The 244000-nt window shown below is 43.2% G+C and overlaps 2 protein-coding genes across 10 annotated transcripts; one reads left to right on the forward strand and one right to left on the reverse strand.

Moving 5' to 3' along the window:
• Positions 1-25561: 25561 nt before the first annotated feature.
• Positions 25562-35498, reverse strand: LOC132381556 (uncharacterized). Its single transcript, XM_059951057.1, has 2 exons — positions 35304-35498; positions 25562-26077 (listed from the first exon to the last, which is right to left on the reverse strand). Exons 1-2 carry the CDS (start codon positions 35496-35498, stop codon positions 25562-25564), a joined length of 711 nt encoding a protein of 236 aa, XP_059807040.1.
• A 20611-nt stretch (positions 35499-56109) lies between these two features.
• LOC132381789 (reticulon-1-like) lies at positions 56110-236632 on the forward strand. Of its 9 annotated transcripts, XM_059951356.1 has the most exons (12): positions 56110-56204; positions 70916-71181; positions 81229-81285; positions 104745-105527; positions 109955-110284; positions 133748-134077; positions 193381-193588; positions 198184-198322; positions 231169-231238; positions 232342-232388; positions 235040-235098; positions 236230-236632. In XM_059951356.1, coding segments are annotated over exons 1-12 (2334 nt in total). In that variant the 5' UTR covers positions 56110-56202; the 3' UTR covers positions 236273-236632. The 9 variants fall into 9 exon arrangements, with proteins under 9 accessions (XP_059807339.1, XP_059807346.1, XP_059807340.1 ...); XM_059951363.1 differs by lacking the exon at positions 104745-105527; XM_059951362.1 differs by lacking the exons at positions 56110-56204; positions 70916-71181 and adding an exon at positions 56631-56800.
• Positions 236633-244000: the final 7368 nt, after the last annotated feature.

Below are 244000 nucleotides of genomic sequence, written 5' to 3' on the forward strand. Positions count from 1 at the left end.
ACAGTAGTGCAGACTATTAGTTAAATGGAGAGAAAATTCAAACATCAGAGATGCAGAGGGACTTGGGAGTCCTCATGCAAGACTCCTAGAAGATTAAATCACAGGTTGACTATGTGGTAAAGAAGGCAAATGCAAGGAGATGATGCTGAAGCTTTATAAGAAACTAGTCAGGCTGCACTTGGAGAACTGTCAATAGCTTTGGGCCCCGTATCTCAGAAAGGATGGATTTGGCAGCTTTGGGCCTGTACTGACTGGAATTTGGGAGAATGTGTGGGGATCTCATTGAAATCTACCAAATGTTGAAAAGTCTAGATAAGGTGGACATGGAGAGGTTGTTTCCTCTGGTGGGAATATCCAGAGCTAGAGGATACAGCTTCAAAATTGAGGGGTGACCTTTTAGAACACAAGTAAGGAGGAATTTTTTTTTAGCTAAAGAGTGGTGAATCTGTGGAATGCTTGGCCACAGACTGTGATAGAGGCCAAGTCTGTGGGTATACTGATTGGTTGGGAGATTGAGGGATATGGTGAGAGGCAGGTGTATGGAGTTGAATGGGATCCAGGACCTGCCATGAGTGGACTCAATGGGTTAAATGGCCTAATTCTGCTCTATGTCTTATGGTCTAAGGTTTTCAGAAAATTCTCTTCATTTCTTTTCTTACATGTTCCTGCGTGCCTTCTCACAATGGGAGTATTTGTTTCCACGTGAATGGAAGCTTCACGTTTTTCAACTGGATCCGACAAACCAATATTAATGTGTCAATAGTCTCAGCTACTCTGACATCTGCTTCCAAAACCTCCAGTTTCAACGACAAATAATTGATCTATGTGTAATCATCAGCACTAAGCCCCCAAGCCTCAAAGGCACTGAGTGGTGTCAATGGTAAATGCCTCAAATACTGGTTATAAAAAGATTTATAAAATAAAGTAACTTGAGAACCAGTGTCAAGTTTGACTCTAGCATAAGTACCTTCCATAGAAACATAGAAAATAGGTGCAGGAGTAGGCCATTCAGCCCCTCGAGCCTGCACCGCCATTCAGTATGATCATGGCTGATCATCCAACTCCGAACCCTGTACCTGCTTCCTCTCCATACCCCATGATCTCTTTTGCCACAAGAGCCATATCTAACTCCCTCTTAAATATAGCCAATGAACTGGCCTCAACTGTTTCCTGTGGCAGAGAATTCCACAGATTCACCGCTCCCTGTGTGAAGAAGTTTTTCCTCATCTCGGTCCTAAAAGGCTTCCCCTTTATCCTTAAACTGTGACCCCTCGTTCTGGACTTCCCCAACATCGGAAATAATCTACCTGCATCTAGCCTGTCCAATCCCTTTAGAATTTTATACGTTTCAATAAGATCCCCCCTCAATCTTCTAAATTCCAGCGAGTCTAAGCCCAGTCGATCTAGTCTTTCTTCATATGAAAGTCCTGCCATTCCAGGAATCAATCTGGTGAACCTTCTTTGTACTCCCTCTATGGCAAGAATGTCTTTCCTCAGATTAGGGGACCAAAACTGCACACAATACTCCAGCTGTGGTCTCTCCAAGGCCTTGTACAACTGCAGTAGAACCTCCCTACTCCTGTACTCGAATCCTCTTGCTATGAATGCCAACATACCATTTGCCTCTTTCACCGTCTGCTGTACCTGCATGCCCACCTTCAATGACTGGTGTACAATGACACCCAGGTCTCATTGCACTTACCCTTTTCCTAATCGGCCACCATTCAGATAATAATCTGTTTTCCTGTTCTTGCAACCAAAGTGGATAACCTCACATATATCCACATTAAATTGCATCTGCCATGAATTTGCCCACTCACCTAACCTATCCAAGTCACCCTGCATCCTCTTAGCTTCCTCCTCACAGCTAACACCGCCGCCCAGCTTCGTGTCATCTGCAAACTTGGAGATGCTGCATTTAATTCCCTCGTCTAAATCATTAATCTGGGGTCCCAGCACTGAGCCTTGCGGTACCCCACTAGTCACCAACTGCCAATCTGAAAAGGTCCAGTTTATTCCCACTCTTTGCTTCCTGCCGCAAACCAATTCTCTATCCACATCAATACCATACCCCCAATACCATGTGCTTTAAGTTTGCACACTAATCTCCTTGTCAAAAGCCTTTTGAAAATCCAAATATACCACATCCACTGGTTCTCCACTATTCATTCTACTAGCTACATCCTCAAAAAATTCTATAAGATTCATCAGACATGATTTTCCTTTCATAAATCCATGCTGACTTTATCCGATGATTTCACCTCTTTCCAAATGTGCTGTTATCACATCTTTGATAATCAACTCTAGCATTTTCCCCACCACCGATGTCAGGCTAACCGGTTTGTAATTCCCCGGTTTCTCTCTCCCTCCTTTTATAAAAAGTGGGGTTACATTAGCCACCCTCCAATCCTCAGGAACTAATCCAGAAACTAAGGAGTTTTGAAAAATTATCACTAGTGCATCCACTATGTCTTGGGCTACTTCCTTAAGCACTCTGGGATGCAGACCATCTGGCCCTGAGAATTTATCTGCCTTTAATCCCTTCAATTTACCTAACACCACTTCCCTACTAACATGTTCTCAGTTCCTCCGTCTCACTAGACCCTCAATCCCCTACTATTTCCGGAAGATTATTTATGTCCTCCTTAGTGAAGACAGAACCAAAGTAGTTATTCAGTTGATCTGCCATGTCCTTGTTCCCCATGATCAATTCACCTGTTTCTGGCTGTAAGGGACTTACATTTGTCTTGACCAATCTTTTACTTTTCACATATCTATAAAAGCTTTTACAGTCAGTTTTTATGTTCCCTGCCAGCTTTCTCTCATAATCTTTTTTCCCTTTCCTAATTAAGCCCTTTGTCCTCCTCTGCTGGTCTCTGAATTTCTCCCAGTCCTCAGGTGTGCCGTTTTTTCTGGCTATTTAGTATGTTTCTTCCTTAGAATTGATACTATCCCTAATTTCCCTTGTCAGCCACGGGTGCACTACCTTCCCTGGTTTATTCTTTTGCCAAACTGGGTGAACACTTGTTGTAGTTCATCCATGCGATCTTTAAATGCTTGCCATTGCATATCCACTGTCAACCCTTTAAGTATCATTTGCCAGTCTACCTTAGCTAATTCATGTCTCATACCTTCAAAGTTACCCTTCTTTAAGTTCAGAACCTTTGTTTCTGAATTAACTATGTCACTCTCCATCTTAATGAAGAGTTCCACCATATTATGGTCACTCTTACCCAAGGGGTCTCGCATGACAAGATTGCTAACTAACCCTTCCTCATTGCTCAATACCCAATCTAGAATGGCCTGCTCTTTAGTTGGTTCCTCAACATGTTGGTACAGAAAACCATCCCGCATACATTCCAAGAAATCCTCTTCCTCAGCACCCTTACCAATTTGGTTCACCCAGTCTATATGTAGATTGAAGTCACACATTATAACTATTGTTCCTTTACTGCACACATTTCTAATTTCCTGTTTAATGCCATCCCCAACCTCACTACTACTGTTAGGTGGCCGTACACAACTCCCACCAGCATTTTCTGCCCCTTAGTGTTATGCAGCTCTACCCATATCGATTCCACATCCTCCAGGCTAATGTCCTTCCTTTCTATTGCATTAATCTCCTCTCTAACCAGCAAGGCTACCCCGCCTCCTTTTCTTTCCTAGCAATCCCTCCTGAATATTGACTATCCATGGATGTTGAGCTCCCATCCTTGGTCACCCTGGAGCCATGTCTCTGTGATCCCAACTATATCATATTCATTAATAACTATCTGCACATTCAATTCATCCACCTTGTTATGAATGCTCCTCGCATTGACACACAAAGCCTTCAGGTTTGTTTTTACAACACTCTTAGCCCTTATACAATTAAGTTGAAAAGTGGCCCTTTTTGATTTTTGCCCTGGATTTGCCTGCCTGCCACTTTTACTTTTCACCTTACTACTTTTTGCTTCTACCCTCATTTTACACCCTCTGTCTCTCTGCACTTGTTCCCATCCCTCTGCCACATTAGTTTAAATCCTCCTGAACAGCAGTAGCAAACGCTCCCCCTAGGACATTGGTTCCAGTCCAGCCCAGGTTACCGGTCCCACCTTCCCCAGAACTGGTTCCAATGCCCCAGAAATTTGAATCGCTCCCCCTTGCACCATTTTTCAAGCCACATATTCATCTGAAATATCCTCCTATTTCTACTCTGACTAGCATGTGGCACTGGTAGTAATCCAGAGATTATTACCTTTGTGGTCTTACTTTTTAGTTTATCTCCTAACTCCCTAAATTCACCTTGTAGGACCTCGTCCCGTTTTTTACCTATATCGTTGGTACCTATGTGCACTACGACCACTGGTTGTTCACCCTCCCACTCCAGAATGTCCTGCAGCTGCTCAGAGACATCCTTGACCCTTGCACCAGGGAGGCAACATACCATCCTGGAGTCTCGTTAGCGGCTGCAGAAACGCCTGTCTATTCCCCTTACAATCGAATCCCCTATCACTATAGCTCTCCCACTCCTTTTCCTTTCCTCCTGTGCCGCAGAGCCACCCATGGTGCCATGAACTCGGCTGCTGTTGACTTCCCCTCATGAGATGTCTCCCCCAACAGTATCTAAAACAGTATATCTGTTTAGGAGGGAGATGACCTCAGGGGACTCCTGCATTACCTGCCTACTGCTACGCTGTCTAGTGGCCACCCATTCCCTTTCTGCCTGTGTAGCCTTTACCCGCGGTGTGGCCAACACAATGAACATTCTATTCACGACTTTCTCAACATCTCGGATGCTCCAGTATGAATCCAATCGCAGCTCCAGCTGCTCAGTGCAGTCTGCCAGAAGCTGCAGATGCTGTGGTCAAATCAAGATGTACAAAAAAGCTGGATGAACTCAGCAGGTCGGGCAGCATCCGTTGAAAGGAGCAGTCAATGTTTCGGGTTCAATGATACCCTCACCCGCATCTCCTACATTTCCCGCACTTCAGCCCTCATCCATCCTCCCACCACCACAACAGGGACCGTGTCCCCCTTGTCCTCACCTATCACCCCACCAGCCTCCAGATCCAACATATTATCTTCTGCAACTTCCGCCATCTTCAACAGGACCCCACCACTAAGGACATCTTTCCCTCTCTACCCCTCTCTGCTTTTCGTAGGGATCGTTCCCTCCACGACTGCCTGGTCCACACGACCCTCCCCACAGATCTCCCAACCTGCAAGTAAGTGCTACACCTAACCCTACACCTCATCTCTTGCCACCATTCAGGGCCCCAAACAGTCCTTCCAGGTGAGGCAACACTTCACTTGTGAGTCTGTTGGGGTAATCTATTGCATCCGGTGCTTCTGTAGCCTTCTCTGCATCAACAAGACCTGATGCAGATTGGGGGACCGCTTCGTCGAGCACCTACACTCCGTCCGCCACAACAGACAGGATCTCCCGGTTGCCACTCAATATGTCCATACATGGCCTCCTCTACTGCCATGATGAGGCCAAACTTCAGTTGGAGGAACAACATCTCATCTACCGTCTGGGTAGTCTCCAGCCCCTTGGTATGAACATCAAATTCTCCAACTTCCGGTAATTCCCTCCCTCTCCCTTCCCCCATCCCACCTTCACTCTGTCTCCTCTTCTAGCTGCCTATCACCTCTCATGACTCTGCCTTCTTCTACTACCCATAGTGCTTTCCCCTTAGATTTCTTCTTCACCTACTCTACTATCAGCTGCTTTACAACGGATTTCTACAAATTCTTCTGCAGCTTTACAACACAGGCAATTTCATTGTTATTTTTATCAATAATTGTAATGTTTTTTTATTCCACAGGGAAGCTATAAACAGAGTGTGTGAGGCTGTTTTATGCGATAAAGCTGCCTTAAGAAAAAGGAAGGTAAATACAGCAGTGACATAGTATATGTTAGACAATTTATAAACTCTATGTACAGATTAAGATTAAAATTAAAGTAATACTCAACCAAGATCCAGTTCATATTTAATCTAAGTATCTTGCTTCATATATTTTTGTAATTAAGCAACTGATGAAATTCTTTCTATGAATTCTGGTCTAGAAGCCAATTGAGTTATTGACGTACAGCATAGAAATAGGCCCTTCAGCCCAGCTTCTCCATCCTGACTAGTCTTATTTGCTGGCATTTGGTCCATATCCCTGTGAATCTTTAAAATACAAGAGACTGCAAATGCTGGAATCTGGAACAAAATTCAATCAGCTGGAGAAACCCCAGGGGTCAGGCAGCAAACAGTAAATCAATTCTCAACATCTCTTGACCTTTCAGTTACTCTGCACGTAATCTTTCTGCTGGTCTTTTTTAAGCTTATCTGCCCCCAAGTTAGAACCTCTATGGTTTATAGGAGAGTATCTGGAGAGGTTTAGTCAAAAATCAATCCAATTCTTCCATCAAAGCTGAGAACTAACTCTATGAGCAGGATATGAGTGTCAGTACTTCCTTATCTTGTGACAAAAGACCTAAACAAAGTTGATAAGGACCCAAATGCTGGAGTATCGAAAAGCAAGGATCGAGGCATGGTAAGAAGTTGGAATGAGAAGAGAGCAAATGCTAGATGATACCTCTAGTTAGGCTTATGACTAAGCATTGAAGCTCTGTTCAGGTGCTCTTTAAATACTTGATTCTTGGCATCCAAGACATAATTCCAATTAGCAGGATGAACCATTAAAGGGACCACACCAGCTATCCATACTCTGGAGAGTTCAAGAATCTAAATCCCGGAAGCTGGCACAGTTGGGAGTGTCTCATAACAGGACACCCTCCCCTATGGCTGGTTCCTGATGGCCCAGGCTGCTTGAAGAGGCGACGGTGGTCGTCATGATGAGAGCTGGATCCAAGATGTCTCTTTCAGACACACAGCACCTGTCTTCAGGTCTAAATCCTCCCAGTCCACAAGGTATTGCCAGATGCCCCAACAGTTCCTGAGACTAAAAGTCTTCATCAATAAACCTGGGTGGCAGTGGGGCTAAGGGGCTGATGCAGACAGATTTTAATTAAGAAATATGGAAGGTGGGATTGATCTTTAGGGTCATAATGAGCTGCAAGGTGTGAACCACCAGGTTTACTTTCCTCAGGACTTTGAAGGCTCCAGTGAAATTTGACACTAACCTTCTAGTCTCCACCCAGAGAAGCAGTCATGAGTGGATAGCCAGATATGTTGCCCAGGCTGCAAAACAGGTCTGCGCCGTCTTTGGTTTGCCCTGATTTCCGCCAACAATGTTCATCTTCCTGGCCGCTAATCCATTTCTGCTTACAAAGTTGGATGAGATCTTTAGCCACAGTAACCCCAACACCGGCCTCCTGTTCCAGATAGTGTGGCAGAGGATAACCAAACTGGCACTCAAAGGGTGAGATCCCAGGTGCCAATTTCTGTAAGGAGTTTTGTGCAACCTGTATCCACATCAAATGGTCACACCGCTCATCCGGTCTTTCTGAGACCAGGCATCTTAGGGTACCAAATCTTGGTTGGTCAGCTCTGTCTGGCTGTTGGACTGTGGGTGTAACCCAGAGCAAAGACATGTTGTTGCCCCAATCAGCTTTCAGAATACCCTCCAGAAATGTGATGCCCATTGTGGACCACAATCTGAGACAATGTTGACTGGAAATCCCTGGCTCCTGAAGACCTGGTCCAGGACAATTTTGGCTGTCCCCACCACAGATGGTGGCTTATCTGAGGCAATGAACTTGCAGGCTTTCTAAAACCAATCAGCAGTTACCATGATGCCAGTCTTCCCATTGGATGGCAAAAGACCTATAACAAAATCCATGGAGACTTGTGCCCATGGTCTTTCCAGAACTGGTAGAGCATGGTAGAGCCGTTGAGGTGGGCATAGGGCTCCTTGTTCCAGGCATGCCTCACATATTGCTAAACCTCTTTCGTCATTCCGGGCCATCAGTACCTCCTCTTGGTAAACTCAAGTGTCCTGACAATCCCTGGGTCAGCAGTCATTCTCGATAAATGTCTCCACTGGAGAATGTGAGACCATATAACCATATAACAATTACAGCATGGAAACAGGCCATCTCGGCCCTTCTAGTCCATGCCAAATGCTTACTCTCACCTAGTCCCACTGACCTGCACTCAGCCCATAACCCTCCATTCCTTTCCTGTCCATATACCTATCCAATTTTTTTTTAAATGACAGTATCAAACCTGCTTCTACCACTTCTACTGGAAGCTTGTTCCACACAGCTACCACTCTCTGAGTAAAGAAGTTCCCCATCATATTACCCCTAAACTTCTGCCCCTTAACTCTCAAATCATGTCTTCTTGTTTGAATCTCTCCTACTCTCAATGGAAAAAACCTATCCACATCAACTCTATCTATCCCCCTCATAATTTTAAATACCCCTATCGTCCCCCCTCAACCTTCTACACTCCAAAGAATAAAGATGGAACTTGTAATGAGCAGCCAACCCAGAGAACTGTTCTTAGAAATCTCCCCTTGTGCCTGGGCCCTGTGAACAAGAGCATTAGTTTCCCCAAAAGATTGGTGCAACCACCCTGGCTTGGGGTGGTCGGCTGCTCCTCTTGTTCAGGTTCATCAAACTGGCAGGACAAGGCATCTGGTTTCTGTTTTTTTTACCCTGGTCAATAGGTCAGGATGAAATTAAAGTGTTTAAAGGACCAAGACCACCTGGCCTCCTGAATATAAGCCAGGTTCTTGTGGTCTGTCCAAATGATAAAGAGTTTTTGTTTTCTCTAGCCAGTGACACCATTCCTCCAAATCTAACCTAAACACAAGAAGCTCCCAATTTCCAATGGCATAGTTTCCCTATGCCGGGAATAGCTGCCTGGAGAAGAATGCACTCCAATGTCTGAGGCGTCCGGGGAAGGTTCGGGTTAAGAGAAGTCAATATGGGGCTGATGTGAACTGCTGTTTAAGCTCTGGTTCAGCAGTCCAGATAAAAAGTCTCATGGATTTATTAGTTAGCTTTGTCAGCAGAGCTGCCACTGAGCTAAAGTTCTTGATGAACTTCTGGTAAAAGTTTGCAAATCCCAGGAATCCTTGGACATTTGACACTGGATGGTTGTGGCCTGGGTCTTGCTAAGCTCCATCTTGAAATTGCCACTGAGATGATGAAACTCAAAAGTAAAATGGTGTAACATGATATTCGGACCTCAGGCTTAACATAATCTCCATGGTCTAGAAGCCTCTTTAGGATACTCTGACATGGGTGACATGCTCCTCCATGGACCTTGAGAAGATAAGGATATCATCAGGGTAGAAGAATGCACGTTTATGGAGAGTATCCCGGAGTATGTCCTTGATAAAGGCCTGAAAAACTGCTGAAGCACTCACAAGCCCAAAAGGCATAACCTGGTACTCATAGTGCCCCGACAGTGTCTTCCACTCATCACCTTCCTTTATACAGAACAGATTGTATGCAATCCACAACTCTAGCTTTGTGAATACTCTTACCCCTTGGAGCACCTTAAAGGTCTATTCATGACTGGAAGAGGGTAGCAATTCTTGACCATTGTGCAGTTTAATCCTCCAAACTCTTTTCTGTTGGCTCTTCCAAGGCGAGGGTATCCTCCAGTTCATCTTGGAGCCCGTGGTGGTATAGAGCGGCCAAGGCCTCCCCATTCCAGCCACTCTCCTGGGCCAAGTTCTGAAATTTGATTCTGTAGTCAGCCACTGATCATCCATCCTGTCAAATCTTCATCAGGTGGTCCTAGGTTTGGCTGGCTCCAGCAGAGTGATGGCAGCCATGAATTCCTCTGAATCTGAGTAAATCTCTGATCTGCTTTCCCAATGCACGGTAGCCCAGGCCAGGACTCCCCCAGTCAGAAGAGAGATAAAGAAGGCTACCTTTCCATGCTTCGAAAGGAACTGGGATAGCTAGAATTCAAATACTCATGAGCATTGAGTGAGGAAGCCCTGGCAAGAACTTGGGTCACCAGATTCAGATTCAGTTTATTGTCATTTAGAAACAACAAATGCAATGCAGTTAAAAAATGAGACAACGTTCCTCCAGAATTATATCACAAAAGCATATGACAAAACAGACTACACTACAAAATCCACATAATGTTTGGCAATCCCCAATCCAGAGTCCGGAGAGGCTGCTGCGTATTAATATCACGCTACCATCTTAGCGCTTTCCCTGGAAAGGAGCTCCAAATCCACCAGACAAACAAGACCAAACACTAAAGATACCACACCTGCACAAAACCACATAGTTACAACATATAGTTACAACAGTGCAAACAATAGCATAATTGATAAAAAAAAACAGACTATGGGCACAGTAAAAATAGTCCAAAGATGTTAAAGGACTATAAGTTCAAAAGAAATCACTATTCAGTTTCCACAAGTCCCCAGTATCTCTCCAGGACTGGAAGATGTACTGGATTCGCAGAGCTATCGACTGACTCTCCCAGTGACTCTGACTTTCTCGCAAAAGTTGACAAACGGCTACCTGGAGGTTGTGCATCTCTAGGCTCTGTCTGGAAATCCTCTCATTGTGGTTGGCCACAGTGGATGAAAGACTCTGATACCCTGCTAGGTCCATGCTAGCTCAATAGTATGCGTTGAGAGATCTTGATGAGGGAGATTAGGACACAAATGCTGGAGTAACAGAAGGCAAGGATCGAGACATGGCATAAAGCTGAAATGCGAACAGAGCAAAACAAAGTGCCAGATGACATCCCTAAGACTGAGACTCCATATAGGTGCTCTTTAAATACTCATCTCATGGAACCCAAAACTTGATTGCCAATTAGCAAGACGGTCTTGAACCCTTAAAGGTGCTGCACCAGTTGTCCATACTCCAGAGACTTAGAGCATCTAAACCCTGGAAGCTGGTTGAGAGCATTTTGTAAACATCTATCAAAATAGCATATTGTGAATGATATTAAAAGTAGTCATTGTTTGAAACAGATTAATAAATTATTTTTAGGCCAACATTGCAGACAAGAATATGGTCAATAGCTGAACTGAGGAGTCTCTATGTATCATGAGTTAATTGTTGGATGACAGCATGCTATTAAAAGCCATCTTGTGTTGCAGAAAGGGTGAACCCATCATTCATCACCAATTTTTTGAGACAGCTTTGTTGTTCTGGTGTGTTGTTTAAGTAGAACATACCTTTTAAAATTTATTTTGCAGATTTTACAAGGAATTTGATTTATTTTTCTTGGTTACCGTTGCTATATGAAAGAATTGGGATTTACTTCTAGGCTTTCATTGTTGCCATTCACATGCTATTCCCTGGATAAAGCCAATGAGCTCATAACTTCCCACCCCTCAATGCTGAGGAACTCCCTGACTCCACAGCATCCACAGCAGTAAACTTGAGGAAAAGGCCATGGCTATGAACTGCACCATAAATACCGTGCACTTGGTAAATAAAACCTGAGAACTGCTGTAAGTTCATGGCAGATTACGCAGTGTCTGTGGAGAGAAATGATATTGGGTTTCTCTCTGCAGATACAGCTGATCTGATGATTATTTCCAGCATTTTCTGTTCTTAATACATTTCCAGCTTTTGACTGTTGAGTCAAAATGAACGTGGGAAAACCAATGACCTTGGATTTTTATACTCCAGCCTCCCAGCAAAGAATTGTCTACTATCTTGGGAAAGAGTAACCTCCAATTTGCAGGATTGAGGACCATAATGTGCATCTCTACGAGCAGCCTCAGCTTAATGCTCCCAGACTTCAAACAGGTAAGATTTTGTCATGAACTAAGATTCAGAATAATGTTAATATTTACCAGTGATGTGAATTAAATTGTGATATTCAGTGTGAGTTCAGCTGTTGCCGAAATTGTTTTGGAAAAGGTATGCACCAGAGTGTTGTTCAGTCAATACACTGGATCAGTTTTCATAAATTATTTAGTAGAATTTTGTCATCAGTCAAGAACATTACCTTCAAGTTGTCTGAAATGTGTTCAACCCCTAATCAGTTTAGAATTTATAAAATGGTGCAATTCCATTTGTATTAAAGTTAACTATATTAATAGTAAACACGAGGAAATCTGCAGATGCTGGAAATTCAAACAACACACACACAAAATGCTGGTGGAACACAACAGGCCAGGCAGCATCTATAGGGAGAAGCCAACGTTTCGGGCCGAGACCCTTTGTCAGGACTCAAATAGTAACTCAAATCTTCTTTAACAATTAATGCACTGTACTTACACTGCTCTATTGAGAGAGTAGTGGATTCAGCCTAATATATATATCCATAGATCTGTGTTTTTTTTTAATATTAACAGTTCATGAAAGAGTGCACCATTGGTTTTAAATTTGCATCACACACCATTTCATCCACATTGGAAAATATAAAATCTCCATTATCCTTGTTGCTTGCCAATTGTAAGTTACTCTACAATGATATTAATTACATTTTAGCCTGCAAGTAGAGCCATACAGCACAGAGGAAGGCCCTTTAGCCATCTGGTCCATGCCAATCAAGATGTTGCATCCAAGCTTGTCCCATTTACAGCATTTGCCCATAACTTTCTAAACTATTCCAATCCATGTACCTGTCCAACTACTGTCTTTTAAAAGTTCTTTTTGTACCTGCTTCAACCCCTTGTTCTGGCAGCTCAATCCACCTCTATACCATTCTTTGTGCAAGAAAGATACCTCTCAAGTTCCTACTAAATCTTTCCCCTCTCACCTTAAACCTAGACCTCTTCAGAATCAGGTTTATTATCACTGACATTCTGTATGCAATGTAATTTGTTTTGCAGAAGCAGTACAGTGCAAGACATAAAAATTACTTTCTCTTACAAAAATCAATAAATAGTGTGACAAATGAATAATGAGGTGGTGTTCGTGGGTTCATGGGCTGTTCAGAAATCTAACGCTGACAAGAAAAAAGCTGTTGTTAAAACATTGAATGTGGATCTCCAGATGGCTATACCTCTTCCCCAATGGTAGTAATGTGAAGAGGTCATGTCTGACACACACAAAATGCTGGAGGAACTCGGCAGGTCACGTAGCATTTATAGACAGGAATAAAGAGCTTATGTTTCAGACCAAGACCAATTCCTCTAACATTTTGTGTACATTACTCGGGATTTCCAGTCTCTACAGACTCTCTTGTGTTTATGTCCTTGATGATGAGGGTATTTAATGATGGATGTTATTTTCTTGAGTGTTCTGCTCATGTTGAACTGGCTGAGTTTATAATCTTCTGTAGCCTCTTGTGATCCTGTGTATTGATGGTTCCATGCCAGGCTGAAATGCAACCAGTCAGAATGTTCTCCACCATACATCTATGGAAATGGGCAAATATCTTTGGCGAAATACAGAATCTTCTCAAACTCTTAATGAAGTAGAGCTGCTAGCCTGACTTTACCATAATTGTGTCAATGTGTTGAGCCCAGTATAGATTATCTTAAGGTGCTGACCTGCACCTTCCACATCCTTCTCATCCATGCAGTTATCAAAACTTCCCTTCAGTGTTGAAAACACCACTTCCACTGGCAGCTCATTCCATACTCTCACCATCCTCTGAGTAAAGTTCCCCATGTTCCCCTTAAATATTTTATCTTTCACCCTTAACCTATGACCTCTTGTTCTAGTCTTACATAACCTGGATGACAAAAGCCTGCTTGCATTTACCCTTCATCATTTTATACACTTCTATCAAATCCCCCATCATTCTCTATACTCCAGGAAATAAAGTCTTAACCTATTCAACCTTTCTCTACAACTTAGGTCCACAAGTCCTAGCAATATACTTGTAAATTTTCTCCGCACTCTTTCAATCTTCTTGACATCTTTCCTATAGGTAGGTGCCCAGAAGTATGCACAATACTGAAATTAGGCCTCATCAATGTTAACGTACCACAAAACAACAGAACATCAGCTATCCTTCAAACCTCCAACAGTTCAAGGACATTTTAAACACCTCTGCTGGCCCCTTGCAATTTCTGCACTTGCCTCCCACAAGGTCTGAAGGAGCACCTTGTCAGAACCTAGGGATTTATTCACCCTAAATTTCCTCAGGAAAGCAAACATGTGTCCTCTGCAATCTATATATGGTCCATGACCTCACTACTGTTTTGCCTCAGATCTATAGACTCCGTGGCTGTTTCCAGAATAAATATAGATGCAGCAAATCCATTTAAGATCTCCCCATCTCTTTGAGTTCTATGTATACATGAACACACTGATATTCAAGACAACCAATTCTGACCCTTTCTGTCCTTTTAATATATCTGCAAAAGCTCCTGAGATTCTCTTTCATTTTGTCTGCTTGAGTAACCTCATGCCTTCTTTTAGCCCTTCTGATCTCCTCTTAACTCTGTTCTTGCATTTCTTATACTCATCATGTACAGTAGAAGCATAGAAAACCTACAGAACAATACATGCCCTTCGGCCCACAAAGTTGAGCCGAACATTTCCCTACCTTAGAAATTACTAGGCTTACCCATAGCCCTCTATTTTTCTAAGCTCCACGTACCTATCCAAAAGTCTCTTAAAAGACCCTATGGTATCCGTCTCCACCTCCACCCATTCCACGCACTCACCACTCTCTGCGTAAAAAAATTTACCCCTGACATTTCCTCTGTACTTATTCCCCAGCACCTTAAACTTGTGTCCTCTTGTGGCAACCATTTCAGCCCTGGGAAAAAACCTCTGACTATCTACATGAACAATGCCTCTCATCATCTTACACACATGTACAGTACAGGCAGCCCCAGGTTACGAACAAGTTCCATTCCTGAGTCTGTCTTTAAGTTGGAACAGGGATATCCGGTATTATTTAGCGTCAGTTAGTCGAACGTTTGTCTTAGTATATAGTATATATTTTACATTTCTATGCATATTAAGCACTTAAGAAATGTATGTATTTCAATAATTAAACCACTGCATTGTTTAGTAATAATTGTAGCTTTCATCGGCACAGGCCCTTTCACATGCCCCATTATTCTCACTTTATCCTTTAAAGTTGTTCTGATCATTGACCGACTGTAGTCTAAAGCTTTTCCAATGACCAATGGTATTTCACCTCTTTTCAATTGCTTTATTATTTCCACTTTATTTTCAATCATGATCATTTTCCATCAACAGAACAGAAAACTGCAGATTTTATGTTCTATCGCTGAGCAGCAGTGAACTATCTGATTGGCCTATCAGAGTTCTCTTTAGGAACTAGTTGACTTGATCAGCATTTCTGATATGGCTATTGTTCACGATCACATTTAATAAAAATTACAGCAGCAGCCACGGGCAGCGGGTCTTGTGCTGCTCTGGGTCCTAAAGCCCAACTGCACTTAGACAGGCTAAATTGGACAAGTGGGGGTGGTGCTGACTGGAAACGGTGGGGGGGGGGCGGTGTCAGGTTGAATCTTGCTAAGAAATATTTAAGCCAAATACAAAGTTCCACACTCAACAGTATTAACAGCAACAACCTAAAATGGCGGACGGCATTCTCCTCCCTCCGTTCTTAAGTACGAGTTGTCTGTAAGTCGGACGTTTGTAACTCAGGGACTGCCTGTATTTCCTTGCTGCCTATACCTGTGATACAACTCCCTCTTCTTAACCAAGGACCCAAAATCACTCAAAAACCAAGGTTCCCTGGACCTGAAACAACACACACAAAATGCTGGAAGAACTCAGCAGGTCAGACAGCGTCCATGAAAGTGAATAAATAGTTGATGTTTCAGGCCAAGACCCTTCTTCAGAACTGAAAAGGAAGGGGGAAGACAGCAGAAGAAAACAGTGGGTGGAAGGGAAGGAGGTGATACAAGGTGATAGGTGAAGCCAGGTGAGTGGGAAAGGTCAAAGGCTGGAGAAGAAGAAATCTGATAGGAGAGGACAGTGGACCATAGAAGAAGGAGAAGGGAACCCAGGGGAAAGTGATAGGCAGGTGAAGAAAGGTAGAGGGCAGAGTGGAGAATAGTAGAGGAAGAAAACCTCATCCTGTGAAGAAGGAGAACATCTCTAATGTCCTGGAAAGGACCTCTTGTCTGGAGGAAGTGTGAAGAGTCAAACAAAAAGTTGTTGAGGGTTAGGACCAGTTCTGCCAGACAGTGGAGGTGGTGGTGGAGGAGAATTGGTTGGTTCTTTTGTTAAGAGAGAAGTGAAGAACTTTGCGGTCTTCTTAATGGTAGATAAAATGTATAGGGACCAACCATTCATGGTGAAAATGAGGTGGTCAGGGCCAGGGAACTGAAAATTACTGAGGACATTGAAAGCATGAGATGTGTCATTGTTGTAGGTAGGAAGAACTGAACTCAGGGAGATAGAATGGAATCGAGGTATGAGGACACGAGTTCAGTGGGGTAGTAGTAGGCAGAGACAGTAGGCCTATCCGGAAGTCAAGCTTATGGAACTTTGGTAGGAGATAAAAGCAAGCAGTACAGGTTAAGGGAACTATGAGTTTGGTGGCAATGAATGGGACAGTTCTCCAGAGTTGATGAGGTCAGTGATGGTGTTGAATACAGTTTTCTGATGTTCCAGATTGGGGGTCCTCTTCAAGGGGTAGGTATGAGGAGGTATCTGCTAGTTGCATGGTAGAGATCAATGCACCACCCTGCAACAACAGCTCCTTTGTTTGCAAGTTTGATGTTGAGGTTGGGATTCGTTTGGATTCGTGCCCTGCAATCCTCAAGTCATGTCTTCTTGTACTAGACTCCCCCCACCATGGGAAACAATTTTGCCACATCCACTCTGCCAATGCCTTTCAACATTCGAAATATTTCTATGAGGTCCCCCCTCATTCTTCTAAACGCCAAGGAGTACAGTCCAAGAGCAGTCAAACGTTCCTCATATGTTAACCCTCTCATTCCTGTAATCATTCTAGTGAATCTTCTCTGAACCCTCTCCAATGTCAGCACATCCCTTCTTAAAAAAGGAGCCCAAAACTGCACACAGTATTCCAAGCGAGGTCTTACCAGTGCCTTATAGAGCCTCAACATCACATCCCTGCTCCTATACTCTATTCCTCTAGAAATCTTTGCCAACATTACATTCACTTTCTTCACCACCAACTCAACCTGGAGGTTAACCTTAAGGGTATCCTGCACGAGGACTCCCAAGTCCCGTTGCATCTCAGAACTTTGAATTCTCTCCCTATTTAAATAATAGTCTGCCCATTTATTTCTTCTACCAAAGTGCATGACCGTACACTTTCCGCCATTGTAATTCATTTGCCACTTCATTGCCCATTCCCCCAATCTATCCAAGTCTCTCTGCAGACTCTCTGTTTCCTCAGCACTACCGGCCCCTTCACATATCTTTGTATCATCAGAAAACTTAGTCACAAAGCCATCTATTCCATAATCCAAATCGTTGATACACTACATAAAAAGAAGCGGCCCCAAAACGGACCCCTGTAGAACTCCACTGGTAACTGGCAGCCAACCAGGTTATCTGATCCTTAATAAATTTTAAAAAATCATCATCCGATAATAAAGTTGAATCAAACCACCAGTATTTATTCCTCTGAGGGAGACCAGGAAAGTTTAAAGAGAGAGTAATTGGGGCATGGTCAGAAATCAGTATACTCTGTTAGTCACAAGAGGAGGCAAATGGAATAAGTTGGTTATTGAGTAAGAAATAGTCAATTCTAGTGAAGGTATGGTGAACATGTGAAAAAAAGAATAATCTCTCTCAGTAGGATGAAGGAAACGCCATATATCAGAGATACCAAAACTAGAGAGAAACGATTGGATAGCTAAGGCAGATTTAGTAGGTGATCTGGTAACAGAGGACGATGGATCTAACCAACAGTTGAATTCACCACCCAGTATAAGAGAGTATGAGTTTAAGTCTGGTAGTGAGGAAAAAAAAACGTTCAAAGAAGTTAACATCATCAAAGTTGGGGGCATACAGGTTTGCTAGTACAACTTTAGTGTTATATAGTTTACCAGAAACAATAATAAAATGGCCATTTGTATCAGATATTTTATTATGGAGTTCAAAAGGAATATTTGAGTTAATAAGAATGGAGACTCCCCTAGCTTTAGCGGCAGAGGATGAATGAAAATGCTGACCCGCCCACTTTGACAAAAGCCGGGAGTTATCAAAACAACGAATATGAGTTTCTTGAAGAAAAGCAACGTCAGCTTTGAGTTGTTTAATATGTGAGAATACCTTCCTCCTTTTAACAGGGTGATTCAATCCTTTTACATTCCAGCTCACAAATTTAAGTGCACTAGCCATTATCAATTACTAATGCATAAAAGGCAGCAGGCATATAAAAAGTCAAGCAATACAATAGCAGTCTGGGAGCAAAAATGTAAACATAGATTCGTAAAATCAAAACATAAACATGTCCTGAGCAATAAAGAAAAACAATAAATACAGTGAGTGATTTTTGAACTGGAAAACCCACCCCATCTGTACAACCCAAAACTAGACGGCTACCAAAAAAAGCAGCTAACTCTACCAAAAAAATTAACCCAAATATAACTTCCAGATCTGTGTCATTAACAGCAGTTCCGTATACATACTATAGCAAATAGTAACTAGTTTATGCACTAGAAAACATAACTACAAATTGGAACATCTTCTGCAGAAATATAAAACTTAATACAGAGAAAATCGGAAGAAAACCAAAACTAACCTACCCGCGAAAAATTGTGGAAGAATAAAGGAAGAGAAAGGGAAAAAAAGGGAGGAAGGGGAAAATTATAGATTCAAGAAGAGTACTTATCAACCATTTACAGAGAGGAAAAAAAAATCAAAAATTTAAAAAAAAAGTGGAAAAATAAATAAATAAATAGATAATCAGCAGTTAAACTGTGAACCAACAAACGAGGAGGCCTTCAATAAAGACTTCAAACCTCCAAAACAAGTTAGAGTCAATTGTAGAACTCTATAGATAAAGTTATATAAGATAGATTACACAAGTACTATTTAAACGTCCATAGGGAAACATTAAGCACAGAATGTCTATTTAAAAAAGACACACCAAATCCACGGAGAGATTGTCAACAGCCCTTAGAGTTTCAATAAATAGTTTCTGAGTGATTCAAGTAAAGTCTGAGTCCGGAAAAAGTAATTTTACTACGAGAAGTACTTAACCTCCATTTTAGGAGGTTCGATTGGGTTCTGAAGATGGCTGGATAGCCAGAAGACTTGCAACAAATGCCTCAGCCTCCTTCACTGACTTAAACCACTTATATTTTCCAGTATTAAGCGTGATTCGTAAATCGGCAGGATTGCGAAGAGAGGGTTTAAAACCACGATCAAAAAGCACTTTCATTATGCCTTTAAACTCAGAGCGCATCTTTAAGATCTGGAGTGCAAAATCCTCCACAAAGCGAATGACTGTATTTTGGAAAGTAAAAGTACCTCTGTGACATGCCTCCATAATCAGACGGTGTTTTACCTGGTATTGATGAAAGCACAAAATTACCGGTCGCGGGCGGGAGCCCAGAATTCCGGGGGGAACGTAGACCCTGTGTGCCCTTTCGAGCTCAGGCAGGTTCGGAAGCAAATCTTTCCCGAATATCTCACAGAGAAACTCAGCAAAAAACTTCACGATTGATCCCTGTTCGGTGGCCTCTGGCAACCCAAGAATTCGAAGGTTACAGTGTCTGCTCCGATTTTCGAGATCCACCATTTTGGAAAGGAGTTTGTTACATTTTCCCTCTAGGCTGGAACAGAGAGTCTCCAAGTATCAAACACGACTTTCTAAATCTTCAGAAGTCGAATCCATGCGAGATAAGTGTTCAGCATGTTCGTCCACTCTATCGTTGATCCGATCCAGTTTGACTTCCAGCTGTTTGAAAGCGGTTCTAAATTCCTTTAAAATATCATCTCGGTGTTGGTCCAGCGCAGCGAGGGTCTCAGGAGCCGAAACTTCCTTTCTCCCGGATTTAGAACTCTTGTTAGACATTGTAAGGTAGATGTGTTCACAGGCAAGTGAAAGAAACCAAATAAAGTTCCCAACTAAGGTTTAAAAAATGGAGACATTTAGTGCAAAGATAGCGACAGTAACGGAACAAAAGTTCGGAGCAGCTAAGCAATCACCATCTTACCGGAAGAGCCAACTATTTTCTAAATACAGAGAAAATTCCAAACTCTGAAGTGCGAAAGGACTTGGGAGTTCTTGTGCAGGATTCCCTAAAGGTTAATTTGCAGTTTATATCAGTAATGATGAAGGAAATGTAATTATAGCATTCATTTCGACAGGACTAGAATATAAAAGCGAAGATGCAATGTTAAAACTTTATAAGGCACTGGTGAGGCCTCACTTGGAGTATTGTGAACAGTTTTGGGCTCCTTATCTAAGAAAGGACGTGCTAGCATTGGAGAGGGTTCAGACGTTCATGAAAATGATTCCAGGTTTGAAAGCCTTATTATATGAGGAGCATTTAATGGTTCTGGGCCTATACTCACTGAAATTCAGATGAGGGGGTATCTCATTGAAACCTATTGAACGTTGAAAGGCCTCAATAGAGTTGATGTAGAGAGGATTTTCTCTATTGTGTGGAAGTCTAAGTCCAGAGGATACATCCTCAGAATAGAGGGTTGTCCATTTAGAATGGAGATGAGGAGGAATTTCTTTAGCCAGAGAGTTGTGAAACTGTGGAATTCATTGCCACTGGTGACCGTGGAGGCCAAGACATTGGGTATATTTAGGACAGAGGTTGATAGATTCTTGATTAGTCAGGGCAAGAAGGGATATGAGGAGAAGGTAAGAGGTTGAGGCTGAGAGAGAAATAGATCAGCCATGATGAAATGGCGGAGCAGACTTGAAGGGCCATACAACCTAATTCTTCTCCTATATCTTATGGTCTAATTTAAGAAACACTTGAATAGGTGGATACATGGAGGGGTGGGGCTTAGAGGGATATGGGCAAAACTCAGTAAACTGCGACTAGATGCCTCTGCACCACAGTCAACATGACAACACACACAAACTGCTGGTGGAATGCAGCAGTTTGAGTGTGTTGTTTGAATTTCCAGCATCTGCAGATTTCCTCATGTTTGCTCTTTACAGTCAACATGAACTGCTTGGGACCATGCTGTATAGCTTGATGATGCTATGGAGATTGCTGGTTGTGCAATAAATAAGAAAACATAACTGCAAATCACACAATTATATTCTACAGATAAAGTATACTGCATGTCATCTTCTTTCCCAGAACAAGATTTCACACTGCAATTGTATATTTCAGGGCTAAATGTCAGTAATATACAGTATATAAATCAAATGATAGACTGTGCTGACAATCATAAGAGTGGGCAAATCACTGCTAATTAGCTGCAACTGCTCCACTCCACTGTATAAATGTAAATAAACTAAAAATATCTTTTCACACTTATTTTTGCAGAACACCTGAAAGATAAGTCACTGTATAGTTTCATAGAAACAAAGCAATCTTATGTAGCTGATGCAGAGACCTTTGCACGTGGCCCAGCTTGGGGTAGGCTTCCACTTAAACCAAAGTCACAGAATTTCCATTGTCCATTTGTCCTTCCCCACTGATCTCCCTCCTGGCACTTATACTTGCAAGTGGAACAAGTGCTACACCTGCTCCTACACCTTCTCCCTCACTACCATTCAGGGCCCTAAACAGTCCTTACAGGTGAGGCGACACTTCAACTGTGAGTTTGTTGGGGTCATATACTGTGCCCAGTGCTCCTGGTATGGCCTCAAGTATAGTGGTGAGACCCAATGTAGATTGGGAGACCACTTTGCCCAGCACCTATGCTCCATTCGTCTTAAAAAGCAGGATCTCCTAGTGGCCTTCCATTTTAATTCCACTTCCCATTCCCAATTTGATATGTCCATTCATGGTCTCTTCCACTGTCATGATGAGGCGACACTTAGGTTGAAAGAACAACACCTTATATTCCATTTGAGTAGCCTCCAGCCTAATGGCATGATCATTGATTTCTCAAACTTCCGGTAATGTCTCCCCTTCACCATTTCCCATCCCCTTTTCCCTCTCTCGCCTTCTTGCCTGCCCATCACCTCCCTCCAGTGCTCCTCCCCTCTTTTCTTTCTTCCATGGTCTTCTCTCTCTTCCACCAAGCAACTTCCCAGCTCTTTACTTCATCCCTCCCCCTTCGGGTTTTACCTATCACCTGGTGTTTCTCTTTCCCCTCCCCTCCCCCACCTTTTAAATCTACTCCTTGGCTTTTTTTTAATTCAGTTCAAATTTCTGCCGTCTTCTGAATTCAGTAACAGCATTTCATCAGATTAATCCAGACACTTTCATGAGTCAAAGTCAAAGTTTGAGGAGATATGGGCATGCTTTCCAACTTACTTTTTTTGAAAATAGAATACAAATGTTGGAAATTTAAAGTTTTGATGGTTGCTAGAGAATTTTTGATGCATTAACAGCATATAAACAAGAATTTAATGCAATAGCTAGGTTCATTCGCAATCAAAGGTTCAATGAACAAACGGACTGAAAGAGTCATCTTTATCACTGAAATATATTAAAGCATAGATGTATGTTGTGTAATTTTGAGATCAGGAAAGAACAGCGAAGAAGGTGGGATAATAAGAAACATACAAGGAAAATGAAGGAAACATCCAATGAGTGAAGTGGTTGAAGACAAAAATACTTAGAGCCCAAACTTGGAAAGACAACACAGAATGTGGGATGCCATTCAGGAAAGGGCATCATTCCCAGACTGATGAATTCTGATGTAAGGTCAATCGCTGAAGTGGCAACATAGTTTCTCTCTCCTGAACTATTTTCAGTCACACCAGCTGAATGAAAGAAACATAAATCCAAAATAAAACCTCTGCTTCTGAAATATTTCAGGGCTACACATTTCCTATTATCCAACATTATTTCTCCAAAAGCATGATAATAGTATTTTTTAAATTATTATCAGTTTTTTAATATTTCATTTTCTAATATCTCACCATTATTGATGGAAAATGAAACTCGAGGGAGGGGGCAGATCAGAGGTGTCAGTGTTGCAATTAAATAAAGGAGACTACGGAGCCATGAGGGAAGAGCTGGCCAAAGTTAAATGGGCGGATGCCCTGGCAGGAAAGACAGTGGATCAGCAGTGGCAGATATTCTTGGGCATAATACAAAAGATGCAAAAGCAGTTCATTCCAATGAGAAGGAAGGATTCAAAGAGGGGGAAGGGGCCACAGTGGTTGACAAAGGAAGTCAGAGATTGTATAGCATTAAAGAGAAAGAAGTATGACAGGGCTAAGATGAGTGGGAATACAGATGATTGGGAAAGTTTTAAGGAACAGCAGATCTTAACTTAAAAAGCAATAGGGAAAAAATCAGGTATGAGCTCAGTCTAGCCAGGAATATAAAAGGGGATAGCAAAAGCTTTTTTAGCTATGTGAAGAGAAAGAAGATAGTTAAGAACAATGTTGGCCCCCTGAAGAATGAATTGGGAGAAATTGTTATGGGAAACAGGGAAATGGCAACAGAATTTAATGCATACTTTAGATCTGTCTTCAGCAGGGAGGACACAAGCAATCTCCCAGATGTATGGATGGGCCAGGGTCATAAGATATCAGAGGAATTGAGACAGATTGACATTAGGAAAGAAACTGTGATGAGTAGACTGGTAGGACTGAAGGCTAATAAATCCCCAGGTCCAGATGGTCTGCATCCGAGGGTTCTAAAAGAGGTGGCTCAGGAAATTGCGGATGCATTGATAATCATTTTCCAATGTTCCTTAGATTCAGGATCAGTTCCTGAAGATTGGAGAGTGGCTAATGTTCTCCCATTTTTCAAGAAGGGAGGGAAGGAGAAAACGGAGAACTATCGCCCTGTTAGCCTAACGTCAGTCGTGGGGAAGATGCTTGAGTCCATTATTAAGGACGAAATAGTGGCACATCTTAATGGCAGAAATAGGATTAGGCCGAGCCAGCATGGATTTACCAAGGGCAAATCATGCTTGACTAATCTGTTGGAGTTTTTTGAGGGAGTAACAAGAATGTTAGACGAGGGTAAGCCAGTGGATGTTGTACCTAGATTTTCAGAAGGCATTCGATAAGGTGCCACATAGGAGATTGGTGAGTAAAATCAGAGCTCATGGCATTGGGGGAAGGGTTTCAACATGGATAGAAAACTGGTTGGCAGATAGAAAGCAAAGGGTAGCAGTGAATGGGTGTTTCTCAGACTGGCTGGAGGTGACTAATGGGGTACCACAGGGCTCTGTATTGGGACCACAGCTCTTTACGATTTACATCAACGATTTAGATGAGGGCATTGAAAACTAAATCAGCAAGTTTGCTGACGATACTAAACTGGGTGGCAGTGTGACATGCGAAGAGGACGTTAGGAGAATACAGGGAGACTTGGATAGGCTGGGTGAGTGGGCAGATACTTGGCAGATGTCATTCAATGTGAATAAATGTGAAGTTATCCACTTTGGAAGCAGGAACAAGAGGGCAGAGTATTGTCTGAATGGTGTAGAGTTAGGTAAGGGAGAAATGCAAAGAGACCTAGGAGTCCTAGTTCACCAGTCAATGAAGGTGAATGAGCAAGTGCAACAGGCAGTGAAGAGGGCAAATGGAATGTTGGCCTTTGTTACAAGGGGAATTGAGTACAAGAGCAAGGATGTCCTTTTGCATTTGTACAGGGCCCTGGTGAGACCACACCTGGAATATTGTGTACAGTTTTGGTCTCCAGGTTTAAGGAAGGACATTCTGGCAATTGAGGAAATGCAGCGTCGATTCACTAGGTTGATTCCTGGGATGGCAGGGCTGTGTTACGCAGAGAGATTGAAGAGATTGGGCTTGTACACACTGGAATTGAGGAGATTGAGAGGGGATCTGATTGAAACGTTTAAGATAATTAAAGGATTTGATAGGATTGAGGCAGAAAATATGTTCCAGATGTTGGGAGAGTCCAGTACCAGAGGGCATGGATTGAGAATAAGAGGTCAGTTATTTAAAACAGAGTTGAGGAAGAACTTCTTCTCCCAGAGAGTTGTGGAGGTGCGGAATGCACTGCCTCTTAAGATGGTGGAGGCCAATTCTCTATATGCTTTCAAGAAGGAGCTAGATAGATATCTGATGGATAGGGGAATCAAGGGATATGGGGACAAGGCAGGGACTGGGTATTGATAGTGAATGATCAGCCATGATCTCAGAATGGCGGTGCAGACTCGAGGGGCCGAATGGTCTACTTCTGCACCTATTGTCTATTGTCTATTGCGTTTACTGATATACCGACAGCCCAACAATGTAATGAAAATCTTTACAATCTTACTCCATTTTGAATCTATAAATGATGACTTGGAAGTAGAAAAATTTCAGCTTTCAGAAATCCAACTGGAGATTAACATGTACTCTTTGTTTTACAGTTCGTTGCCAACCACAGCATGCAGTTGGTCTCTTTTGATTCTGGAGGAAATCCAGTGAGTATAAGATTGTTTCATTGCATTACAGAAGGAACTGACCATCTTTAACTGGGTACCATTGAAGGTAAAAATGTCTTTATAATAAAAATGCACAGGTATATGTTGTACTGATTCATTGGAAGCTCCTTGGTACATGTTGCCATCCATTCTTATTCGCTAGTTCTCCATTATGTCTGAAGGGTATTGAATAACAAACTTGTAATAGAACCACTGTCTCATCTGTTATAACACCTCAACTTCAGCCATACAAATACATATAAATTGGGCATAAACTTAAGCAGTAAATGGTAGAATACTGAGGAATAGGAGAGAATACATAAATCTGGAAATACAAATCCGTAACTCCTTGAAAGCTGCATCATAGGTAGGTGGTAAAGAGAGCTTTTGCCATGTTGGCCTCCATAAAGTATTGAGTATAAGAGTTGGAATGTATTGTTGCTGTAGTTTCAGTCTGTTCAAGATGGCTTTCAATATCACTTTGCTTGCATGGCTGATAAGACTTCTGGTTCTATAATTCTGGCACTGCTGTAAGTTTCCTTTCTTTGGGAGAGTTATGGTGAGGGATGTGGACCATCCCCCAGTCTGCCAGAATTTGTTGCAGATATTGGTGAGGATGTCTATCATTGTCTCTCTTCCATGTTTTATCCACTCAGCTGAGACATTGATTATTTCTGCAGCTTTCCCATTCTTCAACGATCTTATGGCTGCTTCTACTTCTTCCCACAGAATTGAAAAGTTGTCATTGCTTGATGAGTCCTGGCTTGCGAGTATGCTGGGGTCTCCTTGGGTCTGATGGATGCAAAGACATAGGGATAGAATTAGGCCATTTGGCTCATTGAGTCTGCTCCATCGTTCAAACATGCCTGATACTCCCCTTCTCAACCCCACTCCTCGGCCTTCTCCCCATTACCTTTGATGCAATATCCAATCAAGAACCTATCAATCTCTGCCTTAAATGCACCCAACAACCTGCTGCTTGTGATAACAAATTCCACAAATTCACCACCCTTTGGCTAAAGAAATTTCTCTACGTTTCTGTTTTAAATGGACTCCCCTCTATCCTGTGCCCTCCTGTCTTAGACTCCCCCACCACAGAAAACATCCTTTCCACGTCTACCCTGTCTAGTCCTTTTAACATTCGAAAGGTTTCAATGAGATCCCCTCTCATCCTTCTAAGTTCCAGTGAGTACTGATCCAGAGCCATCAAACTTTCCATATATAACAACCCTTTCATTCCCTGAATCATCCTTGTGAACTGCCTCTGGATCCTTTCCAATGCCAGCATATCTCTTCTAGATGAGAAGCCCAAAACTGTTCACAATACTCAAGGTGAGGTTTGCTCAGTGCCTTATAAAGCATCAACATTACATCCCTCCTCTTGTATTCTAGACCTCTTGAAATGAATGCTAACATGGCATTTGCCTCCTCACCACTGACTCAACCTGCAAGTTTCTAGTGTTCTGCACAAGAACTCTCAAGTCCCCTAGCTTCCCAGATTTTTTGATTCCCCCCCATTTAGAAAATAGTCTGCACATTTATGTCTACTACCAAAGTACATGATCATGCATTTTCCAACATTGTATTTCATTTGCCACTTTCTTGCCCATTCTCCTAATCTGTCTTGTCCTTCTGCAGCCTACCTGTTTCCTTAACACTATCTGCCCCCCACCAATCTTAGTATCATCTGCAAACTTGGCAACAAAGCCATCTATTCCATCATCTAAATCAATATACAGCATAAAAAGAAACTGTCCCAACATCAACCTCTGCGGAACACCACTAGTCACTGGCAGCCAACCAGACAAGGATCCTTTTATTCCCACTTGCTGCCTGCTACCAATCAGCCAATGCTCTAACCATGTTAGTAACCATGTTAGTCCATAAACAATACTTAGTTCTTCTGTTGGGAATGTCTTCATCTTCTGTGAGACAGTTTCCTTCTTTGTCTCGAATGATGCTGACTCGTGACTATCTCTGTTTAGTGAAGTTCTTCACAATTTGAAAGACTCGCCTGCTGTTGTTCTTGTTTAGGCTATCTTCTATCTCTACACTGTCTCTCAATCCATCCTTCCTTGGCTTTGATCATGTTTTTCCTGATCTTGCTGATCTTTCTGTAGGCTACAGCTCCTGTTGTTGTGTTGTTCAGGTCTCTTCTAGTGTTACACATTTCCATGATCTCCTTTGTTACACAGGATTGGGTTTTCCTTCAATGTTTTCCAAATATCTTATTGGCTATTTCTATCAACACTTCATTGATCTTAGCTGTCAATGTTTCAGCATCTTCATCTGATTCATGCTGATACATCTGGTTTTAGCTTCTCCTCTCAAATTGCAGGGTGAATTCTATTATATTATGATCACTAATGTTATATTATGCCTTATGCCTATATTATGATCACTAATATTATATTATGCCTATATTATGCCTTTGCCTTAAGCACCCTAATCAAATTTGATTCATTATGCAACACACAATCCAGAATTGCCATTTCCCTTATGGGATCAACTACAAGTGGGTCTAAAAAACTTCCTCATAACAATTCTACAAGTTCCTTCTGTTGGGATCCAGCACCAATCTGATCTTTCACAATTTACCTGCATTTTGAAATTCCCTCATGACCATCGTAACATTGTCCTTTTTAGATGACTTTTTCATCTCCAGTTGTAATTTGTCTCCACATCTTGTTCTTTTTACCATTGTAATTTCTTTATTCTATTTATATCTTTTGATCATATGTCACTTCTTTGATTACCAATAGAACCACTTTTGCCTACCTGCCTGTCCTTTTGATGTAATGTGTATCTTTGGATGTTAAGTTTGCAACTGTTATTTTCTTTCAACCACAACTTAGTGATGCCTATAACATCATCCCTGCCAATTTCTAACTGTGCCACAAGATCATCTATCTTATTCTGTATACTGCATGCATTCAAATATATTACCTTCAGAACAATATAAAACTAAACAAGATTATTTAATGCCATTGCCAGTACACAAGTGTAAGGAGAACAAAATAATTTTACTCCAGATCTGATGCAGCACAAAAAAGCACAATAATACAATAACAAAAAAGCAAAGCAAATATAAATACATAAGATAGCTTATATACAGAAATTAATTGTATGTCCATAAAGTAACACTAGGCATAGGAGTGTCTGTACATAAGGTGACTCTGACAGGAATTGATAAAGTGGTGGTGGGGTGGGTTTGTGGGGGGGCATGTTGATCGGCCTCACTGTATGGGGAACATAACCATTTTTGAGTCTGATAGTCCTGGCGTGGACACTACACATCCTCCTCCCTGATGGGAATGGGACAGACAGTCCATGAGCGGGTTGGGTGGGATCCTTCATGATGTTACTGACCCTTTTCTGACAGGTTTGTCTATGTATGTCCTTGATGGCATGTAGACTGGTGCCGTGGATGTGTTAGGTAGTTTTGACTATCCATTGTGGAGACTTCCTGTCCACCACAGTGCAGTTTTTGTACCATGCAGGTAGAATGCTATCACCCTGTATTCCTGGATGCCTCTATTCATCACCCTTTTCAATTTTACCTCATGTTACCAGAGTTAAATTCTAATCCCTTTCTAAACTTTGTCTTTTTTTCTGAAGACTTTCATAACTTTTCCTTCCTTTTTACTTTGTCCTTACTTTTCCAAGGTATTGAATCCACTCCCCTATCCTCAGCCCTTGTTATGGGATTTGCCAGGATCCCTGGTCCTTGCAGGATTCAGGTGGAGCCTGTCCAGTTTGGAACAGCTAACTCTATTCTCAATACTGGTGCCGATATCCCACAAAATCAAATCCACTTCTTCCACGTCAATCTTTGAGCCATGCATTTAGCTCTCTGAATAAGTCATAGAAATGGGTTTGATTGCAACATTTAAGAGAAGTTTGGTTAAGTACATGGATGGGAGGGCTATGATCCAGGTGTGGCTTAATGGGATTAGGTAAGAATAACAGTTCTTCATGGACTAGATGGGTCAAAGGGCTTACTTCTGCACTGTATTCTTTATGACTATGACGGACTGCAGTGATCTTTCTTTGTAATTGATGCACTCTCTTCTGTATTTTCCCTTGTACTATCTGAATGTACTAATCTAATTTAATGATTTGTATGGGGGACATGCAAAACCACGTTTTTCATTGCTCCACAATGAACCTTTCAGTAAGAAACCAATTTAGCAATTTTCCAGTTAGAATAATCAGGGTAATAATTCTTTTTCTTTCTTTCTCAATCTTTTTATTATTATTAATAATGTGGACAAGATACAAATGATATATTAATAAAAAAATTACAAACATACAAATTCCATTACAGATAAAAAAAAGACATAAATAGTTACAGTATAAATGGGTTTACCAAGACATAAACCATACAGTATATATATGAACATGTTAAGTCTAGATATTTCATAATATATGATATAAAAAAAACAGAAAAAAGAAATAAAATATATAATGCAAAATTAACTAATCTACTAATCTAATGACTAATAAAGAAAAAAGCAAAAAAAAGAAGAAAAAAGAAACGTTGGGAAAAAAAGAAAAAAAGAGCTGTTTATAATATCTCACAAGAATAAATAATCATCAATGCCGTCACGTCCGGTCCTCTCAACATGCATAAGCTAAAAGCTGGAAAGTCAAATGAACTTGGAACGGGGTCATATTACATCATATGAAAATATTGAATAAATGGTCTCCATATCTTTTCAAATTTAATAGAAGTATCAAAAACACCACTTCTAAATTTTTCTAAATTTAAACATAACATAGTTTGAGAGAACCAATTAAATACAGTGGGAGGGTTAATTTCCTTCCAATTCAACAATATAGATCTTCTAGCCATCAGAGTTAGAAATGCAATCATTCGACGGGCTGAAGAAGATAAATGCAGTGAGTCCATCATTGGTAAACCAAAAATTGCGGTAATAGGATGAGGTTGTAAATCAATATTCAAAACTGCAGAGATAATATCAAAAATATCTTTCCAATATTTTTTCAAAAGCGGACATGACCAAAACATATGAGTTAAAGACGTGATTTCAGATTGACATCTATCACAAATAGGATTTATATAAGAGTAAAAATGAGCTAATTTATCCTTGGACATATGGGCCCTATGTACAACCTTAAATTGTATTAATGAATGTTTGGCACATATCGATGATGTATTAACTAATTGAAGAATTCTATCTCAATTCTCACTAGGAATAATGTTAAGCTCTCTTTCCCAATCCTTTTTGAACGTATCTTCATAATTATATTATAAAGTTTTGAAATAAGCCCTTATTGAAAAGGGTCTAATTCAAACAAACTCTCCAAAATATCTGAAGGCACAGAATTTGGAAACGCAGGGAGTACAGTACTTAAAAAATGTCTAATCTGTAAATATCTAAAAAAATGAAATCTAGGCAAGTTATATTTGTTGGATAATTGCTCAAAAGACATAACAATTGTCCAAAAATAAATCAGAAAATCTTAGCAATCCCTTAGTTTTCCAAGCCGAATAAGCTTGATCTATAATGGAAGGGTGGAAAAAGCAATTAAATACAATAGGACTATTTAAAACAAATTGAGTCAACCCGAAAAGTTTCCGAAATAGAAAACATATACGTCAAGTATGTTTAACTATCGGGTTGTCAATTCGTTTCGGCAATTTAGAGAGAGCAAAAGGGAGAGAAGTCCCTAAAATAGAACCCAGAGCATAACCTGATACAGATTTAATTTCTAAACTCACCCAATGAGGGCCAAAAGATCCACCCCAATCTTTCAACCAACATGACAAATATCTAATATTAACTGCCCAATAATAAAATCTGAAATTAGGTAATGCTAACCCACCTTCCTTCTTTGTCTTCTGTAAGTATATTTTACCTAACCTGGGATTTTTATTCTGCCATATATATGAGGAAATTTTTGAATCAATGTTAGTAAAAAAAGATTTCAGAATAAAAATTGGTACCGCTTGAAAAATATATAAAAACTTAGGTAAAATAACCATCTTAATAGCATTAATCCTGTCTATTAGAGATAAAGATAATGGTGACCACTTAGTAAACAAATCTTTAATCTGATCAATTAAGGGTAAAAACTAAACCTAAATAAATCTTTATGGTTTTTTGTGATTTTGATCCCTAAATAAATAAGAGTCATTAACTAATTTAAAAGGTAAATTTCCATATATATATATATTCCATATATTCAAAGGAAACAATTCACTCTAATTAAGATTTAACTTATACCCAGAAAACTCACTAAATTGAGCCAACAATGATAAAACTGCTAGAATAGATTTCTCAGGGTTAGAGATGAATAATGTTACGTATTCAGGCAACAATAAATATGAGTTCGGCAAGGGTTTCTTATAACAAACAACACGTTTATTAAACAAACCCCCAAAAGTAAATAAACACTACCGTAACCGGAAACAGCTGCGGTGCGGCAGCTTAAAACAGTTCTTAAAGCGATATTGCAAAAACAGTTCTTTGAAGTGGTATTGCCAAAAGTTCGATATGCTCACGGTCCATTTAAAAAGGAGAGACTTTATAGGATGATTTAAATTGTCTTTCATGTCGCTTGGCTTCGATCCCCGACGTCGAACTTCCCATGAAGAATTCACGAAACAGAACGGCTTAAAGGCACTGACCTTTCCTTCTCCACTACCTTTAATCCTTTCTAGTTAAACCTAGGGATTAATGCGAAGATAGTCAACGAAATCCTTCCAAATAAGGATCAAACAAAGGTCGCCCCCGTTTCACCATAGAAAGTGATTCTCCTCGATCTTTAACTTCCGAACTTCCAATCTTCATTCTCCACTAATTTTCTCGAACTAGCAGAATCGTAAAGAACCTGCTGGAAATGACCTTTTAAACTTTAGCATTAAATAAAAACTTCATCCTTCAACTAAACTGCGTCATCACTTAAAACACGCAGTGGCATGAAGTCAACCTGGCAAATCCAGCCACGAACTGCCCCTCCTCACAGGGTGGGGTCTACCTTTTATAACCTGAAAAAAAACCCGTCACATGATCTCTACTGGCGGGAAAATGACGTCACCACCATCACAAGACCATCACCTCAAGACCAGTACAGCTTCAACCCCAGTCACGTGACAAGGGCTCCACTGTCATGTGTCACAAGTACGTAACAATAATAATAAATCATCTGCATACAAAGATAACTTATGAATGTCTGTCCTACGAATAATACCCAAAATATCCCTTGATTCTCTGATGGCAATTGCCAAAGGTTCTAAGGCAATGTTAAATAGTAATGGACTAAGAGGCCATCCTTGTCTAGTGCCCCGAAATAGGCGAAAAAAGGGAGATCTTTGATTATCGGTAAACACTGAGGCTACTGGAGTGTGATAAATCAATTTAATCCAAGAAATGAATGTCGGACTAAAATTAAACTTCTCCAACACATTAAATAAGTAAGGTCATTCAACTCTGTCAAATGCTTTCTCCGCATCTAATGAAATCACGCATTCTGAAGTGAGGGAATATAAACAATATTCAGTAATTCAGTAACATTGAAAAAAGAATAGAGATTTTTAATAAAACCGGTTTGATCTTCTGAAATAATTTTGGGTAATACCTTCTCCAATCTGGATGCCAGTAACTTGGAAAAAATCTTGGAGTCTACATTCAATAAAGATATTGGTCTATAGAATGCACAGTCAGTGGGGTCTTTATCTTTCTTCAATATTAGAGAAATGGAAGCTCTATAAAAAGATTGTGGCAAATTCCCCAATCTAATTGCTTCCTCAAAATCCTTACATAACCAAGGAGAAAGAGTAGCGGAAAAATTTTTTAAAAATTCTACTGTATACCCATCTGGACCTGGTGCTTTCCCAGAATTCATTGAGGAAATAGCCCCTTTAATTTCTACATCCGTAATAGGAGTATCTAATATTGAAAGATCATCAGATGATAATCTTGGGAAATTTAATTTCCCAAGAAAATCACACATGGTATTACGATCTTGAGGGAATTTGGATTGTTACAGGGAGGTATAAATGTCTTGAAATGCCTTATTTATCTCATCATGATTAACTGTCAAATTCCCATTCTGCTGACGAATCTTAGTGATTTGACGTTTAACCAAAGCATTCTTCAATTGACTAGCTAACAGTTTACCAGATTTATCACTATGTATCTAAAAATCAGATCTGGTTTTCATTAATTGATTTTCAATCAGAGATGTAAGTAATAAACTATGTTCCATTTGAAGTTCAACCCTTTGTTTGTAAAGCTCCTTACTAGGAGTGATCAAATATTTCTTATCAATCTCTTTAATTTTATCGACCAATAAAAGAGTTTCCTTCTTAATGCATTTTCTTAATGTCCACGTATATACGCTTTAAAAGTGTCCCAAAGTGTTCCACAGGAGATATCATCTGTGGAATTAGTTGAAAAGAAGAAATCAATCTGCTCCTTCATAAATTTTATAAAGTCCGAGTCCTGCAATAAAGTAGAGTCAAATCGCCAATGTCTGGCATTAAAAACTGTATCCATAAATTTAATAGAAAGTATTAATGGAGCATGGTCAGAGATAGCTATAATATCGTAATTACAACTGATTACCGATGGAATAAAACAAGAGTCTACAAAAAAATAATCAATTCTCGAATAAGAATGATAAACATGTGAGAAAAAAGAAAACTCTTCGTCGTTAGGATGCCGAAATCTCCAAACATCAAAAACTCCATTATCAGTCAAAAAGGAGTTAATACAAGTGGCCGACTTATTAGGTAAAGTCTGAATAGATAAAGATTTATCCATCAAAGGATTTAAACAACAATTAAAGTCACACCCATTATTAACTTATATTCATTTAGATTGGGTAAAGAAGTAAATAAGGACTTAAAAAAGTCAGGACAATCCACATTTGGAGCATAAACATTAACCAAAGCAACCTTTTTATTACAAAGTAAACCCATAATTAACAAAAATCTACCATTCGGATCCGAAAAGATATCATGTTGAACAAATGGAATAGAGGAGTCAATAAAAATTGAAACTCCTTTTACTTTGGCATTCGAATTAGCATGATACTGTTGACCCCGCCAAAACCTAAAAAAGCAAAATTTGTCCTTCCTTACATGAGTTTCTTGTACAAAAATGATATGAGCATTAAGTCTTTGGGATACTTTGAAAATCTTCTTTCGTTTAATTGGATGATTTAAACTATTAGTATTCTAAGTCAAAATTAATGGTCTGAGCCATAATTCTAAAATCAACCCTTTGGTATAGACAGGGTTAACCAACTTGTAAACTCATGCACCCGGAAGAGGAACAAAAGTAAAGAGAGGACCCGGAAGTGACGACAACACAGACATATTTGAAGTTCAAAAACAGCCCAAATGAAAAGACTAAAACAAACTGGCTTGAAAAAGGAAAGAATAAGACTAATTCTACCCCCATGTCAGTGGAAGACCACTCCGTATATAAAGGATATATAAAAAATAAAATAAAAAATAAATTAAAAAAACCACCCCAACTTTAAAAATTAAAATCGCTATACTAAAAACCATACTTCTAAATATAGTTAGTTGTAAAAAATAAGAATATAGTCACTAAAAGCTTATAAATCGGGCTATAGCCCAGACAAAACAAAAAATATTTAAGCTATGATAAGCGATACATTGTAGGAAGAAGACGAGAGAAAAAAAATAACGCCACCTTAAACAAAACCAAAAATCTTTTTCAAAAAACCACCATCTTAATCAAAAAGAATTCACCTTCAAAGGGTTAAAAATATACCTTTGAAGGAACAAAATTAATAGTCAAGAATATAGTATAATGGTTAAAGTGTATAAAACAGAGCAATTGATATGACAAAAACACACTTTAACTTAAATATAAATTATAGGATAAACCTACACCAATAACCAGAGGTTAGTTCTGGTTTAAGAAATCGAGAACCATCTTACACGATCAGAATCGTTCATTTATTAGAGACTGGTGTCTGTAGCAGTAGGGAAGTTCTTCTCCAGATAACTTCTCACCTCGGATATAGAAAGAAAAACCTGATGTGGAACGTTCGGCGGAGAGATTCGAAGCTTCGCAGGGTATAGGAGCACAGGTTTCAGATTTTTCTCATAACATTCAGCCATCAGCGGTTTGAAAAGAAGCCTTTTTTTCATAAGATCAGGGCTAAAATCTTCAACCAAACAGAAGTAGTGCTCTTGAAATTTAATCATTCCTGCCCGCCGAGCCGCACGAATAAGTTGTTCTTTGTCGTGTACATAATGAAACCGGACAATTACATCGGAAGGTTTATCTGTAGCACTCGGTGATCAACGCCGAATTCTATGTGCGCGATCCAATAATGGAGGGTTATTTGGGAAAATCAATGGAAACATGTCTTTTAATAGTTGAGCAAAATATTTTGAAGGGTCGTCTTTTTCTATGCCGTCTGGAAGACCAAGTATACGTAGGTTCTGTCTTCTGGACCGATTCTCAAAATTGTCACTCTTGGCTTTAAGTGCTTCCACCAGTTTAATGGTCGAAATTAAATCCTGTTGTAGTTTTTCAATAGTCAAATCTCGTTTCCGAGCGTATTCTTGCAGAGATGCAATAAGAGCTTGCTGCTGGTTAATTACTGAATCCGTCTTAACCATGTAATCTTGAAAAGCCTTTATATCTTGTTTAAAAAATTGTTGTAGTTCATCAAATTTTTTGTCCAAATTCTCCATAAACAATTCATAAGTTAATTGAGTGTGTTGTGGCGGAGCCTGCTTCTTTCTGTTACCATTCGGATTGCGTCCGGGTTCTCGTCCTTTAGACCTGAGAGACATTTCTGTTTGCATATCTTCAGAAATTCACAACAAACTCTTAACAGTAAGTTAAAAAAAAACAAAAAAACTTTCGGTGTAGGTAAAAATAAGCTGGATAGGGGTGATCAAAGGTTAAGAAAAAAGTAAAGGTTATGGAGCGAATCCAAAACAGTACTCACTCCATGAGCGTCTCCCGCTGACTCCTGGGTAATAATTAATGCAGTTAACTTCTTGGGATATAGTTTTGACTATATGAAATTTTTGGACTTGAAATCAAATGCATTTTCTAACAAGTTTAATAAATGCCACAATTGTGGTTAGGATATGTAAATTTGATTCACTCATAATCAATCTAAAATTGAAAAGAAATATTAGTCCAAGTAATGTGATCATGAATATACCCAATTATTTAAAAAAACCTTGCCTGCTTCATCAAGACTATTTAGCTAAAGGGGTGTTCATTCTGGCCGGAGTGACTCCACCCCCACCGTGCTCTGCTGTGCTGTGGTCAAACACCAGCTGTCCTCTCTGTTGGCTAATATACAGTTAACCATTCAGATCAGCAGCATTGGTCATTTACTGGATCCTGAACTCTCCCAGCCTTGTTAACTTTGCAAGTCCCACAAATTAGTCAAATTTTACATTATCCAATTTATAGTATCATTCTCCTCAATCAGTATTCCATCATATCTAAGAAGACACAATCTAATATCAAGCAGTTTAATATGACTAAACATTGGGCAATCTAGGCGTAGTGGGGATTTAATTAGAAAGTAGCAGTAGATGGGAACTTCACATTTTGCACCATCAGCGTCTAAGGAAAGATTTTACAAGTCATTTGTGTTTTCAAGCACAATTTTTCAACGGATTGAGTTGGTATGATAGGAATGAATGGAGAAATAGTTTAATATTGTAATATTGAATAATGTAATACTTAATATTGTAATAGTTAATATTGTAGATGAACAACAAGTGAGTACAGTGAGAGAAATCAGCTGAATGTTTTGAACAGTTTCTGCTTGTATTTCAGGTATCCAGCATCAAAAGTATTTTAGTTATTTTTGTTTATTAGTTTTATGTCCTCACTTTATTTTGCACATAGAACAGTAGAACACACTCTTACACACTCATGTGCTATCTGTCTCTACCATCACTCTTAGTAGTGCAGTCCAGGTCCCCATCATTCCCAAAACTTGCACCACACATTTCCCGAGTATTTTCCCCCTCTCACCTTCAAAAAATGCCCTCTCGTTGAAAACATTTAAATTGTGGAAAAAAGATACCAGCTGTGTATCAATACTTTCTGTCAAATTTCAGTGTCAAACCACCTAGAGAAAGTAGCTCCAGATTGTCCAACTTCATGGCACACCAGGAAGCATCCTGGTGAAACACTTCTGCATCCATTCTTCCTAAAACGGGTCAACTCGCATTGAAAACAATACTGTAGATCGGGGTGCCCAACCCTTTGTATGCCATGGACCCTGGCCATTAATTGAGGGGTTTGTGGGACCCAGGTGGGGAACCCTTGCTCTAGATGCAGCCTAACCAGAGTTTTATCAAGCTGCAACATAACTTCCTAGTCTTGAACTCAGTGCCTTGACTAATGAAGCTATGTGCTTTCTTTACAGCCTTATCAAACTGAACTACCAATGTTAGGATCCATATACCAGGACCTCAAAGTTTGTCCGTTCATCAAGGCTGTTAAAAAGCCTACCGTGGACTGTGTACTTTCCTTTCATGTTGGATCCATAATTAGTTCCTTGGTCTTGCTGACATTGAATGTGAGGTTGTTGTTCTTGCAAGACCACTCAACACATCGACCTGTCTTATTCTGATATGCCTTCTTGTCACCATCTGAAGTTCTGCCAACAACAATGGTGAACTTATAGTGACATTTCCTCAGAGCCTAGCCACACAGACCTGAACGCAGAGAGTAGAACATGTGGAATTATAACATCCTAGCCATCAGTGAGATTTGGCAGCAGGAGGGGCAGTGTTCAAGGGTTGAGTTGTTTTCATGTGATAGAGTGGAAAGGATTAAAGGAGGAGGGTTGACATTACCAGCCTGGGAAAAGTGCTTAGACGGGACAGTTTGGAGTGCTTGTCTAGTGAGGCTTTATGGGTCAAACTGAGGCATAAGAAAGGTATGATCATATTAATGGGATAGTATTATAGACTGCCTAACAGTCCACAGGATTTAGAAGAGCACATTTGTTGTGAGATCGCAGACTGTTGCAAGAAGTAAGGTTGTGATAGTAGGTGATTTTAACTTTCCATATATTGACTGGGTCTCCCACACAGTAAAGGAACTAAATACAATAGAGCTGTCATGATCTGGTCCAGAGCCCGCATTCCGGGTCTTGATCCGGTCCATGGACTCTGGACTCTGGGTCTTGCAGCCATCCCTTAAGTCTATTAGGATCCTCTTGGCTTAAGGAGGCACACCTGTTGCCTATTCGGCTGGCAGGTGTTTATAAGGGGTCCTGGGACTGACTCTAGTTGGGGGTTGTTTTGTTTGTCCTGTTTTTGGGCTCTGACCTGTGTGTCATGTTTGTCCTGCCTGCACTGTTCTCCTGGTCTTGTTCTGTTCCTCCTGGTTTGGACTTCCCACTGCTAACCTACTAATTCTGCCAGTCTGTTCCCATTGTCAGCCTGGTCCTAGTTCCCTTTTCTTCCCATGTCCTGTTGGGCAGGTCAGGCCCAGGACAGGACAGGGGACTCTGCCCCTTCTCCTACCCCTTGCTTCTGATGGGTGGCACCCCGCACCTGTCCAGGTTTCCTGTGTCTTGCCCAGGCCTCTATTCACGCCTGGGAGGCGGCCCTGCCAAGGAGTTATGCGACCCGCCTGGAGGACTCTGCCCCTTTCCTACCCCTTGCCTCTGTCAGGTAGCTCAGGCCAGATTGCAGTTACCTGGCAGAGGACTCTGTCTTGCCATGAACTCTGGGATCCTGCATCGCCTGCCTGAACCCTAGCTTTACCCCTGCACGCCATGTCCTCCTTGCATGCCATGATCTCCCCATCTTGTTCTATCCTTTAGTTATTCCTGTCCTGCCCCTAGTACTTCAGTGCCTACTTCACTTGGGTCCATTCCATGCCCCCCTGTGACAAGAGCTTGTCAAATGTGTCCAGGAAAGTTTCCTTAATCAGTACATAGAAGTCCCAACTAGAGAGAAGATGACACCAGATCTATTAGGGAATGAGAAAGGGCAGAAAGAAGATTATGTAGGGTGACATTTTGCATTTCATGATCACAATGCCATTAGTTTCAAGGTAATTATGGAGAAGGATAGGTCTGGTCCTTGGATTGAGATTCAAAATTGGAGAAAGGCCAATTTTAATGGTATCAGAAAGTGTGGATTGGGACAGATTGTTTTCTGGCAAAGATGTTCTTGCTAAGTGGGAGGCCTTCAAAAGTGAAATTTTGAGAGTACAGAGTTTGTATGCTCCTGTCAAAGTAAATGGCAACAGTTAGAAGTTTAGGGAGCCTTAGTTTTCAAGAGATTTTGAGACACTTTTTTTAAAAAAAGGAGGTGCATAGTAGGTAGGAACAAATGGAGTACTTGAGGAGTATAAGAAATGCAAGATAACATTTAAGAAAGTCAGGAGGGCTAAAAGGAGACATTATGTTGCTCTAGCTGACAAGATAAAGGAGTACCTGTAGGCTTAATAAGAGCAAAAGGATAGCAAAGGACAAAATTAGTCCTCTGGAAGATCAGAGTGGTCTATTCATGGAGCTGAAAGAAATGAGGGAGACCTAAAAAGGATCTTTTGCATCTGTATTTACTCAGGAGACACACAGTCTATAGAAGTGAGGCAAAGCAGCAGTGAAGCCATGGACCCTATATAGATTACAGAGGAGGAGGTGTTTGTTATCTTGAGGCAAATTGGGGTAGATATATCCCGTGGGCTTTGCATTGCATTGCCTTGGGCCCTGTGTGAGGCTAGTGCAGAAGTTGCAGGGGCCCTAGCAGAGATATTTAAAACATCCTTAGCTATGGGTGCGGTGCCAAATAAGTGGAGGATATCCTATGTTGTTTAAGAAAGGCTCTAAGGATAAGCCAACAAATGAGGCACTTGAGGTCAGTGAGCCTGACATCAGTAGTGGGAAAGTCATTGGAAGGCATTCTAAGGGATTGGATATTTAAGTATTGTGTTTGGATAGACAAGGACTGATTAGGGATAATCAACATGGCTTTGTGCATGGAAGGTTATGTCTAACCAAACTTACATAGTTTTTTGAAGAAATTACCAGGAGAGCTGATGAAGGCAAGGCAGTGGATGTTGTTTACATGGACCTTATCAAGGCCTTTGACCAGGTCCTGCATGGGAGGTTGATCAAGAAGGTTCAGTCACTTGGCAATCAAGATGAAGGAGTGAATTAGATTAGACATGGTGGCAGCCTTTCTGTCTGTAACTAGAAGCGTGCTAGTGGGATTCCTTCTGGGTCCATTGTGTTTGTTATTTCTGTCAACAATCTGGATGATAATGTGGTTAACTGGATCAGCAAATCTGCAGATGACACCAAGATTGGGGTGTAGCCGTCACCAAGGAAGACTATCAAAGCTGTAAAAATGGGCTGAAAAATGGCAGATGAAGCTTAACCACGCAAACACGAGGAAATCTGCAGATGCTGGAAATTCAAGCAACACACACAAAATGCTGGTGGAACGCAGCAGGCCAGGCAGCATCTATAGGAAGAAGTAAAGTCAACGTTTCGGGCCAAGACCCTTTGTCAGGACTAACTGAAAGAAAAGATAGTAAGAGATTTGAAAGTGGGAGGGGGAAATCCAAAATGGTGGGAGAAGACAGGAAGGGAATGGATTAAGCTAAGAGCTGGAAAGTTGATTGGCAGAAGGGATACACAGCTGGAGAAGGGAAAGGATCATGGGACGAGAGGCCTAGGGAGAGAGAAAGGGGGAGGGGAGCACCAGAGGGAGATGGAGAGGGATGGAGAGAGGAAAAAAGGAGAGATAAAAGGGGGGAGGGAGAGAATAATAAATAAATAAATAAGGAATGGGGTAAGAAGGGGAGGAGGGGCATTAAGGGAAGTTAGAGAAATCAGTGTTCATGCCATCAGGTTAGAGGCTACCCAGACAGAATATAGGGTGTTGTTCCTTCAATTTGAGTGTGGCTTCATCTTGACAGTAGAGGCCATGGATAGACGTATTGGAATGGGAATGAAGCTTAATGCGGATAAGTTTGAAGGGTTGCACATTGGGGAGAATCAAATGGGGCAGGTCCTACATGGTGAGCAGTAGGGAACTAAGGAGTGTGGTAGAACAGAGGAAAAGATGCATAATTCCTTGAACTTGGCATCATAGGTAGACAGGGTCATAAAGACAGCTTTTGGCATATTGGCCTTCATAAATCAATGTATTGAGTACAGGAATTGGGATGTTATGTTGAAATTGCATGTTATAGCTGTAGCTTCAATAAATCTTTTATTGCTATTGTCTCTCCTCCAGAGGTGTCACCCTGAGAGTTTCAAGTTAGTAGGGTAATGATATTCACTACTAATTCCATTCTTAACAGTTCATATCTTCAGCTTCTAATCTTCGCTGCATTTCTCTCCTTGTCTGTCCCATGTCCAGCCTGACCCTCCCTTGCATAGCATTTTTTTCAAGTTCTTTTTTAAACGGTAAACCTTGTTTTCATCACTTCACAGGTGGAATTTTCTAACATTGCAATTTTGGGTTTAATTAACCTGGGTTACAGCCTCCCCCTTTGAACTTATGTAAGTCCCTTTGCATACAGCTGCAGGTTGCACTGCAATGGGTCTGGAGTGTTCTTCATTTGTGAAATCTGGAAGAGACTCTACAGTAGCCGAACCCAGAGCTTGGGAAAGGGACTGAACTACTGTCACTAAAGGATTTCTGAGCTCAGGATATGTTAGAGTTTTAGGTCTTTCTGTGTCTAGAAAACCTTTAGTGTTCAGACTCTTTGTGACAGTTTTCATTTGCCATGTCTTTTCTAGTCAACACTTCAGCCTGTGTCTCTTTTTCTTGTCGAATCTCAAACTCATTTGGGATTGACGAAATTTCCAGACTTCTGCCATCAGGTGGGATACACTGATTCCACATTTCATCATTTGCTGTTCCTTCCACAGGGTGTTCTTCTGGACTGATAGGTAAGTTACTTTCCACAGTGGGTTCCTCTTCATCAGGTAAGTAACTCATATTTCTTTGGAATTCCAGCACTGGGTCTGCCACCGGAGTGGTTGTAAATGGCTGGTTTTGGCTTGGGTTGGAGCCCACAGTTCTTCTATGTAACTTTCACAAGTTTCTTGACTCTTAGATAGCTCATCTACAATGTCAAGTCTTGGTCTGAGGTAATAAACCTCACCTTTGTCTTCTAAAGAGTCAATTGGATTTTCTTCCTTTCCAACTGACTGTTTGTCCTTAGTACTCCTGTGAGTTGTGTACTTGCGGACAGGGACAAGAGAAAGTTGTTTATTGTCTTCAGAAGGAAGAAATCCACAAGGGAGCAATAGATCCCTATATAAAGTTTGTTCTGACCCAGACTGGTTCTCAGGATGTACTTTGTAGACAGGTAGATCACCAGCTTGGCTCACCACTACATAGACTGTTTCTTTCCATTTATCAGCAAGTTTGTTTTTACCTCATAGACACACGTTCCTTACTTTTCTCAACTCCTTTTCTGAACTCTGAAGCTGTCACCTGTTTATCATACCTGGTCTTGATTAAGTTTGCCACTTTCTGTGAGTTTCCCCGTAGCTATCTTGAAGCTTAGGGTATCCTGCATCCAAGAGTACTAAAGGAGGTGGCCCTGGAAATTGTGGATGCATTGGTAATCATTTTTCAATGTTTAGGATGATTTAGGATCAGTTCCAGAGGATTGGCTAATGTTATCCCTCTTTTTAAGAAAGGAGGGAGGGAGAAAACAGAGAACTATTGACCTGTCAGCCTGACATCAGTAGTGGGGAAGATGCTAGAGTCCACTGTAGAAGGCATTGAGAATAACATCAGCAAGTTTGCTGATGATACTAAGCTGGGTGGCAGTGTGACATATGATGAGGATGTTAGGAGAATTCAGGGTGACTTAGATAGGCTGGGTGAGTGGGCAGAAACTTGGCAGATGACGTATAATGTGAATAAGTGTGAGGTTATCCACTTTGGGAGTAAGAACAGGAAGGCAGATTATTATCTGAACGGTGTAAAGTTAGGTAAGGGAGAAATACAAAGAGTTCTAGGAGTCCTTGTTCATCAGTCACTGAAGGTGAATGAGCAAGTGCAGCAGGCAGTGAAGAAGGCTAATGGAATGTTGGCCTTTATTACAAAGGGAATTGAGTACAAGAGCAAGGAAATCCTTTTGCATTTGTACAGAGCCCTCGTGAGACCACACCTGGAGTACTGTGTACAGTTTTGGTCTCCAGGGTTAAGGAAGGACATCCTGGCTATAGAGGAAGTGCAGCGTAGATTCACAAGGTTAATTCCTGGGATGCCAGGACTGTCTTACGCAGAGAGGTTAGAGAGACTGGACTTGTACATGCTGGAATTAAGGGGATTGAGAGGAGATCTGATTGCAACATATAAGATTATTAAGGGTTTGGACAAGATAGAGGCAGGAAATATGTTCCAGATGCTGGGAGAGTCCAGTACCAGAGGGCATTGTTTGAGAATAAGGGGTAGGTCATTTAGGACAGACTTAAGGAAAAACTTCTTCTCCCAGAGAGTTGTGGGGGTCTGGAATGCACTGCCTAGGAAGGCAGTGGAGGCCAATTCTCTGGATGCTTTCAAGAAGGAGCTGGATAGGTATCTTATGGATGGGGGAATCAAGGGATATGGGGACAAGGCAGGAACCGGGTATTGATAGTAGATGATCAGCCATGATCTCAAAATGGCAGTGCAGGCTCGAAGGGCCGAATGGTCTACTTCTGCACCTATTCTCTATTGTCTTTCCTCAAGATGAGATTTCAAATTTTGTACATACAGAGAATGTGATTTACCACGTTTGTCTTTCAAGGGTAGTCCAAAAGCCAAGTCAACTGGAAGTCTGGGATGTCATCTGAACATCAGTTCATACATAAAGCCAGTCGTCTCATTCCTAGTACAATTATAAGTGTGACTAGGAGTTTCACAAATTCTCAGCAGCGACTTTGATCTTTCATCTTCAGGGTTCCTAACGTATTTACGAGGGTCCTGTTAAACCTCTCAACCTCTCCTCTGGGATGATATGGTGTAGCTCTGACTTTTTGAATTCCAGCTGTCTCACACAATTCTTTAATCAGATGGGATTCAAAGTCAGGACTTCTATCTAGGCCCTCTAGGCGCCTGGGATAACCATAATGCAAGATGAAATTTTCCCATAGGCACTTCTCACTGTCGTGGCTTTTAGGCTGGGTGCAGGAATAGCCAAAGCATAGTTAACGAAATGATCAGTTATTACTAACACATCGATCGGGTTCTAGTGTAAGAAAGTCCATGCAGACCAGCTGCAAGGGTCGAGTACTCATAATATTCACTAACGGAGCAGCTTTCTCAGGCAAGATCTTTATTCTTGTGCATCGACTACTTGTTTCAATCTTGTGTTCTACATCAACAGCCTTCTTGGGCCAATGGAATCGGCTTCTGACTAAATCCAGGGCACGGTCAATACCCATGTGACCAAGACTCTTAAATACCTCAGATTGAAATTTCTCAGGTAAAACAAGCTGGTATGTTGTTTTATCTCCGGTTAATCTTCTTCTGTAGAGAATTCTGTCTTTTAACTCTAGACGATCACATTCTCTGAGAAGGAAGGGTAGTCTAGGGATTGTGTTTCTCACCAAAGGGGATGGTTTTTCTCCATTTTCCATCTGCTTGATGACTTTCCTAATACAAGGATCTGCTAACTGGGAGTCTGAAATCTCAGTATCAGAGAGATGAGAATTGACTGGTAATCCCCCACACTGATCTTCTTGTGTGTAACTGTCAGGTATAGAATTTGAATGCATCGTTAAGGATCAAATATACACAATGGCAATATCTGCGGCAGTTTCTGTTTGTTGAATAAGATGACTCTCACATATAGCTTGCACAACGTCAGTGCTAACTTCACCTGCATCAGGATTTGCTTCTAGTTTAAAATGAAGCTTCAGAGTACCATGATATAACTCCCACTCACTCCGTCTCTTCTCGAGCTGTCTTCTCTTTTCCACTATTAATGCTGGATTGGGTTCGTAGCAGCAAGATCTGGCTTTGTGTCCATTTTCTCCACATTTAAACCAGTACCAAGGTTTTGGTTTTACACTTGGCTGTTTGTTAGTGATTGTGGACTCTTGTTTATCTGTTGTGTCAGCCTTTCTTTTTGGTGGCGTCTCACTTGCTGCCCTGGAGCTTGCTTTTCCCTTCTGCTGTCTGTAGCTTGTAGAGCAGCTAGTTGCCTTTGAAGCTCAGTGATTTGTTTAGTCAGTTGCACAGACACCTGGGGTCTGGGACTGAATAACAGCACCTGATTCGACTGTTCCTACATGCTGTTTCATGCCCGCAGAGCTGGAAGCATGCTTGTCTTCCTCGGTACGTAGGAATGTCAGTAGTTCAGTAAACTATGGCGGGTTTTGTTTTTTCTGTTCCAGTTGCAGCTCTGACATCGGGGAGTGATCCCAGCATCCCCGCAAAACTGCTTTAGGAGATGTTTGTTAGCCTCAATTTTGGCAACTCCGCCTCACTTTGCAGTCAGTGTCAATGCTACTTGTAACCGCTGTAAGTAGTCGGACAGTTTTTCACCCATGTTCTGTACCGTGTTCATGAATTTGGGGGCAAAAGCTGCATCTAGAAATTGTATGTAATTACCAGTGAAGCTCTAGGGCCTATTGACTTGAAGACGTCAGAAGCTGGGGAAAGAATACTTTCACATGTTTTCCATGTTCTATGAAGATCAGACACATTTGGGTTTTGCAAGAAAAGTTCAACACTAACACGCCAAGTCTCATAATCTGCTTCATTAGGTGGACGAGAAGTACTACCAGAAAAAGTTCGGAGCCTTACTGGCAGACTGCCACGAGCCATCAAGTCATTACTGCGCACAAGGTGCTCCACTACGACTCTCTGAATATCGGGATCACTGGGAGAGAGGGATGGCTTCACTGCAACTCCAATAGTTTGGAATTATTCTGAATATCAGCTAGAGCTGTCTCCAGCTGGTTAGTATCAGAGGAGTCTGCTCTGGATTAAAGAGTTCTGGTCTTATTATGTACATCTTCAGCAGTTTCAACAGTGACTGTTTCCCTGCTCTCGATAGTAAGGGTTTCACTGATCTGGGTTAACTTCTCTCTCAAGATTTCAGTATAATCTTTCCCACTGCGCTTTGCTAAGGTTTTCAACTCACCAAGGTAAGCTTGAATGGTGTCTTTTCCAACTTTCTGAGTGTAAACACTGGCTAAAGTAACTACGTGGTAGGAAACATTTTGGCCACAGCTTGCCTGTTGAGTGTATGGTAGCAAGGGCTGGAGATCTTGCCCAGGAGGGTCAAAATGGTATTCTACTGAGGGACTTGGGAAATTCTGTACTGAGATGAATAACTCTGGCAAACGAACCATATTCTTTTAGGAAGTCCAGTATTTCCTCATCTTGTTCTGTTCCTGTTATGCCATTGACTGAAACAGCTTTTGGGATTTTGGCACCCTTTTCGTCTGTGACTCCTGTCTTCTTTCACTTATAGGTCTTAACTGATCAAGTGAGTTTGAACAATAAGATTTTTTTTAATGCTTTCTATACTGATCGGTATAGTGCTGGTTATCTAATACACTGCGTCCTGGCTGGCTCACCGAGTTTTATGTAACACCTGTGTAGCACCAGTCTTGTCGTGTGATGAGTCATCGCATCTTTAGAGAAAATCAATGGGTGAAAGTTCCAGTATTTACATTTAGAACACATTGGAGAAACCTCCATCTTAAATTTCAAGAGACGATCTGGAGTCAGATGGGCTCTATGCAGAATTTTAAGTTGCAATGCTTTAGTTCTATTACAAACTGAAATCTTCTTTGCATTATCACAGATGTCTTCCCATGTTTCAGTTGTAATTTCTACTCCCAGCTCTTCCTCCCAGACCCTCCCCAGCTGCTCAGCCTCTCCACAAGAACATTCCTTCAGGATGCTGTAAGAAGTACCAATGGAGATTTCACCCTTAGAGTGAAAACACCTTCTTTTCTATATCAGAACTATAGAAATCAGTTAGCAATGATGGTTTTTCTGCATATAATCTCTTATCTGAAAGAAATGAAAAAGATCCTTGTTGGGTAAGTTAAATTTCTGTACTATTTGACTAAAAGACATCATCGTTCCCTCAAGAAACAAATCTCCTAGATGGAAAATACCCTTAGAAATCTGAAGTTTAAATCCAGAATCCATTATACCAGGCTGAAAATCTGGACGCCGGTTATTGGAGTGAAGGGTGATATTTTCGCTGTGTTGCCCTTAATTTGTCGCACTGCCCTCCAAGCCCTGACTGTATTAATTGTTATTGTATTGTGACAATATTCCTTAACTAGTTCCATCTTATTGAGGAAAAGCAAACTAATAAGAGGGCATCTTGCTTGTGAAGCTTCAATGTCTAGCCAAATTGAGGAGGGGTCCCTGCAAACCCAGTCAACCACGTAAGATAAAAGGAACTAAACTGATATTTTTTGATGTCTGGAAAATTTAGACCGCTTAGACTACTGGGAAGCTGTAACTTAGACATTTTAATAAGGATCTTTTTTTTTGTTCCAGATGAAAGAAACAAACCAGCCATTTAATTTTTTAAGTACTTGTTGGGTAAAAGTGACTGGAATTATTTGCATTGAGTAGAGCAGACAAGGAAGAATGTTCATTTTAAGCAAGGATATTTGGCCAAACCAAGAAATGGGAAGAGTGTTCCATCACTCAAGATCCTGTTTGATTTTGTCAAATAACTGTGTAAAGTTAGCTTTGAACAATTGATCAAATGTAGGTGTGATAAATATCCCTAAGTAAACAAAACCTGTTTGTGTCCATTTAAAGGGGAAAATACCCTGAGTGTCAGGTACCTGCTGCAGAATCGCCAAAGGCATAGCCTCTGATTTAGTAAAGTTGATTTTATAACCTGAAAAGGCACTAAATGAATTGATGCCTTGTATCAGGTCGTGCATTTATATAGCATTGTTTGATTAAAAAATTAGAACATCATCCACATACAATGTAATTTTATGTGACTTTAGTCCTATGTCTGGAGCTGATATTTTGGGGTTTTGCCAAATAGCCTCAGTTAATGTCTTGATCACTAGTGTGAAATGTAGTGGTGATAAAAGGCAGCCCTGCTGGCTACCCCTCAGAATACTAAAATTATCCAACCTAATACCATTAGTGAGAATCGCAACCGAAGAGTCATTATAAAGAACCTTCACCCACTTAATAAAAGCCAAATCGTTGGAAAGTGAAAAAAAAAATAGGGCCATTGGACATGATCAAAGGCCTTTTCTGCATCTAAGGAAACCACCAAGCAATCCACTGCCTGTTGCTGACGTGCCTGAATCACACTAAGTAATCTTCTGATATTGTTAGATGATCTACCGCCTTTTACAAAACCTGTTTGATCCTCTTTTATGATAAAAGGTAACACAGTTTCTAATTGCAACGCTAAGGTTTTAGATAACAGACAGACAGACATACTTTATTGATCCCGAGGGAAATTGGGTTTCATTACAGCCACACCAAGAATAGTGAAGAAATATAGCAATATAAAACCATAAATAATTAAATAATAATAAGTTAATCATGCCAAGTGGAAATAAGTCCAGGACCAGCCTATTGGCTCAGGGTGTCTGACACTCCGAGGGAGGAGTTATAAAGTTTGACGGCCACAGATAGGAATAACTTCCTATGCTGCTCAGTGTTACATCTCGGTGGGTGGAATGAGTCTCTGGCTGAATGTACTCCTGTGCCTAACCAGTACATTATGGAGTGGATGGGAGTCATTGTCCAAGATGGCATGCAACTTGGACAGTATCCTCTTTTCAGACACCACCGTCAGAGAGTCCAGTTCCACCCCCACAACATCACTGGCCTTACGAATGAGTTTGTTGATTCTGTTGGTGTCTGCTACCCTCAGCCTGCTGCCCCAACACAACAGCAAACATGATAGCACTGGCCACCACAGACTCGTAGAACATCCTCAGCATCATCTGGCAGATGTTAAAGGACCTCAGTCTCCTCAGGACATAGAGACGGCCCTGACCCTTCTTGTAGACAGCCTCAGTGTTCTTTGACCAGTCCAGTTTATTGTTCATTCGTAACCCCAGGTATATGTAATCCTCCACCATGTCCACACTGACCCCTTGGATGGAAACAGAGGTCACCGGTGCCTTAGCCCTCCTCAGGACCACCATCAGCTCCTTAGTCTTTTTCATATTAAGCTGCAGATGATTCTGCTTGCACCATGTGACAAAGTTTCCCACCGTAGCCCTGTACTCAGCCTCATCTCCCTGGCTGATGCATCCAACTATGGTAGAGTCATCAGAAAACTTCTGAAGATGGCAAGACTCTGTGTTGTGATTGACGTCCGAGGTGTAGATGGTGAAGAGAAAGGGAGACAGGACAGTCCCCTGTGGAGCCCCAGTGCTGCTGACCACTCTGTCTGACACACAGTGTTGCAAGCGCACGTACTGTGGTCTGCCAGTCAGGTAATCAATAATCCATGACACCAGGGAAGCATCCACCTGCGTCACTGTCAGCTTCTCACCCAGCACAGCAGGGTAGATGGTGTTGAACGCACTGGAGAAGTCAAAAAACATGACCCTCACAGTGCTTGCCGGCTTGTCCAGGTGGGCGTAGACACGGTTCAGCAGGTAGATGATGGCATCCTCAACTCCTAGTTGGGGCTGGTAGGCGAACTGGAGGGGGTCTAAGTGTGGCCTGACCATAGGCTGGAGCTGCTCTAGAACAAGTCTCTCCAGGGTCTTCATGATGTGGGAGGTCAATGCCACCGGTCTGTAGTCATTGGAGCCACTGGGGCGCGGTGTCTTCTGTACAGGGACGAGACAGGACGTCTTCAACAGCACAGGAACCCTCTGGAGACTCAGGCTCAGGTTGAAGACTTGGTGAAATACTCCACATAGCTGGGGGGCACAGGCTTTGAGCACCCTGGGGCTGACACCATCCAGGCCTGCAGCCTTGCTTGGGTGGAGACATTTCAGCTGTCTTCTCACCTGTTCAGCTGTGAAGCCCACCATGGTGGTTTCAGGTGAGGGAGGGGTGTAGTCATGAGAGCAGGGTAGGGGGCAGTGAGGAGGGGTAGGAGGGGAGAGTGGAGTATATGTTGGTTGGGGGCCGACAACAGATGAATCATGTGGGGGATGGGCAGGGGCCACAGTGTCAAATCTGTTGAAGAGCAGGTTAAGTTTGTTGGCCCTGTCCACACTGCCTTCAGCTCCTCTGTTGCTGGTTTGCCAGAACCCAGTGATGGTCCTCATCCCACTCCAGACCTCTCTCATGTTGTTCTGCTGGAGTTTCCGCTCAAGCTTCCTCCTATACCTGTCTTTAGCCTCCCTGATCTTGGCTTTCAGGTCCCTCTGTTTTGTCCTCAGCTCCTCCCTATTTCTATCTCTAAACACCCTCTTTTTAGCATTCAGGGTGTTCTTATTGTCCTTTGTTACCCATGGCTTGTTATTTGAATAACAAAGGACAGTTCTTGCCAGAACATTGCAGTCCACGCAGAAACTGATGCACTCTGTGAGCCCATCAATGTCCTCTCCATGTGGCTCACAGAGGTCCATGTGGCCTGCCTGTCGCCTCAAAACAATCCTGGAGTGCCTCATAAACCTCCCCAGACCATTTCCTCACTGACCTCGAGGTTGCAGAATTACTCTTCACCAGAGGCACGTAGCAGGGTTTGAGATGCACCAGGTTGTGATCTGACCTTCCCAGTGGGGGGAGGGGAGAGGAGCTGTAAGCATCCTTAACATTAGCATACATCAAGTCCAGGGTCCTCTCCCCTCCGGTTGTACAGCTCACAGACTGCATGAAGTTGGGCAGTGATAGGATTTTAAAGTCAACATTTAACAGTGAAATAGGCCTATAGGAGGCACAATCTTCAGGGGTCTTTCCTTTCTTGAGAATTAGGGAAATACTTGCTTCTCTCAATGATGGTGGGAGGAAGCCACAATTAAATGCATGATTGAACATGCAGATCATGCCTAACAAGCCTGATAGAGTTCTTTGAGGAGGTGATCAAGCATATAGATGAGGGTAGTGAAGTGGATGTGATCTACATGGATTTTAGTAAGGCATTTGACAAGGTTCCACACGGTAGGCTCATTCAGAAAGTCAGAATGCATGGGATCCAGGGAAGTTTGCCCAGGTGGATTCAGAATTAACTTGCCTGCAGAAGGCAGAGGGTTGTGGTGGAGGGAGTACATTCAGATTGGAGGGTTGTGACTAGTGGTGTCCCACAAGGATCTGTTCTGAGACCTCTACTTTTAGTGATTTTTATTAACGACCTGGAAGTGGGGGTAGAAGGGTGGGTTGGCAAGTTTGCAGACAACACAAAGGTTAGTGGTGTTGTAGATAGTGTAGAGGATTGTCGAAGATTGCAGAGAGACATTGATAGGATGCAGAAGTGGGCTGAGAAGTGGCAGATGGAGTTCAACCCAGAGAAGTGTGAGGAGGTACACTTTGGAAGGACAAACTCCAAGGCAGAGTATAAAGTAAATGGCAGGATACTTGGTAGAGTGGAGGAGCAGAAGGATCTGGGGGTACATGTCCACAGATCCCTGAAAGTTGCCTCACAAGTAGATAGGGTAGTTAAGAAAACTTATGGGGTGTTAGCTTTCATAAGTCAAGGGACAGAGTTTAAGGGATGCAATGTAATGATGCAGCTCTATAAAACTCTAGTTAGGCCACACTTGGAGTACTGTGTCCAGTTCTGGTCACCTCACTATAGGAAGGATGTGGAAGCATTGGAAAGGGTGCAGAGGAGATTTACCAGGATGCTGCCTGGTTTAGAGAGTATGGATTATGATCAGAGATTAAGGAAGCTAGGGCTTTACTCTTTGGAGAGAAGGAGAATGAAAGGAGACATGATAGAAGTGTAACAAGATATTAAGAGGAATAGACAGAGTGGACAGCCAGCGCCTCTTCCCCAGGGCACCACTGCTCAGTACAAGAGAAAATGGCTTTAAGGTAAGGGGGATATTAGAGGAAGGTTTTTCACTCAGAGAGTGGTTGGTGCGTGGAATGCACTGCCTGAGTCAGTGGTGGAGGCAGATACACTAGTGAAGTTTAAGATACTACTAGACAGGTATATGGAGGAATTTAAGGTGGGGGGTTATATGGGAGGCAGGGTTTGAGGGTTGGCACAACATTGTGGGCCAAAGGGCCTGTAATGTGCTGTACTGTTCAATGTTCTATGTTCTAACATGTTTAGCATAATAACCCTGTGAACACTTTATAGAATTCACTAGTGAGTCCATCAGGATCAGGAGCCTTCCCACTTTGGAGCTATCTCACAGCTTCCTGTATCTCATGTATAGATAATGGAGCATTGAGGAGGGACTCTTGTTCAGAAGAAATGCCTGGGGAATCTAAATTCCTGAAAAAGGACTCCATCCTAGATTGTCCATCACTACATTGCTCAGATTGATACAGTTTAGAATAAAAATTCTTAAACACAACATGAATCATTTTAGAATTACTAGTGAGGGCTTCTGTCCCATCCCTAATTGAAGCAATAGTCTGAGAGGCATTTTCCTTTCTAGCCAAATAAGCCAAATACCTACCTGGTTTTTCACCATGTTCAAACAATCATTGTTTTAGCGAATGTCAATTTTCTTTTGGCTGCTTGTGTAGGTAAAGAGTTCAGTGTATAGCGTAGGGCTGTGATATTCTGTAACTTGGCTGCAGAAGGCTTATTAATATAATCCTTTTCAGATGCCACAAGCTTTGCTTCCACTCGGCGCTGCTGTTCTGCAGCTTGTCGCTTCCTACTAGCAGAGTAGGAGATAACTAATCCCCTTGCATAGGCCTTAGCGGATTCCCAGAGCATCGATGGACTACTAGCTGATTTGGAATTAATAGGAAAGTTTTGAATTTGGAAGTAGTCTATAAATTTATTATCTTTTAGAATAAAAGGATTTAGCCTCCAATGTCTAGATCATGCTGAATTATCTTTGGGCTTAATATCTAAATATACTGCTGCATGGTCAGAAATAGCGATATTTCCAATTGTGTAGGACACAACTAAATCTAGGAGAATTTTGGGAATTAGAAAAAAGTCTATTCTGCTGTAACACTTGCTTGGATTAGAAAAAAACGTGGTCTTTGTCTGAGGGATGTAACAACCTCCAGAAATCCAACGTCCTAGTTCTTCACATAAGCCCATGATTTGTTTGGACTGTGAGGAGAGCAATGGGCACTCTATCAATGGGTCCATGAAACAATTAAAATCCCCACCTACAATAATGTTTTGTCTTGAAAAGCTTATAATTTTGGAAAAAACTTCTATTAGGAATTTGGGAGGATAAGCTGGAGGGCAGTAACCATTGAAAATACCATATTCCTCTCCATATATTGAAGCCTTTTCAATCACAGATTCCCTTCCTGTCTTATTACTTATTCTTAATGCAGTTTAATATCTTAAACGGTAAGGTCTTCCTAATTAAAATGGCCACCCCGCTACTCCTGGTATTAAAAGATGAAAAATAGACTTGATCAAATCCACTCTGTTGCAGTTTTAGATGTTCTTTATCATTTAAATGTGCCTCCTGCAATTTGGCTCTATCCACCCCTTCCTTTTTCAGGTTTAGTAGGATTTTCTTTCTCTTGATTGGTGAATGACTCCCCTTAATGTTCAATTTTAATATATTACTGGTCATAACCCTTTATAACAATCATGTGACTCGAGAGGAGAAGAAACCCAACTTAAGATCAGCTGAGCAGCAATAATTAAAAAAACACACACAAAAACAAAGCACCAACAGCACTGAACAAGAGGACTTACCTAACACTTAAATGGGATATCTGAACCTTCTAGCTCCCCATATTCTGCCCCACTGCAATTATAGCATTTAACATAGTCAAAAATGAAAATAAGGCATAATTTATCAATCCACCGATTTGTTACCGTCATGTTTAAACTCCTTCAGACTGGAGCAGCACTATTATTTTAAACAAATAATGAAACTGTATTAATCAAAACAAACATGATACACATCCTATAAGATATCTTGCTGACGAGTAATCAAAAGGTAAAATAAAGCTGCCATTGAGCATGTTATCGTCCCTAACCAGGGCTACACAATATACTGTATACATTCTTAGGTAAAAGAGACAGGAAGGGGAGCAGGGATTGAGTGGTTTAAAAGACTGGACCGGGAGTGGGGAGATGAGGAGTTGCAGACAGGAAGGGGAATGGGATTGACTGTTTACAGACACAGGATGTGGAGAGAGGATTAAGTGGTCAGAAGGGGAGTAGGAACTGTCTGGTTACAGAGACAGGAAAGTGAGTGGGAATTGAGAGAGTCGAGACAGGAAGGTGAGCGGGTATTGAGTGGGTGAAGTGACTGGAAGGGACTGGGGACTGAATGGTTAAAGAGACAGGAAGGGGAGTGGGGATTGAGTGAGTAGAGACAGGAAGGGGTTGCAGTTAAATGCAGTTAAATGTCAGGAAGAGGAGTGTCGGGAAGGGGATTGATTGGAGACTGAGATAGCAAGGGGAATGGAGATTGAGTGTGTTACAGAGACAGGAAGGGGAGTGGTGATTGAGTGGGTGGAGACAGGAAGGGGAGTGGGGATTGACTGGAGACTGAGATAGCAAGGAGAATGGAGATTGAGTGTGTTACAGAGACAGGAAGGGGTATGGGATTGTGTGATTACTGAGACAGGATGGGGGTTGCAGTTAAATGGGTAGTGTCAGGAAGAGGAGTGGAGATTGAGTTGGTATAGAAGGGAAGAGGTGTGGGGACGGAGTGGTTGCAGAGACAGGGAGGGGGATGGGGTATGAGTGGGTAGAGACAGGAAGCGGTGTGCAGATTGAGAGGGTAGAGACAATAAGGTGAGTGGGGATTGAGTGGTTACAGAGACATGATGGGGGGTGCAGTTGAATGGGTAGAGACAGGAAGGGGAGTGCCGATTGAGTGGAAAGAGACAGGTAGTGGAGTGCGTAATGAATGGTTACAGAAAAAGGGTAGTGGAGATTGAGTGGGTACAGAGACATGAAAGGAAGTATGTAAGGAGTGGTCACAGAGACAGGAAGGGTACTGCAGTCGAATGAGTAAAGATAGGAAGGGGAGTGGAAATTGTCTGGCTACAGAGTCAGGAAGGGGAGTTGAGATTGAGTGGTTAAAGAGACAAGAATGGGTTTGGTGACTGAGTGGTGAAAGTGACAGGATGGGGAGTGGAGTTGATTGGGCAGAGACAGGAAGGGAAATGGAATTGAGTGCTTACAGAGAGAATGTGGAGTGGGGTTTAAGTGGTTAGTGTGGTTGGGGTTTAAGTGAGTGTTGACTGGGTGGGCAAAGTGACTGGTAGAGAGTGGGGATTGAATGATTAAAGAGACAGAAAGGGGAGTGGGGATTGAGTAGGAACAGAGACTGGAAGGGGAGTTGAGATTGAGTGGTTAAAGAGACAAGAGGGGGTTTGGTGACTAAGTGATGAAAGAGACAGGATGGGTAGAGACATGAAGAGGAGTGGGGATTGACTGATTGCAGAGACTGGAAGGGGAGATGGGATTAAATGGGTATAGAAAGGAAGGAGAGTGGGATTGAGTGTTTACAGACACAGGACATGGAATGGGTATTAAGAGGTTAGAGATACAGGAAGGGGAGTAGGGAGTGACTGGATACAGAGACAGGAAAGTGAGTGGGAATTGAATGAGTCGAGACAGGAAGTTGAGTGGGGATTCAGTGGGCAAAGTGACTGGAAGGGAGTGGGGATTGAATGGTTAAAGAGACAGGAAGGAGAGTGGGGAGCGAATGGTTATGGGGACGAGAAGGGGAGATGGGATTGAGAGGTTAAGGAGACAGGAAGGGGAGTGGGGATTGACTGGTTACAGAGACAGAAAGGGCAGTGTGGATTGCGTGGTGAAGGAGACAGGAAGTGGAGTGGGCATGACAGAGTATAGAGTACAGAGACATAACGAGAGGTTAGAGACGGGAAGGAGAGTGTGGATTGTGTTGTAATGTGAGTATTATTAAAAGTAATTTAATATTAATCGGGAAGCTGTTGGCAGCAAGAGGCGGGGTCTTTACTTCTGCTCTCTATACTCCCAGTGTGCATTGTACATAGTTCCTCCACCCAGGCCGTACGAGGTACCTGGAAGCCTCTGTATTGTAAATACCATTTACCGTCCCAGATAAGATGCTCTTTTGGCCATCAAGTTGTCGAGTGGTCTTTTTGTAAAGTAGAAGTTACCACAGATTTTTGACGACGAGGTAAACTGGTTTTGCGGACGGGTCGGCCCCGTTTTCGATCCGGAGCTGTGAGCGGACGCGGAGCATCGTGTTCGGATGGCTACGTTCGATGAGCAAATCGAGGAGTGGCCGGAGTACGAGGACAGGTTGGGCCACTTTTCCTGTGCTAATGGAACTACTGAGGAGGCTATAAGAAGCGCTCTATTCTCCTGAGTGTGTGGGGCAAGGACGTACGAGCTCACACGGAACTTAGCTACGCCGCGGAAACCGGGAGAAATTCCGTACGACGAGCTGGTCAAGCTCGTGGGGAACCACCGCAATCTGAAGCCTTCGGTGATAGTTCAACGGTTCAAGTTTCACAGCCAGGTCAGTCTGTGGGCGATTTTGTGGCCGAGCTTCGGCAGCTGTCGGAGCATTGCGATTACGGAGCCGTGTTGGACGATATGCTCCGTGACAGATTAGTATGTGGCATTAATAACGCCGCCGTTTGTGCATTGACTTTCAAGACAGCCCTAGAGATTGCTCAAGGCATGGAGTTGGCTGCTAACAATATGCCAAGGATATACGGAAAGGATATGGGGGGTGGCAGTGCTTCAAGTCAGGAGGGAGACTGGTAAACAAGCAAAGGGGGTGGAATGTTTTCAGTGTGGAGGAACGCACTATGCAAATGTTTGTAAATTCAAAGATACTGTCTGCCATGCTTGTGGCAAGAAGGGACATTTGGTTAAAAAGTGCAGGAGCGTAAAGGGTGAGGTTAAGCCTGGGCAGGGGAAAGCTCAGCAGACTCGGGCAGCCACTCTCCACCTAGGAGAAGCAGACGGAGAGACAGCGTGTGCCTACAACGTGTTTGGGGTGGAAACGGATGAGGGACCACCTGAACCATATTATGCCACGGTCACTGGCAAGGGAAAGGACATTAAGTTCGACATTGATTCAGGGGCTACTGCATCGGTCATTAGTAAAGAGACCTACAGGAGGACCATATAACCATCGTCTGCGGGTGCCCCGTTTGCTACTGTTACGATTGGCTTCACATGCAGGTTCCTGTTAGCGGGATCATCAGGCTGAGATGGACCTTGCTGTAACTGGGCAGGTGGCAAGTGATTTGACAAAGAAAATAGAATTTTCTGGAAGCGGTGGCCCCCTGGGAATCCATGTGGTACCTTTTAACTCTACGCTGAGTGGAAGATTCCTTGGCCTGAGTATTCGTGGTATTGAAGAGAAAAGCCGTACAAGAAAAGAGAACCTGCTCCAGGAGAATGAGTGTATCATCAAAATCAGTGACTGTGATTTAACAGACAAGACCTTTGTTCAAGCCCAAGAGGTTTTCCGAAACGCAATGTGATTTCCTGCTGTTGAACTCCAGATAGTTCCAAGCTATAACAAGGAGCTCTATAAAAAATTTGCAATCCGATCTATTCTGAGCCACGGTCAAAAACCAAAGTTTCTTCTTCGGTGTGTTCCAAGCTAGGTGGCAAACCTGCAGATGCCGTTTATCCCAATTGCCACCGATTTCAAAGAAGTTCAGTAGTCCAAAATAGTTAAAGAGCAATGACCACTTAATGCATAACAGGAAAGCAGTGACTTTGACTAGAGGGAGAGACACTGGCAGAGGGGGCAAAGTCCCTTGAAGAGGATGGACGTTCTCACGCGGACACACACGCGTGTCCCCAACACTAGATCCACTGAAAACATCCTCACCAGCGGTGCCTGCTGGGTCACCGGGGGTAGTGTGTAGATCGCAGCGCCCTCACAAACCTCCTGACTGACTGAATCTTTGATTGGATAGTTTCTTTTGTTGTTAGTTTGAATGTTTAGATTGAATTAGATTGAATTTGCCATGTTCTTTTTTTTTTGGTGTTTTTGTATTGGTAACCTGTTGCTAATGATACCACTGTTTTTATTTCCCAGTTCTTCTATATTTGGGGAATGTTGGATTTTAAAGGGGGAGAAGTGTTGTAATATGATTATTATTAAAAGTAAGTTAATACTAATCGGGAAGCTGTGGTAGCAAGAGACGGCACCCGGGGTTGGCGGGGTCTTTACTTCCGCTCTTTCTACTCCCAGTGTGCATTGTATATAGTTCCTCCACCCACGCTGTACGAGGTACCTGGAAGCCTCTGTATTGTAAATACCATTTGCCGTCCCAGATAAAGATGCTCTTTGGGCCATCAAGTTGTTGAATGGTCTTTTTGTAAAGTAGAAGTTACCACAGATTGAGTGGCTAAGAAGGCAGGAAGGGGAGTGCCGATCGAATAGTTATAGAGATGGGAAGGGGAGATGGGATTGAGTGATTAAGGAGGAAGGAAGGGGAGTGGGGAATGCGTGTATTGCAAGACAGGAAGTGGAGTGGGGATGACTGGTTACAGAGACATAATGGGCGGTGTAGTTGAATGGGTAGAGACAGGAAGGAGAGTGCGAACCGAGTGGGTAGAAACAGGAAGGGGAGTGGGGATCGAGTGGTTACAGAGATGGGATTGAGTGGTTAAGAAGATGAAGTGGAGTGGGGATTGAGTGTGTAGAGACAGGAAGGGGAATGGGGATTACAGTCAGAAAGAGGTGAATTGATCATGGGGAACAAAGATATGGCAGACCAATAGAATAACTACTTTGGTTCTGTCTTCACTAAGGAGGACATAAATAATCTTCCGAGGGTCTAGTGAAATGGAGGAACTAAGGGAAATACATGTTAGTAGAGAAGTGGTGTTAGGTAAATTGAAGGGATTAAAGGCAGATAAATCTCCAGGGCCAGATGGTCTGCATCCCAGAGTGCTTAGGGAATTAGCCCAAGAAATAGTGGATGTATTAGTAATAATTTTTCAAAATTCCTTATATTCTGGATTAGTTCCTGAGGATTGGAGGGTGGCTAATGTAACCCCACTTTTTAAAAAAGGAGGGAGAGAGAAACCGGGGAATTATAGACTGGTTAGCCTGACATCAGTGGTGGGGAAAATGCTAGAGTCGGTTATCAAAGATGTGATAACAGCACGTTTGGAAAGCGGTGAAATCATCGGACAAAGTCAACATGGATTTGTGAAAGGAAAATCATGTCTGATGAATCTTATGGAACTTTTTGAGGATGTAACTAGTAGAGTGGATAAGGGAGAGCCAGTGGATGTGGTATATTTGGATTTTCAAAAGGCTTTTGACAAGGTCCCACACAGGAGATTACTGTGCAAACTTAAAGCACACGGTATTGGGGGTACGGTATTGATGTGGATAGAGAATTGGTTGGCAGACAGGAAGCAAAGAGTGGGAGTAAACGGGACCTTTTCAGAATGGCAGACAGTGACTAATGGGGGTACTGCAAGGCTCAGTGCTGGGACCCCAGTTGTTTACAATATATATTAACGATTTAGATGAGGGAATTAAATGCAGCATCTCCAAGTTTGCGGATGACTGGGAGGCGGTGTTAGCTGTGAGGAGGATGCTAAGAGGATGCAGGGTGACTTGGATAGGTTAGGTGAGTGGGCAAATTCATGGCAGATGCAATTTAATGTGGATAAATGTGAGGTTATCCACTTTGGTTGCAAGAACAGGAAAACAGATTATTATCTGAATGGTGGCCGATTAGGAAAAGGGGAGGTGCAACGAGACCTGGGTGTCATTGTACATCAGTCATTGAAAGTGGGCATGCAGGTACAGCAGGCGGTGAAAAAGGCAAATGGTATGTTGGCATTCATAGCAAGAGGATTCGAGTACAGGAGCAGGGAGGTTCTACTGCAGTTGTACAAGGCCTTGGTGAAACCACACCTGGAGTATTGTGCGGATTGAAGAAGAAGTGTGTTTGGGGGTTGTCTTGTCAAGGTTCTCGGGGGAGCAAACAGCTGGTGGAAGGCTAGAATGACCACTTGCCATCTTTAGGCCACATTGGAGCCTAAATTGCTTTCTGGAGCCTTGCAGTTAGTAGTCGGAGCTGTCACTGCGGAATGGAGTTGGCCGTTTCCCGGGCCAGCTGGGTGGCCATCAGCCACTCTGAGCTAGGTAGGGATCCGGTTGTTTCCGTAGCCAGCCAAGGTTGCTGGCCGTAACGGCTACTCGGAGCAGCCCCGATGCAGAGATGGAACTGTCTGTCGTTCTTCAGTGTTTGTCTCTTTCTGTCCTCGCCCCGTGGGGTCAGTCAGGCTGTTCTGCCATTGCCCTGCGGGAGGAATCTGTCTTGTCTTTGCCTCCGTTGGGTAAGTCAGGCCGTTCTGCCGTTACCCAACGGATGAACCTGTCCCACTTTGGTGTGGAGTGAAAGTTGAGTCCCGGCTTGTCGAAGGATAAGTCCTGGCTCTGTGTCTATGTACTGTCCAGTCTCTTGTCAGTGTCTTGTTAAAGATGAGTCCTGACTTGTCGAAGGAGAAACCCCAGCTCTATGTTGATGTATGTTTCCTAGTTTTCCTCCAAGCTCCAGCCTCTAGCCTCAAGACCCCAGCCCCTAGCCCCCAGCCCTCATCACGTCTTCGCCTGGTTTGGGGTCCGAGCCTGAGTCAAGACCTAGGTTCTGGGTCTTTGTCTAGTCTCGGGCTTGGAATCCACACCCAGGCTCCTTGTTTCCAGCCCCTCGTCCTGGTCCTGCTTCCCTAGTCTAGTCTGTGACCTGTCCCGTCCTGTTCCTAGTACTTCAGTGTCTGTCCTGCATTTGGGTCCATTCCCAATGCCCCCCCCCCCCCCCGCCGTATGACAAAGACTGCCATGTACAATGCATTCATTATTAGCACCCTCCTGTATGATAGCGAGACTTGGATCATCTACTCCAAACAGGAGAGGAAACTCAATAGTTTTCACCAGCGCAGCCCTCGCCGCATCCTCAGCATCACCTGGAGAGACAAAGTCCCAAACTCTGAGGTCCTCTCCTGCGCTGGGCTTACCATGATGTTCACACTTTTAAGACAATTCAGACTGTGCTGGCTGGACCAAATCTGTCGTGTGAAGAATGGTAGACTTCCAAAGGACATCATCTATGGAGAACTAGCAACAGGCAAGATGAACATTGGTAGGCCCCAGCTTCGCTTCAAGGACCTCTGCAAGCCTTAAAAATCAACACAGAGTGCTGGGAGGATACAGCAGGTGACGCCACAAATGGCGAGATACTCTTCAGCAACACCTAGAGCAAGGTGAAAGAGTGATCCTGAGTCCGTTTGAAGAGCGGAGAGCACAGCGGACAACAATTCCATGACGCCCTACACATGCAGCAACTGTGGCAGAGCCTACTGTTCCAGGATCAGCCTCAGTAGCCACAATCAATGCTGCTTGACAAACCAGTGACTACCAGAGATGCAGTACCCATGGTCAACCACGACCAACGGAGGCCACACACTCTGCAAGAAGGACGCGGAAACCATAGAAAGGGTGCAGAGGAGATTTACAAGGATGTTGTCTGGATTGGGGAGAATGCCTTTTGAGAATAGGTTGAGTGAACTTGGCCTTTTCTCCTTGGAGTGACGGAGAATAAGAAGTGACATTGAGGTATATAAGATGATGAGAGGTATTGATCATGTGGCTAGTCAGAGGTTTTTCTCCCAGTGCTGAAATGGCTAACATGAGAGGACATAATTTTAAGATGCTTAGAAATAGGTACAGAGGAGATGTCAGGTGTAAGTCTTTTACACAGAGTGGTGAGCGCATGGAATGGGCTGGCAGCGACGGTGGTGGAGGCGGAAATGTAAGGGTCTTTTAAGAGACTGCTGGATAGGTACATGGAGCTTATAAAAATAGAGGGCTATGGGTAACCCTAAGAAACTTCTAAAGTAAGTACATGTTCGGCACAGCATTGTATTGTGCTGTAGGTTTTCTACATTTCTATGTACCCTTAGGAGGCAGCGATCACCCTGTAACTGAGTTCAACTTGAAATTTGATGGGGAGAAAGTAAGGTCTGATATAGAAGCATTTCAGTGGAGTAAAGAGAATTACAGTGGTATGAGAGAGGATTGTCCAAAGTAAATTGAAAGGAGATGTTGGCAGGATGGCTTGAGGTTCTGTGAAAATTGAGTAAGGTACATGATATTCCATAGTGTAAGGTATATTCCCAAAAAAGGAGAAATACTCAAATGCCAAAATATTACAACCATGGATGACAAGGGAAATAAAGCTAAAGAGAAGGCATAAAACAAAGCAAAAATTAGTGGGAAGTTAGAGGATTGGGAAGCTTCTAACAACCTACAGAAAGCAACTAAAAGAACCATTAGGAGAGAAAAGATGAAATATGAAAGAAAGCTAGCAAATAATCTTAAAGTGGAAAGAAAAAGCTTTATCAACTATGTTTTTTTAAAAAAAAACTGGAGAATGGATATAGGACAACTTGAAAATAAGGCTGAAGATAGTATATCAGGGACAAGGAGATGGCAGATGAACTAAATGAGTGTTTTGCATCATTCTTCACTGTGGAAGATACTAGCCGTGTGTCAGATGTTGAAGGGTGTGAGTGAAGAGAAGTGAGTGCCGTTACTGTTACAAGGGAGAAGGTGATCAAGAAACTGAAAGACCTAAAGTTGCAAAACTCACCCGGACCAGATGAACTGCACCCTATGGTTCTGAAAGAGGTAGCAGAGGAGATGTGGAGGTATTAGGAATGATGTTTCAAAAATCATTGCACTCTGGCATGGTGCAAATGTCACTCCACTCTTTAAGAAAGGAGGAAGTCAGCAGAAAAGAAATTACAGACCAGTTAGACTGACCTCAGTGATTGGGAAGATGTTGGAGTCAATTGTTAAGGATGAGGTTATTGAGTACTTGACACAGGACAAGATAGGACAAAGTCAGCATGGTTTCCTGCAGGGAAAATCCTGCCTGATAAACCCGTTGGAGTTCTTTGAGAAGATTACAAGTCGGATTGAAAGGGGATGCAGTGGATGTTGTATATTTGGATTTTCAGAAGGCTTTTGACAAGGTGCCACACATGAGGCTGCTTATCAATCTGAGAGTTTATTACAGGAAAGTTACTGGCATAGTTAGAGCACTGGCTGATTGGTAGGAGGCAGCGAGTGGGAATAAAAGGCTGCCAGTAACGATGGGTCAGTGTTAGGACTGCTACTTTTCATGTTGTATTTCAGTGAATTGGTTGATGCAATAGACGGCTCTGTTACCAAGTTTGCAGATATGAAGATTGGTGGAGAGTCAGGTAGTGTTGAGGAAACAGTAAGGCTGTAGAAGGAGACAGTGGTGAGGAAACAGGAAGGCTGTAGAAGGAAATAGTGGTGAGGAATCAGGAAGGCTGTAGAAGGAGACAGTGTTGAGGAAACAGGAAGGCTGTAGAAGGAGATAGCATTGAGGAAACAGGAAGGCTGTAGAAGGAGATAGCATTGAGGAAACAGGAAGGCTGTAGAAGGAGATAGCATTGAGGAAACAGGAAGGCTGTAGAAGGAGACAGTGGTGAGGAAACAGGAAGGCTGTAGAAGGAGATAGCATTGAGGAAACAGGAAGGCTATAGAAGGAGACAGTGGTGAGGAAACAGGAAGGCTGTGGGAGACAGCGGTGAGGAAACAGGAAGGCTGTAGAAGGAGATAGCATTGAGGAAACAGGAAGGCTGTAGAAGGAGACAGTGTTGAGGAAACAGTAAGGCTGTAGAAGGAGACAGTGGTGAGGAAACAGGAAGGCTGTAGAAGGAGATAGCATTGAGGAAACAGGAAGGCTGTAGAAGGAGACAGTGGTGAGGAAACAGGAAGGCTGTAGAAGGAGATAGCATTGAGGAAACAGGAAGGCTATAGAAGGAGACAGTGTTGAGGAAACAGTAAGGCTGTAGAAGGAGACAGTGGTGAGGAAGGCAGTGTAATGTTAGCATTCATTTCAAGAGGTCTGGAATATAAGAGCAGGGATGTGATGCTGAGGTTTTATAAGGCTCTGGTGAGGTCTCACCTTGAGTGTTGTGAACAGTTTTTGGATCCTTATCTAAGAAAAGATGTGTTGACACTGGAGAGGGTTTGGAGGAGGTTCACAACGATAATTCTGGGAATGAAAGGGTTATCATATGACGAACATTTGATAGCTCTGGGTCTGTACTCACATCTCATTGAAATCTTTTAAATGTTGAAAGGCCTAGACAGAGTAGATGTGGAAAAGATGTTTCCCATTGTGGGGAGTCTAGGACAAGAGGGCACAGCCTCAGGATAGAGAGGCATCCATTTAAAAGAGAGATGCAGAAAATTTTCTTTAGCCTGAAGGTAGCGAATTTGTGGAATTTGTTAACACAAGCAGCTGTGGAGGCCAGGTCATTGGGTACATTTAAGACAGAGATTGAAAGGTTCTTGATTGGCTACTACATCAAAGGTTACAGGGAGAAGGCTGGGGAGTGGGAAGAAAAGATCAGCCTTGATTGAATGGCAGGAAAAAGTAGATAGGCTGAGTGGCTTGATTATACCACTCTTACGGTCTAATACCATGGTTAATGTGCTGTGTGAATATTTTTATTTGAAGGACACCATGATGTAGAATGGTTTGGAACCAGTTATATGTATGTGCAGCTGAAACTTGAGAAGTTGCGTTTAGTTTTACGATAACGTGTACAGATGCTATACAGCATTACACGAGCAAAAGGCATATATTGCCATTTTCCTGAAAAATGCAACGCGGCATGTTGTAAACTTTATTTGATGTATTCTATGGTTCTGATCACTATACATGCATTTGCATTACAGTGCCACACAACACTGAAACTTATATTCACTTGAACAACACAAGATGCATACAATGCAAAGTAGTGCTTCCAGACAAAAAAGCATATTCTGCTAAAATAAACCAAGGGGTAACCTAATATAAACATTTTTATTTTAGGTATCCTATGATGCAGAGTGCATTAGCATTAGTAATACGTATGTTGAAGCTGAATCCCTTTTGCTCTTGTGCTGCTAGTAGATCTTCTGTGCAATTTGTCATAAAGGTGTTTATATAGGTGTTATATTCAGTTTTGTAACAAACTGTACAGAAGCTTTACCAGCATTAACAGAGTAAAAGACACACATCACTACTTTCCTGAAAAATGCCATTTGCTAAGTTAGTGTAAACAACTTTAAGGTTTTCAATGGTCCTGATCACTATGCATGCATTTGCCTCACGTTGCCACTTAAGGCTGAGCAGTTATATTCACTTGCATAACACAAAATGCACACAGTACAAACTAATGTTTCCAGACCAAAAGTCATTGATTTCTGTTTTGCTCAAAATACCAAGCGGGTAACTTGTTACATGTTGTGAACATTTTTTTTTTATTTTAAGTACCCTACGATGTAGAACAGTTTGGAACTAATGATGTGTATATGCAGCCTAAACTAGGGAAGTTACATTCAGTTTTATGACTATTTGTACAGAAGATCTGCTTAAGCAAAAGGCATACATTGCCACTTTTCTGAAAAATATAATGAGGTAGATGATAGATCACATAAGATAATGTTTACATCATACAGATCACTACACATGCACTTGGATCACTGTGCCACATAATACTCAAAACTTAGAATGCCATAAGATATAAGAGCATAAATAGGCTATTTGGCCCATCAAGTGTGCTCTACCATTCAATCTTGGGCAGATCCAATTGTTCCAGTCATGCCCACTCCCCTACTCTCCAAGTACCCTTTGATGCCCTGGCTAATCAAGAACATATCTACAACAAATTCTACAGATTTACCATCCTCTGACTAAAGTAATTTTTCTACACCTCAGTTCTAAATGGACATCCTTCAATCCTGACGTCGTGCCCTTTTGGCCTAGACCCTACCATGGGAAATAACTGAACCATATCTAATCTGTACAGACCTTTTAACATTCCGAATGTTTCTATGAGATCCCCCCTCATTCTCCTGAACTCCAGGGAATACAACCCAGGAACTGCCAGTTGTTTCTCATACTGTAACCCTTTCATTCCTGGAATCATTATTGTGAATCTTCTCTGAATCCTCTCCAAAAGTATATCCCTTCTAAAATAAGGAGCCCAAAACTGCATGCAATACTCCAAGTGTGGTCACACAAATGCCTTATAGAGCCTCAACTTCATGTGCCTGCTCTTATATTCTATAACTCTAGAAATGAATGCCAACATTGTATTCCCCTTCTTCACCACTGATTCACATTTAGGGTAACCTGCACAAGGACTCCCAAGTCCCTTTGCACCTCAGCATTTTGAATTCTCTCTCCGTCTAAATAACAGTCTGCCCATTTATTTCTTCCACCAAAGTACTTGACCATACATTTCCAACATTGTATTTTATTTGCCATTTCTTTGCCCATTCCCCTAAACTATCTAAATCTCTCTGCAGGCTCTCTGTTTCCTCAACACTACCTGCTCCTCCACCTATCTTTGTATCATTGGCAAATTTAGCCACAAATCTATTAATCCCACAGTCCAAATCATTGACATCCATCGTAAAAAGCCATGGTCCCAACACCAACCCCCGTGGAACTCCATTGGTAACCGGCAGCCAGCCAGAATAGGATCCCTTTTTCTGCCCACCAGCCAACGCTCCACCCTTGCTAGTAGCTTCCCTGTAATTCCATGGGCTCTTATCTTGCTAAGCAGCCTCTTGTGGGGCATCTTGTCAAAAGCCTTCTGAAAATCCAAGTACACCACATCTACTGCATCTCCTTTGTCTACCATGCTTGTAATTTCCTCAAAAAATTGCAGTAGGTTAGTCAGGCAGGATTTTTCTTTCAGGAAACCATGCTGGCTTTGGCCTATCTTATCTCCAGCATCATTTTCTATTGGTCTATTATCTATTATTTTCTATTATCTACCTTCAACTCTTTTACCTTTTATATTCTTAAAAAGGCTTTTAATATCTTCTTTGATATTAGGCACCAACCTTTCGTAATTCTTCTTTTACTTCCAAATAGCCTTCTTAGTTTCCTTCTGAAAGTTTTTAAAAGCTTCCCAATCCTCTATCTTGCCACTAGCTTTGGTTTCCTTGTATACCCTCTCTTTTGCTTTTACTTTGGCTCTGACTTCACTTGTCAGCCACAATAGTATCCTTCTTCCATTTGAAAATTTCTTCTTGTTTGGAATATATCTGTCTTGCACTTCCCTCATTTTGCGCAGAAACTCCAGCCATTGCTGCTCTGCTGTCCGTCTTGCTAGTGTCCCTTTCCAGTTAATCTTGGCCAGTTCCTCTCATGCCATTGTAATTTCCTTTACTCCACTGAAATATCAACACATTGGAATTTAGTTTCTCTTTTTAAATTTCAAAGTGAACTTGATCATATTGTGATCACTGTTCCCCAAGGGTTCTTTAACCTTAAGCTCTCTTATCACCTCTGGATCATTGCACAGCACCCAATCCAGCACAGCCGATCCCCTAGTGGGCTCAACAACAAGCTGTTCTAAAAAGCCATCCCTTAGATATTCTACAAATTCTCTCTCTTGAGGTCCAGTACTGGCCTAGTTTTCCCAATCCACTCATGTTAAAATCCCCAACGATTATCATGACATTGCCCTTCTAACATGCCTTTTCTATCTCCTGCTGTAATTTGTAATCCACATCCTGGCTGTTGTTTGGAGACCTGTATACTGCCAATAGGGTCCTTTTACCCTTGCCATTTCTTCTCTACACCTTATGATCCCATGTCTTCTCTTTCTAATGATTCAATATTATTTCTTATACATAGAGCCACCCGCACCCCCCCCCCCCCACCTACTGACCTATCTTTCTGGTGCATTCTATATCCTTGGACATTCAGCTCCCAATGACAGCCATCCTTTAGCCAAGTTTCAGAGATGGCCACGACTTCATACTTGCCAACCTGTAGCTGAATTTCAAGATTGTCCATTTTATTTCATATGCTGCGTGCATTCAAATACACTTTCAGTCCAGTATTTGCTGCTTTCTGTTTTAACTGCACCACACCTCTATTGCCCTATAACTCATCCTATAACTCAGCTATGATTGTCTCATCTCCTGCCTGTCTTTTCTATCATCTCTGTTGCACACTTTTGATTTATTTCTGTTTTCCCCTTCCTCAGCCCCATCACTCCAGTTCCCATCCCCCTGCCAAATTAGTTTAAACCCTCCCTGACAACTCTATTCACTTGTATAACACAAAATGCACACAATACAAAGTAATATCTCCAGATCAAAAATTTCTCTTTTTGCTCAAAAATATCAAGAGGTAATTTCTTTTAAACATCTTTATTTTCAGTATCCTGTGATGCAGAGTGCTTTGACACCATTTATATATGTGTCCATCCTGAACCATCAAAGTTACATTCAGTGTTATGACTAATTGTACAGACACCATACCAGCATTATACGAGCAGAAGGCATAAATTGGAAAATGCAATGTGGTAGATTGTATTGTTGTAAACAATATTATTTTATGTATTCTATGGTACTGATCCCTATACATGCATTTGCCACTTAATTCTGAAATCATATATTCTCTTGTATAACACCAAATGCACATAATGCAAAGTAATGCTTCCAGATCAAAAAGGATGTATTTGTTATTTGCCCCAAAATACTGAGGGTAACATGGTTTGAACATTTTTATTTAAGTACCCTACGATGTAGAATGGCATGGAACCAGTTATATGTCTGTACAGCTTAAACAAGTCAAATTTCATTCAGTTGTATGACAAGCTGCACAGCAAAGGGCATATATTGTCACTTTCCTGAAAAAATAAGTTGTGGTAGGATTTTGTAAACAACATTGTTTTATATATTTCATGGTCCTGGTCAAACACACAAGCACACAAACACACTGACAAAAATACACATACAAACACATAAAAATAGACAGAAATACAGACATGCAGAACACATACAAAAGCACACACATACAAAAACACACGTACACAAACACATACAAAAACACAGATAAATTACAGAACGATACACAAGCAAAACACAGATGCAAAACAGACACACACAGATAAAAACACCTGCACACGCGAGAAAACACACTCATAAACACAAACACTCATACACACAGAAAACCACACACACACAAAATCACAAACAGACAAAAGCACACAAAATACACATACACACACACGTACAAACATATACAAAACCACACACAAATATACACACAAGACCACACACCCACAAACACACAACATACACAGAAGCGCGCGCGTGCACACACACACACACACAAAAGCACAACACCAACACACAGACACACACAAGCACACATAAGCCACACACAATGGCACACAAGCAAAAGCACATACAGAGAAAACAGCGGGCACACATGCACAAATCACACACACAAACACAGTTAAACACACACACACAGTCACACAAAATCACATACAGACAAAAACACACAAACACAAATATACACACAAAACTACACATCTACAAATGCACAACCTACACACACACACACTCACCCTAAATATACACTAATGCACAAGCACAGGACACACAAAAACACTCACCTAGAAATACACACACAAAACATGCATAAGCACCAAAAATGCGCACACAGAAAAACTACAAAAATACATCCACACACATTCACAGATACACACAAAATAACAGACACACAAACAAAATTCACACATATATAATCACACCCAAAATACACAAACAAGCTGCCCAAAACACATGCACAAAATCACATACACAAACAAAAACACACACACAAAATCACATATACAAACCACACGAAAACACACACACACAATCACAGACAACCGTGCACAAACCACACAAGCAAAATACACGCACACAGAAATACAAAACCAATTACACACACACACAAAGATACACAAAGCAAAAGACATGCACACAAAACAACACACACGTACACACAGAAACAAACAAAAACACACATACGCACACGAAAACCCAGACACAAACTCACAAATATAGCCAGAAACACACACAAAGAAAAACACACTGACACATATTTTATAAAACACATGCACACAAACACAAATAAATACAAGCACACCAACACCACACACAAAAACACAGATAGAAAAATGCATGCAAAACACACACACAAGAAAATATGAACAAGCACATACACACAGAAAAATACATACATATACAAAAACATACAGAAATGCACACAAATGTGCACACACACTAACACAAATACACAAACTCACTCACAAAACACACAGCCACACAAAACACATACACACACAAAATCACATACACAGACAAAAACACACTGAAACACACCCAAACTCACAAGACACATATACATACACATAAACACAAACATACAGCCACAAATACACATATGAAAACACACAAATACACACACAAATGTATATGCAGACAAAACACACCCACAGACACACAAAAACACACATACACACACTCAAAAACACACACATAAAACACACAGAAGCAAAAATATGCACACACAAAATCACACACAGGCATAAACACACACACACACACAGAAACATACCTAAACCACACATACAGGACACGTAAGTATAAAAAACACGCACAACCAAGCAGAGTCCACTGCCAAGACTGCCTTTACTTTCTGAGAAAGCTGAAGAAATTTGGCCTGTCCCCTAAAACCATCACTAATTTTTACAGGTGCACCGTAGAAAGCATTCTTCTAGGGTGCAACACAGCCTGGTATGGAAGTTGTCCTGTCCAAGACCGGAAGAAGCTGCAGAAGATCGTGAACACAGCCCAGCACATCACACAAACCAATCTTCCATCCTTGGACTCACTTTACACTGCACGCTGTTGGAGCAGAGCTGCCGGGATAGTCAAGGACACGACACAGAAGGTTCAGGAGCTTGAAGATTCGTACGGCCAGATTTGGGAACAGCTTCTTTCCAACTCTGATAAGACTGGTAGGGGTTAGGTTCTTGTGTCTCCTTCTGACGTCACCTTTCAAATTCAAGTTCAAATTTATTGTCGTTTAACTGTACATATGTATACTGCCAAATGAGACAACCCTCCTCCAGACAAGGTTCACAGCCTTGTGGGGCACCAGTGCTCAGAGTGATTGTAGAGGAGAGCTTGTCCTCTATTTTTACAGCCTGGGTCCTGTCTGTGAGGAAGTTGAAGATCCAGCTGCTGATCTGAGTGCCAAGACCCAGGTTCCAGAGCATAGGAATCAGTTTATTTGGAATGATGGTATTAAAGGCAGAGCTGAAGTCAATGTGTACCACCAGCTGAAACAACATTCCTCCAAACCCAGATGCACAACACAGTGCATGTAACTTACAAACAACATATGAAGGGCACAATGGTAGCGTAGTGGTTATCTCTATTACAGCTCGAGGCATCAGAGTTAAGTTCCGATGTCACTTGTAAAGGGTCTGTACGTCCTCCCCATGAAATGTGTGTGTTTTCTCCCACAGTCCAAAGACGCATCAGTTAGCAGGTTAATTGATCAATGTAAATTGTTCCATGACTAGGCTAGGGTTAAATCAGGGATCACTAGAAGGCCACATTGTATTCCTAAATAAATAAAGTAATATTGCCATAAATAATTAGGTGCATTTATGTCACGTTAAAATGTAAACAATATAACACTACTGGTGCTTCTGAAGTGCTACTGAAGCAGAACTAGTTAAACCAAATTTTCAAACTTAGTTAAGGGATTGTTCAGAGGCAGATTATACGGAGGCAGATTTCTCAGAATACTTTCCAAGCAACTAAAATTTAAAGGAAATGTACATTACAAAGAAAGGTGACTTGTCAGAAGGAGACACAAGAAATTCATTCCTCCTCAGTCCACCAATCACCTACCAGCCTTTGTCTCAACCCTCCCCCTCTCTACATCTTCCCTCTCCACTCTCAGTCCTGATGCAGGGTTTCAACCTGAAATGTCTCTCCACTCAGAAATGCTGCTTGACTCACTGAGTTCCTCCAGCAGATTCCTCCATTGTGACATGTCAGAAGATTGGATTGAACATGATAAAGTTCAAACTGAAGCAAAAATTCAAAATAAATTTATTATCGAATTATGCATATATCACCATATACTACCCTGAGATTCATTTCCTTACAGGCATTCTCAGCAGAACACACAAAATCAATGAAAAACTACACACCAAGACTGAAAAACCTAATGTGTGAAAGTTAAAAGTAAATTTACTTTCTCGGAGATTCATTTTCTAACGAGCTTTCACAGTAAATAGAATCAATGAAAGAGTGCAGACAACAACCAATGTGCCAAAGACAACAAACTGTGCAAATACAAGATGAGAAAAAAAAAACCAAAAACAACAATAATAATAAATAAGCAAAATATATCCAATGAAAAGAGTTGTAGAGTCCTTGCTGTTTTGGATCAGTTCAAGGAGGGAGTGAATGAGGTTCAAGAGCCTGATGGTTGAGCCTGTTTTTGAACCTGGTGATGTGGGTCTTGAGGCTCCTGTACATCTATCCTGATGGCAGCAGTGAGAAGAGAGCATGGCTGCTTTCGTGTGGCATCGTTCCTTGCAGATGTGCTCAATGGTGGGCAGGGATTTTCCTGTGATGGACAGATTAAGTTTCTACAGATGTTTTAAAAAGAAACAAATTAGGTGTTTCTCCCAGAGGAAGGGGGAATTGATAATGAAAGGCAAAGAAATGACTGACAAATTAAGCAAATGTCTTGCACCAGAATTCATTGTGGAAGTGGAAGATGCAGTAACACTCCATAAATAGCTCTGAATTACGAAGTAGAAAAGTACAGTCAAACTGAGCAAACTGTTGAGCATGTGATTTAATGGGCTTGATCCGATGAACATAAAAGTGGCAGGTAACTCCTTTATTCAAAAAAGGAAGAACATCTTTCATCAGGAAAATGTTAGAACTTTTAAGATTAAACATTTAGAAATTACCAAGGTACTAACAGTCAAGCCAATAAAGGAAAATCACATATGAACAGCTGGATTTTTTGAAGAATTAACTTGTACTGTGTAAATGAGCAGCACTAAGATTTAGATTTATTTATCACATGGATACAGTGAACTATATCATTTATGTAAATAACCAATACAATGGGCTTGAGCAACACACACAAAATGCTGGTGGAAAGCAGTAGGCCTGGCAGTATCTATAGGAAGAAGTACAGTTGAAGTTTTGGGTCGAGACCTTTTGTCAGGACTAATGGAAAAAAAGAGATCGTAAGAGATTTGAAAGCGGGAAGGGGATGGGGAGACCCAGAATGATAGGAAAAGACAGGAGGGGGAGAGATGAAGCTAAGAGCTGGGAAGTTGATTGGCAAAAGGGATACAAGGCTGGAGAAGGGGGAGTATCATAGTACGGAAGGCCTTGGAAGAAAGAAAGGGGGAGGGGAGCACCAGAGGAAGATGGAGAACAAGCAAGGAGTTACTGTGAGAGGAAAAGAGAGAAAATAAAAGAAAAAAATACACACACACACACACATATATATATAAAATAAAAATAAATGGTAAGAAGGGAAAGAGGGGCAGTAATGGAAGTTAGAGAAATCAATGTTCATGCCATCAGGTTGGAGGCTACCCAGACGGAATATAAGGTGTTGTTCCTCCAACCTGACTGTGGCTTCATCTCGACAGTAGAGGAGGCCATGGATAGACATATCAGAATGGGAATGGGACCTGGAATTAAAATGCTGGGAGATCCTGCTTTCTCTGGTGGACAGAGCATAGGTGTGCAACGAAACAGTCTCCCAGTCTGCATTGGGTCTCACCAATAGAAGGCCGCACCGGGAGCACCAGACGCAGTATATCACACCAACCGACTCACAGGTGAAGTATTGCCTCACCTGGAAGGACTGTCTGGGGCCCTGAATGGTGGTGTGGGAGTAAGTGTAAGGGCAGGTGTAGCACTTGTTCCGTTTACAAGGATAAGTGCCAGGAGGGAGATTGGTGGGAAGGGATGGGAGGGGAAAGAATGGTCAATGGGCTTGAGGCAGCCAACATTCCGGCACCAGCATAGTACGAGCACAATTAAGGACCTCTGTCGTTTGCGGTGGTTTTATTTTATGGAATTATTTGTCTGGATGCATGCAAACGTGTGAAAATAATAAGCCAATAACCAGTTTTATCTCATATTTGGAAGGAGCTGCTAGAAATGATGATTGAGGCAGACACATTAGCAACTCTGAAAAGCCATTTAGTTAAGTACATGGAGAGGAGAGGTTTAGAGGACAATGGGCCAAATGCAGGCAAATCCCTTCCTCCTCTCTCCCACACCCTCATCTCACCTTGAACACCTCCCACTATCCACCAGTCTCTGACTATGCATCCCCTCTCTCCTGTTCTTTCTCTCTCCACACCCTCCTACCACTTTTCTTTACCCCCACATTCACTCTCTCCTATCCTGCTCCCCTCTATCCCTCCACACTCCTTCCCTGTCCCTCTTCACCCTCCCCACCTCCCTCTTCTCTTCACTCCACCCTCAAACCATCCCTCACTCACCGCTCCTTCCTTTCCTCTCCCCTCTCCCCCTGCTCCTCGTCTGGTTTGCTTACCACAGCCTCCCGCTAATTAGCCTCCCGTTGTAAAATTCCTCTCTGGGGCCGGAATTGCTCTCCAGCTAATTCTGCTCTCTCCTTTCCTGCGGCTCCTTTGTCTTCCCAATCTGCACCCCCAGAGGAGGTGCTTGCGTCTGAGAGCGAGAACAAGAAAGAAAAAGAGAAAGGGCGAGAGAGCGAGAGGGAACGAGAGAAAGAGCAGAGAGAGAGAGAATCAATTAGCAACAATCAGGGAGAGGAAGAGAGCGAGGAAGGGAGAAAGGCAAGGGATGTAAGGAAAGAAAAAGGGGAAAGGAAAGAGAAAGCAGACAGGAGAGGGGGTTTACAGGGAGGGAAGCGGGGGGCACAGGTAGTGGTGGGGGAAGGAGAGGAAGGCAGAGAGGGACGGAAGAGGTGGAGGCAGGGGAGTGGCAGACGGAGAGGAGGAGTGTGGGGGAGGGGAAGAGGTAGCGGAGCATCTTCCAGGCCTATGATGAGTTCCCCGGCTGACGGGGACTAAGTTGGGCGGCAGCCCGGAGCCCAGAGATGGTGGTCGGGCTGGCGGCTCCGCATCGAGAGTCCGGCTACTGCCGCTGACGGGCCGCATGTGATGGGGCAGGTGCTGGGTTTCGGCCCCTGCAGTACGTCCGCCCTTTCGCTGCCGGTACCGGTGCATGGGGAGGGAGAGGGAAGGAGGAACGGGAGAGGAGAAGGGGAAGTGGGTCGGTAGGAGGGTTGGGAGCGGGGAGGAGGAAGGAGGGGTGGGGAAGGGCGGAGAGGACGGGAGGAGGAAGATGTGAGGAAGGGGGAGGTGATGCGTAGTGGGGGCGGTGTATAGTGGAGAAAGAAAGTGGGAGGGGTGGGGCGAGTTGTGGGAGGGGGAGTGGATGGTCGAGAGAGGGATGGAAGCCAGGTTGTGGTGGGGAGAACAGAAGGGAGGTGAGAGAGAAGGGAGGGGGAGATGAGGGAAGGAGGAACGTTGGGGATGCTTAGGGAAGTGGAGATGGTTATGGTGGAGGGAGTTGTCAAGAGATGGGGAGAGAAGAGGCGGGGTGGGTGGAAAGAGAATGGAAGAGGGAACATGAAAAGGTGTTAGTGGAAAGGCAGTGGGTGAGATGGAGGGGGTGTGGGCGCTGAGGGGAGGGAAGAGGTGCAACAGGAGAGGGAGATTGGGAGTTCAAGCAAGGACTGCAGATAGGGGAGTGGGTGGCTGTGTCCTCAGGGGTGGAGTGGACCCAGGACCATGGGGACCTGTGCTGATGCACAAGTTCATCCTCCCACCAGCTTCACCTTATCTCCACCTCTGCATCTCTCCCTCAGACTCATCACCATCTCAATGAGCACTCACACTGTCTCTCCTCCCTCCCTCCTCTTCCCCCTCTCAACCACTTTTCCACTTCGTCATTCCCTTTCCTCATCATCTGCCACATTACCCCTCTTCCTCTCTTTCCCCTACTCTCTCTCCTGTTCCTGCTCTCCCGACCAGTCTCTCTCCACTCCTCCTCCTCCTGTCTCTCCCTTGCCCCTTCATTCTCTCTCAATTTCTACCCCTCCATCTCTGTCCTTCTCATTCCCTCTCCCTCCCCCCTCGCCTCCTCACCCTTACACTCTCTCCTCTATCTCCTTTTCTCTCTCATCCTTGCTCTCTCTCATTCTCCCCCCCTTACTCTCCTTCTCTCCACCTCTAGCTCTCTCTTTCCTGTCTTTTCTCTCCCCACCCTAATTCCACCTCCCTTTTTCCACACTCTCTCTGTCCCTCTCCCTCGCTCCCTGCCCTGCTCTAACCCTCCTCTGCAACACACACAAAATGCTGGTGGAACGCAGGAGGTCAGGCAGCATCTATAAGGAGAAGCACTGTCAACGTTTCGGGCCGAGAACCTTCGTCAGGACTAACCGAAAGGAAAGATAGTAAGAGATTTGAAAGTATTGGGGGGGAGGGGAAAATGCGAAATGATAGGAGAAGACCGGAGGGGGTGGGATGAAGCTAAGAGCTGGATAAGGTGATTGGCGAAAGTGATACAGAGCTGGAGAAAGGAAAGGATCATGGGACGGGAGGCCTCGGGAGAAAGAAAGAAGGAGGGTAGCACCAGAGGGAGATGGAGAACAGGCAAAGAGTGATGGGCAGAGAGAGAAAGAAAAAAAGGGAGGGGGGAAACACTAAATATATCAGGGATGGGGTAAGAAGGAGAGGAGGGACATTAACGGAAGTTAGGGAAGTGTGAATCTAACTTCTATTAATGCTCCTCCTCCCCGTCTCAGCTTCACCGCACCCCCTCTGGTCTTCTCTCATCATTTTTCATTTTCCCCTCCCCTTCCTACTTTCAAATATCTTACTATCTTTCCTTTCATTTAGTCCTAACGAAGGGTCTCGGTCCGAAACGTAAACAGCGCTTCTCCCTATAGATGCTGCCTGGCCTGCATTTTGTGTGTGTTGCTTGAATTTACAGCATCTGCAGATTTCCTCGTGTTTGCCGTCTAACCCTCCTCTCTCTCTTTTGCCCACTCGCCCTCCCTCTCACCGCCTCACTCTTGCCCACACCCCCTCTCTCCCCCACCCCCCTCCCAACCCCTCTTTCCCCACCCCCTCTCCCCATCACCCCCCTCCTCCCTCTCTCTTACCTCTTACCTCACTCTCCCTGTCTCACTCTCCCCTTCTATCTGTCACCTTTTCTCACTCCCTCCTCTCTCCCACCTCTCACCTTCCTCTCTCCTTCCTCCCGCCCTACACCTCCTTCCCCTCTCTATCCCCCTTGCCTCTCCCTATTTCCCACCACTGCCTATTACCTTTCTTCTTCCTCTTTCTCTCTCTTTCCCTTTCCCCCCTTAGAAGCATAGGAACATAGAAAACCTACAGCACAGTAGAGGCCCTTCGGCCCACAATGCTGTGCCGAACATGTACTTATTTTAGAAACTACCTAGGGTTACCCATAGCCCTCTATTTTTCCCAGCTCCATGTACCTGTCCAGGAGTCTCTTAAAAGACCCTATCGTATCCGCCTCCATCACCGTTGCCGGCAGCCCATTCCGCGCACTCACCACTCTCTGTGTAAAAAAACTTACCCCTGACATCTCCTCTGTACCTACTTCCAAGCACCTTAACTCTGTGCCCTCTCATGCTAGCCATTTCAGCCCTGGGAAAAAGCCTCTGACTGTCCACACGGACAATGCCTCTCATCATCTTGTATACCTCTATCAGGTCACTTTTCATCCTCTGTCACTCCAAGGAGAGAAGGCCAATGTTCACTCAACCTATTCTCATAAGGCGTGCTCCCCAATCCAGGTAACATCCTTGTAGATCTCCTCTGCACCCTTTCTATAGTTTCCACATCTTTCCTGTAGAGAGGTGACCAGTACTTATCAGGCGTCTGATCAGGGTCCTTTATAGCTATAACATTAAACTCAATCCCACGGTTATAGCTGTTAAACTCAATCCTAAGGTTGATGAAAGCCAATGCACCATATGGTTTCTTACTTAACAGAGTCAATGTGCGTTGCAGCTTTAGGTGTCCTATGGACACGGACCGGAAGATCCCTGTGATCCTCCACACTGCCAAGAGTCTTACAATTAATGCTATAATTCTGCCATCATATTTGACCTACCAGAATGAACCACCTCAAACCTATCTGGGTTGAACTCCATCTGCAACTTCTCAGCCCAGTTTTGCATCCTATCAAAGTCCCACTGACAGCCCTCCACACAATCCACAACACCCCCAACCTTTGTGTCATCAGCAAATTTACTAACCCATCCCTGCACTTACTCATTCAGGTATTTTATAAAAGCCATAAAGAGTGTGGGGTCCCAGAACTGATCCCTGAGGCACACCACTTGTCACCGACCTCCATGCAGAATATGACCAGTCTACAACCACTCTTTGCTCTCCCTCTTCCTTCTCTCCATCTCTCTCTCTTAACCCTCTTCCCTATCCTTCTCTCTTTTCCTTTTCCTTGCTCCCTCTCCTCTCCCTCTGTCTCTCCATCCCTCGCTGTTTCTCCATGCCCCCTCTTTCTGACTCCACCTCTCTCTCCCGCTCTTTTCCCCTCGCCCTCTCTCTCCTACTACCTCTCTTCCTGGCCCCCTCTCACCCTTTCCCTTCTCTCCCCCTCTCCCTCACTGTCTCACTTTCCCTCTTCTCTCCCCATTCTCCTCTATCTCTCTCCACCCTCCCTCTGTCTCTCCATCTTGCTCCTTCTCCCTCTCCCACTCCCCACTTCTCATTTGTTTCCTTCCCCCACCCCATCATTCCTTGTCCCTGTTCTTGCCAGCCTCTTCTCTCCCTGTCTCCCCTTTGTCTCCCTCTTACCTCCTTCCCCAATGCTTCTTCTCCCAATTCTACTCTTTTCTTCCCTTGCCCACCTTGCTTTCCTTCTCCCTTTCTCTCCCCACTCTCCCTGTTTCTTATCTTTTTTCTCCTGCTCTCCCTCTACTCTCCTCCTCCACACCCCCCCTCTCTCTCTCTCTCTGTTTGCCTTCCTATTGCTCTTCCCCTCCTGCTCTTCTCCTCTCTCCCTCTCGGTGTCTCTCCACTCCTTCCTCTCTCTCCTTTTCCCTGCTCTTTCCCTCTCTCTCCACCCCTTCTCTCTCTTTCCTTCTCCCTCTTGCACTGCCTCTCCTTCTCCCCCTCTCCCTTGGTCTCTCTCCATCCCTGCCCCCTCTCATTTTCCACTCTGCCCTCCCTCCCTCTCCTTCCCTCTCTCTCTACCCCTCTCCCTCCCCTTCTTTCACTCTCCTCACTCTCTCTCTCCCTTTTGCTCTTTCCTTCTCTCTCACCCCTCTCTTACCTCACTCTCTCCCTCTCACACCCTCCCCTTATGTCTCTTTTCCTCCTGTCAATCACCTTCTCTCTCCCCTCCTCTCTCTCTCCCTCTTTCTCCCCTTTTTCTCTTTCTTCTATTTGTTCTTTATCCCTCTGCTCCCTCTCCTCCTCTCCCTCTCACACCTCTCCTACCCCTCTCCCATCACACTTTGCACCTGCTCTCCACCCCTCTCCCTACTCTTCCTCTTTCCCTCTTACACCCCCTCTCTCCACCTCACCCTACTCTACTACTACTCCTCCCCTCTCTCAACCCCTTCTCTCCCTAGTCTAACCATCCTCCTCCATACTACTTTCCCGCACCCTTGCCCCTCCCTATCTCCCCTTCACCTCTCCTCCCTCTCTCTGCCTCTCCCTCTCCTCCACTCTGCCAGCACTCTTTCTCTCTTTTTCCATCCTCTCTCCCCTCTCTCTCCCCCCCTCACTCTTACCTCTTTGTTTGTTTTTCCCATACTCTTTCTCTTTCTTCCCTGTTCTCCTCAACCTCTTCTCACTGCCCTCTCTCTCTCCACCCCTCTCCTTGCCACTTCCTCTCCCTCCACTCCCCATCCCTTCTCCCACTTTCTACCCTTTTCTCCCCCACACCCCTCCCTATCTCCCACCTGTCTCTTACTTTCCTCCTCTCTGTTTACTTCCCTCCCCTCTCTCTCCAGCCTCCCCTCTCTCCGTCTCTTTCCCTTTCCTTTTCCTCTTGCTCTCCCTCTCCACTCTCTCCCACCCCCCTCTCTCCCTGTCTTTGCACCTACCACTCACTTTCCCATTTCATCTTGTCCCCGCTCTAACTCCCCATCTTTCTTTCCTCACTCTCCCACTCTCCATGTCCCTCTCCCTCTCTCGACCTCTCTCTTACTCCCTTTTGCGCTCTCTCTCCTTGTCTCACTCTCTCCCCTCTCTTTCTTCCTTTCTCTCCCTTTCTCTTTCCCCCTCTCCCAACCCTCTCTCCCACCCTCCCTCTCTCCCACACCAACTCACACTAATGTGCACACACACACACTCATTCTCACACACATGCACACTCACTCTCACACACACACACACACTCATTCTCACCCACACATGCACACTCACACACACTCCCCCTCCCTCCTGCGCTGTCACAAAAACAAGATGATCTGTGTTTTTGTGTGCTTCTGTACATACACTGCCCTGTCAGTAGTGACACAGTGATGATGGGAAGAATGGGTCATTGAATCTTACAGCCCAACTTGTTCATACTGACGATGAACTATGCATATACATGTGTGTGTGTGTGTGTGTGTGTTAGCCCTAGTGTACTTCTTGTCATCTTCCATTTATGGAGACGCACACATGCATGCATACCTTATATATAGTCGTATATATTTGACTAAAGCACAACTGTTACTGTCACACCTCATGTGAACTGATTGCAACTTACACAGTCAGTCATAACACTGTCACACCAGCACTGACTGTAACACATACAGCATTGCTAGTCCATTGTTCAGACTCTCGACTTGGTGATAGTTCTGAGTCACTTCAGCTTGGTGGAGGAAGACATGAGTATTCTTTTGCCACTTCATCTGAGGGGCATGCTGACCCTCAGATAGCACTGGGGTTGAGGGGAGTGGTGATGGTGAGGGGCCGGAGGAACATTAACTAGCTTGATGTGATTTGTTTCACTTTGACCAACAGAGGAATCTGCTTCAACTGTCTCCACTACTCCAGATTCCACACCTTCCTCCACTGAAGGTAAGCCTCGCTCGTGAATCCTTGCCATACCTGGTGGCTGCTGCTGTCTTTGCTGTATGTGGTTGTGGGAGGAGTCTTTTTATATAAATTCCATGGAGCCAAGTGAGAAGATTGGGTTGGGAAATGTGGAAGAGGCAGAGTTTGATGTTCTCTTTTGTCTGGGGTTATTGGGAGATTTGTAAGACTAAGGTTATTCAAGGGCTAGTTTATAGAGACAAACTTCAAAGTAAATTTGTTATTAAAGTATGTAGATGTTTCTGTTGAAATTAATTTTCTTGAAAGTATAGTATTTACAGGGAAAAAAGAAATACCATAGAATTTAGGAAAGACTTTAAGGCTAAAAAGACAAAGGCTAACAAACAACCAATGTGCAAAATCAAGTAAACTTCAAACACAAAGAAATATGGTCCTTGAAAGTGAGTCTGCAGGTTATGTAATCAGTTGAGAGTTGAAAAACATGAAGTTATCCAGAAGCTTGATGGTTGTACAGTAATCATCATTCCTGAACCATTAAACTACCCCACACCTGATGGTAGTAATGAGAAAAATCATCACACTGGTGGATGGTAGGGGTCTTTGATGATTGCTGCTGCTTTCATGTGGGAGCGCTGCATGCAGTGGTGAGGAGGGCTTTATCTGTGAAGGACCTTGCGCATTTGTATCAAAAAAACCTGTATTCACAATACCAACTCCAGTGAATTCAATTGTCACTTCTCCTTTTACCTTATTCCATTGTTAAGTCTCTTTTTAACTTGATCTGCTATGAGAGAACATCCCCTAACAACTGAGCCACTGTGATGGGTATTCAATGTCCACTTCCTTTTTAGACAAACTCAGCTTTCTGCACAGAAGCCGATGCTTGTAAGGATTAAAGTATTGTTTTTGAGTATTGTTGTAAGTGGGAGCCAGTCTTTGGTTTAAATGTAAATGGAAAGCAGTGATCAGTTTAAAGTTAAAAGGACTGCTTTGCAACTAGCAGCACTGTTTATATAGCAGTTGGGCTATCTGCTCATGACTTGCAGTGTAAAACAATGGGATTATAATAATTAGGCCTGTATCCAACCAGACAACATTGGCTAAATTATTTCATTCAAGGAAGCTTGCAGATCTGTTCGATACTATCACTTAACACATCAAATAACTGATCTATTAATATTTGGAAGATTTGTGTGCTTAAGAGTTAGCATTTACAGCTTAAATTGTGGGTATCTGGAAATCTCTTTCTCCAGAACTTTTTAGACCACCAATGTGAAAAGATGCATTTTTGAAAGAATACCACATATATTCACCCCATAGGCAGGAAATTAAATAAATGTAAGAAAGCAGTCAGGAATATTAACAATGGTCCAGGAACATCAAGAAGAATGGCAGAAAGATGAAGTGAACTAGAATTCATTCCTCTGCCTTCATTTGTTTGTCTGCAACTCGTTGGCATATCTTTTTAGCTTTTGGACTTGTGTCTTGGAAATCCTTTGTGGTTTTAAATCATTTGTAATAAATTTTAACCTGCTTCATTAGCTGGAAGTATCACTTCCCTGGTAGGGACCCACCGCTCAAATAGTGAGTATTGGCAGCTAGACATGCCATGAAGGATAAACAGGGAAGTGAACTAATCTTTGAAAAGTAGGGAGTTACAGTATAGCCTCCCTTTAGTGAAGGTACCTTTAACTATCGGATAAGGCTTAAGATCTCTGTTGAGTTTAGAATTTCATGGTCAGCAAACTCATACCATCACAGCACCATTCCATTAGATCTTCTCCACACCTTCAAGTGAAAATTAGATGTGATACTTTAGCCAAGGCCCGCTTCATGAAGGTTTAACATGGCTTTTTGCCTTTGTGCCTGAGTGTTTCATGCACCTTTTTGTTTTAAGGAACCCAATATTCAATATCCTTAAATCCCAGGTGGCAGTCCCTGTGTTTTTAAAACTACTGTACTGATGTAAAACTACCTCTCTTCACTTCCTCACATGATTTAATGGTTCTCTGCTCTAAACCATATTTGCTACATGTTTACTGTGTCCAGTCGAGCATGTCCTCCTGAGTCTGCCATTGTCCTCTGTTCTTTTACTGCATTTATAAGGGAGGCTGTCAACTGTCAAATGAACAATCCCCTATGTACAGAAGTTCAGTTCATTTATGGCTTATGTCATGAAATTGTTATTTTGTAGCAGTAGTGCACTGCAAAGCATAATAAAAATATAAATTTATATACATTTAAATAAATAAAAAAATATACCATGGAAGTACTAACTAAGAGCACCAGAGTGACTTCGAGTGTCATTTTAAGAATTTATTAGCATGATACCATGGAGAGTCTGCAGCAGTCTCCACTGCCACCAGAACTCTGATTTTTAGGTTGTACAGAGCTCATAGTTATACAGCAAGACAAGCAACTTCTCATAACTTTGTTTAGCATTCCACACTCAGTACATGATCAATTGTTTAAAAGACATGTCAGTTATCTCTCAGTGCAAATGTAACAGTTCTGTTTGTTCCCTGTTATCAGGACTCATAATCTACCCCCAGACATGTCCTCCCTCTTGGTCCCAGGGGCTTAGTATCTTGTTTATTGGAGTTCCTGGTACTACACTTATCATCCAAGGTTATTCTTGACTCGCGTCAGCAATCTTAAGTCCAGCTGCTCATATATAGGTGTCCCCCGTTTTTTGAACGTTCGCTTTACAACACCTCGCTGTTATGAAAGACCTACATTAGTTATCTGTTTTCACTAACAAGGTGTTTTCACTGTTACTAAAGAAGGCAGCATGCGAAAAAGGCAGCACGCACCGAGCAGCCAAGCTCCTCCCCCGGAACTGCATTCTAGCCGGCATTGCTTAAACACGTGCCTGTGAGCATCTGTGCTTTATGTCGATTTATTTTGTGCATCCGTTAGCAAAATGAGTTCTAAGGTATCAGAAAAGCCTAAAAGAGCGTGTAAGGGTGTCACACTTAGTGTAAAACTAAACATCATAAAGCGTTTCGATCGTGGTGGACAAAGTGAGTTTGGCTTGTGGAAGTTGACAAAGATGATGTGGAAGAGGATTTGGTGTTCCATGACCAAGAACTGATAGATGAAGAGCCAATGAAGAGGAAAGGACAACAATTGAAGTCGAATGCAGTAGCAAACGGCCCGAAAGTGAAGTCGTCCAGGAACTGAACATGAAGCAATTGCGTGAGATTTTCGCTGCGATTGACAACGCTGCAATGATTGCAGAAAAGTATGACTTTAATTTTGAAAGGGTACGTCGGTTTAGGGAATATTTACAGGATGGTTTGAGTGCTTACAAAGAACTGTATGATAGAAAAATGCGTGAGGCTAAGCTGTCAAGCATACTGTCGTTTTTCAAGCCTTCCACATCAGCCACAGCAGACGATGAAACTCAACCTTTGACATCAAGGCAGGCAGACATAGAAGAAGGTGACCTGCCTGCCCTGATGGAAACAGATGACGATGAGATGACACCCCAGTCTCCTCTACCTCCCACCACCCCAACCTCCGACGACTCAGCCTAACACACCATCATCAGTGTGTTCACAGTCTTCCTGATTCCGGTGAGTGAAACTACACTGGACGTACATTATTTCTACTTTATTTTTATGTGTTATTTGGTATGATTTGGCAGCTTCATAGCTTAAAGATTACTGGAAAGAGTGTTTCTGCCAAGAGCACTTGCGCCGAGTCTTTCTGCCGAGAGTGTTTGCGTGAGATTTTCGCTGCGGTGGACAGTGCTGCAATAATTGCAGAAAAGTATTCCTACTTTATATAGGCTGTGTATTTATCAGATCATTCCTGCTTTTATTATATGTTAGTGTTATTTTAGGTTTTATGTGTTATTTGGCATGATTTGGTAGGTTATTTTTTGGGTCTGCGAATGCTCACAAATTTTTCCCATGTAAATAAATGGTAATTGCTTCTTCACTTTACGACATTCCGGCTTACGAACCATTTCATAGAAATGCTCTACCTTCAAATAGCAGGGGAAACCTGTAATGTTTTAACCATTTCTACCACAGTATATATAATTAAATTAAATAAGTAGTGCATAACGAGAGGAAACAAGGTAGCAAGGTAGTGTATATGGGTTCATTGTCCATTCAGAAATTTGATGGCGGAGGGAAAAAAGTTGTTCCGGAAACATTAAGTATGTGTCTTCAGGCTCCTGTAACTCCTTCCTGATGGTGGCAATGAGCAGAGGGCATGTCCTGGCTGATGGGTGTCCTGAACAATGGATACCACCTTTTGTAGATTTGCTGGATGCTGCAGAGGTTAGTACCCATGTGGAGCTGGCAGAGTTTACAATTTTCTGCAGTTTTTTCCAATCCTGTGCCGTGGCCATTTAGAATGCACTCCATGGTACATCAGTAGAAATTTGTGAGTGTCTTTAGTGACAAATAACTCTCCTTAAACTCCCATTGAAATATAACTGCTGTCATGCCTTATTTGTAATTGTAATAATATGTTGAGACTAGCTTAGATCCTCTGAAATGTTGACACCCAGGAACTTGAAACTGCTCACCCTTTCCACTTCTGATCCCTTGATGACGACCGGTGTGTTTTCCATTGACTTCCTCTTCCTGAGCTCCACAATTAATCCTTTGGTCTTCTTGACTTTGATGGTAGGGCTGTTGCTGCAGCATCTCTCATCCAGCTGATCTATCTTGCTCCTGCAGGATTTCTCATCATCTGAAATTTTGCTATCAGTAGTTCTGTTGTCAGCAAAAGATGGCATTTGAGCTATGTCTACCCACACAATTGTGTGTAGAGGGAGTAAAGTGATGGATGGCTCTGCTCCTTGAGGTGTGCCAGTGTTGATTGTCAGCGAAGAGGAGATGTTATTTCCAATCACACAGACTGTGGTCTCCCAGTGAGCAAGTCAAGGATCCAGTTGCAGAGGGAAGTACAGAAGCTCAGGGCTTGTCGCTTGTTAATTAGAATTGAGGGTATGATTGTGTTGAACGCTGCGCTGTAGTCAATAAATAGCAGCCTGACGTAGGTATTACTAAATATATCATCAAAGGCGGAGATCCCACTCCCAGTCCTGGTAACTCCCTTATTCCTCAGACAGGAGGGGATTGTACCACAGAGACCACTAATGTTGTGCTTCCTGTCCTTTGGTAAATTTTATGTGCTGACTGGCACAGTCCCTTTAATTGCATGGTCAGCAATTTTTCAAGCAGGTTTTCTATCCAATGCCCAGAATATCAGTCACCATAGTCATGGGTACTGGGACAGCCATAGTTTTATAGCACAGTTTGCTTTTTCCATTGGATTTGCCCAGATTATTGTCTCTGTCACCCGTTGTAAGGTTGACAAGCCTAAGTCACTCACTCACTTTACTGAACAGGGTTGCAATCTTTGCAACAGCAAGATCTCTTGTTATGCCTCTATCTCTAAAGAGAGCTGCAAACAGTGGCTTACTGTAATAGCCCAGGATGCACCCTACCTTTCTAATCTCGAGTACCAGCCATCTATATTAACCAATTTCCTCTCCAACTACCTCCTTTATTGTGACATTAGCGCCACCATATTTTACAAAGATGAATGCAAGGGGCTCATTTTGTGCCCTCTCCATAACCTCCATATGAATACTCCATGCTCCACCATTGTCTCCTATCTGTAGCCATCTGTTACATCCACCTATCACCTCCCAGTCTCTGTCACAATTCCAACTCTCCCCTCCTCCAATCTGCTCTTCTTATCCAGATTCATCTACAGCCTGCCTGCCCTTGCTCCCCCTCTCTACACTGGCTATTTCCCTCATTTCAGATGAAGGGGCTTGACCCGAAACCTCAACTGTCCATTTTCCTCCATAGAATCTGCCTGACCCACTAAATTCCTCCAGCATCTTGTGCATTGCCTCTCCCTTTACTTGACTACCCATTTGGAGGTAGGAGAGGCTATTCAGCCTGTTCTGTCTTTCCGTAAAATCATACCTATTTTTTCCATCTGTCAGATTTCTGCACCAACCTCTTATCCTGCAACATCAAAAAATCTATGAATCTCTGTCTTGAATATAGGCCTGTGCTCTTGTGGCCCATACCCTGGAGGATCTTCAGACTGTCCTTGCTGTGTTGGTGAGAGCGTACAGCAGGATGGGGCTGACCGTCAATACCACCAAGACAGAAGTGGTTTGCCAGTAGAGAGTCAGTGTCCCACCCACCCTACCTGCCTTCACTGTTGGTGATGAAAAGCTGTCAGTAGTGTCATCTTTTAAATATCTGGGGAGCATTCTCTCTGAGGATAGAGGCATTGACAACGACATCCAGAGCCACATTAAACAGGAATCAGCTACCTTTGGGAGACTTCGGTGTAGAGTATTTCAGAACAGGAGCCTTCGTCCCTCCACAAAGATCGCTGTATACCAAGCGGTCTGTGTCACCACCCTCTTTTATAGCTGTGAAGCTTGGAGCCCTCACATCAAGTCCTTGGAGCGCTTCCACATAAGCTGCCTTCAGCACATCCTGGGAATTACTGGGTGTGAGTGGGTGCCTCACACTGAAATACTTGTAAAGACCAACTGCAGAAGTATTGAGGCCATGATCACCCAGCGTCAGCTGCAGTGGCTGGGGCTGATAAGGATGCTCCCATGTCGGTTACCCCGCAGAATGTTATACAGCCAGCTACATCATGGTCGACACTCAGCTGGAGGGCTGAAGAAGCGCTATAATGATCAGATGAAGAATGCTTTAAGGAAGTATAAGGTCAGACCTGAGGACCTGGAGGATGTTGCTGCTAACCGTAACACTTGGCGACAGCTGTGTAGGGACGGGGTTCGTATTCTGGAGATGGAAAGAACAACCAGTAGAAGAGAGCCAGAGAAATGTAGCCATGGTTGCCATCGCTATCATCACTACCACATATACATGTCCCACCTGCAATAGAACGTGTGGGTCCAAGATAGGACTGTGTAGTCATCAAGGATCTCACTGTTAAAGGAGTGGATGTCATCATCGGATTCAGATGGACAACTGAAGAGAAGAGACGCCATAGGATAAGATAAAGGAAAAGAAAGGCTATTTAGTCCATTGAGTCTGCTCCACATTCAATCAAAGCTGAACAACACACACAAAATTCTGGAGGAACTCATCAGGTCAGTCAGTATCTATGGAGGGGAATAAACAGTTAACATTTCGGGCTGAAACCATACACGGGACTCAATCAGGAAGGATCTTGGCCCGAAACATCCGCTGTTTCTTCATCTCCGTAGACACTGCCTGACCTGATGAGTTCCTTCAGCATTTTATGTGTTGCTCAAAATTTCCAACATCTATAGAACCTCTTATGTTTACAATTAGTGCTGATTTCTTTTTCAACCACTTTTGCCCGTAACTTTTAACTGTCTTACTAGTTCAGCATCTATCAATTTTCACCTTAATTATACATATACTTGGCCTCCATAGCCACCTGTGGCTATGAATTCCAGAGATTCACCATCTTCTTGCTGAAGGAATTCCTCCTCATCACAATTTTAGAGGCACACCCAATTATTCTGAGTCTGTTCTCAAAGTTACTCACAATAGTAATTTAATAGTCCGATAATAGTAATAGTCTGATCAGAGCTTTATAAAGCCTAATCAGTACATCCTTACTTTTATGTTCTATACATTCAGTTGATCTCAAAGTGATACCTATATCTTAGTGGCTATATTTAGAACATAGAACAATACAGCACGGTACAGGCCCTTCAGCCCATAATGTTGAGCTGCTCTTAAACCCTGCTTCCCATATAACCCCTCACCTTAAATTCCTCCATATACTGTCTAGTAGCCTCTTAAATTTCACTAGTGTATCTGCCTCCACCACTGACTCAGGCAGTGCATTCCACGCACTAACCACTCTCTGAGTGAAAAACCTTCCTCTAATATCCCCCTTGAACTTCCCACCCCTTACCTTAAAGCCATGTCCTCTTGTATTGAGCAGAGGTGCCCTGGGGAAGAGGCGCTGGCTGTCCACTCTGTCTATTCCTCTTAATATCTTGTACACCTCTATCATGTCTCCTCTCATCCTTCTTCTCTCCAGAGAGTAAAGCCCTAGCTCCCTTAATCTCTGATCATAATGCATACTCTCTAAACCAGGCAGCATCCTGGTAAGTCTCCTCTGTACACTTTCCAATGCTTCCACGTCCTTCCTATAGTGAGGCGACCAGAACTGGACACAGTACTCCAAGTGTGGCCTAACCAGAGTTTTATAGAGCTGCATCATTACACCACGACTCTTAAACTCTATCCCTCAACTTATGAAAGCTAACCCTCCATAAGCTTTCTTAACTACCCTATCTACCCCTGAGTAACTTTCAGGGATCTATGGACATGTACCCCCAGATCCTTCTGCTCCTCCACACTCCCAAGGAGTGTGTGAGAGTTTGAAGAAATTTGGTATGTCACTGAAGACACTGGCAAATTTCTACAGATGTAGCATGGACAGCAGTCTAACTGGTTGCATCACCATCTGGTATGGGGGGGGAGAGGTGGGGTCAATACTGCACAGGATTGAAGTAATCTGATCTGATGATCAATCCAAATCTGATGAAAAACAGACGTGGGAGCATGGAGGAACATCTGGAAATCTCCAGGAAGGCCTTCTTTGTTGCTGCTGCTGTTGTGAGGTCCGGGACTCTGCTGAGAAGAACAGGCCCCCAGTCCTCGGGGTTGTGTTGCCAATGGCTGTTGGTAGGGGCGTCGTTGTGCGCTCGGCAGAGGATGGTGCTCGGAGAGGCTGTGCTGGAGGGGATGGTCGGAGGCTCGGGGATTCGATGGACTCAGAGTCTGCTGTGGTCTGTGTGCTGCGTCTGCAAGGCTGTGTCCGACGGAGCTTTCATTGTGTGCTGCGTCTGCAAGGCTGGATCTGGTGCCGTGGAGGTCCATAGCGGGGGTACTCCCTTCTGCAGCCTGTGTGGGATGACGAGTCTATTGGGACCCTGAGGACTTGTGGAAACTGTGGTGGTTTCTTTCGAACTTACAGTCTTTTAACATCTTTGGACTATTTTACTGTGCCCATGGTTTGTTTTTTAATCAATTATGGTATTGTCTGCACTGTTGTAACTATATGTTAACTATATATGTAACTATGTGGTTTTGTGTAGGTCTTGTAGCTTAAGTTTTTGGTTTGTTGGGTGGTAGAGTTGGTCTCTTGACTTGGTATGTCTGGGTAGTCTTGTTTTGTCTGGTGGATTTGGAGTTCCTTTTTGGGAAACGCGCTAAGATGGTAGCACGAACTTAATATGCAGCGACCTCTCCGGACTCTGGATTTGGGGATTACCAAACGTTATGTGGATTTTCTGGTGTAGTCTGCTTTGTTGTATGCTTTTGTGATATCATTCTGGAGAACATTGTCTAATTTTTTAGCTGCATTGCATTTTGGTTTCTAAATAACAATAAACTGAAACTGAACTGTATGCTGCAGAGAGTTGTAAAATTAGTCAGCTCTGTCATGATATCTAGAGTCCATAGTATTCAGGCATCTTCAAGAAGCAAGGCCTCAAAAAGGACCCCCATCACCCAGGACATGCCCCCTTCTCATTGTTACCATCAGGAAGGAGGTAGAGAAGCCTGAAGATGCCATTCAATGATTCAGGAACAGCTTCTTCCCTTCTGCTGTCAGGTTTCTGAATGGATATTGAACCCGTGAACACTACCTCACTTTTTTGCACTACTTATTTATCTATTTAACATAAAGTGCCATAAAAAGTATTCAACCCCTGGGAAGTTCTCATGTTTTATTGTTTTACTACATTGAATCACAGTAGATTTAATTTGGCTTTTTTTTTACATTGATCACCAGAAAAAGACTCTTCTACATCAAAGTGAAAACAGATCTCGACAAAGTGATATAAATTAATTGTAAATATTCATCCCTTTTAACATGACACCCAAAATCATCACTGGTGTGGCTAACTGGTTGTAGAAGTCACATATTTAGTTAATGGAGTAAATGGAGATGACTGGGTGTGGTCAAGATGATTGTAGCAATTGATTGTAGCAAAAATACACCTGTATCTGGAAGCTCCAGCTGCTGGGAATCAGTATCCTGGCAAAAACTACACCATGAAGACAAAAGAACACTCCATGCAACTCCATGAAGAAGTTATTGAAAAGCCAGGAGATGGATACAAGAAAATTTCCAAATCAATGAATATCTCTTGGAAATCAGTTAACTTAATTATCAAGCAATGGAAAGAATATAGCACAGCTGTAAATCTGCCTAGTGTAGGCCACCCTCAAAAACTGAGTGATTGTGCAAGAAGGGAACTAGTGAGGGAGGCCACCAAGAGACCTATGACAACGCTGGCTGAGTTACAAGCTTCAGTGTCTGAGATGGGAGAGACTGCGCATACAACTGTTGCCCAGGTGCTTCACCAGTCACAGCTTTATGGGAGAGTGGCAAAGAGAAAGCCACTGTTGGAAAAAAATCTCACGAGATCTCAGTTGGAGTTTGCCAGAAGGCATGTGGGAGACTAAGTCAGCTGGAAGAAGGTTCTATGATCTGATGAAACCAAAATTGAGCTTTTTGGCTTAAGCCAAACATGGCACATCATCAAAAACACATCATCCCTACATGAAGCATGCTGTGGGGATGCTTCACTGCAGCAGGCCCTGGAAGGCTTGTGAAGGTAGAGGGTAAAATGAATGCAGCAAAATACAGGGAAATCCTGGAGTCTGCAAGAGAACTACAACTTGAGAGATTTGTTTTCCAGCAAGACAATGACCCCAAGTATAAAGTCAAAGCTACAAAGGAATGACTTTAAAACAGCAGAGCTACTTGGAGTAGCCAAGTCAGAGTCCAGACCTCAATTTCAATTGAGAATTTGTGGCTGGACTGGAAAAGAGCTGTTCACTCACAATCTCCATGCAATCTGACAAAGTTTGAGCAGTTTTGTAAGGAAGAATGGGGAAAAACTGCATTGTCCAGATGTGCAAAGCTAATAGAGACCTATCCACACAGACAGAATGCTTAATTATTGCGAGAGGTACATCTACTAAATGCTGACTTGAAGGGGGTGAGTAATTATGCAATCAATTATTTTGTGTTTTTTTAAATTTGTAATTAATTTAGTCTAATTTGTAGAAATTTGTTTTCATTTTGACATGAAAGAGTCTTTTCTGTTGATCAGTGTCAAACAAGCCAAATTAAATCTACTGTGATTCAATTTTGTTAAACATGAAAACTTCTCAGGGAGATGAATACTTTTTATAGGCACTGTAATTCATGCTTTCTCTCTATTATTATGTATCTTATTGTACTGCTCCTACAAAGACAATAGATTTCATGGCATACAGTATGCTGGTGATTTTAAACCTGATTCTTAATTTTCAGAAATCCCAGTTATTTAACCTCAAACGTGGCACCCATCAGGGATGCCCTTTAAGTCCCTTTCTCTTTGAACCTTTGGCAATAGCATTTCGAAATTGTCCTGAATTGACTGGGATTTGGAGAGGGGGTGTTGAGCATAAGGTTTCTTTTTATGCTGATGACTTATTACTTTTTCTTTCAAATCTGTCTACATCCTTACCTCCAAAGTTTTCACTTCTTGACCAGTTTAGCCAGCTGTCTGGCTATAAACTTAATTTACATAAGAGCGAACTTTTCCCAATTAATAAAGAAGCACTAGAATTAACATTTTGTGATCTCCCTTTTAAAGTAGTCCATAATCAATTTACCTATCTCAGGATTACAGTCACAAGGAAGTTTAAAGATCTCTTTCAATTTTGTCAATCTTGCATATACTATAAAACAGAGTCTGGTACAATGGTCACCTCTGTCTATGTCTTTGGTAGGTCGTATTAATGTTGTTAAAATGTATGTTCTCCCTAAACTTTTATACTTATTTCAATCAATCCCAATTTTTATTCCTAAATCTTTTTTTGATTCCTTAGACTCGATTACTTTGTCATATCTGTGGAAGAATAAGCGCTCTAGAATTAATAAAGTCTATCTCCAAAAATCTAAAAAAGAGGGTGGCATGGCTTTACCTAACTTTCGTTTATATTACTGGGCAGTCAATATATGTTGTGCTACCTTTTGGTCTTTTTTCCATGACCAACCCGAGTGCCCTAATTGGGTGGCAATGGAGTTGAGCTCCACTAAAGAACTATCTATCTCTGCACATCTTGGCTATGTACTCCCTAGTAGTTTGCCCAGATTAATAGTTAATCCTCTTGTTAGACACACTTTGCGTATTTGGGCTCAGTTTAGGAAATTTTATGGTTTCCATGGTTTTTCCGTTTCCAGCCCTGTCGTACATAATTACCTTTTTCTTCCCACTATGTACAACTCAGCATTCGATTATTGGTATAGGAAGGGCATTAGACATTTTGAAGATCTTTTTATTGATAATCGCTTCGCTTCTTTCCAACAGCTCTCCGCTAAGTTCAACCTGCCCAATGCTCATCTTTTTAGATATCTCCAAATTAGACACTTTATTGTTCCTTTAATTCCTAACTTCCCTGAAATGCCTGTGTAAAATGCTATGGACTTTTTTTTTCCATTAATCCACTAGGTGAAGGTTTAATGTCAAGTATTCAAGATAAATTAGCAGCCTTACGACGTGCCCCTGTGGATAAAACTAAAATGGCATGGGAGCACGATTTAAATACCTCCTTATCTGATGAGACTTGGGACTCGATTCTCAAATCGGTTAATACAACCTCTCTTTGTGCCCGCCATTGCCTCTTACAGTTTAAGATTGTTCATAGAGCCCATATGTCTAAATCTAAACTATCTCGATTTTACCCTAACATTAGTCCGCTTTGTGATAAATGCAAAAGGGGCGAGGCCTTTCTCATTCATATGTACTGGTTTTGTCCTAGCTTGGAGAAGTTTTGGAAAGATGTCTTTATAACGTTATCGTATATTCTGAATCACCACCTAGAACCAAACCCTTTAATTGCTCTATTCGGTTTCTGGGGTGAGACAGATTTACGCCTGAGTTCGTCTAAGTGTCGAATATTATCGTTTGTCTCTCTCCTGGCTAGACGTTTAATCCTTCTTAGATGGAGGGATGTTGCCCCGCCCACGCATGCTCAATAGCTTAATGATATTATGGCCTGCTTGGACCTTGAAAAAAATCATTATTCAATTCTTAATTTGGACTTAAAGTTCCATAAGGTCTGGGGACCTTTTATTGAGTACTTTCATGACCTTCCTCCTAACTAAGGTTTTTTTTTTCGGTCCCTTGCTTTCAGCTCTTTTTTTCTGGTAGTAGGCATTAATATCTTCTGTTGCTAAGTGTATTCACAGTTTGGGAGTTTGATGGTCCTGATTTATATTCTCTATATTGTGTTGTGGGTGGTCTGGAGTTTCCTTGTTTTTGTTTTGTGTTGTGGGGCTTGGGGAGGACACTAATTTTACTTGTCTTCAATTTAGGTGCTTTTTCAATTATCTTTCTCTGTACCAGATTGTTAGCTTATTTTTGCACTGTATCAATGTCCTTCATTTTGATCTGGGTTTTTTTTTAATCTGTAGTTATATAGAAAATGTATAAAAAAAACTAATATAAAAAAAACCTGATTCTCAAGTCGTCAAATTTTATTGTTATTTCGACCATAACTGCTGGTACAGTGCATAGTAAAAATGAGCCAACGTTTTTCAGGACCATGGTGTTACATGACACAGTACAAAAACTAGACTGAAATACGTAATAAAATAACACAGTGAAAGCTGCACTAGACTACAGACCTACACTGGACTGCATAAAGTGCACAAAAACAGTGCAGGCATTACAATAAATAATAAACAGGACAGTAGGGCAAGGTGTCAGTCCAGGCTCTGGGCATTGAGGAGTCCGATAGCTTGGGGGAAGAAACTGTTACATAGTCTGGTCATGAGAGCCTGAATGCTTTGGAGCCTTTTCCCAGATGGCAGGAGGGAGAAGAGATTGTATAAGGGGTGCGTGGGGTCCTTCATAATGCTGTTTCCTTTGCGGATGCAGCATGTAGTGTAAATGTCCATGATGGCAGGGAGAGAGACCCCAATGATCTTCTCAGCTGACCTCACTATCTGCTGCATTCTGATCTCCAGCTTTGGGAAATAAATCCCTTTATTGACCCTGTATATTGCAATGGGATTGCACTTCATTCATAGAAACTTTTCTTTAATCGTATCATTCAGATAAAATGGAAGAACAAAGCTAATGCTCACTGGTCTTGGACGGTGGGCGCTGGGCGGTCCTGAGCTTTCTGCTAGTCAGCTGTCATGTTCATCCAGGCCCAATCTATTCTTCCCTACTAAAGGGGACAGGATACCCTTACACCATGGTTGTTCTATGGCTTTTGCTTATTATCCTTCTAATTTACTTTCACAGTTTTCCTCTGTCTGCTTGCTGCCCGAAAAGAGCATAAAACATTTGAGCAGATTTAGGCTATTTGACCTTTTGTGTCTGTTCAACTATTCAATCATGGCTGATTTATCTTCCTTCTCAATGCCATTCTTCTACTTTCTTCCCATAACATTCGACTCCCTTACTGATCAAAAGCCTATCAACCTCCACTTTAAATATACTCAATGACAGTCTCCACAGACATCTGTGGTAGTTAATTCCACAGATTCATCACCCTCTAGCTGAAGAAATTTCTCCTCAGTTCTAAAGAGATATCCTTCTGTTCTGAGAATGTGCCCTCTAGTCCTAGACACTCTCACTATTGGAAATATCCTCTCCATGTCCACTTTGTCTAAGCCTTTCTATATTCAATAGGTTTCAATGTGAAAGCCCTCATTCTTCTAAAATCTCCTCATATATTAACTATTTCTTTGCCAGAATCATTCTCCGAATCTTCCTCTAGACTCTCTCCAATGCTAGCACATTCCTCTTTGGGTAAGGGTTCAAAAACTGCTCACAGGGGCCAAATATGGTGTGACCAATGCCTTATGAAAGCAAAATTAAAGCAAAAAGTACCAAATACTGGACTTAAATGCACACAGCATAGGGATTAAGGTGGATGACCTTGTTGTATAGTTACAGATTGGCAGGTATGATATTGTGGCCGTCACTGAGGCGTCACTAAAGGATGCATGTCTCTGGGAGCTGAACGTCCAAGGATACACGGTGTATTGGAAGGATAGACAGGTAGGCAGAGGGGGTGGCGTGGGTTTATCGGTAAGATATGATATTAAATCATTAGAAAGAGGTGACATCGGATTGGAAGCTGCAGTATCTTTATGGGTTGAGCTAAGCATGTGGATTGGGAAAATCAGGTTGGTGCTGGATCTCAAGAGAGAGGATTTGTAGAATGTCTACGAGATGGCTTTTTAGAACAGCTTGTTGTTGAGCCCACTCGGGGATCGGCAGTACTGGATTGGGTATTGTGTAATGAACCAGAGGTGATTAGAGAGATTGAGGTGAAGGAACCTTTAGGAGGCAGTGATCATAATATGACTGAGTTCACTGTGAAATTTGAGAAAGAGAAGCCGAAATCCGATGTGTCTGTATTTCAGTAAAGGAAATTACAGTGTTACGTACCCCGTAACTGGGTCACTCACCAGCAAAGATAGAGAGGTCCGTTGAAGTCTGATGGTATTATTTTTAACAGTATTTATTGATAAAATACACAAAAATAATATCAATGCAAACATACAGATAATATACGTCGTCAATACTAAATCTAAAAGCGCGGGTATAATAATAATCAATAAGAAATAGCTCTATCGTTGTCTAGGGGATAATGTATTGTCCGATGGAAATATAAAAGTCACTCGAGTTCATGCAGGCTGCAGCCTCTGGTTGGAGTCAAGAGAGAGAGTTTAAAACTTGCCCATTCCTTTTATGATGTCAATCCTTCGAGAGTCTTTGGGGCTGATTTCTCCTTTGTTTTAGCTAAAGCCGTTCTTCCGTGGTAAGGCCCACCAATTCCGAGGCAAATGGAAAAGGACGCACGTGGGCTTTCCACTGGCTGTCGCTATTACGCTATTACGGGATTTCTAGAGTTTCTTCTGGTGCGTCTGAAGGGGCTGTTCCCCAGACCCTCTTTTATCCTGACTCATAGGGTCTCAGATGTCAATCAGGGTGGAGGGATGCCTCCCCTCGACTAGCCCACTTTTGGTCATTCCCTGAGGGCTTCAAATAAATAGCACAGTACACAATTCCGTCTCCAAGAGACAATGGCCATTTCCCGTCTTTGTATCGCTGAGGGGCCAGGACATTCCAAACGTCTCTCTGTCATTTCCTGGGTCTCCTGACCTGAATTAATAGCGATCTTGTGATTCTCAAAAAGGAGGGGGTTACTTTGGGACCCTTCGGCCCCTCAGAGTTGGGCACAGGCGTAACAACAGTGACATGAGAGAGGAACTAGCCAAAATTGACTGGAAAGGGACACTAGCGGAAAGAACGGCACAGCAGCAGTGGCTGGAGTTTATGCAAGAAGTGAGGAAGGTGCAAGACAGATATATTCCAAAACAGAAGAGATTTCCGAATGGAAAAAGGATGGAATCATGGTTGATGAGAGAAGTCAAAGCCAAAGTAAAAGCGAAGGAGAGGACATACAATGAAGCAAAAATTAGTGGGAAGACAGAGGATTGGGAAGTTTTTAAAAGCTTACAAAAGGAAACTAAGAAGGTCATTAAGAGGGAAAAGTTGAACTATAAAAGGAACCTAGCAAATAATAACAAAGAGGATACTAAAAGCTTATTCAAGCATATAAAGAGTAAAAGACAGGTGGGAGTAGATTTAGGACTGATAGAAAATGATGCTGGAGAAATTGTAATGGGAGATAAGGAGATGGCGGAGGAACTGAACAAGTATTTTGCATCAGTCTTCACTGAGGAAGACAGCAGTATACTGGACACTCAAGGGTGTCAGGGAAGAGAAGTACACAATTACGACAGAGAAAGTACTCAGGAAGCTGAATAGTCTAAGGGTAGATAAATCTACTAGACCAGATGGAATGCACCCTTGTGTTCTGAAGTAAGTAGCTGTGGAGATTACGGAGGAATTAGCAATGAGCTTTCAAAAGTCAGTAGATTCTGGCCTGGTTCCGCTATTGTCACTCCACTATTTAAGAAGGGGCAAGGAAGCAAAAAGGAAATTATAGACCTGTTAGATTGACATTGGTGGTTGGGAAGTTGTTGGAGTCGATTGCAAGGATGAGGTTACAGAGTACCTGGAGGCATATGACAAGATAGGCAGAACTCAGTATGGTTTCCTTGAAGGAAAATCCTGCCTGACAAACCTTTTGCAATTTTTTGAGGAAATTACAAGTAGGCTAGACAAGGGAGATGCTGTGGATGTTGTGTATTTGGATTTTCAGAAGGCCTTTGACAAGGTGCCGTACATGAGGCTGCTAAACAAGATAAGAGCCCATGGAATTACGGGAAAGTTACATACGTGGATAGATCATTGGTTGATTGGCAGGAAACAGTGGGAATAAAGGGATCCCATTCTGGTTGGCTGCCAGTTACCAGTGGTGTACCACAGGGGTCCGTGTTGGGGCAGCTTCTTTTTAAGTTGTATATCAACAACTTGGATTATGGAATAGATGGCTTTGTGGCTAAGTTTGCTGATGATACAAAGATAGGTGGAGGGGCCGGTAGTGCTGAGGAAACAGAGAGTCTGAATAGATTGGGAGAATGGGCAAAGAAGTGGCAAATGAAATACAGTGTTGAAAAGTGTATGTTCATGCACTTTGGTAGAAGAAATAAATGGGCACACTATTATTTAAATAGAGAGAGAATTCAAAGTTCTGAGATGCAACGGGACTTGGGAGTCCTTGTGCAGGATACCCTTAAGGTTAACCTCCAGGTTGAGTCGGTGGTGAAGAAGGCGAATGCAATGTTGGCATTCATTTCTAGAGGAATAGAGTATAGGAGCAGGGATGTGATGTTGAGGCTCTATAAGGCTCTGGTAAGACCTCGCTTGGAATACTGTGTGCAGTTTTGTGTTCCTTATTTAAGAAAGGATGGGCTGACATTGGAGAGGGTTCAGAGAAGATTCACTGGAACGATTCCGGGAATGAGAGGGTTAACATATGAGGAACGTTTGACCGTTCTTGGACTGTACTCCTTGGAGTTTAGAAGAACGAGGGGGAACCTCATAGAAACACTTCGAATGTTGAAAGGCATGGACAGAGTGAATATGGCAAAGTTGTTTCCCATGGTGGGGGGAGTCTAGTACAAGAGGGCATGACTTCAGAATTGAAGGGCGCCCATTCAGAACAGAGGTGCAAAGAAATTTTTTTAGCCAGAGGGTGGTGAATCTGTGGAATTTGTTGCCACGGACAGGAATGGAGCCAAGTCATTGGGTGTATTTAAGGCAGAGATTGATAGGTATCTGAGTAGCCAGAGCATCAAAGGTTATGGTGAGAAGGCAGGAGAGTGGGACTAAATGGGAGAATGGATCAGCTGATGATGAAATGGCGGAGCAGACTCAATGGGCCGAATGGCCGACTTCTGCTCCTTTGTCTTATGGTTTTATGAAGCCTCAACATTACATCCTTGCTTTTATATTTTAGTCTTCTCAAAATGAATGCTTTTGCATTGCATTGCAATCAACTTGCATTTAACTTCCTCATTACCGGCTCAACCTGCAAGTTAACCTTCAGGGAATCCTGCACCAGGTCTCCCAAGGCCCTATGCACCTCTAGTGCCAAAAATTTCTTCCAGTTTAGAAAATAGTCTATGCTTTTATTCCTTTTTGCAAAGTGCATGATCATACTTTCCGTACACTATAGTTCATCTGCAACTTCTTTGCCCATTCTCCTAATCTGTCCCTTCTGCAGATTCTCTGCTTCCTCAGAACTACTTATTCCTGCACTTATCTATTTATTGTCTTATAATAGATATGACTTAAATTCCTTATTTATTTTAATCTATCTTTGGTCATCCAGGGGACTTGGATCCCCAGTCTTTTTTCTCTTGTGGACTCCAATTTGTTCACTTGTTCTCTTCCAACCATTATGGGAATAAATAGAAACAATACTGCAGTAGCCGTCAATCTGAAATAAACTCAGAACATGCTGGAAACATTCAGTGGGTCAGGCAGTGTCTGAGGGAAGAGAAGGAGTTGGTCAGAAATGTGAAAGAGAAAACAAGTTAGTTCCTCCCTCATGCTCTCTCTGTAATTTAAAACTAAGGGAATGTCTCTGGAAAAGTGAAGCCAGGATTGACTTGGGGATAAGATGCGATGAAATTATCTGGTTTAAAGGTTAACAAGAGTATTTAGAGAGAGAAAACACGAAGTGTCAGGCCTGCACAGGGAGGTATCTCCCAGTCTCCACCCAGGTAACAAGAGTTCTGGTACTTGTTCCCAATTCATCACCTGCAGCCTATTTAAACCCAATTCTCATTCACAGTCCTTGTTCACTCATTGAACCAGCTGCTCCAAGCCTTCAGTTAGCTTGTTGCCTTGTGTTAAGTATCCATTCTCTCTTGTTTTGTGGCCCCTGGAGACTTGTTATTTTTCATTTTTTTAATTAAATGACCACTAAATTGTCTCCGTAGTTGGGTTAAGCCTCCTCTACATTTCTTGATACAAAGGAGTGTAAAAGCTACGAGGTGCACAGTGAAAGACTCAGGCTGTGCTAAGAGACAGAATTAAAAAATAAACCAGGGTTACAGTGTTACTTAAAAGCAGGACTGGCTAGATCTGACACAAACAGCGAGAGCAGATTGGCCAGTGACTGAGTGGGCCGGTGAAGGAGTGGAGCTTTGAGGCCTTGGGTTGAGAGGCTTCGGGTTGAGAGGCTTCGGCGAGGAGACAGAGAACGAGCTTGCTCCCAGTGAGGTAAGGCCGGGTAAGTTTCTTTAATTAATTTTATTAACTTTGGAGTTGGTAATGGAGGCAGTAGATAGGGCAGTTCAGTGCTCTGATTGTAGGATTTGTGAAGTTGGGGACAGCACAATTGTCCCTGATGACTACGCCTGCAAAAGGTGCATCCAGCTGCAGCTCCTGTCAAACTGAGTTAGGGAGCTGGAGCTGGATGAACTTTGGATCATTTGGGAGGCAGAGACAGTAATAGATTGGAGTTTCAGGGAGGCAGTCAGGAGACAGGTAACTGGGTGACTGTTAGGAGAGGGAAGGGGATTAGATAAAAAAAGCAGACCCTGTGGCCGTTCCCATCAACAATAAGTATACTGTTTTGGATACTGTTGGTGGGGACGATCTACAAGTTGTAGTGGTTGCGTCTCTGGCACCAAGTCTGGACCCTCAGCTCAGAAAGGAAGGAGGGAAAAGAGGAGAGCAGTAGTGTTAGGGGATTCGATATAGTTAGGGGGTCAGATAAGAGATCCTGTGGGAGAGAGCGAGAATTGTGGATGGTTTGTTGCCTCCTTGGTGCCAGGGTCTGCGATATCTCGGTATTCTCAGGAAAGGGTGAGCAGCCAGATGTCATGGTCCACGTGGGGATGAATGACAATGAGTAGGGATGAGGTCCTGAAGAAGGAATTTAGGGAGTTAGGAACGAAGTTAAAAAGCAGGACCTCAAGGGTGGTAATCTCGGGATTGCTGCCTGTGCCACGAGACAGAGAGGGTAGGAACAGGAAGTTATGGCAGATGATTGTGTGGCTGAAGAGTTGGTGCAGGGGGCAGGGGTTCAGATTTCTGGATCATTGGAATCTCTTCTGGGGAAGGACTGACCTGTACAAAATGGACAGGCTGCACCTGAACTAGAAAGGGATGAATATTTTGGTTAGAGTTGTTGGGGAGGGTTTAAACTAGTTTGGTGGGGGGTGGAAATCGGAATGTGAGTATGGAGATTAGAGTAGAAGGGCACTACCCTAAGGTAGCATGATGCTTTGTGTTCTGATTTGGTGAGGAAGGACAGGTAGGGGACAAAACAAGCTATGATCTTTGAATCCTCTTTGGCTGCAGGGGAGATGCTGGAGGGTTGGAGAATGGCAAATGTAGTTCCCTTGTTTAAGAAAGGTATTAGGGAGAATCCTGGTTACTATAGACTGGTGAGTCACATCGGTGGTCTGCAAACTATTGGAAAGGATTCTTAAGGATAGGATCTATGAGCATTTGGAGAAGTACAGTCTACTCAAGGATGGTCAACGCGGCTTTGTGAAGGGAAGGTCATGCTTCACAAGCCTAATTGAGTTTTTTGAAGAGGTAACAAAAGAAATTGATGGGAGTAGGGTGGTAGATGTGGAGTACATGGATTTTAGCAAGGCATTTGACAAGGTCTCCCATGAGAGACTCATCTAGAAAGTCATGAGGTGTGGGATCAGTGGAATCTTGGCTGTTTAGATAAAAAATCGGCTTACAGGAAGAAAGCAGAGGGTAGTTGTGGAAGGAAAGTATTCTGCCTGGAGGTCAGTGACTAGTGGAGTGCCGCAAGGATCTGTCCTGGGACCCCTGCTCTTTGTGATTTTTATAAATGACCTGGATGAAGAGGTGGAAGGATGGGTGAGTAAGGTCGCTGCACAGGTTGATAGGGTAGTTAAAAAGGCCTATGGGATACTAGGCTTCATTAACAGGGGGATTGAGTTCAAGAGTAGAGAGGTCATGTTGCAACTCTACAAATCTCTGGTGAGACCACACTTAGAGTATTGTGTTCAGTTCTGGTCACCTCATTATAGGAAGGATGTGGAAGCTATGGAGAGGGTGCAGAGGAGATTTACCAGGATGTTGCCTGGATTGGAAAACAAGTCATATGAGGCAAGGTTAGCAGAGCTGGGACTTTATCTTTGGAGCGTAGAAGGATGAGAGGGGACTTGATAGAGGTCTACAAGATTATGAGAGGCATAGATAGGGTGGATAGCCAGTACCTGTTTCCCAGGGCACAAATAGCAAACACCAGAGGGCATATGTACAAAGTTAAGGGAGGGAAGTTCAGGGAAGACATCAGGGGTAAGTTTTTTACACAGGGGCACATGGATGAAGGAAAAATAGAAGGTTACAGGATAGTGTGGGTTTAGTACTTTTTTAAGGAATATATGGGTCGGCACAACATCGAGGGCTGAAGGGCCTGTACTGTGCTGTACTGTATTCTTCTAGCTCTTCTAGCTTACCTGAGCATGTTGGGGTGGCACAGTAACATAACAGTTAGCTATTACAGCACCAGCTGTAAACTTGGGGGTCGATTTTTGCCACTATCTGTAAGGAATTTCAGATTCAGTTTATTGTCATTTAAAAACCACAGTGCAATGCAGTGAAAAAATGAGACAACATTCCTCCAGAATGATATCACAAAAGCATATGACAAAACAGACTACACCAGAAAATCCACATAACATTTGGCAATCCCCAATCCAGAGTCCAGAGAGGCTGCTGCATATTAATATCGTGCTACCATCTTAGCGCGTTCCCCGGAAAGGAGCTTCAATCCCACCAGACAAACAAGACCAAAAACTAAAGCTACAAGACCTGCACAAAACCACATATTTACAACATATAGTTACAACAGTGCAAACAATAGCATAATTGATAAAAAAAAAACAGACCATGGGCACAGTAATCTGTACGTTCTCCCATGACAGCATGGCTCTGGTTTCCTCCCACATTCCAGTTGTACAGGTTAGGGTTAGTGAGCCATGGGCATACGATGTTGGTGTCAAAAGCATGGTGACACTTGCATGCCCAGTCACTTCTCGCTGATTTGATCACTACAAACGATGCATTTTGCAGTATGTACATGCAACAAATGAAGCCAATCTTGAATTTGATTTTGAATCAGAAAGTCTGCAGTGATCCCCAGACAGAAAATGGGAAGCTCTTCTGCAAGCTTGCATGGGGCCTCAACATACCAGTGTGAGGCACTACAGATGGAATGGGAACATGAAATAATGTGACTGAAAACTCTGTGTTGTCAGTACAGTCTGAATGCACGTGCTTCACAAGGCGGATCAAATCACATTACTTTATTGTCATATGCGCCATAGTGGCGTAGTGGTTAGCATGCTGCTATTAATGCTCAGGTGATAGAGTTCGGAGTTCAATTCCAACATCATTTGTATGGAGTCTGTATGTTCTGCTCGTGAAATGTGTTGTTTGTCTGCAGGTGCTCCAGTTTCCGCCCACAGCCCAAAGAGGTTCCGGTTAATAAATTAATTGGTCATTGTAAATTGTCCCGTGGTTAGGCGAGGGTTAAATCAGGGGTTGATGGGTGACAGGGCTGGAAGGGTCTATTCTTCCTGGACCTCAATAAACAAACAAACAAATAAATAAACAGATAAATATATGTCCACATAACAGTGCAATGAAATTATTAGCTCTTGTGAAACTCACAGAGTACAGTAATAATCAATATAATACTGCAAAAAACATAAAGTGACAGAATGGTGTAAGGGTGAAAGGAATTATTGATGAAAACCTGTATCAGGACTGCCACCTTGTTCCTGCAGTTTGATAACTGGCAAGGTGGGTCAGTGAGCAAAGTCAAAAAGAAAGTAGATTTGGGGGCATGTGAGGAGATGTGAAGGAGACACGTTTTGTTTATGTGGATGTGGTGAGCAGATCTGTTACTGGAGGCACAGCCTTGATGTGGGGTCACCAATGACCGAGGACTTCCTTGCTCCCCTGTCCCATTTAGGTGTCAGTGAGGACTTCTTGGAACCCCAGACGGCACAAGACCTGTCCGATGATGACATCTCAACGGACACTTCCCTGTACTGGGGCACCCCGCGCCAGATGTCCCTGGACTCAGCCTTGTCATGCAGAGCATCCCTCATTCAGGCTGGTTGCTTCCCATCTAGCAGCCTGTCCGACCTCACTGAGAGGGGGTTTGGAGATGGAAGAAGTGGCTGTGGGTTCTTGGCAGCTGATATATCCCACACAACTAATAAGCAGCATTCTGAGCCGAGGGGCATAGTCCGAACTGAGACAATTGAGGCTTTTCTGCTGGAAGACAAGGATGACATGGAGAAAGATAACATCGATCTGTCTGGGGTGTTGGAGCAGAAAGAGAGGGAACGTGTACCTGAACTGAAGGCCAGTGCAGAAAGAACCAAACCCATACCAAGGGATGCAGAGAACTGGGACCCATTGCTCTGCAGCCCCATTCCCTCTGCCTCAGGAGCTCTTCTGCTCAGCCAAGACTATGAGGAGACTGAGGTACCAAGACTGGGCCTTGATGAGACTGTGACACAGACACCAGTCAATCCAATGGGGGCCTCCAATGACCAGAAGGATCTTGAGAGGCCTGATATGGAGACTGAAGTGGAAGGAAGGTTGAATCTGGAAGGTACCATCTCCAACAAGAAGGTGAAGTTTACAGAAGTCCTTGGGGTGATGTCACTGGCTGCCAAGCCCCCACTGCTGAGGGAGATGGAAGAAGAGCAGCTGTCTTCAGATCCCTCACTGCCATCTGTCTCAGGTAGGAGGGCACAGCAGGGCAGAAAGTCAGGAGCACCCAAGGGTGTGTAGCGATGCCTGAGATAGTGGCCAACTTCCAGAAGCATGGTGAGGTGCTAATTCAGCTTGCCTTTATGTGTGAGAAATATTTGATAGCTTGGAACCTGTACTTACTGGGGTTTAGAAGAATGGGGGTGGATCTCATTGAAACCTAATGAGTTTTGAAAGTGGCCATGCAGAGGATGTTTCCAATAGTGGGAGAGTCTAATCTGGTAGGGGGATGTGAACCAGAGTGACGGGGCAGTTGATTTACAATGTGACAGTGTGAACTAAAACTGCTAACAAAGACAAAACTGCTGTCAGCCGTATGAGCTGCAATGTAAAAAGGGAACAAAATCAAACAGGACTGAAGGTGTTAGATTTGTATGCATGCAGTGTACAGAGTAAGGTAGATGAACTTGTAGGGCAGTTACAGATGTGAGCATCGCTGAGTTGTGGCTAGAAGAAGATTATAGCTGGGAGCAGCGTCCAAGGATACACATTGTACTGAATGGATGGGCAGTTAGGCAGAGGGTGTGGGGTGGCTTTGTTGGTAAAAAATGAAATCAGATCATAGAAAGAAGTGAAGGTGTAGAATTTCTTGTAGGTCAAGCTAAGAAACTGTAAGGGTAAAAGGACCCTGATTGGAATTATATTCTACTCTAAACAGTAGCAAAGATGTGGTTTAAAAATTACCCTTAGTGGTCAATGATCATAATATAATAGAAATCCCTCTGCAAATTGAGAAGGAGAAGCTAAAGTAAGATATCAGTGTTACAGTGGAGTAAAGGGAACTACAGAGGCATGAGCTGGCCAAAATTGAGTGGAAGGGACTCTAGCAGGGATGACGACGAAGACGTGGGATAGATACATCCCAAAGAGGAAGAAGTATTCTAAAGGAAGGATGACACAGAACGCCAACAAGGGAAGTTAAAGCCAACATAAAAGCCGAAGAGCGGGCATATAATAGAGCAAAAATTAGTAGGAAGTTATAGGATTGGGAAGTGCTTAAAAACTATCAGAAGGGAAATAAAAAAATCCACTAGGAGTGAAAAGATGAAATATGAAGATAAGTTAGCCAAACAGGACAACTTACTAGATATATAAAAAGAGAGGCAAGAGTAGATATTGGACTGCAGTAAAGGGGGACAAGGAAATGTCGGAGGAACTGAATAAACATTCTGCATCAGTGTTCACTCTGAGAGATACTAGCAGTATACCAGATGTTCAAGAATGTTGGGGGGAAGAAATGAGTGAAGTTGCTATTCCTTGGGAGAAGATGCTTGAGAAACTGAAAGGTCTGAAGGCAGATAAATCACCTGGTCCAGATGGTTTACACCCCAGGGTTCTGAAGGAGGTGGCTGAAGAGATTGTGGAGGCTTTAGTAATGATCTTTCACAAATCAATGGATTCTGGCATGGGTCCAGAGGACTGGAAAATTGCAGATGTCACTCCACTCTTCCAGAAGGGAGAGAGGCAGAAGAAAGGAAATTATAGGCCAGTGATACTGACCTCAGCGGCTGGGAAGATATTGGAGTCAATTGTTAAGGATGTAATTCCGGGGTACTTGGAAGCACATGATAAAATAGATCAAAGTCAGCATGGTTTCCTTAAGGGGAAATCTTGCCTGACAAATTTGTTGGAATTCTTTGAAGAAATAACATGCAAGGTAGACAAAGGTGGATGTTGTGTACTTGGATTTTCAGTAGGCCTTTGACAAGGTACTTAAGTTAAGAGCCCATTTTATTACAGGAAAGATACTAGCATGGATAGAGCATTGACTGATTGGCAGATAGCAAAGAGTGGACATAAAGGCCTTTTCTGGTTGGCTGCCAGTGACTGATGGTGTACCACAGGGGTCTGTGTTTGGACCTCTTCTTTTTACATTATATGTCAATGATTTGGATTAAGAATTGATGGTTTTGTGGCCACTTTTCTGGACTTGGTGGAGGTGGAGGTGCAGGTAGTTATGAGGAAGCAGAGAGGCTTTAGAAGGACAGACAGATTAGGAGAATGGATAAAGAAGTGATAGATGGAATACAGTACCGGTCATGCACTTTGGTAGGAGAAATAAAAATCTAGACTATTTTCTAAATGGAGAGAAAATTCAAAAATCTGAGGTGCAAAGGGACTTGGAAGTCCTCATGCTGGCTTCCCTAAAAGTTAATTTACAGGTTGAGGAAGGCAAGTGCAATGTTGGCATTCTTTTCAGGAGGACTGGAATATAAAATAAAGGATGTAATGTTGAGCCTTTATAAGGCACTAGTGAGGCCTCATTTGGAGTATTGTGAACAGTTTTGGGCCCCTTAAGAAAGAATGTATTTACATTGGAGGTTTGAGAAGAGGTTAAGAAAAATGATTCTAGGATCAAAAGGCTTATCATTTGAGGAGCATTTGATGGCTCTGGGCCTGTACTCACTTGAATTCAGAAGAATGAGGGGGGTGCTCATTGAAGTCCATTGTATGTTGAAAGGCTTTGGAAGAGTAGATTTGGAAAAGGCATTTCCTGTGGTGGGGGAGTCTAAGACCAGAGGACACAGCTTCAAAGCAGAGGGACCAAAGATGAGGATGTATTTCTTTAGCCAGAGAGTACTGAATCTATGGAACTCGTTGCCACAGACAGCTGTGGAGGACAAGTCAATGGGTATATTTAAGGTAGGAATTGATAGATTCTTGATTAGTCAGGGATATGGGGAGAAGGTGGGAGAATTGGGCTACTTGGATTGCACTACTTGTATGTATAATCTATATTTTCATTTATATTTATCATTATTATTGTTATGAGCAGAGAGACAACATCTGCCGGAAGTAAATTATTTGTATGTGTACAGGTACTTGGCGATTAAAGTCTGATTCTGAAATGTTGAAATCAAGCTTGCATGGACCCTTGTGTTGTCAACTCATTCCGCACTCACACAGCCCTCTGAGTGAAGAAGGTTCACTCATGTTCCTCTTACCCTTTTCACCCTTAAGCCACGACCTACCCAAGCTCAGTGGAACAATCCTGCTTGCATTTACCCTATCTATACCCCCTCAAATTCTATCAAATCTCCTCTCAATCTTCTGCGTTCTGCAGAATGCAGTCCGAACCTGTTCAATCTTCCCATCTCACTCAGGTCCTCCAGACCCAGCAGCATCCTTGTAAATTTTCTCTGTACTATTTCAACCTTGTTTACATCTTCCCTGTAGGTAAAAGTGACTAAAACTACACACAATACTCCGGTGTAGGCCTCCCCAATGTCTCGTACAACTTTAACATATCATCCATCTTCTGTACACAATGCATTAATTTATGAAGGCCAATGTGCCAAAAGCCGCCTTCATGATCTGTGATGCCACTTTTAACTATTTATGTATCTGTATTCCACACTGCTTAGTGCCCTACCATTCACTGTTTGGTCCTACTGAAGTGTAAGACCTCGCACTTGTCTGCATTAAATTCCATCTGCCATTTTTTCAGCTCATTTTTCCATCTGATTCAGATCCCTTACTCACTATCTACTACACCCCAATCTTGGTGTCATCTGCAATTTTGCTGATCCAGTTAACCATCTTATCATACAGATGACAAACAATAAAGGACCCGGTACCGATCCCTGCAGCACACCTCTAGTCACAGGCCTCCAGTCAGGGAGACAACCCTCTACTACCAATCTCTGACTTCTCCCACAAGGCCGCTGTTGCAGGACCTTGTCAAAGACCTAACTGAAGTCCATGTAGACAACAAACATGTCGACCGAAGGGCTTGTACTGTACCTCCAACCCAATAGCATGAAAATTGATTTCTCCTTTTCAAATTTTTTTCTCTCCTCTTTCCCTTTTCTTCTAATCCACACCCTGGCCTCTTACCTCAGGTTCTCAGCCTGAAAGGTCAACAGTTTATTCGCCTCCATAGATGCTGTCTGACCTGCTGAGTTCCCCCAGCATTTTGTGTGTGTTGCTCTGTACTGTTGATGTTCCAGTTCAGCATAACATTGTTTCTGAGTTGTACTGTTCTATGTTGTGCGTTCTCACAGGAGGATCAGGCGAACACCAGGGTGTAGGTTAACATGTTTCTGAATACCATTGACTGGTGGTACAGGACACATATCCCTTCTACACACACACACACATTTAGACAGACAGTCACTCTCACACTCACACGGACACAAAGACACACACAGACACGGGCACGTACACACACACACAAAGTCACACTCTCTCTCACACACAAACAACACACACACACACACACACACACACACACACACACACACACACACACACACACACACACACACACACACACACACACACACACACACACACACACACACACACACACACACACACACACACCTCCATGTAACTAGAGTGTCCCAGCGATATGGATGAGGAGATTGATATTATTGCTGTTCTTTACTCTTGCAGACGCAGAAGAGGTGCCCGTGCCAGACCGCAAAGGAACCCTAAGCAAACCAGGTGTACCGCAGATAGTGGGTTTCGTTGATACTTTAATGCCCACGGGAGCGGCGGACGTTGTGGACAACGCAAAGCCAGGAGCAAGTGACGTCAACACCATCAGTGGTGATACCATTGTATGGCAGCCCCCAGTCATCCAGGTCTCAGTTGGTCAAGGAGCTCAGGAAGTGATGGATGATGAAGCACAGTTGGACAGCCGGCGGTCACTGTCGCAACTCAGTGCCTTGGACCAAACAGACCTCTGCAAAACTGAGTTCTTCAAGGTTGCAGACCAATTAGGTAAGCCCACAGACAACCTGGTTTAGGTAGGGAGTGAAGCTCTCTCTATAATTGTCCACAGGCAGTCCCCGGGTTACATATGAGTTCCGTTCCTGAGTGCTTCTTTAAGTCAGATTTGTACATAAGTCGGAACAAGTACATCCGATATTATTTAGCATCAGTTTGTCAAATGTTTGTCTTAGTACACAGTATATATTTTACCTTTCTATGCATGTAAAACACTTAAGAAATGTATGTATTCCAATAATTAAACTACTGCGTTGCTTAGTAATAACTGTAGCTTTCATTGGGGCGTTTCACATGCTCCATTATTCTCACTTTATCCATTATCCTTTAAAATTGTTCCGATCGTTGACCAACTATAGCCTAACGCTTTTCCAATGACCGATGGTGTTTCACCTCTTTACAAACGCTTTATTATTTCATGTTCATTTTCAATCACGATCGCTTCATGTCAATGGAACAGAAACACTGCGGGCGGCGGGTCCCGATCTGTGCTGGCTCCCAAGGTCCTAAGGAACACAGTGCTAAGCCAGGCTAAATGGGATGTGGGGGCTGTGCCGGGTTTGGGTATTTGATCCTCCACAATATTCCACATGGGAATTTAAACTGGTGGGGCAGTTTTTTTTTAACGAGGTCAAGTTGTGAGCTCGACATCAACCCGGCATGGATGGTACGGGAGTCACTGGATCGACATCAACCCAGCACGAGATCGATCTGTCACTGTATCAAACTCGCTGATCTCACTGTGCCACCAGCCGACCGGAATGGATGGGGTGGTGTGTGGGGTCAGGGTGAATCTTACTAAGAAAAATTTAAGCCAAATACAAGGTTAAGCACTCAACATAGTGTCAATGGCAATGACTTAAAATGGCGGACAGCGTCGCGATCCGACTTAAAATGGCAGACGGCGTCGTGATCTGACTTAAAATGGCAGACAGCGTTCTCCTTCCTCAGTTCATAAATACGAGTTGTCCGTAAGTTGGACTGTATTACTAAATAGGTTTAAGGTTAGTGGACTGTAGGCATGCTGTAATGGTGCCAGAAGCATGACAAGATTTGCACAATCCTCACTGATTTGACTTGACATAAATGGCTCATTTCACTGTATGTTCGATGTGTACGTGACAAATAATGCTAATTGCAGTCTGAATGAAAACTCTCAGGGCAGGGATGTCAAGGATGAGGTGTAAGGAAAAGATGCTTCTCTACTGCCTGTTAAATGGTCTTTTTTGTTGTCCATTACAGCCCCAATCTTGATGTCATCTACAAATTTGATGATCCAGGTTACCACACTATCATACAGATCATTGAAATAGATGAGAAACAACGATGGTCCCATCACTGATCCCTAGAGTACTCCACTTGTCACATGCCTCCAGACAGAAATATAACTATCCGCTATCACCTTCAGCTTCTCCTGTGAAGCCAACATCTAATCTAATTTACTACCTCGCCTTGTCTTGAACCTAGTAGTGTGGGACTTCAGGCTTTGGTACCTCTTGTGTGGTGGTAGTTGTGAGTCAATGGCATGACCTAGATGATGGGGGTTTTGATAAGTGGATGCCTTCTTGAGGTAGTGCCTCCTGTGGACACTAGCAGTGTTGGGATGGAATGTTAGGAATTAATATGCTGAGTTGAATTCACTACACTGCAACCTGCTATGTTTTTACATCAACTATGATGCAACTAATCACAATACTTTCAACAGTACTTCTGTACAAGTTTGTCTGAGTGTTTGCTGACAAGCCAAACCCTCTTACTTACTAAGAAAGAAATTATGCGGTATGTGGAATTAAGATGTTGTTGGTTGTTGGAGGGGCGGGACTGGCAATTCATTCCTGTGGGGTTCCAAAGTCAGAAGCACAGAATAAAAAAAACTATAAATTACAATAAGAAATATGTATTTGTAATTAAATAAGTAGTGAAACAGGAGAGCGGAAAAAGAAAATAGTAATGCGTTCACTGTCCATTCATAAATTTGATGGTGGTGGGAAAAGCTTGTTATTTAATTTTTACTTACTTAGAGATACAGTGCACAATCAGACTTTCTGGCCTTACGAGTCACACCACTCACCAACCCCTGACAACCGTGATTCAACCCGAACCTAATCATGAGACAATTATAGTGAACAATTCACTAACGCTTTGGACTGTGAGAGGAAACCAGAGGACTCGGAGAAAATCCCCGCATTCCACATGGAGGACATACAGAGACCCCTTATAGTGAACACCAGCATTGAACTCCAATGCCTTGAGACAGCATTGTATTAACCCCTACTATGGTGCGCAAATCTTGAGTGTGTGATTTTAGGCTCCTGTATCTCCTCCTTGATGGTGGCAATGGGAATTAGGCATGTCCTGGGTGATGGGGATCTTAATGATGGATGCTGCCTTTTTGAGGCTTCAAATTGAATTGAATTGAATTGATGGCTTGAGATGTGTCTATTTTAATGCAAGAAGCATCATGAACAAAGCAGATGAGCTTAGAGTGTGGATCAGTACTTGGAACTATGATGTTGTGGCCATTACAGAGACTTGGATGGTTCAGGGGTAGGTATGGTTACATAGAGTGCCAGGCTATAAATGTCTCAGAAAGGACAAGGAGGGAGGCAAAAGAGGGAGGGTGTTGATCAGAGATAGTGTCATGGCAGCAGAAAAGGAGGAAGTCATGGAGGGATTGTCTACTGAGTCTCTGTGGCTGGAAGTTCGGAACAGGAAGGGGTCAATAACCGGGTGATTGTTACAGAGTAACATGGACATCGAGGAGCAGATAGGGAGACAGATTGTAGAAAAGTGTAATAACAACAGGGTTGTTGGGACTTCTGGTTATGGCACCGTGCTAAGCGAATGTGTGTCGGAGCCCTTATGAAAAGTTTTGAAATTACACAACTAAACAACTTTGAAATACCTGATTAGTTCCAGTTTGATCTGATTGGAAATTGAAGGAAAGCCAAAATGCCACCGAAGGCAACAAAGCAGACACAAAAGTCTCCAAAATTGGGCTCCACTTGTAGCTAAGTGGTGCAGACCACCGACAATACCGGTGAGAAGGAGGCTTTAACAGGTCAAAGCCAAATCCTAAACGCCATTCAAGTAATAGTGTAGATAGTGTAGAGGATTGTCGAAGATTGCAGAGAGACATTGATAGGATGCAGAAGTGGGCTGAGAAGTGACAGATGGAGTTCAACCCGGAGAAGTGTGAGGTGGTACGCTTTGGAAGGACAAACTCCAAGGCAGAGTACAAAGTAAATGGCAGGATACTTGGTAGTGTGGAGGAGTAAAGGGATCTGGGAGTACATGTCCCCAGATCTCTGAAAGTTGCCTCACAGGTAGATAGGGTAGTTAAGAAAGCTTATGGAGTGTTAGCTTTCATAAGTCGCGGGATAGAGTTTAAGAGACGCAATGTAATGATGCAGCTCTATAAAACTCTAGTTTGGCCGCCTCACTATAGGAAGGATGTAGAAGCATTAGAAAGGGTACAGAGGAGATTTACCAGGATGCTGCCTGATTTAAAGAGTATGGATTATGATCAGAGATTAAGGGAGCTAGGGCTTTACTCTTTGGAGAGAAGGAGGATAAGAGGAGACATGATAGAGGTGTACAAGATATTAAGAGGAATAGACAGAGTGGACAGCCAGCGCCTCTTCCCCAGGGCACCACTACTCAGTACAAGAGGTCATGGCTTTAAGGGAGGGAAGTAAGTTCAAGAGGGATATTAAAGGAAGGTTCTTCACTCAGAGAGCGGTTGTTGTGGAGTGCACTGCCTGAGTCAGTGGTGGAGGCAGATACACTAGTGAAGTTTAAGAGACTACTAGACATGTATATGGAGGAATTTATGGTGTGGGGTTATATGGGAGGCAGGGTTTGAGGGTCGGCACAACATTGTGGGCCGAAGGGCTGTAATGTGCTGTAATGTATGTTCTAATGAAGGATGACTTTGTGTGGAGATTTGAAGGGCCACTGAGTGCAATACAAGCGGATTTGAAAGCTGTTACAGTGCGCATTTCAGAAGCCGAAGGGAGAATTAACACCAATCAGGACGATATCGCCTCTTTACATACTCAGAATACTACTTTGAAAGCAGCTTTGGAGGCATTAGTGCTTAAACTGGACGATTTGGAAAACCGTAGCCGCCGCTCGAACCTTCGCTTGGTGGGACTTCCAGAGAGGGCGAAAGGGTCAGATGTGGTCTAATTTTTGGAAAAATTGATTCCCGAGGTTCTGGGTGTTGAAAACTTCCCTGGGCCCTTGCTAATTGAGAGAGCACACAGAATAGGCAGGGCAAACGAAACTGAAACAAAGTCGGCCAAGCGACCCAGGGTAGTGATAATAAAGCTTTTAAACTACGCCAATAAAATTCGGGTTATGAAGGCTGCCAGACTGAAAGAATCTGTACTTTTCGTAATCAAAGAATCAGGTTTTTCCCCGACGTCTCTGCCGAATTACTTAAGTGAAGGCATGTATTTGATTCGGTGAAGAAAGAGTTGGCCTTGTTCTCGATTTCGGACTACGATATGGTCTGATTTATCGTGCTACACTGCTGGTAACTCATAAAAGAAAACGCTACACTTTTGACAATGCACCGGCAGCGGAGACATTTGTGCAGGAGTTGAACTATAACTTGGAGGCTGTGGACAAATAAGACAATACAGCAGGTTTCTCTTTAACTTTTTGCTTAAATAGGCATGTTCATAGTGCCTAAGGGACATAAATGAAAGCTAACGAACGTTAGCAGTGTGTTTATCAGTGCATTATTTAGGCTAATGAATTTGCATCAGTTCTCACCTTCTACAGTGGCAATGTAACTACGATTAGGTTAAATCTGATGAAGTCTCTTGGTATAATATAGTTGTAAGATTTTCTACTACTGATAACGTGGGGGCTCTGACCTGGTTGCTGGCTATGCTGTTCCTCAATATGATAACATGGGAGGACCAGTTAAGCTCCTCCGGGCCGTCAGGAAGCTTTCATTATGGGGTGGGTAGGTGTATTTCAGTTTGGGAAATGCACTCAGTTATGTTCACATTTTCCTATTTACTTTTCCCGGTTTTTTATCTATTTTTCTTTTTTGTAATGTTGTTATCCCAGTTAGCAGTCATTCTAAATCAATTCAGCTCAACATGATTGAAATTATAACTAATAGTCTATGTCCTGAGGACTTCAATTTACCTCTTGGAATGTAAGAGGATTAAATAAACTTGTCAAGTTAAAGCAAGTAATAAGTAGGATAAGACAGTTCAAAGCCAAAATAGTTTTTCTGCAGGAGACCCATTTAACCCCTGAAGATATAGTTAGAGGAAGGAAGAGATGGCTAGGACAGGTTTTTTCAGCGTCTTTTAACTCGCACTCAAAGGGGGTAATTACCCTTATACATAAGTTGGTGCCTTTTCACCTTGTTAATGTTACTGATGGTCAATCTGGCAGATACCTTAATATTCAATGTGAAATTTTCTCAACCAGGTTCAATTTGGTCAATATGTATGGGACAAATGATGACATTCCAGCTTTTTTCAGACATCTGTTTTTATTGTTAGCTGCTCTGTCGGGCGACCTTATTAGAGGTGGTGATTTTAATTGCGCACTTCAACCTGAACTAGACAGATCTAAGGGGAAAGATACCTCTCACAATCAAACAAGAAAAGAGTGAAAGACCTTAATTTAGTTGATGTGTGGAGAAGGAAGTACCCAGATAAACCAGATTTTTCTTGGTTTCTAGCACTTGCCAGACCTTTTCCAGAATTGATTATTACTTAGTTTCAGCTACCTTAATATCTACAGTTTCAAGCTGCTGGTATGACAGCATTTTAATTTCGGATCATGCTCCAGTTTCATTTACTTGGAACCAGCCTAACGCTTTATATTACTCCCCAAGGTGGCGGCTTCAAAATATTTGGCTTAGGGATCCAGAATTTATAAAGTTTATTGGAGTACAAATAGACTACTGTTTTGGAATTAATATGGACCAGACATCTGCAGCTATAAGATGGGAAGCCTTTAAAGCTTTTCTAAGAGGTCAGATGATTAGCTTCACCAGCTTTAAGCAGAAATCTTTTAGATTTGAAATAGAACAGCTCGAGAAAAGAATAAAAGAGACTGAATCTGAAAATTTTCAAAATCCTTCTCAGCAGCTATTTGCAGAACTTAACAGACTGAGAGCTAGATATAATGTATTGTCCATTGATAAGGTAACAAAAAGTTTGATGAGATTGAAGCAATCCTATTATGAGCAGGGTGAAAACTCTTGGCCTGGCGTATCAAACAGATACAAACAGAAAGGACAATAAACTCCCTACGATCAGATGAGGGGGTGACAACTGCTGACCCAAAAGAAATAAATAATATCTTTTTGTGATTTTACCAAAATTTGTATACATCAGAATATTCAGATTCAACTCCACAAATACAAAAGGAATTTCTGGATTTGCTAGAATTTACACCCCTGGATGAAACGACCTTGACCTCGCTGGAGTATAACTTAGAGGACAAAGAATTGTCTGAAGCCATAACTAATATGAAGGGGGGGAAAAGTCCTGGGCCTGATGGCATTCCGATTGAAATATATAAAATCTTTAAAATTAAATTAATACCACCTCTGCTTGATATGTATCAGGAGTCATTTGATATTGGATCCCTTCCCCCCTCTCTTAATATGGCAGTAATTACTCTACTACTGAAACCTGGACAATCACTGTCCCTATGTGGATCTTATAGACCAATTTCACTTCTGAATAATGATTTCAAAATTATTTGTAAGGTATTAGCTAAGAGGCTGGAGCCACTCTTGCCAAAGATGGTCCACTCTGACCAAAATGGTTTTGTTAAGGGAAGACAGGGCTTCCACAACATCCGAAGAGTGTTTAATATACTCTATGAAAAGTCTGGAAGCTCTGATAGTGCTATTCTGTCACTGGGTGCTGAGAGAGCTTTTGATAGAGTGGAATGGCAACATTTGTTTAAAGTTTTAGAAAGATTTGATATGGGGGGAAATTTTTTACGATGGATACAGCTTCTTTATTCTAACCCACAGGCTGAAATTTTAACTGATGGGCTTTTTTCGGCACCTTTCAAACTCCAAAGGGGAACAAGACAGGGCTGTCCCCCATCTCCCCTCCTGTTTATCCTGGCCATTGAGCCGCTTGCTATGGCAATTTGAAAAGAGGCTACCATAGCAGGAATAACTGTAGGAGATATAGAACATCGCATAGCCCTGTACATGGTTGACGTAATTTTGTTTTGTTCTAACTTGAAACAAACATTACCTGCCTTAACTGACCTGATAACTATTTTGGTACTTTTGCAGGCTATAAAATAAACAACAATAAATCTGTAATATTATTCATGGATGAAGCTGAGAGACTCAGTCCCTCATTTCAAACTCCATTCATGGTGTCAGTACAGGGTTTTACTTATTTGGGTGTTAAAATCACTCCTACTATTGATGAAATTATCCTGACTAATTATAATCCTCTCACAGACTCAGTTATTCAACTTATAAACAGATGGTTGAAATTGCCTTTATCTCTGATTGGACTCATAAACATTATAAAAATGTCAATTTTACCCAAGTTCCTGTACCTTTTTCAATCTATCCCACTTTCTCCTCCATCATCTTTCTTTTATTTATTAAAGAAAGTTTTTTCTAACTTTATCTGGAGTAATAGATGTCCACGACTCAGGCTTTCCCCATTAGCCGTATGATAGAGGCGGCCTACAGCTACCAAATCTTATTTGGTATTTTTGGGCGGCCCAAATTAGAGCAGGAATCACTCCCCTACTTGGGTCTCAATGGAATCCCAGTCGATCAATATCCCTCTAGATCTTTATTTGTATTCAGCAGATAAGAAAAGACTGATTAAACAAACTAAAAATCCTTTTTTAAAAAATACAATGATGATTTGGCATGATGCTTTTGCATATTTGGGAGAGACATCACAGTTATCCCAGTTTACCCCCATCTTTGGTAATGTTGGCTTTAGGCCCAGCAGAGTAGACCCTGGTTTTAAAACTTGGGCAACCTGAGGCATAGTAAAGGTGTCTGAACTTTTTTAAGGGCGATACATTTATGTCATTTGAAGAACTTAAGGCCACATATGGAATTCCAACAAAACACTTTTTTAAATACATTCAGTTGTGAAGTTTTATTACGTTTAGGCAAGGCAACAGTTTGAAACTCCCTCCTTTATCTACCCTAGAAGACATCACTCTGAACTTAACTGAAGCTAGGGGACATGTTTCCAATACTATACAATCTATTTGCAAGCAAATGCAAAGAGTCGTCAAACAACATACTTCAAGCACGAAGAATTGATTTGAGTGAGAGTATATCTCAAAAAGAATGGTCAGAAGCTTGTTCCTTAGCTCAAACCCAATCAGTGAACACTCACTCAAATTATTACAATATAAATGGATAACCAGACAGTACATTACTCCAGTCAGATTGCATCATTTTAACCCCAACATTTCAGACACTTGCATTAAATGTAACCATCAAAAGGGATCTCTGTTTCATTGCATGTGGGAGTGCCCCTGGATAATCTGTTTCTGGAAGAAGGTGCTGGATTTGATTAGTCAGATTATTGGGAAAAAGGTGCCCCTCAATCCTAAATTATGTATTCTGAATATTTATCCAAATGACTTTGTGACCTCCAAAAATGTAAGGTCGCTGCTTAACATTTGTTTTTTTGGAAACTAAACGCTGCATAGCCTATTCATGAAAGAAGCCATCAACCAGTGGACTCTCACAATGGTTGAAAGGAATGACTTATAATCTTGCTCTGGAAAAGATAAGCTACACTACAAAAAACAAACTTGACAAATTTTGAGAAATATGGAACATTTTTACAAGTTCCTGGAGAATAATGTTCAAGATGTTGAAAGTAATGAACTGAATTGACTGCTTTTTTTTTCATGGTGAGATGGTTGCATCTCTTTTTTTTGATATATATTTTCTTCTTTTGTTTTCCAATTTTTTTTTCTTCAACTTTGTTATATTTTCAACTTATGAATGATATATATTGTGTTTTTTTTTCTTTTTATTCCGTAAAAATAATATAGAGATGTTTAAAAAAAACAACAGGGTTGTTGTGCTGGGAGATTTTAATTTCCCCAATATTGATTGGCATCTTCCTAGAGCAAGGGGTTTCGATGGGGTGGAGTTTGTTAGGTGTGTTCATGAAGGTTTCCCGACACAATATGTAGATAAGCCTACAAGAGGAGGGGCTGGACTTGATTTGGTATTGGGAAATGAACCTGGTCAGGTGTCAGGTCTCTCAGTAGGAGAGCATTTTGGAGATAATCATAATTCTATCCCCTTTACCATAGAGGGATAGGAACAGACAAGTTAGGAAAGCGTTTAATTGGAGTAAGGGGTAATATGAAGCTATCAGGCAGGAACTTGGAAGCATAAATTGGGAACAGATATTCTCAGGGGAATGTATGGCAGAAATGTGACAAATATTCAGGGGATATTTGCAAGGCGTTCTACATAGATACATTTCAATGAGACAGGGAAAGGATGGTAGGGTATAGAGGCTGTTAAAAATCTAGTCAAGAAGAAAAGAAAGGCTTACAAAACGTTCGAAAACTAGGTAATGATAGAGATCTAGAAGATTATAAGGCAAACAGGAAGGAGTTTAAGAATGAAATTAGGAGAGCCAGAAGGGGCCATGAGAAGGCCTTGGCAAACAGGATTAAGGAAAACGCCAAGGCATTCTACAAGTGTGTGAAGAGCAAGAGGATAAGATTTGAGAGAATAGGACCAATCAAGTGTGACAGTGGAAAAGTGGAGATTGCTGAGCCTCTGGCAATGATCTTTGCATCATCAATGAGGACAGGAGAGGTTCCAGAGGATTGGACAGTTGGAGATGTTGTTCCCTTATTCAAGAAAGGGAGTGGAGATAGCCCAGGAAATTATAGACCAGTGAGTCTTACTTCAGTGGTTGGTAAGTTGATGGAAAAAATCCTGAGGGGCAGGATTTATGAACATTTGGAGAAGCATATTATGATTAGGAATAGTCAGCATGGCTTTGTCAAAGGCAGGTCGTGCCTTATGGGCCTGATTGAATTTTTTGAGGATGTGACTAAACACATTGATGAAGGTAGAGCGGGAGATGTAGTGTATATAGATTTCAGCAAGGCATTTGATAAGGTACCCCATGCAAGGCTTATTGAGAAAGTAAGGAGTCATGGGATCCAAGGGGACATTGCTTTGTGGATCCAGAACTGGCTTGTCCACAGAAGGTGAAGAGTGGTTGTAGATGGGTCATATTCTGCATGGAGGTCCACGACCAGTGGTGTACCTCCAGGATCTGTTCTGGGACCCTTACTCTTCATGATTTATATAAATGACCTGGTTGAGGAAGTGGAGGGATGGGTTAGTGAATTTGCTGATGGCACAAAGGTTGGGGGTGTTGTGAATAGTATGGAGGGCTGTCAGAGGTTACAGCGGGACCTTGATAGGATGCAAAACTGGGTTGAGAATGGCAGATGGAGTTCAACCCAGATAAGTGTGAGGTGGTTCGTTTTGGTAGGTCAAATATGAAGGCAGAATATAGTCTCAATGGTAAGACTCTTGGCAATGTAAAGAATCAGAGGGATCTTGGGGTCCGAGACAATAGGACACTCAAAGCAGCTGTGCAAGTTAACTCTGTGTTTAAGAAGACATATGGTGCATTGACATTCATCGATCATGGGATTAATTTTAAGAGACGAGAGGTAATGTTGCACCTTTTTAGAACCCTGATCAGACGCCACTTGGAGTACTGTGCTCAGTTCTGGTCACCTCACTACAGGAAGGATGTGGAAACTGTAGAGTACCAAGGAGATTTACACTGATGTTGCTTGGATTGGGGAGCATGCCTTGTGAGAAATAGGTTAAGTGAACTTGACCTTTTCTCCTTGGAGCGACAGAGGATGGAGGTGTGTAAGATGATGAGGGGCATTGATCATGTGGATAGTCAGAGGCTTTTTCCCAGGGCTGAAATGGCACAGTTTTAATGTACTTGGAAGTAGGTACAGAGGAGATGTCAGGAGTAGAATTTTTTACTCAGAGAGTGGTGAGTGCATGGAATGGGCTGCCGGCGACAGTGGTGGAGATGGATACAAGATGCTCCTGGATTAGGTACATGGAGCTTCAAAAAATAGAGGGTTATAGGTAACCTTAAGTAATTTCTAAGTAAGTACATGTTTGGCACAGCGTTGTGGGCCGAAGGGCCTGTATTGTGCTGTAGCTTTTCTATGTTTCTGTGAATTGAATTTATTATTTACATCCTTCATATACATGAGGAGTAAAAATCTTTACATTACTTCTCTGTCTAAATGTGCAATTAGCTTTAAATAGTATGCACAACAAAATTGTCAATATAAGATAGTTGTGTAAACATGAGTTAAGCAGTCTGATGGCCTGGTGGAAGAAGCTGTCCCAGAGCCTGTTGGGTCTGTTTTTTATGCTGTGGTACCGTTTCTTGGATGGAAGCAGTTGGAATAGTTTATGGTTGGGGTGACTCGGGTCTCCAAATTTACTACGGGCCCTTTTTACACACCTGTCTTTGTAAATGTCCTGAATAGTGGGACGTTCACATCTACAGATGCACTGGGCTGTCCGCACCACTCTCTGCAGAGTCCTGTGATTGAGAGAAGTACAGTTCCCATATCAGGCACTAATGAAATTGCTTATGGTTTGGGGACTCATACCAAACTTCCTCAACCGTCTGAGGTGAAAGAGGTGCTGTTGTGCCTATTTCACCTCACAGCCGGTCTGTACAGACCAATGAGATCCTCAGGATTACTTACGCTGAGGAATTTAAAGCTGTTCACCCTCTCGACTCCAGATCCATTGATGTCAGTAGGGGTTAGCTCCTTTGTTTTTTTGCGACATTAGTGAAGAGGTTGTTTTGTTGACACCATTGTGTCAGGATGATAACTTCTCTGAAGGCTGCCTCATTATTATTTGAGGTTAGGCCAATCAGTGTAGTGTCATCAGCAAATTTAATTAGCAGATTGGAGCTGTGGCTGGTGACACAGTCATGGGTATACAGAGAGTATAAGAGGAGGTTTAGTACACAGCCCGGAGGGGCACCAGTGTTGAGGGTTGAGATGCCCTCAATGTGCGGGATTAGTGCCCATGTTGGAGCTGCTGTCCTGCATCAGTTTGTTAGGCCTAGGATAGATCTTCAGAGATGTTGTCAATCAGGAGTTTGATATTACTTAACCTTTCCACTCCTAATCCCTGATCTGTGCTCTATTGACTTACCATTCACCAAATGAAACAGCGTTCCTCCAGACCAAGGTGCACAACACAGTACATAAAACTCACACACAATGCATAAAGTATTAATATCACAAATAAATTAACAAAAATAAAATATATTCCAGAATATAAACATTGTCTGGAATAGGTAATCCTAGTAATTTCTGAGGTTGGGAAATATTCGGCACAACTTTGTGGGCCAAAGGGCCTGTATTGTGCTGTAGGTTTTCTATGTTTCTATTCAACATAAAAAGTAAACAGTATAACATCACTAGTGCTTCGTACGTGATGAGAACTGGGTGATGGCAGTGTGTTCAGTAATCTCGCGGCCTTGTTTCCGATCCTAACAGCCTTTGTTACACTAATGCTATGATGACTGTGGGAAGGGAGAGGCAAAGAGATTATTGGATGGATGGGAGGGGTCATTGACAAGGGCCCTGTGTACGCAGCACTTCTGCAAAATATCTTGGCTGGGTGGAAGAGAAATCCTGATGGTACTCTTTTGTAGGGGTTTGTGGTCAGATGCCTTGTGACTCCCATACCAGACGTGGTGCAGCTGGTCTGCATACTCTTAGTGGTGCATCTGTAAAAATAGGTTAGAATGAGGAAGAGGGTGGGGGGAGGCCTCACTTACTTCAATTACCTCAGGAAGTGGAAATGATTTAAAGAAATGAGGTTGAGGGACCAAGTGAAACGATCCTTTATGTGTACTCCCAGAAACTTCATGTTCCTAACTTCCTCCACAAAGGAGCAGTTTATGTAACTAAGGAGTGGTTAGCATACATTTCCTAAATCATGTCTTTACTCTTGTCCACATTGAGTGTCAAGTTGTGCTGTCTTCATTTGACTAGCTGCCCCACCTCCTCTGTATGTTATCTCGTTGTTAATGAGGCTAACCATGGTTGTGTCATCAGCAAGTTTGATGATATAGTCTGAACTGGATCTAACAGTACAATCATGGAGCAGCAGCAGGCTGAGCACGCGATCCTGGGGGTCGCGGCGGGAGAGTGGCCCCAGTGCTCTGTGAGATGGAAGTAGCGATATTGCTATCAACGCAGACTGACTGGTGTCTGAGCATGTGATCCATACCCTCTCCAGTGCAATCACATCCTTCCTGTAATGGGATGGGGTAGTGTGTGGGATACAGCACTGAAATCATAGCATCAAAAGATTAGCTTCATTTGTCACATGTACATCCAAATCAAAACGTACAGGCAAATGCATTATTTGCGTTAAGAATGTGCTGGGGACGGCATGCAAAGTGTCACCATGCTTCCAGCACCAACATAATGTTTCTATGGAATGTGGGAGGAAACCACAACACTGTGAGGAAACCCACCATTCATGGCGAGAATAACAATATAGCATATAACCATATAACAATTACAGCATGGAAACAGGCCATCTCGGCCTTTCTAGTCCATGCTGAATGCTTACTCTCACCTAGTCCAACAGACCTGCACTCCGCCCATAACCCTCCATTCCTTTCCTGTCTATAAACCTATCCAATTTTACTTTCAATGACAATATTGAATCTGCCTCTACCACTTCTACTGGAAGCTCGTTCCACACAGCTACCACTCTCTGAGTAAAGAAGCTTCCCCTCATGTTACCCCTAAACTTTTGCCCCCTAACTCTCAATTCATGTCCTCTTGACTGAATCTCCCCTACTCTCAATGGAAAAAGCCTATCCACATCGGCTCTATCTATCCCCCTCATAATTTTAAATACCTCTATCTCAACCTTCTACGCTCCAAAGAATAAAGACCTAACTTGTTCAACCTTTCTCTGTAACTTAGGTGCTGAAACCCAGGTAACGTTCTAGTAAATCTCCTCTGTACTCTCTCTATTTTGTTGACATCTTTCCTATAATTCGGTGACTAGAACTGTACACAGTACTCCAAATTTGGCCTCACCAATGCCTTGTACAATTTTAACATTACATCCCAACTCCTGTACTCAATGCTGTGATCTAAATGTACAAACTCCTGACTGACAAAAGCTGGCTCTGTAAAGCATTATGCCACCTGAGCCATTTGAGGCATCCCCACTCTGCGATGCTCACAACCCCTACACACTGTGACAGGTTTTCAAACAAGTCCTGTTTCAACTCTTAAATCTGCCTCTGTTAATCCGGAGCCTTGCATTCCTGACCTCTACTACCTGCTGTGTGGGTAATGTTCAGGTCTTTAGACTTTAAGACACATAGGAGCAGAATTAGGCCACCCTGCCCATCAAGTCTGCTCCACCATTCTATCACAGCTGATTTATTATCCTTCCCAGCCCCATTCTTCCACCTTCTCCCTATAACCTTTGATGCCTTGAGTAACCAAGCATCTATCAACTTCCACTTTAAATCTATCCGATGGCTTGGTCTCTACAGCTATCTGTGGCAGCAAATTCCACAGATTTAGCACTCTGGCTAAAAAAATTCCTTTTCATCTCTGTTCTAAATGGATGTCCCTCTATTCTGAGGCTTTTACTCTGGTCCTAGTCTCACCCACTATAGGAAAAATCATATCTATCTTCATCTTTCAACATTCGATAGGTTTCAATGAGATCCATCCTCCAGTGAGTACAGGCCCAGAGCTCCTCATATGTTAACCTTTTAATTCCTGGATTATTTTTGTGAACCACCTCTGGATCCTTTCCAGCACACTCATTCTCTGCCCCCTCTTCCCCGTTAGACACTTCAGTCTATGTGAATAGTTTCTTATCACCCACCTTGTCTGCACCTGTAATGGTTTTAAATACCTTGACCAGAGCAGCTTACAATCTCTCTCCCAATTTTCCAATTTCTCTCCCCTCCCCACACAGACTGACCCTCCTGCATTCATACATATAAATCTCTCCCATGTCATTCTGACATCTTCATATCTGTCTGGAAGTGATGCACTACAACTGGAATCTCTATGCTTTTGTGACCAGTTTCTCATCTGCCCTGCCTGAAGTCCCTGAGTGCTGCATTCCCCTTGGAAAAATCTCTTCTCATTCCTCTTAGTCATAGAGCACTACAGCATAGAAACAGGCCTTTCGGCACATCTAGTCCATGCATAGTCCTACCAAACTGCGACCAGACCATATACTCCATACCCCTCCCATCCATGTACAAAAAATATGGGCCATACGTAGGCAGAATGGATACAAGCCATGCAGGAGGCAGCAGGGATACGGACCACGGACGGGAAGAAGGGATATGGACCATAGATGGGCAACAGGGATACGGACCATGGATGGGAAGAAGGGATACGGACCATGGACGGGCAGCAGGGATGTGGACCATGGACGGGAAGAAGGGGTACGAACCATGGACAGGCAGCAGGGGTACGGACCATGGACGGGAAGAAGGGATATGGACCATAGATGGGCGACAGGGATACGGACCATGGATGGGAAGAAGGGATATGGACCATAGATGGGAAGAAGGATATGGACCATAGATGGGCAACAGGGGTACGGACCATGGACGGGAAGAAGGGATATGGACCATAGATGGGCAACAGGGGTACGGACCATGGACGGGAAGAAGGGATATGGACCATAGATGGGCAACAGGGATACGGACCATGGATGGGAAGAAGGGGTACGAACCATGGACAGGAAGAAGGGATACGGACCATGGATGGGAAGAAGGGGTACGAACCATGGACAGGAAGAAGGGATACGGACCATGGACGGGCAACAGGGATATGGATCATGGATGGGAAGAAGGGATACGGACCATGGACGGGCAGCAGGGATGTGGACCATGGATGGGAAGAAGGGGTACGAACCATGGACAGGAAGAAGGGATACGGACCATGGATGGGAAGAAGGGGTACGAACCATGGACAGGAAGAAGGGATACGGACCATGGATGGGAAGAAGGGGTATGAACCATGGACAGGAAGAAGGGTTACGGACCATGGATGGGAAGAAGCAATACAGACCATAGACGGGCAACAGGGATACGGACCATGGATGGGAAGAAGGGATACGGACCATGGACGGGCAACAGGGATACGGACCATGGATGAGAAGAAGCAATACAGACCATGGAGGGGAAGAAGCGATACGGACCATGGACATGAAAAAGGGATACGGACCATGGACAGGAAGAAGGGATATGGGCCATGGACAGGAAGAAGGGATACGGACCATAGATGGGCAACAGGGATACGGACCATGGACGGGCAACAGGGATATGGACCATGGAGGGGAAGAAGGGATACGGACCATGGATGAGAAGAAGCAATACGGACCATGGAGGGGAAGAAGTGATACGGACCATGGACAGGAAGAAGGGATACGGACCATGGATGAGAAGAAGCAATACGGACCATGGAGGGGAAGAAGCGATACGGACCATGGACATGAAAAAGAGATATGGATCATGGACAGGAAGAAGGCATACGGACCATGTATAGACCATGTATATGAGCCACATTCAGGTGGAAGGGATGTAATACTCAGGTTTGGCTGGCTGCGTAGGTCTAAGGAAGACAATCTCTGGCCCCACCAAAAGTGTGAGATTAAGGTGTAAACTCAACTGAAGCCCCCAATTGTGTGGCTACTGCGTGATATGTTACCTTGTTACAAATCAGTACCACAAAATAACAGACAGAACACCGCAGAAGACCATAAGATATAGGAGCAGAAGTAGGCCATTTGGCCCATTAAGTTTGCTCCACCGTTCAATCATGGACTGATCCAATTCTTCTGGTCATCCCCTCTCCCCTGCTTTCACTCCATACCCTTTGTTGCCCTGGCTAATCGACTTGTCAACTCCAAGCATGCCCAGTAACTCATGTATGAGCCTACTCTCAAAATCCCGTCCCTGATTACAATATATCCATCCGCCTGGGGAGGCCATAATAAATGAAATACTTCTCCCATCACACTTTGGCCACTGTGGACGCCCTCTGATCCTTGTAGGGAAAGCTTGCACATATCTGGTGTAGTGGTCCGTGATGACTAAGGAATTTGCTGTGTGGTAGACATCTGGCTCTATTGACAGGAAATCCATACACACCAGGTCCAGGGGCCCCGCACTCTGCAAGTGGGACAATGGACAGTTCCCTCCTAGGCAGCGTCTTTCTCTGTATGCATCGAATGTCTGTCCTGCAGTATTCTTCAACCTCTGGCTACATTTGGGGCCAATAGATCCGATCTCTGAGCAATCCATAGGTCTTTTCAACCATAGATGTCCAGAATCATCATGAAGTGACTTTAACACAGTCCTCCAATACCTCTCAGGTGGAACCAGTTAAGAATGCTGAGGCCAGTGTGGAGGTGAGGTGACGTGACCCGGTTTAGGATCTAGTTCCTCAACTCCAATCTGGGCCATTCTCTCAGTAATGGAGGCACTACAGCATGTTTGTCTTCTCGACTTGGTCCGGGTCTCCTTTTTCAACCACTGACCAAATGGTACCGATGCCCAGGCCATCTCGCTGAGCAGCTGCCACTTCCCCAGGACTCCATTCTGGTAACTAGTATGTCTTCAGAGCAATCAGATTACAGAATGATGGCAACGGATGCTCCCAATTGATCTACCGCTCAGTCCTACCCTTGCCTTCACCATGATGGCAAACTGACACATGGTTTTCACTCCTGGGGGCAGAGTACTCCCACTCTTCAACCCTATCCAGCCCTTCATGAGCACATCGAGACAAAACATCAGCATCAATGTTCCTACTTCCTGGTGGGTACTTCAGGCGGAAATCATAGGCAGATAACGCCAAATGTGGCATCCAATTTTGCTGAGGTCAGGGTATTGTCACCTCAAACTTGGCACCATAGAGGTAGTCACTCAACTTATTCATCACAGCCCATTTCAACATCAGAAACTCCAATTTGTGCATGGGATAACAACAGACTCCAGCTGACAAACGTAACAGATCTCAACCCAGTGCCCTGATCCTGATACAGGACACCCCCTAAGCCCTCCCTGCTGGCATCTGTATGCAGACAGTATGGCAATCAGGAGACTGCAAAAGCCAGGTGCAAAAGGTGCTTGTGTCAGCAGCTCCTTCAGTGCCTGAAAGGCCTCTTTACACTTTGCAACTCACCTCACTCCAAAAGGCTATGAAATGCTAAGATACTCTTTACCTTCCTCTCCTTTTGTCCTCCTCCTCCCTTTCTTCCCCAATGCAGGGTAACCACACGGAAGCTGATTTAACGGGTGACTCACTTTTGCATAGTCCTTCATGAACCTCCAATAGTACCCAAGGAACGAGTGCAAAGTGCTCACAGTCTGGCACCTTGGCCATGTTGCCAACACCTCTATCTTAGATGGATCGTAGCTACTCCATTCCTTGAGACTATGTGCCCAACATAGCTGACATACACTTTGCAGAACTAGCACTTGTCCAGAGAAAGATTTAACCCTTCAGCTTTCAGGTGGCCCAGCACCTTCAGTAGCCTTGCTTCATGTTCCTCCAAGATGGACCCAAACAGTATGAGGATATCCAGATACACCAATACCTCAAGCATGTTCATATCCCCCCCCCACCATATCCCCCCACCAACATTTCACCATACCACGCTGGAAGTTTGCAGGGGCGCTGGATATGCCCTGGGGCATCCATTCGAACTGGAGGAATCCCAGTGGACATATAAATGCCGCCTTCTCTTTGTCAGCCTCACTCATGGGGATCTGGTAATATCCACTCCTCAAATCCAGCACACTGAACCACTTCGCACCACTCAGAAAGACCAGCACGTCTCAATCCTTGGGACTGAATACTGGTCGGGGACCGTACGCTTGTTCAGAATCCTGTAGTCCACATACATCCGTACCTTCCCATTCTTCTTCCTGGTCACTACCATGTGGGACGCATAGGGGCTTCTGGACTCGGTGATGATCCCAGCTTCCTTCAACCTACACAAATGCTGCCAAACATCTTCCAGCTCTGCAGGGGCCAGTCGCCGCGGCCTTTCTCTGAACAGAGTGTTCGGGTCACCCAGATAGTGTGGCGAGTGCTCTTGGAACAACACAATTGAGTGACAACGGACCACTCGTCAGTAAAAAAGACACCTTCCAGTTTCAACATCTTCTCTGTCAACCTCCTCTCCCAACCCGCATGTAGTGGGAAGTAACTTTAATGACTCAGTGGTCAACTTTCCCCCCTTTGCAGATAGTTTCACCACTGTTTGTCTCACTGGGACACTGGACATTACCGTCACCAGGAAGAGATTACCTCCCTCTTCGTAGTGTTCCTGACCCTCACTGTCGTCCTGTTCTGAGGGCTTCTGCAGTTCAGGCCTCACCAGTACCCCAGCAGGCACATCCAACTCCTCTTCGTGGTCTTCTGGAGCATGCACCAGGAGGGCCTCACCTCAGGCATTCCCATCACTCTTGCTACTTCCCCGGGCTGTAATACGTTTGGCTTTGACTGGGTGAACCACGCAGTCCCTCCTCTAAACTCGCTATCTGGCCCAATGCAGTTACGCACTTCCTCAAAAGCAGCTCAAAACACCAGGTGAACCGACAATGTTCTCAGAAAGCTCTCTGCAGCTTTCTCTTTGCAGGCCCCCATAAGCCTCTCTCAATAGGACTGTTGGTCCCCACAAGAATTGAAACACCGCCCTTCTCAACAGGGTCCAGGCAAACCAGCACGAATGTATCAACGGTCTCATCCACTGCTACATCGACCTCCAGGAACTACAGCTTCACTGACAAATAACCATCACCTGTACTGTCCCCAGATCTCAGTGCTCTGAGTGGCATCAATGGTAAATGTGTCAAATACAGGTTGTAAAATGACCTGCGACCCTGTGTCAGGTATAACTGTAGCATAAGTACCCTCTATCCGTAGCAATACACTGGAGCTTGGCCCCACTAAGTCTTCAGGAATAGGTCTTTTGTTTTAACCATATAACATATAACCATATAACAATCACAGCACGGAAACAGGCCATCTCGGCCCTCCTAGTCCGTGCCGAACTCTTAATCTCACCTAGTCCCACCTACCCGCACTCAGCCCATAACCTTTCCTGTCCATATACCTATCCAATTTTACCTTAAATGACACAACTGAACTGGCCTCTACTACTTCTACAGGAAGCTCATTCCACACAGCTATCACTCTCTGAGTAAAGAAATACCCCCTCGTGTTTCCCTTAAACTTCTGCCCCCTAACTCTCAAATCATGTCCTCTCGTTTGAATCTCCCCTACTCTCAATGGAAACAGCCTATTCACGTCAACTCTATCTATCCCTCTCAAAATTTTAAATACCTCGATCAAATCCCCCCTCAACCTTCTACGCTCCAATGAATAGAGACCTAACTTGTTCAACCTTTCTCTGTAACTTAAGTGCTGAAACCCAGGTAACATCCTAGTAAATCGATGTTTTGGAGTGTTCCTTGATATATTGCTGGGAACGTCAGGCTGTTCCCTCACTGGGTCTCTTCTAAGTTTCCCGACGTCTCTGTCTGCTTAGGTACCTGGGGGCCTCATTCTCCGAGGGATTTCCCATTGCTCACACTCCCGCCTGAAGTGTCCCTCTTCACTATAGTTATTACAGACAATACCAGCCGCTCCCCGGCCACTAGCAGCCCTCTGCATCATCCGTCCACTTAGGGGGTCTGCCTCCCTATCAGTTCCAGGGGCCACGCCTGCTGATAGCAACCAGGACATCTCAGTTCTCAAGTCTGCCATGATCTCCTTTACCACTCCCTGAGTTGGGCTATCCGTGGTTACCTGCCGCTACTGCCCTGCTGATGGATCCCTCCCATGCCTCTGACATGTTCTCCTCCTCCCGTACTTCTCTGATCAGCTCAACAAATGAGGGAGGGGGGCTGCATCTTACAAGACAGTCTGAGACCCCAAGCGATCAAGTTCTGGTACTGGGCACCTTTTGCTATTTGGTCCATTTTTAACTGATCACCTCAGCTTTCTTAATGGCCCCCCTACGTGCAAACAATTTAGCTGTCTCTCCAGCCGAAAGATGTAGGAAGAAAGCGTCTCCCCCTTCTCCTGATGCATGTTCTGAAACCCCGTCATGAACTCCATTGGGCTTCCTTTCATGGCAAATTCCTTTTCCTGTGCTTGCATGTCGGCCGCAGAAGTGGCAAGGGTGTTCTGTGCCTTTACAGCTCTCACTATGTCAGCAGCCCGCTCCCTTAAGCTCTCAACCTCTCTTTATGTTGTCAGAGCACTGCCACTCTAACAACTCAGAAGTCTGCTTTGCCCAAGTCTCAAACTCCTCCTCCCTCTCGGGGGTGGGCTTCACTCCAGAGAACATTCTCAGCTTTCAGTAGCTAGGACCCTCAGCCTGTTTATTCACCAGATAGGTAAGGGTTGATACCAACTCAAAATTCTCACTCCTCGCTGGGGGACTCATTAGACATTCTCATTAGACTATTCTCCCCTCGCTGTGCAAAAATGTGAGAACCTTGTCTTTGAAGTCTATACTCTCAGCCATGGGAGACTCAACTTGCAATTCAGCCCCCTCACCTACACTCTCCTCCCCCAGCAAGAATGGACAGTCCACAGCCCCTCTCTCCCGGGACCCCAATAGTACCAGGCAGTTCCACTGCTGTTACGTCAGCACTAGTGTGAACTAAAACAAAGTCTGTGTCCAACATTTTATCAAACTTCCGCCCCACAATCATAACTTTTTCTACAGCTTTAACAGTACTTAAAAGTCGAATTAACAATTCATCAGGAGTACGAATATCTACCCCACTCAATATACACACATTTGTTACCAGTAACCCTGTGGATTCACACCACCGCTCAACCCCAGCAGCATCCATACCCATGTATCGTAATCACTTTACTGGACAATAGTTTAGCACAGACATAAACACGGAACTCACTGGTTCAGTGCTCACGGCAATCACACAGCATCCAACGAAATCAATCCCGAACGATACCCCCACAATTGTAACCCTCAGGTTCTGTCGGCTGCATAAGTCCAGGGACAGCAACCTATAGCCCTGCCAAACGTGTGAGATTGAGATGCAAGTCCACCCTGAAAACCCCGTTTGTGTGGATTCTGCGTGATGTGTTACCCTGTTACAAATCAGTACCATGAAATAACAGACAGTACACCAGATGCAAATAGACAATTTAGCTTTATAATTCTTAATGTGACTAAAGGGTTAAAAAAGAAAAGGGACCATTTTAATGAAACAGTCTAATGTGCACAAGCTGGACAGTTTCTCCATCACCGATCCTTCCCTGATTTCCACGGGCTTTGTTGACTCCTGGTCACACTCCAAGTCCACGCCTATGACCTCTCCTCTCTGGTGTCTTCTCGCTTCATCTCTCGCCAAACCCAAATCACCTCAGTGTCAGACACACAGCATGAACACACACTCCTGTCATTGGACGGTTCACGGTCCAAAGCACCCGTTAACTCTAATGATAACCCAAACACCATTACATTACACCACCGAAAGTCCATTACATTAGCAGTGAAACCTTTCCCAAGGTGTTACAGGAATATAGACCATGGACATGCAGAAGGAACGTACAGTATAGTACGTGAACCTGTAAGTGAATATGGGTCATGTGAAAGCAGAAGGGACTTACATGTCATTAGATTAAGTAGTTCATGTTTAAAGAACCACTTAAAGGTTATGCAGGAAGAAAGCAATCGATTGACCTTGCGTTAGGTTGAAAGGTCAGCATTACATGGGCTGAAGGGCCTGTACTGTACCTCCAATCCAATAGCATGAAAATTGATTTCTCCTTTTCAAATATTTTTCTCTCCTCTTTCCCTTTTCTTCTAATCCACACTCTGGCCTCTTACCTCTTCTCCTCACCTGCCTATCACCTTGCTCTGGTACCCCTTCTTTTTCCATTTCTCTCTTGGTCCACTCTCCGCTCCTATCAGATTCCTTTTTCACTAGCCCTTTTGCCTTTCCCACCCATTTTCATCTAACACCTAGCTGACCTGCTGAGTTCCTCCAGCATTTTGTGTGTGTTGCTCTGTACTGTTGATGTTCCAGTTCAGTATAACATTGTTTCTGAGTTGTACTGTTCTATGTTGTGCGTTCTCACGGGAGGATCAGGCGAACAGCAGGGTGTAGGTTAACATGTTTCTGAATTCTGTTGACTGGTGGTACAGGACACATATCCCTTCTACACACACACACACACACACACACACACACACACACACACACACACACACACACACACACCCCCCCCCCCCATGTAACTAGAGTGTCCCAGCGATATGGATGAGGAGATTGATATTATTGCTGTTCTTTACTCTTGCAGAGGGAGAGGAGGTGCCCGTGCCAGACTACAAAGGAACCCTAAGCAAACCAGGTGTACCGCAGATAGTGGGTTTCGTTGATACTTTAATGCCCACGGGAGCGGCGGACATTGTGGACAACGCAAAGCCAGGAGCAAGTGACGTCAACACCATCAGTGGTGATACCATTGTATGGCAGCCCCCAGTCATCCAGGTCTCAGTTGGTCAAGGAGCTCAGGAAGTGATGGATGATGAAGCACAGTTGGACAGCCGGGGGTCACCGTCGCAACTCAGTGCCTTGGACCAAACAGACCTCTGCAAAACTGAGTTCTTCAAGGTTGCAGACCAATTAGGTAAGCCCGCAGACAACCTGGTTTAGGTAGGGAGTGAAGCTCTCGCTCTAATTGTCTATTACTAAATAGGTTAGTACATTGTAGGCATGCTGTAAGATTTGCAAGATCCGCCTGATAAGATTTGCAAGCTGTCCAGCACAACCCTCACTGATTTGACTTGACACAAATGGTACATTTTACTGTGCAGGGCCTATCACTGGAGTCAACAGAGATCTATGAAGATGTGTTTCTTGCAGGTGGGCAGCGATTATTTAGAAAGAGAGCTTTGCGGACGTTTGTCCATTGTACAGAGCCTATCAGCGGTGTCAACCGAGCTTTACGAACTAAATAAAAATACAGAAGGGATAAGCAGAGTGGCCATTGTCAGGAGTAAGCTTTTGTTGGGAGAAGGCCAGCGGTGACAGTAGGCCATTGTTGGGAATAGGCCAGTGGCGAGAGAAGAAGCAACAGGCTTTGGCTCAAAGGAGGCTTCAGCTTGAAGTTGGTTCTATGCAAAGCGACTGCTTTTCCCCCTCTTACTGTACCATTTAAATGGCTGTGGTAAGCTCTTCATGCCAGATGTTGGAGAACTGGGAGACCAGGGAACTACATCTGCATGAAGTGCATCCAGCTGCAGCTCCTTGAAGACCATGTTAGCAGCAGCTGGATGACTGGATATACAGGAGAGTGAGGAGATAATTGATCAAAGTTGCAGCGAAGTCACCCCGAAGCTGCAGGAGGCAAGAAGCTGAGTGACTGTCAGGAGAAATGGAAATAGGCAGTGAGAGTGGAGTACAGCTGTGGACATTCCCCTCAAAAACAAGTATACCACTTTGGATACTTTTGTGGGGGATTACCTCCCAGGAGAATGCCATGGCAACTGGGTTACAGGCACTGACCATGGGTCCATGATGCAGAAGGGAAAGAGAGAGAAGAGTGCAATAGTGATAAGGAACAGACAGGAGATTCTGTGGATGTGAACAGGACACTCGGATGGTATGTTGTCTCCCAGGTGCCAGGGTCAGGGACGTCTCGGATTGCTTCCACAACATTTGGAGAGAGAGGGGGTGCAGCCAGATGTCTGGTACATGTTGGTACCAATAACATAGGAAGAAAAAACAGAGGTCCTGAAAAGAGAATTTAGAAAGCTAGGCTAACTTTGAGGAGATACGAAAGGATTTAGAAGGAATAGATTGGGACAATTTGATTTATGAGAAGGATGAAATAGAGAAATGGAGGTCATTTAAAGGTGAAATTTTGAGGGTACAGAATCTTTATGTTCCTGTTAGGTTGAAAGGAAAGGTTAAAAGTTTGAGAGAGCCACGGTTTTCAAAAGATATTGGAAACTTAGTTTAGAAAAAGAGGGAGATCTACAATAAATTTAGGCAGCATGGAGTAAATGTTCTCGAGGAATATAAAGAATGTAAAAAGAATTTTAAGAAAGAAATTAGAAAAGCTAAAAGAAGATACGAGGTTGCTTTGGCAAGTAAGGTGAAAATAAATACAAAGGGTTTCTACAGTTATATTAATAGCAAAAGGATAGTGAGGGATAAAATTGGCCCCTTAGAGAATCAGAGTGGACAGCTATGTGTGGCGCCAAAAGAGATGGGGGGAGATTTTGAAAATTTCTTTTCTTTGGTATTCACTAAGGAGAAGGATATTGAATTGTGTAAGGTAAGGGAAACAAGTAGGGAAGCTATGGAAACTATGACGATTAAAGAGGAGGAAGTACTGGCACTTTTAAGGAATATAAAAGTGGATAAGTCTCCAGGTCCTGACAGGATATTCCCTAGGACCTTGAGGGAAGTTAGTGTAGAATAGCAGGGGCTCTGACAGAAATATTTCAAATGTCATCAGAAACAGGGATGGATTGGCGTATTGCTCATGTTGTTCCATTGTTTAAAAAGGGTTCTAAGAGTAAACCTAGCAATTAGTGGCCTGTAAGTTTGACATCAGTGGTAGGTAAATTAATGGAAAGTATTCTTAGAGAGAGTATGTATAAATATCTGGATAGACAGGGTCAACATGGATTTGTGCTTGGAAGGTCATGTTTGACAAACCTTATTGAAGTTTTTGAAAAGGTTACTAGGAAAGTTGACGACGGTATAGCAGTGGATGTTGTCTATATGGACTTCAGTAAGGCCTTTGACAAGGTTCTGCACGGAAGGTTAGTTAGGAAGGTTCAATTGTTAGGAATTAATATTGAAGTAGTAAAATGGATTCAACAGTGGCTGGATGGGAGATGCCAGAGAGTAATGGTGGATAACTGTTTGTCAGGTTGGAGGCCGGTGACTAGTGGTGTGCCTCAGGGATCTGTACTGGGTCCAATGTTGTTTGTCATATACATTAATGATCTGGATGATGGGGTGGTAAATTGGATAAGTAAGCATGCAGATGATACTAAGATAGGTGGCATTGTGGATAATGAAGTAGGTTTTCAAAGCTCGCAGAGAGATTTAGGCCAGTCGGAAGAGTGGGCTGAAAGATGGCAGATGGAGTTTAATGCTGATAAGTGTGAGGTGCTATATTTCGGTAGGAATAATCAAAATAGGACATACATGGTAAATGGTAGGACATTGAAGAATGCAGTAGAACAGAGTGATCTAGGAATAATGGTGTATAGTTCCCTGAAGGTGAAATCTCACGTGGATAGGGTGGTGAAGAAAGCTTTTGGTATGCTGGCCTTTATAAATCAGAGCATTGAGTATAGGAGTTGGGATGTAATGTTAAAATTGTACAAGACATTGGTGAGGCCAAATATGGAGTACGTACAGTTCTGGTCACTGAATTATAGGAAAGATGTCAACAAAATAGAGAGAGTACAGAGGAGATTTACTAGAATGTTTCAGCACCTAAGTTACAGAGAAAGGTTGAACAAGTTAGGTGTTTATTCTTTGGAGCATAGAAGGTTGAGGGGGGACTTGATAGAAGTATTTAAAATTATGAAGGGGGATAGATAGAGTTGATGTGGATAGGCTTTTTCTATTGAGAGTAGGGGAGATTCAAACAAGTTGAGAGTCAGGGGGCAAAAGTTTAGGGGTAACACGAGGGGGAATTTCTTTACTCAGAGAGAGGTAGCTGTGTGGAATGAGCTTCCAGTAGGTGGTGGAGGCAGGTTCGGTATTGTTGTCATTTAAAGTATAATTGGATAGGTATATGGACAGGAAAGGAATGGAGGGTTATTGGCTGAGTGCAGGTCAGTGGGACTAGGTAAGAGTAAGCGTTTGATACTGACTAGAAGGGCCAAGATGGCCTGTTTCCATGCTGTAATTGTTATATGGTTATAGGTAGAAAGTGGAGAAGCAGGATCTCCTGGGTAGTAGTTTCTGGATTGCTGCCTGGGTAGAAGCAGGATGATTTGGCAGATAAATGCGTGGCTGAGATGCTGGTGCATGGGCAGGGCTTCAAGTTCTTGGATAATTGGGATTTCTTCTGGGGGAGGAAAGTGATGGGTTGCACCTGAACCTGAGTGGGACCAATATTCTCATGGCAGATTTGTTAGAGCTTTTAGGGAGGGTTGAAAATAATTTGGCAGTGGGGGCAGTGAAGGGACTCAGAATAGGATGGATGGTAAAAAAGTAAAGATAGCGTGCAGTCAGACTGTCAGGAAGGGGAGGCAGGTGATATGACTTAGTTGCAGTCAACGGGCTGAATATCAAATCATTAGAGATGCAGAGTCAGAAAGGATAGCGAATACGGTACTCAAGGTGTTGTATCTAAATGCGTTGTTTAAGAAATAAGCTGCATCCCTGTTGGAAGAATCTCTTTTCATTCCTCTTAGTCGTAGAGCACTACAGTGTAGAACAGGCCTTTCAGCCCATCTGGTCCATGCAGTAGTATCATTCTGCATAGTCACTCCTACTGGAACCAGACCATATACTCCATACCCCTCCGATCCATGTACCTGTTCACATTTTTCTTAAATGTTGAAATCTAACCCGCATCCACCACTTCTACTCTCAGCTCATTCCAGACTTACACTGCACTTACACTGCATGCTGAGTGAAGAAGTTCCTCCTCGCATTCTCCTTGGACGTTGCACCATTTTCCCTTAACCCATCACTTCTGGTTGTAGTCCCACCCAACCTTAGTAGAAAATGCCTGTTTGCCTGTTTGCCCCTCTTATCAAATCTCCTCTTAATCTTCTACATTCTGAAGAATATAGTCCTAACTTTATAACTCAGGTCCTCCAGACCTGGCAACATTCTTGTAATTTTTCTCTGTACTCTTTCAAGCTTAGAACCATAGAACACAGTACAGGCCCTTCAGTCCTCCATGTTGTGCAGACCCATATAATCCTTAAAGAAAAGTACTAAACCCACACTACCCCATAACATTCTGTTTTTCTTTCATCTATGTGCCTGTCCAAGAGGCTCTTAAAAATCCCTGATGTTTTAGCCTCCACCACCATCCCTGGCAAGTCATTCCAGGCACTCTCAACCTTCTGTGTGTAAAAAAAAACTTACTCCTGATTTCTCCCCTAAACTTCCCTCCCTTAATTTTGTACATATGCCCTCTGGTGTTTGCTATTGGTGCCCTGGGAAACAGGTACTGACTATTCACCCTAACTATGCCTCTCATAATCTTGTAGACCTCTATCAAGTCCCCGCTCATTCTTCAACACTCCAAAGATAAAAATCCCAGCTCTGCTAACCTTACTTCATATGACTTGTTCTCTAAACCAGGCAACATCCTGGTAAATCTCCTCTGCCTCCTCTTCATAGCTTCCACATCCTTCCTATAATGAGGTGACCAGAATTGAACACAATACTCATAAGTGTGGTCTCACCAGAGATTTGTGGAGTTGCAACATGGCCTCTCTACTCTTGAACTCAGTCGCCCTGTTAATAAAGCCTAGCATCCCATAGGCCTTCTTAACTACCCTATCAACCTGTGCAGCGACCTTGAGGGATGTATGGATTTGAACTCACACTCATCCACACTCTTAAGTAGCTGACCATTAATCCTGTACCCAGTCTTCTGGTTTGTCCTTCCAAAGTGCATCACCTCACACTTACCCGGATTGAACTCCAACTGCTATTTTTCTGCCCAACTCTGCAGCCTGTCTATATCCTCTTTAACCTTCGACAACCTGCAGTTCCATCCACAACTCCTCTAATCTTCGTGTCATCCGCAAACTTACTCACCCATCCTTCTGCCTCTACATCCAGGTCATTTATAAAAATCACAAATAGCAGGGGTCCCAGATCAGATCCCTGTGGCACTCCACTAGTCACCGTCCTCCAGGCAGAATACTTACTTCCACAACTACCCTCTGCATTCTTCCTTTAAGCCAATTTTTTATCCAAACAGCCAAGATTCCACTTATCCCATGCCTCATGAATTTCTAGATGAGTCTCTCATGAGGGACCTTGTCAAATGCTTTGCTAAAGTCCATGTAGACCACATCCACTGTCCTACCCTCATCAATTTCTTTTGTTACCTCTTCAAAAAACTCAGGCTCGTGAGGCATGATCTTCCCTTCACAAAGCCATGTTGACTATCCGTGAGTAGACTGTACTTCTCCAAATGCTCGTAGATCCTACCCTTAAGAATCCTTTCCAGTAGTTTGCAGACCAGCAACGTAAGACTCACTGGTCTATAGTTCCCAGGTTTCTCCCCATTACCTTTTTTAAACAAGGGAACTAGATTTGCCATTCTCCAGTCCTCTGGCACTTCCCCTGTAGCCAAAGATGATTTAAAGATCATAGCTAATGTTCCAGCGATCTCTACTCTCAATTCCCACAACAACCTGGGGTGTATCATATCTGCCCCTGGGGATTTATCAATCTTGATGTTTTTAAGAAAATCCAGCAGTTCTTCCGTAATTTCCACATTGTCCAGCTCACAGGCTTGCTCTATTTCAACTTCACCCTGATCAAGATCCTTTTCACTTGTGAATACTGAAGCAAAGAATTCATTTAAGACCTCCCCAACCTCCTCCGCCTCTAGGCGCATGTTACGCTCTTTATCCTTTAGCAGTCCCACCTTTGATCTCGTCATCCTCCTGTTCTTCGCATACGCATAGAACACCTTGGGGTTCTCCTTAATCCTACATGCCCTCTTTGAGCTCTCCCAAGTCCTTTCTTTAGCTCCTTCCTACTACCCTATATTTCTCATGAGCCCCTCCTACTTCCTGCTTCTTATATCTAACATATGCTTCCTTTTCCCTCTTGACGAGTTGCCTCAAGTGTTTCGTCAGCCACGTTCCCTTTTCCTACCATTTTTTCCTTGCCTCAGTGGGACAAACCTATCCTGAACCCAGCTCAAGTGGTCCCTGAACTTCCTCCACATTACTTCTGTGCTTCCAACCTTGAACATCTGTTTCCAATTTACTCTCGCTAGTTCCTGCCTCATCCCATTATAGTTAGCCCTTCCCCAGTTAAGTACTTACCCATTTTTTCTGTTTGTATCCTTTTCCATAGCTATGCTGAAGCTAAGGGAGTTGTGGTCACTCTCACCAAAATGCTCCCCGACCAAGAGGTCTGTCACCTGACTAGGTTCACTACCCAGAACAAGATCCAGTATAACCTCTCCTCTCGTTGGCTGGTCCACATACTGTGTCAAGAATCCTTCTTGAACACACCTGACAAATTCAGCCCCATCTATCCCCCTTGCACTCAGGAGGTGCCAGTCAATATGAGGGAAGTTGAAATCACCCAAAACTACAGCCTTGTATTTTGTGCACCATTCTAAAATCTGCCTACTTATCTGCTCCTCGGTGTCAGTGATTGATCCCTTCCTATTTCTGACTTCCACCCAGACTGACTCCGTGGACACTCCCTCTGCAGTGTCCTCCCTTTCTATAGCCGTGATACTATCCCTGACCAGCAATGCCACTCCCCACCTTTTCTACCTCCCATTCTATTCCTTTTAAAACACCTGAACCCCGGGACCTGCATCAACCCTTCCTCCAACCAAGTTTCAGTAACGGCCACAACATTGTAGTTCCACGTACTAATCCATGCTCTAAGTTCATCCTCCTTGTTCCTAATACTCCTAGCATTGAAATAGACACATTTTAATCCCTTTAACTGGCTACAATTATGTTTCATCCCCTGCCTGCCCTTCCTCAACAACTCAGATCTCTTAGCATCATACCCTCGTCCTTCTACACATTCCCACACTCACATTCTGATTCCCACCCCCCTGCCAAACTAGTTTAAACCCTCCCCAACAGCTCGATCAAACGTGCCTGCCAGGATATTGGTCCCCCTGGGATTCAAGTGCAACCTGTCCTTTTTGTACAGGTCATACCCACACCAAAAGAGGTCCCAATGATCCAGAAATCTGAATCCCCGCCCCCTGCTCCATTCCCTCAGCCACGCATTTATCCTCCACCTCATTCTATTCTTATTCTCACTGTCGCGTGGCACAGGCAGTAATCCCGAGATGACTACCTTTGAGGTCCTGTTTTTCAACTTCCTTCCTTCCTTCCCTGTAGTCTTCTTTCAGGACCTTTTCCCTTTTCCTTACCAATGTCATTGGTACCAATATGTACCACGACCTCTGGCTGTTCTCCCTCCCACTGCAGGATATCTTGGACGCGATCAGAAACATCCCAGACCCTGGCACCTGGGAGGCAAACTACCATCTGAGTTTCTTTCTTGTGTACACAGAATCGCCTGTCTGACCCCCTGACTATAAAGTCCTCTATGATGTAAACCTCATTTACATCTTTTCTGTAGGTAAGTGACCAAAACTGCACACAATACCGCAAATTAGTCTTCACCAATGTCTTGTACAACTTCAACATAACATCCCATCTCCTGTACTCAGTACATTGATTTATGAAGGCCAATATGCCAGAAGCTTTCTTTATGACCCTATCTACCTATGAAGCCACTTGCAAGGAATTATGGAGCTATATTCTAAGATTGCTTTGTTCTGCCACAATCCTCAGTGCCCTACTGCTTAGTGTGTAAGACCTACCCTGGTTGGTCCTACCGAAGTGTAAAAATTCTCACTTTGCATTAAATTCCAACAGCCTTTTTTCAGCCCATTTTTCCAGCTAATGTAGAGATCCCTTTGCAAGCCATGATAGCCTTCCTCACTGTCCACTGCACCCCCAATCTTGGTGTCATCCACAAATTTGCTGATCCAGTCAACCATATTATCATCCAGATCGATATAGATGTTAAACAAAGGATCCAGCACTGATCCTTGCAGAATACCACTAGTCACAGATCTCAGAGAGGCAACCCTATGCTATCACTCCCTGGCTTCTCCCACAAAGCCAATGTCCAATCCAATTTACTACCTCATCCTGAATGCTGAGCGACTGAACCTTCTTGACCAGCCTCCTATGCAGGACCTTGTCAAATGCCTTGCTAAAATCCATGTTGACAGCATCCACTACTTTCATTCACTTTTCTGGTAACTTCCTCAAAAAACTCTATAAGATTGGTTAGACATGACCTACCATGCACAAAGCCTTGATGGCTATCCTTAATGAGTTTATCATAATACTGATCAGTTTAATCAATTTATCATAATACTGATATATCTGGTCCCTTAGAATCCCTTTCAATAATTTTCCCACAACTGACGTCAGCCTCACAAGCCTAAAATTTCCTCGTTTTTGTTTAGACCTTTTTTAAACAGCGGATAGACATTGGCTGTCCTCAAATCCTCTGGTACCTCTCCTGTCACCAGACATATCTCTGCTTGGGCCCTGGCAATTTCTGTGCTTGCCTCCCATAGGGTCTGATGGAGCATATTGTCAGGCCCTGGGGAATTATCCACCATGATTTGCCTCAGGGAGGCAAACACCTCCTCCTCTGTAATCTGTACAGGGTTCATGAAATTGATGCCGCTTTGCCTCACTTCTATGGACTCTGCATCCTTCTGAGTAAATACAGATGCAAAGAATGAATTTAAGATCTCCCTCATCAGTTTTAGCTCCACAAATGGATTATCATTCTGATTTGTCCCTTGCAATCCTTTTGCTCATAACATATCCTTAGGATCCTTCACACTGTCTGCTGGAATCTTCTTGATTTCTTTCTTAAGTGTTCTCTTGCATTTCTTAAACCATAAAAAACCATAAGATAGCAGAACAGAATTAGGCCATTTGGCCCATCGAGTATGCTCTGCTATTTCATCAAGTCTGATCCATTTTCCCTCTGAAACCCAATCTCTTATCTTCTCCCTGTATCTTTTCATGCCCTGACCAATCAAGGATCTATCAACCTCTGCCTTAAGTATGTATACAAGCTTTCTGCACTTATCTGTTCCTACTTGTCTGGGCCTGCTATGCACCTCCTTTATTTCTCTTAAGCAGGGGCTCAAAATCTCTCAAAAACCAAGGTTCCCTGCACTTGTTATCTTTACTTTTATTCTGATAGGCTTTGTACTCTCAAAATTTCACTTTTGAAGGCCTCCCACTTTGCAAGTACATCTTTGCCAGAAAACAGCCTGTCCCAATCAGCACTTGTCAGATCATTTCTGATACCATCAAAATTGGCCTTTCTCCAATTCAGAATCTCAGTCTATGGACTAGGCCGATCTTTTTGCATATTTACTTTGAAACTAATGGCATTGTGGTCACTGACTGCAAAGTGTTCCCCTACACAAACTTCTTCACCTGCCCTGTCTCATTTCCTGAAAGCAGATCCAGTACTGCACTCCCTCACTCTGGGACTTCTACGTAGTCATGAAGGAAACCTTTCTGAACATGTTGGATAAACTCTGTCCCGTCTAGTGCTTTCACAGTATGGTATCCCCAGTCAATATCTGAAAAGATAAAATCCTCTGCTATCACAGCCTTACATTTCTCACAATTGTCTGCTATCTTGCTACAAATTTGTTCCCCCAAATCCCTTGGACTGTAGGTGGCCTATAACATAGCTCCATTAACGTGGTCATACCTTTCTTATTCCTCAGTTCCACCCATAACACTTCACTAGACGTTCTCCAGTCTGTTCTGACTGAACATTGCCGTGACATTTACCCTGACTATAATGCCACCCTCCTCTAACCCCTTCCGTTCTGTTACGTCTAAGACAATGGAACCCTGGAATATTGAGCTGCCAGTCCTATCCCTCCGACAGCCAAGTCTAACTAATGACTGCAAGGTCATAATTCCAGGTGTTGATCAATTCCCTAAGTTCATCCACCTTTCCTACAATTCTTCTTGCATTGAAATATGCACAGCTCAGCAATCTAATCGCACCTTTTGATTTCTGACGTTGAGGTCTTAACAACATCTGCCTCTGCAACTCCTAGCACGCTGTTTCCTCTCCCCCTGCAACTCTATTTTAAGTCCTACTGTGCAGCATCAGCAATCTTTGCCGCTAGGTTATTAGTACCTCTCCAGTTCATGTGCAAACTGTCATTTCTGTACAGATCCACCTTCCCTGGAAGAGAGCTACATGATCCAAAAATCTTATGCTCTCCCTCCTACACCAGCTCCTTAGCCATGTGTTAAACTATATAATCTTCCTAGTTCTGGGATCATGGTCCTGAGATCATAACTTGGAGGTCCTGCCCTTTAACTTAGCACCTAACACCCAATGCAGAACCTCATCACTTGTGCTACCCATTTCATTGATATCTACATGGACCATGGTCTCTAGCCATTCACCCTCCCTATTAAGAATGCTGAGTACTTGATCCAAGATGTTACGGAATCTTAACACCCAGGAAACAACATACCATCTAAGAATTTCATTCTTGCCCACAGAATCTCCTGGACTAGTTGTACGTCATCTGCTGATTTGGCATTTGTGTCCTCTACACCCTAGTCCAAGTTGTTAATACAAAGGAAAGCAGTGGTCCTGTTCTTAAGACCACAAAATATAGGAGCAGAATTTGGGTCACTGTCTGGGAGTTGGCAATGAAAGGGTTTTTCTGATTGGTGACAGTGACCTGACAGTGAAAGTGTTGCTCATAGACACAAGGGATTCTACAGATGCTGGAAATCTTGTACTGGGGGAACTCAGCAGGTCAGGCAACAGCTATGGAGGAGAATAAACAGTGATATTTTTTGACTGAGACCTGAAAGGGTTACTCTAATCAGTAACTGAGAGCTCTCGATGAAAGGTTTACTCTGATTGGTGACTAAGTTCTGTCAGTGAAAAGTTTACTCTGATTGGTGACTGAGTGCTGTCATTGAGAGGGTTGCTCTGCTTAGCTACAGGTACCCGGCAATGACTGATTTGTGACTGACTGCTGACAGTGTCAGTTGATTGGTGACTGGATAACTGGAAATGAAAGGGTTACACCGAAATGTTGTCAGCCATTTGGCAATGGGTGGATTTCTCTGGAATCATCTGTAGTGTCTCTACTGAAAGGGATATCCTGGAATGGGGTGGGTCAGAGATCCAGCACTATATTAATAGAGTGCTAAAGTGCAGGGAAGTAATGCCTAACCTTATAAATCTCTTGGTTGGCTGCGTTGGAGTCTGTCTAAATCTGGGCCCCACACTTTGAGACCCTGGAATGGGGAAAGGCAGCTTTACTTAGAAAGGCCCACGGAAGCTGGAGATATTCTTCATGGGCAGAGGAATTAGAATCAGACTTTTCAAGCAACATACTCAAAATGCTGGAGGAACTCAGCAGACAGAGCAGCACCTATGGAAAAAAGTACAGTCAATGATTTGGGCTGAGACCCTTATCAGGACTCTTGTCTATGAGCAATCTCTTCATCCCCTCTGGTGCCTGTTCCCCCTCTTGATTAGATCATGGCTGATCTTTTACCTCAGCACCACTCCTCTGCACTATCCCCATTTCCTTTCATATGGAACTTATGGGTGCTAGGTAATGTAGTGGTTAGGGCAACACTATTACAGCTTGGGGTGTTGCAGTTCAGAATTCATTCCTGGTGTCCTCTGTCCTCTGTCCTCCTCATGAAATACATAGATTTTCTCCAAGTGCTCTGGTTTCCTCCCATACTCCAAAGACTTAGTGGTGTTACGAACCCCGTAACTGGGTCACTTACCAGCAAAGATAGAGAGGTCCGTTGAAGTCTAATGGTACTATTTTTAACAGTATTTATTGATAAAAATACACAAAAATAATATCAATGCAAACATACAGATAATATATGTCATCAATACTAAATCTAAAAGTGCGGGTATAATAATAATCAATAAGGAATAGCTCTATCGTTGTCTAGGGGATAATGTATTGTCCAATGGAAATATAAAAGTCACTTTAGTTCATTCAAGCTACAGCTTTTTGGTTGGAGAGAAAGACTGGTTAAAACTTGCCCATTCCTTTTATGATGCCAATCCTTTGAGAGTCGTTGGGAGTTGATTTCCCCATTGTTAGCTAAAAACCGTTCTTCCGTGGTAACGGCCCACCGATTCCGGGGCAAATGGAAAAGGACGCACGTGGCCTTCCCACCGGCTTTTACTATTACGGGATCGCTAGCATTTCTTCTGGTGCGTCTGAGGGGCTGTTCCCACAGACCCTCTTTTATCCTGACTCACAGGGTCTCAGATGTCAATCAGGTTGGGATGATGCAATCCCTCCACTAACCCCCCCCCCTCGGTTCATTGCCTGGGGGGGCTTCGATGAATCATACCGCATTCAATACACAATTCCGTCTCCAAAAGACAATGACCTGTTCCATGGCTTTTTATCTCGGAGGCCCAGGAAACATTCCAACCATTGAAGAATCTGTGTGTGTCTCTCTCTCATTTCCTGGGTCTCCTGACTCGAATCAACAGCGATCCTGCGATTCTTAAAAAGGAGGGGGCCACGGGCGTAACAGTGGGTTAATTGGTCATTGTAAGTTGCCTGGTTAGGGTTCAATTGGAGTAGCATGGCGGCATGGTTTGACGAGCCAGAAGACTCTATTCTGCGCATTATCCCTAAATAAAATAAATAAAAATCTACTGATCTAAGTCTCTAATACTTTCAGTGACTGAGTCTCCATAACCCAGGGCAGAGAATTACAAAAAAAAATCACTACAAATTTTTTCTCATCTCATTCCTGAATGGTCGGCCTCTATTTGACTCCCAGTCCCAACAGTGCAGCCTGGCAGAACATCATTACCAGAACTGAATGAATTTTTAATGAAATCACCTGTCATTCTTCCAGTCTTTATACCAAGTACAGACCTAGATTGTCCATTCTCTCCTCCGACAGCATCTTTGTAATCAAGCCGGTGAACCTTTGTCAATTGTGAGTGATATTCACATGTGTGACCAGGTACAAAGGAAAGTTTACCTGCAACAGCATCACAGGCACATTACTTCATGGATAAAGCATTCACAAAGAAAACAAATTATATGCAAAAGAAAAAATAGAACACTGTTCTGCCAAATAAGTGAGAGTGTATCCATAGTGCCGTCATGATGTAGGTTGTTTCTGCAAACAATGCAGCTGTTCTTGAACCTGCTGGTGTGGGACATCAGGCTTTTGAACCTCCTTTCTCATAATGGTGGGGATCTTTGATGAAAGACATTACCTTCGAGGCAGTGTCTCCTGTAGATACTACCAATGGTGGGAAAGGATGAGCCCACCTTGTATTGGATTGATGGTCATGGGAGACTTTAACGTGCAAGTCAATTGGGGAAAATCAAGTTGGTAATGGATCCCGAGAGAGAGTTTGTTGAGTGCCTATGAGGTGGCTTTTTTGAGCAATTTGTTGTTGAACCTACTAGGGGATCAACTATAATGTTATGTAATGAAACAGGAGTGATTAGGGAGCTTAAGGTAGAAGAGCCCTTAGGAACCAGTGATCACAATATGATTGAGTTGAACTTGAAATTCGATAGGGAGAAAGTAAAGTCTGATGTAGCAGTATTTCAGTGGAATAAGGGAAATTACAGTGGTATGAGAGAGGAATTGGCCGAAGTAAATTGGAAGGAGCTGTTGGCAGGGATGTCAGCAGAGCAGCAATGGTGTGCGTTTCTGGGAAAAATAAGGAAGGTGCAGGATATGTGTATTCCAAAAGTGAAGAAATACACAAATGGCAAAATAGTACAACTGTGCCTGAGAGGGAAGTCAAAGCTAATGTAAAAACAAAAGAGAGGGCATACAACAAAGTAAAAATTAGTGGGCAGATAGAAGATTGAAAAGTTTTTAAAAACCTACAGTGAAAACTAAAAGAATCATTAGAACAGAAAAGATGAAATATGAAAGCAAGCTAGCAAATAATATCAAAGTGGATAGTAAAAGCTTTTTCTTTTTTATTACTAATTTTTTATTGCAACACCAACAAATTACATTCAATACAACCAATAGCCAATTACATTTTGATTGTTTAATCCAGCCACCCCCAACCTTCCTACCCCTCTCCTCTCGACCAACCAACTGAATAGTCATGCGTACACAAAGCATTCCTATTTTAACAAAAGATCTTTTAAGTTAGATATCAAATTCGTCCACATTAAGATTGTGTTTGGTCGTGCATCATTTACTCTTGCTGATGTAAGTTCCAAGTAAGAAATGTCCAAAAATCTCCGAAGCCAATGTATACTTGAAATATCATGGGGAGGCTTCCAACGCTGGACTACAATCTCCTTAGCTACACTCAGGCCTGCCAGCCAGAGTTTGCGTATTTTTTCCGTAAGGGGAAGGTGGGACTCATCATTTAGAAGATGTGCAGCGGGGTCCATTGGTAATTGTACCCCCGTTAGAGTACTGGTAATCTTCCCCCACAAACCAAAAACCCCTGGACATTCCCATATAACATGTATAAAAGAGCCAACGGTTCCATGGGAGCAAAATGAGCAATATGGGTCAGGAACCAGTCCCATCTGATGTCCAATTCTCGGTGTTAGATATGCTCTATGACAAAATTTCAAGTGTATATACTGATGATTTGGGTTTTTCGAAGCACTGGCAGCATTATCCCAAATCACATTCCAGTCTAATTCTTGTCCCAATTCAGATATGTCCCTATCCCAGACTTTCATTCCTGATGTGGGCATATAATTCTGGGAGTTTAATTTATCATAGATATATGACACTATCCGTCCTGGAGCACCCTGTATCCAACTTAAAATGGGACTGTCCTTTAAATCTGACCCCCCCCCCCAGGGAACACTGTAGGCTTTACAAGCTGATCTTACTCTAAAGTAGAAAAGAGAGTGTTTATCAATATTATATCGAGATATCAATTCTTGAAAGCTAAGGATAGTACTTGCCCCATTAATATCTTTGTGGTAAACTATGTATACCTGTCTGGACACGCCTCTCTGCTGACTGTTCCTGTGGCTCCTCGCACAGACCCCTGTATAAAGGCGATTGGAGGCACTGCTCCTCCCTCAGTCTCCAGGATGTCGTGTTGTGGTCTCTTGCTGCTAATAAAAGGCTATCGTTCACCTCCTGTCTCCAAGAGTTATTGATGGTGCATCAATCTTGAAGAGTAGCAATACCTTTATTCTCCCAAGTTCTGTTAGTGAATGGTTCCCCCCCCAGATAGAAAATGATTATTGTTTCATAATGGAGATGATTTGCATCATACGCTTTTAAATTTTAGGAATTTTTCTGCTGCTCTAACCACATATGGATATGCATATGCATATGGATTAAAATTGGACCGTAATACAAATCACATTTTTTGGTATAAGGAAAAAGTCCTTCAACTTTACTGGTGCTATTAGCTCTTGTTCTATATTTTTCAATAATGAAACTTTATCCTCTTCCATCCAATAGCTAAGACATTTTTAATACAAATGTCCAGTGATACAATTTAAAATTTGGACATGCCAATCCCCTATCCAACTTTTTGAATTGTAAAGCTGACCACTTTATATTGGGTCGTTTACCGTTCCAAACATAGCGTCGTAGTAAGGAGTCCAATTTTTGCCAATATCCTGCAAGTGGGTCCATAAAATTATTGCGGGGTAAACTGTTCATTTTAATGACCAATATACAGGCTGGGACTGATACTAGCAGGTGTCTCCATCTACTAATATTTTCTTCTATTTTTTTCAAAATTAAAGAGTAATTTGTTTTAGCCACAGATGATAGGGAAGTATTAATTTTAATAAGTAGCAGACCTCATTTGTAACCAACCTTAATTTGGGGAGGGAGAGACACCTTACTTTTATCCGTATTAATCAGCATCAGTGGTGATTTTGACAAATTAACTTTGTATCCTGAAAGAAATCCAAAATGCTCCAGTATTTTTAAAACATAGGGGAGAGTTTGTTGAACATTTGCTTATAAACTAACTTGTCATCCGCGTAAAGTGATACCGAATGTGAAGTTGTTCCTATTGTAATAGGGGAGATCTGAGGAGAGTTTCTAACTAACTGCAAGTGGTTCAATAGATATAGTAAAAATTAAAGGGGACAAAGGGTCCCCTTGTCATGCGACCCATCCTATATCAAATAACTCTGAGAAACCTCCTCCCACACATACCCGGGCTGAAGGATTAGCATACAATGTTTGAATCATATTGATAAATTTATCGCTGAACTTAAATTCTTTTAGAACTCTCCAAAGGTATTGCCATTCAAGGCGATCGAACGCTTTTTCTGCATCTAGAAATAACAGACCACACGCAGGCGAGATTTTATGTGTTGCACTCAGTGTAAGAGCCAATGAATATTATCAGATGCAAGTGATATCCCTTGATAAAGCCTGTTTGATCTGGGCTAATTATTTTCCCAACTACTGTCTCAAGTCTACTGGCTAAGACTTTGGAATATATCTTGAGGTCGGCATTTATCAAAGAGATTGGGCGGTAATTGGCACACTCCAAGGGGTCCTTAACTGTGATCAGGGCTGTGTTTAAATCTCTATGGGAAGTGCCATTTCCAAAAGCATAATTTAATGTTTCTAACCATACTGGTCCTAGAATATCCCAAAGTGCTCGGTAAAGTTCCACAGGTGTGCCGTCTATACCTGGAATATGGCCCTTTTTTGTAGCTTTGACTGCTTTAAGTAGCTCATCTACTGTAATAGGAGAGTCCAGAGTTTTGGTGTCCTCTAGTGACAATGTAGGGAGGTCTAATCCACTAAAAAAATCGGTGAACAACACACACAAAATGCTGGTGGAACACAGCAGGTCAGGCAGCATATATAGGGAGAAGCACTGTCGACGTTTTGGGCCGAGACCCTTCGTCAGGACTAACTGAAAAGAAAGATACCAAGAGATTTGAAAGTAGGAGGAGGAGGGGGAAATGCAAAATGATAGGAGAAGACTGGAGGGGGTGGGGTGAAGCTGAGAGCTGGAAAGGTGTTTGGCAAAAGTGATACAGAGCTGGAGAAGGGAAAGGATCATGGGACGGGAGGCCTAGGGAGAAAGAAAGGGGGAAGGGGGAACACCAGAGGGAGATGGAGAACAGGCAGAGTGATGGGAAGAGAGAGAGAGAAAAAAGCACACAACTAAATATGTCAGGGATGGGGTAAGAAGGGGATGAGGGGCATTAACGGAAGTTAGAGAAGTCAATGTTCATGCCATCAGGTTGGAGGCTACCCAGCCGGTATATAAGGTGTTGTTCCTCCAACCTGAGTGTGGCTTCATCTTGACAGTGGAGGAGGCCATGGATAGACATATCAGAATGGGAATGGGATGAGGAATTAAAATGTGTGGCCACTGGAGATCCTGCTTTCTCTGGCAGACAGAGCATAGGTGTTCAGCGAAACGGTCTCCCAGTCTGCGTCGGGTCTCACCAATATATAAAAGGCCACACCGGGAGCACCGGATGCAGTATACCACACCAGCCGACTCACAGGTGAAGTGTTGCCTCACCTGGAAGAACTGTCTGGGGCCCTGAATATATGAATTCTTATATACTGGCTGGGTAGCCTCCAACCTGATGGCATGAACGTTGACTTCTCTAACTTCCGTTAATGCCCCTCCTTAACAATGCCCTGCTTCTTAATAAATCATTTAATTCTGCTTGTTTTGCTTTGAGCTCGTTTTCTTTTGTTTTGGTGTATCTCCTTTTGAGATCATTCTCCAAAACATTACATTGTTCTTGTAGGGTGGAAATCATTTTAAGCCGGCTTTTATGTAGATGGGCACTGAACCATATGGAGTTGTTTCATAAGAAACCATTGATGGAGGCCCAAATCATTGTCACATCTGAGACACTATTTTTATTTAAATTTATAAATTCTGTCAGTTTTGTTCTCAGTTGTGTTAGAAATTTGTCATTTTTTAGAAGGCTTGAGTTAAACCTCCACCTAATAGCCTTATTTTTAATTTTGCCATAATTAAAAGTAAATATGACTGGGTTGTGATCAGATAGATGTCTGCACAAAAATTCTACTGAGTGTACTAAAAGCAGCAGACCGGATGATAGAAGAATGTAATCTATCTGAGAGAAAGTTTTATGTCTCGTGGAGAAGAAGGTATAGTCTTTAACAGATGGATTATGCACCCTCCACACATCAGTTAAATTTAAATTCGTTAGAAAAAGATTAAGTGCTTTGGAAGGAGATTCTTGAGAGCTTGATATGGTTGAGGAAGATTTATCGAGGTTAGTGTTTACCAAAGCATTCATGTCTGATCCAACATACAGTTGGTAGTCAGTTAACTTCAGTAATTGTGAGGTATTTGAGGGAAAAAATTCAACCGCAAATATAGTTGGGGCATATAGGCTAATGAATGCAAATTTTTTTTACCCTGAATGGATGTACAGCAAAAAGCTAGATGTCCTTTATTGTCGGTGCCAGTCCTTTCAATTGCTACATTAATATTACGTCTCATTAATACCATAACTCTTTTGGTACGAGTACCATCAGCTGATGCCACAACGGGTTTATAAAAGCAGTTTTGAACCCTGGGAACGTCATTAGGTTTAAGATGTGTTTCCTGTAACAGCGCAATATCTATTTTCTTGCTGCATAAAAAATCCAAAACCTTTGAATGCTTGTAGGGAGAGTTTAGTCCTCCAACATTAAATGATACAATAGTAAGATTTTCTAATTTATCTGTGTTGCTCATCTTCCCCTGGATCTGTTGTCGTAAGTTGGTGCTAGAGCCCTGAGCTACCCCCTTCACACCCCCCTCCCATCACCCCTCACATTCAGCCCTTTACTTTGTAACATCTATGAGTGTCACTTATCAATGTCAGACACTGAACACTGATATTAACTGCCACCTCGAGCAATGATAAATTGAAAAGGTAAAGCAGCTCTCATAGACAATCATATCAAAGAGACAAGAGAAAAAAAAAACCTGGACAAACCCATTAACCTATATAATTAAAACCATTTCCATCTCAAATATAGTATAACACATAATCAAGATCCCAACAGCTCTCTTGCGAGAAGCTGTCACTTTAACAGATCGTTGCTTGGCGATGGCTCCAGTGCTGTCTTATTGGGCGCCCAGGAATGTAAAACAAGTCTACGGGAGACAATGTTCTAAGGTTATTGAAAACAAATATCTATTTTTCAGCTTCATTCCTGATGAAGGTAGATTTGGGTATATCGAATATCACCTTAAAACTCTGATCTGCAATACTCAGAAACAAATTGGCCCCTTAATTAACTAAATACAAAAGTGCAACGAATGACTTGCCTTTCTTTTGTAATTTATTTTTTTTGATTGAAGTTCATCATCAAACAAACGTTTCCATAAGATGTATTTCAGACATTGTACATATATATATCATATAATCATATATATCACAAATCTCCACAAAGTATTTATCTGAGGTATACACTTATAGAAAAGAGTGGAAAGAAAGAAACAAGCAAAAGGAAAGAACTACGTACAAGTAGGGAGTGATCTTGTTTTTTACAACAGATTCATTGATTTGTGAGAATAAAATCAGGCCTATGAGGCATTATGTAGTTAAACCATTTTTCCCAGTATGAATCAAATTGTTCCAGCTTATGATTAACAGATGCTATTATCTTCTCCATTTTGTAAATGTCCGTTGTAATTTCCATCCATGCATTTAAAGTTGGGCTCTCCTGTGATAACCATTTCCTAAAAAGAGTCTTTTTACCAGCCACCAGCAGTATATTCATTAAATATTTATCTGTTTTCAACCATTCTTGAGGTATATATCCAAAATATATGGTCTTAATCTCCAAGGGTATTTCATATTTAAAGATGTCTTGTAGGGCATTGTGTATCCCCCTCCAATAGTTTTTGATAACAGGGCAGTCCCAAAAAATATGATAATAATTTGCATTTTGATTTCCATAATTTCTCCAGCAAGCAGGGAGGTTACTATCATAATGGGATTTCTGAGAGGGTGTAATAAAATATCTTATCAAGTTTTTCCATCCAAATTCCCTCCATTTCTATGAACTGGTACACTTCCATTCAAACATCCATATTGTTGTCCATTCTTCCTCAGATATAATTATCCCTCCTTCCTTCTCCCATTTTGTTTTAATATATGAAGTTGAATGTATTTTAAGATTTGACAACCCCTTATACATGCTTGAAATGATTCTACTACCATTATCTGAATTACAAAGGGTCTTGGCCCGAAACGACGACAGCGCTTCTCCCGAAAGATGCTGCCTAGCCTGCTGTGTTCCACCAGCATTTTGTGTGTGTTGTTATCTGAATTATATGCTTTTCTAAAGAGCTCTATCAAGCATGTACTTGCCTTGGTTACATTTTTAAGTGTCTTATTAACATATTGTCGCATCTGTCAATACCGATAAAAATCTTGTTTTTCTATTAAGTGTTTCTCTTTAAGCATTTCAAAACTGAACAGTGTTCCTTCTTTCATTATGTTGCAAAGAACTGTTATTCCTTTAGCTGTCCAGTCCTTAAATCTAGCATCCAATTTACTTGGTGTAAAATCTGAGTCATATGCGCACCATTTAAGAATTGCAATAACTCCCTCTAGATTATATTCTTTTATAGTAGTTTTCCATATTTTAAGAGTCAATTTCACCAAGGGTTGTCAATAGTATTTATGTACCTTTGCAGGTTATCAACCAAAATTGCTTGTATGGGGATGGGAAGTACCTACTCTTCAATGTTTTTCCATTGAGCGTCATATGATGGGTTGCACCAACATATTACAGCTCTCAACTGTGCTGCGAAATAATAATCTCTAAGAGAAGGTAGACCCATCCCCCCTTTTCCTTTGCTAATTGCAAAGATTTGAGGCGAACTCTAGGCCTTTTACCTTGTCAAATATACCTTGATAGCATCTTGTTCCATTCATTGAATTGACTTTGATTAATCTCTATTAGAAAGAGATATAGCAGGCTGGGCAGTATATTCATTTTAATAGACTCAATTCTTGAACTGAGACTGAAAAAAGGAATCAGGTTCCATCTTGCCACATCTTCCTTAATTTTTCTTATATAAAGGTTGATAATTACATTCTGATAATTTTGCCAAATCTTTTGGCATAACGATACTCAAATATTTGAGAGACTCTGTGTGCCATGTATCGACTTTCAATTTCTCTTGGTGGGCTATAGTAATATGAAAGTAATTGGGTTTTATCTATTTTGATCTTGTATCCTGATAATTGACCATATTGTTCAAAGGATTGCATCAATTTGGGTAAAGAGTATGTTGGTTGCCCTAGATAGATCAAAATGTCATCCGCATAACAAGCCAATTTATGCTCTGTCCCTTTAATAGTAATTCCCATGATATCTTCATTTTGTCTGATGTATTGAGCTAATGGTTCCAGATATAAAGCGAAGAGTAGTGGTGACCATGCACAACCCTGTCTCGTGCCCCTTTCTAGGGTAAGACTATTTGATAAATATCCATTGATGTTAATCCTAGCAGTAGGATTGTCATATAGCTTTAATAATTGTGTCTTGGAAACCAAATCTATGTAAAACTCTTTAAAGAAAATTCCAGTTAACCGAATCAAATGCTCTTTCAGCATCCACGCTTATCACTATTGCTTCGATTTTATTTTTTTGTATATGATCCATAATGTGAAGTGTCCTTTATATATTGTTTTGTGTCTGGCATTGTCGTATAAAACCTGTCTGATCGTTATGTATCAGTGTGGGTAGAAACTCCTCTAGTCGTTTGGCCATGATGGAGGTAAATAATCTATAATCTACATTAAGAACAGATATTGGTCTAAATGACCCGCATTCCATTTTATCCTTCGCTTCTTTTGGTATAGCTGAGATTATCGCTTCCTTCCAACTGTGCATTTGTGCCTTTTTTAGAGCCCAGTTCAGTGTGGGGAGTAAAACAGGAATTAACTCATTTTTAGATTATTTGTACCACTCTGTCGTATACCCATCCTGGTGACTTGCTTATTTTAAGCCTACTAATTGCAGCTTTTAATTCAACTTCGGTTATGTCAACAGTCATCATTCTATTTTGTTCTTTGCTTGAAGTGGGTAACTCTAGAGAATTCAAAAAGGTGTCAATTTGGGTACTTTGGAATACAGAGTTTTGTAAAACACTTCAAAAGCTTCTTGAACTTCAGTTAGCTTATTTTTTTATCATTTTCGTTCTTGGGTCCCTAATTCTGTGAATTGTATTTTCTGCTATCTTTTTTTTCAGTTTCCCCACCAGTATTTTCATAGATTTCGATCCACTTTCATAATGTCTCTGTTTCAGAAACATTAAGTTTTTCCTGATTTCTTGCTTAGCCAAACTATTTATTTCATTCCCAATTCTTTTAATTTCCCCTTATGTATCCTGTGCCAAATTCAGTTTTTGTTTTTTCTCTAGTTCCTTCAGCCTATTTTGTAATTCATCTGTTTTATTCCTTATTTTTTTCTTATATGAAGATATCGCTATAATTTTCCCTCTTAAGACCGCCTTCAGAGTCTCCCATAAAATGGGAGGTGAAACCTCTCTGTTATCATTAAATTCTAAGTAGAGACCAATTCCTTTTTTAATTTGTTCCTTAAAGTACAGATCATTGAGTAGACTTGAATTTAGTTTCCAAATAGTATTCTTTGGTTGTAGGTCAAAATCAACAGATAAATATATAGGTGCATGGTCACTTACATCTATTGTCCCAATTCCACAGGTGTTTATTTTGTCTTTGTCTTTTCCAAATGTTATGAAATAGTCTATTCTTGTATATACAGAATGGGGAGCAGAATAATGAGTGTAATCCCTTCTGTTGGGGAAAAGGCCCCTCCATATATCAATTAGACCAACAGCCTTAAAAAGTGTATTAACTTTCTTATGTAAAGATTTTGTTTCATAGGTTTTTCTATTGGAAGAGTCTAAGTTTGATTGTAATTGTAAATTTAAGTCTCCCCCATATATCAGGAGACTTTCTGTTTCTGTTACCATAATATCAGTAATTTTCTGAAAGAAACCAATATCACTTCCCAGGGGTGCATATATATTCAGTAGAGTAACTGAATTTCTGTCTATATTCCCCCTTACCAGAATATATCTGCCCTCTTTATCTCCCATTTTGAATACTTTTTCAAAATTTAGCTTAGAATAAGAATAACAACTCCTCTCCTATGTCCTGATTTATATGAGGAGAAAAACAGATTAGTGAAGCCCATTCTCTTTAGTTTTTTTAATGCTCATTATCACTTAAATGAGTTTCCTGTAAATATACTACAGGGGCTTGTTCTTTTTTCATTTTGGATAAAACTCTCTTATGTTTGATTGGATTTAATAGCCCATTGACATTAAAAAAAATGAATTTTACCTTGTCCTTAACCATCTGTATTTATCTGTCAATGTATCATTGAAATTAGAATAAAACTTAATCGATCTACTCCCTGAACAAATAAGAACCAAGAAATGCAAATAATAACAAAAATGGCAACGAACGTGTGATTCCAAGGCTGAGGTCTCTAGTAGATGACCCTGCGTTGAGCTAGAGGAAATGTCGAGCTGTGGGGGATAACCCCTCCTACTTGTGAGTTGAGGGCCCCCATTGCAGTATTCATAAAAGTCAGTGAACAAATCCATTATACAGAAAAGATTTCCCTGTGTACTCCTATATATATACACACACACAAAACAAATATATTACATACATACACATATATGCACATATATATATTCTCATTTAGGTGGGGAAAAAGGAGTAAGTGAGCGAATAAAGAATAACAACTAAGTAATATAAAATCCACATTATAATAAGTATTTCTCAAGATAGGTATATCACCGTCTATTTTGCTTCCTTTTAGCTTCTCAACATTTTTAAAGTTAGCCAAACCTTATGGCTCTTCTGAAGTGGGTGAGGACTGTCTTTGGGAAACTCCCGGTCTCTTCCTGATGTACTTCTCTCGGCCTCCTCCCATCTCCTGCCTTCTCAATTCTCACACTATTTCCCAAGCGGAGCGGGATAATTCCTTAGCCAGGCTTTCCCTCATTTTGGTCACACTGACGAGCAACCCTCTGGCCTTCATGTCTGTAGTCGCCTCTTCCACTGTCTGGTAGAACTGCGTCCCGTTGTCATAAAACATTCAAAGTTTAGCAGGGTACGGAGTTTGAAATCTAATCTTTTTTTGCTTTAGTACTCACTTTACTTCAGAGTATTCTTTGCATTTCTGCAGGACCACGGGGGGATAATCTTGGTCAAAATATATTAATTTATCATCTAAAAACACTTTCTTCTTACCCCAGGCCCTTTACAGAATCTCCGCCTTGGTGCTGTACCGAAGGAGTTTAGTTATTATTGAGTGTGGCTTTCTATCCCGGGTAGGTTTCGGGACGAGCGCACGATGGGCTCTTTCGATTTCCAGCTCCATAGCCGGGGGAAGATTCAGCGTGTCCCACAGTAACTTTCCAACAAACTCCATCATAGAAGAGCCCTCCGCTCCTTCGGGAACGTTGTAGATTCTGATATTTTTCCGCCGTGATCTTCCCTCCAGGTCAAGCAGTTTACCTTCTTGGTGATTTAATATTTTTATTGTCTTACTCAGTATCCGTTCCACGTTTTGAACGCGATCTTCCACCTTCTCAATTTGAGTCTCTGCCACCGTTATTTTTTGAATGATGTTGGCGAGCTCTGACTTAATATCAATTAATATTAATAAAGCTGCTGCTTTATTACTTTCTGAAACTCCCTTATCTCTTTCAGAATTTCCATCATATTCACTGCTTCACCTGAGCGAGGCCCAGCGTTGGCCTCACTAGCATGCGGTCGGGTAGGAGAGCTGCTCGCTGCACTATTCTCGGCCGCAAGCTCTGCAGTGTCGCTTTTTTAATTTCCATTTCTTTTCCCCATTCTTGCCCCTCTTTTCAGTTCAAATATTTTTTGAAAAATACTATATTTGATGGGTTAACGGGGCTTAATATGTGTTTTTCCAGAGGAGCTAGTAACTTAAGCTGCCATTCTCAACGATGATGTCACCAGAAACCTGCAACGAATGACTTTCCAATAAGAGAATAACCAGAGAACTTCACACTTAGGACGGTAACTTGCCCGTGCCTGTTAGATTGTGCATACAGGCTAGTCCAAGCTCTTAATGCAGTTCTATCTCCTCCCGAGGGGTGTTGTGGACTTTGCCCAGGGTCTTCTTCCATATCTCCCAGCACCAATGATTTCAGAGCTTCTTTCGCTTCCTCTGCCGAGATAAATGACATCTTCATGCCCTTGATATTCACTCTCAAAATCGTCAGGTATATGAGGAATAAGTCAATCCCCACCTGTCAAAGCTTAGCACCGATCTCCTTGTATCTCTGCCATTCCTGCATCGTGCCAGGGCTGTAGTCGGCAATTAACTGCAGCTGGATGCCATCAGAGAAGTAGGTTTGGCTTTCCTTGCGCCCTCCAGGATAGCCTGCCAGTCGGTGTACCGTAGAAGCCTAAAAATAATGGTCCACGGTCTTGCAGTGTTGTTGGAAAAGATCCTATGTGCTCTATCGATCTCCAATGGAGTGCTGTGGGAATTGTTGAGCGCTGAAATCCAGTTAGGCAGCATCTTCTGGCGGTAGCCTCTCAGACCGTCGCCCTCAGCTCCTGCCGTTAAGTTAACCAGCCGCACATTGTTTCTCCTGGATCTGTCCTCCAAGTCGTTTAGCTTCTTCTGTAGCTTAGTCACCTCCGCGAGACAGCAGTAAGTAACTTTCTCATTCTTGCATAAGCAAACCTGAATGTTGTCTATTTTGTTGAAGACCGTGCTAAATTTTTTAGCAGGAATGGCCGCTTGCTCCTTTAATGACCGGAGAATATTGCCATTCTCTGCCATATGCTTCTGTATGGGGTTGAGAGCCTTTTCCAGTGACTCCTTTAGCATGTGGGCTACCGTTTCTTGATTCCATCTCCATTGCCATTGTTTGCTTATTTAGCACAGCTATTTCCTCAGATGAATCGCTAGCTTGGTGTCGTTTGCTGGTATCTTGTTTCCTGGTTGAGTTTGAATCTTTTTTTGAGGTCATGTCTTCCGTTAGATCTTCCTCCAACTCAACCTTGTAGTAAGACCATCTATGAGCTCTAAAGAACTTGAAAAAGGAGGGTTTTATGTCAACGCTCAGTGCCGTGCTGCCATCTTGCCTCGTGCCTCACCGGAAGTCAGTAAAAGCTTTTTCAATGCAAACACAAGGAAATCTGCAGATGCTGGAAATTCAAGCAACACACACAAGATGCTGGTGGAACACAGCAGGCCAGGCAGCATCTATAGGGAGAAGCACAGTCAATGTTTCAGGCCGAAACCCTTCGTCAGGACTAACTGAAAGAAGAGATAGTAAGAGATTTGAAAGTGGGAGGGGAGGGGGAGATCTGAAATGATAGGAGAAGACAGGAGGGGGAGTGATGAAGCTAAGAGCTGGAAAGTTAATTGGCAAAAGGGATACACAGCTGGAGAAGGGAAAGGATCATGGGGCAGGAGGCCTAGGGAGAAAGAAAGGGGGAGGCGAGCACCAGAAGGAGATGGAGAACAGGCAAAGAGTGATTGTGAGAGGGACAGAGAGAGAGAGCGAGAAAAAGAAAAAAGGTGGGGGGAATAATAAATAAATAGATAGATAAGGGATGGGATAAGAAGAGGAGGAGAGGCATTAATGGAAGTTAGAGAAATCAATGTTCATGGATCTCCCAGTAGCCACACATTTTAATTCCACGTCCCATTTCCATTCTGATATGTCTATCCATGGCCTCCTCTACTGTCAAGATGAAGCCACACTCAGGTTGCAGGAACACACCTTATATTTCGTCTGGGTAGCCTCCAACCTGATGGCATGAACATTGATTTCTCTAACTTCTGTTAATGCCCTTCCTCCCCTTCTTACCCCATCCCTTATTTATCTATTTATTTATTTGTTTATTTGTTTATTTTCCCCTTTATTTCCTCTCTGTCCCTCTCACAATCACTCCTTGCCTTCGCTCCATCTCCCTCCGATGCCCCCCTCCCCTTTTCTTTCTCCCTAGGCCTCTCATCCCATGATCCTTTCCCTTCTCCAGCTGTGTATCCCTTTCGCCAATCAACTTTCCTGCTCTTAGCTTCATCCCTTCTGTTGCTTAAAAGCTTTTTCAAGTATGTAAAAGAGAAATGAAAAACTTGAACAGGTATATGGATGAGAGGGGTTTGGAGAGATATGGCCCAGGTACAGGTCAGTGGGACTAGGCAGAAAAATAGTTTGGCACACCCTAAAAGGGCCAAAAGGCCTGTTTCTGTGCTGTAATGTTCTATGGTTCTAAGTGAGAGTGGATATAGGACCGTTGGAAAATTGGCAGGAGAAATATTAACGGGAGATAAGGAAATGGCAGATGAACTAAATTAGTATTTTGCAACACTCTTCACTGTAGAAGACACTTGCAGTATGCCAGATGTTGTAGTGTGTGAAGGAAGAGAAGTGGGTGCAGTGGGGGCATGGAAGAAGGTGCTCAAATAGCTGAAAGACCTGAAAGTACATAAGTCACCTGGACCAGATAAACTATACCCTGGGGTTCTTAAAGAGGTAGCGGTAGAGATTGTTGTGGTATTAGTAATGATCTTTCAAAAATTATTGGACTCTGACATGGTGCCAGAGGGCTGGAAAATTGCAAATGTCACTCCACTCTTTAAGAAAGGAGGAAGGCAGCAGAAAGGAAATTATTGATCAGTTAGTCTGACCTCAGAGGTTGGGAAGATGTTAGAGTCAATTGCTAAGGGCGAGGTGACACAAGACAAAATAGGGCAAAGACAGCATAGTTTCCTTAAGGAAAAATCCTGCTTGATGAACCTGGTGGAATTCTTTGAGGAGATTACAAGTAGAATAGATAGAAGGGATGCAGTAGATGTTGTATATTTCGACTTTCAGAAGGCCTTTGACAAGGTGCCACACATGAGGCTGCTTATCAAGTTAAGAGCCCATGGTATTACAGGAAAGTTACTAACATGCTTGGAGCACTGGCTGATTGGTAGGAGGCAGCAATTGGGAATAAAAGGATCCTTTTCTGGTTGGCTCTGGTGACCAGCGGTGTTCCGCAGGGGTTGGTTTTGGGACAGCTTCTTTTTATGCTGTATATCAATGATTTAGATGATTAAATAGGTGGCTTTGCTGCCAGGTTTGCAGATGATGTGAAGATTGGTGGAGGGGCAGGTAGTGTTGAGGAAACAGGTAGACTGCAGAAGGACTTAGATTAGGAGAATGGGCAAGAAAGTAGCAAATGAAATACAATGTTGGAAAGTGCACCGTCCTGCACTTTGGTAGTGGAAATTATTTTTTATACAGGCAGAAAATCCAAAAATCTGAGATGCAAAGGGACTTGAGAGCCCTTGTGCAGAACACCCTAGGTTAACTTGCCAATAGAGTCAGTGGTGAGGAAGGCAAATGCAAAGTTAGCATTCATTTCAAGAGGTCTAGAATACAAGAGCAGGGATGTGATGCTGAGGCTTTATAAAACACTGGTGAGCCCTCACCTTGAGTATCGTGAACAGTTTTGGGCTCCTCATCTTCGAAGAGCTGTGCCGGCATTGGAGAGGGTCCAGAGGAGGTTCACAAGGATGATTCTAGGAATGAAAACATTATCTCTGGGTCTGTACTTGCTGGAATTTAGAAGGATGAGGGGGGATCTCATTAAAGCCTTTTGAATTTTGAAAGGCCTAGACAGAGTAGATGTGGAAAGGATGTTTCCCGTTCTGGAAGAGTCTAGGACAAGAGGGCACAGCCTCAGGATAGAGGGGCATCCATTCAAAACAGATGTGGAGAAATTTCTTTAGCGAGAGGGTGGTGAATTTGTGGAGTTTGTTGCCACGTGCAGCTGTGGAGGCCAAGTCATTGGGTGTATTTAAGGCAGAGATAGGTTCCTGATTGGACATGGCATCAAAGATTACGGGGAGAAGTCCAGGAAATAAGGATGAGGAGGAGAAAAAAAGGATCAGCCATGATTAAGTGACACAGCAGACTTGATGGGCCAAATGGCCTAATTCTGCTCCTATATCTTATAGTCTTATGGAATCCAGGACTTTATGCAGCTTTCTACGTTATTATGCTGATTATGATCCAAACAATCAGATACTTTCAACAGTGCATCTGCAGAGGTTTGTGGAGTGTTCAGTGACAAGCCAAACTTCCTTAACCTAATAAGAAATAAATTATGTGGAATTATACTGTTGTGGCCATTAGTCAGTTGCAGGAAGGGCAGCTCACTGTTTTGGGGCTTCAATGTTTTAGACATGGTAGAGGGGATGTATTAAAAGGGGAGGGGTGGCATTACTTATCAGGGAAAATGTCACAGCATTGCTCAAAGAGGGCATACTGGAAGGCTAGTCCATCAAGGTAATATGACTGGAAATTTGAAATAAAAGGGGATGACCACATTAATGGGCCTACATAGTTCTCCCAAAAGTCAGCAGGATTTAGAGGAGTAAATTTGTAGAGAGGTAGCAGACAGTTGCGAGAAATATAAAGTTGTGATAGCTGGAGATTTTATCTTTTCACATATTGACTGGGACTTCCATACTGTAAAGGGATTGGATAGGATGGAGCTTGTCAGATGTTTTTAGGAAAGTTTCCTTAATCAATATGTAGAGGTCCCAACTAGAGAGGGTGCAGTACTAGATCTCCACATAAGGAACAAAACAGAGCAGGTAATGTAACTGTGTGTAGGGAAATACTTTGGATCTAGTGATCAAAATTCCAAAAGTTTCAAGATAATTATGGAGAAGGTCTTCAGGTTGAGATTGTAAATTAAACTAAAGCCAATTTTGATGGTATCAGAAAGGATCTGGCATGAATGGTGGGATGGGTTCTTTTCCAGCAAACACATGTTTGGTAAGTGGGATGCCTTCAAATATCTATAGACCACCTCGGAGTGAAGAAATTCCCCTTAAGTATTTTATCTTTAACCCTCAACCTACCATATGACCTCTTGTTTTATTCCCACTCAGCCTCAGTGGAAAAAGCCTGCTCGCATTTACTCTATCTATACCCTATCCACATAATTGTGTATATCTCTATCAAATCTCCCTTCATTCTCCAGGGAAATAGAGTCCTGGACTAGCCTATGGTGTTGCATTTATTTAAACAATTTCCTTCTTTTCTACAGGAAGATGGTGGTAAATGATTAAAAGTGAAATATTGAGTATAGAATCCCTATGTTCCTGTTAGAATAAAAGAGGAATGAGGAGGAATGGTAACGTAGCAGTTAGCATGACAGTGCCAACAATTGAGGCTCAATTCCACCACTGTCTGTTACACGTTTGTACTTACTCCCATGGGGGCATATGGCTTCCCTCTGGTTGCTCTGGGTTCCTGCCACGTTCTAAGGAGGTACGCATTAGTTACAGGCATGTTACGTTGGTGCTGGAAGCATGGCAACATTTGCACATCCTTAAACTGATTTGGTCCAGCTCACTGTATTTTTCGGTATACGTGACAAATAAAGCTTAACTGAAAGAGGTTGCTCTGGAAAGCAATTGAAAGAGAAGCCCAATGTTTTCTGTAGCTAAGGTATATTAAGAGCAAGGGAGAAAACTGGTCATCTTGAAAATCAGCATGCATGGAATCAAAAGAGAGGGGGCAGATCATAAATGAGTGGAAACAGAAGCAGAGTCTGTAGACTTGAGGCTAAAGAACAGTGAGGTTATGGACTGTATCCCAATTATAGAAGTGGAGGTGCAGTCTGTCTCATAGTGAATTAGAGTGAATAAATCCCACAGCATGATGAGATGTCCTCTTGGATCTTGTAAGAAGCTAATGCAGAAATTGCAATTGCAGGGTCCCTGGCAAAGGTATATTTGACATCCTTAGCCATAGCTAAGGTGCTGGGAGACTGGGGGTAGCTAATGTTGTTCTGCTATTCAATAAAGGCTCTTAAGGAAAAGCCAGAAAATCATAGGCTGCTGAGCCTGACATTAGTGGTGGGTAAATTATTGGAAGTTATTCTGAGGGGCAGCATATATAAGCATGCGGATAGACAATCTGATTAAAAGTTCAAAGTAAATTTATTATCAAAGTATATACAGTATATCACCAGAAATGTCCCTAAAATTCATTTTCTTGTGAGCATACTCAATAAATTCATAATAGAAAAATAAAGACATAACAGAATCAATGAAATAACAGCACCAACTTGGGCTAATGGACCTCTAGTTTCCTTCTCCTGAAGTCAGTAATCAGCTCCTTGGTCTTGCTGGACATTGAGTGAGAGGCATCACTCAGCCAGATTTTCGATCTCCCTCCTATATGCTGATTCATCACCATCTTTGATTTGGACTCATCAGTGGACATTAGGCATTAGAACTGTGCTTAGCCTCACAGTCATAAGTATAAAGTGTATAGAGCAGGGGGCTAAGTACACATCCTTGTGGTGCATCGGTGCTGTTGGACATTGTACAGGAGATTTTGTTGCCCATCCAAACTGATTGGGGTCTGCAAATGGGGAAATCCAGGATCTATTTCACAAGGAGGTATTGAGGGCAAGGTCTTGGAGCTTATTGATTAGTTTTGAGGGGATAATGGTATTGAATGCTGAGCTGTAGTCGATAAAGGACATTCTGATGTATGCACCTTTGTTGTCCAGATGTTCGAGTCTTGTGTGAAGAGTCAATGAGTTGGCATTTGCTTGATGCTTCGGTAGGCAAATTGAAGCAGATTTAAGACCAAGAGGTGATATGTTTCATCACCAACCTTTCAAAATGCTTCATCACTGTGGATGTAAGTGCTACTGGGTGATATTCATTGAGGTGTTCACCACACTCTTCTATAATTGAAGCCTGCTAGAAGCAGGTGGGTATGACACACTGTTGAACTGAGAGGTTAAAGATCTCAGTGACCACTCCAGTCAGTTGATCAATACAGGTCTTCAGTCCGTGGCCGGGTACCCCATCTGGGCTGGATGTTTTAATTGGTTCATCCTCCTGATGGATGCTCACACGTTGGCCTCAGAGACTGAAGTCACAGGATCATCAGGGACAGTGGGAGTTTTGATGGTTCCTCCATGTTTCGAAGGCATTGAGCTCATCTGAAAGCAAAGTCCCATTGTCACCTATGTCACCTGATTCAACTTTATAAGAGGTGATGGTATTCTAGTCCTGCTACTAGTCAAGCATCCTTCGTAGATTTGTTTAGTCTGGAAATGTCACTTCATCCATGAAATGGCTTTCTGGAGATCATACATGGACCTTTTGTAACTTCCTTGGTCACCAGATGTGAATGCCTCTGATCTAGCCATCAGCAGTTCGCGGATTTCATGGTTCATCCAGAGTTTCTGGTAGGGGAAGACACCATCTGATTTAGTGAGGATACACTTGCCCACAACTGTTCTAATAACGTCCGTGACAACCATGGTATGTTAATTCAAATCAAAAGACTCCATGAATATGGCTCAGTCCACTGACTAGAAGCAATCCTTTAGCCACGTCTCACAACCAACTCTTTGTTGTCGTAATCTCTGGATCTTTGCTGTTCAGCCTCTGCCTATAAGCAGGTAGAATGACAGCCAAAATGAGGTCTGAGCTTGGAATGATAGGCATTTCTTATCATAGTATAACAGTGGTCCAGTGTATTGGGACCTTTGGTGCTAAATGGGCAGGGTTTCCTTCAAACAAGTCTAGCTGAAGTTCCCCCCCCCAGCCTTGTTTCTGACCATAGCGATGAACCTTCATCCACTTAAAGGTGCTGAGTTCACTGAGTCCTTCAAAAGGTCATGAATTCTGTAGATGATTAAGTTGTTTAGGGATTGTCAACATGGTAGTTGTGGAAGGAAAGTATTCTGCCTGGAGGTCAGTGACTAGTGGAGTGCCGCAGGGATCTGTCCTGGGACCCCTGCTATTTGTGATTTTTGACCTGGATATAGAGGCGGAAGGATGGGTGAGTAAGTTTGCGGATGACACGAAAATTGGAGGAGTTGTGGATGGAGCTGCAGGTTGTCGAAGGTTACAAGAGGATATAGACAGGCTGCAGAGTTGGGCAGAAAATTGGCAGATGGAGTTCAATCCAGACAAGTATGAGGTAATGCATTTTGGAAGGACAAACCAGAAGTCGGAGTACAGGATTAATGGTCAGTTACTTAAGAGTGTGGATGAACAAAGGGACCTTGGGATCCAAATCCATACATCCTTCAAGGTCGCTACACAGGTTGATAGGGTAGTTAAGAAGGCCTTTGGGATGCTAGGCTTCATTTACAGGGGGATTGAGTTCAAGAGTAGAGGGGTCATGTTGCAACTCTACAAATCTCTGGTGAGGCCACACTTAGAGTATTGTGTTCAATTCTGGTCACCTCATTATAGGAAGGATGTGGAAGCTATGGAGAGGGTGCAGAGGAGATTTACCAGGATGTTGTCTGGATTGGAGAACAGGTCATATGAAGCAAGGTTAGCAGAGCTGGGACTTTTCTCTTTGGAGTGTAGAAGAATGAGAGGGGACATGATACCCTGAGAGATAGGGTGGATAGTCAGTACCTGTTTCCCAGGGCACCAATAGCAAACACCAGAGGGCACATGTACAAAATTAAGGGAGGGAATTTTAGGGGAAACCTCAGGGGTAATTTTTTTACACAGAGGGTTGTGAGTGTCTGGAATGACTTGCCAGGGATGGTGGTGGAGGCTAAAACATTAGGGGTATTTAAGAGCATCTTGGACAGGCACATGGATGAAAGAAAAATAAAGGGTTATGTGGTAATGTAGGTATAGTACTTTTTTTTGAGGATTATATGGGTCGGCACAACATGGAGGGCTGAAGGGCCTGTACTGTGCTGTAGTGTTCTATGTTTCTATGGTCTTGTGTGTGCATGATAGGTCATGTCAAAGCCAATCTTATAAAGTATTTTGAGCAGATTACCAAGAAGGTTGATGAAGGAAAGGCAGTGGACATTAGACTTTAGCAAGGCTTTTGACAAACTGTCATATGGGAGGGTGGTCCAGTGGATTGGAATTCATGATGAAGTAGCCAAATAGATTCAACATTGGCCTAGCAAGATAAGTCAGAGAGTGGTTGTCTCTGAATGGAGGTCTGTGATTAGAGTGCTGCTGGAATCAGTGCTGGGTCCATTATTGTTTATCATCTACATTCATGATTCAGATAATATGGTTCTGGCCCGAAACATCGACTGTACTTTTTTCCATAGATGCTGCCTGGCCTGCTGAGTTCCTCCAGCATTTTGTCTGTGTTGTTCAGATTTCCAACATCTGCAGATTTTCACTTGTTTGTCAGATAATATGGTAAACTGGGTCTATAAATTTGCAGATGGCACCAGATGACAGATGGGGGTGTAAAAGAGCAAGGAAAACTATCAATGCTTGCGGTATGATCTGGACCAGCTGAGAAAATGGCCTGAAAAATGACAGATGGAACAATAGACAATAGACAGTAGGTGCAGGAGTAGGCCATTCGGCCCTTCTAACCGGCACCGTTATTCACTGTGATCATGGCTTATGATAATTGTGATCATACACAATTAGTACCCTGTTCCTGCCCTCTCCCCATATCCCTTGACCCTGCTATCTATAAGAGCTCTATCTAACTCTCTCTTGAATGCATCCAGAGACTTGGCCTCCACTGCCTTCTGGGGCAGAGCATTCCACATATCCACCACTCTCTGGGTGAAAAAGTTTTTCGGCATCTCTGTTCTAAATGGCCTACCCCTTATTCTTAAACTGTGGCCTCTAGTTCTGGACTCATCCATCAGCGGGAACATACTTCCTGCCTCCAGCGTGTCCAATCCCTTAATATCTTATATGTTTCAATCAGATCCCCTCTCATCCTTCTAAATTCCAGTGTATACAAGCCCAGTCGCTCCAATCTTTCAACATATGACAGTCTCGCCATTCCAGAAATTAACTTTGTGAACCTATGCTGCACTCCCTCAATAGCAAGAATGTCCTTCCTCAAATTTGGAGACCAAAACTGCACACAATACTCCAGGTGGGGTCTCACCAGGGCCCAGTACAGCTGCTGAAGGACCTCTTTACTCCTATACTCAATTCCTCTTGTTATAAAGGCCAGCATGCCATTAGCTTTCTTCACTGCCTGCTGTACCTGCATGCTTGCTTTCATTGACTGATGTACAAGAACACCTAGATCTCGTTGTACTTCCTCTTTTCCTAACTTGACTCCATTTAGATAGTAATCTGCCTTCCTACAATGCAATGCAGACAAGTGAGAGGTGTTGTATTTTGGGAGGACAAATTGGGGTAAGAATTACAGTGAACAGTAGGGCTCTCAGGCGTATGGGAATACAGATCCATAATTCTTTGAAAATGACATCACATGGTAAAACCATCATATGGTTGTAAAGAAAGCTTTTGGCACATTGCCTTTTGTCAGGACGTTGAGTACAGTAGTTGGGATGTTATGCTGTATGAGATGCTGGTGAGGCCAAATTTGGAGTATTATGTGCAGTTCTACTCAATATCAACACCAGAAAAATACCAATAAAGTTGAAAGAGTGCAGAGAAAATTTACAAGGATGTTGCTGGGCCGTGAGGACCTGGGTTATAAGGAAAGGTTGAATAACTTGAGACCTAACTCTTTGGAGCATAGGAGAATAAGGGGGAGATTTGATGGAGGTACACGTAATTATGAGCGGTATAGATAGCATAAAAGCAAGCAGGTTCAGTGAGTCTAGAACTAGAAGATGAAAGGTCAAATATTTAAGGGCAATTTGTGAGAGATCTTATTCACTTAGAGGGTGGTGAGAGTGTGGAATGATCTGCCAGCAGAAGGCTGAATTTGGGTTTGATTATAATATTTAAGAGGATTTTGGATAGATGGAAGGGTTTGGAGAGATCTCATCCATGTGCAAGTAGATGAGGCTAGGCAGAAGATCAGGTCGACATGAACTAGATAGACCTGTATCTGTGATGTAGTGACTCTATAGAGATACCAGTATGCGTTCCATATTTGGGTCCAAGACAGGTCATCTGGTAAGGCTCTGAATTATTACCTCTATCATTAGTATGTCCTTCATTAGCTGTTGACACTAAACAGTACTCAATATTCGAAACATGGTCTCACCAAAACCCTGTGTGAATGGAATAAGGCATTTCCAGTCCCAACTAAATCTTCTAGTAGTGAAGGACAAGGTACTGTTTACCTTCCTATGCATTTGCTTTGCACAAGAACCCTTGGGACCCCTCTGAATACCAGTTCGTGTCAGTATCTCACCGTTCTAAACGAGACTTCACCTTTCTCTTTCATCTGCTGCACATTTGCCCAGAAGATTGATTTTAATTGAGATCAAAGAATCACATAGAGAAACAGCATGGAAACAGGCCCTCTGTGCTGACCATCAACCTTTACACAAGGGATTCCCAACCTGCGGCCAGTGGAGCCCTTGCTTAATGGTATTGATCAATAGAGCAAGAAGTGTTATCCCCTGCTTTACACTAATCACATTAATCCCGTGTTATTCTCCCTATGTACCCATCAACATCTCCCCACAACACATAGAGTCTACCACTCACTTACACACTTAAAGGGTACTGAAGCTTTATAAGGCATTGGCCAGGCCACATTTGGAGTATTATGAGCAGTTTTAGGTCCCTAAATAAGAAAAGATGTGCTGGCATTGGAGAGAGTCCAGAGGAGTGTTACGATATGGCAACAATGAATATAGAATTGAGACAGGTTTTTTTTTAATAATAAATAAAACATTTATTAAACACTGCTAAAAAAAAACCCAGAAGTAAACAAACAACTAACTTAACCGGACACACAAAATGCTGGTGGAACACAGCAGACCAGGCATCTATAGAGAAAAGTGCTGTCGACGTTTCGAGCCAAGACCCTTCGTCAGGACTAACCGAAAGGAAAGACAGTAAGAGATTTGAAAGTAGTGGGGGGAGGGGGAAATGTGAAATGATAGGAGAAGACCGGAAGGGGTGGGATGAAGCTAAGAGCTGGAAAGATGATTGGCGAAAGTGATACAGAGCTGGAGAAGGGAAAGGATCATGGGACGGGAGGCCTCAGGAGAAAGAAGTGGGGGGGAGCACCAGAGGGAGATGGAGATCAGGCAAACAACTAAATATGTCAGGGATGGGGTAAGAAGGGGAGCAGGGGCATTACCGGAAGTTAGAGAAGTCAATGTTCATGCCGTCAAGTTGGAGGCTACCCAGCCAGTGTATAAGGTGTTGTTCCTCCAACCTGAGTTTGGATTCATTTTGACAGTAGAGGAGGCCATGGATAGACATATCAGAATGGGAATGGGACGTGGAATTAAAATGTGTGGCCATTGGGAGATCCTGCTTTTTCTGGTGGACAGAGCATAGGTGTTCAGCGAAACGGTCTCCCAGTCTGCGTCGGGTCTCACCAATATATAAAAGGCCACACCGGGAGCACCGGACGCAGTATACCACACCAGCCGACTCACAGGTGAAGTGTCGCCTCACCTGGAAGGACTTCCTGGGGCCCTGAATGGTGGTGAGGGAGGAAGTGTAAGGGCAGGTGTAGCACTTGTTCCGTTTACAAGGATAAGTGCCAGGAGGGAGATCGGTGGGAAGGGATGGGGTGGACGAGTGGACAAGGGAGTCGCATAGGGATCCCTGTGAAAAGCAGAAAGGAGGGGGAGGGAAAAATGTGTTTGGTAGTGGGATCCTGTTGGAGGTGGCGGAAGTTACTGAGAATTATACGTTGGACCCGGAGGCTGGTGGGATGGTAGGTAAGGACAAGGGGAACCCTATCCCGAGTGGCGTGGCGGGTGGATGGGGTGAGGGCAGATGTGCGGGAAATGGGAGAGATGTGTTTGAGAGCAGAGTTGATGGTGGACAAAGGGAAGCCCCTTTGTTTAAAAAAGGAAGACATCTTCTTCGTCCTGGAATGAAAAGCCTCATCCTGAAAGCAGATGCGGCGGAGACAGAGGAATTGTGAGAAGGGGATAGCCTTTTTGCAAGAGACAGGGTGGGAAGAGGAATAGTCCAGGTAGCTGTGAGAGTCTGTAGGCTTATAGTAGATATCAGTAGATAGGCCGTCTCCAGAGATGGAGACAGAAAGATCAAGAAAGGGGAGGGAGGTGTCAGAAATGGACCAGGTAAATTTGAGGGCAGGGTGAAAGTTGGAGGCAAAGTTAATGAAGTCAACGAGCTCATTAACCGAGAGAACTTAACCGGAAGTCAGCTGCTATACGGCAGCCCGAACAGTTCTTAAAATGAGAAATGGTGAACTCAGTTCTTAGAGTAATAATGTAAAAAGTCCAAGTGATTTACACAGTTGGTTAGGAGAGACTTGCCTTGAAGTAATAAATTCTCTTTCGTGATGTTATTGCTGATTCCAGCTGAAATATGCCTTGCCCAAAGGATTTACGTTGGAAGAAATAAAACGGCTTAAAGGCAGTGACCTTTCCTTGGTGAAACCCTTCATCCAGCTCTTTCTGCTCTTTTAACAATGCAGGAGCTATCTTGGATTGCAGATTACTAATTTCTTCCAAAAGAGGATCAAATAAGGTCGAACCTGTTACACCGTCAACAACACCAACTTTTCTCGATCTTTCAGGTTTTCTGAACTTAGGTAATTCTTCACTTCTAACTGGACTTTAACTGGCAGTGGTTTCCAGAACTGCCGGCACAACAATTCTTACAGTAGAAATTAAAACCCCACTTTTAAAATGAAACTGTGTCATAAAATGAAATACGCAGCAATTAATAACCCATCCCTCCACTTCCTCATCCAGGTCATTTATAAAAATTAAGAAGAGAACAGATCCCTGAGGCACTCCACTGGTGACCAACCTCCATGCAGAATATGACCCGTCTACAACCACACTTTGCCTTCTGTGGGGAAGCCAGTTCTGGATCCACACAGCAATGTCCTCTTGGATCCCATGCCTCCTTACTTTCTCAATAAGCCTTGCATGGGGTACCTTATCAAATGCCTTGCTGAAATCCATATACTCTACATCTACTGATCTACTTTCGTCAATGTGTTTAGTCACATCCTCAAAAAATTCAATCAGGCTTGTAAGGCACGACCTGGTCTTTACATTGCACAACAGATAACTGGATGATGTATATAAAATGAACTGAGCGGTATTTTGAAGCAAATGAAATAGTCAATGAAAAGCAAGTGTCAGTGTTGCTGTGGGTAATAAGGTGGAAGAGCATACAGTTTGCTCAGAAGTTTGACTGCTCCAACCAAACCAGACAATTGCAGATATCATGGAAGCAATACAGGAACATTTAGAACCAAAATCATTGTTGATTACAGAATGCTTTATTTCATTTCAGCGTACACTGGTGCTAGAAAGTTTGTCAGCCCTGTAGAATACTCTCTATTTTTGCTTAAATGTGACCTAAAATGTCATCAACTACGCCCTAAAACCAGATGAAAAGAACCTAATTAAATTAACACAAAGAAATTATACTTGTTCATTTATTTATTGAAAAAAAGATTCCAATATTACAAGTATTTGTTGGAAAAAGTATGTGAACCTCTGGGGTAATGCTTTCTACAAAAGCTATTTGGAGTCAGGTTTTTCAATCAATGAGATGAGATTGGAGGTGTGGGTTGGAGAGGTCCCCTGCCCTATAAAAAAGACACAAAGTCAGGTTACAGACAGAGCCTGCTTTTTTCAAGAAAGATCCCTTTATGTGATCCCTTTATCCCATTTCTCTATCAAAGCAACTTTCAGAGAATCTTAAGGAGAACTGTGGAGATGCATGAAGCTGGAAAAGGCTACAAAAGCATTTCAAATCACCAGACTGTTCATCAGTCCACAGAAAGAGAAATTGTCTACGAATGTAGGAAACTCAGTACTGTGCTACTCTCCCTAGGAGAGTGGGCATTCTGCAAAGATCACACCAAGAGCATAACATGCAATGCTGAAGGAGGTGAAAAAGAATCCAAGGGTAACAGCAAAAGACCTGCAGAAATCTCTAGAACTTGCTAAGTCTCTGTTCATGTGTCAACTATAAAAAAAACATTGAACAAGAATGGTGTTCACAGAAGCACACCACAGAGGAAACCACTGCTCTCTAAAGTCTCAAATTTGCAAAAGATCACCTGAATGTTCTACAATGCTTCTGGGACAATGTTCTTTGGACAACTGAGGCAAAAGTTGAAACTATTTGGCAGAAATGCACATCCCTATGTTCGGAGGGAAAAGGGCACCACACACCAACACCAAAACCTCTTCACAACTGTGAAGCAAGGTGGAAGGCGCATCATGATTTGGAGCTGCTTTGCTGCCTGGGCAGCTTGCAATCATTGAGGGAAAAATAAATTCAAGCCTGTATCAAGACATTTTACAGGAGAACGTCAGGGTACCAGTCCATCACCTGAAGCTTAATAGAAGTGGGATAACACAACAAGACAATGATCCAAAGACAAGAGTAAATCAACAAAAGGATGGTTAAAAAGAAGAAAATTGGGTTTTAGAATGGCCAAGTGTAAGTCTTGACCTTAATCTTACAGAAATGCTGTGGAAGGACTTGAAAGAAGCAGTTCATGCAAGGAAGCATTCCAGAGCTGAAGCAGTTTCGCAAGAAGGAATTTGTAGGACTGCTCAACAGTTACCAGAAATGTTTGGTTGAAGTTACTGCTGCACAAGGCAGTCATACCAGTTACTGAAAGCAAAGATTCACATTCTTTTTCCAATAAGTACATGTAATATTTTGAAAGACTATAAGGTTTTTGTATTATTTATCTAATAGACTTTTTTAATCTAGTTTTAGGGCCTACCAGAAGATCTCATCTCATTTTAGGTCATATTTATGCAGAAATAAAGAAAATTCTACATGGTTTGCAGATTTTTTAGGACTACCATATGTGCCTGAACTGAAGAGATCGACTAAGCATTGTCAGTTCAGTGTGGACTTGAGAGATTGCACTGAGAGATTATTTAGTTTGTGGAATCTTAAAGCAGCTTCTATCTGAAGCACAGCTCACATTTAAAAGAGCGGTTGAATTTGCTGAATCAATGGAAACCACAGCCAGAGACACATTTGAGTTGCCATCAGAAAGTGAGCACAAACAAAATTGAAACATCTAAACAGAATCCTTCCTAGCTGAAAAAATTGTGTTACTGTTATAGCAGGGGCTCACATACATAAGACCAATGCAATTTTAAAGGCAAAACTTGCAGAAAATGCAACAAAGTAGGGCATGTACAAAGAGCACGTTGGGACTGCAGATAAAAAAAAGATAAAAAAGTCAAGTCGCAGTTTCAAAAAGAGCACTGATCTGCATACTGTTGATGAAAAACCTGATAATGATGAGAGTGACACAGGACTAGATAGCCTTGAGATTTACAATGTGAAATAGACAAGCAATATGGCTTACACCAGAAGTGAACAGACAATTAATGAAAATGGAATTGGACACTGGCTTAAGAGTGTGGATGAACAAAGGGACCTTGGGGTTCAAATCCATACATCCCTCAAGGTTGCTGCACAGGTTGATAGGGTAGTTAAGAAGGCCTATGGGATGTTAGGCTTCATTAACAGGGGGATTGAGTTCAAGAGTAGAGAGGTCAAGTTGCAACTCTACAAATCTCTGGTGAGACTGCACTTAGAGTATTGTGTTCAATTCTGGTCACCTCATTATAGGAAGGATGTGGAAGCTACGGAGAGGGTGCAGAGGAGATTTACCAGCATGTTGCCTGGTTTGGAGAACAAGCCATATGAAGCAAGGTTAGCGGAGCTGAGACTTTTATCTTTGGAGCGTAGAAGAATGAGAGGGGACTTGATAGAGGTCTACAAGATTATGAGAGGCATAGATAGGGTGGATAGTCAGTACCTGTTTCCCAGGGCACCAATAACTAATACCAGAGGGCATATGTACAAAATTAAGGGAGAGAAGTTTAGGGGAGACATCAGGGGTAATTTTTTTACACAGAGGGTTGTGAGTGCCTGGAATGACCTGCCAGGGATGGTGGTAGATGCTAAAACATTAGGAATATTTAAGAGCCTCTTGGACAGGCACATGGATGAAGGAAAAATGGAGGGTTATGGGGTAGTGTGGATTTAGTACTTTTTTTTATAAGGACTATATGGGTTGGCACAACATGGAGGGCTGAAGGGCCTGTACTGTGCTATAGTGTTCTATGGTTCTATGGCTCAGCGGCTCAGCTATTTCAGTCCTTCCTCAAAATGAGTTTAAACTGCAGCCTGCAGATATCCAACTAAGAACTTATACTGGAGGGAAGTTAACTCCTGTAGGAGTGACAGTCGTAACAGTTAAATACAACAACCAACAAGACAGGTTGGGCCTGTATATGGTAAAAACAAGAGATTCACTGAGACAACTACAACTCAATTAGAGATCCATCGATTATTTGCATGCCACAGAGTCAACTGAAAGCAAATTAAGAAAGGTGCTGGATGATGCTGCAACAGTGTTCAAGGATGGCATTAGAAAACTTAAAATATCAAAGGTAAAATAGTGTTAAATGGAAATGCCACATCGAAGTTTTACAAAACCACTCTGATTCCTCTCAAAGTCTGTGATAAAGTCACCAGTGAGCTTGATCGCATGGAGGCTGAAGGAATACTCTCCAAAGTTAAGTGGAGCCTATGGGCGATGCCAGTTGTTCCAGTAGCTAAGAAGAATGGTCTGTCAGGATCCTTGGTGATTTTAAAGTCACTATAAACCCATTACTGAAAGTAGATTAATACCCTCTGCCCAGGATAGAGGATATCTTTACAGACCTTTCTGGAGTGGTCTGAGCTAAGGCCTATCTGCAGATGGAGATGGAAGAAGAGTCCAAAGTTTTTCTCACCACAAACATTCACAAAGGGCTTTATTGTTATAATAGGCTTAATTTTGGAGCAGCATCTGCAACTGCACTCTGGCAGAAAGCTATGTTTAGACACTCAACATTACCTGGATGACATCATTGCTACTGGTAACGTCGACAAGGAACATTTCCAAAATCTGAAGACAGTTTTAAGAGATAATGAGCTCAGAGCACGATGGAGCAAGTGTGAATTCTTTAAACCTTACTGTGGTCACACCATTGACACACAAGTTTGCATGAATGAGTTGCTGAGAAAATTCAAGCAATGTCCCAAGGCCAAAGGACTGTCACAGTTGCAGTCTTTTTTAGGATTTAACAATTACTATAACAAGTTCCTGCTAAACTTGACTACTGTGCTTTGCCCTTTGAACTCATAGGGAAGGAATAGCAATTTCAGTGTGAGGTGGCTTTCCAAAAAGCAAAGGAAATGGTGATATCAAACTCTGTACTGATACATTATGATCCACTTCGTACAGTGAAGCTTGCCAGTGATGCTTCATCTCACAGTCCAGGTGCAGTCATGTCGCATGTCATGTGATAGAGTAATATTACCTTACTGCTGCAGAAAAAAAAATTATGCACAGATTGACAGAGAAGTTTTGACTCTGGTTTGACAATAGACAATAGGTGTAGAAGTAGTCCATTTGGCCCTTCGAGCCTGCACCGTCATTTTGAGATCATGGCTGATCATCTACTATCAATACCCGGTTCCTGCCTTGTCCCCATATCCCTTGATTCCCCTATCCATAAGATACCTATCTAGCTCCTTCTTGAAAGCATCCAGAGAATTGGCCTCCACTACCTTCCGAGGCAGTGCATTCCAGACCCCCACAACTCTCTGGGAGAAGAAGTTTTTCCTGAACTCTGTCCTAAATGACCTACCCCTTATTCTCAAACCACGCCCTCTGGTACTGGACTCTCCCAGCATCTTGAACATATTTCCTGCCTCTATCTTGTCCAATCCCTTAATAATCTTATATGTTTCAATCAGATCCCCTCTCATCTCCTTAATTCCAGCGTGTACAAGCTCAGTCTCTCTAACCTCTCTGTGTAAGACAGTCCAGACATCCCAGGAATTTACCTTGTGAATCTACGCTGCACTTCCTGTTCAGCCAGGATGTCCCTCCTTAACCGTGGAGACCAAAACTGTACACAATACTCCAGGTGTGGTCTCACCAGGGCTCTGTACAAATGCAAGGGGATTTCCTTGCTCTTGTACTCAATTCCCTTTGTAATAAAGGCCAACATTTCATTAGCCTTCTTCACTGCCTGCTGCACTTGCTCATTCACCTTCAGTGACTGATGAACAAGGACTCCTAGAGCTCTTTGTATTTCTCCCTTACCCAACTCTACACCATTCAGATAATAATCTGCCTTCCTGTTCTTACTCCCAAAGTGGATAACCTCACACTTATTCACATTAAACGTCATCTGCCAAGTATCTGCCCACTCACCCAGCCTATCCAAGTCACCCTGAATTCTCCAAACATCCTCATCACATGTCACACTGCCACCCAGCTTAGTATCATCAGCAAATTTGCTGATGTTATTCTCAATGCCTTCATCTAAATCGTTGACGTAAATCGTAAACAGCTGTGGTCTCAATAGCGAGCCCTGTGGCGCCCCACTAGTCACCATCTGCCATTCTGAGAAACACCCATTCACCGCTACCCTTTGCTTTCTATCTGCCAACCAGTTTTCTATCCATGTCAATGTCTACCCCCCAATGCCATGAGCTTTGATTTTACCCACCAATCTCCTATGTGGGACCTTATCAAATGCCTTCTGAAAATCGAGGTACACTACATCCACTGGATCTCCCCCGTCTAACTTCCTGGTTACATCCTCGAAAAACTCCAACAGATTAGTCAAGCATGATTTACCCTTGGTAAATCCATGTTGGCTCAGCCCAGTCCTATCACTGCTATCTAGATATGCCACTATTTCATCTTTAATAATGGACTCTAGCATTTTCCCCACCACCGATGTCAGGCTGACAGGTCGATAGTTCTCTGTTTTCTCCCTCCCTCCTTTCTTAAAAAGTGGGATAACATTAGCCATTCTCCAATCCTCAGGAACTGATCCTGAATCTAAGGAACATTGGAAAATGATTACCAATGCATCCGCAGTTTCCAGGGCCACCTCATTTAGTACCCTAGGACGCAGACCATCTGGACCTGGGGATTTGTCAGCCTTCAGTCCCATCAGTCTACTCATCACAGTTTCCTTCCTAGTGTCAATCTGTTTCATTTCCTCTGTTACCCTATGTCCTTGGCCCATCCATACATCTGGGAGATTGCTTGTGTCTTCCTTGGTGAAGACAGATCTAAAGTACTTATTAAATTCTTCTGCCATTTCTCTGTTTCCCATAACAATTTCACCCAATTCATTCTTCAAGGGCCCAACATTGTTCTTAACTATCTTCTTTCTCTTCACATACCTAAAAACGCTTTTGCTATCCTCCTTTATATTCCTGGCTAGCTTGCATTCATATCTCATTTTTTCTCCCCGTATTGCCTTTTTAGTTAAGTTCTGTTGTTCTTTAAAATCTACCCAATCATCTGTCCTCCCACTCACCTTAGCTCTGTCATGCTTCCTTTTTTTTAATGCTATGCAATCTCTGACTTCCTTTGTCAACCACCGTGGCCCCTTTCCCCCCTTTGAATCCTTCCTTCTCCGGGGGATGAACTGATTTTGCACGTTGTGCATTATTCCCAAGAATACCTGCCATTACTGTTCCACTGTCTTTTCTGCTAGAATATCCGTCCAGTCAACTTTGGCCAGCTCCTCCCTCATGGCTCCATAGTTTCCCCTGTTCAACTGCAACTCCGAGCTGCCCTTATCCTTCTCAAATTGCAGATAAAAACTTATCATATTATGATCACTACCTCCTAATGGCTCCTTTACTTCAAGATCGCTTATCAAATACTGTTCATTATATAACACTAAATCCAGAATAGCCTTGTCCCTAGTCGGCTCTCGTACAAGCTGTTCCAAGAATGCATCCCGTAGGCACTCTACAAACTCCCTATCCTGGGGTCCAGCACCAACCTGATTCTCCCAGTTCACATGCATGTTGAAATCCCCCATAACTACTGCGACATTACCTTTGCCACATGCCAATGTTAACTCCCTATTCAACTTGCACCCAATATCCATGCTACTGTTTGGTGGCCTGTAGCTAACACCCATTAGGGTCCTTTTGCCCTTACTGTTCCTCAGTTCTATCCACACAGACTCTACTTCTCCTGATCCTATGTCCCCCACTTGCAAAGGACTGAATCTCATTCCTCACCAACAGGGCCACCCCACCCACTCTGCCCATATTTCTGTCCCTACGATAGCACGTATACCCTTGTACATTCATTTCCCAGGTCTGATCTCCCTGCAGCCATGTCTCTGTTATCCCAACATCATAGTTACCCATTCACACCTGAGCTTCAAGCTCATCTGCCTTATTTCTGACACTTCGTGCATTCAGATATAGAATTTTTAGCCCATTTCTCCTCTTTCTATTTGAATCGCTGCCTGTTTGGGGTGTAAAATGTTTCAATGAAAACTTGTATGGGAGAGAATTTACCCTCATTACTGATCATGAATCACTAGTATCCATTTTCAGTCCACAGAAGGGTATTCCACTAATAACACCTTCTTGGAGGATTAAATTCAAAAGAGTCATAGAAATGCTGATGGATTGTCCCTTTACCCCTTGGAAAAGGAAATATCTGTAAAATTTACACTCCTCTTGATGCATTCTCCCTAACACAAAATCAAAAGTCTCTCTGTTACAGCACAGAAGAACCAGAGGGAAACCAGAAAAGACCCTACACCATCTCAGGTCTACGTGGCAATGCAAAATGGCTGGAAAATGCAGCAGAAATTCTGGTTCCCCCATTTTTACCATCTCCCGGATCTCCAGTTGCCTCATGTGGGGATTGAGAGTTGTTGTATCATCCAAGCTGAAAGCTGAAGTGTTGGTGGAGATATATGCTGGTCACCTAGGCATGGTCAAAGTGAAAGCGTTGGTTCAAAGCTTAGTCTGGTGCCCTGGGACTGATCAGCACATTGAACAGCTTGCCATGTACCTTTTTGGATGCCAGCACATCTAGAAAATGTCAGGGGCAGTGTCTCTCCATCCCTAGGGTGGCCTGCACTACCCTGGCAGGGAATGCATGTGGGTTTTGCCAGACAATTGATCAGTAGAGGAGAGAAGAGTCAACTGTTGGAGGAGGAAATGTCCAGAGCTGTCAGAAACACTTTCTGAAGACTTGGAGTCAACCATGGAGGAGCCCCCAGAACCTGAGATTGTCTCACAGCCACGTCTCTCCTGTCAATAGAAGACCCTCCCATTTCCCCCCCCACCAAGTCAGGGAAAGGCATTATTCCACAAGAGTAAGAAAGGGGGGAGTGTAGTGTATTTAATATTTCAATACTATTGTTGGCTGAGCTTTCTTTGCATGATTTGTTGTGGGTTATCTGTACAAAGTACATGAATGGCATGCCTCAATACACCACCACATCACTAAAGTAAGACCAAAGCAGACATGTTATCCCCCACTCCATGTTTTCCTTTCAATTAGTTTTATGTTTAGAAGTTACAAAAGATAACTGGCACCTTGTTTGGCATAGACAAATTGAGCTGAGTGCTCATTTTCCCAGCTCTACAACTCTATTATACATATAAACCATATAAAACCACATAACAATTACAGCACGGAAACAGGCCATCTCGGCCCTTCCAGACCGTGCCGAACGCTAACTCTCACCTAGTTCCACTGACCCGCACTCAGCCCATAACCCTCCATTCCTTTCCTGTCCATATACCTATCCAATTTTAGAGTTTAGAGTGAGAGGGAAAGATTTAATAGGAACCTGAGAGACAACTCTCTCTCCCAGAGGGTGGTCAGTATATGGAGTGAGTTGACGCAGGTATACATTGAAAAGGTATTTGGATGGTATATGGATGTGAAAGGTTTGGAGAAATATGGGGCAAATGCAAGCAAATAGGACTAGCTTAGATGGGAATCGTGGTTGGCATGGACTAGTTGGGCTGAGTGGCCTGTTTCTGTGCTGTGGAGCTCTTTTGAAGATCCCAAACCTAGCCACGATGGACAGCATGGCCAAATACACTATTACACTGATGTTCTGAGAATCAAAGAAAAAAAAGTTGCAGCACTGAAAGGGTTACGTCATTGGAAGAAGGATGTTGCCAGGCAACACTCCATCTGCGACCTGATTGGTGGCAGAGGATACTGCAGCATTCTCAAAGCTGGCTGGTCTGGGTCAGCCCCAGCATCAGGAGGGAGATTTACAACCCCAGCCCTGCCCAGAGAGCTTCCACTGCAGCACCCAAAACTGCCAATGGAGGTCCGATCCGAGTGTCCCGGGATGGAGAGCGTGTGGAACTCGATCCTTCATAGGGAAAAGGGTATGGAGTGCTACTCATGGTGAATGGTGTGGACAGATGGTTGGGGAAGCTGAGACAAAGGGAGCCACAGAACAAAGAGAGAGGCGCAGGGAGTGTGAGACATGGAGAGAGGGGGAGGGGTGGGATAGAGGAGGAAGGACGGGTGAGAGGGAGAGAGGGAAATGCAAGAGGGGGAGGAGAGAGGGGAAGGAAAAAGGAAGCAGAGAGAGAGAAACTGATAAGGAGAGGGTGAAGGAAAGAGAGACTGACAATATTCTGTCAGTGAGAAAGTGAGACACACAAACAAGGAAAGAGATGAGGTAGCACAGAGATGGTAAGAAAATAGAGAAAAATGGAGTGAATGAGAAACAGTAAAACACAAAGATAGTAAGAGAGATGGGATTGAGAGACAGGGAAAGAAAGGAAGAGACTGACACAAGGTGAGTCAGAAAGAAACAGGCAGGTACAAGGAAAAAGGGGGAATAGAACAAAGAGGACAGCAGAAAAAGAGACAGGGAGACAGAGAGATGTAGGGGGTAGCAGATAATCTCATGAGAAAATATTAGAGAAAAGTGGGAGAGAGAAATAAAGAAAGAAAAAGACAGTGAGAGAGCGATGCCCACAAAGGTAGAGACAGACAAGGCAAAGGCTGGGAGGGGGTGATGAGGCAGAGTCAGGGAGAGAACAAGGGAGGGTCACCAACCAGTGGGGCAGGAACTGCTGCAACGCTGGAGGGGGTTTTACAGTTAATGAAAGAAGGTGCAGTGGAATGATTGAAGCTAGGGAGGTGAAACTAACAGGGAGGAGCGGAGACAAGAGGACACAGCATTGACAGGACCATTTGACAGAGAGTTTATACTGGCTGCTGAGGGAGGGGCCAAGAACCTGGGAAACAGGTGGGAGTTCCCCTGAGATCGACTAATCCAGTTCAGCTCTCCTTGCCTGCTTCAGGCCTCTTTTCCTGTGGTGTTGCTACAGTCTGTCACCCTGCTTCATTTGCCTCTCCAGGGAGGGAACTGAACGCCTCCTGCCCGGTCCTTTCTTCCTTGCCTGCCCTATTGAGAAGAGTTTAACCCCTCATTCACAGAGCCAGGTTGGCAAATAGATCTCTGTCTCTCAGACCATGTTAACTGCTATCTGATGAGGGAAATGGGATGGCTCCATGGTAACTAATTATGATAACTGCAATCTGGTGGAGATCAGGCTGTGATCATGGTTATCTGTCACCATGGTTATTGTAGACCGATGAGATTGCGTTTTGCAACATGGTAACCTGTTACTATGGTTATTGAAGTCTGATGGAGGTTGCGTTTTGTAACATGGTAACCTGTTACCATGGTTATCATAGTCCAATGGAGATTGCGTCTTGTAACACGGTAACCTGTTACTATGGTTATTACAGTCTGTTGGAGTGAGTTGATTAAATGCGAAGGTGATGAATGTGGGGCATTAAAATTCCAATCATCTTGCAGATATGAAGCATAACCAACTGCCTGTGAAAAAGTGCTGGAAGTACTCAGCAAGCCAGGCAGTGTCTGTGGACAGACAGAAATAGAATTATTGTTTGATGTTGAAAACTGGAATAATCTAATGTGAATTCTCAGTGACAAAGTGTCACTAAACTGAAACTTCAGTGCTTTCTCTCTCCCCCCCATGCGTGCTGCCTGACCAATGTTTTCTTACTCTGTTGCAAACAACCTGTGGATGTAAGAGAGATGCTATAGAAATGAGACACCTCAGCCTTGGCTGTGAGCATTTGCACTGAGAGGAGTCTTGGATCAGAAGGGGTTAACATGCCCTGGCGAGGTGGGGGGGGGGGGAAGTGGGGAGGCAGTCTCCGTACAGGTTCTCAGTCCCAGCCACTGGCAGACGTTGTCTGTCCTCTGGAGCTGCTCCTGGAGACCACGGGCCGAAGAAAGGCAGTGCAGAGATGGGATGGAAAGGTCAGTTCTCCCTCATGGCTCCTATCTGCTGGACTTTGGGGAACTGTAGTACAGGGGCACAACTCGATTTGGGGAGGTCAGTCCTGGCAAAAGCAGTATATTTGGCTGTCGGCTCGTTCCAACCTGCCGCAGACACCTGGGGCAGGGGGTGGGGGTGTTGCTAGTGGTGATCATGCTTCCCCACTGCGCCAACCCAGGGTTTCTCATTGAGTAGAATCGCCTATGATGGTGCTTTTTTCTGTCTTTTCATTTCCCTTGCTGCGCCTCTCACTGTTCTCTCCATCTGTGCTGGCCTGGTGGAAGCTTATCCCATTCGTTGCAACCCGATCTGGATCAGCTGTCATGCCAGCATCCAAGCCCCAGCTGTTGCCCCAGTGACCAGGCTAATCATAGCTCCTAATTCAAAACACCGCCCTCAACCAGATATTCAGTCCCAGAGGTCTCAAGGCTTGAGTTACGAAGGATCCTCTGGTGAAACTGGATGCAGAGAACTTGACTCTGAAAGGCGTGATTACATTATCACTACTATTTATTTATTAGAATCAGCCCTTTGAGCTACACCACCCGGCAACACCTCGACTTTACCCTGGTCTAATCGCAGCACAGTTTATGTTGACCAATTGAATTACTAAACAGGAGAAAATCGGAGCACCCAGAGGAAACCCACTCGTTCCATGAGGGGGATATATAGACTCCTTACAGAGGATGTTGAAATTGAACTCCGAACTCCAATGCTCTGAGTTGCAATAGCATCAAGCTAACCATTATGTTACCATGGTGTCCACTGAACATATTTCCTTCTCTTTGACCTCCCAACATGCTCTGCAGCCAGTGAGGTAACTTATGTTGCATGCTCATATAGAACATGGCAAGATCCCAGGAATGCTGAAAGGCCTGGATAGAGTGGAAATGGAGAGGGTGTTCCTGTTAGTGGGAGAATCTAGGACCAGATGGCACAGACTCAGAATAAAGGAACATCCCATTAGAATTTAGGTGAGGAGGAATTTCTTCAGCCAGAAGGTGTGAGTGTGTGGAATTAATTGCCACAGAGGACTTTTGAGGCCGAGTCATTGGGGGTATTTAAGTCAAAAGTTGGACAGTTCTTGATTGGCAAAGGGTTAAGGGTTTTGGAAAGAAGGTGAGAGAATGATTGTGTTGAAAAAAGAAAAACAAAACCAGCCATGATTCAATGGCAGAATATTCTGCTTCTGTCTCTTCTGGTCTTATCCCACAGCAGCATCAAGGTGGAGACACAAGAGGCTGCAGATGCTGGAATCTGGAGTAAATGACTATCTGCTGAAGAAACACATCAGGTTAAACTGCTCTGTGAGGGGAAATGGACAGACAACAATTTAAGTCAAGAACCTTTGTCTCAAACTAAGATATCAATTTGAATCAAGAACTTTTGTCTCAAACTGAGAAATCAATTTGAGTCAAGACCTTTTGTCTTGAATTGAGAGGTAGATTGTCTGTTTTCCCCCCACTGATGCTGCCTGACCCACTGAGGTCCTCCAGCAGTTTCTCATTTATTTTAGTGCCAAGGTTTTGTATTGACACGGCGCTGGAGAGATCTCCTCAGGAGACTGCAATATTTAATGTCCATTGGAAAGTGTGGATCTGTTGCCTTACATTTCCAGTGACTAGGTTTGGTCTTGGCTTCCAGAGCTATCTGTGTGGAGTTCTCTTGTTTTTCCTGTGACTGTATGGTATTCCTGCTTTCTTTCCTCATCCCAAAGATATGTTGGTAGTGTAATTATTCCCTATAAGTTATCCCTGGTCTAGGTGGGTAGTAGGGGTTGGGGAGAGGTAAATGCAAAAAGGAATGGACAACAGACAAAGTAAGTGGAAAATTTGGTCAATGAGTGTTGACATGGACTTGATGGTCTGAAATGCTTCCAAACTCACAATAGAAGCTAAAATAAGTAAGTCTGATCAATACAAAAAAATCTTCTCTGTGAGACGCCTTCTCTAGGAATGTAGCTCTCCAGTGCAGTTCTGAAGTTCTGGCCTGGATTTCTTGTGCTCCTTCTCCTGGATTGGGATGTGAAGCCATAGGTTAGGGAGAAAGTTACCAATTGAGCTCCAGTCCACAAATTCAATTCCACAGTCTGGGTCTTTGTGGCAGCTCCTTCTACTTAGCGCCTCTAAATATGGTTGATTGGCGGGAATGGACTTTGCTTGTTAGACATGTACCTGCTAAGAATTCCCACCCTGTGATGCTGGGAGTGGAGAGGGTACTTCTACTTGTGGGAGAATCTAGAACCAGGGGTCAATGTTTAGCAATAACCAATCCCCATTTCAGTCTGAGATGTCACCTCAGACTTTTGTTTCTCTGACAATTGGGAGTCTTTGGAACTCCCATCAAGGTTGTTAACAATAGAGTCTTTGAATATCTTTAAAGTACAGGGGGATCAATACTCAATAAGTGAGAAAGGTTTCCAGTGGTAGGTGAGAATGTAGACAAACATATATAGATGCATGGTGGAATATTGTCTGCATCATGGCCTGGTGCAGAAATAACAATGCCCTTGAATGGAAAAGCCAATAAAGAGTAGTCAGTAAACCCAGGTCCATCATGGGTGAAGCCCTCCCCACCATTGAGCACATCTACAAACAGTGCTGCTGCAAGAAAGCAGCATCCATCATCAATGATCCCCACCATCCAGGCCATGCTATCTTCTCACTGATTCCTTAAGGAAGAAGGTACAGGAGCCTCAGGACCCACACCACCAGGTACAGGAACAGTTAATTCTCCTCCAATATCAGGCTCTTGAAGCAGAGTGGATAACTTCACTCTCCTCATCACTGAAATGTTCACATATTATCTGGACTCAATTTCGAAGACACTCCCTCACATGCTCTTAATCTTTATTGCTTTTTTATTAATTTCCCATTTCTTTTGTATTTGCACAGTTTTTTTTGCATCAATTGTTTGTCCTGCTAGATGTAATCTTTCATGAATATTGTATTTACTGAGACTGCTCCACCATTTGATCATGGCTGATCCATTTCCTTCTCCATCCTATTTTCTTGCCTTCTCCGCATTGACTTATCAAAAATCTATCAACCACCATTTTAATAGCACTCAATGACCTATCTTCCACAGATACACCATCCTCGGCCTAAAGAAATTTGTCATCATTTCCATTCTAAATGAACCCCTTTATTCTGAGGTTGTGCCCTTTGGTTCACTGTAGGCAGCATCCTCTCCACATTCACTCTGTCTTAGACTCATTCCACCGAGATGTAACACTGAGTGGCATAGGAAGTCATTCCTGCCTGTGGCCATCAAACTTTACAACTCCTCCCTCGGAGTGTCAGACACCCTGAGCCAATAGCCTGGTCCTGGACTTATTTCCACTTGGCATAACTTACTTATTATTATTTATGGTTTTATATTGCTATATTTCTACACTATTCTTGGTTGGTGCAACTGTGACAAAACCCAATTTTCCTCGGGATCAATAAAGTATGTCTGTCTGTCTGTCTTAGCCTTTCAACATTTGGTAGGTTTCACTGAAGTCCCCCTGTTCTACTAAATTCCAGTGAGTACAGGCCCAGAGCCATCAAGTGCTCCTCATATGATAAATCTTTTAATCACAGAATCATTTTCGTGACCCTACTTTGGACCCTCTCCAATGTCAGCAAATCTTTTCTTAGATAAGGGGCCCAAAACTGCTCACAATACTCCAAGTGAGGCTTCACAAATGCTATTTAAAGCCTCAGCAATACATCCTTGTTTATATGTCCTCCCAAGATTAATACTAACATTGCATTTGCCTTCTTCATAATTGACTCAACATGCAAGTTAACCTTTAGAGAATCCTGCACAAGAACTCCCAAGTCCTCTTGCACCTCAGATTTTTGAATTTTCTCCCTGTTTAGAAAACAGTCCACATTTTTATTCCTTCTACCAAAGCGCATGACCATATACTTCCCATCACTGTATTCCATCTGCCACTTCTTTGACCATTCTCCTAATCTGTATTAAGACCTTCTGTAGCCCCCCCCCCCGTTTCCTCAATACTACATGCCTCTCCATCTATGTTCATAATGTTCATATTTTTTGCAAATTTGGCCACAAAGCATCAATCCCCTCATCCAAATTATTGACACTCAATGTAAAAAGAAGTGGTCCCAACACTAACCCCTGTGGATCACCACTAGTCACGATCATAAAAGGCTCCCTTTGTTCCCACTCTTTGCCTCTTGCCAATCAGCCAATTCTCTATCCATGCTAGTATCTTTTCTGTAATACCACGGGCTTTTATCTTGCTAAGCAGCTTCATGTTTAGCACCTTGTCAAAGGTTTTTTGAAAATCTAAGTACACAACATCAACCGATTCTCCTTTGTCTATCCTGCGTGTTATTTCCTCAAAGAATTCCAACAGGTTTGTTAAGCAAGATTTTCCCTTAAAAATCTTGCTTGACAAACTTGTTGGAATTCTTCCCTTAAAGAAACCAGGCTGACCTTGCCCCATTTGATCATGTGCCTCCAAGTAGCCTGAGACATCTGTAACAATTGACTCCAACATCTCCCCAACAACTGTCCTATAATTTCCTTTCTTCTGAGTACCTCACTTGCAATTTTTCAGTCCTCTGGAATGAAGCCAGAATCTAGAAATTCTTGAAAGATCATTACTAATGCTTCAATAATCTCTTCAGCTACCTCTTTAAGAACCCTCTGGTCTAGTCCATCTGGCCTACATAACTTAACTAACTTCAGACATTTCAGCTTCCCAAGCACCTTCTCCCTAGTAATAGAAACTGCACTCACTTCTGCCCCCTCAAACTGGCATACTGCTGGTATCTTCCACAGTGTAGACCGGTACAAAATACATATTCAGTTTGTTTGTCATTTCCTTGTCCCCATTACTACACCTCCAGCATCATTTTCCATCAATCCAATATCTATTCTCACCTTCTTTTACACTTTTTATGTCTGGAATAACATTTGGTAATCTTAACTTCATATTTCATCTTTTTGCTCCTTGTGGATTTTTTAGTTGCCTTCTATTGGTTTTTAAGAGCTTCCCAGTCCTATAACTTCCCACTAACTTTTTTTCTATTATATGCCCTCTTTTCTACTTTTTGGTTGTTTCATTGTGCCTTTAGAATATTTCTTCTTTAGGATGTATCTATCCTGCACCTTCTGAATTGCTTCAGCAACTCCAGTATTAATTGCTCTGTTGTCATTCCTGCTAGTGTCTCCTTCTAATCAAGGTTGGCCAACTACCCTCTATGCTTCTGTAGTTCTCTTTACCCCACTATAATACTGTTTAGCTTTTCCCTCTCAAGGTGAATTGTAAGGTGAATTCTATCATATTATAATCACTGACTTCTAATGGTCCTTTATCTTAAGTTCCCTAATCAAATCTGGTTAGCTGCTCTAAAAAGCCACAATGTAGACATTCTATAAATTCTCTCTCTCTTGGAATCCAATACCAATCTGATTTTCTCAATCTACCTGCATATTGAAATCCCCCATGACTGTCGTAATATTTCCCTTTTGAATGCATTTTATATCTCCCATCATGATTTGTAGCCCACATCCTGGCTATTGTTTGGAGACCTGTATTCCACATCTTCTGATACTATGTCACCTCTTTCTAAAGATTTGATTTCATTTTTACCAACAGGCAATACCACCTCCTCTGCCTACCTGCCTGTCTTTTTGATAAATCATGTATCTTTAAGTTGTTAAGCTTCCAACTATGATTTTCTTTCAGCCACAACTCAGTGGTGCCCACAACATTATACCTGCCAAACTCTAACTGCGTTACAAAATCATCAACCTTATTCCATACACTGTGTGCATTGAAATATAACACCTTCAGTTCTGTATTCATCACCCTTTTCAATTTTTTGCCCCTGTTACACTGGCATAGTTTCGCCCTATCATCTGCCTGTCCTTTCTGACAGTCTCCTTGTATAGGTCATACCTTCCCCCAAAGAGATCCCAGTGATCCAAAAATCTAAAACCCTGCCCCCTGCACTGATTCCTCAGCCACAGATTTGTCTGCCAGTTCATCCAATTCTTACCCTCACTGGTGCATGGCACAGACGGCAATCCAGAGATTACTACCCTGGAGGTCCTGTTTTTCACCTTTCTACCTAGCTCCCTAAATTCGCTCCTCAGGACCTCCTCCCTTTTCCTATCTATGTGCCACAATGTGCCAAGATTTCTAGCTGCTCATCCTCTCCCTTTATAATGCCATAGACCTGATCCAAAACATCCCTGATCCTGGAACCTGGTAGGCAGCCAGGTTCACATCCACAGAATTTTGTATCTACTCTTCCAACTATGGAATCCTCTATCACTACTGCCATTCTCTTCTCTTCCCTTGAGTCACACCAGACTCATGCCATAGAACCGATCGCTATGGCTTCCCCCAGTAGGAATTAGGAATGATTACTTCCCTGCAGCTCCTATCTATCACCTCCTCAGTTTGCCATATGAGCTGCAGCTCCAGTTCCTTAACACGCCTCTGTAAAGCTGCAGCTCAGTACATCTGGTGCTGATACGGTTATCCAGGAGGCTGGAGGTCTCCCAGAATTCCCACATCTCACACAAACAAAACAATACAACACAACACAATACCTATGCACTAACAGAGGTAGAATGAAGAAGACGAAACTTACCAGATACTTACCACACCTAACTCTGATGAGCCAGACTCCCCACTCTAACACCAGTCCACTCCAACAATGGCCTGCCCCTGCCTTGTTTTCATATGTCCTTGATAATGAATTGCAATTTGATTGGGCTGCCGAAAAATGCCGAAAGCCCATGAATGCTCATTTTAAAAATCTCATTCTCAGCCCTGTGAGTAGTGTCTCTCGATCCCAATTTGACTGGGTCGAGCAAAAAATTGCTGAAAGCATGTGAACACTCCTATTTTAAACACAGACCTGTGAGTAGCTTTCTCTCTTGACCTATACGTATGGCGACATGTACACCTGCTTTGATAGTGTATTTACTTTCAACTTTGCAGTTAAGTATTAGATCAGCCGCTCAAAGACAGCTCTATCCCACTGTTATCAGGCACTCCAATGGACTTCTCATTGCTAAATGCTGGACTCTTGATCTCCCAGTCTACCTCATTGTGGCCCTTGCACTTCTGTTTGTATTCCCTTTTCTGTAACATTTTATTCCTTATTTAATTTTCCTTCTTACTATCTCAATATGCTCATGTATCACATGTAAACAGAAGCTTTTCACTGTATTTTGGTACGTGATAGTAATAAACAAATTGCAATACTGTGCCATGAACTTTATGGAATAGCAGAGTGGTCTGAAGGGATGAAGTGCCTTCCCCAGCTGATATTTTGCATTTTCCTGTGGGTTGGGTCCCTCCCTTCTCACTTGGGGTCAGATAGCTGCAGAGTCCACTGGGGTCCATAGATCCCACCATCTCTGCGGATAGGATTCACAGACTTCCTCCTGAGCCCAAAATCTTGATTGATAGCTGCATGCACCAGTGGATCCCAAATCTTTGAGGACAACTAGAGCGAATCAAAGTGGGGGCTGCTCCATCTACCATTAGTTGGGAGTGGTTCTGCTGGTGTGGTGGTTTGGTTTGGTAAGGCCAAATTTGGAGTATTGTGTACAGTTCTGGTCACCGAATTATAGGAAGGATATCAACAAAGTAGAGAGAGTATAGCGAAGATTTACTAGAATGTTACCTGGGATTCAGCACCTAAGTTACAGGGAAAGGTTGAACAAGTTAGGTCTTTATTCTTTGGAGTGTAGAAGGTTGAAGGGGGACTTGATAGAGGTATTTAAAATTATGAGGGGGATAGATAGAGTTGACGTGGATAGGCTTTTTCCATTGAGAGTAGGGGAGATTCAAGCAAGAGGACATGTGTTGAGAGTTAGGGGGGAAAAATTTAAGGGTAACATAAGGGGAATTTCTTTACTCAGAGAGTGGTAGCTGTGTGGAACAAGCTTCCAGTAGAAGTGGTAGAGGCAGGCTCAGTATTGTTGTTTAAAGTAAAATTGGATAGGTATATGGACAGGAAAGAAATGGAGGGTTATGGGCTGAGTGCAGGCCAGTGGGAGTAGGTGAGAGTAAGCGTTCAGCACGGACTAGAAGGGCTGAGATGGCCTGTTTCCATGCTGTAATTGTTATATGGTTATATGGTTTATATGGTTTTGTGGCTGTGATCTCTTTGTTAGAAATTGATTCCAGAGGCTGAAAGAATGAGCTATAGAGTCAGAGCACAACATTACAGAAACAGGTCCTTCAACCCATCTAGTTCATGCTGAAATGTTATTCTGCCTACTCCCATCAACTACCTGGACTATAGCCCTTCATACCACTTTCATTCGTAGACTTATCCATACCTCTTTCAAATGTTGAAATTGAACCTGACAATACCACTTCCACTGTCAGCTCATTGCATACTTGCACCACCTGCTGAGTGAAGAAGTTCTCCTTAAATAGTTCACTTTTCACTCTTAACATATAACTTCTCATTCTAATTTCATCCACCCTCAATTGAAAACGCCAGCTTGCATTTTGAGTTACAGCCTTGCAGAGATACATACGAGCAGAGCTCATTCTTGCAGAGCTGCCACTCTGAATGATTTTTGTTTTTCACACCATTCTTTGGAAACTCTAGAGACTGAAAATCCCAGGAGATCAGCAGTTTCTGAGATACTCAAACCACCCTGTCAACCACCAACAATCATCCCACAGTCAAAGTAATCTAGATCATATTTCTTCCCCATTCTGATGTTTGGTCTGGACAACAACTGAATCTCTTGACCACTTCTGCATGTTTTTATGCATTGAGTTACTGCCACATGATTGGCTGATTAAGATATTTGAATGAACAAGCAGGTGTACCTAATAAAGTGGACATTGAGTGTATGGTACCATATACATATTTAATAATAGAGTTGCTATGACTTTGACTGATACAGGATTAAGAAAGGTATGGAGAAAATATTAGCAACACTCATCAGGTCAGGCAGCAGCTGCAGAGAGAGAAGTAGAGTTAATGCTTCAGTTTATGTGGAATGTTGATTTAGTGGTGAATTTTTACTGATGTTTTTCTCTCTCGTTTTTATCCTGCAGTAATTGATCTTCTGTACTGGGAGGACGTGAAGAAGACAGGCACCGTATTCGGTGCCATTATCCTCACTCTCTTCTCCCTCACCCAGTTCAGCAGTATCAGCGTGCTGGCATACCTGGCCCTCTCTGTGCTCTCCGTCACCATCTGTCTGCGACTCTACACATCCATCTTACACCTGATCTACAAAACACAGGAAGTCCATCCATTCCAGTGAGTACCATCCCCAGGACTCAACCCCTCCAAAGTTCAGTTAGACCATTACTACCCTGCCCTCATCCCCTAACCTGATACAACGGTTGGCTGATCGGAGCCTCGTGCTTGAGTTACTGGCTGCATCGCCATCTGGTATGGAGGGGCCACTGCACGGGATCAGGAAAAACTGCAGAAAGTTGTAAACTCAGCCATCTCTACCATGGACACTAGCCTCCCCAACATCAGGAATGCACCTTCAAAGGACAATACCTCAAAGGGCCATCAGGAAGAAGGTACAGGAGCTTGAAGACATTTCAGGAACAGCTTTTTCCCCTCTGTCATCAGATTTCTGAATGGATAATGAACCCATGAAAACTACCTCAGTATTTTCCCCTCTCTTTTAGCACAACTTATTTAATTTAGTTTTTGTTTTTATTTATACTTGTTATTGTAATTTGCAGTTTTTATTATTATGCTTTGCAATGTAAAGCTGCTGCAAAACAACAAACTTCATGTCATAAATGTCACAGAATTTGTTGTTTTGTGGCCATGATACATAGCAATACAAAATAATTTTTTAAAACTGAGATAATTACAGGGGACAAGGAGATAGCAGATGAGTATTTTGCATCAATCTTCACTGTGGAGGACACCAGCAGTGTCAGGTGTTGAAGGGTGTGAGGGAAGAGAAGTGAGTGCAGTTACTATTACAAGGGAGGTAATCAAAAAAAATGAAAGACCTAAGGGTACATAAATCACCCAGACTAGATGAACTGCACCCTAGGGTTCTGAAAGAGGTAGCAGTAGAGGTTACAGAGACATTAGTAATGATCTTTCAAAAATCATTGGACTCTGATATGGTGCCAGAGGACTGGAAAATTGCAAATGCCACACCACTCTTTAAGAAAGGAGAAAAGTTGTAGAAAGGAAATTATAGACCAGTTAGCGTGACCTCAGTGGTTGGAAAGATGTTGGAATCAATTGTTAAGGATGAGGTTATGGAGTACTTAGTGACACAGGGCAAGATAGGACAAAATCAGCGTGGTTTCCTTTAGGGAAAATCTTGCCTGATTAACCTGTTGGAATTCTTTGAGGAGATTACAAGTAGGATTGAAAGGGGATGCAGTGGATGTTGTACATTTGGATTTTCAGAAGGCCTTTGACAAGGTGCCACACATGTTGCTGCTTACCAAGTTAAGAGCCCATGGTGTTACAGGAAAGTTACTGGCATGGTTAGAGCATTAGCTGATTGGTAGGAGGCAGTGAGTGGGAATAAAAGGATCCGTTTCTGGTTGGCTGCCAGTATCTAATGGTGTTCCACAGGGATCAATGTTAGGACCAGTTCCTTTTATGCTGTGTATGAATTATTTAGCTGATGGAATAGGTGGCTTTGTTGGCACATTTGCATTTGGTACAAAGATTGGTGGAGGGGTAGGTAGTGTTGAAGAAACAGGTAGGCTGCAGAAGGACTTAGACAAATTAGGAGATTGTTACAATGTTGGAAAATGCATGATCATGCACTTTGGTTGTAGAAATAAATGTGCAGACTACTTTTTAAATGGGCAAAAAATCCAAAAATCTGATATGTAAAGCGAATTGGGAGTCCTTGTGCAGAACATCCTAAAAGTTAACTTTCAGGTTGAGTCAGTGGTGAGGAAGGGAAATACCATGTTAGCATTCATTTCAAGATGTCTAAAATGCAAGAGCAGGGATGTAATGTTGAGGCTTTATAAGGCACTGGTGACACCTCACCTTGAGTATTGTGAATAGTTTTGGGCTCCTTATCTAAGGAAAGATGTGCTGGTGTTGGAAAGGGATCAGTGGAGGTTCACATTCCAGGAATGAAAGGGTTATCGTATGAGGAACCTTTGATGGCTCTGGGACTGTACTGGCTGAAATTGAGAAAGATGAGGGGGGATCTCATTGAAACCTTTGGAATATTGAAAAGCCTGGACAAAGTAGATGTGGAAGGGATGTTTTCCATGGTGGAGGAGTCTAGGACAAGAGGGCACAGCCTCAGGATAGAGGGCATCCATTCAAAACAGAGATGCAGAAAATTTTCTTTAGCCAGAGGGTGGTTTATTTGTGGAATTTATTATCACAGGCAGCTGTAGAGGCCAGGTCATTGAGATTGATAGGTTCTTGATGACATGGCAACAAAGGTTATGGGGAGAAAGCTGTGAAGTGGGGCTGAGGAGGGGAAAAGAGGATCCGCCAAGACTTAATGGTGGAGAAGACTCGATGAGCCATATAACCTAATTCTGCTTCTATGTCTTATGGTCTTAAAAGGGAGGGGAATAATAGTGAGATTGTGTCCATGGGCTCATTGTCCATTCAGAAATCTAATGGTAGAGGAGAAGCTGTTCCTCCATGTCTTCAGACTTCTGTCACTCCTCCTTGATGGTAGTGTAACCCTCAGGTTTGGCCGGCGGCATTTGTCTAGGAAGACCGTCTCTGACCCCGCCAAACTTGTGAAATCTGAGGTGCAAAACCTCTTTTTGTGTGGATGTTATATGATCTGTTGCCCCATTACAAATCACTATCACGAAATAACAGACAGTACACCATATGAAATTGAACAATTTAGCTTTAATTTGACTGAAGGGTTAGTAGAGAAAAACAAAAAGGGTCCATTTTAATGAAACAGTCTAATGTGCACAAGTTGGAGCTCACGGTTTCCCTTACGTTGGTCCTCCATCGATTTCCCTGGGCTTTGTCAACTTCCGGCCCCACTTCAAGTCCACTCCAACCTGCTGTCTATGACCCCTCGTTTCTGGAGTCTTCTCTCTTCTTCTCTCAGCAAACAAAAGGCCCAGATCACCTTGTTCTCATGCACACAACAAGAAAAAGACACTCCCTTCATTGGATGGCGCACATTCCAAAGCCCTCATTATTTCTAGCAATAACCCAAACACTGCTGCTACAGAAAAACCAATACATTGGCTGTGAAACCTTTCCCAGGGTGTAACAATAGCAATGAGAAAAGGGCGCACACTGGGTGATGGGTGTTCTTAATGATGGATGCTGCCTTTTTGAGGCATCACCTTTCGAAGGTGTGGTCTCAGTGCTGGGGAGTCTAGTGCCCAAGATGGGGCTGCTGAGTTTACAACTTTCTGTAGCTTTTCCTGATTCTGTGCAGTGGCCCCTCCATTGCAGATGGTGACATAGCCAGTTAGAATGCTCTTCACAGCACATCTGCTGAAATTTGCGATTGTCTTTGATTGTCGTTAAACTCCTCATGAAATATGGTGTTGTCACCTTTGTAAGGTGGTTTGTAATTGCAGCAATATGTTGGACCCATGATAGATCTTCAGAGATGGTGTCACCCAGGCAATTGAACTGCTCACCTTTTCCACTGCTGATCTGTTGAAGATGTGGCTGTGGGTTCCCTCAACTTTCCATCCTGAAGTCCCCAATGAATTCATTGGTTTTACTGATGTAAAATGCATGGTTGTTGTTGTCTGTCAGTAACACCAAATTAGAAAACTCCTGGCAAGATCCTCATAACCTCCTGCTGTAGGAGGAGGTGGGTGGAATTTGGAATAGACTGCAACAATTGGCCCAACCAGTGACATCAGGGTTTTTGGACTCAAACCCCAGGGAGCAAGTCTCCGATGATCAGGCTGTGTCCCTTGTTCTTGACTCCCCCCATCCAAGGATAAGGATATGGTTTTCTTGCACCTTCCCAATCATCTTCCAGTGTCAGATTCTCCACAGATTTGGATTGAGATTTGTTTTCATCGAACCCAGCTCAAAACTACAGAACTAAACCCTTCTCAAAAGTGGAAAAAAATTGATTTGAATGCCCGCTGTCAGACCGGTTTCATTAATGGTCAAACTAGATTGTTGTTCTAGTGGTCGTATTTGTAATATTTTACAAGACATTTGCCTTAGATCAGGGAAGCTAACAGGGCTGGGTCCCAGCACTGACCGTCACTTGAGATTTAGGGGTCTTTGGTTTCCCACTCCTGGGGGTTTGGCTCCTATTGCTCTCCAGATACACCTAATTCCCCTCCCGTCCTCCAGTGTCTTATGCAAGTGGCTGCTCTCCTCTCTTCTCTCCCTCACCTGGACTTCTCCATCTCTCAGCTTCTCCTTGCCTCACCACTCTCTCTACACCTACTTATGCCTCCTCTTCTCCCTCTCAATTGTCTCTGTCTCCTACTGTGTTTTTCACTATCCCTTACCTTTTCCCCTGCTCTCACCTGCATTGTCTATGTACTTTCCTCTCTCTGTGTCTTTGTCTCAATCACTTTTTTCTCATCTTTTCTCTACTCACGTGTTTCTATCTTTTAACTGTTCATCTCTATTTCTTTTTTTTCTTTGACCTTTTCGCTTTCCCCTTCACCACTGTTCCCCTTTGTCTCTCTCCCTTCCTCTCGCTAACTCTATCACCCTTTGCCTTTTCTTTCCCTTTCTCTCCCCATCTCTCTCCCTACCTGTCTCTCTACCCCATCTCTTGGCTTCCCTTCTCACCCACTCTCCTCTCTCTCCCCATCCTCCCCCCTCTCTCTTCCATCCTATCTTTCATCCATTCCCCTCCAACACACTTCTACTGCCTCACACTGCCTCACCAGCCTCTCACATTTCTGCATACCCCTCCTTCTGCACAGGAGTTACCTTGATTTGGACATCAGCTTCACCCAGGAGCAATTACGGAAATCTTCAGAAACATTGGTGTCTTACCTGACCAGCACTGTCAACCACCTCCGCCGGCTCATTCTTGTTGAAGACCTGCTGGATTCTCTGAAGGTGAGCATGTGGATATTTGAAAAGGTTATTTTCAAGGGCAGAATCATGCAGTAGCGAGAGGCAGCTGATTTCCAGAGTGAGAAGGAGGTTCCTGGAATGGTAGTGTTCAGGGATCAGATATTGCAAGCTATATTACTGGTTGGGATGGGTCTGTCACTGTATATCACTGGGGTACAGTACAGGTGCAGATGGATCTTTCACTGAATAACACTGGTTCCGTCAGCTACTTAGGTCTAGCAAAGACAATCTCTGGCTCCGCCAAATGTGTGAGATTGACGTGTAAGCCCACGCTGAAACCCCCTGTTTGTGTGGATGCTGCGTGATGTGTTACCCTGTTACAAATAAGTACCAGGAAATAACAGACGGTAGACTGTATACAATTAAACAATTTAGTTTTATAATTCTTAATTTGAATAAATGGTTAGTAAAGAAAAAGCAAAAAAAAGAAAAGAGCCCATTTTAGTGAAACAGTTGAATGTGCACAAGTTGGAGCTCACGGTATCCCCTTCGTCGATCCTCCTTCAATCGCCCCGGGCATCCTCAGATCATGGTCCTGCTCCGGGTCGAGTTCTATGACCTCTTCTCTCTGGCATCTTCTCCTTTCATCTCCTGCTAATAAAAGACCCAGTTTGCACTGGTGTCAGGCACAAAACACGAAAACACATTCCCTTCATCGGATGGCTCACATTCCAAAGCACCCGTTATCTCTAACCAAAACCCAAACACTGTTTCTACAGAAAGACCATTGCATTAGCAGTGAAACCTTTCCCAGGGTGTTACCCTCTCCCCTCACCAAAATTAGTCATGACATTGAGATAATCTGCCACCCCTTCATACAAAGCACAAAGTCCAACCTAGGTGTAAATGACAGTGACATAGCTCACCCTGTTCCCCTGGTGCTATGTAGGCCAGCCTAACTGGTGGTCTCCTGATTCTTTGAGACCTCCTTATCCGTCATCAACTTCTTCAGGTTCAGACTCTCCTTGGGATACTTCTGGTCTACATGACGAGGCCTCCCCCTGTCTATCACTCATGTCCTGCAGCTCGGATTGCTCTGCCACTTGGCTGAACCCCACTTCATCCCTTTCATGATCCCACTGAAACCCAGTCTCTCCACGCTCCACACCCTGATTTCACCTGACGGCGTAAGAAAGGTTGGGAGCTACTTCATCAATCAATGGGGAGCTAGCAAAAGGCAGCATATACCACACCTCCATTTCTTCATCCTCCGAGTCCTTATCTGATTCAGGGGTAGGGGCTGGTCTAATCTCTCCTGTTGGTCGTTGCAGAGTTCACTTACAAGGTGTGGTGTCCAGGTCAGACTCTAGGTCAACCCACACCTCTTGTCCCAGAGGTAGAAGGTAGTTCCACTGGAGACTCTTGACAGGCCCATTCCCATCCTCTGGTTTCACCCGGAAAACTGATATGTTTGGCATCTGACTCCCCATCACATATGGCGCACCTGCCCTGTAGTCAGCCAACTTACACTTTCCAGGTAGCCTGTCTTCTGGCAAGAGTTTGGAAAAATCTAACCTTTTGATCATACCTCCTCTTATTTCCTTGAATCTGCTTGGCAGCCACGGCCTCAGCAAATTCATAAGCCTTTTTCAGCTCCCTTCTCATATCAGACACATACTTCAGATAATTCTTCGGTGGTAGGACTTCCTCGTCAGTCCCAAAACAAAGGTCGATGGGTAACCTCACCTCATTCCTAAACATCAGATAATATGGTGAGTATCTGGTAGCTTCATTTCATATACAGTTGGAGCAGTGAACCAGATGTCCAATGTGTTGACTCTACTTGTTCTTGCTGATTTCCAAGCTTCCAAGCACGTCTAGCAAGGTCCAATTAAACCTCTCTGGCTGGGGATCACCCTGCAGATGATAAGGCGCAGTCCTCGACTTCTCGACTGAGCATGCCCAGTAACTCATGTATGAGCCTACTCTCAAAATCCCATCCCTGATCACTGTGTATCCACCTGAGGGGGCCATAATAACTGAAATACTTCTCCCATAACACTTTGGCCACCATGGACACCCTCTGATCCTTACAACATAGAAAACCTACAGCACAATACAGGCTCTTCGTCCCACAATGCTGTGTACTTACTTGTACTTACTTACTTACTTCACTTTAAAAAGTACTTACTTTAAAATTACGTAGGGTTACCCATAGCCCTCTATTTTTCTAAGCTCCATGTACCTATCAAGGAATCTCTTAAAAGACCCTATCGTATCCACCATCGCCGGCAGCCCATTCCATGCACTCACCACTCTCTGCGTAAAAAAATGTACTCCGACATCTCCTCTGTACCTACTTCTAAGCACCTTAAAACTGTGCCCTCTCATGTTAGCCATTTCAGCCCTGGGAAAAAGCCTCTGACTATCCACACGATCAATGCCTCTCATCATCTTATACACCTCTATCAGGTCACCTCTCATATTCCGCCACTCCAAGGAGAAAAGGCCAAGTTCACTCAACCTATTCTCATAAGGCATGCTTCCCATCCAGGCAACATCCTTGTAAATCTCCTCTGCATCCTTTCTATAGTTTCCACATCCTTCCTGACTAGAACTGAGCACAGTACTCCAAGTGGGGTCTGACCAGGGTCCTATATAGCTGTAACATTACCTCTCGGCTCTTAAACTTAATCCCACGGTTAATGAAGGCCAATTACGTCTTCTTAACCATAGAGTCAACTTGCGCAGATCCTTGGTAGGGAAAGCCTGTGCATATCTAGTGTAGTGATCCGTGATGACTAAGACATTCGCCATGTGGCAGACATCTGGCTCTATTGACAGGAAATCCATACACACTCCTCAAGTGGGACAACAAAGCAGCCCTCTTTTTCCATATGTGTCGAATGCACAACTTGCAGTACTCTTCAACCTCCACCTGCGTTCGGGACCAGTAGAACCGATCTCTGAGCAATCCATAGGTCCTTTCAACCCCCAAATGTCCAGAATCATCATGAGGTGAACACAACCCTCCAATACTTCTCAGGCAGAACCAGCTGGAAATGCCGAGGCCGGTCCGGAGGTGATGTGATCTGGTTCCTCAACTCCAAGCTGGGCCATTCTCTCCGTAATGGAGGCACTGCAGTGTGTTTTGTTCTGGCTTGGGCCAAGTCTCCCTTTTCAACCGCTGACCAAATGGGTCATCTCGCTGAGCAGCTGCTACTTCCCCAGGACTCAATTCCGGTAACTGGTTTGTCTTCAGAGCAGTCAGGATACAGTAAGCTTGTGGAATGACACCATCAGACACTCCCAATTGATTTATCGCTGGATCCTGTCCTTGCCCTCCCTCTGCCTTCACCATGATGGCAAACTGACGCATGGCTTTCACCCCTGAGGCAGGAATGCTCTCCCACTCTTTGTCCCTGTCCAGTCCTTCTTGCGCACGTCAGGACATAGCATCAGCATCAATGTTTCTGCTTCCTGGCTGGTACTTCAGGCTGAAATTATAGGCAGACAACGACGTCAACCACCAAGTTCAGAATATTAGTTAGGGGGTTGTTCGTCCTCACCTCAAACTTGGCACCATAGAGGTAGTCATTCAAATTTTCCACCACAGCCCATTTTAATGCCTGAAACTCCAACTTGTGCCTGGAATAGTTTTTCTCAGAGGGCGACAAACTCTGGCTGACAAATGCAACAGGCCTCAGCCCGATGTCTTGATCATGATACAAGACAACCCCTAAGCCCTCCCTGCTAGCATCCGTATGCAGTACGTACAGCAACTGTGGGTCTGTGAAAGCCAGCACAGGTGCCTGGATCAGCAGCTCCTTCAGCACCTGAAAGGCCTCTTCATATTTCATATCCCACCTCGTTCCAAAATGCTCCGAAGGTCTAGGATACTCTCTACAAACCTTTGATAGTAACCATAGAACCCGAGGAATGAGCGCAGAGCGCTCAAAGTCTGGGGTCTTGGCCAAGTGGTAACTGCCTCGATCCTAGCTGGATGTAGCTACCCCATCCCATGAGATTATGTGCCCAACATAGCTGACAGACATCTTGCAGAACTGGCAGTTGTCCAGGGAAAGTTTTAACCCTTCAGCTTTCAGGCAGCCCAGCAGCTTCATGTTCCTCCAAGATGGACCCGAGCACTATGAGGTCATCCAGATACACCAATATCTCAAGCAAGTTCATATCCCCCACCGTTTTCTCCATGACACGCTGGAAGTTTGCAGGAGCTCCCGATATGCCCTGGGGCATCCGTTTGAACTCGAAGAATTCCAGTGGACATTTTCTTTTTGTCAGCCTCACTCATGGTGATCTGGTAATATCCACTCCTCAAATCCAGCACACTGAACCACTTCGCACTATTCAGGCAGACCAGCGCATCTTCAACCTCTGGGGCCATATGCTGGTCGGGGACGGTGCCCCTGTTCAGAGTCCTATAGCCCACACACATCAGTACCTTCCCATTCTTCTTCCTGGCCACTGCTGTTGGGGTTGCATGGAGACTTCAAGACTCAGTGATGATCCCGCTTCCTTCAACTGACCGTCTTCCACCTCTGCAGGGGCCAGTCGCTCTCTGAACGGGGTGTTCTTGGTCACCCTAATAGTATGGTGTGTGCTCTTGGAACAACCTACATCAAACTCATCAGTAGAAAAGACACCTTCCAGCTTCATCATCTTCTCTGCCAACCTCCTCTTTGAACCTTTTGGTACTGGGGAATCCCCAAACTTTAATGACTCAGCAGTCAACTTACCCCATTTTGCAGACGGTTTCTCCCTAGCTTTTCTAACAGAGTCACTAGACATTACTGCCACCGGGACGAGGTGTGCCAGGGCATGCCCCACTTGGACGTGACCTCCGTCTTCATAGTGTTCCTGACACTCACTGTCGTCCTGTTCACCTGTACAACTGAGGGCTTCTGCAGTTCAGGCCTCACCAGTACCCCAGCAGGAACATCCGATTCCACTTTGTGGTCTTCTGGAGCATGCACCTGGAGGACCTCAGCCCTCAGGCATTCCAGGAAATTTGGGATTTCCCATCACTCTTCCTACTTCCCTTGGCCATAATAGGATTGGCTTTGACTGGGTGAACTACACAGTCCCTCGTCTAAACTCATTATCTGGCACAGTGCAACCACACACTTCCTTGAAAGCAGCTCAAAGCACTGGGTGAACGGACAATGTCTTCAGAAAAATCTCTCCAGCTCTCTCCTCGCAGGCTCCCATTAGCCTCCTCAATATAGTAGTATTTGTCCCCACAAGAATTGAAACTCTGCCCCTCTCAATGGGGTCTGGAAATCAGTGCTAATGTATCAAGGGCCTTAGCCACTCCCACATCTGCCTCTGAAAAGTCCAGCTTCACTAATAAATAACCATCGTACAGATAATCACCCACACTAAGACCCCAGATCTCTGGTGCACTGAGTGGCATCAATGGTAAATGGGTCAAATACCGGTTGTAAGATGAATGCTTTGCCATAACATTAGGAACAGACAAGTTAGGAAAGAGTTTAATTGGAGTAAGGGGAAATATGAAGCTATCAGGCAGGAACTTGGAAGGATAAATTGGGAACAACTGTTCTCAGGGAAACATATGGAAGAAATGTGACAAATGTTCTGGGGATATTTGTGTGACGTTCTGCATAGGTATGTTCTAATGAGACAGGGAAAGGATGATAGGGTACAGGAACCATGATGTACAAAGGCTGTTGTAAATCTAGTCAAGAAAAAAAGAAAAGCTTAAGAAAGGTTCAAAAAATCTAGGTAATGATAGATATCTAGAAAATTATAAGGTTAGCAGGAAGGAGCTTAAGAATGAAATTAGGAGAGCCAGACAGGGCCGTGAGAAGGCATTGGTGAGCAGGATTAAGGAAAACCCAAAGGCGTTCTACAAGTATGTGAAGAGCAAGAGAATAAGATGTGAGAGGATAGGACCAATCAAGTGTGACGGTAGAAAAATGTGTATGGAACCAGAGGAGATAGCAGAGGTACTTAAAGAATACTTTGCTTCAGTATTCACCATGGAAAAGTATCTTGACAATTGTCTGGATGACTTACAGCAGTCTAAAAAGCTTGAGCATATTGTCATTAAGAAAGAGGATGTGCTGGAGCTTTTGGAAAGCATCAAGTTGTATAGGTCACTGGAACCGGATGAGAAATACCCCAGGCTACTGTGGGAGGTGAGGGAAATTGCTGAGCCTCTGGCGATGATCAATGGGGACAGGAGAAGTTCCGCAGGCTTGGAGGGTTGCAGGTGTTGTTCCATTATTCAAGAAAGGGAATAGGGATAGCCTAGGAAATTACAGACCAATGAGTCTCACTTCAGTGGTTGGTTAGTTGATGGAGAAGATCCTGAGAGGCAGAATTTATGAACATTTGGATAGGAATAATATGATTAGGAATAGTCAGCATGGCTTTGGCAAAGGCAGGTCAAGCCTGATTGAATATTTTGAGGATGCGACTAAACACATTGATGAAAGTGGATCAGTAGATGTAGAGTATATGGATTTCAGCAAGGCATTTGATAAAGTGCCCCACACAAGGCTTAATGAGAAAATAAGGAGGCATGGGATCCAAAGGGACATTGCTTTGTGGATGCAGAACTCACTTGCCCACAGAAGGCAAAGAGTGGTTGTAGATGGGTCATATTCTGCATGGAGGATGGTGACCAGTGGTATATCTCAGGGATCAGTTCTGGGACCCCTACTCTTTGTGATTGTTATAAATGACCTGGATGAGGAAGTGGAGGGATGAGTTAGTAAATTTGCTGTTGACACAAAGGTTGGGGGTGTTGTGGATAGTGCGGAGGGCTGTCAGAGGTTACAGCAGGACATCGATAGGATGCAAAACTGGGCTGAGAATTGGCAGATGGAGTTCAACACAGATAAATGTGAGGTGGTTCATTTTGGTAGGTCAAATATGATGGCAGAATACAGTATTAACGGTAAGACTCTTGGCAATGTGGAGGATCAGAGGGATCTTGGGGTCCAACTCCAAAGGACACTCAAAGCCTCTGCATAGGTTGACTCTGTGGTTAAGAAGGCATATGGTGTATTGGCCTTCATCAATCGTGGAATTGCGTTTAAGAGCAGAGAGGTAATGTTACAGCTATATAGGACCCTGGTCAGACCCCATTTGGAGTACTGTGCTCAGTTCTAGTCATCTCACTACAGGAAGGATGTGGAAACCATAGAAAGGATGCAGAGGAGATTTACAAGGATGTTGCCTGGATGGGGAGCATGCCTTATGAGAATAGGTTGAGTGATCTCAGCCTTTTCTCCTTGGAGTGATGGAGGATGTGAGGTGACCTGATAGAGGTGTATAAGATGATGAGAGGCATTGATCATGTGGCTTTTTCCCAGGGCTGAAATGGCTAACACGAGAGAGCATAGTTTTAAGGTGCTTGGAAGTAGGTACAGAGGAGATGTCAAGGGTTTTTTTTACAGAGAAGGATGAGTACGTGGATGGGCTGCCAGCGATGGTGGTGGAGGAGGATACGATAGGGTCTTTTGAAAAACTCCTGGATAGGTACATGGAGTTTCGAAAAATAGAGGGCTATGTGTAACTCGAGGTAATTTTTAAAGTAAGTTCATATTTGGTGCAACATTGTGGGCCGAAGGGCCTGTATTGTGCTGTAGGTTTTCTATGTTTCATTGATACAGCAAAGTGACATGTGAGCCTGTGTGAAGTATGGCTCTAGCATAAATACCCTCAATCCATATCGCTCCTTGGTCCCACTAAGCCTTCAGGAATAGGGCTTTTTGCTTTAGGGTGTTATTTGATATTTTGCTGGGAATATGTCCCCCCACAAAGTGCCAGGCCATCCCCTAACTGGGTCTCTTTTAAGTTTTCCCAGCATTTCTGTCTGCTTAGGTACCTGGGAGCTCACTCTCTGAGGGGTTTCCCATCATTCACACTCCCACCTGAAGTGTCCCCCTTCACCACAGTTATAACAGACAATACAGGTCACTCCCCTTCTCGAGAGACACTGACTGCATAATCCATACCCTTAGAGGGTCTGCCTCCCTGTCAGCACCATCATACAGGGAGGAGGGGGCTGGGGGGCACACCTGCTGATAACAAACGGGATATACCAGTTCTCAACTTTGCCACAATCTCCTCTACCACTCTCTGGGGTGAGCTATCCGTGGTCACTTCATGCAGGGGACCACCACTGAGGATTGTACCCTGCTGATGGAGGCCTCCCGTGCTTCTGACACATTTTCCTCCTCTCATACTCTCTGATCAGCTCAACAAATAAGGGGGCATGTCTTATGAGACAGTCGGAGACCCCAAGTGATCAGATTCAGGGACTGGGCACCTTTCGCTGTTTGGTCCATTCTTAACTGATCCACCTCAGCTGTCGGAATGGCCCCTCTGCATACAAGCAATTTGGCTGTCTCTCCAGCCAAAAAATGTAAGCAGAAAGCTTCACCCCCTCCTCCTGACACATGTTCTGAAACCCCTTCATGAGCTCCAGTGGCCTTCCCATCACACCAAATACCTTTTCTATTGCTTGCATGTAGGCCACAGAAGTGGCTTTCATTCTGTCAGTGGCCCACCCTTTCAAACTTTCAACCAATCACTGTTGTTTTACATCATCAAAGACCTGCCACTCATCTAACAACTGAGAGGTCTGCTCCAGCTGTCTCACACTCTTCTTTCCCTTTCGGGGTGGGCTTCGTTCCTGAGAACAGGCTACGATAGCTAGTACTTTGAACCTGCGCATTTTTCCATTTGTTCGCCAGGGAAGTGAGGGCCGCTACCAACTCAGAATTCTCACTCCATGCTGGTGGACTCATTAGACATTCAAAATCAGATCACTCCTTCCCTTCGCTCCACATAAACGAGAGCACCCTGTCTTTGAAGTTTCCTCCCCATCTACCAGACACTCAACTTACAATTCGGCCAACTCTCCTACACTCTCCTCCTCTCGTAAGGTATGACCACCCCTCTCCTTGAGCCCCAGTAGTACCAGGCAGTTCCCACGTCATTATGTCAGTACTAGTCTGGACTAAAACAAAGTCTTTTCCCACCATTTTATCAGTCTCTGCCCCACAATCGTAACTTTTCCTTCAGCTTTAACAGTACTTAAAATTCGAATTAACAGTTCTTCAGGGATACGAATGTCTACCCCACTCAACATGCATTCGTTACCAGTAAACCTGTGGATTCACACCACCGCTCGATCCCAGCAGAATCCATAACCACTTATCGTAATCACTTTACTGGACAATAGCTTAACACAGGCTTAAACACACATCCCACTGGATCAATGCTCAGGGCAATCAGATAGCATCCAACAAAACCAATCCCAGATGAGCCCCCACAATTGAAACACTCTGGTTCCGTCAGCTGTGTAAGTCTTGGTAAGGCAATCTCTGGTCCTGCCAAACGTGTAAGACTGAGATGCGAATCCACCCTGAAACCCCCGTTTGAGTGGATGCCGTGTAATGTGTTACCTGTTCCAAATCTGAACCACGAAATAACAGACAATACACCGCATACAATTAAACAATTTAGCTTAATAATTCTTAATTTGTCTAAAGTGTTAGTGAAGAAAAGAAAAAAAGGCTCATTTTAATGAAACAATCCAATGTGCACAAGTTGGAACTTACAGTTCCCCTTCGCCAATCCTTGTTCGATTCCCCCCAGGCTTTGTTGAATCATGTTCCGCTCTGGGTCGAGTCCTATGACCTCTTTTCTCCAGCATCTTCTCCTTTCATCTCCCGCCAAACAAAAGACCCAGCTCACACCAGGGTCAGGCACCCAACACGAAAACACACACCCTCCATCGGACGGCTCACATTCCAAAGCCCCCGTTATCTCCAACTATAACCCAAACACTGCTTCTACAGAAAGACCATTACATTAGCAGTGAAACCTTTCCCAGGGTGTCACACACTGAGTAACGCTGGGATACAGTACTGGTTGGGACAGGTCTGTCACTGTATAACACTGGGGTACAGTACCAGTGGGGATTGGTTTGTCTCTGTATAACACTGGGGTACAGTACCAGTGGTAATGGGTCTGTCTCTGTATAACACTGGGGTACAGTACCGACGAGGACAGGTCTGTCTCTGTATAACACTGAGGTACAGTACTGGTGGGGACGGGTCTGTCTCTGTATAACACTAGGGTACAGTACTGGTGGGGACAGGTCTGTCACTGTATAACACTGGGGTACAGTACTGACGGGGACAGGTCTGTCACTGTTTAACACTGGGGTACAGTACTGGTGGGGATGGGTCTGTCTGTGTATAACACAGTGGTACAGTACTGACGGGGACAGGTCTGTCACTGTATAACACTGGGGTACAGTACTGGTGGGGACAGGTCTGTCTCTGTATAACACTGGGGTACAGTACTGGTGGGGACAGGTCTGTCTCTGTATAACACCAGGGTACAGTACCGACGGGGACAGGTCTGTCTCTGTATAACACTGGGGTACAGTACCGACGGGGACAGGTCTGTCTCTGTATAACACTGGGGTACAGTACTGGTGGGGACCGGTCTTTCTCTGTATAACACTGGGGTACAGTACTGACGGGGACAGGTCTGTCTCTGTATAACACTGGGGTACAGTACTGACGGGGACAGGTCTGTCACTGTATAACACTGAGGTACAGTACCGACGGGGACAGGTCTGTCACTGTATAACACAGGGGTCCAGTACTGGTGGGGACAGGTCTCTCTCTGTATAACACTGGGGTACAGTACTGGTGGGGACAGGTCTGTCTCTGTATAACACTGGGGTACAGTACCGATGGGGACAGGTCTGTCTCTGTATAACACTGGGGTACAGTACTGGTGGGGACCGGTCTTTCTCTGTATAACACTGAGGTACAGTACTGACGGGGACAGGTCTGTCTCTGTATAACACTGGGGTACAGTACCGACGGGGACAGGTCTGTCACTGTATAACACGGGTCTGGTACTGGTGGGGACAGGTCTGTCTCTGTATAACACTGGGGTACAGTACTGACGGGGACAGGTATGGCTCTGTATAACACTGGGGTACAGTACTGGTGGGGACAGGTATGTCTCTGTATAACACTGGGGTACAGTACTGGTGGGGACAGGTCTGTCTCTGTATAACACAGTGGTACAGTACTGACGGGGACAGGTATGTCTCTGTATAACACAGTGGTACAGTACCGACTGGGACAGGTCTGTCTCTGTATAACACAGTGGTACAGTACCGACGGGGACAGGTCTGTCTCTGTATAACACAGTGGTACAGTACCGACGGGGACAGGTCTGTCTCTGTATAACACAGTGGTACAGTACCGACGGGGACAGGTCTGTCTCTGTATAACACTGGGGTACAGTACTGGTTGGGACAGGTCTGTCTCTGTATAACACTGGGGTACAGTACTGGTGGGGACAGGTCTCTCTCTGTATAACACTGGGGTACAGTACTGGTGGGGACAGGTATGTCTCTGTATAACACAGTGGTACAGTACCGACGGGGACAGGTCTGTCTCTGTATAACACAGTGGTACAGTACCGACGGGGACAGGTCTGTCTCTGTATAACACAGTGGTACAGTACCGACGGGGACAGGTCTGTCTCTGTATAACACAGTGGTACAGTACCGACGGGGACAGGTCTGTCTCTGTATAACACTGGAGTACAGTACTGGTGTGAATGCATCTGTCACTGTATTACATCAGGGTACAGTACAAATGGGGACGGGTCTATCTCAGTATACGCTGGGGTACAGTACCGACGGGGATGGTCTGTCACTGTATAACACTGGGGTACAGTACTGATGGGGACAGGTCTGTCTCTGTATAACACTGGGGTACAGTACTAGTAGGAATGGTTCTGTCACTGTATTACACTGGGGTACAGTACCAATGAGGATGTTCAGTCACTATATAACATTGAAGTATAGTGCCAGTGGGAATGTATCTGTCACTTTATATCCCCAGGGTGCAGTGCCATTGGGGATGGGTCAGTCTCTGTATAACAATGGGGTACAGTACCAATGGGGACATGTCTGTCACTGTATAACATCAGAGTCCAGTACCGGTTGGAATGGGTCTGTCACTGCATAACTCTGGGGTACAGTGCTGGTGAAAATGACTGTCACTGCATAACTCTGGGGTACAGTGCCGGTGAAAATGACTGTCACTCTATAACACTGGGGTATGGCACTCGTGGGAATGAATCTGTCCTTCCATAAAAATTCAGATGGGGAAGAGGTGTAGAATGGGACTAACTGGGATTTATTGTGATACAGCACGAAATAGTCTCTTCTGGCCCTTCAAGAAATGCGCCCAGCAAGCCCTGATTTAACCCCCTGCACAATAACAGGTCAATTTACAATCACCAAATAACCTACTGGTACATCTTTGGACTGTGGGAGGAAACCCACACATTCCCCAGGGTATGGACTCCTTATAGATGACATTAGAACTGAACTCTGAACTCAGCTGTAAGTGTCACGCTGACTGCTGTGTTACTGTGGTTCATAATTCCAGGGCTTATACTCAGCAGCAATAATGTAATAGCAATTATTTTCAAGTCAGGGGGGTGGTGTGTGACTCGCTGAGAAAGCTGCTGATGGAGGTTTTTCCCTACATCTAAAAGAGCTTGACCTTCTTAGATTTCAGCAGTTGTAGGTTGTTCTCACTTACAGGATATCCCAATGTCTTCAGTACCTGTTCATGCTCAGTCTTTTCCAGCAGAGGGAGAGTGTAGACAAATTCGAGTGAGTGCTTGGAAATATCTTTAATTTCTTAAGTAACATTTTTGAAATTCACACAAATTTTAAGTACTGAAATATCAACTGGAGTGTCAAGCTACAAGTGTGCTTACACAAGACGTACAAAAAAGCTGGATGAAAGCAGGTTGGGCAGCATCCGTTGAAAGAAGCAGTCAATGTTTTGGTTTGAGACCCTTCGTCAGGACTAAAGAAGGAGGGGGCAGAAGCCCTATAAAGAAGGTGGGGGGAGGGTGGAAAACCAATCAGAGGGGTGGGGGGGGGAAGCAGGGAGGGGTTAGGCAGGAGAGGTGAAGAAGGAATCTAAGGGGAAAGCACTATGGGTAGGAGAAGAAGACAGAGTCATGAGAGGTGATAGGCAGCTGGAAGAGGAGACAGAGTGAAGATGGTGGAAGGGAGAGGGAGAGAATTACCAGAAGTTGGAGAATTCGATGTTCATACCAAGGGGCTGGAGACTACCCAGACGGTAGATGAGATGTTGTTCCTCCAACCGAAGTTTGGCCTCATCATGACAGTAGAGGAGGCCATGTATGGACATACCCAAATGGGATTGTGAAGCAGAGTTGAAGTGGGTGGCAACCGGGAGATCCTGTCTGTTGTGGTGGACGGAGCTGAGGTGCTCAACGAAGCGGTCCCCCAATCTGCGTCGGGTCTCGCTGATGTAGAGGAGGCCGCACCGGATGCAATAGATTACCTCAACAGACTCACAAGTGAAGTGTTGCCTCACCTGGAAGGACTGTTTGGGGCCCTGAATGGTGGTAAGAGAGGAGGTATAGGGACAGGTGTAGCACTTACGCCTGCAGGGATAAGTGGCAGGTGGCAGATCTGTGGGGAGGGACGTGTGGACCAGGCAGTCGTGGAGGGAACAATCCCTGCGAAGCAGAGAGGGGTAGAGAGGGAAAGATGTCCTTAGTGGTGGGGTCCTGTTGAAGGTGGCGGAAGTTGCGGAGGATAATATGCTGGATCCAGAGGCTGGTGGGGTGACTGTGCTTGGCCACTGTGGAATTCACAGCCTTATTTCTTTCCCAGAAAGAAGAAGAAGAGGAGGAGAGTGGTAGTGATAGGGGACTCGATAGTTAGAGGTATGGACAGGAGGTTCTGTGGTCGTGACAGAGATTCCAGGATGGTTTGTTGCCTCCCGGGTGCCAGGGTCAGGGATGTCTCTGATCGTGTGCACAGCGTTCTGAAGTGGGAGGGTGAGCAACCAGGTGTCATGGTACACATCGGTACCAATGACATAGGAGGAAAGAGTGAGGAGATCCTGAAGAGTGAGTATAGAGAGCTCGGTAGGAAATTAAAAAGCAGGACCTCGAGGGGGGTAATCTCAGGATTGCTAGTGAGGGTAAGAACAGGATGCTCTGGTGGATGAACAAATGGCTGAGGAACTTGTGTAGGGGGCAGGGTTTCAGATTTCAGGATCATTGGGACCTCCACTGGGGCAAGTGGGACGTACAAGAGAGGCGGGTTACACCTGAACTACAGGGGGACCAGTATCCTTGCAGGGAGGTTTGTTTGTGCTATTGGGGAGGTTAAACTAGATTTGCAGGGGGATGGGAACCAGAGTGCCAGAGTAAATAGTGGAGTGGGGCTGAAAATAAATGATGTTAAAGTTTCATGCGAAGTCACAAATAGAAGGGTTGTGTGTGTGGTAATAATCTGAGGTTTGTCTATTGCAATGTGAGGAGTATTGTGGGGAAGGCAGACGAGCTGAGGATGTGGATTGGCACGTGGAATTATGACATTGTAGCCATTAGTGAAACAACACACACAAAATGCTGGTGGAACACAGCAGGCCAGGCAGCATCTATAAGGAGAAGCACTGTCGACGTTTTGGGCCGAGACCCTTCATCAGGACAGTGCTTCTCCGTATAGATGCTGCCTGGCCTGCTGTGTTCCACCAGCATTTTGTGTGTGTTGTTTCACTAATGGCTACAATGTCATAATTCCACGTACCAATCCACGCCCTCAGCTCGTCTGCCTTCCCCACAATACTCCTCGCATTGCAATAGACATACCTCAGATTATTACCACACACACAACCCTTCTATTTGTGACTTTGTATGAAACTTTAACATCATTTATTTTCAGCCCCACTCCACTCCAATGCTGGTGGAACACAGCATTTTGTGTGTGTTGTTTGAATTTCCAGCATCTGCAGATTTCCTCTTGTTAGCCATTAGTGAAATTTGGCTACGGGAGGGGCAGGACTGGCAGCTTAATGTTCCAGGGTTCTGATGTTTCAGAAGTGATAGAGGCAGAGGGATGAAGGGTGGGGGGGGGGGGGGGTGTGGGATGGCATCGCTAATCTGGAAAAATGTTACAGCAGTGCTCAGGCAGGACAGATTAGAGGGCTTGTCTATTGTCATATGGGTGGAACTGAGAAACAGGAAAGGTATGACCACATTAATGGGGTTGTATTATAGACCACCCAATAGTCAGTGAGAATTAGAGGAACAAATCTGCAGAGAGATAGCAGACAACTGCAGGAAACATAAAGTTGTGATAGTAGGGGATTTTAATTTTCCACGTATTGATTGGGACTCCCAAACTGTTAAAGGTCTAGATGGATTAGAGTTTGTAAAATGTGTTCAGGAAAGTTTTCTAAATCAATATATAGAGGTACTGACTAGAGAGGATGCAATATTAGATCTCCTATTAGGAAACGAGTTAGGACAGGTGACGGAAGTGGGAACACGTTGGTTCCAGTGACCATAACGTCATTAGTTTCAACTTGATCTTGGATAAAGATAGATCTGGTCCTCGGGTTGAAGTTCTAAACTGGAAAAAGGGAAATTTTGAAGAAATGAAGAATCTAACAGGCGTGGATTGGGACAGGTTGTTTTCTGGCAAGGATGTGATTGGTTGGTAAGTGGGAGGCCTTCAAAGGAGAAATTTTGAGAGTGCGGAGTTTGTATGTTCCTGTCAGGATTAAAGGCAAAGTGAATAAGGATAAGGAACCTTGGTTCTCTAGGGATATTGGAACTCTAATAAAGAAGAAGAGAGAGATGTATGACTTGTGTAGGAAACAGGGAGCAAATAAGGTACTTGAGGAGTATAAAAAGTGCAAAAAAATACTTAAGAAAGAAATCATGAAGGCTAAAAGAAGACATGAGGTTGCTTTGGCAGTCAAGGTGAAGGGTAATCCAAAGAGCTTCTACAGGTCTTTTAAGAACAAAAGGATAGTAAGGGATAAAATTGGTCCTCTTGAAGATCAGAGTGGTCGGCTACGTATGGAACCAAAAGAAATGGGAGAGATATTAAATAGGTTTTTTGTGTCTGTATTTACTAAGGAAACTGGCATGGAGTGCATGGAAATAAGGCACACAGGTAGTGAGGTCATGGAACATATACAGATTGAAGAGGAGGAGGTATTTGCTATCTTGAGGCAAATCAGAGTAGATAAATCCCCAGGACCTGACAGGGTATTCCCTCGGACCTTGAAGGAGACCAGTGTTGAAATTTCAGGGGCCCTGGCAGATATACTTAAAATGTCGGTATCTACAGGTGAGGTGCTGGAGGATTGGAGGATAGCTCATGTTATTCCGTTGTTTAAAAAGGCTCAAAAAGTAATCTGGGAAATTGTAGGCCGGTAAGTTTGATGTCGGTAGTAGGTAAATTATTGGAAGGAGTACTAAGAGATAGGATCTACAAGTATTTAGATAGACAGGGACTTATTAGGGAGAGTCAACACGTCTTTGTGCATGGTAGGTCATGTTTAACAAATCTATTAGAGTTTTTCGAGGAGGTTACAAGGAAAGTGGATGAAGGGAAGGAAGTGGATGTTGTCTACATTGACTTCAGTAAGGCCTTTGACAAGGTCCCACATGGGAGGTTAGTTAGGAAAATTCAGTCACTAGGTATACATGGAGAGGTAGTAAATTGGATTAGACATTGGCTCAATGGGAGAAGCCAGAGAGTGGTAGTGGAGGATTGTTTCTCTGAATGGAGGCCTGTGACTAGTGGTGTGCCACAGGGATCAGTGCTGGGTCCATTGCTATTTGAAATCTATATCAATGATCTGGATGATAATGTGGTAAATTGGATCAGCAAATTTGCTGATGATACAAGGATTGGAGGTGTAGTGGACAGTGAGGAAGGTTTTCAAAGCTTGCAGAGGGATCAGCTGGAAAAATGGGCTGAAAAATGGCAGGTGGAGTTTAATACAGACAAGTGTGAGGTATTGCACTTTGGAAGGAAAAACCAAGGTAGAACATACAAGGTCCTCATGGTAGGGCACTGAGGAGTGCAGTAGAACAGAGGGATCTAGGAATAAAGATAAAAACTCCCTAAAAGTGGCATCACAGGTAGATAGGGTAGTAAAGAGAGCTTTTGGTACATTGGCCTTTATAAATCAAAGTATTGAGTATAAGAGTTTGAAATGTTATGATGAGGCCGAATTTGGAGTACATGGAATAGATTAAAATTCGTGCAAAAAAACCCAGAAATGATATATATTTTAAAAGTGAGGGTAGGGTTCATGGGTTCATTGTCCGTTTAGGAATCGAATGCCTGAGGGGAAGAAGCTGTTCCGGAACCGCTGAGTGTGTGCCTTCAGGCTTCTGTACCTCCTACCTGATGGTAACAGTGAGAAAAGGGCATGCCCCGGGGTGCTTGGGATTCTTAATAATGGATGCTGCCTTTCTGAGACACCGCTCCTTAAAGATGTCCTGGGTACTTTGTAGGCTAGTACCCAAGATGGAGCTGACTAGATTTACAACCCTCTGCAGCTTCTTTCGGTCATGTGCTGTAGCCCCTCACCCCCATACCAGACAGTGGTGCAGTCTTTCAGAATGCTCTCTACGATACATCTAGAGAAGTTTTTGAGTACATTTGTTGACATACCAAATCTCTTCAAACTCTTAATGAACTATCGCCACTCTCTTGTCTTCTTTATAACTACATTGATAGGTTGGGACCAGGTTAGATTCTCAGAGATCTTGACACCCAGGAATTTGAAACTGCTCACTCTGACTACTTCTGATCCCTCTATGAGGATTGGTATGTGATCCTTCATCTTACCCTTCCTGAAGTCCACAATCAGCTCTTTCATCTTACTGACGTTGGGTGCCAGGTTATCGCTGCGACACCACTCCACTAGCTGACATATCTCTCTCCTGTACACCCTCTTGTCACCATTTGAGATTCTACCATCAATGGTTGTATCATCAACAGATTTATGATGGTATTTGAGCTATGCCTGGTCACATAGTCGTTGGTATAGAGAAAGTAGAGCAGTGGGCTAAGCACACACCCCTGAAGTGCACCAGTGTTGATTGTCAGTGAGGAGGATATGTTACCACCAATCTGTACAGATTGTTGTTCTCTAGTTAGGAAGTTGAGGATCCAATTGCAGAGGGAGGTATAAAGGCCAAGGTTCTGCAACTTCTCAATCAGGATTATGGGAATGATGGTATTAAATGCTGAGTTATAGTCAATGAACAGCATCCTGACGTAGGTGTTTGTGTTGTCCAGGTGGTTTAAGGCCATGTGGAGAGCCATTGCAATTGCATCTGCTTTGACCTATTGTGGCAATAGACAAATTGCAATGGGTCCAGGTCCTTGCTGAGGCAGGAGTTTATGACAACCTCTGAAAGCATTTCATCAGTGTAGATGTAAGTGATACTGGGTGATGGTCACTAAGACAGCTCACATTATTCTTCTGAGGCACTGGTACAATTGTTGCCTTTTCGAAGCAAGTGGGAACTTCTGTCCGTAGCAGTGAGAGGTTGAAAATTGTCTTGTGTACTCCCGTCAGTTGGTTGGCACAGGTTTTTAGAGCCTTACCAGGTATCAGGACCTACCGCCTTGCGAGGGTTCACCCTTTTTAAAGATAACCTAACATCAGCCTCTGAGGTGGGTGCAGCAGGGATCTTCACAGCTGTAGTTATATTCTCCCTTTCAAAGTGGGCATAGAAGGTGAAGAGTTCATCTGGTAGTGAAGCATCACTGCCATTCATGCTATTGGGTTTCGCTTCGTAGGAAGTAATGTCTTGCAAACCCTGCCAGAGTTGTCATACATCCAATGTCACCTCCAACCTTGTTCAAAATTGTCTCTTCACACTTGAAATAGCCCTCTGCAAATCATACCTGGTTTTCAGGTATAGGCCTGGGTTGCCAGACTTGAATGCCACAAACCTAGCCTTCAGCCAGATGACGTACTTCCTGGTTCAACCACAGCTTTTGGTTTGGGAATGTACAGTAAATCTTTGCAGGCACACACTCATCCACACAGATTTTAATGAAGTCGGTAACAACTACACCGTACTCATCCAGGTTCGAAGATCTGAATACAATCCTCTGTCAGGGGTTAACCATGCAGAACAATCATGCTTTTCCACAGCTTTATGATTTACGACAAAGGAAAAAGGGTAGAAGTTCTATCCATTCACAGATGTCACATTTACGGTTTCTGAAGTAACACTGCCTCTTAAGATATTATAACCATATAACAATTACAGCACGGAAACAGGCATCTCGGCCCTTCTAGTCCATGCTGAATGCTTACTCTCACCTAGTCCCACTGACCCGCACTCAGCCCATAACCCTCCATTCCTTTCCTGTCCATATACCTATCCAATTTTACTTTAAATGACAGTACCGAACCTGCCTCTACCACTTCTACTGGAAGCTCGTTCCACACTGTGAGTAAAGAAATTCCCCCTCCTACTACTCTTACACTTTTACTCCCTAACTCTCAACTCATGTCCTCTTGTTTGAATCTCCCCTACTCTCAATGGAAAAAGCCTATCCATGTCAACTCTATCTCTCCCCCTCATAATTTTAAATACCCTCCTCAACCTTCTACGCTCCAAAGAATAAAGACCTAACTTGTTCAACCTTTCCCTGTAACTTAGGTGCTGAAACCCAGGTAACATTCTAGTAAATCTCCTCTGTACTCTCTCTATTTTGTTGACATCTTTCCCATAATTTGGTGACTAGAACTGTACACAATACTCCATTTATTTTAGCCTCTTTTCATCACATTCCATTTACAGAAATATAAATGTCTTGGACAAAATAAAAGATTACTCAAATGTACTCCCGATAAAGATTTCACCAACACCTAACAGCCTAATACTGATCTCAGCCATGTTCTCACTAATGCTTTTTCTCTCTCTTTCTCACTCTCCTGCTCGCTCACTCACTTTCTCTCCCAGTATTTTTCACTCAGTCTCTCTACCTTTCTCTCCCTCATTCCCCCCTTTCTCTATCACTCTCTGTTGCATTCATTCTCTTGCTCTCACTCCTGTTCTCTCTTTCTTTCTCTCTCACTATCAATTTGTCCTGCTTACTTTCACTCCCTCTCCTCTCTCTCCCCTCTCTCTCCCCCTCTCCCCTCCAGTTTCTCCCGCTCTCTCTCCTCCCTCTCTTTCCCCCTTTCCTCCCTCCCCCCACTTTTCTTCTCACACTCCTCCACACTCTCCCCCATTTTTCCGCTGACTCCCCCTCCCTCCCCCTCACCTCCTCTCTCTCCCCTTCCCTCTTCCCTTCTCTCTACCCCTCATACTCTTCCCTCTTCCCCTCTCTCTTCCTCTCTCGCTCACTCTTCCTCTCCCCCTCACTCTCCCTCTCCTCCTCACACACCCTCTCCCCCTCACACTCACTCTCTCCCTCTTCCCCTCTCACTCCCTCTCCCTCTCCCCCTCATTCTCACACCCATTCTCCCCATCACACTCCCTCTCCCCACACTTCCTTACCCCCTTTCCTCCACCTCCCCCTCTCTCTCACCTCTCATCCCCTTCACCTTCCTCCCTCTCCCCACACTCTCCAACTCACACTGCCCTCTATTTCCCCCTCTATTCACCCATCTCTCCATCTCTCATTCCTCCTCTTTCCCCCTCTTTACCCCCACTCACTCTGCCCTCTTTCCACCCTCTGTCTCCCACTCTCTTCCCCCTCTGTCAACCTCTCTCCCCCTCTTTCCCCCCTCTCCTCCCCTCACCCCCTTCTCCCCTCTTTCCACCCTCTCTCCCAATCTCACTCTCCCCTTTCTCACCCCTCTGCCCCCTCTCCCCCTCCCCTTTCTCACCCCTCTGCCCCCTCCCCTTTCTCACCCCTCTGTCCCTCTCTCCCCTTCTCTCCCCCTCCCCTTCCCTTGCCATCGCTCCCCTCTCCCCCTTCCCCTCTCTCCTCCCATCTCTTCCATCTCCCCTGTCCCCTCTCTCCATTTCCCTTTCTCACCATCTCCCCTCTCTTACTACCCCTCTACCTTACCCCTTTTCTTTTCTCTCCTTCCCACCACACTCTCCCTGCTTTCTCCCTGTCCCCCTCACTCTCCTCCTGCTCTCCCTATCTCTACCCTCTCCCTCTCTCTCTCCACTGCCCCCATCACCCTCTCCCCTCTGTCTCTTTCCCTCACTTTCTCTCCCCCTCTCCTCATTTTTCTCCATCACTCCCCAACTCCTCAATCTCCCCCTCACTCCCTCATCTTACCCATTCTCTCACCCCTCGCTCTGCCCTACCTCTCCCACTCTCTTCCCCTACCCCCTCTCTATATCCCTCCCTCAGCCCCTCTCACCTGTTCCCTCTCTCCATCCTCTCTCTCTGCTCTCTTACCTGCCTCTGTTCCTATCTATCCCCACACTCTATCCTCTCTCCCTCTCTCTCCCCTCTCTCTCCCCTCTCTCTCCCCTCTCTCCCCCATCTCTACCCTGCTCTCTTCCCATCTCTCTATCACCTTTTTCCTTCCTTCTCTCTAACCCCCTCCCCCTTATCTCTTCCCTTCTCTTTCTCTTCTACCCACTCTTCCCTCCCTCCCCTCTCCCCTTTTCCCACTCTCCATCTCTCCCTCTGCCTTTCTCTCACCCCCTCTCTTTCTCCCAACATCTCTCCTCCTGTCTCTCACCCACTCCTCCCTTTCCCATTTTCCTCCCCCCACACTCCCCCTCCCTCTTCACTCCCACATTCCTCCCTCTCCCTCTCTTCTTGCCCCACATTCCTTGCCCTTTCCCCTCACTCTCCCTCTCCCTTTCCCTCTCCCTCTCCCCTTCTTCTCTCTCTCTTTTCAGATCTTCTCTCTTCCACTTTCTCTTTTCTTCCCACTTCCCTCTCTCCCCTTCCCCGTCTTATCCCCCTTCATTCTCCTGCTCCCTCTCTCCCCCCTCCCCTTCTCTCCCCTCTCCCCCATTTCATTCCCCTTCACTCTCTTCCCTTCCCTCTCTCTCCTTCCTCTTCCCTCTCTTCCCCTCACTTTCTCCTCCCTTTCCATCTTCCTCACTTTCCCACCCCCTCTCCCTCTCTGCTTCACCCCTCTCTTCTCACTCTCTTCCCCTTCTCCCCCTCTGCTCTTTCCCCTCCACTCTCTAGTTCCTCCTTTCTCTCTCCTCTTCCCTCTCCCCCTCTACCTGCACTCTCCGCCTCTCTTTTCCCATCTCCCCCTCTCTTTCCACTCTTGCTCCCTCCTCTCTCTCCCTCTCTCCTCACACCTCTGTCCACTCTCTCTTCACACCTTCTCCCTCCCCTCTCTCTTCCTCCCACTCTTCCCCTCCCTTTTTTTCTCTTCCTCTCACCTTCCCCCTCTCCCCCTCCCCCTCTCTCTCCCACTACCCTCTCTCTGCCTTTCTCTCACTGTCTCCACTATCTCCTCCTTGTCCTCTCTCTCCCCTTTCTCTCTCCTTCTCCCTTTTCCTCCCCACTCTCCACCCCTCCCTCTCTCCCTCCCTCTATATTAAAACACATCTTAAATCTGTATAGAAACTAAATAAGATTTCCTCTTAAGGGTTAAATAAACAGGCCAGTATAAAACATATTCCTATTTCAAGGTGACTTTTACACTTAAATGATTTTAAATGAAACGAGGGACACTGCAAGTTTTTGTGAATATATCTACACATCTCTGCACCGCCAAGCCCAGACTTTCTAAGCTGTAGCAGGAATGAGATTGTGAAACATGTTTATTGGGGAATATGTCTGGTCATTTCAAAGCTTTCCCCTTCCTACCTGTGTGTACGTTCAACTTCCTGATTCACCCAAGGGGGTCAGCTGCACTGACTGGGGACCATGGGGCGATCAGTGGAGGTCATTCCAGATTACTTCACCCCAAAGTGTAACCAACCTCCTCAACATCTCAGCTTCTGTGTCCCACATCAAATCTTCCCTCGGCTGTGTCAGTAAAAGGCTCTGTGTGTGCTCCAAGGCTGGTAACCACCTGGTCGAAGATAAAAGGACTAGATCACAAAAACGAGATTTGGCAGCTGGTGGAAATCCAAAGCAACAAACAGCTGATCCCCTAGTGGGCTTAACAAGGCACTGCTCCAAAAAGCCATCTTATAGGCAATCTAGAAATCCCTCCTCTTGATATCCAACTCCAACCTGATTTTCCCAATCTACCTGCATATTGAAATCCCCCCATGACATCAACCTTTTTGCATGCATTTACAATCTCCTGTTGTACTACTGTTTGGGGAGATCTATATATAATTCCCATCAGGGTCTTTTTACCCAGTTTCTTAGCTCCATCCACAATAATTCTGCATCATCCGATCCTATGTCACTTCTTTCTCATGATTTGATTTGATTTTTTAACAACATAGCCTCCCCTCCCCCTCTGCCTACCTGCCTGTTCTTGGACATTTCACTCCCAACTATAATCTTCTTTCAGCCACGATTCAGTGATGCCCACAACATCATATATGCCAATCTGTAACGATGCTGGAAGTTCATCTACCTTATTCCGTATACTACATGTGTTCAAATATAACTCCTTCAGCTGTATATTCATCCTTTTCTATTTTGACTGCCTTTTACTGCAGTTCTCTCTGTCATCAGCCTCTTTTTGCTGGCAGCCTCACTGCCTCTGTTTGTAAACCATCCTCAGCACTCGCTCCTATTCCCATACACCTGTCAAATCCTCCTGAACAACTCTAGCAAACTTGCCCGCAAGGATATTGGTCCCCCTCAGGTTCAGGCGTACAAGTCGTACCTTCCCCAGAAGAGATCCCAATGATGTTACAAGGATGTTGCCTGGATTGGGGAGCATGCCTTATGAGAATAGGTTGAGTGCCTTTACTGCCTTTTCTCCTTGGAGCGACGGAGGATGAGAGGTGACCTGATAGAGGTGTATAAGATGAGGAGAGGCATTGATTGTGTGGATAGTCAGAGGCTTTTCCCAAGTCTGAAATGGCTAACACAAGAGGGCACAGTTTTAAGGTGCTTGGAAGTAGATACTGTATAGAGGAGATGTCAGGCAGGTTTTTTATGCAGAGAGTGGTGAGTGCGTGGAATAGGCTGCTGGTGATGGTGGTGGAGGTGGATACGATAGGATCTTTTAAGAGACTCTTGGATAGGCACATGGAGCTTAGAAAAAATAGAGGGCTATGGGTAACCCTAGGTAATTTCTAAGTAAGTACATGTTCGGCACAGCTTTGTGGGCTGAAGGGCCTGTATTGTGACTTAGAGTTTCTATGTTTCTATCGACCATAAATCTGAAACTCTCCTCCCTGCACCAGTTCCTCAGCCACACATTCATCTGCCCAATCATCCTCTTCTTTCCCTCACTGGTGCATAGCATAGAGAATGGTACTGTTTACTACCCGGGAGGTCCTGTTTTCCAGCCATCTACCTAACTTCTTAAAATCCCTTGTCAGGGTCTCCTCCTCTCTGAAGGTCTCTTCAGAATAACTTATATCAAATGCTGCACCTCTTCTGTGCCTACAGGTTTCCCTGAAGTGTCGCAGGGTGCATTCCTGAAGCAGACTAGCCAGCTTTGCCCTGTCTGAGCAGCTGCTCTTTGCTCAGGCCTGCAGGAACCCAACATACCTGAACACACCCTGATACCTAGGTTGCGACTGCCCAAACAAGTTCCATGTTACTCTGTGCTGCTATTCTCGTTTTACATTCCACCGGCCTTTTTTGACAGTTGTCCAAAGCTCTCCCTTCCTCCTCAGACAGGTATTGAAAAAGGCTGGTGAAATGTAAAATGAGAATAGCAGCATAGAGTGGCAAGGAATTCTGCATGCTTTTATGAACTGAGTTGCTGCCACGTGATTGGCTGATTAAATGTTTATATTACATGCAGGTGTACAGGTGTACCTAATAAAGTAGCCACAGTGTTTAGGTCCCAGTGCTCCAGGGATTCACTCAGATCCTACTTCAGTCCCTCCGATGTTCTGCCTCAAATATCCACACTTCCAACCATCAGCATCTGGCCTCACCTCCAACAATTCCTTCATTAATTCCACTGTTAGTGCATCCTTGTCTTGCAGACTTTCACATTTACATCTTTTTCCTGGGCTATGTTCTGGGCTGATCTGCTGAAGTTAGACAAGATTGTTTTTCTATTTTTGCTCTTCTGATGACGATTAGAGACTCTGTCCAGCTAAATAATTACAATTTAACTGTCCTAAATTGTTGTATTTTTGGGAAGGTTCAGTCATGAGCACAGTGGCATTTGCCATCTTTCAGTGACACCACCTAACCCTCGCACCATAATTCTCAGCTTAACCCCTCAGGTTGTCAAATTTGTTGGTAGTTCTTCCAAATCTTTGAGTTTGGGCCTGAATCTTTCTGGGTGGGCTACAGTGGTCAATACCAGCAGTAAAACAAAACCCAGGGCTCTTAAAAGTTTGTTAAAACTATTTCATTTTCAAATCTTTTTATTCATTATTATTGAAAGTTGACAAAAAAGATACATTAAGGCAATATTTCATTATGTGCAGTAAGGAATTAAATTAGCAAATAACTGATTAACAAAGCTAAGCAATATATCAATAATAATTAAAAAGTAGTGTTAAGAATTTTTTTGAAAGAAAAAAAGAACCCTTATTAATATTATATCCATATTAATTAACTCAAATCAGATGATAGTAGCAGGCAAATGAACCCCGCCTTTTCTCAAAATCGAATCGAGGATCAAAAGTTTGACTTCTAATTTTCTCCAAACTAAGACAAAACATCACTTGGGAAAACTATTGTATCAAAGTAGGAGCAGAAGTATCTTTCCATTTCAACAAAATCGCCCTTCTGGCCAATAATGTAACGAATGCAATTACATGCTGGTCTGATGAAGAAATACCATGAGGGATTATACCAAATAAAACTGTCAATTTATTAGGTTTTAAATTAATTTTTAAAGCTTTAGAAATTGTAGAAAAAATAGACTTCCAAAAATGTTTCAGTACAAAGCACGACCAAAACGTATGTGTCAATGTGGCTGTCTCGGTTTTACATTTGTCACACTGACTATCAACATTAGGAAGCATATTAGACAGTCTCTCCTTTGTCAAATAGTAATGATGTACAAAATTTAAATTGAATTAAAGAGTGCTTGGCAGAAATCGAAGAAGAATTGATCACTTCAAAATCCGCAACCAATCTCCTGCTATCAAAGCCTGCTCTCTCTCCCAATCTTGCTTAATCTTTTCAAATCTTTTTATTATTATTATTATTATTATTATTATTCAAAAATAACACAGGTACATCGAAGTAACAACGCTTACAATGCCTCAAAAAAAAAAGAAATTATCTTAAAGATTGAAAATTTTTGTGAATAAAAAAACCCTACTAAGCAAGAAAAGTGAGGGAAAAAAGAATCCCATTGGGGGTACAACCCCAGAGCCATGCGTCATACAGAAAGCTTCTGAAAATAAACAAACCGCCAACAAGAAAGAAAGATATATCAAAAAAAATTACATTTCGATCATGGAGGAAATCTATGTTAACTGAAATGATAATAACGAGCAAATGAGCCCCATCTCCTCGCAAAATCAAATAAAGGTTCAAAGGTTCAACTTCTAATTTTCTGCAAGCTAAGACACAGCATCACTTGAGATAACCATTGTGACAAAATAGCAGCTGATATATCCTTCCATTTCAACAAGGTGGCCCTCCTAGCTATCAATGTAACAAACGCAATTACATGTTGGTCAGACACAGAAATACCATGGATATTTTGAGGAATTATTCCAAAAAGCACAGTCAATTTATTAGGTTGTAAGTTGATTCTGAGTGCTTTAGAAATTGTCGAAAAGTCTGACTTCCAAAACTGTTTTAATGTAGAACATGACCAGAACATATGTGTCAGTGTAGCTATCTCAGTTTAACATCTATCACAATACCCCACTAGTCACTGCCTGCCATTCTGAAAAGGTCCCGTTTACTCCCACTCTTTGCTTCCTGTCTGCCAACCAATTCTCTTACCACATCAATACCTTACCCCCAATACCTTGTGCTTTAAGTTTGCACACTAATCTCCTGTGTGGGACCTTGTCAAGAGCCTTTTGAAAATCTAAATATATCACATACACTGGCTCTCCCCTATCCACTCTACTAGTTACATCTTCAAAAAATTCTATAAGATTCGTCAGACATGATTTTCCTTTCACAAATCCATGCTGACTTTGTCCAATGATTTCACCTCTTTCCAAGTGTGCTGTTATCACATCTTTGATAACGACGCTAGCATTTTCCCCACCACCGATGTCAGACTAACTGGTCTGTAATTCCCCGGTTTCTCTCTCCCTCCTTTTTTAAAAAGTGGGGTTACATTAGCCACCCCCCAATCCTCAGGAACTAATCCAGAATCTAAGGAGTTTTGAAAAATTATCACAAATGCAGCCACTATTAACCTTAAGCACAACCTTAAGCACTCTGGTATGCAGACCATCTGGCCCTGGGGATTTATCTGCCTTTAATCCCTTCTATTTAGCTAACATGTATTTCCCTCAGTTCCTCCATCTCACTGGACCCTCGGTCCCTTACTATTTCTGGAAGATTATTTATGTACTCCTTAGTGAAATTGAAGGCCCTTCCATATTTTAAAAAATCTATTTTGATTGCCCATTTTGATATGCATTTCTTGAACAAAAATTATATTGGGTTGGAATCGATTAATGATTTTAAAAGTCATCTTTCGCTTAATAGGATGATTCCAACCATGTACATTCCAGCTTATAACATTTATCTGTTTAATTGCCATTAAAAAAATTTATTTATTTAATACATAACCAGCGCAGGCTAATCAAAACTGGCGGTGATAAGTACAACCATACACAAAATATGCATGCTCCGGAACTCCGTAATGGGAAAAAAATACCAAAAAGAAACCTAAAATTAATCTTACAATTAAACCTGTAAATCAAAACTAACCCCAATCCTCCCACCACCCCAAAAAGCCTGAAATTCGGCAAAAAAGCTGAGATGCCTCTCCATAGAGAGAAAAAAGAGAGACTCCGCGAGCCGCCCATTTTATAATAGTGGTTTTAAAAAGCTTTCCTTAATTTCTGCCCCCAGTTACAAAAAAAGACAAGATATGGCCCTAAAGTAAAAAATCCCTGCAAAGGGAAAAAATATTTTGCTAAGTATAAAAAGCCTTACAAAGCAACACACCACCATATCAAGACATGTTAACTGGTTCTTCTGGCCACTTACAGGCCTTAGTTCTAACTGATATATATATGCAATTTAAATATCAATTTACTTTAATGCCTTCCATTACTTTACAGGGTATTATTGTGCTGAAACAATGGACACTGGTAAGGCTGGGTCATCATTAAAACATGGAACAGATTCCCAGCTGAAATGGTTAATACAAGAGGACACAATTTTACGGTGATCAGAAGAAAGTATAGGGATCTCAGAGATGTTTTTTCCTAGACCAGTGGGTACATGGAAAGATCTACCATGGGTAGTCATAGAGACAGACACAACAAGGACATTCAAGACACTCCTAAATAGGCTCATGGTGAATGACGAATAGAATTCTGTACAGGACAGAAGCATTAAATTTATCATGAAGTAAATTGAAAGGTAAGCAGAACAATATGGGCCAAAAGGCCAGCACTGTTCCGTCTTTCTGTACAACATCTAGCTCCCCATATCCAGCATAAAAGTTCAGAGAAAAAAATTTGTTTATACTTAATCCTTAAAAACACACTGGGGAATGCAAAACAATTTGCCAAAACTATAAAATTAAACAAAGATAGAAATACCTATGTAATCTCTAGGGAAGAAAAATCAGCACCATTTTCCATTTAACTGACATGCCCAATGAAAAATTTTTTTTAGAAAAAACTAATTATCTATCGACTAAGCACTCCCAACTATATATATAAGGAAAAAAGACCTTAACTATGGAAACTATCACTTAGTTAATGAAAAAAACGAGAATAAAACAGATAATCAAACAGTCTATCTATCCGTTGTCTTAATTCACTCAGTAGACCAAACAGATTTCGAAAAGTCATTCATCATTCACATCGAAAGGATCACATCTTCTTTAAATGGTCGATCAATCAAAGGACATCTTAAGCAAATCAAAATATTCTCAGCTTATCTTCTTTCCAGAAGAATGGTTATTCAGCAGACCTAAAACCATTCAAACCTTGGCTACAAACTGAATAGGGTTAACATAGTCCAATGCCTCTTTGGGGTCCAGAAAAACATATGGAGTCGAATCTTTGGGAAATAATTTTAATTGAGCTAGATATTGAAGTGATGGAAATAATCCCTTATCATAGGCTATCTTCATGGTTGGAACAAATGCAGACTGCAGAGCCATAACTTCCCATGGATAATCTTCATAAAAATGAAACTCGGAACCTTTAAATTTAAAAACTTTTTGTTTCCTTGCGTATTTTATAATTCGGTCTTTAGCTTTAAAATGAAGAAAGGAGACCAAAGCTGACCTTGGTCTATCTTGGCAAGATGTCGCTGTAAAAATTCTAAATGCCCTTTCGATGTCGGGAGGTTGAGATAAAATATCCGAAAACAGAGATTGAAACAGGTTAGCAAAATAGTCTAATAAATCTCCAGTCTAGGATCCTTCCTTCAATCCAACAAGTCGAATATTATTCTGACAAAATCTTGCTTCCAAATCAATTATCTTCTGTTGTGACTTCTCCAAACGCGCTGATATTTCCACATTTTGTTGCTTCGCCTCTTTAAGTTCAGAATTCAGAGAAATAATGTTTTCCTGCACAAATTGAAAACTCTCGTAACGATTTCATCTCAGAAGAGGTAACAGCAAGTTTTACCGAGTTGTTGTCTATCTTCTTATCAAGACCCATCAGCGAATTTTCTAAATGTTCGACCCAGGCTGGTGTTTCCTCCAACTTTTTCTCCTTTCCATTGCTGGGTTCAGGAAGCTGCTTTCCACTTCTTAAAGATTGTGACATAGTAACAACTATTCCCCTCTGAGATCTGACAAATAAAAGTTAAAAATTCAAAGTTTAAAGAAGAATTAATTGCAGCCACACAGATCTGTGTGTCACTCCATTAGTAGGCAGAGTCTCCTGTTAAAACTAAGTAATTACTGCAAATGTTTCAATATTTATTTGTTTTATTTTGAGACACGGGTAGTTCTGGCTCAGTGTGTCTGCACCACTGATGTGACCAATTTACCTACTAACTGGTACGTCTTAGGATCTGGGGAGTGCCCAGAGGAAACCCACCCAGTAATGGGAGACCCTAAAACTCTTTAGAGACAGTCAGCACTGAAAAAGCGTTATGTTACCATGCCACCCCAGATACCTTTTGTAGGTTCTGGCAATGATAAAAATGTAGTCTCATTACAAGAAAGTACTTCTGCACAATAGCATAGCAATTAGTGCTACACTTTACAGCACCAGCTATATGATCAGGGTTCAGTTGCCACCGCTGTGCTGTCTGTAAGGTGTCTGTAAACTCCCTCCATGCTCCAGTTTCCTCCCCCATTCAAAAAATGTACAGTTATGGGCATGCTTTGTTAGTGCAGTAAGTGTGCCCATACTCCATACATTTGAAGTAAACAATGCGTTTTACTGTATCTTTTGATGACCATTTGACAATTAAAGCTAATCTCTAGCTAAATCTATTAAAAAAACCACACAGGAAACCATGTGCTAATATATTCTTTGTACCCTGACAATCTTACCAACTTTTAACTTGTCACTGTACACACATTTCTTTCTGTTGCTGATCTTGAATACAACTAACCTCAGTGATGACTCTAAGAAGCTCTTCACTCTTGTGCATGTGACCCCAAACACTTCATTGTTATACAATTTAACACAAACTGTTGATGGTATCATCTCCAATCAAGAAATTCATGAATGCCACAGTAGCATCGAGGTAGCATAGGCAAAAGAGTTCGGAGTTCAGTTCTGATGTCACTTGTAAGAAGTCTATATGTCTTCCCAGTGGATTGTGTGTGATTTTTTCTCCCACAGTCCAAAGATGTACTAGTTAGTAAGCGAATTGGTCATTGTAAATTGTCCCGTGATTACGCTGGGGTGGCTGGGACAGCACGGCTTGAAGGGATGGAAGGGCCTAATTTGTGCTTGACCTCTAAATTAATAAATAAAATGTTTACTGTTGTTCTGACAGGGAAAGAACTCTGACTTTATTAGCACCTACAAGTTCTGAAGACATCTGTTGGTTCTAAAATTGGGTGGACAGTCATAGCACAGTACTTCTGGGGGGGGAGACCTTTATTTTAAGAAAACCTTCTCTAAAATGTCCTTTGGTGCATTGTGACACACTGGGATAGAAATGGTGGTCAGTTGTTTGTCAATTGTTGACTTACAATATAATAAATAGATTCTTGCTGCATATTTGGCTGCACAAGTGGTAGTGATGGTGTCAGAGTACTACAGTACATTCTGTAGGTGGTACAAGCCTCCCCACCCCGCCACTGTGCACTGACACAATGAAGGCTTCCTGCTATAAGAACACAAGAAATTCAGGCAGGAGTCAGCCATCTCCCCCATCGAGCCTGCTCCATCATTCAATAGGATCATGGCTGATCTGACTCCATGCCTTTTCCACATAACCCTTAATTCAAAAACCTATCTAATTGTGTCTTAAATATATCAAATGAGATAGCCTCTACTGCCTCCCTGACCAAAGATTTCCACAGTTTCACTACTTTATGGGAAAAGCCATTTCTCCTCATCTGCATCCTAAATCTATTCCCCTGAATCTTGAGATTATGTCTCTAGTTCCAGTCTCACGTACCAGTGGAAGCAACTTTCCTGTTCTATATCTATCTTCTTCTTAAACCCATCGTCCCTCTTGCTGCATAGGCCACAGCAACAGCTTGCCAGAGTCTTCTGTCCTGGGTGGATAGAAGATTGATCACTTTCACCACATGACTTCATACATCTTCTAAGCCAAGATCCTTCCTCTCCTAGGGATAAGGTCCTTGATTCTTCTTTTGATGTTTCTGTAGCACTGGGCTTTTATGGGTCGGGGTTGCTAGCCCCATGCTCAATTCATAGCCGGGCTTGGGACTGTCCATGGCGGAGTTATCTATCCCTTTCATAATTTTATATGTTTCTATTAGATTCCCTCTCATTCTTCTGAATGACTGTAGACTCAGGTGACTCAAACTCTCCTCTTAGTCTAACCCCTTCAATCTAATGAATGTCTTCTGCACAGCATCTAAAACTTTCATACCTTTCCTCCAAGTAAGGAGACAAGAACTGCACCGGTACATTGAAGCAGAACCTCTGTTAATCACTGCTGTGTCATCACTCCTAATTCCTCTTCTCCGAGGATTGTCACCTTGTCATGGCTAGAGCCTATGAGTTCCTGTGATCCCGAAAGCTGGAGTTCAGCTCCTGGTAGGGTTACCCATGTGGTAAGGTATAGGGGGAGGTTCGAGACAAAGAGCAATCCAGCCAAGACCTCAATGGTGGAGCCGGCAGAAGATGATAACACATCACAATGGCAGTGAAGGCAGAGTAAGGCTGCTACAGTGAAGTGTCCCAGTCACTTTCTAGGTAGTTGCCAAGGACCCTGTGGTGCTGCCCATGTATCAGTCTCCCCAAGTCATGCACTCATTCTCCATTAAGGGACTAGACTACCGCTTATACAGATCATACCTGACACCACCACTACTCCATATTCCACAAACATCCCACTTAGTGAGGAACCAGGTGAAGCAGATGTGATGCTAAATAAAGATAGTCAGAACCAAAGTTGGCTGAGGTCGGTGGAGGAAGAGAAACTGAAGACTAGGCAGACAGAGCAGCAGGTGGTGTCTAGTCTGGAAATTGCTACCTGATGGAAACTGGCCATTTTCATGAGCGAGTTGGGTGTGTGTTATTCATGAGAACGGAGGGCGAGTGGGGCTCTCTGGGTGTCTGTCAGAGAGTCAGTGACCTGCCATTGTTTATGGATATATGAAGATGTGTAGTGAATAGTATCTCTGAGCTGTCTCTCTCTCCCTCTCTTCCAGTTCGGAGTCCTACTCTGGCTGCTGACGTACATTGGGGCACTGTTCAATGGACTTACTCTCACCATTCTGGGTAAGGGGCAGCTATCACTGCTACTGTGGAGACTCAACATTCCCAGGAACATTCTGGAGTGGTTCTCACGTCTCTGGAAGCTACTGAGCATGTGTGACTCAGACTGGAGCTCCAGGTGTCATAAGATGTCTTCTCCAATCAGATCCCAGAGGTTCTGCCAGTTCCCTGCTTCTGAATTGTTCATTGAGGGCTTTGGGAGCAAAGCAGGGTCATGTTGCCAGGGCGACAGGAGTGAAAGGAATGAAAGTGAAAGTGAAAGAAATGAAAGCCATCCCATTGGCTCCTGGTGGTTGCCAGTCATTACACGATTGCCTGCTGTTACTTGCCCCAGTGATCGGGGGTCCTGTCAGCTCACCGGCCCCTGGTCAGGTGCCGCGGGGCAGGAAGGTCAGAGGTGAGTCCTCTGTGCCCTGGAGTGACAGCCGAGTGACACACCTCCCTGCATCCATTGGCTAAGAAGCATGGACCCCCAGACCTGGGATAAAGACTGAGTGTATTCACTCTATCTGTGCCCCTCATGATTTTACATACCTCTGTAAGACCACCCCTCCTTTTCCTCTGCTCCAAGGGAAAAAACACCTGCTCTGTCCAAACCTTCTCTATAATTCAGTCCTTCAAGTCCTGGCAACATCCCTGTAAATCTTTTCCCACACACTTTCCATCCAGTTTAATAACTTCTTTCCTATAGCAGAGTGACCAAAACTGAACAAATGTGTGGCCTCACCAATGTCTTGTACAACTGCACAGGAACTCACAACTTCTATACTTAGTGCCATAATTGATGAATGCCAGTGTGCCAAAAGCCGCCTTCTTCACACTGTCTATGTGTGTCAACACTTTCAGGAAAACATTTATCTGTTCTGCAACACTCCCCAGGGTCCTACCCTTTACTGTGAAAAATCACACCTCGATTTATTTTACAGCACTTCCTTACTTGGATTAAACTTCATTTGCCATTCCTTGGTCTGCTTAACCAGCTGATCAAGATACCCCTGTAATTTTTGATAACCTTCTTCACTATCGGCAATATCACCTATTTTTGTGTTGCCTGGTTAATGATCTCTGTGCCCTGATTTCTCTTTCTGTCTCTCTTATTCTTCCAGTTGTAGTTGGTGCCTTCATCGTTCCCCTGGTTTACAGGAAGCATAAGGTTAGTGTTGAGCTCACCTGACTTTTAACACCCAAGTCTGTTCCCTGCCCTAGATGTTGTCACTGATAAACTGATAATCCACTTTCTTTCTTTAGTTACTTGTGCACAAGGAGACCAGCTCAGCACCTGTCATCACACTGTTTTGAAGTCTGAACAAAGAAATGTCATTTTTATATAGACTTGTTTAGTGGATACAAATATTGACCGATTGATAACTTTGTGTGTATTCAGATTATTTATTTGCATGATCAATTACCAATCACACTACAATAATGCAGGTATTAATAGACAACAGAATCTACACATTAAAGGCCAATTAGAAACAGAATTGGTAAAGTAACTGACCCCCCCCCCCCCAATCCTTTGTTTACATCCTTATTTTGTCCTGGTACGTCAATTAAATCTTCCCCCTGCAGTGCAAAGGCAAACTATGTTTAAAGGCCTTTCTTGCCTTGGCTGGCTGCACACTATCTGTAAATTGACTTTGCCTGGACATACAAAGCACAAAGTAAATTTATTATCAAAGTACATATATTCTATATCACCATATACAAACCGAAGATTCGTTTTCTTGTGGTTAGTCATGTTAAATATAAGAAACACAATAGAATCAATGAAAGACCACACCCAACAGGCCGGGCAAACAACCAACATACAAAAGTCAACAAACTGTCCAAAAAGAAAAAAGGAGAAATAGAGAAATAGTAATAATAAATAAATAAGCAATAAGTATGAGAAAATAAGGTGGAGAGTCCTTGAAAGTGAAGCCATGGGTGTGGGAACAGTTCAGTGATAGAGCGTGTGAAATTCAGTGATGTTATCTCCACTGGTTTGAGCCTGATCATTAACTGTGTACCTGGTGGTGTGGGTCCTGAGACTCCTGTAACTTCTTCCTGATGGCTGCAGTGAGAAAAAAAGCATGGTCTGGGATGGTGGAGGTCCTCGATGAAGGTTGCATCTTAGCCCTTGCCTTGCTGCAACTTCCACATGGACACCCAGTTGCCTCCCAACTCTCTTGGATGTTGGTCTCTGCATTGCCTTTTACTGTGAACGACAGCCTCCCACGGCTCTTCAGTGCCTCCTGCTGGCTGATGTGAGGCTGTGGAGCACACCCAGACACCCTTCCCCCTCCCCCTGCTAAACCCTCACCATCCATCTGGCAGTTTATGGAAATTCCCAGGTCATCGTTGGCTTCTGAAAAATGGCCTGATGGACCATATGACAAAAAAGCAGAATTAGGCCGTTCAGCCTCATTGAGTTTGCTACACCATTCCGTCATGGCTGATTTATTATGTCTCTCAACCCCATTCTGCCTTCCCTCCATAACCTTTGATGCCCTTTCTAATCAAGAATCTATTAACCTCCACTTTAAATATACCCAATGACTTCATCTCCCAATGACAATGAATTCTACAGATATGCCACCAAATGGCTAAAGAAATTCCTCATCTCTGTTCTAAAAGGCTGTCGTATTCTGAGGCTTTGCCCTCTGGTCCTAGACTCTCCCACTATTAGATACATCCTCTCCACGTCCACTCTACCTAGGCCTTCTGTATCAGTAGGATTAAATAAGTTCCATCTCCCATTGCTGTCTGGATGTCACACAGACAAAAGCTTTTAACTGTTTATTGGCACACTTTTTAGAGCTACTTCATGGTAACAGGCCTTTCAGATTCTATAAACCAATGCCACCCAGTTACACTCAAGTAACCAATCAAACTACGAACCCGTACTTTTATGCAATGTGAGAGGAAACTGGTGTGCCCAGGGGACCCCATGTGATCATGGGGAGAGTGTGCAAATCTACAGAGAGTGGCAGACCTGAACCTGGTTTGCTGGCTCTGCAATGGCATTATGCTAACCACAATACTACCACGCTATCCTAAACATATAAAAATGTTACAAACTTCACTCACACAGGGCATCTGCATGTTCCTAAAGAGGTTCTCAGTATGATCGCAGACTTATTCTCCACAGACCAGAGGTTCACCGGAAATCTGTGTTTCTTCCCTTTGAGCACATCCTTGAATCAGCTCCACTCCTCTCCTCATAACCCCCTCCCCACACAGAGCATGGAATAGAGTATTTCAGGAGGCTGGTGTTGGGCACATCAGCAATGTGGTCTGCTCCTTGTAATGACCATTAGAGGGACTCAATGCAGCGGGAGGACACGGGAAACTGTAAATGCTGGAAGCTGGAGCAAAAAAAAGCAGGCTGCTGGAAGTATACAGCAGGTCAGGCAGCATCTTTGGGGAGAAGATGTGTTTGCAAATGCTGACTGCCCATTTCTCTCCACAGATGTTGCCTGATTTACTGAGTTCCTCCAACAGCTCATTTTGTTTTGCTGGTGATGGAGTGTACGCTGATGCTGGTTCACTTGCCATTCCATTGGAGGACTGATGCTCAGGAAGTCACAACAGACATCTGCCTCATTGCAGCAGCCCCCACCCAACCCTAGTGTCAAGACATGTTCTACCAGACCCAGCCTTCTTCCCCACCCAGAACAACAAGTGAGCATCAGGGACCACAGTGGTCACTGCTCCATGTGCCACCTTCCACTGAAAGGATTGTGGAGTGGATAGAGTCCTCACTGTGTGTCAGGAACTCACCAATCAACTGCCCTCATACTGAATTTTTCTCTTTCCCACCAGGTGCAGATTAACCAATACCTGGGGCTCCTGAGAGGACAAATCAAGGATGTAACAGCAAAGTATGTTTTTATTGGCTGCGGTTGGAAGGTGTTTACACCCACTGGATGTTTTTTAGTTTTTCCACACCATTCTCCATAAACTCTAGAGACAGTTGTGCATGAAAATCCAGGAGGTCAGCAATTTCTGAGATACTCAAACCACCCCATCTGGCACCAACTCGTTCCACAGTCAAGGTCTCTTAGATAGCATTTCCTCGCCATTCTGATATTTGGTCTGAACAATAACTGAACCATGTGACCATGCCTACATTTTGTAGGCATTGAGTTGTTGCAACATGATTAGCTGATTAGATATTTACCTTAACAAGCAGGTGTGCCTAATAAAATGACCGTGAGGTAGGTTTAATTGAGGCCCATGTGAGGCAGTGAGGTAAGTTTAACTGAGGCAGGTGTAGGGGTGTGCCTAATAAAATGAGCGTGAGGTAGGTTTAATTGAGGCCCATGTGAGGCAGTGAGGTAAGTTTAACTGAGGCAGGTGTAGGGGTGTGCCTAATAAAATGAGTGTGAGGTAGGTTTAATTGAGGCCCATGTGAGGCAGTGAGGTAAGTTTAACTGAGGCAGGTGTAGGGGTGTGCCTAATAAAATGAGTGTGAGGTAGGTTTAACTACACACGTGATTTGGGGTAGGACAGATAGATTCTCATGAAACTTCGAAATATTGGATGTGATAGTGAGGGGTGTGGGATGGGATGACTCTGAGGCTGAGATATTCTGGGGAAAGGTGTCGGTGAGGTCACTCTCTGAGGGTGAAAAATCCAGTACCAGTATGAGAATGGGAATATTATCTGGATTAATACCAGACCTTCACCTGGTGACCTCTGGTCCCTCACCCTCTGATCTGTCTCCCACTGAACCTTCACCCTCAGACCTCTCTTCCACTGACCTCCTCACCAATTAACCACTCTCCCATTGACCCTTCACCCAGTAATGTTTGACAACTAACTTCCATCCCCAGCCCAGGCACTGACCTCTCCATGCTCATGTTGACCACTGACACACCTGTTGCACACTCCATTGTTTAGATATGAAGGTGTTCCTTCATCTGCACTCCGAACTACCAAACCGGGATAGCTTTCCATGGGGAACATTCTTCAACTGTCTTCAGTACCTCTTCATTTTTTTCCTGTTACAGAATCCAGTCCAAGCTTCCGGGATCAAGACCCAAAGCGGAATAATGGTGGAAAAGCAGGAACTGTGGCTGGAACCCAGGTCTGGGACCCTACATCCCAAACGATGTTTGTCAATAAAAGTCTTAACCTGACAGCAATCAGAACATCAACACTGGATGCAGTGAATTTAGAGACTTAAATACACCCCGTACCAAGCATTGGAGTCTTCCCCTTTCACATGATGTACACCTGGTTTTATGTGGGTTCAGGCCTGAATTCCTGAATGAGGCAAACTGGCCACATGGATACCATGTGTCCTCATATGATCCCAAGGGAAATGTGGATGCCATTTATGAGGGAATAGTAAGAATAGATTGGGTTTGGGGCTGTAGGGTGCTCTTGAGTTGTGGGGTTTCAATGGGAAAAGTGCAGCAAATGGTGGGGGGGGGGATTTATAGAAGAAGGGATGGGAGAAGTGGGATATTTGCTAGAGGGGTTAGGGGTATAGGGAATTATAGGGTGTGAATTTTTGATGGGAGGTTTGTGGATAGAAGGGTTAATGGAGAGGGTTTAATCTGCCAAAGGGTTAATAAAGGTTTAGGACACAGAGTTATAGGTGGGATTTGACTGGGTTCTGGGATAGAGTTTGTGGGGTGAGATACTAAAAGGGAAAAATTTCAAAGGTGGGGCTTGAAGAAGATTTACAAACATGAACAAATTTTCAGCACAGGATGTAAACAAATTCCAATCATTGAGCCTCAGCAGGAGAGGGCTGGGGGTTTCTGACAGCTACTGCTGCATTTCTACTTAAGGCTGACCCAAGAAAATTGCTGCTATTGCCCAGTCTCTCTCACTGTGCTGAGTCTGCACTGAGGATTTAGTCACCAATCTCAGGTTCAAGAGGAGAAAGTCACACAGGGGTCTTGAGCCAACCAGGGAGATCCATCAGGGAGAGGGAGAGGGAGAGGGAGGGGTGGGGGGGGAGAGAGAGAGAGAGAGACCATAAGAGCAGAAGTAAATTATTTATCCTATCAAGTCTGCTCTGCCATTTCATCAGGGCTGATTTATTATCCCACTGAACCCCATTCTCCTGGCTTCTCCACATAACCTTTGATGCCTTGAACCTATCAACCTCCACCTTAAATATACCCTATGACCTGGCCTACACAGATGTCTGTAGCAATGAATTCAACAGATTCACCATCGACTGGCTGAAGAAATTTTTCCTCATCTCTGTTCAAAATGGACGTCCCCCAATTCTGAGGCTGTGCCCTCTGGTTCTAGACTTCCGCCCCCACTACAGGAAACATCCTCTCCACATCTATTTTATCCAGACCTATCAATATGCAATACGTCGTAATGAGACCACCCCCACCATTCTTCGAAACTCCAATGAGTAAGGCCCAGAGGGATTAAACACTCCCCATATGTTAACCTTATCTTTTCTGTGATAATTTAAGTGAACCCCCTATGGACCCTTTCCAGTGCCAGCATATTGTTTCTTCGGTAAGGGCCCAAAACTGCTCACAATACTCCAAGAGCGGTCTGACCAATGCCATATAAAGCCTCAGCATCACATCCTTGTTTTTGTATTCTAGTCCTCTTGAAATGAATGCTAACATTGTATTTGCTTTCCTTGCCTGCAACTGAACCAGCAAGTTAATCTTTAGAGATCCCTGCAGGAGGGCTCCCTGTTCCCTCTCTACCTCTGAAAATAGTCCACACCTTTATTCCTTCCACCAAAGTGCATGACCATGCACTTTCCAACACTATATTCCATCTGATACTTCTTTGCCCATCCCCAATCTGTCTAAGTCCTTCTGCAGACTTCCTGCTACCTCCACCTACTTTAGTATTGTACACAATCGTGGCCACAAAGCCATCAATTCCTTCATCCAAATTATTGACATACAACATGAAAAGAAGCAGCCCCAACACTGACCCCTGCTCCACACCACTAGTCACCGACAGCCAACCAGAAAAGGTCCCCTCTGTTCTCACACTTTGCCTCCTGCCAGTCAGCCAATCGTCTATTTGTGCTGGTATTTTCCTTTAAACTTATCATGTGCCTCCAAGTGACTCTCGTTAAGCAGTCCCGTGTGGCAAAGGTCTTCTGAAAATCCAAGTACACAACATTCACTGACTCTCCTTTGTCTATCCTGCCTGTTATTTCAACAGATTTGCCAGGCAAGATTTCCCCTTTAGAAAACCATGCTGACTTTGGTCTATTTTATCATGAGCCTCCAAGTATCCCAAAACCACCATATGTTTCTAACCATTCAGTCAAGCGAACTGGCCTATAATTTCCTTTCTTCTGTCTCCCTCTGTTCTTAGAGTGGAGTGCATTTGTAATTTTCCAGTCCTCAAGAACCGTGCCAGAATGTAATGATTCTTGAAAGATCATTACTAATGCCTCCACAATCTCTCAGCCACCTCTTTCAGAACCCTGGGGTGTAGTCCATCTGGTTCAGATGACTTAGCTTTTCAGCTTCCCCACCTTCTCCTTAGTAACAGTAACAACATATCATCTTCCCTCTGACACTCTTGCACTTCTGGCATACTGCTGGTATCTTCCACAGTGAAGGCTGACACAAAACACAATCAGTTCACCTGCCATTTCTTTGTTCCGCATTGCTACCTCTCCAGTGTCATTTCCCAGCGGTCTGCTATCCACTATTGTCTCTCTTTTATCTGTGTTTTGGGAGTGTGTGTGTGTGGCTCACAAGGACAGGTTTAACTGTGATTCCTCTCACCATATAATATCTTGCAGCTGTGAGTGTGTTGGGGTGCAGGAGAGGGAGCTCATCAGTTTTAGGTGGGGGTCAGCTTTGGGGAGTATCTATTCCTAAAGAAGAGTGCTTATCATATAGAAGCAAGGCACCAAAAATCTGTAATATATTAAGAATCCTACATCTGCATGCAATTCCTTTAAGCCATTATAAACTCCGTTGTCTGTTTGCATAGAGGGATGTAAACATCGCACTGTAATAATACCCTCCAGCCAGGGGCATTGCTGCAGGAGAGTAAGGTGAAAGGCTGTTTTAAATTCCTGTCTCTGGATTTGTAATGAAATCTCCCAATGAGCCAATGGGAAAATTGGTCATGTTTACAACAGGTGGTCTGCCCCCTATTGCCTGTTTTGCGCCATTACACAGAGGTGAACAGCTACTCCAAGTTTACATGGATGGTGTCGGTTGACACAGGAATCTGTAACATTCATATGACAATAGCTGACCTCAAAGCAGGCCATGAACTCTAACTGTACAGCCGGTTCCAGTACACCACTGCAGATGATCATCTCGTGGATGGTAAAAAACACTTCAATAAAATTGTGCTGTTTTCAGATCTTTTTTTTGGATGCTGTCTAAGTACAAAAGGAAATAACAAAAAAAACATAAATGTCAGGAGTGGCCAGATTCAAGATTCAAGATTGTGCAATGGCATTTCCTGTACACTAGTGTAAAGTGTAAGATTCATTACTCCAGATCCAATTCAGCACAAAAATCACAAAGAACACAATAATAATTTTAAAGAGAACAGTAAATGTAAATACATAGGATAGCTTATATACATAGATTGATTATATATCCTTAAAGTGATGCTAGGCACAGGAGTGTCTGTACAACAGGATACAGTGGTTGGGGGTGTGGAGAAGCGAGTTAGTGAGTGGAGATGTTGATCCGCCTTACTGCTTGGGGAGAGTAATGTTTTTGAGTCCCGGCGTGGATGCTGCGTAGCCTCCTCCCCATTGGGAGTATGACAAACAGTGCCTGAGCAGGGTGGGTGAGATCCTTCATGAGATTACATGTCCTTTTCCAGTACATTTCTGTGTATATCTCCTTGATGGCGGGTAGGCTGCTGCCGGTGTTGCACTGGACAGTTTTGATTACCCGTTGTAGAGCCTTCCTGTCTGCCACAGTGCAGTTTCCATATTAAGCTCGTCAGGATGCTCTCTACTGCACATCTGTAGAATGACATGTTTATTGATTTGCACACTCCAGCTCTTTACTGCCTCCTCAGAAATTAGAGGCATTGCTAAGCCTTCCTGATTGTGTAGGAGGCATTAAATTTTATGAAAGACATGCATTTCCCAGGAGTATGAAACTGTTTTCAGTTTCTACAGCTATACCGCCAATGTACAGTGAGGGGGGCGGGTGAGAACACAGCACTACCGGATTCACTCTCGGCAATAACTCAAGCCTTCAATATTTACCCTTGGCAATAACTGAAATCAGCTCTGACAGTGTTTCCAGGCTGCTGGTGTTTACACACACTAGAACATTGAACAGTACAGCACAATGTCAATGCTGTACATGATGCAGAATTAAACTAAATTCCTCCCGCTTACACAAGATCTCCTGTGTCTAAACCCACTATCTTATCTGCCACCTCCATTACTCCTGGCAGCCCATTCTGGGCACATATCACTTTGTGTAAGAAATTGCCTTGTACTTCTGCTTTAAAATGTCCTCTCTCACCTTAAATGCATATCCAGCATTTGACATTTTCACCCTGGGAAAAAGATTCATTTGACTACCCTCTCAATGTCTCTTGTAATCTTATAAGCTTCTATGAGGTCTTCATTCAACCCCCGGCTCTCCAGAGGAAACAATCCTAGTTTGACAACCTTTCCTTACAGCAGATGCCCTCTCTGTACAGCAAGTGCTCACTCCTAAGAGCAAATCCCTTCTCCTTCCAGCAAATAAGCAAATAACTTCTCCCTAGAACAAATACCCTCTCTATACAGGAAATACCCAATCCTTAGAACAAGTAAGTTCTCCTTACAGCAAATACCCACTTCTGGCACCAAATACCCTCCCCTTAGAACAAATACTCTCTCCTTACAGCAAATATCCTCTCCTTTCAGCTCATTGCCTCTCATTGAGGTGACATCCTGGTAAACCTGTACTGACTGGTCCTTTCTCTGACCTGGAGGCAGGGAAGACATTTGCCTTGGAACACTGGAACTGACCAGATTTGCCTTTCCACGTTACTGGTGAACAGATTCATTGACAGAAGATGTATGGAGGAGATTAGCACTAGCTGAATAGCCACCCCTACACCATTGTGGTCCATAGATTCAACTAGGGCAACCCTGCTGCAGAAACTGAGTTGTAACCTTGCCCCAAATCCAGACTTTGTCACTTGTCTCATCCTTCTCACTCACAACTTTCACACAGTACAGAATCTAGCCCTTCAGCCGAGCATGTCTATATTGACCCTTTTATCTCACCCTGTTTGCCCTAATTCGGTCTTTATTTCTACAAGTCTTGCTGATTCAAATGCTTATCCAATGTGTTGTTTGCATTTGACTCCATCACCTCCTCTGGCAAGGTGTTCCAGATATCAGCCACTCACTGTGTATATGAAAAAAACTTTACCTTCAAATCTCCTTTTAAACATCTTCCTCTCACACAAAATGCTGCAGGAACTCAGGTCTTGCAGAATCTATAGAGAAAAATAAACAGGCAATATTTTGGGCCAAGACCCTTCTTCAGGACTGGAACAGCAAGAGGCAGAAGACAGAATACAAAGGTGGGGGAGATGAAGGAGTACAACCTGGCTTGTGATAGGTCAGACCTGGTGAGCGGGAAGCCAGTGGCTGAAGGCATATATCAGGCACAGGATAAAGTCAATGGCAGGCAGTCAGAGTGAGGCCCAGAGCTGTGGCAGTGAGAGTGGCACATAAAACCCAGAAAGAAAAGCAGAGCGAGAAGCAGTTACTCAAATGCAGGTAGCACTTATCACCTCTCATCTCATTGAGAGGTCAGCAGCAAAGGGTTGAGCAGATTTAAGATCCTGAATATCAACATGTCAAGTTGAGCTGTCCTAGCTCAGCATTTTGTTGCAATCATGAAAAAGGCATGGCAGCAGCAAAACTTGATCAGGGGTTTGTGCATATGTACTCTTCAAAGACTCTACATCCTGACTGGTATGGAGTCTCCAATATGCAAAGCCACAAGGGGTCGCAGAGGGCTGCAGCTTCATTTCAGGCACCATCGAGGACATCTTCAAAGGTCAACGCATCAAGAAGATAGCATTCATCATTAAGGACACTCAACATCCAGGACATAACTTCTCATTACTACAATTGGGGAAGAGGTACAGGAGCCCGAAGGCCCACACTCAATGATTCAGGAACAGCTTCTTCCCCTCTGCTGGCAGATTTCTGAATGGTTGATGAACCCATGAACACGATCTTGATATTCCTCTTTTGCACTGTGTATTTATTGTAACTCAGAGTAATTTTTCTACCTCATATTGTACTGCTACCACAAAACAATAAATTCCACATAACCATTGTGGTTACAAAAACAGGTCATAGGCTGAGCATTCTGCGAAGAGTGATGGAAGACTCACTTCTCGCCTGGGGAACTGCAGCTCCAACAATTAGGAGGCTCAACAACATCCAGGACCTTGTAGTCTGATTGATTGGTCCACCATCTTTCCTCCACCACCGACAATGTGGCTGCTGTGTGTTCTGACTACAAAATATACTATAGTTTCTGACCTATTCTAGTTTATCTTGGATGGCATGGTAGCTTAGCAGTTAGTGCAATGCTTTTACAGTTCAGGGCATTCCGGAATTCAAAGTTCAATTCTGGCACTTCTGGATGCAGTCTCTGTATGTCCTCCCATGGAACGTGTGGGTTTTCCCCAGTTTTCTCCCATACTCCAAAGATGTACTATGTAGATTACTATAATTTGACCCATGACTAGGTTCAGATTAATTGGGGTTGAGGAGTTAATGGGGCAGTGTGGCTTGAAAAGCCAAAATAAATAAATCAATAAATATTTAATGTATATTCTTATTGAAACTTAGAGTAATTTTCTTATGTATTGCACTGCACTGCTGCAAAAAAACAACTAATTTCATGACATATGTCAATGATAATAAACCTGATTCTGATATGAAACCATCTAAGTGGCTTTTAAGCATTGAAACTCTACCTGTCTCAACAACATATACACAAGTACATCCAACACCATCTGAAAGAAAAACTTACCCCACATCTTTCCTCTCTCAACTTAAACCTGTGCCTCCAGTTTTAGACTTCCCTAGGAAAAAGTCTCTGACCAGTCACCTCTCATAATTTTATAATTGGAATTAGTTTGTTGTCACATGTACTGAGGTCCAGGGAAAGGCTTGTCTGGCATACTGTTCATACAGATCAGACACAGTGTACTGAGGTAGAACAAGGCGAAAAGAAATAATTCAGAATAAAAGTGTTTCGGTTCCAGAGAAAGTTAACAATAAAACACAAGATCATGAGCTCAAGAGTCCATCTTATTTTACTAGGGAACCATTTACAACTGCAGAGCAGAAACTGTTCTTGTGCGCAACTTCAGGATTGAAGGATATCCATTTATAACAGAGATGCAGAGAAATTACTTTAGTCAGTGGGTGGTAAATCTGGGGAATTTGTTGCCAGAAGTGGCTGTGGAGGCCAAGTCATTGGGTGCTTTTAAGACAGAGATAGATAGGTTCTTGATTATCCAGGGCATCAAAGGATATAGGGAAAAGACGGGGAAGTGGGGATAACTGGTGGAATTGGATCAGCCCATGAATGAATGGCAGGCTGAATGGCCTACTTCTGCTCCTATATCTTATGGTCTTAAGGTCTTTCAGGCTTTTGTAACTTCTGCCTGATGGGAGAGGAGAGAAGAGAGAATATCCCAGTTAGGTGCGGTCTTTGATTTTACCCGCTGCTTTTACTAAGGCAGCACGGTGTAATCAGAGTTCACGGAGGCAAGTCTGGTTTCTGTGATGTACTTCAGCAGTTTCTAGTGGCC

The sequence above is a fragment of the Hypanus sabinus genome, chromosome 26 (assembly GCF_030144855.1).
Source record: "Hypanus sabinus isolate sHypSab1 chromosome 26, sHypSab1.hap1, whole genome shotgun sequence".
In the NCBI taxonomy this organism is placed as follows: Eukaryota; Metazoa; Chordata; class Chondrichthyes; order Myliobatiformes; family Dasyatidae; genus Hypanus; species Hypanus sabinus.

Excerpts from the sequence above, each read along its gene's own strand:
- LOC132381556 (XM_059951057.1), bottom strand. The coding sequence starts at position 35,498 with ATGATTAAATTTCAAGAGCACTACTTCTGTTTGGTTGAAGATTTTAGC. Across the intron at positions 26,078-35,303 it reads TTTTTCTTTCTATATCCGAG|ACCCAAGGAGACCCCAGCAT; the intron begins GTGAGAAGTTAT and ends TGCATCCATCAG.
- LOC132381789 (XM_059951356.1), top strand. Across the intron at positions 134,078-193,380 it reads CAAGGTTGCAGACCAATTAG|TAATTGATCTTCTGTACTGG; the intron begins GTAAGCCCGCAG and ends TTTATCCTGCAG. Across the intron at positions 232,389-235,039 it reads TGGTTTACAGGAAGCATAAG|GTGCAGATTAACCAATACCT; the intron begins GTTAGTGTTGAG and ends CTTTCCCACCAG.